General features: G+C 33.1%; 12 protein-coding genes and 3 long non-coding RNA genes across 21 annotated transcripts; 8 read left to right on the top strand and 7 right to left on the bottom strand.

The window, feature by feature from the left end:
• Positions 1 to 4,144: 4,144 nt before the first annotated feature.
• LOC126266226 (uncharacterized) lies at positions 4,145 to 5,013 on the bottom strand. The gene is made up of 5 exons (XR_007548680.1): positions 4,954 to 5,013; positions 4,811 to 4,864; positions 4,702 to 4,751; positions 4,533 to 4,641; positions 4,145 to 4,473 (listed from the first exon to the last, which is right to left on the bottom strand). It is a non-coding gene; the product is annotated as an uncharacterized LOC126266226 (long non-coding RNA).
• A 61,774-nt stretch (positions 5,014 to 66,787) lies between these two features.
• Positions 66,788 to 68,960, top strand: LOC109608888 (potassium/sodium hyperpolarization-activated cyclic nucleotide-gated channel 2-like). Its single transcript, XM_049969966.1, has one exon. The coding sequence runs from the start codon at positions 66,788 to 66,790 to the stop codon at positions 68,342 to 68,344; it is 1,557 nt and encodes a 518-aa protein (XP_049825923.1). The 3' UTR covers positions 68,345 to 68,960.
• A 68-nt stretch (positions 68,961 to 69,028) lies between these two features.
• LOC109608949 (uncharacterized) lies at positions 69,029 to 71,321 on the bottom strand. The gene is made up of 8 exons (XM_020025511.2): positions 71,164 to 71,321; positions 70,970 to 71,096; positions 70,770 to 70,913; positions 70,440 to 70,715; positions 70,149 to 70,380; positions 69,793 to 70,085; positions 69,312 to 69,500; positions 69,029 to 69,260 (listed from the first exon to the last, which is right to left on the bottom strand). Exons 1-8 carry the CDS (start codon positions 71,287 to 71,289, stop codon positions 69,118 to 69,120), a joined length of 1,530 nt encoding a protein of 509 aa, XP_019881070.2. The 5' UTR covers positions 71,290 to 71,321; the 3' UTR covers positions 69,029 to 69,117.
• A 714-nt stretch (positions 71,322 to 72,035) lies between these two features.
• LOC109608948 (uncharacterized) lies at positions 72,036 to 84,348 on the bottom strand. Of its 3 annotated transcripts, none has more exons than XM_020025506.2 (9): positions 84,157 to 84,348; positions 78,598 to 78,691; positions 77,679 to 77,949; positions 76,645 to 76,934; positions 76,412 to 76,444; positions 75,856 to 76,137; positions 75,358 to 75,796; positions 74,131 to 74,322; positions 72,036 to 74,073 (listed from the first exon to the last, which is right to left on the bottom strand). In XM_020025506.2, exons 2-9 carry the CDS (start codon positions 78,676 to 78,678, stop codon positions 73,919 to 73,921), a joined length of 1,743 nt encoding a protein of 580 aa, XP_019881065.1. In that variant the 5' UTR covers positions 78,679 to 78,691; positions 84,157 to 84,348; the 3' UTR covers positions 72,036 to 73,918. The 3 variants fall into 3 exon arrangements, with proteins under 3 accessions (XP_019881065.1, XP_019881066.1, XP_019881067.1); XM_020025507.2 differs by lacking the exon at positions 84,157 to 84,348 and adding an exon at positions 80,623 to 80,699; XM_020025508.2 differs by lacking the exon at positions 76,412 to 76,444.
• A 2,168-nt stretch (positions 84,349 to 86,516) lies between these two features.
• On the top strand, positions 86,517 to 89,071 carry LOC109608887 (monocarboxylate transporter 3). Of its 2 annotated transcripts, XM_049969779.1 has the most exons (7): positions 86,517 to 86,666; positions 86,815 to 86,930; positions 87,415 to 87,685; positions 87,898 to 88,178; positions 88,233 to 88,578; positions 88,633 to 88,827; positions 88,887 to 89,071. In XM_049969779.1, exons 2-7 carry the CDS (start codon positions 86,850 to 86,852, stop codon positions 89,042 to 89,044), a joined length of 1,332 nt encoding a protein of 443 aa, XP_049825736.1. In that variant the 5' UTR covers positions 86,517 to 86,666; positions 86,815 to 86,849; the 3' UTR covers positions 89,045 to 89,071. The 2 variants fall into 2 exon arrangements, with proteins under 2 accessions (XP_049825736.1, XP_049825737.1); XM_049969780.1 differs by lacking the exon at positions 86,517 to 86,666 and having other exon boundaries at positions 86,799 to 86,930.
• A 369-nt stretch (positions 89,072 to 89,440) lies between these two features.
• On the bottom strand, positions 89,441 to 221,234 carry LOC109608946 (kinesin-like protein CG14535). The gene is made up of 12 exons (XM_020025505.2): positions 220,944 to 221,234; positions 200,196 to 200,305; positions 194,119 to 194,371; positions 185,447 to 186,009; positions 136,551 to 136,719; positions 103,562 to 103,771; positions 102,557 to 102,650; positions 99,245 to 99,442; positions 94,509 to 94,745; positions 93,014 to 93,544; positions 91,056 to 92,960; positions 89,441 to 90,414 (listed from the first exon to the last, which is right to left on the bottom strand). The coding sequence occupies exons 2-12, from the start codon at positions 200,303 to 200,305 to the stop codon at positions 90,374 to 90,376; spliced, it is 4,311 nt and encodes a 1,436-aa protein (XP_019881064.2). The 5' UTR covers positions 220,944 to 221,234; the 3' UTR covers positions 89,441 to 90,373.
• A 3,409-nt stretch (positions 221,235 to 224,643) lies between these two features.
• LOC126266227 (uncharacterized) lies at positions 224,644 to 225,419 on the top strand. Its single transcript, XR_007548681.1, has 2 exons — positions 224,644 to 224,733; positions 224,811 to 225,419. It is a non-coding gene; the product is annotated as an uncharacterized LOC126266227 (long non-coding RNA).
• A 1,496-nt stretch (positions 225,420 to 226,915) lies between these two features.
• Positions 226,916 to 235,367, bottom strand: LOC109608945 (ATP-binding cassette sub-family C member 10). Its single transcript, XM_020025504.2, has 17 exons — positions 235,263 to 235,367; positions 234,393 to 235,051; positions 234,039 to 234,315; positions 233,410 to 233,679; positions 232,530 to 232,753; positions 231,534 to 231,771; positions 230,904 to 231,172; positions 230,343 to 230,754; positions 230,124 to 230,294; positions 229,266 to 230,071; positions 229,078 to 229,210; positions 228,785 to 228,958; positions 228,267 to 228,473; positions 227,804 to 228,026; positions 227,558 to 227,749; positions 227,263 to 227,506; positions 226,916 to 227,211 (listed from the first exon to the last, which is right to left on the bottom strand). The coding sequence occupies exons 2-17, from the start codon at positions 235,032 to 235,034 to the stop codon at positions 226,969 to 226,971; spliced, it is 4,725 nt and encodes a 1,574-aa protein (XP_019881063.2). The 5' UTR covers positions 235,035 to 235,051; positions 235,263 to 235,367; the 3' UTR covers positions 226,916 to 226,968.
• LOC109608950 (coiled-coil domain-containing protein 97) lies at positions 235,062 to 236,759 on the top strand. Of its 2 annotated transcripts, XM_020025516.2 has the most exons (4): positions 235,062 to 235,306; positions 235,601 to 235,806; positions 235,867 to 236,139; positions 236,198 to 236,759. In XM_020025516.2, the coding sequence occupies exons 2-4, from the start codon at positions 235,626 to 235,628 to the stop codon at positions 236,683 to 236,685; spliced, it is 942 nt and encodes a 313-aa protein (XP_019881075.1). In that variant the 5' UTR covers positions 235,062 to 235,306; positions 235,601 to 235,625; the 3' UTR covers positions 236,686 to 236,759. The 2 variants fall into 2 exon arrangements, with proteins under 2 accessions (XP_019881075.1, XP_019881072.1); XM_020025513.2 differs by having other exon boundaries at positions 235,601 to 236,139.
• A 3,112-nt stretch (positions 236,760 to 239,871) lies between these two features.
• Positions 239,872 to 245,728, top strand: LOC109599561 (nuclear pore complex protein DDB_G0274915). Its single transcript, XM_020015569.2, has 3 exons — positions 239,872 to 240,004; positions 243,444 to 243,552; positions 243,608 to 245,728. The coding sequence occupies exons 1-3, from the start codon at positions 239,990 to 239,992 to the stop codon at positions 245,473 to 245,475; spliced, it is 1,992 nt and encodes a 663-aa protein (XP_019871128.2). The 5' UTR covers positions 239,872 to 239,989; the 3' UTR covers positions 245,476 to 245,728.
• A 2,882-nt stretch (positions 245,729 to 248,610) lies between these two features.
• Positions 248,611 to 268,618, top strand: LOC109599564 (rho GTPase-activating protein Graf). 2 transcript variants are annotated; one of them, XM_049969733.1, is made up of 14 exons: positions 248,611 to 249,090; positions 253,903 to 254,060; positions 264,135 to 264,305; positions 264,630 to 264,972; positions 265,025 to 265,122; positions 265,179 to 265,358; positions 265,411 to 265,744; positions 265,806 to 265,911; positions 265,964 to 266,351; positions 266,412 to 266,598; positions 266,655 to 266,799; positions 266,937 to 266,999; positions 267,087 to 267,166; positions 267,228 to 268,618. In XM_049969733.1, exons 1-14 carry the CDS (start codon positions 248,931 to 248,933, stop codon positions 267,317 to 267,319), a joined length of 2,505 nt encoding a protein of 834 aa, XP_049825690.1. In that variant the 5' UTR covers positions 248,611 to 248,930; the 3' UTR covers positions 267,320 to 268,618. The 2 variants fall into 2 exon arrangements, with proteins under 2 accessions (XP_049825690.1, XP_019871131.1); XM_020015572.2 differs by lacking the exon at positions 266,937 to 266,999 and having other exon boundaries at positions 248,615 to 249,090.
• Positions 268,619 to 269,235: 617 nt separating this feature from the next.
• LOC109599560 (zinc finger protein ZFP2) lies at positions 269,236 to 272,173 on the top strand. Its single transcript, XM_020015568.2, has 6 exons — positions 269,236 to 269,536; positions 269,595 to 269,952; positions 270,068 to 270,391; positions 270,456 to 271,012; positions 271,071 to 271,342; positions 271,395 to 272,173. Exons 1-6 carry the CDS (start codon positions 269,366 to 269,368, stop codon positions 271,633 to 271,635), a joined length of 1,923 nt encoding a protein of 640 aa, XP_019871127.1. The 5' UTR covers positions 269,236 to 269,365; the 3' UTR covers positions 271,636 to 272,173.
• A 46-nt stretch (positions 272,174 to 272,219) lies between these two features.
• On the bottom strand, positions 272,220 to 274,887 carry LOC109599558 (electron transfer flavoprotein-ubiquinone oxidoreductase, mitochondrial). The gene is made up of 5 exons (XM_020015566.2): positions 274,714 to 274,887; positions 274,307 to 274,408; positions 273,537 to 274,184; positions 272,838 to 273,476; positions 272,220 to 272,756 (listed from the first exon to the last, which is right to left on the bottom strand). Exons 1-5 carry the CDS (start codon positions 274,739 to 274,741, stop codon positions 272,371 to 272,373), a joined length of 1,803 nt encoding a protein of 600 aa, XP_019871125.2. The 5' UTR covers positions 274,742 to 274,887; the 3' UTR covers positions 272,220 to 272,370.
• A 613-nt stretch (positions 274,888 to 275,500) lies between these two features.
• LOC109599563 (uncharacterized) lies at positions 275,501 to 276,682 on the bottom strand. The gene is made up of 5 exons (XM_020015571.2): positions 276,609 to 276,682; positions 276,023 to 276,546; positions 275,871 to 275,973; positions 275,715 to 275,818; positions 275,501 to 275,657 (listed from the first exon to the last, which is right to left on the bottom strand). Exons 1-5 carry the CDS (start codon positions 276,654 to 276,656, stop codon positions 275,582 to 275,584), a joined length of 855 nt encoding a protein of 284 aa, XP_019871130.2. The 5' UTR covers positions 276,657 to 276,682; the 3' UTR covers positions 275,501 to 275,581.
• An 8,540-nt stretch (positions 276,683 to 285,222) lies between these two features.
• LOC126266240 (uncharacterized) lies at positions 285,223 to 285,763 on the top strand. 2 transcript variants are annotated; one of them, XR_007548688.1, is made up of 2 exons: positions 285,223 to 285,564; positions 285,625 to 285,763. It is a non-coding gene; the product is annotated as an uncharacterized LOC126266240 (long non-coding RNA). The 2 variants fall into 2 exon arrangements; XR_007548689.1 differs by having other exon boundaries at positions 285,223 to 285,575.
• Positions 285,764 to 288,358: the final 2,595 nt, after the last annotated feature.

Raw genomic sequence — 288,358 nt, 5'->3', positions numbered from 1 at the left:
CATCTTCCTTCATGTTTTATCAGTGGAGCGCCGACTTACACGGCCTACCGCTTGTCTTCGTCCGGCTTTATAATAATTCGAATTGATTGAGCATCGTGATCCAACGACAATAGATACTAATGGAATATGTAAGTGTGAATGTGGTTTATCGATAGCTTTTATTCGGGTGTTGTGGCGATAAGTACCGGTTCAAGTAGCATCTGTCTGCAGGATTTTATCTATTAATGAATTGATGACTTCTACTAATCTATCGTCGTTCTACCAATTAATTTCATTGAAGAAATCAAAGAAGTTTTTCGTTAAAGAGTTTAATAACTGTGGGCTACTTATAAATTGATTTTTTATCGAGCTGATGATAAAAGCGCCTGTGCTAATCATCTACCATCAGCCAGTAAGTTACGATTGGCCGGTAAATATTTACACGTTGTGCATCTTAGTATAATAATTAACTTTTAATCATGCATGAGCCATGAAACATAGCCATTAAATTTATATCGTGTTGTTGCGTTTGCAAACAGAACAGTGCAATTTTACTCAATGTACGGACTGGCCTCAAGTATCCAAGACGGCCGAAAAAAAAGAAAATAAATAATTTAATGCACGAAATATATTTAACGACTCTTTAAGATTAATTAACACGTAGCCGACATGAAAATTTCTACTATATAAAATAATTACGTGAAAAAGCGCACCGTATTAATAATTGCAAGGTGTGTCTGGTGGTTGAGCCCGGTAAAAAATATGATGAATGCGTGCAATAAAGATTTGCACGAGGACTGATGGAGGTTTTGTTTAAATTCCATTTTCCTATTTTTCGACTCGACGATGACATTTAAATTATGAATAATTGGGCGTGTAAGTTTCCTAGAACTCGAAATTGACAATTGTCAAGTCTAATGAGGGAGAAGTTAAAAGTTGTGCGTATTGCTCATTATAGATCCACTTCTGTTAAGTTAACAAACTTAATTGGTTTATTTACTTCATTAAAGAAAACTAATTTATTCATAAAAATTTGTATCTATGTTAGTGACAAAATTTCGAACGAGTGACTGATACTTTTGGGATTTCTGTCCTGGATATGCAAGAGAAAGTAATTACCAACCCTAATTAGTGGGCAAATTATGCATTTAGTAATAACCAATTTGTCTCGTAAATTGAAAAATCTGCTCCATAGCATCAACTTTCTTCGCACATTGACAAAAAATTCCTTTACACGACGTGCGAAAACAATTACAACATACATAACTGTACCAAGCTGTCTGGGGCATTTTAGCTAATTAGAATATAAAAAGTTGTTACTAAAACGGCGGACGGGGAGCCAGTTTTTGTTCGTGTTCTTCTGAACCGACTATATCAGTGTTTTAAATATAATTACGCATTAACGAACACACGGATGTTGTGGAAACTTAAATAAACCGTCTGCCTTTGTAACTGCTCAAAAACATCCCTTTTATTAATTTCTTTTACTTACCATTTACTATTTAAGTGCTAGGGGGCAAAAACTCTCGCTATTTGACCGATGCTCTATATAAGGAAGATCCAATTAGTAGAAACAACAATTCCAAGCTCTATCTAATACACTATTCCATGTTACCATTCCGCACGAAGAATTTGAGCAATTTTAAAAATTAATAACTCATTAAATTTAGTACGTGACCATGCAGGTTTCATTAGGTGTACAAAACCCATCCTAAAAATGATAATTTATGGTAAAACTCAGACGCGCAAGAAAATGATAAAAAAACTTGACTTCAGTCAGTTTTAAAGGCTAGACAAACTAGGTTCTATTAATTCAGTCGTGATTCTTTAAATAGTTTTTTCATAAATGAAAAATATTTAAATCAAGGCATAATAAATATTTTAATTATCGTGAATATAATAATTCATCATGAAATTCGTGGTGATATCCATACTTTAACGTTATGCCGCCGACATTGATGGGCGAGAATTGATGGTTCCCCCATCAGTTACACATCAGACCTCCATTCTTCGTTCAGCGATTTCATAAAAGGGCGTAACTGATTAAATATGCAGGATTTATTGCTTATAATGGAGTGGCTTCTTAAAAATTTCCTTTCATGAGGTATCACTTGTTACGTCCGCACAATGCCAGTTTTGATTTCTGTTTTGTGTGGATATGCTTTTTGAAATTATCCTCTGAGAAAACGATCCGTATCGATAGATAAGGGTGAAAGCGGGCTGTTTCGCTGTAATTCGACGCCATGTTTAAAATATCACACCTATAACGTAATTGGCTTGTTAAAGCTGCCTACAAATTATACATCGAATGAAAAATATGCGTTACATGTGTCGGTTGTTATTACGGAGTGAATTTCAAAACAACGCCTGTCAATGAGCAGTATTCTATCGATACCACCTCATTAAAACCGTTGAAGGTATCTTAATGTTAGGTTTCGTACTTTATATGGTCCGAATAGGAAGATGCATTGCTCGTTTAACACATTAGTAATGTGAAGAACTGTAATTTTACAAATTTATTAGCCGGAATACATTTCTATGGCTTGTGGGGTTATTGTGAAATTTCACGCGTTGGTTCTAGTGTAAAAGTGATAATTGGATTATTAGTGGTCAACAAATGTGTTTGTTTCAATTAACATTTAATAAAATCGACCAAGCTTTGATTTATATTGTGGGGAAACGTTTTTGGGTCTTTCGCAATGTATTCTGACAGATGTACGCTGAATTTGATTAGTTGTTTACGTGTTGCTTCAACAGTGTTATTAGATAGAACAGAGGCGCAAACCCAGGAGGGATAATGAAAAGATTATTTAAAATTAACTTTATGATGTTGGTCTAGTTGAAATTAAATTAAAAAATTCCAGGCGCTGGTCCATCATCCGGGACATCTGCGAATTTGGCAAGGTGACGTGCGAACTCATCAACTCCACGGCTCCTAACCCCATTACAGCCAATTTGAGCTACCGTTTGTCTATTTGGTATAATTAAAAAAATAGCGAACGTTGCCCAATATCGGTCAGATCGACAAAGGGGTCCGACCGAACCGAATTTCAAGCATCATCTAGCGCCTGATAGAACTTCCCACACGGTTGCCAAATTTGGGTAACCACTCCACATTTCAGCGGTGGTTTTATTGCTGTAACTCGTGGGTATTTTCGGTGGATCGGACAACGCGGCTTGTCGGCGGATCGGCGCCGGCTTTGATGTGTAATTAGCGAAGGTGTGCTATCATTTACTTAATTATAAACGCTAGGCGAGAAAAAAATGTGCGCTTTATGCGCCCAGTCCTGGTGGTTATTTGGAGAAGTTAGTCCTAATAATAACGATTAATTTCCGTCGATTTAATAGCGGGGCAGGGCTCGGTAGCCATCACGTGAACTTTTTGTTTGATATAGATTAATTTTGATGAATTCTCCGATCATTAGATTTTTATGTGCGTTAGCCCTTTTTCGGAGGATTCGTTGCACCGGAAGCTTTTTTTTTTGGTGGGCAGTTTCAGGCGATTTATAAATGATCTGCAAGACACATTGTAAGTGAAAAAATCATTTCTTACTTAGGACATTCAAAAAATAATACGCTATTTATTTTCCTGTGGGAGATTTCAATGAGCAGAAAAGCATAAAACCTTTACAAATTTATTGATGACATGAATTTCTTAAATTTAATTGCATTAGTGGTTGCATAAATAAATAATTATGTTTCTAAGTTTGTACTAGGAAACATCAGAAAGATATCGCGTGTTTCTAGGAGTGGAAGTGGCTAGACAAGCCAACCAGTTCGGAGCGCACCTTCTACTGTGTGTTTCAATTGCATTTCTATTTGTTAGTAACAACATCGTTGATTGGTTCGAACTTCGAATAGGTCAGTTAGGTTGATAAGAGCGGTTGTTGGTGAGCGGTGGGTCTCTGCGTTTGGTGTGAGGAGAAGGCGTGTCTCGCGGTTACGTCTATACGTTTCACACCTAGACGGCTATCCGTTAACCTCCAGCTAATTACCTATCACTATCTCCGGTTTGACTTCGGTTATTCCGCCACCAACGTATCATTTTCATAGTTTTTTCGCATATAGCATCATTATTAATGGCAACCAAGAATAATAAGAGTATGGTCTCACACATTTTGCATAAGTTAATATTATTACTAATATTTTAAAAATTACGTTTCGGTATTGCTAAGGTAAATATTTATTGTAATTAATAAATTTATATGAATATATAATGAACACATTAGCTAACTAATTAACGATTTCAGAATGGATTGTCATTCGATAATTTAACCATCTGACAAACAAAAGGTCTATTAGTAGTACAATCTGTATCATCGATTCCCGTAATCCAAAGTTGGCCACAAGTGTGATTATTTTTGCTATTTGGTTGGGCTGGATGCCATCCTTTACCATTAAAATTTCTTCCCGAGGAAATCCAAAACCATTCTCCCGGTACGGGAAGCTTGGTTAAACCGATCCACACTCCATTGGGATATTTAAATGATCTGTCTAAAAATTGTCACGTTTCTCCAAGTTATACTTTCATAGATATGTATGTATGAACTTACTAGTAAAATTTAGGTGTTTTATTAATAAATTTTGTTCTTCCACTGAATTAAATGATGCTAATTCAAGGCCCATTCTTTTACATAATATATTCGCATGGTACCAGTTAACCTACAAATAAATTTAATAATAATAAATGACGACAATCATTATAATTTATAACAAACTTACATTCAAAGAATCTTCAATAAAGTAAAATTTACTTCCAACGGATTCAATATCTAAAACGTAAAGAGTATTTAATTATTTTTTATTCATAAATTACAATTTAAATTCTTACCCATTTTATTCATATATTTATCTAAAACACGAGTTGGCTCCTCGTTTGCTGCTCCTATAATTTAATAGGTTGATTTAAGTAGTTGTATACATAATATTTGTATTTTGGATTAAAATTATTATTTTATTTTTGAATAAACTTACGTCCCACTGAGCTGGCAAACACAGCAAGAACCGTTGTCCAATATATCACTTTACTAGAAATCATTTTTGCAGACTGATTTTTTAAAAGTGCCGACTCAACTTTTTATTCAAATGCATATCTTATCAGTGGATAAATATTAACACTTCTAATATATATTTTCCAGTAATTTGTATCTATTGATATAAAAAAATTATTGTAATATATTCAAATGAAATAGATTAAAATATAATAAATTTGAATTTGAAAGTAAATAAAGTTAAAAATCATTCCTACAAGTCAGACCACATGCATATTTCATCAAAAGTAAATATTCCACACAATTTCAAAAAATGTAAATATTGTACATTGTAAATATGTTCCATTTTATTTGGATACATATTTCATCCGATATTTTTATGTCTTTCTTTTATATTATTCAAGAATATTCAATAATAACTAAAATTAAACGCATTTCTAAAACTAGACGTTTTTGTTTTAACCACTACGACTTTTAGCTAGAGTATTTTACACATTGTAACCATTTTCAGTTGTGCGGCTAGATAGTGAAGAACCATCATAACATCTTAAGCATCAAAATACTTGCCTTGGCAGCCTAACTACGAAGAACGTAGCAACAATGTCAACTTGTAAAGAAGAAAGAAACGCCGTTATAATCATAACATAATACAAATGTTTTGTGTTACGAATGTTCTGAGTAAGAAAAATTATAAGATAGACAATATAGGTTAAAATTTATTTAACATTACTAACATTATTAATATTAGAATTAGTTAATATTTTTTATAAAATATCTGGTGAAAGACCCATGAATAAACATAAAAACAATAGAGGCTTTAACTTACACTACCTTAAAAAATTAATAATTTACAAATTTCAAACTCAACATGGAAAAATAATTATTCGATAAACCGAAAATTATTTTCTTATGCTCTTTCAAAAATTAATCAAAAGCAGCGGTATATTTTAACGAATCTACATATTAATTACTTAATTCCTAAATTAATGCAGCCATTAATAATACGAAAAATGTGGACCAGCAAGGATTAGCCTGAAATAAACTGGACACTTTATAACAGCACGAGGGAGAACAAAAATTGTATAATTGCATCATTTTAATTACATCCAGTTAAAATGTCTTATAAGTTATCAACTCATCTCAACAATGAATAATACATGACGCTAAAAATTGGTTCACTAAGAGACAAGTACTTGAAAATCCGACATCTCAAATTATAATATCATATTCGCATGAATATACATATATGTTACAATCGTTTTATTCAAAGTACTGGAATATTTTAAACGTCGTAAAGTAAACTGGTGAAGGGAGTTGTGGAAAAAACCAAAAATACCAATATCACGCAAAAAAATAATATAATGACTCTATTAAAAGCCTTTAATTATATCCACACTAGAAATTATCACTATTAACACTCGTGCAAAACACCCGTAATTTTGGAAATTCTCGCCAAATCTACTCGATACCACCCAATTAGATGGTATCGATAGTTGCATGGTTGGAAACTGAACTCACCCCGAAGATTTGCCTTAATTGCAACCCCGAAACCTAAACATTGGTTTTCGATGAGAAGATTCGATCTTAGGTGTGGAAACAGGCCACCGTTGGTTGCCATTATGCACCACAACCCTCTGCTATTAAATTGCACAGCCTCTTAGTTGTTTCTAATATATCAAAGATACGAGATCTCGTGCTATAAAAGAATTATTTCTGGAGATTCGATTTGGATATAATTTTTTCGGGCTGTGCCGTAAATTGTTTAAATTATCACCTCGATCGATTATAGATAATGGTCTGTTTAAATGATTCCTTTCGGTTTTAATTTGCAAGAATTGACTTAATTGCATAATGGGATCGGAGAATAGAAGATTTACTCAACACCTCCAAACTCTGAAAACAATGTTGTTTAAGTAAGTTTAAGTAAGAAAAGTGCTTTTTATCTGCGTACATGGATGTGCATACATACTTGCATCGTAAACGACATAAAATGTTTAAGTAAAACAAGCTGACGAGTGGGCGTGTGCATTTTAGTTATTTCTTCATAAAATTAACTTAAACCTTATGAGGAAGTTATTGGTCACAATAAAAAGCCGTCCCAATAAATTCGCCGTTTATATTGACTGGTTCTGATATGCAAAGTGTGCGACGCAATTTTCATGTAAATTCGCCGTTTGTGGTGGATTTTTCGAAATCGTTTAATTTGAGTATTGATTATTTTTATATCTATATTAAAATACCACACTGATTCGTTCCGAGAAGCCTTTTGGTTAAGCAGTCGTAAGTTCGTTTATAACTATAATTTAATAAAAATTATCACTAAATTCGCTGACAATTATGTTTATTTATATGATTGTAAAATCCGGAATGTAAACAGACTCATTGATAATGTGTATGATTTCTTTCATATACCCAAATTAGTGTGCGAATTCGAATTTATTTTTGAATGTTTCACTTTTTTGTTTAGTTTTGTTCATTTTATTAAATTTTTATATTATTTTAGTATATAAAATATGTTTGTATTATTATATTTGTTTTATTATTTTACAATTTCACTCAACGTAAGTTTATTACTTTAATTTATCAGATGAGGCACTTTCTCCAATTTTTTGAAATATTTATTGCGCCCCACATATAATGAAATGTATGCGATTGTATCTTGTGTGCACGTTCCTGCTTTGTGCATTTTCCGTGAATTTTTACAATTTTTATCACGTTTCTGGACGCATTCCATCGCTCGTGTGAAACCTACGTTAATGATGCTTTGTTCAACTTGTAAGGAAAACATGTTAATCCTTTATAGATATTTAACTACATGTTATTATTGAATATTGGATCGGGGATCGCCTCTCTGTAAAAACCACGTACAGAGGTCCGGATAATTTAAATGTTAATGAGCGGTAATGTTCCCAATAACATGTATTTAGGATTTTTAATGAGGAAATGTTTTAAGCCAGCACATGTACACGTGTAATGTCCTGTTATCGACGGCGTGGCTAAATACCCGGCGAAAAGACACATAAAATTAGCACGATCATTTTAATAACTCCTTCTGCACAATTATCTCTTATTTTTTAATAAGACGGAATGAAAAAAGAATAATACTATTTTACTAAATGCACTGATAACTGATAACAATAATTATCCGGGAGCTGCGGACGCGAGGTTTTCATTAAATGAACCGTTTGGTGATTAAGCAGAAGAAGAAATTTTCATTAAATTTGATCACTCATTAAATTGATTAAACTGGATTTTATTTATAAGTCAAAAATGCCTGTGATAACAGCCCACTACTACTGTATTAACCGGATTTTCATACCTCTTCGATAAATCCATAAACAGCAATCGTATTTATTTACTGGTTCGTTTGCTTAATTTTCTCGTATAAATTTTTTCGGTCTCTTTCGGAGGTCAGAAACTTTACAGACTGTACACACGTACTTATCAATTTCAAATAATTTTATTTATATTTCGTAATATCAAATTGAAAGAGTTTTTTATATGTGTACAAGTGTGCAAGTCTGTGTTTATAGAGATAAACTTAGCATGGACATTTAGATGTTCACAAATCAGATAAATAAGTGGAATAATAAAGAAATTATTTAGATTGAGATAAGACAGTTTCCTCAAGGTATTGGTGTCTGATTACCAGTCGACTTTTCGAGACTTTTACTTTCTGTATGTTTAATTATTTAGATAGAAATCCTGTTGCCAAAGGCAGATTGTAAAACAATACCAACAGATAACTACTTAACGATGCTCTCTTGTTTATAACCATTAAACAAACAAAAATACAAATATATACAGTAACTGGATCAATTCAGGAATTAGAAAACGATTAATAAGAATATTTATAACTATTTAAAAAAAATATTAAATTTAATACTCTCTTAGTTTAGTTTTTATTTAAAATAATAAAAGCAACTTAAAATAAATTATCCACCGAAATGTTAACGAAGTTTACTACAATTTTATCGTCCCCTAACCAAATAATATCTTAATAACAACGATCCAAACATGAAATTCCCGACTTGAGTTGGCAAATCAAATGTGCGCCGTTAAAAATGCCGCCGGAACGTTTTAATAAATGTTTATAGACTCGCGTTTAGTCGAGATGGCTTTATCACCGAAGTCCAGGATTTAAACGACCATAAAAATTTCCTTGATCTCCTCGACTTTATTAAATTACGTCTATTAATATTCATAACCGTTGCGGGGATGCTGTAAAATTTTTCGATTTACTCTCACGGAGATCCGAAAATGATTTCGCACTGTTATGTAAGTTGTCATCTTTAAAATAAAACCAATCTCGTTTAAAGCACGGACCATATAAGTCCCAGGTACTATTTAAATAAATGACGTTTCGAGTTACGCAATTTTAGCAAATAAAACGCCGCTTTTAACTATAATTTGAATCGTAAAAAACGTCGCCGATTAAGAAGTTTATTTACCTTTATATGGTGGGCACATTCGATACGTGTGCACGAGCACCCGCTTATTAACCGAATATTTCGCGTTAATAAAGCCATAAACGTGGAAAAATGAGCAATGGTGATAACAGTAATAAAACAACTTTCAACTATTTATATGTAAATTTACGACGAAGAGAGAGAGATCGATGTGACAACAGCCAGTAATTAACAATCATAACTAAATGTCGGTTTGGAAGGGCCACATCAGCTCCGAATTTTTAATTAATCGCGTTGTTATTAAGGTATTTATATAATGATTACTTTTGAATATATAAATTATGAATGGGATCACATATCAAGAATATTTTTAAAATAACATTTAGTTAGTTCGACGTAGAAAAATACAATTAGGCTTCAATAACTCAAACGTCAGCTAAAAATTAACAAAATATTTCCTAAAAATTGATAATTTATAATTTATTTCAAAAGCTTTTAAAGATTCTTCTGTATCACATCATAAGATTTTTTCTCAAACTTACTTTGATTGGCTACATTAGCAATTACTTTATCATGTGTAGAAATTTTGCTGGTGGAGTCCTTATCGAAATTTAGAAAATAATACATTGATGTTGGGTCTTTTACATTGTACAAGTCCAAATATTTACTGTATGCTTCTTCTGTCTTATTTCTGACTTGATTATTGATTTCAAAACAGTCTTAGATTGTAGTCTGGCTTACATCCAAGTTTTCGTCGTCGTCGTTGTTGACAACCATGTAAACATAGTTGTGAACATTGATTTTAGAAATGGAGGAATGAGTTATAAAATTATTTTTGTCGTGTCAGAAATGAAATTTAAAGTTTTTTATAATATTTTATCCTGACCAAGAGATTGTCTAGAGTCAAGAAGTTGATATTAGGAAGAAAAATTTTTAATTGGATTAATTTTAACCGGTGATTTCAAATTTGGAGATGTGTAGAACAATTATCAATAATCAATTAAATTTTTTGTTGTTCTTAATTTTCTTAACATTAAATATATTGTTTTATAGAAGCTGCCTATTTTAGTAAAAACGTAGGAACACTAGTTAACTAACACATAAAGTTTTTAAGTTCCCGTAGATATCACATGTAAATGAAGTTATTTAAAATAACTTATCGCTGACAGTTTTTGATAAATGAACTTTAAGAAACAGCGACAGAAAAATATATTTCTAAAAAGTATCAGAAACAATTTTGGGCTGAATAATAAAAATCTGTCGATAAAATCAAAGTATCGATCGGAGCCAGGTCGTTCTTGAAGGTGAGCAAGGCATATTATGCAGGTACCGGTGGTATTCTAAGAAGAACAAATTGCCGTTGCATGGTAAAAAGTGTAAAATTGAACTAATAAGCTAGACAAGACAGTATCCATACGGGCATAGTAATGTATTACCAGTGGGTCTATAGGTTACTAATGAATCTGCCTCGGTTTACCAGTTGCTATTAATAAGATCTAAGCCGTGGAAATAAGAGCAAGAACTTAAAAGTGCGGCGGATTAAGGAAATTACATGCAACATAGAATAATTTTAATTATGTAAAAAAAGATAGATTATTAGTAGTTTTTGAGCGACATCTGCAATATTTTTTTTTTTTGTTTTAATTGATTTCCAATAACAACTTTGCCAGATTCATTACCTGGAGATCCTGTCTTGATGTGTTTCTAAGAAAAAACAAATTATTTAAAAAAAGAACTATCATCAGAAATGGCTAATTTCCACTTTAACCCCCTATGGTGTGTTTACTACCAACAGCGGGATACAATCTTTGGTGCATTATTTTAAGTTTCGACACTCCCAATTTGTAACATCTAGATAACAAGCTAAACAAAAATATTGTCTAAATTTAACCCCAAAATGAGACGTAACAATGTCTTATTGTTAGTCGGTTACTTGATATTTATTACTTAGGAAATGCGATAGAATTATGGTTTCCACATCACAACCAATTTGTAACATCCAGATAACAACTACAAATATATCGTGATGTCCAGTTAACACCAAAATGAGACATCACCACAAATTTATTACTTGTCATTTAGTTACCTTCTAGGAAGACTTACACCCCATTAAACAGACACATATATTGCGCGACGATTTAATCGGAGCAAGCGAAATAAAAAGCGATTTTGCGCACCGATGTGCGGTATCAATTTAATCTGGCCGAAAGATCGGACTTGGCCATATTAAAATTAAATTATGGTGTATGTAACCGACACAATGTTTCTTCTGTCGGATTTCATAAAAATTATCTACAGGTCGGTGGTTAATCCGGCAGTTTACGCGGGACACAGTCGATGTGACGGACCCACCAACTCAACGAAGCACATGCTTTTAATTGAAGTGTTCCCATTTTCATTTTTTACAAGGACGAACGTATTTTTCGGTGGAATCATCATAATCATTGGAGTCGTCATCATTATTGATTGTGTTGCTTAGCCATTGAAAGAAAGCAATTTGACATGGCAGAGACAAAATTTGCGAGTGAAATTTGGCTGGAATTTTGGCTAATTAGGTTACTCGTATGTTAAGGAACGGTTATGTTGATCGCAAATTATCGGTCATAAAGTTTATGTCGAAAAAATATCGGAGATGTGTATCCGTAATCAAGTAAAATCATGTTAATATGCCAGACTTGTTTGTTTAAGGACTTAAAGACAAACGGCGTTTTGTAGCCAGTAGCTGTGGTTGTAATGTATGTAAATTTGGATAAAGCTCCATTATTTTAACTCCTCGCTGGTTCTTAGACAGGCTTAAAAAGCAACACTGATAGCGACAGAACAACACAGCTGACCAGGTTCATTATCTATTAACATGAAGACAAACAATTTCACAATTAACTTTTTTGTCTCGGACACGAGATGATGATATTTGCAAAATGGGGCATTATATAAATTATACGGTCGCTCTTAATACACCAATAAACGATTAAAATTGCGCATTGTGCGCACTTTATATGCACGTTTTTTCATTAAATTTGAATTAGATTGTATGCACGAGATAATTTATTTGCTCTTAATATCGCGAGATAACTATCATAGTTTGCTTAAGGAACGTTCCATGTTGATTTATCTTGGAGCAATTATGGTAATGAAAAAGTCGTTTTTGAGTTTTATGGCCAACTTATCGTCATTATTGTTGAGCTGTTGAGCAAATTGGACCCAGAATCGATATACATAATTGATGTTTCTATTAATAATAAGATGAAGCGAAATATTGTCAATTTCCTTTTAGAAGGCAGTGTCAATTTTATTACGAAATAAATTATTAAAAATATATGTTTATATGGAACCATGTACTTAGACAACAAAGTTTCAGTGCCGAATGGCGACTGTGAATGCATCTGCTTAAATTTCTGAATATTGGGACAGCAGGTGTATTTAAAACGATCCCGATTATAATGTATTAAATGATGGAGAAAAATAAAACGCATTGCGTCATAAAGGACTTAATTATTGGAAATTTTCAATGATAAAACGATAATTTGAATTGTTTTAAACAAACTTCTCGTATAAATTAGATAAAATTATCAAACATGCTGCAAGAGGCTGAAGTTTTAAGTATGTTTTCAACAGGTAATATAAAAAATATATTTATTTAAGGTTTACTCAAATAAATTTTAGAATTTTTTATTATTTTTTTGTGTTTTAAGCATTTTAAAACAAACAGTAACAGTTTTAAAATGATAATTTGAATTATTTTAAACAAACTTCTCGTATAAATAAAACAAAATTATCAAACATGCTACAAGAGGCTGAAGTTGTAAGTATGTTTTCAACAGGTAATATAAAAAATATATTTATTTATGGTTTATTTACATAAACTTTAGAATTATTAATTATTTTTTTTTGTATTTTAAGCACTTTAAAACAAACAGTAACAGTTTTAAAACTTAATTCCTTCAATCTCTGATTATAAATTAAATAATTAATTAAAAGTAATATACACTTAAAATACTAAAAGATGTATAAATATTCAATCATTAGCATAAATTTCTTAGAAATTCTAGTTTATTGCTGTCCCCTATCTTTATTATTATTATATCATAAACATTCACATATTTACATTAATCGGAATAATATAAATATGAATAAATGCTCATATCGTGGTAATAAAACGGCAGTAAAGCAGAAAATAAAATGGCTCAATCTCCACATCCAAATAAACGATATCAGAGATGAGCGAGATGGGTGAGATAGGTGAGATGGAGCCGCAGTCTCGACATTCAGTGAGGCAATGATAAAAATCGACTGCTCAAGCGGACTTGTACTTGTTGCGGACGTCAATTAGCACGAGCTATAATTAGATATGCAAGATGGTAATATTAAAATATTGCTTTAAATTAAATAGCCAGTGAGGCACTTGACAAAATAAGAAACCACTTTTCCAAATCACACGTACGCACTCACACTGGATCCTGATGTGTTGCCCAAAAGAGGTTACAAACAAGTGCAAAAGATAAATTATCAAGATTACAGTTATTTTAATTAATTTATTAAGATGTCGAGATAATCGAGCCGAGACCTTTTCGTTCTTTTTGGAAAGCGACAATTTTTTAGTGTCCGCACGTGAATTAATTGGCAGCACAAATCAATAATGCAAGTAAATACGCACAACTGAAAATCTATAATTTGTTGCAACTGACAAGTCACGCAAACACCTGATGCTGATGTATATAGCTGCAGCCCAAATACACATGTATGGTACTCGTGCAACGCTGCAGATGTATGTTTTGAGTTATACAATATTCCTTCTGCAACGTACAATCGAGAGGAATTAGCATTTCATATCTCGACATCTAAAAGATGGAAAGAAGTGGAGGCTACCAACCAACCAACCAACCAACCATCCAACCAACCAACCTACCGTACCGAGAAATGCGGCGTCCCACGAAAATCATGTAAATCGAAAAATGTTTTAAATTTAAATGCACGACCGGTAGCGGAATGGGACCGAAATTTAATCTGTAATACACACTTCGTTGCAGGAAACGGCGGCCGTTTTAAAAAGAGGTTAACGCGTGACGTTTTTTGTAATGGCCGTGTTTGTCAGGGGGTCCGCGTGTTTCGGGGACCACCGGCATCAGGTTACCCCTAAAATGCAAAATTGCCTTTCTCGGAACTTTCACCAAAGACACCATAAACATTTTTTATAATTTAGGTATCTTTTAATAGTTAATTTATGGTGATTGAGAATTTTGTTGTAGTTGTTAAAATTCATTAAAAAAAGGCCCTCATAAATCCATTTGATATACTTTTAATGTGGATATCGATTATTAATTTAATCCGTATAAGTTCGTATTTTATGGGCAATTAAATCGATTGTGATAATCAGCGGCGAATCGCGATCGTCGAACATTCCGTTATAAATTTAAATAATCGGCGGACTTATTAGCGCAAAAGGTAAAAATGAAGCGGCCGATGCGCGGGTATAAAAGTTTAAGGGATTTTGGATGGGCGCGTGTTACAGGTGATCCGAAAACGACTACAGATACCGTTAATTTGTTCACCTGTCCGGATGGGTTCGCGCTCGGTGCATTTCTGCAAAAAACACTTGGCACAATGCACTCCGGCTCGGCTGTGTCGTCCCACCCTGTCCATACGCCGGTTTTATCATTTTTATTAGTGCCAATTAAAATCGGACGCACTCTTGTTTCGGTGTGTTCGTCTCTGCGCCTCCTCAAAAACCTCTCGAAACTCAACAATCGACATAAAATAATACGGGACGCGTATCGCCGGATCTGTCACATTTACATACGTATTTGTGTTAATTTTAGTCAGCGTGGGACAAACCGCTGTATCATTTAATCGTGAGAGCCGTCAGACGATTGTCAAAAACGGGTGGATGAACCAATTGGTCCATTTGCTTAACAAATCTGTTACGTTTAACACCTCGGACAACACCATTTCATCATTTTTCGATACATATCGCCACCCCACGACAATTTCCACAACGGACTTCCACACGAAAATCCATCATATCGAGTGTCTCGATTAATAGGGACGATAACCAGGCCTGAGTAAAAAAATCTGGTTAATAATTAAATTTAATTAGAACCTATCTAACAATCAAACATACGTATTTACATGAGCCCAACAAAAAACAGTTTTATCTATTATGTTATTTTCATGTATCGCTAGGATAGAGCAATTAAGGCAATAAAAAAGCAAATTCGTCTTCGTAAGTATCTAATCACAGTCATATCCTAGAAGATATATCAAATTAATTAAATTAAAAGAGCTCTAATTACGTATCATTTGTTTGTTTTTTTCTACCATCCACATATATGAATGGGTTAACAAGATCATCCCTGGTGGTCCACCGATCAATTTTTCTCTCACGAGATATTATTACTACCTAATAAAACCCCCATTTCGAGGGTTGGAATTCGACTGCACTAAAAAAGTCACATGCGACCGGGGAGGTCTAATTTAAATTAGGACTTTTTTATTAAAGAGTCACATTCTCGGTGTCTAATTAGTTAGTAATTGACCCTGGAACAATTAAATAAAACAGGGAGGGGATGATTTATTATTAAAACTAAAAATTGACGGAGGTTTTTTAAATGCATTCATTAAGGAGTAGGAGTATTAAATAAAGTAAAGTAAAAATTTGAGCAAGCTTAATGACAGTTTTGAATGTAACGGGAACCAGGCTCAAATTGAAATGTTTGTCGATTTTAAAACGTGAGCGAAATTAATATGGGTTTGATTATAAGGTGGATATTGCAATAATCGAAGGCAATCGAAGTGCAAATGCCCATGTTACGGACCCACGGCGTCTTCATTAGCATATATATTTTTATATGTCGCCGGACGACGATTTGCAACTTTATAAGTGTGTGAGGAAAGAAAAAGCGAACAAAAACTGCGACATGTCTAAATTTCGCCTCGCAAATATTGTGTAAATTCGACCATAAACATATAACAACAATCAGTGTAAAATAAAACTGATGGACAACTGGTGTTAAATTGATCCGTTAAATTTTCTTAATTAAAAAATACGAGGCTGTAAAGAAATCACTGCTTTAGGACACGACTTAAGTACACAAGTACTACATGAGGAAAACAATTACTGAGCCTGTCATATTTTTAATAAACGCCCGAACCTCGAATTTTATTTCCAATATTTAATGTCGGTTGCGACACTGTTTGACATCGGTGAAAAGAGTTAATAAGTGTATTTCGATATGTTTTTTATGTAACTGTAATTTAATGAGGAATATTTAAAAAAATACAAGCCGTTGCGGCGCGCTAAGTAATTTAACAGAAGTTTATATTTGAAAACGAAAAAATTTGCATGAAAAATTATTAGTAATTATATCGAGATACCGCCGGCGGGAGCGAGAAAAAAAGACGTATTTATTCATATTCGTACCACCGAGAATAAATAAATTAACACTGGCCAGTCCTTTCTAAATAAGTAGCTGCGGACTTAACACGTTGGAATTATTAACTTCATTATTCGAAAGTTTTTGACATAATTTGATGGGGCTTCGACTTGTAAATTAACCATAATAACAACACGAATCAAATTGTAGAGACCGATTACAAAAATCAGTGTTAAAAATAATTTCGTAGTTGCGTTTATTTATTTTTTATTACCTTTTATGTAAACCACATAAAATCAACCAATATCAAGAGTTTCTTTTTATAGAAACCAATTAACATTCTTTTCTCATCGTATTCCTCGAATGAAGCTTAAACGCTTATTAATTATTCGATGTTCTACCGTGCAGTCAAGTAACTAATGCTGTGATTAAGCAAAATGGTTTGTCGGAAAATGAGAGGCCTCCAATCGTTGCGTTCCGATTCGCCATACTCGCGTACCAAGGGGATCGAATACTCCGGTTCTCACAGATATGGCACACTGGAACAAACTGTAACTTCCTTGTTTATTGTGCCTCGACACAATTAACCGGCAACCGCAGAAGGTATATTCGAAATTAATCGCATTATGTATCGCAATTTGGGCAGGAATTTCGAGAAAATTTTATGAAACGTCTAGTAAGGTAGTAGGTGGAGGAAACTGGTGATTCCACTGTGCATAGTGTTTCAGGCATCAGTCAGTCAAACGTTCATTGTTTATGTTTAAATTAATCCCACGCCCCCCATTTCAAAAAAACCCATCTGCCAATGTGGGTGTATAATTCAGATCAACTGCAGCGTTTTCACGATTCGGGCTGCTTCATTTCTGCGCCTTGATCCACGGCTTTACATGAGTAATTAGTATGCCACTAAAACGTGCAGGTCTGGACCTCATTGAAATACTTAAGTTTAACCTTTACCACTTCCATTTAATGACTTAAACTTGAGACACTCGAAAGTTTTACCATTTAATGCCACAAAGATTTAAGAGTGTAACATTTCAATTACAATTTCGGGCGAAAAAGGACGTTAGTTATGGGGCCGCGGAATGCGTGAAGTTCGTTCCTGCGGATTTGCGAATTAAAAATTACCATCAAAGTTACCGTATTCCACCCACGCAAATTAGCCGTGAGCACGGAGAAATGCAACTGAAGGAATCATCGTATTCACTAATTGCTCAGACTATTAAGATTAAAATCAATTTGCGTATATTACGTTTTAAATTCTACGCTCGTTTAGTTACGTTTATAACCACCCTGATTATTTATTGTTTATTGATCGTAAATATTGTTTAATTAGAACTGAACTAGTTGCACCATTAATTTTTTCCACATTGCTAATTGTTGATGTGATTTACGTGTAGACTGTCAAATTTTATTTTTTCCAATTATATCGATTTATAAATAGATATTGGCACGTGGATTTGTGCTTTGGAATTGAAAAGCCTGAGATGCAATTCGAAACGGCGTTAAAGTCAGACGTCGTAAACACATGCTTCAAACTATAAATATTTGCGCCGTTTTATTTGTTTGCTTCATTGTTATTGTTTTATGCATTGTCTAGACAGGCTTGGTAAAAATAGCACCTGGTTTTAAATTGGATTTACAATTTTAAATAATGAAAAAGAGAATATTTAATTGCTCCTACCGCAACAGTAAAAAATTCGAACGATAGGAACAATTAAATTCAAACTAATGATACCAATTGGTTGATCTCTAGTCTGACAGCTCGTAATTAATGAAACCGACCTAGACACAAATAACAGTAATAAAAGCGATTCGTTATCAGCTTAATACATCTGAAATCGGATTATTCAATTGTCGGTGAGTAAAAAAAAAACGCTTTCATAGACATCTTCCTGTTTCGTCTAGCCGACCGGCCAGACGAGATCTAATGAACTGGCACGTGGTTGCTCTATGAAGAACACTTTCGATAGAATCCTCGCGGAGTAGTTGTATGGGAGCGATGTTTAAAAAAAGGAGAGTGTTCGGAGCAGCTGGCGCTACGAACACATGCACTGACCATAAACAACTATACGTTTCATTAGGTAACTTTGCCGCTGTTCTTTGATGGACTGTGTTTATCATAATTTTCTTTTCCGATGATACTAACATCTTGGTAATTATAATTATTGATGGATGATCCTTATCAATCAAAGGTAGGTAGAAGGAGTTTCAATGAATATTTTGAGGCAAATGCGTAATGTAGAAATGCAGCCCCATATTAGATCCAAATCAGGGAAAGCGATGAAGAAACGTCGAAAAATCGTAGCATATCAAATGGTACCATCAGATGTGTAAGTAATAAAGTAATCCCGCCTGTGGTCAATTATTGTTCTGTGAGCAACAAATTGAACTGGACATTACATAAAGAAACTGGTACGTTGTTAATCATTAAGTGGTTTAGTTTAAAAATAATCGTTATCATTTAACAAGTCTGCATTATATTTATACGTTGGCCCATCTGATAACAGTCGTTATCGTTAACACACTTCTGGGTAACGAAATACGACAATAATTTGATTAAGTGCAGCGGGAGCGGTACGAAATTAAAGATATTAGTTTGTGCAAAACTTAAGCCGGAATATTTATTTTTATGAGTTCTCGTGACGAGAGCGAATCTTTCACCGGTCGCATGCTGAAAGCAAATAAGCACACCGTAGTTTTAACCCGCCGATATTTATGCGTGCCATTATACGAAACCCTCACTTAATTTAAGCATTAGCGGTTTAAATTTAATTATATTAACATTAAAAATAATTGGAGCACTTTACTGATGTTTCATATTTCTCCGGTGAAAATGGGCTCCTGGAACTTAATGCCGCGATTTCGGCGCACGAATAACAACTACCCTCTGGTCGTAAAGCAAATTTTATAACTCTCGTGTAAACGAAACGAACGAAAGGTCGTCAATTTTTATGAGACACTTCGAGAATTCAATCACTGCTTGATTAAAAATTATTGCATACAACTCACTTAATTGTCCACCATCATATTTTATTGTTATTGTGGTAATTTATTTATTAAATATCACAGTCCACTACCAAGATAAAAATTTAATATGTGTAAATAATTAATTGATTGTTATTAAAATACTCACTTAATATTTTCATTTACTTTTACCGGTAATTTTATTCTAGAGGGATTCTTGATTTATTTGTTGGCACAGTAAAATGCCTCAGAGAATACTTTCTTCTGAAGATTTTATCACTGTAATTGCAATTTTGGTGTATGACACTTTGAGTCAACAACAAATATCTCAAATATATAATGTTTCACAAAGTGTAATAGGTCCCGCTACGGCCAAAAGACAGGACTCTTTTCTAATTATTTCTGATAGACAAAATCACACATTCTCTACATTCTAACAGACATTGGAATCATTGTAAGATATGACGTGAATATAGTGAGAGATATTGTGAGCAAAACATGCCCACTGTTTATTATTGTCCCATTTGCTCAAAAATTTGAACCAAATTTAATTTTATTAATGGTTTAAAAGTTCTGTTGATGATGCAATTTTGTTTAATTTATACAGAGGATTACATTATTTATTAAAACTTATTTTGATAATATAATTGTTAAAATGTTGGTAATATAATTTTTGATATAATTCAAATGATTCACTTCTTATGATGTAAGATACAATTTAACAAGATAAAATAATCTAATTCACTTTATAACCACGTCTTATTTTATTCTTATTAAATATGACCATTGTGTAAAGACTAATTATTTATTAATTAATTATTTACCGTAAAGAACTAATTTACAAACGCAATCTGAATAAAATAAAATAATAATAATAATATATACAATTAATTTATCAGGATGAAACAACATAGTTGCATCCAGTTCTCAAACACGATTTATCTTAAAACTTTTATCGACGATCGCGTATAATCTGGCTTGAGCATTCGCAATTAGAACTCACAATCAGTTAAGTATAAGTATGGACGACTTCCATTAGTTGCAAAAGGATTCTTGGCGTTTTATGTTTATTTTCGACGATCAACGTTAATGAAATTGAACGTGGCTTCGGCTAGTTTAGTTTCAAATGTCCGAGGAGCCCACACGTTAAAACATATCTGCGTTTTTGGTGAGTTTATCTTGATGAAATTAATTAAGATTAATACATTTGAATGCGCAGTTGCTGTTTTTTTATATGCGTCAAGTGTAGCCTTTCGATTCGGAATTCAATAATCGATATCGTTTCCGATAAATCGCAAGTCATATATATTCTTCACACCTCCATCGTTGACAATTTTCTGGAATTATTTTATTCAAATTTATTAAACCAAATCGAAATCAACAGCATTAAAATGATTTTTTCCATTTAAATTCAAGGCTTGTCTGTATATGCACCTTTTCGATTTATGTGTCTAGTGAACGAACAAGGTTTCGCATTATTATAGTATTTTTTTTTGGTGTATTTTCAACAAACGGTACTTAAATTATAAGTTCCCTTAATTAAATTAAACCCTGGTCCGTATATTTCATATTCCTGTTCGAATGGCATCTCGGCGTACAAAAATTTTAACGAGACGCAAACCAAAAATTGGGTCACTACAAGCTCAACAGAATATTTGCATTAATTGGCGTATATTAATTTCATAAATATGTATGGCAAATTAATTTTTACAAAATACTCAAGTACTTACATGCCGCATAATAAAATTTTATGGGCGTAATAAAATAAAAAAACGTTCAGATGCAGATTAAGATAGACGATACGGTCAAAATAAAATTTATGAACTACCAGTGTAATTAATGAGATATTAGGATGTCCAATTAAACGGTTGTTAAATAAGTGTGTGGATGGAGGATTTATGGCGCTTTGTATTTATGATATTCATGTGCGATGTTTGGAGACACATTCAAGGATGTCTCAAATATAATAATGAAATGAAATAAATTGCGTGTTGCCTGGCTAGTGAAACCGACGTTAATAAATTCAAAACGAACCTTTTCCAATATGGGAAAATGTTATGTTATCCGGGTATCATTATGAATATCCCCGTAATTGGCGGATATCGATTTTTTTTAAATAATACATTGTGTTGAAAAATTATTGGAATATTATCCCCAAATTGCACGCATTATTATTAAGAGAAGATGGTAGTCGTATTTTATCATGTATGGAAGAAAGTGTTCTAGATTCTGTAACGGCACCAGCATAATGTAACTCATATTTGGCAACACGTATAACTGCACATACAAACCTAACGTATACATCATTAATTGATCTCCATCGGTTTTAAATCGATAAATTGTTTTATGGCTCTTGTTCCGAAATTAAAGATGTCATTAATAACGTTATCACTAATTGTATTATACATAATAAATTTCTTGTATCATATCAATTAAATCGCATAATACGTTTCTTTAGCACTTGGCGAAAAAAGAAAGTTATTGATATTTTCATAATTTATTAACAATGGTAGCAATTTTTAATTGGATCCAAATCGACTGGCGGCGGGAATAACTGAACATCCTTAATTGCTTGTTGCTTTTTCTCGAGTTATGAATGAATGGGTACCACCTCAAAAACTCGATCTGGCAAAAACCGCATCCTTCAATACAATACCTTCTTATTACTTTATAACAGAAATTTGCCCTCAAACAAGGTCACAACATTTATACATCTAAATCTTTCTAGTCGACGAAAACACGTCTCAAAGCAAGTTTTTCTCCTAATTTACAATTAAATTACAATAGGTTAAATGATTATTCGAAAGACAGGTTCATTGAGGAAAATACCCAAACAAATAAATACAATTAAGTAACGTGTTAAGTCTTTTTATCGCGACATTGGCGATCAGCAAGGACATGCTGACATTGCCTTTTTCGTCCTATTCCTCGTCGGAGAGACAACAAATTGTTATGACGGCCACGTGAAAAAAACCGTTTAAGTTATGAATGGGCTCAAAAATTGGCCTCAGAATGGGAGCATTTAAAATTCATCGGACGTATGGGCGCTACTAACAATGTGTTTTTGGTTTTCGGCCATTTGAATAATATGACCACCTTGCTGAATAAATTCATTTTAATGGTTCTACAACCAGAAAATATTTAACAAAAAACATGTTAGTTTTGGATTTAATCTGAGCCTTTCCTTATTTCATTCATAACTTTGACGCCCAAAAAAAACGGAGCGGCAATTAAGGATATGTAACAGTTCTTTTTTGGTCGGCTCGCAAACACACGGAGGTATTTCGTCCAATTAAAAATTGCTACGAAGCCTAATTTATTACCGAATTATTAATTATTCCGCGTTTTTGCTAATCCATCATTTTTCTTCGAACGTAATATAAATATTTGCGCGTTGGCCGACTAATAATTTCCATGAATGGAATAGCACAAGTCATTGTTTATTTTAGTCATTATTGACGATTTTACGGCTTATTATACCGTACGATATTATTTTTTCCATGACTCGAGGAAACGTAATCGGCATGAAGTGGCCATAAATTCCCCAAAGTAGAAAATTAAATTTTAATTGAGGATGCTTAGAAGAAGAGTTTTTGCGACAGCCCAGAGGCAATTAAAAGGTTGAAAAGTTGTGACTGTGTTTGCCCGCTGGTAATTGGTAATTTCTTTATACCTCCGATTGTCAAATGAGAGCACGAACATACGTACGGAATGCTGAAAAACATTTATTAATTGGACATCCTCATATGCGCTCCATATCTTGTCGAGCTGGCCATAAAAAGGTTGCAAATGTCATACTCATCATTACCGATAACCATTTAGAGAAGTATAACAGTATTTAGCCGGGACTCTGATTAAGAAATATTTTATTGATTTTATTTATCGAGATTATTTTTATGTCGAAACCACTGCAACCTGTTAATTTATTTTTAGTTTATCGTGCGTACGTCGAAAAAAAAATTAAACAAGTTTAGCTTGCGTTAAACATTTGAATTTACATATGGCTGCTGCTGGTGCTGCTTGGCGAACGTGTCTTGCTGAATTATTTATTATTTCACACTTAAGATGTCAAAAATTAATGTTCATTACCATACCGTTTAATATTCAGAGCATGCACTCAGGATAGTCAATTTGTTAATTATTAATTTATATATGCAATGCATAATTATTTATGTCCATTCATTTTTTAATAAAATACTCCGTACTTGAGTATAATTTTAGAATAATTACAAATATATATATTTTTTTTAATTAATTCTAAATACACAACAAGAAAAGCCTAAGATTATTTTTGTATGCTTTAATTTTTTTATGTGAATAAAACACTAAATTTTTATATTTTGTCAATTTGTTAATTATTAATTTATATATGCAATGCATAATTATTTATGCACCATTAATTTTTTAATGTAATGCTCCATACTTGAATTTAAATTTAGAATAATTACAATTTTTTTTTAAATTAATTCTAATTAAGTACACAACAAGAAATGCCTAAGAATATTTTCGTACGCTTTGATTTTTTATGTGAATAAAATACTAAATTTTTATATTTTGTGTTGCCCACTTATTTATTTTTCTTGCAGTATAAAATAATAGAAGAATCCAAATCCATGCTATTATATTTTATTTTACTATATTTTAAAATACTACTAATGTTTCATATTATTAGGCTTTAAGTAAAAAATGTACATATTTTAATACACGTTAGATTTTTCTTAACAGCACACTTAAAATGACAACAATATAGATTATTTATCTTTTAGTACAAATTTAGATAACACTGCCACAAGTAGTCTGCTTATATGGATGATAAAATTCAAAATAAATATAATAGTTAATTCCACAAGTGTGCAGTTATTTGTACACATATTTCTTGTCGTTTGTTAAATGATAATGTGTGCAGTGAAATATAAAAAATCTTGTGCTCCTGTTTGGTGCAAGCAAATTTCACAGACGGAAGTGGATGATTATCTGCACTGAAATATGAATATTATTTATATTTCGGTGACATTTCTGCAGGTCTGCATCTAAATGGCTGGGATCGCCCACTATTAGTGCTTTCGACAATGAAAGGACACCACAACAATGGTCGAGATGTCATTTCGGTTCACATGCACCTACAATTCAAAGGGTTCGGGAAAAAAATTATTGTTACATTCAGAGCATACTCACAATGGATTCACATTCAGGTTCACATGGACACAAACAACTGTGCGAGCTTGATTTATTTTTATTTTAACCAGAAATCGGATAAAAAGGTCTAATCCTTTGATCTTTTATTGAAATTTCTCAAGTGGCAAATATTTGCAGATTATAATCTCAAACAACAATGATATGTGGCTCATGGGGCGTAAAAGTATATTTTCTTGTGTATGAGCTTTCGTACAATGCGCCAACTTTCTCGTGTATATTTTTTATTTTTTTGATCGGCGATAACCCGAAGATGACACGATAATTTTATTATACTCACTAAATCTTAAAGTTCAGAAACACGTGAGAAACTATCTCAAAAACAAACATCCTTTAATAAACAATTATACCCAAAAAAAACACACACGGTCTAAAATAATCTACAGTTTTTTTTTGCCTTTTCATATTTCAATTAAGGTACGTCGTAACCAATCAATCTTAATTTACCTCCGGCTGAAACACAGAGAACTGTATGCCTCTAGTCATGTTACGTATTATTTTTTTTTTTTAATCAAGGTGGCTGTTTACATTATTTCTCACCTGAAAATTGATTGAATTAACAAACACCCTCCAATCATGGCGGTGTTATTAATTTTAATAGAGTAAATGCATAAAATTGATAATGGGCATTTGTATTCATTGAAAATTTATGTTTAAATACATAATTATAAGGTGTGTAACGATTTGTTTGGTTTAGATGATTTTTTTAGTTCAATTTCTTTAATCGGTAATAAGCGAAAACCGCAAATAAAAAACAACATATTTCACATGAGTATAATTATCGTGGTATAATTTCAATTCCCATAACGTTCAGACATCGATTTAAATCTACTCGCATGTCCGGCATTCAATAAAATGTCACGATAATTACGGTTTTAGGACAGGTGATGGGTCAAAGTTTGACCCCCTAAATAAAACGTGGAAGTGTAAAATACAATGTGACACAGTTCTTCCGTTGGTTATGTTTCCGAAATATGAGAAATCGCATTGTTTTGTGGTGTGGTAAAACGCTAATTGCATGTATTGACAATCGATTATTAAATATGATAAGCGTGAGAAATTGGCTTGGGTGGAAATTAATTTTAAATTACTGTTATGAAGGGTGAACTATCAAAAAGTCATTTATTGAATTGTCACATACGTTCTGGTATGACTGTATAAAACGACAGAAGTAAATTGTGGGTTCATTTATATTTTACATAGTTCAGTGGACAAAGAGTCAGGTTTGCAAGATATTTAAAGTAATCAAGTTTTACGGTTTGTGATCTTAAAGTTAAACATGTGGTGGTTCAGATAATTTTTCAATTTCCGTAGTAACATATGTCGTCATTTAATTATGTTAATCAGTATAAGTAAATGATCATTTATACATTTGTACTAACATATTATTTTTTAATTAAACCTAGAACTTAAAGTCTTCTGTTCTATATTAATTAGGTAGGAATGAAATAATTGTAAAAACAAATTATTAATAAAAGTGGTCCTGAAAAAGATGACATCTAAAAACTCCAATCTGGAAAATCAATTTTTCCTTCTAATTTTCCAAAAAGGAGTATTTAAGCACATGTCACTTAATTTTGAGAATATTTGCCATATCTTTTATTCATAACTTTTTACTCTTGCTCTTATAATAAAGTGGTAGTAAGAAATTAATTATTACTGAGTATTTATTTTCCCAGATTTTTTACCGTACAAGCATCACAAATAAAAAATAAAATTTGTGGGTATCATTAATAATAAATAAGTAATTTAATTATTATAATATTAAATAAATGTATAATTATTTATACATTTGTATTAACATATTATTTTTTTAAATTAAATCTAGAACTTAAGGTTCTGTTCTTTTTTAATTAAGTAGGAATGAAATAATTGTATAAAAAATATTAATAATGAAGTGGTCCTAAAGACTCCAAACTGAAAAACACTTAGTTATGAGAACATTTGCAACTTTTTTTATTCATAACTTTTTACTGTCTTAAAATAAAGTGGAAGTAAGAATTTAATCATTTTTGATTATTTATTTTCCCAGATGTAATTTATTTCTGTAAATAAAAAACAAAATGTGTGGGTTTCATTAATAATAAATAAGTAATGAGTTGCAAATTGTAGTGATGTTAAGCAATCACACCTCGATAAAAATCGGCATATCTAAACGGGTCGAAAGTGATAGTGGTAGGTGGAAATATCGATCAATCAATGACAAATCAATGCAAAATCGGCGTTGGTTCGTTCGTTTTATTTGATCGTGTTTACAAGGATCGGATAAGATCAGGTGAATTGTGTGAATATATCCGAGTTGGAAACCGAAAAATAATGAAAACGGCTTTTTTATGCAATGCAGCGTCAAGTGGGGCTGAGAAGTTTTAAGATCCATCACAGACAAAAATCTCGCACATAAATTCATCAGTCGGCTCAAAGCAGTGCGTCCTTACCCGAGTTGACACCACATTTTAAAGTCTTTGATACGATTTCGGTGTTCGTCATGTTGTCGCCCCGCTCCGAACATACGTTAAGACGGTGACATTTCAATGTGATCACATCTCAACGGCCGTTCATTCATCCTAACCAAAATTTACATGCTTAAATATTTCTTAAGTAAATTCGACGTGGGAGATTTTTCGAGCGCTATCCACTAAAGGGAAACTCATGCAAAACAGTCGTCCGTTTGGTCGATCGTTTTTTATTTAAATCGCCAACATTGATAGACGTGTCCGCTCAGCTCTGCCAACTTTTCGCATTCAAATCCCGAAAGATCGTATCATGTGGGGCTTCTTATCTAATTTACAATGAGATTTATTTTTGCTTCTTTTTAGATTGACTTATAGCCGAAACGATAACAAATTGATATTATGTTATTGTCTTTTCTTCTTCTTATAGAAAATATATCCACTTTTAGATTAACAAACGAAAATTTATTTCTGTCTCGGTCTCAAAGCGGGGCAAAGATTTGATTCGAAATCTTGATTAAACTATCAAACTGCTTTCCACCGTTCCGATCTTAAATCCATTTTTAAACCACAACATATAAAGACATCAATTAATTTTTGTATTAAGACCAAATTCCGAACAATTAAAATTCCACTTAATAAAACGTGTAAGTAAGTAGCTGTACAAAAATTTAGTTATTAAATTTCGGCTAAATGGTCGCATTAAGTCGACTATTTCGGGATAAGTAACAGTACATAATTGGTATAAAATTGCAGAAAAGCCGTTCGAAAAAATAAAGAGCGGACACATGCGGTGTGGACAAAACGTGAAGGAAATTTCACTGTCGCCGAACGTACATTTTAATCAGGTGTCCAAAGACAAACGGCTTTCGGTGGTCCCAATATTACTGTTCAACTTAATTTTTATTCGCCAAATGAATTTCCTGAAGCAGGTTGTTATGCTAAAGACCCGAAGGACCGTCGATTTCGATTAACAAGGTCATGCATGCTAAAGGATGCTCACTTAAGGACTGTTTAATACCCACCATTTGGGTCCAATTTTCTTTAGATTTTAATACGAATTGCTACACGTAATTATTTCCAGAAGTTTTGAAGGTGTTTCAGGGGAAAAGATGTACGGTTTGACGTAATACACGCTCTCGTATCTTTGATACGTGCTGATTAAGAAAGGAAGGCGCTTATAGCGCGGTAGACCGCGATCCTTGCAAATAGAAATTCAGCCACGCGTCATGCAGCAGGTGTCGGTGCGGACCACCTGGTATAATATTCGTCCATATGCCACCGCATAAGACGGCAAAAGCATGCCAATAGATCGCACAATGACTGCCAGATATTGCTGGTGTTTTGTGTGCAGGTACTGTAACAATGTCGCATGTACTTGTCCGAAATCCCGGGGGTGAATGGGTTTGAATCGTCATGCTGTGGCATAAAGGTGACAAAAGGGTTTCACAATGACCGAAACTAAATAATGTGTTTGTGGGAAGGGCTTTCCGCAAATGTGGATGGGGTTATCTTAATTTTAATAATTTCCAACCTTTATACTGCAGGAAAATTACACTTTTAATGAAGTCACCCCCCTTTCCAAATGACAACTAATTTTGAAGGAAGCGGTCATCAAAGCTACTGCGTTTAGGTGGACGAACCGCTGAAAAAGAAACAGCCTGAAGGTGCGCTGATCGTTTTATATCCTTTCGCCGATGGTAATTAAAACGAGAAGGGACCCAAAAAATGTATAACACATACGCACACGCGGTAAGAGAGCAACCGACACTCATTTGGTCTCGTGTCAACCGACCAATCGGCGGCCAGAAAAACGGCCTGCTGTTTTCGTTTTTCGAACCACCTGCCCTATAGATTATCTTCAGCCCGGTGGTTGGTTCCGAAACTTTTCGAGAACGTCGTGTGGAAAATTTCATATCGCGACGGTTACAATTAGTTCATTAAGAGAAAGGAATATTTAACAACTCTTTGGAAACAGATCAGGTTTCATAAAAAAATGTATCATTCATTTTTAGTAAATTTTATAATGCTAAAATTATTGTCACTTTATTTAGTGGGTCATCGTGGCGACATAGAGGAGTTGTCTGAGGTCATGGAGGGTCTTTGTGGATTACACACGTAGTGCTACCACAACAATGGTTTCCAGCTGCGTGGGAGGCTTACCTCTGTCAAATTCACTGAACTTTGCTGAAGATGTTGTAAATGGGTGACACATTAACTAAAACATTCAAAATACGTCATGAAATGAGTTTAATTTGAATTTTCAGCCATACACAAACTGCATTAAGCAGCCGTTTAGCTTCCCACACAATTATTGCCATTTGGTAAATGACTGAACAATAACGATCAGTTTGGCAATTGATTTTATCGATCCGTTCGGAATTATTGTTTCTCAGTCATGTGCAAAAAAAAGACACGTTCAAAAAGCCATCAAATAAAAGTCGCAGGTGAGTCCGTTCGAGACGTGCATAAAAAAATATCTGGGTTAATTTTAGACTGTTAAGTCGCTGCTTAAAGTCATACGAATTAAATGAGATATTAAAACGGTTCACGTTGCTTCTTTTTTCTTATACACAAAAAATTCAGATTTTGCGATTTACCACATCCAGTTATCTATGTTTTTAAATTGCATGTTACATCGTAGTTATCAATAAATCAAATATGAAGTTCATTCGTTTGAAGAATAGATATCGTTACAAAATAATTATTTCTTACCAATAAACATAATAATATTAACACAATTTGTTAACTAAAATTAGGTTTCTTTCGTGTTCTATCATTGATGTCTTTGATGTTCTCACATTTTACATTAATGATACGCATTTTCCTTAAATTTTGGTGGTTTTTTTTGGAAAAATTCTGGACTGGTACTGACAGATGAAAAGTGATACAGCGAAAGGCATTAAACAGAGGGGCCGACTGTTTATGGCTTTATTTATTGTTTCAAAAAAATGTTTTATGTGTAAGAACACATTGCGGTCGGCGCATTAGACTTGCAAATGCGCGGCGGAACAGGTGAAAAGCGAGGGTGGAACCACAGAAACAGAAACGGGCCCGACATTGCCACCGGGGGCCTAAATCGTGACTTTTTTCCCGTCCGAAATCGAGCAAAAAGCACAGGCGGATTTATCATTTCGTTGCGGCTGATTAAGGGTTTGATTCATTGGAAAATTGCACATGTTCGGGTACTGACGGCGACCGGGTTCTTGTTCTTGCTGCCCGGAGAAGAACCGAGGTGGTTAATAGAGCAATTGATAGTCGATTAAAGTAAGTTTCACTTTCTGATTTAAATTATTTACGTCTGAAATCTAATTATAAGCATCGCATTCCTGCAGCGAAGATAAAAGCGACATAATTAATGATAATTTAACACAAATCGCGTCGCATTTTTCGTGCCAGGCGGAGTGAATGTGGTAAGGGCGCCCGCATAGTTTTTCGTCGTGTCTCCTGATTTTTATGTAAGTCAGCACGAGCTCCCATGCTCCACACACCTTACACAACATCGAGGCGACAGCGAGCCATAGATATAAATATAGAAGGCAACCATAAAGAAGTCCGCCAGTCCGGTCGGCACGGGGCAAAACTCTATGCGACCTTGGGCATATCTTCTGTCATAAACGTAGATTCCGATACCATCGATTCCTTTCTAGGGGGTTTCTTCAAACAAAATTCCTTTCGTATATACCACAAATTAATTGTTACACAGTTTTTTGTATTCTTCAATTCCATTGACTATATAGTTGTTATTATTCTTAATTTTTTCGTTAGATTAAGTTCTGGAAACAGAATTGATGAAGGAAGAATTTGCAGTCAAGAAACTTTAAGTAGTACTTCATACCCTGCATAATTAAACGTAATATTCTTAGAGCTAAATGCACCTTGAGCAGAAATATCTTTTCAATTAAGATCATAATTTGAAATGTATCATGGCTAGCAATTCATAATACTATACAAACTCCTAATTAGCTTCCAGTCATATAATTTATAATAATTATAATATAATAAACATATATGTATCAATTTATGGAGCACCTCCACATCTGATGCCCATTACCTGGACGTCTATGTTTTATTAATAATCCGCTGGAAGAAAAATCTATTTGCAGCTTGCCATGAGCGGTGCTACAGGTACCCACATGATTCTAATTGACACTGGACTCTGTTGGCACTTTTTCCAATGGTACTAGGTTAGTTGGCAAGTCTGCGGGTACGTCTGCCAGTACTACTGTCTTAGTTTTATTAACCAACTTATTCGCATCGGCGACTCTCGGAGATAAACACATATTGCATTCTAATCCGACCGGCTGCGATAGAATACATACATGATCCGATTTATCCATCTAATTAAGCAACAGGTGAGTTTTATTTATGAAAATTTATTTCGCTAACGAGATATATCTGGTGCCTATGCAATTAAACAATGAGCGTAATGGGGTGCAATTTAAGATGCATATGATTAGGGATCATCTGGTTAATTAAAACCGGCCCATTAAATGACTTGTTCTGTAAACTCGATGCTTTTAGTCATAGTCTAATTAAAAGTCCTACAAGTAATTGGGTGAGAGGAATTCTTGTTATTTTTGCTCGGAACTGGAGGAATCCCAAATCAACAGTTACCATTAATTGAAAAGTACCGATATTTCCTATACACTTGAAACATCCTCCTCTCTATTTTGTTTGTCCTGTTCAATTGGGTCGCTTTTCTATTGACATTTCCACGAGGGGTTCCAAGTAGGAAATAACGGTTAGATAACGTGCTCCCTCGCAACATGTGTTCGACATAATATGTGAAAAATATAACGGTCGGTGATATACAGGTACAAAACGGAACTGGTTCGCTTGTGATTTTTGCTATGGGGGGTTGGACGGTATTAATATTTCACCCCCGTGAATAATACGGGCGTGGGTTGAAATAAATTCATATTGGGTACGCTAGTTTCGTATAATTATGTCGTGGGTTTAACCAATCTATTGATTCACTTCACTTACCCTCCATTTGAAGGTATTTCTGTTGAATTCTTGTTTATCTGATATCAAAAAATTTCATAAATTTTAGGTGGTCAAGTTTTCAAAACCAACAACACCAAAAAATTGAAATAAACTTGTTAAGATATCAAACATCAAGTTTGAGAGTGACGAATTAATCCAACACAAAAGGAAACAGCGGTGTAAAAGAATATTTTCGTAGATTTGTCACCAGGTTACATGACACCCTCACCACCCGTATAAATATTTAACACAAGGTCATGCTGCTTCTGTTTTTTTAAGAAGATTTATTATACAAAGGGTTGTTAGACTTGTAAGTGTCAACATGGGGGTAGAAAGTCAGCGGGATGAAAGGCTTCCACGTCAAGATTTGTCACAGATTTATAAAATTATGTTAAAGTTTCATTAAAAATAAATGTCAAGGCTTATCCCAATATCAATTTCCTGGATAAACAAACTAAAATACCGTATTTCTCAATATCCGATACTATTCCCTCTTTCATGAAAAGTAGGTCACACAAGAACACAATAAAGTCCCGTTTCCCACAATATCCTTTACAGTTATACACAATAAGATGTCTTCGTCTCTATTACCTCTTCTCTGAATGGAGCTGTGTCGAATGCCTCCCCTAAATAGTTGCCAGTTGGCAAAAATGATACTTTTATCAAATTTTTGTGAGAATATGTATATTTTGAATGTCCCACTGTTTAATGGTCACCACCTTTGTCACAAGGAACGAGTTAAATTCTCACGATCATCATTCACAACTCCAAATTTATTATTTACTGAATATGAGAAACGGAAAACTTTAACGAATATGTTAATCGATCAGACCATATACGTCAAAATTTGAACGCGTCGTCGTCAGAAGTCAAACCGAAAATTTAATTAAAATCTCCATTAATCTCCAGCATCGGGAATATATTCGAAAATAATTAAAGATGCATTTGACCGATAAACGGTAACTGACAACTTCATTGAAAACCATCTAGATTAATTTTAAATAATTGTTTTGTGCCGGTATTAATCCAATTCGTTACAATGGATGTGGTCGGGATTTCTGATGCTCGTTGCGTCGCACCTCCCACATTCTTGACCAACACGAACTGAGATGTTATCTATGCATTACTTGCTTCTTATTCATCTTCAGACATCGAATTAATACTATTTTATTTGTTTTTTTTTTTTTATTGTTGAAGGAAAAATTATATTGTTTTTGTTTTCATTTCATTTTCCAATTATTCCAGGTTATACACAAATATCTGGAGTAGGTTTTGTCACTCCATATGTATAAATACAGCATATTAATTTTCCCGCATCATTTTAATTTGTATATTAATCGAGAGATCCAAGATAAGTCACTCAACCAAAATAAAATAATTTATCAAATTATCAACTGTGGTTTTTCATCATAATTATACGAGATGTTGTGCATTCGTTATGTGTTTATCAAATGCACGAGACGTCCATAATTTTTTATTAGAGCTACCGTCCGATGAATTAGATACGGTTGTCCACTTTCATTAGACATAGGCCGTATTCATCGTTACAATAACGACCGAGATTAATTGCAATATTAATAAAAGGTGGATACTGGATGGAATACCTACAATTAATTTAAGAAAAAACTGCATATTTAATAGGCAATTATTTGCGAACCCCTTAGTAGTTGCGGAGCCTGACGTTTATTAAATGCAGGATGTATTGCACAAAACTATTTGCATACAATGCGTGTGCGTAATCTGTTTTGAAAATTGCAGGTTGAACTTTAAATAAAAACTATGAATTAATATCAAAAACCTCCCACAACAAAAATATTTTATTCGAGACGTGTTAGCACAATTAAAAACGAATAAAATCGAAAAATTCAAAAGCGTGTTTACTTATTAAATTTGTGGCGACGTGAGACGCTAATAATTAAATTACTGACCACACACTTTACATTTTAACACATCCAACGCACTTGTTTTGTTTACTCCGACAATTTAGTTGTTTTTGAATTAAATTCGAGGTTAATTTGGTCGCCTAGTGTAATAATTTATTGATTTAATTGCTATTATTGCTGTTAATTGATATTATCATTTGTCGGGTAAAACGCCGCCTGCAAAGTTGGAGATGTCACCAGGCGCTAAGATATTTAAATCTTTCGACCACACACTTCACATATTAACACATTTATTTCTGTTTAACGTTTCAATTTAAATTTAAATGAATATTTCGTTGTGCGTAAGTTTTTTAAGAATTTGCATATTTATTTCACCCGTCGTTTTACGCACCTGCATATTTTCTTTATTCAGAACCGACGTTATTTTCTAATACGGAATTTATTTTTATAAGATATTTTTTTTACATTCATCCATGTTGATGTGAAATAAAACCCCCGAATGTTTTTTTACAAAACTATATCTGTAACAGACATCGTATTTTTTGTTTGGATTATTTTTATTAAATTTGATAAAAAATACTAAAAAACAAACAAAAGCGTTATCGCTACTGACGTAAAAGACACAATGCGATCCCTTTTATACCTGACAGAAATTAAATATTGTAACAATTCACTCCTACAACGGATAAATAGTTTCAGTTTAATATCTGATCGAAGTACAAGAAAAGGGTTTTGTTCGGATTTAACACGTTGATTTATCAAAATACATCAGTATGTTTTATATAATAATCTTGAACTGTCATCCACCACAAAGAAAATCTATAGAAGTATTTATTTGTCTATTCAAAAACGGAAACGGTGTGATTTTTTTGCGTCCAAACTTAAATTAACTGAAAACACAAATGTTACACACAAAATGTCGTTTCCTAAAAATACCAAAGCCCATATTTAACAGATAGTTATCATATGCAACAAGTTACCCACATAACTATCTAGATGTATGCTTCCTTGCAGAACCGCCGGACTTAATTAGACATATAAATCAGATGTTTCATTCCATATGTTACTTAATACAAGCAACCAACGTTCTTTTCAGGTTTCAATTTCCCACATTCGTATTTAGACCATATGGGGAGCTCGTTGGGCGCAACGACACTCATGCGTGCTTCGCTGAATTAAAACACCAAAATAAAACGAAACTAATTTTTGAAAATCCCATCCCAACATGTTTGAACCCATCCGAAACTCGTGCCATCGGCGTCTTTTGCCCAACCGGCCGTCTTTTAAACCCTTTTGAGCGATCTGAAGCCTCAACTTTTCAGACATTCGTACTAATAATCCATGCATTTCGAATTTGAATGGGGCGCATTATAATATTCACGTTTTGTCCTGTCAAACTCGAATGTGACTCTTTCATGAACGTGAATCCATTCTTGTGGTAGTCCAGGGATTATTATCAATGGATTTAATGCCAGAAAACCCTTTTTCCGGTAGTTTTTAATCTGACGTTCTCAAGTACTAATAAACATGGCCGTAGAAAACGAGATTTTATCTCTGAAAGTGATTTTTTTCTCGTCCAATTGTCGCATGAATAATTGAAGCTTTCGCAGTTAAGCTTATTTTCATATATCTTTGCGTTAATAAACGTGGTATTACACGTGTTGAACGCAAGGCTAAACAGGTGTGAAATATTGAAACGACGTTTCAATAGTTTGCTGCGCAAAATCATATAAGCTGGATGGAGTATTTTTTTCGTAATAAACGAGTACATGTAGTGGAGTAATAATAAACAAAACAGGAACGCATACATCCGGGAGTCGTCCAATTGTTTATACGTTTTGTTCACATCAAAGACCCCCCAATGTTTAACGACCACTATCAAAAGTCTATCAGAAAGATTCATGAATAAAATACAAATTTGTTACGTGTAAAAATGCTTAGTAAAAGACCGTTTCACAGTATCACATTATTAATATCACATATAAATCGTGTGCGTTACTCGGCCAACTCCGTGTGTATTTTTCTCTTTTGGCGTCTCGCTGCGAGCTACCAGGACCGTTTTCACTTCGAGATAAGGAAATAAGATATTTATGGGTATTTTTATACTCGCGGACGACGATATATCATATCATCGGTAGGCGCAGTGCTATTAAATATTGTTTTTTTCCAGAACTCTCGGAGCGATATTATACTCGGGGTTATAAATTTACATGTGATTTGAATGCGTTTATGAATGATGAAATTCGTACAAAAGCCCTATTAGGAATATTTAGTTTTAAACGTCACGCCTCGAGTGCACAAGCAATTGAAACGACTTTATTATTGGTACCACGGGAGGAACTTACGAAAACGGTTCTTTTCAGAATAATCAATGAAGACTTTTACATATTTTCCAATAATACATTCAGTCCTCACATTTTTTTTACTTATTATGAAACTTTTTTTTTTCTCACACGTTTGAGGTTTTGCACATTTGTATCATCTCTTCCGTCTTTTGTGTTCGTGAAACTGAACAATCTCTTTTGCAAGCCGTGAACAAAATAACGGAAATTCGAGCACCTAATCCCATTTAACTAATAGGATCAAATGCGGTTTGCGCAATGCATCTCTGGCTGACCCACAACATTGTCCGAAAATCTGCAAGAGTGCTTATGTATGTGATGTACAAAAAACTGCTGGACGTGTTGAATGAGGTCCAGATCTTAAACCTATTTGGTAACAATGCTAAGCTTAAAATTCGGTTAACCACAGTAACCAAATCTTTTAATACCTGAACGTATTTTTTAAAATGAGATGCAGTAATTATACCACAATATAATATGAGAATGCGGAAGCTTTGTAGAGCCGAAGGTGCATTGTGAGGGTTGGGAAGTTTTAATTAAAAATAATATTTTGCTTGAGTTACCGGCGGTTAGTTATCAAAATAAGATTATTCCGGCCAAAGTTAAAAGTCAATATTTTGCACAAAACGGTAAGTGGCTTAAAGTCAAGTACCACAAAGCAATCAAAACAAAAGTACACACAGAAAAACCGATTATGTACAGGTAAAGACAATTTTTAAAATATAGGTGGTCGAGAAGTTAACAAAAAATTATTGTTGGAAAACGTTCGGGCAACCGGGTTAAACCGAAGCTTGTTTATGATTTGCATACTTCGTAAAATTCATTTAATAACTCATAAATCGCTCGGCGGCTCAATAAATTGCAAATTTAAGAAACATCGCAAAATATCGGCTAATGAAATATGATTACGGTCCGTGTACCGTGCAAAACCAGCGGCTCCCATCAAAAGGAAAATTACAACAATGGTCAATTTCACGAACTATTAAACGTCCTATCATTGCAATCGACCGTAATCCAAGTGCACTTGAAACAGTGGCGAGGATGAGATTCCATCTATGCTACAAATCCATGTTCACAGGCGTATTGTTTATGTTAACGATTTTCGGGGTAATTGGATTTTGAATCGTTTCGGTTACCTGCCGAACAATTTATTCTCCCACCACTCAGCTCAATAATTTGCATCATCTTTGGCATCGGTTTGTTGGTGAGATGTGTGTCACACATGTCGTAAATTTCGAAAGGGTGCCAAAAGATGTTTTAACAGTTGTCAGAGGAATCCTTTTCTGTTGGGTAAACAATACGGCACGCGTATTTTTGGCGCACTTTTTCTGTTAGAAGCACGAAGTAACAGCAGGTGATACGAAGTAATGCAATACTTTCTGAAATGATGCACAAGACACCGACTTGAAGTGGAACAACGACAGATGTATGGGGTTTTGCAAATAGGTCAGATCCATTGTAAAGATAACTAGATTGGTTTTTTATTGATTACTATAAAGGTTTAACGGATCAGTTTTAGCAATTTATATGAGAGAAGATCAAATTTACTAAATCAACTAGTTTTTGATTGAAGTCTCTTTGAACAACCATCTTCCTTGCTTACTATTTCGATTTCAGTGAGAAAAAGCCTAGTTTTCCATCAATGAAAGACTTAGCGTCTTAAGCGTCCTTATGATGGATTAAAATAGTTTCTTTTATGTACCGAGGGATGCTCTTATAATTTAGACGTAGGCAACAAGCATATATGTCAAAAAAAAAATAATCCTTTATATAATGTTACACTGATGATTTATTAAAGGTAATATTTCCCCAGGTCTGACTTTGTATATAATCGTATCAGTTTAATACATCAAATTTAGTATAAAATCTCCTCTTGACTTAATGGACTATTGATTACTTAAGGTCCTTAAAGGGATTATGTCATAATTTCTAGGTGGTTAGTTGAAGAAAGGTATTTAACTTGTATCATAGAAATACAGTATAATAAAATATAAAAAAGAGTACATTTTTAAAACTCACTTCTTTCCTCCTTCACATACTTGACAGATGAAAGTGTTTGAGAAAAAATACTCAAATAATTCTGATGAGAAAAATTTTAGATTACCGTTATAGTTTGTTAAATACTAGACCAATAGAATTAGGGATGATTATTTCCAACAAACAGTTTCTAATGAGTCACCCGAGGTGACTATTAAGGTAAACTATTGTAATTTAAATTTGCCTAGACAAAAATGCTGCTTAGTCATCTGAATTGTACGGGGTTAGTCGCAATTCATCATTTTTAATATGTAAATTTGCTGTTTTATTATTTATAGATACAATTTATGCGTATAATCAAAACATTTATAGTAACTCCGTAGTGTAGGTACAAATAATGTATATGAAAATTATGTAAATCATTATAGCGGTTAATGTAAATTTAATGTAATTTTCGTTAAATATAAATTGCATTTAAGTAACCTGATCTGCCACTTCTCAAGACTCTTTATTTTTTCCCAAAGACAGAGCCTACCCGCTTTTAATTTAAAATTATTTATTAACGTGATATAATAAAAGATAACAAGCCGTACATACAGTTTTTAATGTAATTGACTATTTTACAAGCGCACATCTCGTCAGCCTTAAATTAAAAATGACAGGGCATTCATCAATTCTAAATAGGGATTTCTTTAAATTGCCCACCTCGATCGATAAGCCAATTTGATCAAACCTCAAGTAAGTTTCTGTAATTACGCCAACATATGCCAATTGCACTTTTGCCAAAACGTCCTAATTGAATTAATTTTTCGGTTTATTGGTTGTTCAACAAACTAAAAAATATAAAAGGGGGAACGTGTTTGACAAAAATGTAAATTGAACCATTAATTCGGTAATGAGTGGACCGAGGCGGCGGCCCGAGTGAAAAAAGTGTGGATCGTTGCCTCCGACGTGGTACCGCGTACCTCTTACCTGGTCGGGCATTGTGAAGGGACATCAAATATCAGTTCGGTCCCTTGTTTTTTCCTCCGGCGGCGCAGCATCGCCGAATCTCCCGACTTTCGGACTTTTTTGTGGCGCAGCTCGTGCTGCACAAGAATGGACGGTGTCCACCACCAACCAATCGTTCCTCTACTCATTTTCATACATATACAATTTCTAATTATAATTATTTAATAATTTATATAGCGTGTTATTTTTTATTTTTACTGTTAGTACAGTTTTTATTATTGAAATTTTGATTTAAAATACATACGTTTGATAAAAGCAAGATAAATTTAAAATCTATATTTATTAAGACAATTCGTCAAAAATGTTTTTAATAATAATTATAAATTTGACTTTGATATTATATATATGTCATGTCCTTTGTAAAGAGAATTTAGAGATAATTTATTATCAATATTCATTCTATTACATTTCTAATATATAATTAATTTAATTTTTAAACTGTAATATAAATTTTCATATTAATATTCTTTATTATTTTATAGTTTCATAGATATTTTTCGGAAAATTATAGAAATTTAAAAAAATCAAGAATATAATTAGAATAACCATATATACTATATATACAATATATACTTTTTTAATGTCTTAAATTAATACTAATAAAAAAAATAATATAATTTGTAATTTATTTCAATTCATTTCTAAAATTTAATTTTAGTATTTTTATAACTTAAATTTAAATATATTTGCAAACATTTAGATTCTAGTCAATATGTACTAATTATAATATACAATGTAATATATAATAATATGATTAACATAATCAAAAATTAATATTTTTGATTAAACTTTATTCAGTTCAGTAATTTTATACATATAAAAAAGTTTTATAGCATTTTTGTTAAGATGTAATGTATTATTAATGCATACGTTATAAAGTTAATCATCAAACGATGGGAGCATCTTTCAACAAAACACCGTCCAACAACAATGAAAGTGAGTAAAGACCAGTTACGTCTCGTATCTCGTTCCCGGGGCCGCGGCCGGGGATTTCATTCACTAAAAACTTTTTTAATCTTGCCTAGGTAGATGGGCCGACATCAGACGCAGGTCAGGTACGCTCACCAACCGAAGATTACCCGGCACACACACTATTATTTATTGCGCTCGATTTTTTATTCACATCGGCTTACCAACGCCATTGTTCAAGTACTCCGGCTAGATTACTTTTAAGCCCGGATCCCATTCTGATGTAAATGATAATCACCTCGGACTAGATGCGCCCTAGTTTTTCATGTATAAAACATTTCGTACCTGACTTTCGATTCGCAAACGCATTACGAAGAATGCAACCGATTTAAATTGGGTTGGATGCTGTGAGTGAGCATATTTTTTCTCAATGCCATTAAATCCAATTCGATGGATTATTTAATGTTAACATGCTCTAATTTGCATATGTTTATGCTGAATAATTACAATTTATAATAACAATTGCAGGTAAAAAAGTTCCTTTCTATTGGGCATAAAGTTGGATCTGTTAATAAATCTTTATGTCCACTCGGTTACGAGCGATGAAATTTTTCAGGTCACACATTTTAATAAACTTTAATTAAAACACCGTTAATTAAACAAAGGTGTTTACAACCTGTTTTTAACGCTGATTTCACAGAAACTAACCAAAATTCAATTAAAATAATTTACCAGTCCAGACTACTTAAACACCGAAAATCCATACATCCTGCTCCCAGCAGCAACTGCGAGAATAACACTTTTTTAAATTTTATTACCCGAGAAAACGTATGGAGTGATAATGAGATACTGCCACGTGATATATCACGGTCCTTCGTCGATACTATTCATTATTTTCGCCTAAAACATCACCACTGATTTACGTATTAACAATTTTATGGCAACATGCGTTCTAACTAATAGCACATAATGAACACATATAATTTGGTTCTTTTGGCACTTTCAAGACGCTTCACAGTGGTCCCAAAATAGAACAGTTACTAAAATTTGCTTAAAATTTTTATTTCTACCCACTCCACCACCAACAAAATAAATAACATAGTAACTCCAACGAATAATTAAATAAAAAAGCCTGGTCGGATGAATGAAACATAGAGAAAAAAGAACGAAAATACAATTAGGACCATCATTATCGGCGAATGCAATTGGCAAAACAAGATGCAAGTTGCGATATTAATGGCCACGCCGGTATTTATTGATGACGGCCGTTCGGGTTCTCACGTTCGCCCACGCAAAGTATTGAGGACTTCTGGTGGAAGCCCGCTCATTGATTTACAACTGGCTGCTTATTATCTGGTAAAGCACCGCATTATATTTTAACTGCCTCCTCACCCGTGTTATTAAATATTATACAGATATTTTAATATTCAAAGGCTTGCGGCCCTCCGATTTTATACACTGGCACACAAATTTTAACTCTCTCTCTTGTTTTAATATTACAATTTAAATATTAAACAATGACACTGTACGTGTCTTACTCCACCCTCTGTGAGATTAAAGTTTACCTTTGGTGTAAAAAAATATTTACCCAAGAAAGAAACTGGGCCACTCTGGGAACCTCTTAATTGAACCACAAATATTTGTCCCGGTACTACTTAATAAAAGCATCAAGTTCCTTTTCGGTAGACGAGAACGGAAACGGAATAAATATGGGAAATATGTTTGTAAACTTTAGGAGAAGTAGTGTATTTGGAGCTGGAGGCTTTCAGCCCACCAAATCTATCTATGCCAATGCCGAACATTATGCCCCGTCCGAGGTGTTGATGTGTTATCGAAATCATTCGTTAGCAGCACGGTCTGTTATTAGAGATTTTTTTATTTCACCCGCGTACTATAATAATCACTTAGAATTTGAATATTGTTTGTGAAGGCGCTAACATTTACATATTCAAATTTCTTATGTACGCTTCTGCCACAAAGTGTGGCATAATTCACGGCTAATGATCGGATGATTTACTGACGTTCACGGTGAATTTATGCGGCATGTGTCCGAGTAATTGAAAAATTGTCTAGATGACCCACATTTGATAATTTGAATTTATTTTCGAAGCGTCAAGACACCAGAAGAAATCTCTAATTTCAGTGATGCAAATTTGAAATTGGAGCTTTCTTCGGTTCCGTGACGAAGTCCGAAGCCTTTTGGCATTTAGCATGTCGTATTAGTATTTCACACATTTTCAATTTATCGCAGATTATTCAGCTGGACCAATTACATGGTCGAAATCGGCAGTTACGGTCCTCAGTCCTTAATCTGCTGTGCTATTGCAGCCAGTAGGTATTTTGGGGTTATTTTCATGCGGAATATGCTAATACTGGCGACAGCTATAATTCACGTTTGATTACGGGTGACTCTGGTAGTACCGGTACTTGTAAAAAATTAATTAAACTTGGTACTGACGAGTATGTGTTAACGATAATTAACAGTTATTGTCGTAAACATTTTCAACCGCCTATTATTCAATTTTGAATTTACATTGGATGGTACTTTTGTAGCCAAGATCAAATATTGACTGAAATGAGTAAACAGTGTTAACATGGAGGAGAAGATAGTTGTGTCGGCTTCTTCGCCGTTTGTCCGACTATTGATGCATGAATTTTGGCAATCATTTTGCAGGTTAACCCTTTTCAAGTACCTTAAAGAGTCTTTCGAACTCGAGATCGTTTGAAAAGAAGGCGCCTCACAGACCAACCCTCCACACGGGGGTTCGAAACAATCACCATTCAAATTTGTGGTCGGGCTACAATTAATAACTGGCATTTCACACTGTGAATTTTAACATTCTTTAATTAGTTAATTGTTTAAGAACATTCTCTAAATGGGGCTGTTTGTTAAAGTAAGTGCTCCCTGTTGAGGCTTTATGAATATTCTTGGGGGAATTATTTGCTTTTCAACACATTCGATTAACCATCGGTTAAATATGAGAGTGTTTTCGTTTGACTCCTAATTTTTCATTTCGGCGATGAAATTTTAAATTATTGCGTCCGTTATTGAATGTTTAGAATTTTATTGATGGACCTCGAAAACTCATCTAAATGGTAAGTGGTTGAAATCTCTTTACATAAACTTGCCAATTTTTAAATATTTTAAATTATAGAAAATAATAAAGTATCATCAATTATTATTTATCCAAAGAAGGAACAAAAATATATTTCATCAAATATTCTTGTGAAAGAAAGAAATAGAAATAATAATTATTTATTTTTTTTTTTTTTGTTTTCTAGGTATGAAAAACATAAGGTAAGTGTTATTAACGATTAGATTTGGCTTTTCACCTTGGATTCATTATTATTCTGTTCTCTTTGATCACAACCCAGTAGTCAAAATTATAAGATAATTCCAAATTGACAAATACAATAGCGGAATTGGAACCATACAAATCCTTTGAGAAAAGTAGTGACATATTAACAAGGTTTCGCTGTCAAAATAAATTAAGTTGTTCATCAAACAGTCAACATAGTATACCCCCCTGGACAGTCGCTGTTCTTTGTACTGTATTTAAAACAGACACGATATACATGGTGTTATTGTTCTGGCCTACATGGGTCTTGAATTTATACCTAATCTCCCCAAGACGCCACTGTCCTGCTGCTTGTGATAGAGAAAAATGTTTATTACTTTTTTAAAAGATTCTTTAAATAATTGGGTTATAAATTGGATTCTAGTTTTATTTAGTTTATTCAATATTAATGAGCACGGAGAAATTTTTGGATCTGCTAATAAGATTCTTTTCGACAACTACTTGAGAAATAATCTAATGGAAATCGTTTTCGTTACATCTCGAAGGAGATTGTAGTAGCTATTACGACGTTCAGTGGGGTATCAAGTAATTTTCTCTCACTTCGTAATTGCATTGTCTTAAAAGTAATTTAGTACCATAAAACATTTTATTGCAGGAGTCTGACATGCTGTTTCAAAAAATTACGAAGCTACTTTACCAAGATAATTCATTTCATACGTGGTATAAATATAATATTAAATTGAATAAGGTATTTTTCTAATCTTTTAATGTAACACATTTGTCTGAATTCTTTGATGTAACACTGAAATTAACATTTGTGGTTCACACGTGTGTTGGTTTTGTCATCGAGTTCTTTGATTTGCAAAAGTTGAAAAGCTTCTTACCTTTATTCAAAGTACCGGAAAATTTGGCTTGCGTAAAACGTGTCAACAACATTATACCGTAAAAGATTTCGGCAACATCTTAGGAGATCCATGTAATTGTCGGTATTGCACAAAAGTGTATCTTAAAGGGAAAGGGTTCTTTCGGTGAAGTGGATGATTTCTTCTAGTCAGGTAGTCGGACATTTACGAGGACCAAATCTAATGTATTTAAATAACTTAACTTTGTGTTACGTCAGACCATAAATAACCCTTGGTGCCATTGCTACCTTTCTTCCACTTTCGTTTATTTGCAACTCAAAAAACACGCTTGAATCTTGGTGATTTTAATGAAAGAAGAGAAATATTAATAATCACATACACGCACCTTTACGCTGCGCATTTTTGTGAGTGTAGGTAGATTCCAGCACCCTTTGAGGTCACAATAATTTGATACTTTTCCCCTTTTGGCAAATACGTGGCATGTGCCAATATTGAAAAGATTTCAAAGTACGGCCACTTTTAAGAACCACCTTGCCCAAACAGCTGAAACTTACGTATACAAATGGGGTCTGTAATCTATACTATAAATGCACGTTGTGCGTGCTTTATTGAGAATAATTACAATCCCCCGCTTCAAAAATCGGTTTTGTACGAAAAAAATTTGTAATATTGATTGATTACCTTTGAAATACATTTATTCAAATTGTTCTTAACCTGTAATTGGATATGATTTATGTCCGCTGTCAAATAAACACGCCGTAACACTTTTTCATACGTTTAATTCGTTTATAGGCAATTATTTGTGTTGCATCAAAATTGGGGATGTCAAATATGCCACTTGTTTCCTGTTAGTACATCTGTTGTAAAAATGATGATACATTTCTCGGTTTTTATTATTACAAACAACAATTATCATGAAAAATTCAAGGGGTGGTTTATGAGTGAGGTTTGAGTAAATGTGCATTATTGACAGCAAAGGGGTTATAATTGTTGTGAAACTTTTTGTAATTGTTTTGATAATACTGGGAATATTGGTAGGTGTAGCTGTTATTAAGGGCAATTATGTTTAATCAAGAGTTTATTGCAGTTGCTCCCACAACTCGTAAATTCACTGCGCATGTTTTTTATTACTGCAGAGTAATTATAAAATAAAGAATATACTCATTAGTGGCTAATATTCTATGATTGCTGGCCTTGAAATAGATTACTAAATGTTTTTAGGGAAAAACATGTGTGTATGCAAATATAATAAAATACGTGCTTAAAATTCGCATAAAATTTCGATGCAAATCGAGCCACGAGCATGGAAAAAAAATTATAAACTCATTAAATGTTGGCATAAAATATATCATTAAACTGCTGGAATTTACATAATTTCAGAGTGTGAGCATATATGGAAAGGATAACTTAAAATCAATCTGAGAACGTATTAGTAAAGCGCTGCCCATATTTGCATGTACCCGGACACGTGTGAGCAACACGCGAAATTCTCAGTCGTTTTCGTCGATTTTTGGTTTAATGAACTCCCGAAATTTCGGCTTCCGAAAGACGTACATCTCTAGCGTGTCTAGTCCCGTTTGTTAACCACACACGCCTTTTTCTCTTAATTGTATATAATCTATGGTAATTATACTGTCTATACACACGATTTTAGTCTTGTTAGTATTTTAATTGTGCCGGCGAAAAAGTCCAAAACCGTAAACGAAGTTATTAGACTACCTAAAACATCAAATAAAAACTAAACGAGGCTTTCTACCGGCTCCGGCTTTTTCTACACCTCCAATGAACTTGTGTGTTAAAAACACAAGTCACAATTGTGAATATTAGAAACAGTCGAATGTGAAGGAACAATAATTCTTTTCAATCCGAAATCTACCCTATCGATCTGGCATCTGGCCCCATGATAAACATATTCGTTTGAAGAAAAGGCAAACATATTCTGTCCATATCCGCATAAGATTTTTGCATCTGCTAACTCTTCCTCTCACCCTTTAGGTGTGCAAAGAGCATCTGTGTATTTTGATTGTAAGCAAAACTCGGCATTTCCTTGAAAAAGGTCCAGTATCGTAATTTCCGTGCCCATTTTTCCCGAACACCTACATATGTCGCAGGTTTACCAAACCATCTGCCCCGAACACTATTTACCCTTTAACATGCGATAAGACGCGTGGGTGTATGTAATGTATTGTTATTTGACGCTTGGGTGCAAGCTGACATCAATTTTCTATTGATATTTAGTAACAGTATTGCACAAGAAACTTTATTTATTGGGGATTTGGTTGTTTGAACAGATTTTTACTAGATGGACATTTTGACAATCTCATTGATTATTTTTGTTTACGCTTTCACAATGGTGTATATTCAAATTTTGTTAAACATTGACTTTACGTGTCAACTTAAGTTAGTATAATGTATCAACTTTTAAGGCTCAAAATCAGTTTTTTAATCGGACAAACTGTATGATTTTTGAAAAAACTCAATTTCAATTCTTTCTGTTAGGCCAAGTTTATAGTGTGAGTGAGACCTTACTGCTCTTTTTTAGAAAATAAGCTGGCAATACAACTTTTGATGAAAGTAAAAGAGATAATTTTCTAGACAACTGCTCAATTATCTGCAACATTTCAACAGTGAAGATGTCAGATTTCTAAAACAGATGTAATCCCATCCGATCTGCAATTTGTATAAGTGCAATAACAACAGGAGAAAACAAACAGAGGGCAGATTTTAACTCAATTATCTTGAAACTCGAGCCTTTTTTACATAATCCCCGGAACAGGCTACTCGTGACTGACCAAATGCCATAGCACACGCCGATTTCGAAAAGGCAAAAACGCCGACATTTAAATCCAGAGTTATGGTTCTACTTAAACGCCGTAAAATTTCGTATAAAACATGTCGAACATTTTACAGGGCTACGCACGGTCGTGGTCACTTCTTTTTTGCGAGATTTTTATTATTTTTTTCTCAATGGTCAAGCGATATCGTATTTCATCCGTTTATTACTCGACCAACAATGGATGCGAATTTCGCCAGTCATTTTGGTAAGCGAAGATTTTCGGTAAGCATCACGGGAGTGGCATTAGATCGGATTACGTTCAATGGAATTAAGTTCAGGCTTTGTGCAACTATTTTAGTCACGTTTAAACATTTTTCATTCATCATTACATGCACATTTTTATAACATATCAGTTTCACAGGCCTAACAAATATGTAGAGGAAACGTTAAATCTTTGAAAATACGAAGTAATCGATGGCTAATCGTACAGTTCCCAAAGCCAACAATTATAACGTCTGACCGCAATTAATAACCGGTCAAAAGTCTTAATCCGAGCCGCAACATTCGAAACAATTCTCCCAATTATCTAAATCTCGAACGAAATAAATTTTAAAAGTGTATTAAAACAAAAGGAGGCGAGCATTTTCGATACTGCACAAGCGAGAGCAAAAAAATTAATTTCCTGTGCAAATAGCCTTTTGGAACGGGCCCATTTATACTTGTATTGTTGCTTATAATGTCGGGCAAAAGTTTTACGTCTCTTTCTCACTACTCCAACCCACCAGTGACGTGTCAATAATTAATAATTGTAACAAAATCAACTATCTATTCTATTAACGGGTCCATATCTATAACTATAGAACAATTATATTCGGGTTTATAGGTCGACGTTTGTTGAAATTATTTCCTGACGTTTCGCTAGCACGAGTGGCTAGCATCTTCAGAGGTCTGATTTGGTTCGTGAGACTTGGACATCTGATTGACAACTAAATGACAAATTAGACAACTGCTGTTCTAGAAATTTCGTTTTTATTTTCTCAGCGATTTTGGTGTTTTTGAGCACTGATGTCCATATTTTATCAAGCTTCAATGCTTCTTGTTTTCTGTTAAAGTTGATTACGTGTTTATGGATTTCAATTGTTTCCTTAATCAATCTGGTGTGATATCCAGTTGTCGTGACGAGCAATTGTGTATTTTGTCCTAGTTTGCAGTTTCGTTTGTGTTTCTTAATCCTAGCTTCTATTGAACGTTTTGTAGTACCGATGTATTCTTTCCCAAATATTTAATTTCTAAAAGTTGATCTAAAATTTTATTTATGTTGGATTTAATACTAATTAAACGAATCGTTTCATTCTACCGACGTACTTATTGAAATAGAACAACTTATGTTTATATGAACGATTGTATAAAAAGAAATGTGTTTCCTTTAAAACTTTATGGTTGAATTAAAATATTTATTGTTGCGCCACTGGGAGTCGAGGGGGCACCCATCCAAAATCAAATCTTTAATAACATATAAATGGACGAATGTGTAGATAAATCGTTCATTATTCATTGCAGTGTGGCAAAAGGGTGACCGGAGGCAATACGAAACGAGATATTAAAATAACAAGTAACAACAGTGATGTTTGTTTTAAACGGTCGTCGGCGCTCAAGGCGTTGGAGGCGTTGTTGCAATAATCATTTGCTCGCGTACTAAATCATTCCTGATCCTTTTTTCCTTCCCTACCATATTCTTCTTTCTTTCCCCGCTATCGTAAACATGTTTTAATGTCTTTATTCTTGTTTCTTTGCTTGTATGGTTTACTGTTCACTGTTTTCAAATAGGCTTTCTACTCCAGTTATGAATGCTGAAAAGTCATACAGTTGTGCTGTATAATTTTAGACTTGTTAGTCAAAAATAATGAAGGCCAACTTTTGGGGGCGTTTATCGTATAAATATTATCTTTAACAGTTTTTTTTTTGCAAAATCATTATAGCAAACCATGAATGGACTAGAAAATCGACGTTTCATTAACACCACAGTTGATAATGTACAATTTACAACTAACAAATTATCACTTTGAGCTTGATCTATATTTAATTGACTACCATTTTGCACTTTTGAGCAAAAATTAGAGGTGCGAAAAACCTAATCCAATTTCCTGTATAATTTCAAGCCGAATTTGTCAGGAAAAAAATGATAGAGCACCTTTTGGTAGTTTCTGGGGCGTTTCCACAAATTTCCCTTTCAGTCCGAAATCCGACTAGTCCTAATTTTGGTCGGGTTGTTATTACCCACCCATAAAAATAATCACCGATTTTTGTTTAAAGTCTACGTGTGTTTGTGTATGTGTGTGTGCGGGGCCAGAAACCGCGACGTTGGAAACGAACGCATCGAAAAGAAAATTATAGGTTAGAAAGCTCGTTTGTCGGGCGCCTTGTCTTGTTAACAACTGATTTATGACGCACGTCAAGGGGGCACAGACCCAAAGGTGAGATCATTTAATATAGGGTAAAACCGAAACCACAAACCACGTGAACATTACCTTTTTTAAATATTGAGTTTCTTAACAAATTGTCCGTGTGCGCCCTTTTATTTACTTTTATCGATTTATACTGTAGTGGACGAATTCTTTTTATATGAAATTATTTTACCAATTTATTTAATAAGAATAAAATAAATCCGTTACACAATTTGACACGAATTCAGTTAAAATAACAGCGGCATAAAAATATTATTACAAAAAATTGTCTCTGCTGTTCACAATTAACAGTCACCTCATTTTGCCGTGCTTAAAATTTTCTCTCTGATTGAGATGATGGCTTATTTCTTGTCCAAACTTTATCAATTATGTTGTTATCGATTTTTCGCCGGTTCGTATTGATTAAAGACATTCTTCCATTTCTTTTACGCGAAATTGTTGGTAACGCAACTTTTTCGAAAATAATTATTGCACATCAGCAATTTTATTGAGATTTATTACGTAAATTATTAGAAGCATCGGCTGTGACCTTTTCGTTGCACCTTGTTAAGCTAACCAGGTGTAAAGCTGTTGCTAATCAGCCTCCTTTGACGGTAGCAAATTACCCCACACTCTCACTAAAAATATATATCACACTTAAAATTATACTCTAATTTCCCGTATTTTCGGCTGATTATAAAACGCTCGCCTCTGCTTAGTATAAATCAGCCCTGATTATTGCTTCTGTAGTGCCGCCACTACTTTTACTTACGTTTTAACTACCCCTTTCGAGGGGGTTATCATCTTGTTAAGGATTTGTCTGTGCGCCGCACAATTTAAGAAACATAAAACAAAAAATGGCGTTTAATGTGCTTTAATACGTGTTATAAAACAATATTACCACCACCAAAAATTACCTTAATGCTAAACGTATCCTCCACTTAACTTTTTGAGGGAATATGATAATTTCGGGAAGGCTTTTAGATTTGACTCGAATTAAATCGTTGAATGCGGTTTCCGTTTCCTAAAAGTTGTTATTACGTTACTAAAACGAAATGGAAATGATTATGTGACTGGCTTTTAACTTACCGAAACTCATTTGCTTTAATCAATGTGGCAAACGTAATAATTTTGTAAAAGCGCGTGAAAATAAAATTTTATATTTGCTTTATTCAAAGTAGCACGTATCTAAAGGCAATTAACTTATATCACTGCCCATGTGGAAAGTATTTTTACCGATTAAAACCATCGAATCACCGGTTATTAAACGAAATCGTTTTGCTAAATTAAGAAATAAATAATGCATATTCACGATCGGTAATGATTAAAAATTAATTACATTAAACTACTCTTACTTTTTGAGTAAGCTGCTCATTAAGGCACGACTAAGAACGTGACTTAATTTTGTAAATTTTAACAAGTGCCGAAAAATGTCGTCGGTAAAACACCAAACAAATCGGGTTTTTTCTTATTAATTACTAATGAAATAATACAAATCTCTGTTTAATTAACAAATGCGATACGGTGTTAAATAACAGTGGTTTACACGAACTTTTTTTATATTAAATTTTACATAGAATTCATAAATTGTAAATCTTTAAAACATTCTTTAATTTAGGCTGTAATTGGAACTAAATCCAATAAATGGATTTATGGCTAAGCTTTTTTATGCAAAACAACCTCTTCTTGATTTTTTATATATTCATTCAATTAACTCTCCTTTTTTTTTGACATAAAAATTTTTATTTGACCCTCAAGAAATTCATACTGTGTGTCAAACTTTTATCAAATGAACTAATGTTATATTAAATCTATTCCTTCTAAATTTCCATTCTAATAATAGGTCTTAATATAGATATTCTTAAAAATATATTTTATAGGGCCATAATTTTTAGTAATGCATTTTTACAACACGGACTGTATTGTTCGAAATTATGTTGCTGACGTTAAGATTAAGGGTATGACCTGTCCAGTTCGCAGTCCAGACCTTAATCTGATAGAATCTGAGACAAATTTGGGGGACGTTTTAAGGACCGTCCTAACAGTCCCAATAAGGATGTTGAATATCTTCTACTCGAAATTTGGGAGAATTTCAACCAAAATGAAATATGAATCCAGATCTTGAATAAGAACAGAAGATGTGAAACTGTCATTCCTAGTAGAAGTAGAAATACCCTTTTTTATAATATATATTTTATAAACATCAAATTTTGTTAATTTTCTATTTTTTTTAGAAAAAAAGATATTTTTAATTTTTTTGTAACAATTATATTTAAAAACAAATTTTTAAATAAATATACAAAGAGTGTATACGTTTATTTTTTTATTTGAAAAAATAATAATAAATTATTTTTGGTGTGGTGTATCAATTTTTTGGAACAGTATATATGTATAATATATAAATATGTAGAAGAAAACATGGAAAAAATTAATTTTTCTGTGTAATTAGTAGGAACTTTATTTCTTGATTAAGTATATATATTTTTGAACAAAAGATGTGAGGCTGTCATTCGTAGTAGAGACATATACATATTCTATATTAAGTTCAGTATTTTTCAAACACAATATTTTATATAACAATTATAAATAAAAACCTATTTTTTAATAAATATACAGAGAGAGAAAAATTTAAAAATGTTAATAATAATCAATTATTATTGATGTGGTGCCTTAATTTCTTGGAAAAGTTTATATAAATATGTAGAAGAAAACGAAATCTATGAAGTTAGTTAATTAGTGTAATAAGAAGAAACTTTCTTGATTAGTATATATACTTTTTTACATTTTAAAAAGAAGCAAGTAGTTTTACCGTTAGCGGTGACAGAATGGCTTTTCTAACTTAAAATCCGCTTGAATGAATCTATATGGCAAGCTTAGGATTTATTTCGCCACCAAAAGACACATATGCCAATATTTCATCAACAAATCGAGATAAAAGAGGCCGACATGTGTCGGTCGAACAGAAGCCACAGAAAATAATGGATATGCGGCCATCACATTGTAAATAATATCGGTGCCATTGTCACCCATGTCAAATTGTGCGTGTAATTTCAAGTGTTGTTATTAACACTCGGTAATCGGACGGTCAAACGGGCCGACCGAAAAAGCCGACAGAAATAAAAACTTTTAATTTTCGACCATGAATGGGTGGCCGAACCACACGCAAATAACTATATTTTCTGGATTTCCTTTAATCATGAATTTGATTAGTCTAGGTCCATATCTGACAAAATTCCTCTTTTTCCAAGTTATATCATTGTGCCCTTTTGATTGTGTGGAGTCACGATTTTTTGTTTGTTTTCCTTTCTAACTGTGGGTGTTCTAAAAGGACAAAAAACCTGCAAAATCGACCGAACACTTCGTTAAATTTTTTCACAAGTTTCACAAATAAGATTGGTGATAGGTGCAAAAAAATATCAGTTACGTTCTTGTTAAAACAAAATCCGGCCTTGTTTTACAAATGGATACCTTAGCACTTCGTTGGCACGTTATTAGTCGGATTAACTGTTAGTCATCTAAAACAAATCTCTGGCAAATAAACAACTGATAATGTTCTAAGATAAAAACGAAACAAATTTAATCCCCTTATTGTTTACATAAAACAAAAATTATCTACATCTAATGCTCATTTAATTTGTTAAAAGGGTTGGTGCCTTGTCCAACACGGAACATCTCAAGTTACCAGCTAGAACAATGGTTATATAAAGTTACAGGCCGAAGTGGCGAGAAAACGAATTTCTCTATCTGAAAATACATCTTTATTTGTTTAATTGGCATGAGTCCACTTGTAGATCGTATCACTTGAAGAATTGTTTCGATGAATCGCACGGACGTGTCAATGGAAACGACTCACTCATTCACTAACTAACACATCAATTTATTGTTATTTTGTACTCGAAAAAGGAAATTATCAAACGTTAAAGGAGATTCGAATGAGGGGTTAAAAATCAAACCTTTTAAAATACCTTTAACTTAAATACAATTAAGCTATTTGTTCTCCTTATCAGTGTTTTCCATTCAGATTTATTGTTCTAAAGACCACCCCAGTATGATCAAACAAAAACCCATTAAATCACGTTGAAGAAAAAATGTTGGAATTTATTACATCTACCACAAAACGCCTAATACCGTTTTAATAGCAAAATTGTGGACCCAAAATATCTCAATTATTTCTACAACCTCCCCGTTTCCTTTTTTTCTACATGTCTCCTACACTTCGATAATTATGTGTAAATGTGTCCCCGTAAATTTTCGGCCCCTAGACAATCGAAATTGTCTGTCGCATGACATTATGCAACTCGCCATTTTCTAAAAAAACAAAAATAAACGTCCCCCCGAAACCCATAATTATGTGTCTCAGTTTGCGTGGGTTCAGACGAAATTCCCGAAATTCGGGACAGGAAGTTTTTATGACGGAATTACGGTTAATGTGTGTACATTATATTAAATGATAGAGGTTTTTTCAGTGATGTGAAATTAGGTCAGAAAATCTAGGATTGCGTGTCAATTCCGACACCAACAACTCTATTATTTTACGATTGATTCGGGGTGTCGTACAGTGACGTATAAAATTTATTTTCACCCCACAATCCTGTTACTTACTACGGACCAAAAAATATATTCCCTACAAATTATAAAAAATAATTTTAGCACTGCAACAATTAAAATGTAACATAAAGGGTAAAAGTCAAAAATTATTTTATGTTTACTTATGCCAATTTCTTTGATACGCCACTGATTTTATAACACAGGTAGTAGCACAGAGGCACGAATGTTTGTTTTATTTTCCTACTAGCAATTTGGAGCAATACACGAAACTGCATTTGATTCCAATATTAAATTATACGATTTGGACATCACGACGTTTATCAGGCACCTGCAAAAAACTTGTAACATTTATGTTATTATTTACTTAAAACTAACACAGACAAAAAAGTGATACTGTTTTCGGACGGAATGAATTATTATTGAAGAGTTGGTTCTTGGAATGGCGAAATGTTGCTTTTGGCACTTTTGTAAATAAAGTGTGAGTTTCAAGAAGTCGCCACTTCACAAGGGTAAAAGTTGTATTAATTTCATTCCACGTTTTGGTGCGTCACTATTTGCTTTAGCACACCCTTGATTTTCCAAATGCGGTTGAAAAATGACCTGTAATTAGCAGAATATGTCCATCTTATCAAAAACATGATAAATGACCGCCAAAATTCACACAACACTATCAAGAGACAATGGCGAAACAATCATATTTGGCAGGCGACATGGTCCAGACGCACTAATCGTAAACTCAGTACCTAGACGAGAGATTTCACTTAAGCTCCACATCTAATGGTTTATTTCCTGTCTCGAGGTTACACTTTGGCCACACTTTTTAATTAATAGTGGCCGAGATGTCAAATACGGCGCCGCATTGAGATATCAAATGTCACAGACCTGCGATAAAAAGTGTTTAAGTTTATTCCATTCAATCTTATCGACTTCTCACTGGCCTTAGTGTGAATATAATGGAAGGTGGTGATTATGGCTTGTTGTAGAGTTTAAAAAGTATTTAAATACAGTCGTAAAGCAGTCTTAAATACCCTTTTACGCGATAGTGCTAACTGACCGTTAGATTTTTCTATTAATCGGCCCATTTCACAACGATAACCAAATTGATTTCGCCCATAATGGTCAGATAGGATATGTTAATGATAATGGAGGTTAACACTTCTTTTCGACAAACTTCAAAGCCTAATATAAGTTTCTGTGAAATAGAAAAAATATTAAAAAACTTGACTAATTAAGCAAAAATGCATTTAAACATTATTTTTTCCTATTGTCGTCAATGGCGATAAATTTAGAAGTCGTTTTTAACATATTAAACCTATAAAAGGCAAAATTAAGGTTTTGTACCTTTCGACGTTTGTAATTCAGAAATTATACGCGCAGATAAACCTAATTTCGAGATAATCTTCGACGGCGCTCAATAAATGTAATCATTTTAATGGTGATCTTAAGTGAAGAAAGATACGATGACATCATCAATCTTCCTTTAACCGCGTCGATATTATCTTTAAGGTGGAGTTTAAATGCGTTCTTTATGATAATTATTGGTATTTTCATTGCTATTCTTTATTTGTGCCATTTATAGATCGTTTTGTTTGGTTAAATCGAACGGCTGAATAAATTTTTATTTGAAGAATTTAGATGTTTATCTACTTTTCTGCCGCGAACAATTTATATATTTCTTTGGCAAAGAATAAATTTTACATCGGAGTCTCCTGACACACCGGAATCCAGTGATAAAGTCTTCGGTAGCAGCATCAAAACGGCATCTTTTTAAAAAATCGCAGTTATTCAAGTTGCGGCAAATAAACCGAAAAAACACTCGTATCTGATATTAACTTTATCATCCTTTGTACCACCCGCTATTTAGTAAGACCCATAAAGGCCTCACAATAATTTTCATTATAACAAGTACACAGCAACAATAAAAAAAATAATATATTACTGTCTCCGAGGTAATTTGTATGGATTTAGTCTTTCCCAGGCTTTCTGCCATTGTCCGATATAAATTATCGAAACTTGTATGCTGTGAGAAATCCACTCTGTTGCCAAATTATCATCCTCATTTTAATTTATTTTACATTTCTTTCACAATAAACTCAAATTTAATTGTGTCTCTTACAGTTTTTCTTAAATTATGGTTGGGAGATGTAATTTTATAAACTGAAACAAGAATTTTCAGCTTCACATTTAGTTGAAGTCGTAGTTCAAATTAATTGTACTAAATAAATCCCCGGAAATAAACAAGAAACTAAACAAATTTCACTGTTTAACAACGTATTAACAGTTATTAAAATGCAAAAATTCATGGTATCGGCAACGGTGCTAAAACGAAACAAATAGCTTCCACAACGCTAATAGATGTCGCAAGGAACGTTGCCTGTTTTGCGGTGATGTTTTATTTCAGATATAAATTTCCAAAGATATATTAATGATGCAATTTGTTCATCTCTTTATCCCACGTTTAGCCGAAACGATTACACGTACTCTTTATGTTACTTTAACGTTCCGATCGGAACAATTAAATTTCTCGTATAAATTACGACTGTCCAAGTAAATTTTCATACGCACAAACACTGACCCAAATATATATACTTACCTTGTGGCTATGGAGTTTTCGTTGAGGGTGGTTGTTATATGCAAAAGGGTCGTAGATTCTGATCGTCGCCCAGGGTGATCGCCATAGATCACCTTGATCCATGTGATGTTTAATGAAGGCGGATTCGAGCGAGGGTGGTTTCAGCTCCGGGCGTGCGCTAACGAGGGGTCGAAAGAGTTAATAATCACCACCCTCAAGTGTCGGCACCTTCAGACATCACACACGTGAATCAGAATGTGATTCTACTTGATATAAGACAAAAGAAATCGAATGTAATTAAGCACCCCCTAATGAAAAATTGTTAAAGGAATTTGAGATCCATTCAACTAATGTTGAAACAGAACATTGTTAAGGACAATATTGAAACTTAAAAAAATCTAAATTTACTTTTAAAGACGCCATTTTTAAGTCTAGACAACATTAAGACAATAAGCTAACTGGGTAACATCTTAAGGAGGTTAAGTCATCGCCAGAATTTGATTTGTAACAAGTAAAAATTTAAAGTGTTTTCCTGTACACTGTCAACTTTAAATTTAGCACGTTCACATTCTAATCGGAGTGAAACTGAAAAATGATTTACATGCCCTGAAAATTCTCTAATAATGTCTAGTTTTAATAGGCCGAAGCTCCACCTTTATGAGTCCATATTTCGTTGGATCTGACATATTACCTCTTGGGGCAATACCGGAGTAACTGTATAATTTTTTTAAGGCCACCCTTACGTGTGTCCCGTACTATTCCTGGTCGAAGGGATGAACCACAAAATACGTGATGTGCTAGATATATTGCTATGTAATTTGATAAATGTTGGTGATTATTAAAGCGCAGCCTCAAGCTTCGAGATGAATTATATTGTTACACTGATTACATTATGATATTGCATCTTGAAATCTTGTTTCGAGTTAATCGATGAGGAAATGGAGTTTTCAGGTTTGTGCAAAACCCGATGGCAATCAATCAGTCGGCAATTAGCAGCAATTCCCGGTGTTCCTCGCCAAGATCACGCAGATAAAAATAATTAAGTCATATTGGGTTATCTGAAATGTCCACGAAAGAATGTAAGCAGCAACTCTTTAATGTAAGCCTGTAAATGTCGGTAAGAGTCGATAGTGTGATGCAAACCGGCCACCGTAGTTGACAACAAAACCCCATTACCTTCGTTTGTTTTGCGATAACCAGTAGACTTCGGATAGAGACGTCAGGGTCCGCAAAAGTGGAATACCTTGCGGAACACCGGATGATTTATTGCGATTTAATGGCAATACTGTTGGGACAGTTACTCCGACAAATTAACGATCAATATTCCGTAATTGCCGACTGATTCCGGTGCCACATCGTTTCCAATTCTTCGTGCGACAGATCATTTATATTGGGTTCTATGAAGAAGCCTTTTTTCCTTAACACCGACCGTTGTGTAGAAAATTGTCCTAGCATATAATCATGTACTTAATAAACTCACAAAGGTATTATCATTTCACCATCAATAAAAACCTCGATAAAACACTAACTACATTCGGTCGTATCGTTGAGTGTGCACGTGCAATTAGCGACGCCAAACCCGGCAAAAAACTAGGCATAAACCACTTGAGAACAAGATGGACGTGAAACTTTTAGCAGTTCCTTGTAAACATGTAAGTAAATCGGCTGAATTATCAGAAAACATCCAATTTTGGCTTTTTATTATCGCACTGCGGTCGCATTTATTAAGCGCTCGTTTTTGTTGTTTTCAACCGACTGCGCTCACTTTATAATTTGTAAGTCATTATTTAAAACAGTGTTTTTCGGACCTTCATCAACTCTCGGTGTTCTCAATAATTCATTTAATTGGCAGTTACGGAACGAATGTTCCTTTGTCAGCGGTTTGATATCGGATTTGAATCATCTGAGATTTTTAGATTCTTGGCGCGATGCGATGATGTGCACGGGTGATATGCAAAGACACACTGCGTAATTGTATGTGCCACTAAAAAATAACTTCCAATCGTAACTTAAGTGCAAGAAGAACAATGCGAACGAAAATTTATGCTGCTTAAAATTCGCCGGGATTAAAGGCCAGCAACAGCCATCGAGTTGTTTTGCTCAAGTTGTTTATTATATCAATTACAATTGTTTGCTACTACAAATTCATTGTCGTCTACGATTCGACTATCAACCCTATTAAATATACATATACACCTGCTACTTTAAAAGCTGTGGAGAATTAATACTAGTTCCTAGAATCGTTTCCCTTATTTAACAGATAAATTCTTATTTTTGATTTGCACCTGACCGTACTAATATAAATAAACGTGATTGAGATGTATCTTTATTATGGATTCAGAAAGTAGTATATTCGCGGTTTCGTCACCGGGTTTTATTTTTTATTAAACTTATATTACGTAATCGGTAAAAGTGGCTATATTTATCTCTCAATATCATGTATCACCTGTAAGTCCAATGTTTTGCATATATTTTGTCACGAATAATATTATGTTACGCGGCTTAATTGGTATAAACTACTGGAATTTACTAAAATATAATTTTTTGCATGCCTATTAAATGAACTTGAAGAGTGCGTACAAAAGTAGATTGACAAGTGTATCTATCGAATTACAAAGGTCCAACGAATTTACGATTGATTTCTGTTTAAAATACTTTACAACTCAATTTCCTTGAAAGAATAATAATAAAATCGAAAGTAACCAACCATTTTATTATCTCCAATTGATCCAATCGTGTTTGAATTATTTAAAGCCTTATCGAAGACATCTAGTTTTATTGAAGCATTAATTTGTAATGAGAGCTTATAAAAAAACTTTTGACAGCATTTCAAGATAAAATTCAGGTTGATAAAACAGAGATAAACAAACGTTTTTTCGATTAAAGGCATCCGAAATTTAATTAAGTTGTTAAATTTAGGGTTTCCAGTAAAAACAAATACAACTTCTTAATTTTAATTTCAGTTTTTTGTCCCCCCAAATACAAGAACTTGCTCAAGTTCTTCCTACTGGTCATTCAAAGGAAAAATCAGATTTATACACTTAATCAAATGAAAGATCAACCGCAAAAGTAATTCCGACGATATTAACCATTAAACAGTGCTTAAAGTCAAGCTGCACCCCCTCGCCGTACTCCTAATAAGGTCGTAAAGGCCATCCAGAACAATAAGATCGGCCGTTGGACGTGGAAAATTCAAAGTTGATTAGACGACGGGGTGCGGCCTTGGGATGCACCTGTACCACATGCACCTGTACACACGACCACGTTCTTGATATCAACCCCCGGATTCCATCGATACGTCGCGCCAACCGAACCACCCTTGACCACACGTGACCGGACGAAAATTACGATACAGTAGTTTTGATTATGCACGCGTCTTAAACGCTCTGTTTGACACTTTTGGTGTCTTCGCCTGTGGTCCACATTCTATACGTGGTGTCTTTAGCAAAGGAAGATTCAGCATTTTAAAATTTATAGGCGGCCAACTTGCTATCTATTTTTATCATAAATGCAGCCTGCTCTAATTAAACGAAAGGGAATAGTTCGCCATAGATAAATAGATAAAGTGCAATATTTATGTTGGAAGATATGATCTTGTGAAATTCCGATTGATGTGAAGGGTAGTAGGGAAAGTGTTTGTGGTCGTGTGTCGTAGTATTATTTTTCGGTGACGCAATCGGGATACACCTGCTTCGTAAAATGTGCGATGTCCGAGAATGGCAGGCCTACATGACGAAGGTTGAAAGTCCGCCAATTTCATTAACAGACAAAATTACATAAAAATAAACCTATTGATTTGAATAAGATCTTAACAATTTAAACGTGTGTTACACTTATGAAGAAATAACGTATCTGACCGCCATGCAGCCTTAATTAAAACATAATGAAACGTTCACAAATGAAGATATGTAACACGGTTCATCAATATTTTCAATATACCGTATCGATAATCGTAAAAATATGTCTGCAATTTCACCATGATTGCAATTAATGTTTAAAATTACAAATTCCCATCGAGTACAGTCTTAACGATGTTGCTTTTATTTGATTCGGCAACTGCTTCATGTGTGGTCGCTGATGAAAAAAACAATTAATCAGCGGGTCATGAACTAACGCCCTAACTATTCTTTAATTGGACTGGCACTTTCTTTATTTTGTGGAAATTAAGCGGTCCCTTAACAAGCGCCAGTTTTACAACTTTTCGATGCCTTCACCAAATTGTACGTTATTTTGTTTGTTTTTTACCCGGACACAAATTTTGCTTTTACATTTAACATTGATGGATCTATTAAAATAAATGCGAGATACTTTGAACAACGTTCAATAATTATTATTGCATAAGAGGACAAGCTGACAAGAAACAAATTTACTTTTATACCTCGTGCCCCGGAAATAGCTGTACACCAAGTGCATTTATTCCAGCAGCTGCCGAAACGTTGCGGCCTTATTGGACGATATATTTTAAAATATATCTCTCATTTTAATCTTTAGTCCGGACCGCTTTTAAAATGGGAAAATACCAATTGAAATATGTCTTGAATTTATACTCGCGGTTTTTTATTGATATCTCCAGTACGGTGGTACACTTTTACCACATACTGATTAAGTAGGGGCACCAAAGAAATGCTTGAAAACAGATCATCTTGCGACTGGAAAAAAATTATTAATTACGTTAATTGGCTTTTACTCACAATCTGCATATGTGGAAGAGATTCATTTAACAATATTAACAACCGGGTTACGCAATCAAAATTCGAAATTCACTTATGTAAATTCTGGTCAATCATACTTTGTCACACTTATCTGTAATTGGACTCATTGAATTTCTGGATTAGGACTGCTTCTTATCTCTGGCAACACAAGTGTGGTTTCTTGTACCATAATCGTAAAAAACGACATTCGGTGCAAATTTAATAATATTAATCATGTGCCATAATAAATAGCACAAAGGCAGTTTGATAACGGTAAAAGTCTTTTAATTAAGAGAGTGACAAAAATTCGTTGAGTTTACCTGCCAATTTTGGTACGATCACTATGATTTCTTTGGATATTATTATAGCGGGTCAGTTTCTTAATGGCGAATCTTAATTTCACCCGAATTCGTCAAATAAGAAATCCAGGATCGGGCCCAATTTTTGTTCTGATGTTGTCACAACATCGCTCTTTCCCATTTTTTTGATTAGGTATCGGATTTGGAAACATCTATGTTGAGTGAGCAAGCAAGTTTAAAACCCGATTAAAATCCATTTACTCCGGAATCACGTTCGATTGTGTTGCGAAAATGAAATCGCAAATGAAATGAAGTCCAGTCCTTATTTGATAAAACATTTCGTCGCAATCTATTTGATAGCCGCACCGGCCAGGTGATTACACAAGTGCGTTCGGTGTGTGTTCGGGTGGCAGGTGGATTCACCTGTTGGACTGGCACGGGCGGGCCACGAGTGCCCGCCAACCTTCCCCCGGTATTTTTCATCTTTCCTTTTTTTCTACAAACTTTCATACCCTTTCCGAATCCGAAAACCCCAATGCGAAATTACTGTTGTTTTCATCGGCGAACGCTTTGAAAATAACACGGTTCGCGGGTTGAATGGGCTTAGATCCTATGCAGATTTGTGTTGTTTTCTTCGATTTTCGGTAATAAAATGTGGTAGTTTAGTTGTTAAGTTAAGTGTATTAATTTGAGACGTGCTTTTCAAGACGAACTCACTAAACGTTTTTATAAATTGTACCTGAAAATAATAAAAATTGTCTTCATTCAATGTTTTAAATACTACTTTGAAATCTTTGTTCTTAGATTTTGTTGTGATTTGATTTATATTATCAAATATATTTATAATATGAATAAATGGGGTAATTTATAGTTTTTATGGTGGTTTTTGATGTAATTTATAATAAATACAATCAAACAATAAATCTGCAAGCGAGAACCGTCGTAATGATTGCTACGATAATCATTCTTCATTTGTCAAATATAAAGTTTTACACTGTCTACTTATAATGTTTAGCGCAGGCAATTTACATTTGGCATATTGAGGTCGTGTTAATTTATCAAAAGTTTGCCACGGTGTTTATATAGGGCCAGTGCCGCAGTTACGGATATCTTTTGCGTTATTACTTTATTTATGTCAATTATCGTGAAATTTCTCCTTGTACAACCAATTACTTAATTTTGTCCCTCTTTGTAATATTATTCTTGAAATTGTCCAGCAACAGAATTCTTTATATGGCACTTACATAAACCCTTTAACGAAAAAGTAATCTGGTTGTCGATACTTAAACATAATTTGTGAAATTACGTTTTCAGGTAGGTTTCAATAAAACTGGTAGTTAATAGTAACATAATATTGTTAGAAACAGTTTATTATGGTTTAAAAGAAAACGTTTTTAATTTATTGAAGCCACCGATAATAGGATGTTCATTTTAATCGATAAAATAATAACACAGTTCCCGCCATTAACTGCCTCCGTTTCAGTAGAGCGTCTAAGAATTTTTAGGATCGCTTAATTGTGGTTTTCAGCCTGATAAGATATTAATGGCTAAGATGCCGAGTTATAAAACTATATATTTACAATTAAAAAGTGGTATGGGCTGCACCATCACTTGAAATTTGCTCGGAACATGTTTTATAGTCCTTAGACCCATCAATTAGCCTGCGACGAGAATTTGCCACAATATCAACAAACTGTTTTGGAAATGTGGAAAGTTTTTATAAAAAATACGATGATAATTACAAACCTATTATTGTAAAATGTTTAACTGAAATTCAAAAAGTAATTACCCGTTACAATATTCAATATAAACTTAATTCTATGCAATTAAACCTTAATAATTACACATAATTGAAAAAGTTCATTTTTCATTTGGGTCAAAATCTTTAATTAGTCGGTGTGGCTATTTAGAGGTATTTACCATCAATTACTGCACACCGTACCACTGAAATATGATGAATATTCATCTTCATCTTCATCTTCATTAAAATCTCTATACGCACTTTTTACAAAGCACTGTCATTTTTTATAAATCAACCAGTGATGAAGTCCGAATGGGTGGAACACGGCGACCATTAATATGAAGTTTTAAAGAGAGAAGTAATTGTTTTTGTAATGAAATCTTCCAAAGAGGTTTAGTGACTAATAAAAATTCGCATAGGTGGTCTACACTCGTTAAAAAATTTCGGAGTAAATGAATGACCTCAAAATGCTATTTCAATATTTCTATCGATGAGTCAAGCCCATTTCTCAATTTGGCAAGATTAAATTAAAAGTTTGTTTTGTGCTTCTCACTTGAAGGTGTTGCGTTTCCCATGAGATTTAATTAAAGTATATGCACATGTGAACCAGTTCTCGAGGCTGCAGTCTTTTAAATGCCGTCAATCGTTTATGTAAGATCGTTTAATAAAAACAATATAAATCAAAAATTTGTTATTAAATGAAGCAATTATTCAACTCATATAATTTACTGATAATATTTTAAATGTAATATTTTTATTAAGCAATCAGTTGATATAGGTTTTATTGACATTCTGACTTTAATGTCGCTTAATTGGGCCCTGTTAATTTGCGTTAATACGTTTTTGCATGTGATTAGCCTGATTATTATATTTCGCTCATAATTAGAGTTGTTCCACTCTTATAGCATCTTTGATCAGAATTTTTTTAATTGCAGTCCGCCCGAAGAAATGATAAATTTGCATATTTTCGTCCACTGCTTCGCAATTAGTATTACATACATTACTAAAACAAATTGTGTTTTAACTACTGTTTCCTCGATACTTAACCTAATTTTGAAATGTGGTGGGTCTTTTTACGTATGCTAATTCGGAGATTGTACATTTTATTTTTGCTTTAATTACTCTTCAAGGGAATGTAATAAAAACGGTTTAATAGGCACTTCATGAAGACACATTTAAGTGTTTCTGGGCGTACGAATTTTACGAAACTTTTATGAAAACATCTTCTTTCCTAGTTTATTTTAATTGCCTTCCAAGAAAGTGACTGCTCTATCTGCATTGTAATCAACATCAGCTTCGGAATCATAAATAAAAATGATTAAATTGAGTCCGCCCAATAACATCAGCAATATGGTAAGTAATAACCGCCGAATTGAACATTCACACCTCTGCCGAATCTGATTTATAACTTGTCGGGGTTTTCGTTTTATCCCAACACGATCTAAAGGTAGTCCGATTACCTATTATGATATTCAGAAAGATATCGCACTGCCAAAGCTGCTTATCATCACTTAAAGTAGTTATAAATTTAATCGTTTCAAACATCTACTTTTGTTCTTCTCAAGGAGATTTTCCTCTAGATTATTTCCTCTTCTCTCCTTACATTAAGTACCTACTTACTTACTTCATCATCTCGAGCCAAAAATATTCTTCCTACATGCATCTCCCAAAAACCATTTGATAAATTGCCGTCAATTGTCCGGCCCATTGGGATACCAATTAATAAACATATTCCATCACTCGCAAACTAGATTCGCGTCTCATTTATAACCGATTTGCGGCCTCGTTACGTATGGAGATAAAGTAGCCTGGTCCAGTGTCATTGCGGCATCGATAACAATGCGAAATTAATTAAGCTCCATTGTTCGCAACCGAAAGGAGGCGCTCGAACCAAGAGGATTCCCACGGAACCCGTCGCGCGAAATCACTTCGATTTACTGTTACTGCCATTGTGGAGGTTCTTTTCTTCAACTCAATAGCAGAGTTTTCGGGAAAAAAATTTTAATATATTATATATTAAAATGAGGCGAAATAAATAGGAATTCTAAAGTAAAATCAAATTTTAAAACAAGACAAAGTGAATTGTTTTCTCCTGGTAATCGTACGACTTGTTAATTACCTACCAACATAAATTGAATGACTATATTGGCATAAAATTAATTCTTTCCAATTGTTTGAAATGTCCGCCACTCCTACTCGCTTCGAAGTTAATTAGCCCTGGAAAAATTAAATTTAGCACATTGTGTGTGGCGTTGTTAACCATCATTATCACCATAAACCATGAACGAGCTCGGCTCGATTGCCATTGTTGTGTTGCATCTCGCTGACATTTTCATATTTAATTTTTTCAAGATAATCGACCGGGTCATCAAATATGGTGAAATTTAATAACAATCATCACATACACGGTCATGTTACAAACAAGTTTAAATTGCACGCACAACAATTAGCGATATAATACGGTTTGTTTTTATGACAAGTCTGTGTAAAAACCTTTTTGCAATAAAGGACTTATTCGGTTTAATAAAGTGAAACTTTAGACGATATAATCTAAAAGTTAAAAGGAGTGATGACTGAAAAAACATTTTAAGAATATCTGATAAGATGAAATGTTTTCACTTTGCAACCCTTTAATTATCACATTTGATTCGTTTATTTATCAACGGTAGAATCGAGCACTTTGAAATTAAGGTAGCCCTTTTATCACGTATTGGCTGTCATCAATAGGTGATATATACCGATAAAAAAATATTAAAACAACCCCTTCGATACTTTTCTAATATGTCTAATTCACACCCTCCGATAATCTTGGGGCACCTGAACACTTAAACATAATTACTTAATTATATCAGGGATGTTAATAATAATGAGTTGGGTGAATAACGAATTTATTTCCATGATTGGTTTCATTTGATAATAACCGAAACAGTAGTGGATCCAACTGAGAGGGAGGAGAAGTTTTTTTTTAGCCCACAACTTGAATTAAAATAACGTTACATTAATTAACATAAATCTAGACTGTTTCTTTTTAAATGCCAATACTGTCACATTGCAAATTATGACATGCAGTAATTTGAAACTAAAATGAATCGTCACGTTTGCATCGTCAACTCTGAAGTCAAACCAACAAAGAAACAACGACTGCGAGGCATATTTCTAGTATCGCACAAGCACCCGAGAAGTTGGGCCCTGTACGAGAGTTTTGAAAATATTGAACATGCACAATTGGAACACAAAGCTAAGTACAAATGTATCATTCATCCTTTGAGCACTTTTCGAATCTACTATGAGATTTATTTGATCTTCATTTACCTCGGGTTTATCTACACACTTTTTTATCAACTTGCTTTGTTTAATTCGCATCATCAAATTGCTCATTCTATATTCAGAGCGCTTAATATTGTGGATTTCATTGTGATTTTCTTCACTGGTTATATAAATGAGAAAACTTATAAGGTAGTGTTGCAACCCAAATACATTGCTTTCCGTTATTTGCGGACATATTTTTTGGTTGACATTTTGCCCATTTTTCCATTTGCCACCATATCAGTTCATTATGATTTATTCAGATATACATATTGGCGTCATCTATATTGTGTCTTGATATGTTCAAAAGTATTTCGCATGATATCCATTTACGAGTATTCGCAAAATATGAAACAATACTTAAGATTAGAAAAAAACTTATGGATAGACGTATTTAGATTCTTCATATGTATCCTTACTGTAGTGTACATGATAACCAGTGTTGATTGCAGGGTAACTAATTTTAAAGTTGATCGGAATTTATATAGTTGGATTTCTTCTTACAATCTAACGGAAATTGCAAACATCGAGCACTTCTTGTTATGCTACATTAGAACATCAGGTTTAATGTTGTCTATAGTACCCCCTTACCCTATAAGTGTTCCTTACGAAAAAATTATGTCAATAATTTGTGTGGTTCTGGGGCAAATGTTACACTTATTCCTCGCAGTAATATTCTTATCTTGCTGGTTCACAAACATCAATACCAAACTTGACTTCTACGTAACTATTAATCAAATGGAGGCCTACATAGAGCAGAAGAGATTTCCACCCGACCTTAAGAAAAAACTATTGGATTACTACAATTACAAATTTAAGCGTAGATATTTTAAGGAGAACAAAATTAAAAATCTGCTAAATAACAATCTCAGGAACGAGATTGAAACCTTCATATGTCGGCAGTTTGTCCATAGTGTCCCACTGTTAATGAAATTGGATACCTCCGATGTGAATAATTTAATGAAAAAGATGCATTTAGATATCTACATGCCAATGGATAAGATCTGCCAATACGGAGAAAGAGCCACTCACATCTACTTCATTTCACGTGGTACCATCGCCACGTACACACCTTCACACGTGGAGGCGTACCATTTGTCTGCCGGCGAAATATTTGGCGAGAGTGCCCTTTTGATAAACAATTATATGCGGCTGGTGACTGCCATCGCTATAGAAATTAGTGAAGTGTATTCGTTAAATTATGCAGACTTTCAGTTCACCGATAACAAAAATATCATGGATGATTTGAAGAAAATGGACGAGGAACGTCGGGGAATTCGGGATGCCAAAGAGACTGAGTACCAACTCAACATCCTGAAGCAAAAGTTACACTAAACTTAATCGAGTTTATTCATTTGAAAGATACATTTACTGTTGATTACAAATAAAGGTGGTTTAAAATCTTAAATATTTTAGTTTTTAACGTAATAATAATAATAATAATAATAATATACTGTTTGGAAAACCTTTGATCCTACTGAATTTTGAGAGAGACCATACATGACAGAGACAGTAAAAGATTCTCACTTCAAAGTAAATTTGTGGAGTTTTACTGTCTCTGTTATGCACGATCTCCCTCTCAAAATTCAGTGGGATCAAATGATTTTCGATCGGCATGTATGTTTCACATGAAATGAAAAATATTACATTAAGGTACCTTATTGTATACAACCCATGTTATATGTTCCACACCCTATTGTATGCAGCCCACGTTACATGTTGGGTTATATGTGCATGTTCCACACCTTATTATATGCAACCGGTCACACGTTCCGCACATTTACTTAATTCGTTTTTATTTTTCGTCGAGTGAAGCCAGTATTTGTTTTACCAATATTTAAGGTAGATTATTAAAATTATACGAAATTACCTCGATGCTTAAAGTAAGTAATTCAGAATCTACTTCACTTTTCCTCTGACGTAAATATAATTATCAGTACAATAAATTATTACACAATTGTGTGACGCCGGAACCTAATTCATTTATTATTTTGACATTAGGTTTTAAAGAAAAAATGGTTTGAAAAAATATGTGTATATTATAAATCTAATAATAAATAATTATCTTCTAATAAATGAAGACTTTTTATAAATTTACACATTATTTCTTATTTACTGTCGTTTTTTACGGTTTTCGATTTTAATTTGGAACCTAACAGCTCCACTGTCCAAGAAACTGAACAAATAACCAATGCCAAAGTTAAAACATGAACTCCCATATCATTAGTTCCTGTTTGTTGCTTTACAAAACCTAAAAATAAATAAAATAAGAATTTCAAATAATTAGTTAGTTGAACCGTACTCATGAGTGGCCCAAAGACCAAACTTATGACACCACATACGACCATGAACAAGGAGAATGCTGTTGAAAAGTTAGTGGGATATTCTTCTGTAAAAACCAACGGCAAAGGAGTCTGGATCAGACATCTAAAGAAACCCAAAGCGCCGCAAGTGCACAAGATCCATGTGTAATTGTGACTTACAAACAAACCTAAAATGTATTTCTATTAAACATTAAACCAATTGTATGGATTGCTAATCCCTGTTTTGACGCACACTGCTGTTTAAATATAAATATTTTCCCCAAAGTAAATCGTATAAAAAATTGCTAATGTTGGTTCAATTCTAATGCCATATTTAAAACTCATTTAATTTACAACCTTAAGATATTTTAATTTTAACAGTGATTAAAAGATTTCGCATTTATATAACAACAGCAGGTTTCGCTATCACATAAAATCCTCACGTGTATCTAAGTATAAAATAATATTTATTTTACTTACCACACCTGATTGCTGCCGTTAGAGTAACGCCAGTAAAAAGCAAATACCTATTCCTGACTTTAATTGACGTAGACAAAAACGAGAATAATAATCTATTTAAGAAGTCTGTTATGAAATAAATAGCCATAAATTTGGCAGTATCAAAAGTGGTGAATCCCATATCTTTAAACAAAATTGGCATGATTGAAATGAAGACCATATCGGAAGTGAATGCCAAAGACATGCCAATGGAGATGTTCATGAAAACTGGGTCCATAAACAAAGACAAGTCGAACATTTTGGTTTTAGGTTCCCTAAAATTATAAATGAGAGGAAATAACGAAGTTTTCATTCAATACTTTTATTTATATACTTACTCCTTGGGCAAAGATTTCTTAGATCCATACAGATTTGCTACATTTGTCGTGGAAATTGATAGATAACCTTCACCCAGACTAGAAATTGAAGGTCTGGGGTCAGTTCTATAAAACCTTTGTAGGTTCCTTTTCCTGACATCACCTGTACCTTCTTCCACCATCAATGGTGTGACCTGACTCTTCAATACTTCCTCACCGAGGGAAACAGACTTGGATCTTTGATTGTTATCCACTGATAAAATTTACAACATTACAAGGATGCTTATGGCTAAGAGTCAATAAGAAACTTACCGTTTTCATCATCGAATATTTGTTCCTTTTTTAAATAACTTTTTACAGGAAAAAGGCTGAGAGCTCCGGGAAAAGCATTCAGACTTAAAACAGCCAATAACGCTACAGTTCCCCTGAAGCCGAAGTATTCCATGCAAAGACCACAAAGTGCTGGTGATACAATACTCATAGCCGCCATCAGGGCTTGGCAGACGCCCATTATTAAGTTGATTTTCTTTTGAAAGAAGGCATTAACAGCGGAATAACTTGCAGGAAGAAGCAATCCAAATCCAACTCCTAAATGTTACATCGATAATTGTGGTTTTATATACTTATATTTAGAAATGATACCTTGTATGACACCAAAAGAAATTACCAGTTGATATAAATTGACGACAAATATTGTAGAAAATGATCCGATTGCAAAAACCGCGGCACCAATTAGAGCAACTGTTCTGTAGGAGTATTTCATTAATAAATAGTTTGATAGCAACCCTTTAAAATAGTTAATTAAGATGGTTTAATTTATTACAAAAAAATGAGTAAATTACCAGTGAACGAAAAGACCGTATTAAAAACGCCATTAGCTAGAGTTGTCCCTGTAGTCTCATCTCCAATTGTCTTCAGGAAGTTTCCGTAAACTAAACCAAAGGCACACATTGGTTGTGCAGTTACGTTCTATAATAATATCAGGTACAATACTCATAAATTTTAAAATTGTAATTTTAGTATAAAAAATATTTACCACGATGACTGCTGTCGCGGGAGCAACGATATAACCCCATCCTCCTTCTGGGGCTACAAGTTTATATTTCAAGGGTTTATTTGCATCTTCATTTTTCATTGCAACTGGTACACTTTTAGTCGACATTGTTGCACGGTAGTTAAAGTACTACTAAAAATTTGAGATATTCAACACAAAAATAAATAGATTAGTGAAGAATTATATGTTTGTCCAAATCTTAGTGAGAACAAATAATATAACATCCACTGGAATTTTACTTTGTGCATGCTTTAGTATAAAATAATATAATTGATTAATATTGTTTTTAACACATTTGGTAAATATAAATATCGTTATTTAAATCGCGTACACGCTTTAATTAATTTATTGAGGAGAATCATATCACAGATTACATGTAATCTGTGATCATATTTTGACCTATTAAGAAACTACTATTTAATATCAAGATAGATAAATAAATAAAATCGAAAACTCATTATATTTATAATTTGGTAATAGTTTTTATTTATTGGTTATATATAACATTGTTTATTGGTTATATATAAGGTGATTATAGCAACACATTATATATATATATATATATATATACTATATATTATATATATATATATATATATATATATATATATATATATATTATAGCAACATAAAATAAAAAAATCTTGAACATGTGAAATGTGATTAAAGTAGATATTCTTTATTCGTGCTAAACTTAATAAAACATCTTTTAATACTAAAAAATAAATTTTTTTTAAGACCCCCACAGCATGCTGTCATCATGAGTTTTAATTCTCACTTCTGACGTCCAAATTTCATTGTTTCAACATTAGTCAATTCTAGGCGTTTTTTGAACGTTAAATTAAAGCCTCGAACAATCTAGGAGATGTTTATTAACATAAATCAACTCAAACATAAAACTAAAATATTTACAATGAATTGATAAAAATAAATATGTATACTATAAAATAAACGGATTAAACCTGTTCACTTTTGTAAGGTAAGAAAAATATTTACTGTCCACAAAATAATACGTTTATAAAAATAAAATATGAATTATTATTTCATAGTATACAATTATTTCACATATTCAGTCTTTATTAAACCTAATAATATCACAAAAACAATTATAATTAATGGTAAAGAGATAAATAAGAAAATAATAGATTATCAAAGGACACAACATAACATTTTATATAAAACAATATTAATTTTTTTATATTGCATTTCATATAAAAATCACAAGTTCATTGACACTATTTATTGCATAGTGCATGACATATATACAACTGACAAGTTATTATGACAATCAGACTCAACAGTTATAATTATTTTTGTTTTCATTATTTAATAAAATCATTTTGTCACGTACATTTAGAGCGATAAAAACAGTAGTAAAAAATCAAGTAAATCATAATATCCGATTTTACCTAAAAATATTTTAAGATAAAATCTGCCCATCATGAGACACTTACATTTATTCTTTATCTTAAGTGATACTTAGATAAACGTATGGTATGTACTGTTCTCATTGAAATTGTGTAAAACATTCAATACTGCTTTGATACATAGAACTTGGTTTGGAATGGATGTTATGGCAGTCAATATTCTTCGAAAATTGAGGATCTTCACTATTTAAAGTGAGCTTACATTAAAGAAATCTTTTCAAAAATATGTCCTTTCCAGGATTATTTAAAATACTAAATGAAACAGTTGATAACTTAGTTTAAACAACGAAATCTTTGATAAATGAATTAATGTCAGATATAATTCACAGCCCTTACATTCATTTATGTTTTAAATTATTTTTATGGAAAATATATATTTCTGCAACAATGTACATTTCATTTGAAGAAAAAGTAAATGCACAGGATCTTTATCAATAAATGTTATTATGGATAAATATCTCGTATGTAATGGACTGCATAAATGAAAGTCAAGCAAAATCTTGCTATAAATATATGATTAAACATGATTTGCATGGTATTATTATACTGTAATACCAACGAAATCAATTTTAATACTGTAATTTGGATAAATTCTACATAAAGTAAAATTATTTTTCTCCTATCACATTTCTCTACACTTAATAATACTCGATGAAAAAAGAAAATTGGAATAATGTCCCAATTTTCTTTCTTTTTCTAAATTATAATGCTGTGGACTTTTAATGTATAATGTTTAATTTAATAATAATTCTGCCTTCATGATATTTGAATAGAATTTTTAATAAAAAGAAAATAACTTGCCTTCAATTTGTTTTTTTGTGTAATTCCTTGTTTTAGAAGGCAGACATTTAATTACTGATTTTAAACCCCACACTAATAGTTTCGCACATATAATTACTATTAGAACGCCTCAAATCTTTAATAACTAATGATTTGATAATGTAGTGATTTACCTGTGATTAATTATTTGATAATATTCAAGTAATTTAGATATGAAAATTAGGACAAAAATTAAGTACTGTCAGATATAGCACTGAATACATTATTAAAAAACTACAACTGTATTGCTAATATTAACGTGAATTGTAAGAACGAACTAAATCCAGAATTGAATCCATCTAATTTCCGAAACAAACGCCTATTTTAAACAAACCTATTTTGCACAAACCTATGCATTTCAAGTGCAAATTATAGGTCGTTCAACCAAAAAACCAAACACACTGAAACATCTTGAAACACCAATAACGTGACATCAACAACTGATATTGGGAGACATTGAGCTACGTTTGATATTCCTTAAAATATTTTACTCAAGCCGTACTGGTGTCTGTATCCGAATCCGTTTCTTTCGCTTTCATGTATCGAATTATGTACTCTATGCCCCAAACGAAGACGCACAACATGAGTAAAAATGTTTGGGAGTGCAGACATATCGGATAACTATCTGTGGTGTCTCGAATAATGCCTGTAACAAGCAGAAAGTCATTAAAAACAAATTAACAATAAGAAAAGGACTTATTACCAAGTATGGGTCCAAGGATGACGACAAAAAGACCTTTTCCCACCATGTGTAAGCCAAAGGCTGCTGGTAATTTTTCCAAAGATGAATATTCTGAAATTGTAATGGTGAAGTTGATAAGAGCAGCTCCTCTGAAGAATCCACATATGACCAACCAGATCATAATCATTGTATAGTCCCTTTGCTCGGCTAGCACTGAAAGAAATAGAAATAATAGTCATTAACTGGTAAAAACCCTTATTTGACTCTGTCTGAATTTAAATCACTAAATCAATAACTTAAAAGATCGGGTTTCATAAGCGATAAAATAAAAAATTAGTCAAACCTGCAAAGTGTAACGGAAAATTGAATAATCGCATTAAAAATTATATATGTATCTTACTATTTTTGTTTTTTCGTTACCTATTGAATGGCTCCTTGGGCTGCCAACAAAAAGTCACATAAACATTAGAAACTTACAAAGTTGTTTCGGAATTTTATAAATTAAAAAATAAATAAAGTACGTAGGCGACCAAAAGTAGCAGAAAACTTTTAACTATAAATATGTATGTGTAAAGTTGTAATCATTAGATATAAACTGATTTTTATATTAAAATATGTTAATATGTGTGTGTATGTGTGTTTTTATTTTAATTGTATTATATTTTATATTTTTGATGTGTTAAATATATAGAAAAAAGTTTTAAACATACAATAAATTCACCTACGTAGAGTATAATAAGGGAAAAAGGAAATAAATTAAAATAGAATCAACTGTAAAAAATAAATTAATAATAATTTAATATTAGCTAGCAAGCTTTTAAAAAATGTAATTTTCTTTAAAGTAAATTTATAAATTGTTATAATTAGGGTTCAAAAATTTATGATCGGATGAATACAATTTATAACATTATGACCTGTTTCTGTGAAATAAAAATATTAGATGCGTACGAGTAGTAAACCTAGTTGCCTATATAAATGCTTAAAATAATGTAATTCAAACATATTTCGATGTTATCACAATTTATTTATATGTAATGAAGACGTATACATTTTCTGGTATATAATTAACTATCCTTACAACAATAGATCAAAAACTTCTGAACCTTTTCAAACTTGGAAATTTATAAATGTGAATCACGAAAATTTTATATTAATTTTAAAGTATACAAAAACGTAAATCGTGTGAATTACGTTGTTTAAAACAAAAAGCATATAATATAATTTGTATTATCGAAACTGAATATTTACCTGATCTGCAGATACCCAAAATAAAAATTCCGATCATGAACAACGTCCTCTTTGATATGGTTAACCTATCGCAGATAGGAGGGAGTATCAGCCTTGCCAATATATCTGTCAGCGCTTGCACGGACAAGAAGAACGCAATATCCGTCCTAGAATAGTTGATCTTCTGAAAGAAGAATGGTGTCACCATCTTGAAGTTCTGCTCGGCCACATATGCGATGGACAGTCCGAAAACCAAATTCAGATAAACGGGATCCTTCAGAAGGTCGAAATCCATGAACTCGACGACCCGTTGCCATACTGTTTTGTTGGTTTTGACGTCTAGTTTTTTGATGCCGACCTGGATCTCTTTCAGGACTTTGTGTTCCGGCGATAATTGTACTCCTGGGTAACTCATGTTGCGACGTAGATTGTGTGCGGAAACATGTACCTCATTGTCTCTCTAAAGCAACAATCAATAATTAATTATTGACCAAAGGCTTGCTTGCGAATGGTACTTACGTCTAAATGTAATTGAATACTTGACCCTGTGAAGTCCAATCGAGAATAACTCGACATGATCGAAGAGCTGGAAACTTTGCGCTTTCTGGTGGAATCTCTGTTTCCCAAAAAGCTGATTGTAGAAAAGTTCCTTGGGAATGTGGATTTCCTTGAACCCAGTCCCATTGGTGGTTTGGACAGTTCATCCATTGTTCTCATCATGGACGGATCAGATCCGATTAGGGTTTCGTTCTCGTGTGCGTCTGCGTCTTCATTGTCGGTTTCTTTGATTGTTTCCATTTCCTACAAAAACAAAAGTCAACCAAGGAAACTTAATTTATTGTTAAAAATAAGTAGCTAAAAATATTTTTTCAGGGATAAACTGCTATGGAATGTTTTATACATTGTTATTGGCAATTTCATGAAACTGCAGTAAAAAGGGTATTTAACATGCCGTCTATAAAATTGGGTACAATATAATATGAAGATGGTGGGTATAATTCAGGTGTAAATGTGAAATAAAATTCGAATAAGCATGCCCAGCTCATGCCTAAAATTGCTTTTGATCATATTTTACCTCGTTGGACGCAAAGAAGAAGTATATTCTATTCTGCAGCGCAAAAAGGGGAAAATATTATTTAGTCTACAAACCTTTTAAAAGTACATTTCATATTGCTAAAACCACTATAAGTTTCTGCTGTTAATTATTTGAGTCATTTTAGCAATATGTGAATTTTTTATTCCGTTATTAAATTATTGAAAGTAAATCTCCTTTATTAAAACTTGTTTTACTTTTGATAAAATAATTACCTTGACATGCGTTGGTACTTCCTCCTCATCTTCAACCTCTGGAACATAATATCTCTCAGCCGGTTCCATCAACGACGATCCTACAAGGGAATTGAGGGCGAAACTGCCCAACACCAAAATAGCACCCCTAAATCCATACTCGTCAAGAAGAAATTTTATGGCCTGAGGCATGATCATCATGCCGAAGGCGGTTCCCGCAAGAGAAAAACCTACGGCTTGACCTCTGCGTTTCAGGAAAAAGTGATTTAATGCAACGAACGTTGATGATGCAGTCAAACCTACACCTAAACCTGAAAGAAATTATAGATTTGGGTGATAAATTTAAATGTTCTTCTAAGAAATTTAATGAATTTATGCATTAAGTTCAACATGTACGTTGGATAAACTTAAAATAAATCAGTCCCTTGAGTCTAATGTATTAAACATGATAACCACGCGATATCACGGATAAAAACGCCCGCAAACAACAAACCTACTCATGGACAATGTAAACAAACTTGAATATAACATTTAGACATGGTAAAAATCAATAAGAACCAGCTCATAAACAAATGAGGAAATCAATGCTACATTGCTACAATTTATTACCAAGTATGTATATATGAAATTAATGAGAAGTTTGAATAATTTTATATAGATCAGGTGTAATATTATGAAGAAATCAATTATAATTGTATGTTTTTAACTTGCTTAACTAATATCTGGTTACCTTCAACTCTTATCGTAAATCAATATTGATTCTTTAACATAAAATGAAATTCAACTCAGAGTGAATATCATAAATTGGCACAGTAAAGTTTACATTGCAATACAAGTTACCATTCTAATCTAACAATTCACTAGAGCTATCTTCTCAATAAGTATTTCAATAACGAACCGTTATTGTTTACTATCCTTCGTTCTTGTCGATGATTCAAAAAATAAGTCATAATTGGAGCAATAAATAACGTGTATTATTTTATTTCCTGCTGTTATTGATGTCTTGTTAGAAAAAAATAGAGACAAATTGAATTAAAAAGATGACAGTAACTTACCATTAATAATACTGTATGTGGCAAGGATGTGGGCCATACTGCGGGCCGGATAGGTTAGTATGAGGCCCAGGCCGCAGAGGAATGATCCGACTAGAGCTACTTTTCGGTAAGAGAAGGCACGAATTAGAGGTCCGACGAATAGTCCCGAAAAATTGATGAGGGCGTCCAGGGTGCTCATTATGACGGCGGCCCCCGTCGTACCCACCTTCAAATCATAGAGCAGTTCTCCAAAGAGTAGTCCAAATGATGGTTCAATTGCCCTCGTACACAACTGCAATTTTGCAATTACAACAACTCGATATAATACAATAAATTACTAATTTTTTTAATAATATTCTTTTAATTTAAACTCAACTGAATCACTGCAGTATCTACATATATTATTCTCGCATAAACTAATCCCGAAATTAGTATTGCTGCAATCTCAGATAATTGCTAATTAAACCATCAATGTTTAATTAATGCATGAAGTGTCGGTTAATATACGGTAGATCAACCATTTTAACAGCTTCCATGTGTCAATCGATAATGAGACGAAGTTGAATTAAGCCGCCTTGAAAGTTGACTAATTGGAAAACTTACTAACTTACGTACGTTTGATGCAAACACATTTTAAATTACTCATACATTAGGTTATTAAGAATTTCGAAGAGTGTATTATTTCCACGACTGCAGTTATTTAACTTTGAAGACGCAATTTCCAGAACAAATTTCTCTTGGATATAAACATGCACGGATGTAGAAAATAAAAAAAATATATACAAGCGAATGTGTGTGGGAAGGGTGAATATTGGAATCAACCATCTTTCACACCCGAACTTATTTTTAGACCGTGATTCAATTTAAAGCCATTGATTGGCCTCGCGAAAGGCGAGACCGATTTCTATGAATAATGACTTTATAGAAGTGCGGGACTTACGTTGACAACGCTGACTCCGATGACAACAATCCACCCCCATCCACCGTCTGGTGGGACCATTTTTCTTTGCTCCACAAACATGGTTCCGTCCAATCTGTAAACGAAATCACTGATTGATTAAAACATTTTCGATGGTATTATCGTGAAACTCGCCGTATTTTCAATTTACAATAAAGGATAAGGATAAAGGGTTTCAAACTGAGGGAGTAATTCAGCTGCACAAAGGCGGAATCTCGATGTTGCCACGGGGGGATTACTGAAAGCTTTGGTGGAAGCTTTGGCTATTTATAGATGCTGTAATGTAACCGGTGATGTTACAAATTGCGTTGTTGGGAAATTAAAAAATTTTATTATTATTAATTAATTATAAAATACTTTTTAATTGCCATTGTGCATATAATACTATTAAGAAAATTTATAAATTTGATACAATTTAATCTTCGTGTTACAAGAATATATATTATTTATGTAATTATCCAAAAATATAAAAATTAATGTTAATGTTAAAGTTCAAATGTTGATGTTTATGATATTTTTGTCACGCTAAATGTATATGGACTACAACGTGAAGCAAAAAAAATACTCACAAAAAATTATATTCATTTTAATCCAGACGAAGGAAAATTTAATAATTAGTTAATTAATTAACTTTTTATTTTAATGTTTATATTAAAACATCTATTTGTATCATACATATTTTTTACATGTTACCTAAAACTTATTGTATTCATATACACAATTATAAAAATAGCAATAATAACATATAGTTACTATACTAAATCATTTATTATTTGTATTGCTTAGTAAAGATGATATAATTTTTATCTAATCATCAGTTAATTATGCATCATTCATGTCTGATACGCACATATCAGTCAATGACTTTATTACTATTTGATGACAAGTGCAGAAGTAGCACAATAAAACTTTCTAAACAGAAAAAACGGTACGATTTTTAAAGAAATATTACTAATTTGCAATGGCGATTTTTTTTGTTATTTGTATTTATTAGAGCACAAATCTGTTTCACTTTCACAAAGATATATCTGTTTTATAAAACAACAGTATTGATTAAAATGTTTATTAACTTGAACGAAAAGTTGTTTAAGGAAGTACAGAGGTCATATTTTATAAACAGTTAAATTTTTTCGTGCAAAATTTTATTTACTTTAATCCGTTGGTAAAAATTGACCCGCAAACAGGATTTTGACCGTGACTTATCCAAGAATATCATTGTTTAACGAGCGATTTACTTAAAAAGAGAAGAAATCGCAATAAAATATTGAGGTCATTAGCTCGGTAAACGTTTTTATTTTACTTTAAATGCACCAAAGTTCTTGAACTGTTCAACGATTGAATGAGAAAATGGAAATACATGTTATGATGTGACAAAATATAATTTTTCATGTTCTTTCTTTGTATTACAAATGTTGCAAATTTGTTATTTGTTGCAATATCTTTTGCTTTGTTTTATTTAAACAACTGATATTTAATTAATGTGCTATTAAATAATATTTATTATTAACAGACTTTTTTTAAATTTTGAAACCAGACACTTAAAGGTTAAGAAGCAACATTCAAATTTTTCATCATTACCACAAACAGTTTCCAGGATGTAAATTAATTTGTGATGATATTAAATTATAACTAGCATTGTTGTTGAATGTTAATTAATGACACTTCTGTGACCATTGTTGAGGAACAGACGTTCTTCAAAAGACCTTCCGGCGGAATTTTCCATTCGTCCTCTTTGACCTAATTATTCGTTACTCCAAGTGGAAAGAAGGACATGCTTCAGATTTATTTTTAACTCATTTTAACACCCTTAACCAACAATGAACCATTGAAAGAGCGCAACTTCTGTAAAACTTTCGTCATTCACATTTTTATTTTCTTAATAAAAAACAATGCCAACATAATATCTAAGTTTACTCTTTAAAATACAAGTAGCATCTACTGAACTAAGGAAAGTAACAATAAAAGTACTAGGGGATCAAGTGCAATAGCTGTTGGTGGAATACATACACATCTCATGGATCGGATTGCACAGCACCGGCCGACACCACGAACAACTGATTCATGTATAGACCTTTTGCATTTTTGTTGAGATTGGTCTGGCCTGTCTGTCGGATCATCGATCCTCCGGAGCTGGGCGTCACGTGACGATCAGGCGCATTGCACGTGTTCCTAGGGCAGTCAGCTGATTGCAACGCGGGGCCTTGATGCAAGCACCGGAGGAAAACGTTCACTTTGATGCACTTGCATCTGAACCTCCACTGTTTTTGTTACACAATCAGCCGTTATGCAGGTACAAAGGAACCACCGTGCGGTGTTGTCGGTCTCTTAATGATGCTTTTTGGATGGATTGAGGAAACGTTGAATTTTGTTTTTTCAAATGGAATTGTGACTAATCGCCTTTCTTTTAGTCGAAAGAGTGGCAGACATGTTAACTGTTTTTTAATTTATCACGAAATAAGATTATATTGTCTAAAGACATAAATACCAAGTATATGAGTATGTAGTAGATATGTGTTTACAGGTGTAGAGATATAGGTTACATGATGTGAGTAAACTTGTGGTAAAAACTATAGTAAATTTAAAGATAATTATACAATATTATAAACTCAAGAGGTATTTCAATTTAATAAGGGAGTAACAACTATTCTTGAGTGTAAATCAACAAAGGATCGAAGTACAAAGTGGATGTTTCCGTTGGAATTCCGCCGTCTTTTTCCACAAAACTAATTTCTGAGTAAATTATATTCGTAGTCAAGGAATATTCAAATGGAGAAGTTCACATTTCAAATTTGTAATTTCAAATAGACATTTTTAAATAAAAATGTACAATTTAAACATTAAATTTATTTATATAATTGTTTAATAATGTTAACCGAATTATAAACTAGAAAATTTAAGTTTTGATTCATAAACTATTAATTTTTTTTTAATAAAAATGGTTTATATCACGATTAGTTGATTAATCCAGTTTAAAACACAAATAACTGGAGATTACGACTACTAGTAAAACAGTTTTTTAAGTACTTACGATCTAGGTTAATCGATAATTGACATATTAGTAAATTTGCGTCATCAATAACTACGTTTTATTATAGTCACCAATAATTTATTGATATGTATTGGAGCTATACAAATAATTATCGCTCTTTTCATCGTGATAAAATACTTAATAATATAATTTTGTTTTGTTCAACTTACCCGATATTGAATAATAAAATTGTGATTAGACGTCAAAACAAGATTATAATTTTATTAATCGATGCTTGACAAATAAAACTATAAAAATAATATTTTATTTGTGATTTTGTTTAATAATTCCTCATCCAATTAATTTATGTGACGTCACATTTACATGATAACAATTAAAGTGAGCTTTTAAAACTTAGGAGAGCGTATCACGAGTAACCTATACTCGAGTAACTATTATAACTAATTTAACAGTGTCACATTTCACTTCAAGCCATTTTTATTTCCCCTTTGAAAATTTCGCTAATAACCCTTTGATCTACACTTAAAATTTCTTTGACGCTTACTAGAATAGACGAAAGCTATAACTTGATAGGAAATTGGTCGTGAGCACATTTCAAACGCGTGTTACTTTGGTGCCATCCTCACGTTTCGAACATGTGATAGTACTGACAAAATGTATAAATAATAATCGCAATAAATTTGACCCTTATTAATTGTCAACCGCACACAAGGCCAATGTTAATTTAATGTTAATCTGGACTCATTTACATAGAAAGTTCACCGATATCGCCTTTGTTTAAAATGTGTTTACAACACTGCTTCCCAATTATTTATACTAATTTGTCACAATTGGATAAATGTGAATGAATTAACACTGGACCACCGCTAATTATAATTACCACTGAAGCATAAACAAGTGTATTAATTAATGTTAAACGTTTTGTTGGATGGTTGCTTTTATTAAATTTCCGTATAGGATTAGGATATTAATAAATATCATCGAACTTTTAATTTTGAATAAGCAGATTATCCTCGTAATTTGTTTAGTATAACTTTTAATTCGTAATCTCATTTCAAAAGCACTCTTTACACGAGGCTTCGTTAGATCTGCGTATATTTCCAAAGGGATTGTTTCATTATTATCTTGTTCAGTGTTGTATCAGAAACATATATTTAATTAGTAAATTAATTAATATTAAACGTTTTGTTGGATGGCTATTTTCATTAAATTTTCGTATAGGATTTTGTTAATAAATATCATCAAACTTTAAATTTTGAATAAGCAGATTATCTTCGTAATTTGCTAAGTATAGTATATAACTTTTAATCCGTAATCTTATTTCAAAAACACTCTTTACAGGAGACTTCATTAGACCTGCGTATACTTTCAAAAGGATTGTTTCATTATTATCTTATTCAGTGTTGTATCAAAAACATATATTTAAATTATGATTATATTAAGTTTGAGTATTACTGCACTGTGTGTAAATAAACAAATATTCTGATTATTAACTGTTAACTCTATTTTTTCAGTGAACAAAGTGCAAAAGTTTAAACCCATGAACGTTACAGGAAATGATTAATATTACATGTGTTTTAAATGTGACTGTTCTTCAATTTTATAACAAATGTTAATTCGTTTTATTCATTTTTACAAATATTTAAATTGAAGTATTTAAACAATAATAAACAAAATATATGTATAATAGTTATTTAATATAATAAATATAAATTTCGTATTTTTTTTACAAAATTCTTAACATTTTTTCTCGATTAATATTTTAAAGTACTAGTACTTGAAATGCCACATTCTTATCAACGTCAGACTCAAAGTTTAGTTGCTAGTTTGTGTAAATTACCGTAATTTATTATTATAACAGCATTTATGTTGATGATTTGTCATTTAAAAAATTGCGAAATAATGTTTATACAAAACAAATATAAAGTATATTCCATATTTCAATATTTTTCGTTAATTTTATACTTTTTTATTGTTAAATTATACTTTTTAAGTGTAATAATATTATGTTATTTCAGTTTTTTGTAATAAATAAAACCACCATAATAAATACACACCCATTTTTCAGTATACACAACACATGGGGTCACTGAAAATAGATACCTTTGTTTGTTTTGAAGAAGACTAAACTCTTCAGTCTGGATTATTTAATTTCCCAAGTATTTCTTAACTTAATTCTATTTAGTTATTTCTATTATATTTTACCACAACCATTAATATAATTATTTTTATCAAATTTTGTTAATTTAAGTGATATACGATTTAACTAATGGATTATTTTTATCGCCTTTGTGTGATATATTATAAATACGTGTGCATAGCTAGAATTAAAGAAAAAGTTTAAAAGAGAAATTCTAACAATTAATTTTATTATACTTAATTTAAATAAATAATGGAAAATCATAAATCAGTTGTTTTTAATAATGCTTACTTAAAAAATTGAAAATTTGTCCTAATTGTTTCGCATGAAAAATTATGATTAATTACGAATTGGGTTATTTTTAAAAAAGAAGAGCAGAATTTATGAATTTTAAAATAAAAAATAAACTTACAATCTTCTACAAAAATCTGAGCGTCAAATGAACCCCGAAACAAATCTGTTAAAAATTCTGAACTATCGCACAAAACACATTGCCGCCAAGGCACTATCAGTCACGCTGTCACAACATACTACAACGCATACACTGCACACAACAATACAGTCGCTTGTAGTGCTTGCACAAATTTCAGTAAGTACGCTTATAACTTCCCACTTCAGCGGCCAACAAAATGTTCCTGCTCGATCTAGCGCAGACCGGCACGCAGGATGCGATGGGTGATGGAACTTGTTTTCATCTCAGATTCACCTCCTTTTGAAGTCTTATCTTGAGGGTAATTTATTGGAAAATTTTTAACGATATTCGTAGACGGTCAGTAGTGTTAATGGGTCTTCTTAATGATTAAAAATAGAAAAATTTAGCCATTTAAGGTCACATTTGTGTTGCTGAATTAATATTCCGCCAACGAAGAGATGGACAAAGTCAACGTGTCGGAAAAAGTTCACACCCTAATTAGTTAATATGGAATTATTGTACGAGTTTGTTTATTTAATTATGAATTGTTTGACATGTTTATAGTACCTGTCTCAAACAAACTTTTTATAAATTGTGATAACACGAATCGTAGATACTGATTATTTTAGAAAGTGATGTTAATTTAGCAAAAGTATTTTTAGTATCATACAATAAATATCAGTTTAAATTTTTGGATCAATTTTTATTTCATGAAGACTAGAGATACTTAATTAATACCACGTATCGTTATATTTTAATGACAGAATATATAAATTATTTTTCAATAACGGTGCTAGAAAATACAATGGGAATAAAAATAGGTTTCAAGGATTGAATAATAAATAAGAAATTCGTATTTCGCTCGCACTTAGAAAATCACTAATTTCTTGCGCGTGGTGTTTTTAAATTCCTTTAATTAAAAACACCTTATTTTTAATATTGATTCATTTATTAGCGAAAGAGTAACATTGATTTCGTACCAAGCGCGTTTATGCTAATTTTATTAGTAACTGACTATTAGATTTAGATATTTATTCGTAGAGATTGGAACAGGCTAGTACGATACTTTTAAGTAATAAACTGTTTTTAATTATGCAATATGTCTTATTGTGAGTTCACCATGACTATATTCGAACCACAGACAAAACCAGGAATATTGAACGAAATTGAATAAAAATATTCCTCCTTTCTATTAGTTCTTTAACAACTAATTTCTATATTTATTCCTAGTGTAACTAAGTAACCATAACTAAATATATACCTAAAGGTACAAATTTAATATTTGTTATAACTAATTAACAATTCATTATATTTATATATGTTTATTAAATTAATAATTCAATAGCAAAGACGTAATAATTTCAAAAAAAACTTACTTACCTTATGAAACTTCTAGAACTCCACGATTTCTATAAAAATGTTCCAATATCTCAAAAAGAAGATAATGAATGAAATGATAGTGAATAGAATAATTTTTTTCAAATCAAAGCCGTTCAAAATACTTACTTCAATAATAAGCTAGTTATTTTTTGTGTTTTTTAAGACCTTTTTCTTTGTTTTATTGTAAATTAAGGTTGTTTAAAAAACTTCTACTAATAAGTTTCTGAATTTGTTTATTGTATGAAATATAAAATTAATTTTTTGATAACCTATCTACATTCCTTTTATTACCTGAAATTTTATTTAATAAATTTCTTTTTATTTTTTTTACATTATATGCGCACACAACACTTAAGCAAATGCTTTATTTCATAAATTGCTTTGTCAACATTAATGCATTTGGCTTTTTCTTGATAATAACTAAATTGGAAAACTGACTGAATGACTAACTTTTCTATGATAATGTTTGGTTTAAGAGAGTGACAAAAAGTCCGTAACAAAGTCTAAAAATTTTATTTAATAAATTTCTTTTCATTTTTTTACATTATATTCACACATAACTCTTAATCAAATCCTTTATTTCATAAACTACTTTGTCAACATTTATGAAAGTATTATAAAAATGTACTTAAACTACAAAAAATTATATTTTTGGCTTTTTCTTGTAAATAACTAAACTTTTCTATGAGAATGCTTGGTTTTAATCTAAACTACAAATGCATTTTATTATAGAATTTAAAAATTACAATAATCTTATAAATAATAATATAAATGAAAATATTAAACAAAATGTTTAAAAAAAGGTGTTGCCATCTTTTTGGTGAATGTCTAAGTAAATGTTTCTTCTTCCGTTTCCCTCTTAAGGTTATGCCATCTACTAAGAGATGGCGCAAGCGGAATCATTCTTTCAGTAGTCAATTGGGTTGCATACTATCATGTTATCAGCTGTTCATGAGGTTATGTATTTGTCTGTGTTTTTATTTACATATCCAAATCCAACTGTCATCATACGATTGTTGTTTGCTTAGGTATTTAAATCTCTATAAACCGTGTTTTATTACGCCAAAGAACTTTGTTATACAGTGATGTGATGAGATTAACGCAAAGGTTGAGGTTGCTGCAGTTTAATGGTGAATAATTATTAACATTACTAATATTAATTGATAAAATAATAATTAAAAAAATGTTATTTTATCTGATACTGATACCCCCAAAAGTGATTGTGATAATTTGGTTGTGGGTATACAACAACTTTGATTAAGTTATGCTGTGTTTTAGGTTTAATTTTTACAAGTAGGTAAAACAAGTTAATTATGAATGAGAAAAAAGAACAGTTTATACAGCCTGATGGTGGTTATGGATGGGTTATTGTGGCTTCTATAATTCTCATAAACGTAAGTTATGCTATTTATAAGCAAATTTAAAACTCTTAGTAACAAAAATAATTGTACACCATTTTATATTATTGTTTTTGTTGAAAATGTTTCTTCATTAAAATCATATCACTCTTGCAAATAATATATTTCAATGCCAAATTATAAATTAACTTAGCCAACGCATACTCATATCAAACAATTTAAGTTTGTTACAATATTTGTCTATTGTACTTTTATGACCATTATAACAATGCATATTATGACCTTCAACAAAATGTTCTTTGAAACACATATATTAATAATTGAATTATTAATTTAATATTAGTAATTAATTTCTTAAAAAATAATAATTTGAATAGATATAATTTAAACTAACAAATGTCTGACTGCTTTATATTACCCAATTTCTGTGAGTATCTGTTTGATGAGTATTGTTTTGTATTCATTGATTGGTGTTGGTTTAATTTTTTGATACTTTTCTCAAATTACTATTTTATTGCAGGCATCACTTTTGACACTGGTACAAAACTTCGGCATAATCTACCAGGATGAATTTCAAACAATGGGAATCACTGCTGCACAAAAATCATTTTTGTTGCATCTACACAGCGCGATCTTATGCGTTATGGGATTATTTACGAGCCCTTTGCTCAAAAAGTATTCCTTCAGGTCGATCGCTTTAATCGGTGCCAGTCTCATGTGTTTCGGCATTTTTTGTAGCAGCTTTGCCAAATCTTACGAGACGCTAATTTTATGTATATCCGTCTGTATTGGTGAGTATATCTTTGGTTTTTGCGTAATGTTTGTAGTCTTATTAGATTAGATTTCGAAACAATTGAAATCTGTGTTATCATTTAAGATTATGTATAATCTTCATTCAATTCATGTTTATAATACAATTCTCTCATGAGAATCAGGGACATCATAGACAAAAATGTTACAAATCATTTAATATTATAATAATTAAAATTATTACCTTTTAAAGGTTTTGGCCAAGGAATTCTGATGCCAGCAACTTACTTAGCGACCAACACATATTTTAAGGACAAATTAACCATAGCAGTGAGCATATCAGTAACTGGTGCAGGTTTAGCACCCACTTTCATGCCAGTAGTTTGTGTATACCTTTTGAAAACGGTTGGAAGGTCGTACACAGTTTTGGTTTTGTTTGGAATTGCTCTTATTTCCATACCATGTTGTTTACTTTTGAAGCCAATCAAACATGAGATGGTGGAAAAAATGTTGCCGAAAGTCGAACGTAAAACTGTAAGAATTGTTATGTATTAAGTAATTTTATTGACTGTTCATGATTTCTGCTAGGATTCTGTTTATAATGAGACCACAATAAAGAAGGAAGAGGAAAGTATAACAAAAAAACTCAAGGGTTTATTCGACGTGGAATTGCTGCGACAAAGAGACTTTATGCTCATAGTGGTTATTTTGAGTATGTCTTTTGCAGCGGAGTTAAACGTAGTGCATATGATTCAGTTCATTTTGCCCGAACTTGCACACTTTAAAGATTCGGACGTGGCTACTGCATCCATCAGTCAATCAGTAGCTGACATAGCTGGTAGATTGTTTATTCCTTTATTAGCGCACATGTTGAAAGTGGCACCAAAAGTCAGTTACTCCTTGGCCCTGATACTTGCCACATGCGCTAGAACTGGTAAAATCTACTGAAATTATTAAAAACTCCTTTAGTTTTGAATGGTTATTTTAGGGATTGTTGTTATGCGTGATTCCTATTTTTCTGTGATGTTATTTTGCTTCTGTTTCGGACTGTCAAAAGGAGCGAGAGCAGTTTTCCAATCGGTAATAGTACCGAAGTTTGTGGCTTTTGAAAAACTGCCGGTTGCTATAGGCATTAATATGCTACTAATGGGTATTGCTACCCTGATTATTGGACCTACATTAGGTAAAATTTCACAAAATTACGTAAAATATATGGGATTAATTCTATTGTGCCATTTTTAGGTTTGGTACATGACTTAACACATTCCTATGTATATTCACTTCACGTCACATCGATTTTGTGTGTAATCTGTGTACTAATGTGGACTATTGAATGGTTATTTTGGACTAGAAATCAAAAACAAGAGGAGAATATAGACGAAAATGTTCAAATTTCATGAATTGCTCACATTTTTCATTAAGACTGTTTTGTAAATTGATAATAATATTTTTCTAAGATAAAACGAGGTTCTATATCCCACAATTAAATAAAATGTCGATTTGAGATTGATAAATATTTTATTTATATACTCAGTACAACTGCAATATGTATCTAACAGCTATAATACAAATAATTATAAATAATTATTAATAATAACAATATATAATTGAAATAAATACATGTATAATACACTAATATACAAGTTAAATATCAACTTTTTATCCATTAAATGGGTAGAGTAAAATACAAATATCACAAATTAAAATTATTCATTTATTGTAATCATAAAAGTCTAAGAAGCTTTATTATAGTTTTTCGTATAAAAAATTTATAAGTGAGAAGCAGTCTTCATAAACTTATTAGATAGATTGAAAAAAGGTTGCAAGATTGAGTTCGATTTTGTTGATCCCGTATTAAAGAGTATGATATGCAGATGTGAAAAATAGGGATAATAAGTTCGTGTGAAATCTTAACATTAAATTTGACACATTTAACGTATACCGTATTGATACTGTTCGTTACAGGTAATTTAAAAAGGTTCACGAATTACATTTAATAAATATGATTGCTATAACCGTTGAGTAATTAATATTTGGAACTGTACCTCAAAAGAGACGTACAAACAATCAGACAATTTGAGCAAAACGTTTGTCCTAACTTAACAATATTGAAATTATAAATTGTGCAAACATTGACCTAACAAGCTGAACATTGGCTTACAATTCCAACAGAATAATATCTAATACTTGCCCATCAGAAACGGCAAAGTCAAATGTACACTACATAGAAAATTCAGTCATGACGTTGCTATTTCTGACGAACAAACCAACTAAAAGCAGTCCCTACGAAAACCTACACATACGAAAGGTGTAAAAATAATTAAGGTACTCTTATGTGTATATGGTACAGTTTAAGACAGATATACATTCCATTGTTTAAGATATAGAATAGACTTACAAGAGCTAGATTCTTTAATCTGAGAATGCGATGCTATGTTTATGATATATGAAATATAAAAAATAATTTTTTAGATTTTTTTATTTAAACGTGTCGTGATTTAACAGAAATATTCAATTGTTGCGTAATTGGCTACACTAATTTCTACTTAACATAAATTTCCCTACTAGTTTTGTAACTTACTCGTCTGAATTATTACTTCTGTTAAAACCACATACACATCTTAGAAACAAACAAAACGGATGAAAATCAAACAAGTTTTATTTGGACAATGTTTTCTCTTGGCAGGCCTTCTTTCAAAAGTCTTGTGCTCATACTAGACTCCACATTATTACAAATTCGTTCGAATCAGATATGTTATTGCTTGATTACCTAGAATAACAAGAGGATAGATATCGAAAATATTACATTACCTAGACGATGTATTTTTAAAATATAAAATCTGTTGATCCTAGCCTTGCGATAGATTACTGCGTTTAGATTAGTTCTTAACGTTAAATATGGCCTACGTAACCCTGTGTTTTTATTATTATCTATATGAGATTAGACATAAAGTATGGGAGCTGGTTAAATTAGCAAAACAATGGCGATTTCATTGGACGGTTGCCAGATTGTAATTAGTAGTTTAGTTTTCTGATAAGAAATTTGAAATTTATCATACAAATCGTCTGTTGTCATTTGATATTTTAAATAAATAAAAAAGAAAGTCAGTTTAAATTTCCGAATGTTGATGTTATTAATTAACCAATCGCCAATCATTTGCCAATTTCCACCTCCCACACAAAAAAACTAAAGAAAACAGCCTTAACGTTTCCTGAGATCAAATAATAATGAATTTCCGCGTTTACACAAAAACAAAACCCGAACGCAACCGAAACTCAAACATCCGAAACACAACTCAAGAAAACCAAGGAATTAAAAATGCGTTTCTGGCGGTTCGTCGATGTATTTGCAAGTGAACGGATTGAGAAACCACGAACAGAACGATTTTTCATGTTTGTGTTTGCATTTACCTCTACGGTTCCTCAAATGCGACAATCTACTCGTGTCCGAATCGATGCTGGAACTCTCTGAGTCTCTGACCACGCTATCGTAACCGCTCTCGGCCCTCCTCGAGATCGCGGCCGGACTGTGTTTCGACGTTCTCGGCGTTGAGTCGTGACCGCTGTCGTAACCCTCCGATTTTTGCGTCAGTTTGATAGCTGTAACTCCTGTCTCTAAACTTAAAGCCGCTCGGTTCATTCTTTCGGTGGATGGAAGGCTGGTTGGTGGCGGTAAAGGTTGCACAGTTATAGAGTCTTCCGGAAGAATTTTACCATCCACTTCACCGACACCTGGAAAATCTTCCCTCAAATTTGGATTGGATGCTCCGTCAGGATGCCTTAAGTACGCTATATTATTATCTCTGCTGTACTTGTGGCTGTACCTCTGAAATCTCCCGCCTAAATTGTTCTCGTTTGGTAGTTTTTGTAAATCGTATGTGCTAGCCGACAAATACGTGTCTGTATACCAATTTTGTGCAGTCGCAGGTCTGGATATACTAACTTTGCAGTTCTCACAAAACTTCTGTTGCGTATACGCTGGTTCGCTGTAAATACTGCTATTGTCATGATTGCCATCGCCATAAAGCATGTCGTTTAATGTTAGTGACTCGCATCTGGTCAGCACCCTTTGATTCTGTTTCTGCATCTGATACGTCTCCGAATTTGCAACGTTGGCTTTGGCTAGTCGATTCGAAAACAACTCGTGTAATTTGGCTAATTGGTCGAATTTCTTTTTGGTTACTTCGTCGAAATTCCCGTTTCTTTGATACGGATTGTCCGGGTCCTCATAATCGTCGTTGTATAAGTTATGTCTGTCGTACCGATGTCTGGGTAAAATTCTTTCCAAGTCGGTGTACACAGACATCGAATCAGTGAATGTCGAAACTACGGTTAAATTTTCCTGGCTTAAGATACGCAACGGATGATCCAAAATATGTTCTTGATCCACCTCTGGAAGAGGATTCTCCGATAAACCCATGCAAAACGCTATGTCTTCCTCCGTGACCTGCAGACAACAGTCCTGCGTTGGCACCGGTTCTAAAGGCTCCTCAACTTCAATAATTTCCAAAACTTCTTCGTCACTCGCCACGTATTCTTCGTAAGTATTATTTTGGTAACTGTTATATTCAGCATTGGATAGCATTCTTTCTTTTAACAACTGATCCAAACTTTCCAACGAAACTTCTCTGCTACTTAAAGGTTGTATCAGAGGAAGAGCGGGAGGCATCTCCACTGGCTCTTCTTCATCCTCTATTTCTTCATCATACCTGTCGCACTCTTTCTCTTCAGGAGTCTGGCATTCAGGAATTGCATCGTTGTGACTAGAATTAATCTTTAGTCCAGTTCGGATCGTCGACTCCTCCACAATTTCACTCTTCTTCGTATCAAGAGGTTTAACAATTTCTTCTTCACAATTTTTAAATTGTGTCAATTCTTTAATATCTTTAGAGGACTTACCATCTTTAGGATGTGTGTATTTAACTTTGGCAATTTGGTTGGTCTGATGTTCCACCCATTGTCTGATCATATTCTTTTTGTGACTGTCCATATACCCATAACTGGTATTGCTTTCGGATTGCATCGGACCATCTATCCAAGTCTCTCGTTTCTTTACGTGACAGACTTCTTTCATTAAATGCCTCGCCTCTGCAACTTTTGACTTGGAGATCCTAGGACCGTCGATCCACTGCTCGTCACTGGCACCATTTACTGGTTGTTTGGATTTAATTGAAGGGATTCTACTCGGTGATTGTTTGGGAGAGTTCGTGTGTGCTGGCGATGTTTTGTTACTCTGGCTTGACGACTTCATTGGTCTGTGTATGGATGATTTATCTTCTGGTTTAGAACTTCTAGGTTTCTGTTCAGCACTTGAGCCTAAAATAAAAAATCATAGCAAGAAAAAACAAATACAATTTAAAAACATTTACCTCGTAAAATTTTGCTCATAGAACATCGATTATCCCCAGAGTTAAGACTTGGAATATATACTGGAGGATGTTCTCCATCAGTGGCATCGTCGGTAGGACCAACATAAATAACAGTGTCAGCAGACAAGTCACTACTGGAAGGATCCGGCTCGCTGCTGGTGCCCGTAGTTCTAGTTGCTTCCTCCCCAGAACTTCCGCCTGACCCATTCCCAGTTCCAGCCGATACAAATTTAATTCTCCTTCGCCTCATCCTGTGAATCCTCGAAGCTAATTGTACGGTTGTTAGAGTGTCCGTGTAGTTTTGTGCGTGGGGTGACACGTGGACAATCATGGCCGCGTGACACGTTAAAGAACTGAGACAATCCTTAAGTAAATGCGTTAGCTTGTGTTCTTTGTATGGCAGATGTTTTTGGCCATTGAAAATGGCCAGCAAAACATTGCCTACTCCTGAAAGCGGGATTCCACCACCCGTTTTACCCCGTTCCGAGTTTCCCAAGTCGATAAGGTGGAGTCTACTGCGACCACCAGCAACTGCAAAAATTTTCTATGTTAATTCATATTATTAAGGCACTGATTTTAGTTTCAATACGAACGTTTTCAAATAGAAAATAAAAATATACGGGAAGACTACAATGTTGCAGGAAACGTATAAAGTGTTCATGAGAACAGTGTGAGCAAACGGGACCGGTAAATAAATTAAACCACTCCTTTGGTCCTGCGGACCTTGATCCTTTGTGGATTCAACGCTGGGGGCTGTGTTTGTCCCTAAACTGAGTTATCCTGATGCACAAACAGACCGGGGAACGGAAGGATACATTTTTCTTACAATTAGCTGAAATGCGTCCTGTGTTAATTTACACGATGCAGGGACGTAATGGATCTAAGAAAGAATTAGTTTCAGGATAGGTAATGTAATTATTGGACAATTTTCTAAAGGAAAATCTTTGATTACTATCGGGAAAAATAGAAATATGAGTAAAATGTTACACTGGACATTTAAATTAATAAATAAAAGACTTTCTAGATCCCGTCCGAATATCATTAGAAAAGTTCCCTTTTAAAAATATTTTAAAGATTTGAACTCATAAAACGTTTAAATAGAGATTACCGAAAAGAGTGGGAAATTTAAAAAAATCTTGTGTAATTGGGAACAATCATTATACAGGCCGAATTTATGATAATTGGATTTCTTATCATTTTCCTGTCTCCTTTAAGTATCGCTTACTCCCAGCGCGGGAAACCGGGAGAAAGATATCGCCTCGACCGTCTTAAACTTTAACCGTGTTATCTGCATTTTTTTCGGCCTGAAAAATTGTTTCGCCCACCCCAAGGGCCAACAACTTTATATCCTTATCGAATTCCCGGTTATAAGTTTCTTATTTACCTGTGTTTGGTAGGTTCATACGAATTAATGAAACTTTCATTTATTCCCTTTACAATTCGCAACAAAAGTTTTACGACAAATTTAATTAAAAATACACAAAACTATTCGTACCTCCTCCTTTCCCGGCAACACTGTACTGATACACGTGCAGGGTGAACAGCAGGTGGGAATCCCTGAAATCCTCGCGAGACTGGGCGCTTTGGGCGGCCGCCCCGGATCGGCACTCGACAGCCGCGTCTAGGTAGTGTGCCGCTTTTTCGGCTGTGGGCACACGAAGCTCACAGTGCGGAGGATGATTCCCGAACAAAGGATCATCCCGTAGGTAAACTCCGGGAGACTGTTCTGAATCTGAAAAAATGGACAAAATAAACATTACCTCGTGTTCTATAAACCTGTATAATTTAATATGAACATAATAAATAGTTTATAAATTTAATAGAGCGATTAAATTTTGATTTACGTTGAGATTTTGAAACGTGAATGCAAGGAGTAGGTAAGGAGGACGAGCCAAGCTCTAAAGTAATAAATGGGGGAACGGGCAACAACTATAATTACTAAATTAATTAAAACTAATCTGTCATAAATTCCAGCTGTACAGTACTTACAATGAAATCATAAACTTAATAGAAATTTAACAGTGGATAATACCGCAGCTGGATTATGGGTATTATACTAGAATTTAGTTACTTGGAAACTTAAGGAGACACACTCTTCAGCGAGATTCAACTTTAAAACAAGGAGAATATGATTTTCGTATTTTATAAGACCCAATCAATACATAACCTTGTTAAAAAGACAAATAAAGAACATTTGTTGAATTTATAATGGTTTAGGCGCTTTTTCATAATAATACCAAGGAACAAAATAACAAGGTCTAATTAATGATTTCCTGTCAGTGAGGAGAATTTTTCATTGAAAATAAGTCCAGTTTTACGCGTTGCATGTGATGTTATGTGAAATGAATTTTAACAGTAAACAGAGAGATGGTTATCTTGCTTTTGTATTAAATTACTGACGGATATGCTGCATAGTTTTTCGAAGTTGGTTGCAGTACATTTTCTGCGGAAAATTAATACCACTGTCAACAAACATCAGCCCGAACATGGAAAGAACCGACAAAGAAAATATATTTAATACTGTGGAAAATCGCAGTGGAAATTAATCGCTTTTGTAATTATTTCTTTACAGTACAAATGTGCTTTGTATGATGTTTTCTGTGTGGCTTTATGATATGGAATTATAAATGCGTATGCGAACGATATCATGTAATGTTTGATAACCGTAATTATTATTTTTAATGAACGTATGCGTAACAAAATCCGTCGAGGTTCGAAACAAACGTGTGAAATAACTGTGTGCAACACAGGAGCACAGAGAAAGATCGGCTTGCAACGAACGCAAAGCGCCAGATTGAGTATACGAGCACAACAGTGCGGCGATCTCCGTTTGAAATATCAATCCGCGCTCCAAACAATAGACAATTGAATGTGGAAGTATGTTTTCCGTATTTGTGAGTAAATGTTGCGGAGGCGGCGGGCGTTAGTGATATGGATTACTCCCCCATGGCTGTCGGATCCGTGTCTGCGTCGAGGTTGTCTGTGGTGCGGTGTCTTTTCCTCCGCAACGCGACCGGTTACCTCCGACTATGATGGATTGAGCGGCGGCGCGCGTGCGATGCCTCATACATCATTTTACCTTTTGTTTATGTTTAATCTTTTCCCAGATATGCTCGTACAAATTTCAGATGTGTAAGCCGACGTCCGGAAACAACGGGATACACTACACGCCCCTCATAAAACACACAAACACAGACATTTCAAACGGAAATTAATGACACCAGTTTACAGATTTTGAAAAGTTTTCTCTACACTAAAAGAGGCATTTTTATGGTAATTTGCTAGACAAACTTTTTAAAACACTATTCTTAATTATAAATTAATGGATGTGTAATGAAAATTATTTTTTCTTCTATTTTTAACTTGATTTTTGTGTCCAATAACTGAAATAAAATCAAATTTAAATTTAGCATAAGTTTAATCTATTTTATGACCCGGTTTTTTCTAGACAATCTGTGAGACTGTATCCACTGAATATTATATTTATACTATAAGTGATAAAGTTCTCATTGAATGCTTCAGTGTTTTTTGCTCGTTATGTTTGTATTTAATTTCATAAAACATAAAAGATAACAGTGACACGTACCGGTAAATTCAATATCGCCAGGCTCTTGCATTAACCGGCTTTCAATGTTTGTAATCACTTCAAAGTAAAGAAAACTTCTGATCAAAGAGTCCTTATTTTAAAGATTTATCAAAGTTAAAGAAGGATCAGGTAAGATTGAAAACTTATTTCCATGAGGCAGTGTGCTGCAAACATCTTTCACACGGCAAATATGTAATTCAGGATTTCAAAGTCAATTTCGTAAATTTATTACTGCGAGTACATCTCATAAAGCAAGTATTTCCTATTTATTTTTCAACTGTACGCTACATCTCGAATATCCGGAACATTTGTATGCATTTCCGATTTTTGGGTTAAATTAAATCAACATCTGTTCGGAATCTTCCCGAAAATATCTTATTAGTGTAGACATGATCTTGGGTGGAAGTTTAGTAGGTGCTCTTACATATTGTCACAAGCGAGAAACGCCGGTCGACAGCTGTGTTTTATCGCGATAATATTGGAACTTTCCAACTTGCACGGATTCGCATCGGGCCCTTTTTTTCTGATGAAAAATTGCGCGTTCGTATTAATAAAGTTACCAGAAATAAAATCTAATTAAAATTCTTTTGCGGAGCGCGCGAAAAAATCTCAGGATATTTCTAAGGGCCGGTGGATTTGTAATTAATTATTCCCCTTAACGCAGACTCGGTTCGTCATTATATTAAATATCATTTTGAGAGTAATTTAATTAAAACGCTAAAAAGTTATTTGGATAATTAAGCGGCTTTTCATAATAAGGTTAATATGTTGAAATGTGTGATAATTATATTAATTAGGAGGAAATTTCGACTGCTCAAACGCCAATTTGCTTAATGAACGTGCGGTGGCGACAATTAAGTTTCAGCTTAGTTTTCGGTTCATTGTTTACAAATATAATTGGATTTTTAATTCCAATATCAACAGAAACTACAACAGATTTTAATTTTTATTCATCACAAATACGTAAAGATGCGAGGGTTGCTACTAAACTTTTGAGATATGAGAATATGAATATAATATAGTTACATCAAGTCTGATTTTGGCACCTTCAAGTTTGATGCTTTTAATGGTGAATATACGTGTATTCACAATATTTTGTCATACGAATGCTGTTTGTGTGTCACTGATACTCGAAACATTAGTTTTGGCCAAAAAACATCGATGCTGTGCGTGAACTGATATCGTAGGATCATTATGAGATTGAGAATTAGTTCCACTCGCATACGTCTAATTAAACATGAATATTTGAATGTTAAACAGGGTTGTGTTGAAGAAATTGAATCGTGGTGTCTTGGAAAACATCTATAAGGTTATGGACAGACGACAAAGGGGACATTAACTCGAAATAAACATCAAAACATCAATCAAGGGTGTTGATGCATTTATATCTCATATTCTAGATTAGCAGAAAGTAGAGCAACTTTCTTAAAATTCAAATTTTACAATTACCTAGTTAAACAATAAAAAAATAAAGAGTTTAATTTTACTGATGATTATTTGTTTTGGGTTGGCAAAAAGTAGAGCAGCAGAGAGTAATTCGTATTTTAATTAATTCTACACTAATATATTGTAAAATTCCCATTATTATTATTAATAACTTCCAAACACCTTTTTTTCATGGAAAGCAATAGATAGTTAATAATACTTGGATCCATATTTTGCCAGGCCACCTGCAGAACCATGAATAAATCTTGCTGATTACTATACTCTTCGTGTCTTATTTTGTTGTTCACTATCTCCTATAAGTTTTCAATGGAGTTTAGATCGGGAAATTGAGAGGGCCAATTCATAATATTAATTTTTTCCCTTAAAAGCCACTGCTTCAAATATTTTGAACGATCCATGATACCCTCTATTCAAAGGGAGGACCCATTCCAAAACCCGAAAAGCAACCCTATACTATTACCGACTTGTTGCCGTGTTTAACAGTGAGTATGGTATACTTTTGGTTAAACTTTTCAAGAATAGATTACCTTACATATAAAATTTTGACCTAATCACTCCAGACCACTCGGACCAGTAAAAGGGAACTGGTAAACTCAACTCTGGCTCGTTTGTTCTTCTCTGATAGTAGTGTTTTTTTGTTTAGCCTTCTCGCATGAAGACCCCCTTGTAATAATTTATCTGTTACGGTACTTGAAGAAACATTAATTCCAAGTTGTGTCTCAAGTAGACCTTTTATTTTGCTGGAACTGAGGAAAGGTTCTTTTTTGGAGTAGAATAAAATTTGTTTATTCTGAAATCTATTGATTTTTCTTGGTCCAGTTTTATTTTTTCCTTTCACCTAACCAAATCTTGAAAGTTGTAGTAAAACACATTTTGCATATACAGGGCAATTTATATATTTTTAAAGTTACTTTACTTTCTGCCAATACTGTACTTCAATCGAAGTACTTCCAAAATTGTTTCAAATGCATGCAAAAGTCTTCACGAAGAATATTTTAAGAAAATGTAAATCTTTTTTCGATTACAAATATGTTTTTACTTGTCTATCTCAAAACTTATAAAAGTAAACAGTTGTGAAAAGAATAAAACGAATAATTGTAAATAGAGCAGTTGCTTACGATGCTGAAAGAGAACAAACAAGGTCTGTTAAGCTGAAAAATGCAGATTCGTTTATACAAAAAAGGAATATATCGGCTTACCATTGGAATATCCCGCCAATAAGTCCCTCAGCTGGTTGGTAGGACCGCACACCTCCACCGCGGAGACTCGCACTGAAAACCTAGCGCCAGTCTTTTGTTTTTGTTCATTTATTCCTTTGAACAGCCACGAAATCGCACAGGGGATGATCCCCAAGGTATTTGCATTATCCGGCATGCCGAGCATTGTGTACGATTTGCCTGCGAAAAGAATGGAAAAAAAGAATGCATGAAACAACTCAATCGCCACAATACAATGCGCTTGTTTGCACTTGTTATCGTTACTGGAAGCGATGGCTTTCGTTCCGCCGGTATAATGAAGGGGAAGTGCAACCAAGATGCGTATCTGTTCCGTTCTCCAATTCGCTAGTTTTCCGGATAGTTTTTTTTATCCGTTTTAATTGTTTACAGCGCAGCCTTGTCCGGAGGGGACTGCACTGTCGGGAAATGTAATTTCGGGTAGCATTAAACCATCTTTATTTGCCCGTCTTTATCGATCCTTCAAATGAAACCACCGCGATGCAATTCCATTTTACTTAACTCGTGCAACTATTTTCAACTTGTACGTATGATTTTGCATAATTTTATTAAGTGTTCGTGCAGTTCAAAGTTTCCTAAATGATTTTTGCATTAAGGAAATTAAAAAGATCTTATTACATTAGCGGAAAATATACTGGTATTGGATTCGAAGAACTTTTAACTCGTTATCATGTTGAATCTAACCAATTCATCAGCAACTGCATAATGCAGCCTCAAGCACTTGATATCACCAATTACCTCCGTCAGATTGAATGAGAAGAATTAATTAATCTCATTATTTAAAGCGAATTAATTACTTTGTCGGGGTTTCGGCCGTTGACGCGACGGAGAAATATTAATCTTTGTCTATTTAAGTTCGAGAGGCAATTATCAGGCATCGTCGTTACTGTTTTTCAATTAGCGAATCGAGATGATCGCAGCCAGGCACTGTTTACACGTCTAATTAGCTGAAAATTAGCTCGGAGCGCGCCCAATCGGGAAGTTTGTCTCCATCACTCATCGCTGATTATCGCGGGTGTTTGACTGGAAATTATGAGGAATTAATCTTTCACTTAAGATTATCTCGAATAAATTAGATGCCTTTGACAGCATTTTATTTTTACCCGTTTGATAAAATTTTGTGGCGTTTCACTTCAGAGAAATGAACGGTGTGAAAGCAAATGAAAAATGTAAATATAGTTAGAGATTGTTATTCAGATTGGAGGTATCTGCATTACATTGTATGCACATCGTGATGGATTGGTACACGTCATTTTTATTATGTGGATGACATCAAGATACATGGACTCGTATATGGGAATGCAAACCGAATGATTGGCTGTAACATGTCATCTCCATTTTATCCGCATGATAAAACCCGTTATTATTTTTAAAAATCCGCAGAACAAAATATGTTGCATTGTACGCAATAAATTATAGACAATGGACAAATTTGCATATTGTAATATATTGAAACGTTTCGATGTAGCAAAATTGTTGTTCATGAACACGTTAAATAACTTGCGTGAGGCATGAATATGGCACCCTGGGGTCCAATTATAGAATCAAATGTTCACATCAACAACAGTCCCAAGTTCGGCGCTACATTCGACACGTTATTCATACTGGAAATACATTAAATTATCATTGACTATCTGTTTGTTAATGTTACCGCTCAATTTAATATTTACAAGTCACCCACAACCACCACTTCATCGCACGACCTCGATTACACACACCAATTAAACGGTGCCCGAAAACCTAATTGATTTTTAACGCACTAATCAAACAGCTAGGTACCCAACAAAACATTTTACGCTGAAAAACATCTAAAAGTGGGGCCCCCAACATGAAAAATTTAAAACGCGAACAGTACATATTGAGTTACAATGCGAGAGCGTTGGCCAGGAGACACGTAAAAAATTTGCAATTTGATGAAACTTTTTATTCCGTAACGCAATGTATGCATACAAAATAACTGGGAACTGTAGTGTATTGGATTCGCCATTTTTGCCCGGGTCCCCGATAAGCCTCCTAATCCCGCTTCCGAATAAATACTTCGCCTATAAAGGAAGATATCCTTCGGAGGATTAAGGATATTTTCTAAATCGTCCTTAAAAGCTGAGAAACAGACCCTTTGTCGATGTCGTTAAATTTAGATTATAATACTTTTTACTTAATTTACTTCGTTCGCTCTATTATGTCGTTCCTTAATAGATTTATCTTTTCGACTACATAAATTTCAATTTAAATTTTTTGCCACGGAAAAATACGTTTGACAATTAATGTAAATGTTAGTTTAGTCTGTAAGCTACGTTAATCTAGAACAGAATTTCATTGTTTGACTTATAACATTAGGTGTAGATATTTACTCCATCTACACAGTATTTTAAATATGTTCCTATTGGGTTACTCCACCGAAATTAATTCATTATTAAGGTAAATCTGAATAAACGTTTACACATTAGAGAAATATTCGCTGGTGCACGAATAACTCAACAAACTGACAATACGGTCGTAGTAGCAGTATGTTGTGTATTAGACAAAAGGGACTCAGTATATTATCCAAATACTCCTGGTGAATGTCTCAACACCCAAACTTACAAAATTAGAAGACAAATACCGCAAGTTCTGCACTGTACTACACATAAACTAATTAGCTTTCTACATACGTACTGGTTCGTCTCAACGTGCAGAAAATCCATATTGTGAACCCTCTCCCGTGCCGCATATTTCATAAAGAAAATTTATTTGACAAGACCCTTCTGTTTCGCGAATGACACCGCGGGATGCTGATTTTCCTCGGTGGAGAGGCGAAGACGATGCGACAGCGGCACGTTAGCATAGAAATGGGTTATTATTCGGTGTTATCCAGCAGGAGTGGAATCCTGCCGACGCTCACTTAAATCTGGTTACTGCCTACTAACTGGGTATACTACACCCATAAAATCTATACATCTTTGCTAATACCTTTTTAGAGGATAAAGACTTTGTTTAGGGAAACTGCACTTGTTTCAACTTTCAACATGTCACATATTTTCATTTGGCTCAGAATATTATTTGAATATGTGTATAAGCTCCTTACAATATATAGTAGACACAAACTCCTCTTCGGGAAAGAGCAGACTTGGTTTTGGAATTGCTGTACTTATTCAAAGTTTCGTAACTTTCATTTCACTTTATTTAAGTCGCGACATATTGACAAATTAAGCACAATGTTGCACTTTGTTCAATTCTCGGGTGATAAAGATGGTTTATATTGTTTTATTTCGGGGTATTTAAACTAAAATATCTTACCTAATCCAGCATGCCCGAAGCAAAAGAGACAGCCATCAGTTCCATTAATAACGGCGTGAATAACGTCTGTCAGGGCACTGGAGCAAATTTCAGTCTGAAAAAGGATTTAAAAATATTACTAGCAAATAATTAATCTCGTCTGAGTTTTATAAAAAACAAAGCTTATCAAGATTGTGTCTAAAAGTCAAATCGATTGAGTGAAGAGACAATTCAATTTTAGATTTTAGTACGCGCAGGTTACTATCAAAATTCTCATCAGACGATGTTATCCTTAATGCAATGTGAGTTCGTGTGTTTTCAAGAAAAGAAAACCTGGTTGAATTTGTGCAAGTTGCTGATGATTACTTAGATATCGAAGTTGCATTCACGACACTTTTGTAAAATGTATAAAGTGAATTTTGCTATCAAAAAAAGAATAAATTTAAACGAATGTTTTAAAGTTATGGGCTAAAATAAGTATGTATTAATAAAATTAAATCCCCAAGTAAGATCGTTTCTATGTAAATGTCTCGCCAGAATAAATAATTCGATAATAAAAAATCAACAGAAAAAGCTGGATAAAACAAAACGACAGCATTGTCGGCAAGTTTCCAGTTAATGAATGCAATTGCAGCGGGTAATTTATCAGTTGTTTTCAGAAGTGGCGCACACCTCTCGAGTCCGAGTCGCCCCATAGTTAAAACAAGGGCAGGAGAGAGAGTGGGCCTCTCTACCCGGCAACCCGAGATGGGAGAACCAATCAACCTGCAGGGGGAGCACAAATGTAAAAGTCGTGTTCAATCTTTTTTAAGATTTCTTTGCATTTCTTTAAGTGTTTCAACCGTTGAGACATATATCTCCTCGGGCATTTTTACCCCAACCCGAATAAATTCGATATAATGGGGTAGATTACCATTTACACTCAAATCTAGAGTTTCCCTCTGTCGTTATTTATTTTATTTTTTCGCCTGTTATGGGAAATGGTGCACATGGAGGCAAACAAGGATCATCGTGCACATTATTTACCTGTGAATCGTCTTGGGAGAAAACGGCATCGAATGCGAACATTTTGGGTGCAGCGACTCCAACTCTCCGGTCCTCCGGAGTGGATCCATTGCAAACCGATGGATCTATCAGAGTCAGCTGTTTCTTCCGTTTGTCCAGGCTGAAGAAGCTATTCGAACCGCCCGACTCTGAATTGTGACCCGTGCTCGAAACACGCAACATAACTTTGACCTGCAAAAAATAAATCTTATTAGAAACAATGTGATATTTCAAAGAAAAAATGGAAACACGTTATAAACAGTTGTTCGGAGGCTTGAAACATATAATTATCGCGAACACGAATATAATTAGGTTGTGTGAAAACGATCGTATCAACATCGGGTCTGATGCATGTTTTCCGAGATTGTTAGCTAAACCACCCGCTAGCTTAAGTCTAATAAATCCATCAAGCGAAAACCGGTGTCGACAACACGGTATCCTGGAAAATCTCTAAATTTCTGAATTTCCACCGATTTTCCTTCGGTCTCGGTCCCGACGGCCACAAATCACGTCGATACATTAGGGATTAAACGTGAAAATAAATGGCCCGCTAATCGGCGCATATCAAACTCCCAAATTTACATGCGACGCATCACAAACATCTATTTTTTGGGTTTGATTATTTGCGTGCATTTTTTAAATAGCTCAACGACAAAAATATGGTTTTACAAGTAGTTTAACCACCATTTCCGTTCTGCGGACGTAAAATCGAAACCTCTCCACTGACTTCGATCAAAAGTCGTTTCGCCATCAGTCAGAACACACACGTCCTGCTGAAAATATTCGTGAAATATATATTTCAGTTTGAACGGGCGAAAGATAAGGGAGTGCGACGGGATCGTGTCGAAAGAAGGGCTCATAAAATATGGAGTAGATGCAGAGCGTGACAAGCGGCTCGAAGAAGAACCAGCCACGCTGATTTGAAAGATCGATTCGACGACGGAAATTGGGTTTGTAGATTGTGGAGATAGCGCGAAATTCCAGTTATACATCTGCCGTGATCGCCCGAAATATACGAGCCTAATATCATTTGCCAAAGACGATCCTCCACCCCGGTCACACGCTCAACCCTCTTCTTTTTGTAATGTTGTAAAGGGTTTAAATTTTCAAAGAGAACATTCTTTAGTTGTTACATGAATTAAATATCGAGTTGTGTCGTGGCAATCGTTAATTATCATCATGTGAGCGAAGAGTAAGAAAGCTGGCCTCAATAACAAAGCTCATAACTTCCTGCACACAGTCGGACTTCCTGCACATTAATCACGACCATTCCGCGTATTGCATATAATTCGAAAAAGAAACACATGATATATGAACACGAATTCCAGCGGAATTTCAATAAATCAAACGGACGAAAATTAATCAGTACCGAAAAGTCGGACGGACCTCTTCCGAGGTAGCCAATAAATAACAAAGAAACGTGTGCGAACACCGAAAAAAACAAGTCAAAACGATATTATTTGTGTTAGAAAAAATATTGTGGACATAAATCACTTTGGCAACAAGCAATTTTGACTATGATTGAAACTCTGTTAAGTAGATAAATGGTTTTTCGAGTTTAAATGGGAAAGTCGCAAAAGGGAAAAAGGAAGGAAACGCCAAAAGCACAATTCGGTGTAAAAGTGCTGCCGTTTCGCAGGAAAAATAAAGATTAATTTATACAATTTCGTCTTTTGTAGAATTATTTTTAAATTAAACTGCCTTATTGAATGTTCCAAATTGATGGCTGCGACTTTAAGATAGAACGCCATTCAAATCAGCCTAGATTACGCCCATTCAAAGACCTAATTATAATTTGAAATTTCCTTCAGGTATTCCTTAAATCTACATAAAATTTTATTTGGTTATTAATTATGCGCATCCAATTTCCAACAACTGCCAGTCACTCTAGTTATCTCACTTGTATCATACAACTAGATGGAAATTAAAGTGTTTAAACTACTTTTCGTTACATATATTCATTTTTAAGATGTTTTAAAAAACACGGAGTAAAATGAAGTGTTTTGTTGCCGTTACAATTTTATATTTTGTAGTACGGAACAGTAACATGTGTTGTATTGTTTTCCAAGTATTTGTAACGCAGTTATTCGTTGCAGTAAAATTCCTATTCCGGATTCCACTAAGCCCCACGTGCAGCCAAATATTAAAAATGTCTTTGTTTTATGATACGAGTTTTTTTATAAAAAGGAATATAAAATATTGGTAGGTGAATGTTTCACGTCGTACACAGTGCCCGACTTTAATACAGTCCCGGTTTTATTGCCGACATATTGCCAGTATCAATTTTATAGTTATTGCTATTGATCGAGTTTTATTTCAAAATTTAATGCGCACCCATTTCTTGCGTTCCCATCCGAGCCAAATTTACTGAATTTTCGATGAAACTTTCGAAATTACGATCCCTAAATTGGATCCGTTCGATTTCAAGGGTTTTATATAAAATTCGGGTGGAATTTATTATTGCAGTGTACGAGGTGCCAGAAAGATGAGATTTAACTTTTATGGCTCTTTTATTAACGAATCGTTTTAATGTCGTATCTTCTGGCATACGGAACGGTCATAAAACGGGCTGGATTCAATTCTGATTTTAACTTTTCTGGGACATAAATTAATATTAATGCGTACAACAGTTTAACACAGACTAATTCTTATACTTTCAATTCAATTTTTAAAGTTAAAGAGAAATATAATTTTAAATGATTGAGGTATCTTTCCGGTAATAATAACTTTCAGATATATCTAAAATATAAATATTTTACTACCCTTTTGTTGGGACTCATTCTTCTCGTTGCTAACAGTAAATCTGTTGAGATCTAGTTATTTGTCACAGATAAAAAAATACATACACAGCTATTACATTTACATAAATTTGTAGCTATTTGATTACACTGGTATACAAGGTTTAGGACTGGAGCCACAAAAACTGTGTTTATAATTAATTTGGTGCGCTGAATTTGAATCTGTAACTGATTTTTCTCATGTCAGATTGGCAAAATATAACAGTTTCACGAATTAGAGTCCAGCAATAATCTCCCAGCATCCCAAAATCCTTGAATAATTTCTTTCAACTTTCATCAAATCTTGATGTGCACGTTCTTCTTGTTCATTACATCCGGGTTTTGTAGGAAAAAGTAAAAGTGTGAATGCAAAAAATGCTTTTTAAAATATCATTAATGCACCTAATCCACAATAATTTTTCAACAATTCAGTAACAATTTGCGTTAGTTCTTATTTCAAAGAAAATCATATACGGTGCTTTTGAAAAATTGCCAATTTGTAGATTTTTTCTCCAATAAACATTGTGAAAAATAATCATCATTCAATAACTTCCTAATCTAAGGGCCAACAAATATGCCTTCTTTAATTTTAGTTTACAAAATTTTAGGAACAGTTAGAAGTAACATTATCTTTATTCAGAGACTTGACAAAGTTTTATATGCAGTGGTGGAATCATTTGGATGGTTTAAATGAAATATTTTATTTTTCAGAATAATACTCTGTTCTTTGTGTGTGGCATAAAAATAACTATAGCAGACCACAATTTTAAACACAAATTTGAATTATACTCTCCCAAATTACTTTTACAGTTAATTTTTTTTAATTTGTAGACCAGTGTTGTCAATGTAGGCTTTCAGAGTCTTACAATATTTGAATAACATGTTGTGTTCCAAATATATATTTTATTTTATTTGTACAGCGAAGTTTGTTGTTTTATAGTGCATTAAAATTAATGTTAATTAGCAAAAGGAATGTATTTGTGTATTTTTATGGTTTTTAAATGTTTTTAAAATTTGTGTTTATTTATGGTAGAACATGTCATTTTTCATTCCTATTTTACTATAATATAATTAAACTTTAAGATTAAATCTAACTGATTAAATTGCATATCTTTCATTTAAATTTTGATTTCAATTTTACTTTACCTCATCACCCACTTTAGTTTATTTAGTTAACTTTTACATCGCCTTATTTTTTTACTTCAGTTCCGCAGTTCCAGAATAAAATTCCGACGGAACAGGTCTGTTTTTCCCCGAAATCGATTAATTAACATTAGGGCGCCAGCACAGGAATCCACTAGGTGAATATTTCATCATGATCGCGCATCGACAAGTCAATTTCCATCAGCTCGGGGCTGTCACTTGTCAAATATCACGTCTGGTACATGCCACGTCTCAGGTTTAACTTTAATCGCGGCTCGACGATCGTTCAGACCTGGCGGGGGCGAATATTCTTATTTCATTACGGTTTAAGTTTTGGGGCCCGCAAGGTTTTATCGGGTGCGGTTACCGTCCCTCGCCTCGCGCATTTTTGATCTCTCGATTTTTCGACCCTAAACTAAGTTATGAACACCGGGCTCGGTTTAAACGCGCCGCTGATTAATTAAAATCGCTAATGAATTAAGTTGCCGCCCGGATTTTATGGGATATTTACAAATTTTGTTAAAGGGAAACTCAATTTGGGATCGTTTATTTTTTAAACCGTTTCACACCACCGTTCCAGGATCTGCAATAATAATTTTGAATGAATAAAATAAATTAGGTCAGTTTTGTCAGTTTCCGTCAGTCTTTTATGGAGCAAAACTTATTTGTTTTATTTATTGAACTATTTTTCTATAAAGGCGACCACACGAAATCTCCAAAACAAAATTAGCATCAACATGCGAACTTATCATGAATCAAGATAGTTTATATGTGGCGCATGGCAATATTTTGGCATTGTTTAAGACCGCTTTCGACTAATATGGGAAAATTCCCGATCAAAAACCGATATCTTTATGACCTAGTAGAATTTTCTTTGGTTCGAGCCATGCAATTCGGGGTGGGAATAAAAATCGGCCACAGTATCTGTATAGATGTCTAGGCTTTCCATACAATGCCGACCAATAATACAACAAAAGACCTCGGAACGGTCATCAGAATCATATTATGGTTCTGATTTCCATCTCGACACGTGACCTGCCTCGAAATGACCAGAACGCCGCATGCTTTATATTCGGTCGTATATACGGATACATTTTTCTTATGGCGGAGGAAATCGTGTAAGTTTCCACGTAAATGGTGAAGTATTAAGAAAATGATTTCGGTAGATTTATCGGGGGCGTTAAATACGAAAATGCGTGCCTTGCACGTTTAAAATCATCCCCAACTTCGCTAATAACACCCTGTCACCGTTTCATATCGATGTGTTGTTTTTTCAGTCACCGATTGTTAGACAAGTGATTTATCACTCGACAATGAAAAAGTTAGTTACCATATTCCACCCATGCATTTCATCAATGCAGTCTAGCTCCCGTCAAAAGGTATTTTCATAAATCCAATATCCCCAAACAAAATTACATTTGCATAATCTTCCGTTTACATTTAGGCCCGCCCGTTTCTTCTCCAATCGACTGTGTTCGAGGCACATCTCCCCCAAATTGAGTCGCATACAAAAACAAACCGCAATTGAAAATACAACGGGACGCGAGATTTATACGTGCGGCATGTACTCTTATTTATTTTCGATTTTTATTGCCCCCTCGATCGCAATATACGATATGTCTTGTTCGATTCCTTATTTATGGCGGATGCCAAACCGGCGGAGTTTATTTGATACGCTCCCGTTTATAAATTTTAACGGGGATACAATAAGTGCCATATATTCTATTAAAACTGCACATCTGGATGGTGCAACAGTGGTAGCAGAGCCAATCATGCAACCAGATCATGAAACGGAAATGATTATGCGGTCACATCAAATTTAATACGTACCGGGAATATTGATAGGGATTAATTATTAGCTTCAAACGTCAAGATGGCTAAATGAAAGTATGTTTATTTAATATTGTGAAATTTGTAACCCCCAGCTACACCTATGTGATTTATATGCAAATAATTAAAAAACATGCTGATTTAATCATATAATCATATAATATCATCACAAAAAGGAAAGCTCAAACATCGGCTTAATTTATACAGTTTTGTGTTCGTGTCGTTTTCAATTTACCCAGATATAAACAAAAAACATTGTTTTCATGATACGAATAGTCATTTTATTTAAATGGCGCCTAACGAGACTTTTTTGCAAAATTAATGACCTGTTGTACATAAATCAAGTTTTGCAAGTATTTACAAGAAAATCTTATCGCTCTTGAAACGCATGAAGCGACCTTTTAATGTGTTTTTCTTTTTTGAAGCTGAAACGCGACAGAAAACGCTTCGGAAGCGGCCAGTATTGATTTTCAACAGGTTTGCATAAAAACATTAGGGCCAACTAACTTCGTGCCTCTAATTGTGTATTAGATTAATGGCACCGTTATGCAATATTGAAATTTGACACGACATAGCTGACCTACTACACTCTGATTGTACTATTTTTGTTTTCAGTTAAACAGATCATCTACTGGACAGGTTCCAATTACGTTACTCTATTTGTACATTTCCAGTTTTCTGTTTCGAATGAAGTTTATTTAAACTGTTTTACTTTCAAATTGGCTACAAATATTTTAACTGAAATAAAATACAACACTTTGCTCAAAAACACCAATTCAGTTTTAAGCATCAGTGAAGTAACTTTTGAAAGAGATAAAAAGTGATAATTAAACTACCCAACTTGTTTTATGATAAGACGGCTAGTTTTACAAAAGATACCTGTTGATGAAAAAGAGCAAAAATTGCTCACTTAGTAATAGTTATCAAGTAGTCACAAAGAAAACACTGTTTAAGTGCTGAAACTATAAAAAATCGGTCCTTACCTACGAAGTTTTAATTTTATACTGGGCTCATAAAAAGTTATTTCCACTTCCTCGAACATCGCGGGACTTACGGGAACGGTCGACATTTTGTAGTAAAATGTAAGACGGGAATAAAATTAAAAAGAAATTTTTACGAGCAATCATGATTTCGCGAATGCCCGGACTGAAGGAAAAAAATGCACACAGTGGAGCCCGACAAAATAATACAATCTGAAACGACAAAGTCCATTAAATGTTTACGAGCAACTTACATGTAAGTGCGCTGCATCTATCTACACTTTTTAAGTAGAACATAAAATTGTTCAATCTAGATATGAAAATAAGAGGGGCTGGCAAAATGGGAAGGGAGAAAACTCATTTTTATGGTCCTCAATATTATCGTAACTAACTTTTAAAACGCATTTATACTTTGTGACGGATTCTTTCGGCTTTTTTGCGTTTTTACATTCAAGAATATTTATTTTCAAGCAAAAATTTAACGTTGTACTATTAAGTCTGAGCGTGATAACAAATTGTCTGGCACCGAAGATAAATGGAAGTGAAACAAACTAAAGAACTAACAACTAATTAACAGTTATGGCGAATAAATAGGAAGTTTTCTCAAGAAAATGAATTCTTTGTCCCCGAATAATATAAAGGTATCACAATTAGACCCCGAACGTCTGAGAACACTCTCCCTCCGAAGTTCCCGTTGTCTCTTCGCATGCTTGAAGAGTACAAGTCGACAGAAATAACTCATCCCAACTTCTCATTAAGATTAACGCAGTAAACATGTCAAAATGTCAAAACTAACGTCTGCCGAGTAGTTACTACAACTTCAAAGTTATTGTATTAGTTGAGGCCCTCGGCAGACCTGTTCAAATATAGCATACATATACCTCATTGTCGTTATATAATTTACCCATTTATTATTATAATTAAGTTTAATGGAATGTTTACAATTGAGATAATTATAAACGCCCCCTTTTAAGCGTCACTCATTCGCAGATATGTATCTAAGGTATTTTTAGGCAACCACTGATATACGTATCAACTGCACGTATTGTTAAATGGTCATGTCATCGTAAATATGGGTCATTTATGCATTTGACTGATTCCGGTGGGATCTGCATAAATTGCGGTCCTGCGAAATAATTTATAGTCTGTCCGTAGCCAATCAATGCTGCGTTGTGTTGCTTCATCAAACCTATTCCATGGCAAAAACATGAAGGAATTGTACCTTTTGATAATCTCCTTAATGGGATCAGATACAAAAAATGGTCGGGCGTCATATATAAATTCCTGCGGTGAAGAAGCGTTATCAGGAGTAATAAGTCGCGAACTTGAATAAATAATATCGTCATATAATAGATTGTAATAGGTGCAACCGCCCATATTGAAAATGTGACGGTTTTTTTCTTTACGAGTTGATTCCACGCACTTTTCAGATGGATTTAGATGGTCGGCGCACGCGACCCCCGTAGATTTACGCTGGCCTGCAACGCCAACGGCGCGATACACAACAAATGGATGCCGCCGGTGCGTTAACTTAATTCCGTTCAGGGGTTGATTTTTTAATATGTTCATTAACTGGTTTTTCTTGGTTCATGTGCGACGCTTAATTTCTGGATTAAAATGTTGTGGGAAGTATTAGCTGGATTTATTGCCGGCTCGGTATTACGGTGTCTATGACCTATTGTGCGGTTTTTAGCGCCGGCTATTAAATTGAATAAATTGCCGCCGCGCCGGCGAATATGCATAAACTGCAGTAAGTGTGTGTATTACACATTATTTAGGTGCATGTGATCCAGACGATAAAAAATGCACAGCAGATATTTTAAATCAGGTTGAAACAATCAAAGGTATTTAAGAAATCACACGGCCGATTTTTCGAAGGGGTGTTTATATTATTTTATCGTGATGAATCTCCAACATTATCGAAGCCGCAGGCATAGCGTGATATCCGCCCAACTTACAGCAATAATACAATTTTTCCGCATTTTCATTTATCTTCATGCCAGCGATATTTGCATGGGCTTGATTAATACGTTTCCTTCAAGTCCGACGCCGTACGCTGCCCCATGATTCTTTCTCGCTTATCTTTTTACAGATAAAAGTCACAAATTGGAAAACTTGCACGGCGTTGCGTTATTTATGAGAGTTCGCGATTTTTCCTAGCGAATAGTTCGGAACATATTATAATTAAGTCGAAGCACTGGCCAAAGTTTTATGTTTAAACTTTGCCATGAACAACTTTTAAATTGGCTAGGATTTTTTCGCGACTGTCCAACTTTTTCATATCATCTTTCTGGCATAAAACTGGGTCGTTTCATTAATACAATTGACTGTAACACGAAACGCGCTCGTTAATCAAACGACGATCAATACATCATCGGCTAAGCACCGCTAATGACAGAAAATCGTCCGGAAGACATCTTCAAACGCTTTGAACACGAAAAACTGCACATGACAAACGACGCGGCTCTCACAAACCGTACCACACGCGCGTCTCTCCTTTTTTATTGTCAAAACAACAGTTTAATAAGCCGAGTTAATTTTTATGAGCTTTGATTAGCCGCAGACAGTGTTTTAAATGCGTTAGCGCGATTCGTTGGTGAGTGGCTTTAAATAGATTTTATTTACGGCCCTCATTCCACCGAACAAATGGACTTTTAAAATCGTCGTGGCACCTTTTTACGTAATTTATTTGCCGTAACAAGCAATTTGTTCGCAGTTGCATATGGACCATAAATTACGGAATGTTCTTCAATGTGTACTCTGTAAATATTTGTGTATGGCATGAAAACATTTTTGCTTCTAAATATATTTAGTTGGTGTTTTGATGGTCGGTAAATAAACACATTTATTAAAAATGTGCGTTAAGAAAATACCTTAGATTAACATGATAGTGTTTATTAAATCTAGGATTTCGATTAAGTGGCTAATAAAATATAACGATTACGACTGGAACATTAATATAACAAAATTATTAGCTCGCATTAATGAACTCATATACCTCCAGCCGAGCCAGAACGTATTACATGTGTTTAATAATTCATATTTATTATTACAATAAACACAACTTAAACAAAACGAAGGAAAAACACTATTTATATATAATTACACGATATCGTGTGAGTATGCGAAGTTAATAACTTTTTAATGTAATGTGCGAATATCACGCCGTGACTCGTTCGAGAATTCAATCCCGAGATTGTTCTCATAAAGTCACTATACAAATGGGCATATATCTAATCATTGCTTTTTTAATTTTTATTGCACAGGGTGCTTTACAACTTCACCTAAGGCTCTTTTGAATATGACGTCTATTTTGTTACAAAAAATAATAAATAATAATAAAATTTCATCATAGAATGAGACAATTTTTAAGGGTTATACATTTTAAACATTTTTTAACCAAGTGTTTGTTATAATATATACTATTGTATATTCTACTGTCGACAAATTAATTAACTGTATAATAAGATAACTTTATTTAAATGGACTTACAACATGTAACACGTGTTATCTTGTTACATGATAGTCGAACAATTAAATTGTAATTAAATATAATTAACTACTACTGTGTCCAGAAAAATACTAGTCTATTTAAACTACGCAGATAGTTATTTTCGCCGAAATACTGAATGTTGAAAACGGTTTTCAGGGATTAAGCTTTATCAAAAATAACAACATTTGATTAGTACAAAATGTTCAAAGAATATAGATAACATGTTGAAGAGGGTCCACATTGATCCAATGTCAATTTACGTGGCAACACGTCAGTCAAATCAAGGAACTGGTACTTGCAAACCGTTGATTACCAATAAGAGACTTTGCTAATAATGTTGGCACATCAAGAGAATCAGTCAATACTATTTTCAAGGATGTTTAGGGCCTCAGACGCATCAAATCCCGATTGGTACCAAAAACACTGTAAGCTTTTCGTCAAAATTGCGACAAATGTCGTTTCACAACCTCCATATTCGCCTGATTTAGCTCTGTGTGACCTCTGGCTATTCCCTACAATTAAAAGACCGCTCCAGGCACATTGTTTTGAGTCGATTGAGGAGATAAAAGCTGAATTGAAGAAAATGTTGGAGGCCATTTTCGAAAATAACTATTTGGAGTGGAAATAATATTGGAATATTGGTGTATTGCATCGGATAGGAAGTACTTTGAAGGCGTTGAAATAGATTTGGCAGAATAAATAAGATTTTTACTTTATAATAAGATTTCAGGTATGTTTAGATAGACTAATGATTGTATACAAACTCTAATGCATAGTTACAGTATCGACAGAAAGAAGAGCAACTTTTTTAAAATTCAAATAATTTTTGTGTTGGCTATTCAAAAAAATATATATTAAAAATTAATTTCCCTTTATAAATTTTACAATTATATAGTTAACAATAAAAAATGAGTTTAATTTTACTTATGATTATTGGGCTTATTGGGATGGCAAAAAGTAGAGCAACTTATGCTACAAATAATTCGTAATTCGTATTTTAATTAATTCTACACTAATATATTGTAAAATTCCCATTATTATTAATAACTTCCACCTAACCTAACACCTTTTTTCATGGAAAGCAATTGATGGTCAATAATATTTGGATCCATATTTTGCCAGGCCTTCTGCAGAACCGTGAATAAATCTTGCTGACTTTTTGTGTCTTACTTTGTTTTTCACTATCTCTCATAAGTTTTCATTGGAATTTAGATCGGAAAATTAATATGATCAGCTCATAATATTAACTTTTTCCCTTAAAAGGAACAGCTGAAAATAATTTGTGTGTTGCTTTGGGTGATTATCTTGATGGAAATAATGTTTTATTGGTATATTTTGTTCTGAATACGGTACCATGTTGTTTCTAAATATTTGTTTATACATAAAACGATCCATGATACCCTCTATTCAAAGGTGAGGACCCATTCCAAATCCCGAAAACCAGTCCCATATCATTATCGACCTGTCGCCACGTTTAACAGTGAATATGGTAAACTTTGAGTTAAACCTTTCATGAATAGGTCATTTTACATATAAAATTCAATTCTAGCTTGCCTGTATTAATTATAAGTTGTATCTCAAGTAGACATAACCAAATCTTGAAAATTGTTGTAAAACACGCGTTATAATCGAGCGATATTGATTTTTCTCTCAAGATAATTTCTTTCCACGAGGCATTATATTAACTCAGTTTTCTTTAGTGTCTACTGTAAAACTAAACATTATTGAGATTAGTGATATTTAGTAAAAATTTACTCTACTTTTTGCCAGCTGAATATTTAATTTTTTGATTTGTTACTAACAGAATTATTTTTAATACAAGAAATATTCACCGATATGTTTGTATTCTGTCTGTTCATAAATGGTATAATTATATTAGATTTGCTTATATGGGGAGGTAGCAATTTATATATTATTTATATGTTGCTATACTTTCTGCCAATACTGTATATGCATATTTGATGACTGATGATAATTAAGTAGGGGAGGTTAATTTTAAAATTTGTTACATGTGTGCTTAAAATTTTGTTCTCCAAATTACGAATTAATTTCAAGTAAATATACAAAGTCCAACAAATTTAATCGTCGCCACAACGCGAATTCCACAGAAAATATATCTCGAAGCGGTAACAATCAATGAGCAGCAAAAAATGCGGACGGTAAAGTGCTGCACATTTAGAACTGAAAGCGTTGGAATTTTATTGGTATATGATTGTGTCTGGATGTGGATGCCGCAATCAACACTCTACGGGGTGGCATTTAATTCCTGGCCGGGAGCAGAAGGTGGCGTCGGACAAAACGGGGACGGAGAACACTTTAGCGAGAAACCGTGTCTGGACTGGGGTCCGGAGATATCATGTGCTGCCCCGGGACATATCCACTTGGTGATGCCATGCTTTTAAAATACCCCCGCTATCATGGCAGAGGGGACGAACTTTGTTGAATCCGAAAGTTTATACTCGTTTTTTATTCGGCCACTGATGGCCCATCGATTATCCAACTGCCTCCAGAATATAAATTTCCAAAAACGAAATTAATAAATCCAATTCGATTTAAACCGAAATCTCGTTGTAACGTGTAAAAATGTGATTAAATTTGGCAGGGGGATTCGAGATTTCAAGGATTTCATAAATCGCGTTTGCAGAAAAAACTTATTCGGAAATGAATTCTTAAACAGGATTGCAGACTTCCCCCCGTTTTTATTTGCTTACCTCCCGCACAAATCATTGATTTCTTGCCCTTATATTACTGTGTCAATCACTGTACGGCCATATAAACTCACCCCCGGTTCATTTATCTAAATGAAACCTCGGGTAAAAGGGACTTTTATAACCCGTAGATGCAAGCGGAATTGTCAATGAAAGAAAAACGGTTTATTTGCCGGAAAACAAGATTGACAATTTACATTCTTCATTCGATTCGAGTGGGAAAACTACGACGTCTTTTATGTTCTCTTTTCAATCGGCGTTTAGTTAATGGGTCACTCACAATGGACGAAACTGTTTTTTATGCACGAAAATCCGTGTGTCTAATCAAACGTGTCGTAACGTAAATATTGTTGAACATGCACGAACGAACCTTTTGCGGGAAAATCATGTTTTTAGTGTGTGATTACCGCTTGTAATTTTTGCGTAGTCTTTTTGTTTGAACACGATTATCAGTTTGGTTTGGGTTGATGTTATTCATGGGGAATCCGCGAGCTTTATTGCGTTCGTGCCTTAATAAAAAACCGGCGTGTCCCTTATTTAATATAAAAATTGTTTATGTCAACTTAAAATTCATAGAAAATTTAATGGCACAATCCAGTTTTACGACAACGACAGTATTGTAGTAAATTTAATAATGATTTAGTCGATAAAAATTTAAGGGTCCTTTCCATTACCGCTTTTATGACGAGACGTTCTGCAGGAGACATTACAATTAAAATATTTAAATTACCTATGAAGCAGCGTTTTAGCGAAAGGCCCGTTCGTGTAATATTTTGCCTCGGAGTGGTAAGCGTTTTACGACTGCCATAACAAAATACGGAAAATTGAGCGATAAACAGAACACAACGAAAAATTTAATGCTATGTAAGACAACGGCTCTCAACGAAAATTTTATGCCGGGCATGTGTTACCAACCATCCTCGATACATGCACATTACACTTTATGGGCTATACTTTTCAATATGTGTGCTTTATGTTTTACAAACACTTAAGGAGAGAATACATAATTTTTACTGTTTATAACTGTTTCCGCATTACTTCAACATCCACGTATTTTATTTTAGTCGAAACTACCATCGATGATGAACTCTAGACTGTAATTTCAAGTTTTCACATTTTGCGGTCTAGTCAATTTATTACACATATCGGAAATAAACATCCGGAAATCGCATTTGTATTATAATAAATTCGCAATAGAGGTCATAACTTCATACATATAAATGATAAATGAAAATCCCGTAATAGAAAACAGAACATGGGTTGTAAAAACGCCCTTAAAACGGGATGTGCTCCTTGAACGAATCAATGCATAAAGAATGGGGAACACATGCAGCAATATTACGGCCATGACTACGCCAAACTTCTGCTTACTGTTAAAATTTACGCCCCTTGCTTGTAAGCGTCGGAAAGAATGGTTCATCAATAATTCATTTTATATTTATTGCCTATTTTATTTAGTGGAAAATTCGCATTGTGGCACCTGAGACTTTTTAAACGATCTTTATTCTCTCCCCTTCTGCGTCTTAACCAACGATTACTACTATTTATTTTTTTTAATTTTTCAGCAGTTTTGATAGAAAAAAATCACGGAAACAACATGTAAAGCCATAAAGACGTTGGATCGTATTTTCCGGATGAAAGCTCCAGCGAACATGAATCGTTGGAGCGTTCGATTAAACCTCCCTTAAACTTGTTGCCGAATGAAAATGTTTTTCTAATTTTTTACCGCAACAACTTTTTTGTCAACTTTCAAAGTTCACCGCACCGAAATCGGTTGACGGAAATGTTTTCTTTGTAAAATTCACTTATTTAAGACTATTGAAAATTGCTATATTTTAACGAAATAACATTTTTTTTGTGAAACAAACGAAATACAGTCATCGCATAACCGGAATCAAATCCTGCTGGTAGTTTATGGTGCCATAAAAACGACATTATCCAACACGTATAAAAGAAAAAGCATTGGCATATTTATTGCCTATAATTCCAACATTAATAAGTCAGCTCCTGTTACCGTACCAACGGATTTTCATGAAAAATATTGTTAAAAATATTACAACCTTCGTGATAAGTGATAAAACATTTGACAGCAATAAAATTGTAACGGTTCATTATAGTTCGAACTAATATTGGTTTTTATTACCATCATTTCAGAATATGATTGTAATCATTTGGTTTATGATCCCATTGATTTCCCTTGACAATTTATAATCTGAGATGCGCGATTTACGATCCGTTTTTCTTAAATGTCGTCGTTAATTTAGTTAATTAGAATAATGGTGTTGTTTTGGAATTTTATTGTAGTATAAACTGCCAATTAGTTCCAGGATTTTACGTCGAAACATTTACATCTTGTAAACTTTTCATTTGTTGTTTTTGCACATCGGAAATTATCCTGGAAAATATGCAAAACCACCCTCGCATATTTTTATTCGAGTTTTCAGTTTTGGCGAAAATCTTTTACAGATCGTTTCATGAAAATTTCAGCGCTCGGAACACATTACGAGAAAACTTTCAGTTATTTAGCGGAATATGTAGAATATGTTTGCGGTTATGGCATAATATCTAAAAGTGCACATGGAATAAACTAGACACGGGAAATCCCAGATATTATTAAATATTAAACTGGAACCGTATTGCATATGCCTCGGAGAATTTGATTAAAATTCTTAGGTGTGTGTTCCTCGTGTAGTTTAAGAGCTTAAGTCTATGTTGACTTTGGAGAATGGAGAGAAGTTGTGTGTTTATTTTTCCTCACTGCAATTAATAGAGACGTCTACATTGCTAATGTAATTATTTCTAATCCCGTAATTGTTGCGCATAAAGATTGTGGTACGATGTTTTCTCGGATATAGTCTTCATTGCGACTGCCAAGTATAACTTACTGATCTTCCTGCTTACCTGAAAACAAACACACTATTTTTAGAAGAGTAAATTATTTTCCTGATAATTAAGTTCAACGAAATCCGTTTAATTAATTAACCGACTTGTGGAACTTAACTGATTAATTGCAAGTTCGGCATCGAAACAGCCGGGCCGGGAAACTACCCCCATAAATAACAAATTCATGCGCTCAACAATGTTCAATATTTAGGCATATCCAAATATAATGTCAATAATCAGTATTATTGGCATGGCCGGAATTCGGCACGGCGGGAACTTCTGACCCACGGGCCCCGAAGTGCCCTGCGAACTTCTCCCCCCTTGTTATAATAATTATCAATGAGGCCCCGGAGATTAGACGCTATTACCCCTACCCCGTACACCTACAAGGTTACAATTATAGATAGGTACGCCCGGAGCCGAACGAACCGAAACGTGCGCTCAAGAAGTGCTAACTTAATGACGCGGAGGGTTGATTTAAAGTATTTCGGATATGCCGGGGGGGGCGGTCTGCGGCCGAGGGTGGTCCCGTAATATTTGCGGTTATTTCGGGCGCGCGCTCGATTCGTATTATGCAGATTTTAATGCACTTCATATGTACCCAATTATTTTTAATTAGGGCCAGTCCGGAGAAGTCGTGTCGGCTTTAAGTGGGGCCAACAGTGCACAACGGGTATATTTAAAACTCATTACCGCCGTTCCGTGAAACGGCCCCGAAATTATGGCTGGCGAAATCCAAAAAATACTTTCATTCACGAAAAAAGGTGCTTTTATCACGGTGTCTTGTTTCATTTAAATTAATTTTCGTATCGTGCTTTAAAAAAACTCATTATTAATTAACATTTTTCGTTTCATTGTTAATTAGGAAGGGTTGCGTAAAATGAACAATTAAACGGCTATAAAAGATCTTTTGTACCGCATTAATATCCCACAAATGAGTCGTTAATAAACATTTGTTTACGCTTTTGTTCCGTAATTGTTTTCAGCAAATTATTAAGCCCAATAACGTTATAGAACCACGAATTATCCTTTGTTTGGGGTCTATAGGAATTTACCTATAAATATATAATAAGAAATTGGCGAGTTTCTGAAACTGCAAAGCGGTTAGAGAATTCTTGCCTTCTGGAACTCTCCGCGGAATACGATGGAAATGATTGGCCAGACAAAGAAATATATTATTTGTAAGAAAACTCGGGAAATTGAGAAAACAATTGAATTTGTACTTGGTAAAATTTTATTACCAGTAAGTGTATTTTCCTTTATGCTCGGAGTTTGTACTGCACGACGTTAAAATAAATATTTGAAAAAACCTGTATGTAATTCTCCAGTTTCATCTAGACGGACAATTTTCGGGTTCAACTAAATCCTGTTGTTTACTGGCTTAAAAATACTGGTCGTTTTCATGCGACCTTAAATCCAGTTCAATTTCGTAGGTTGAATTGTTTAATAAATTTATAAATTCATGGACAAACTGTTAAAACTAAGAAACATAATTAAATATATATATTTAGTGATTGAAACACAAATTTTACTGAAAATCGATCTCAATTTCAGAAAGAATAGGTAGATTTAAATATTTTTGTGAATAATAATTAATTAATTTATTATAAATTCATAGACAAACTGTTAGAACTAAGGAACATAATTAAATATATATTTAGTGACTGAAACACAAATTTTACTGAAAATCGATCTCAATTTCAGAAAGAATTGGAAGATTTAAATATTTTTGTGAATAATAACATTAATGTAGTGTTGTGAAATGCTTAACGCGATTAAACTATAGAGAAAATTTAATTGCTAGGTAGATTGTGAGCAATTAAAACTAAAATCGATACGCCATCATTAATACAAATCAAAGTATTCGATGATTTAAACTTAATTACCGGCTAATAATTCTGTACTAAAATAACGTGGGCCACACACGCACATTTGTACCGGCTCACAATTAAAACAAATGATGCCGTATAAAAACAATTGAAACATTAATCTTAATTATGAGAACCATTCACGTGATCTTTATTACCCCGAATTATTTGTGGAAATGCACGCACCGTGTCCGCAAAATGCACTGTTCAAAATTGTGATTGCGTTTAAAGCTGAATTTGAGTCGACGCACACAACTAAAACTCTCGTCAACGATCATTTTCGGCCCGAAACTCATTCAAAATGCGAAGAGCACGCGGGGGTGCCATAGGACCTTACGAGTCGTCAGGGCCGCTCCGAAAAGTGATCTCTGGCCTTATTATTCCGGAACGGTGTTCAAGAATAACCCTCGTCCAATGCAACAATGAAAGGTTACGTGTAGGAAATAATTTGCGAATCGGTTTATAATGATTAAATGGTTTTTGGGTACACATTTAATGGCCAATTGTCCAGAGAATACACAGTTTTGTTATTTCAACAAATTGTTCGTTCTCCTCCCCTTTGTAAATTGGTCCTATTCGGCGAAACATAAAGCAATACTCTCATTAAACATTCTACCATATAACACTATGTACCAGTTTCTTTTATTAAATGTTTTCTTTGTAAATTAAACAAGTATTCATTATTTACTGGAGTCACATTTGAACACATCAATAGAAAAACCGACAAAATAGATATAAACTGGCCTTAGTGGGACTATCCACTGGAGTCATAAACGCATCCTCCTTCGACTTAAGGACCTGGAGCAACAACCATCGTCCTCTAACTACAGGGTCGAGTGACCCTTGTAGGATTCGTCTCCTCGGACTCGTTAAAATCAGTGCCGATGCTCGTGTCCCCGTATACCATGTGTTTCTTGTTTTTACTTTTGTCCCGTTTTATGTTACGGTCCTTTTAAAGCCTTCATTTTGGCGTAAGCGCGCCCGGCGATTTTATGTCTACTGTAAAACGGGGACGTCGTAAATTTTTAAGTTGATGGCATTTACGGAGGTCCCGCGAATTTGGGTCAAACGCATTTAAAACCTATTCGGAAATGTTATGGAAAACGCTACGTCTATATTTTATCCAGTTAAACTAACATTTGCTACGTGTGGTGGTTGTTTCAATTTAGTATAACATTTTTATGGGCATTTATATGAGAACTTCACTGTCACCTCATCATTGGGTCTTTATGCGAGATCTTTTACACTTGTCACAAAACGAATGGACAGACGTGGCATAATTGTTTTCGAATTTTCCATGCGGAAAACAATTAAACCGATACATTTTCACATATTTTAACTCTAATGGCTCCTATAATATTTTCTTCGTAGACTTTATTGTTACTTTATTTTGTTACCAAGGTTTAACGATTCTTTAGGAATACTACAAAATGCGAGATATGAAAACTTAAAGGGCAAAGTTTGTTAATTTCTTCATACACTTTAATTGTTACGAGTTCTATGAACAAGAAAATTAAAAGTTTCGTGAGTTTACGTATATTAGTCCGAAAGAAAAGAAAAACGGTGGCGAATAACCTTTGTAGGACTAAGTTTACTAAACGTTAACAAACATTATAAACATCATTACAATATTTATACGTTAATTGTTTACATTTTAAATTTGAATATGTAGCAAAAACTACGAATTAACAACTGGGTGGAAAATAATTATTAACTTTACTGGTAAACGTAAAATTAAAATATTAATTAAATTTTGAAATATTGATATAAAATATATTTTTATTTCGCGAAATTTGAACAGAATGATACAGTACATTAATATTGATTCCAATTTCATTTATATTAAATAAACGGGATCTTTATTACAATCACTTTTTTATTTTATTTTTATTCCTTTTAATAATCAAAATCGTATTTATGAATAATGAAACATTCATTTTATTGCATGCACTTGTATATAAAATATAAATTAACAATCAATTTCAGGTTCAATTTAATTGAATTTAATAAAAAATTCCAATTTAAATAATTTCAAGTAGAATAAAAAATACACACATTCAGCAATAGAGGCAACAATTTAAATAAAATATAAAATTCGAAAGTATTATTTAAATTAATTAAATGTAAAATGAGCATAAAGTGAATACCGAAGGATATAATATAGAAACAAAGCCGGCGAGATTTAATTTCCTCTAAAATTTAAAAACTTTAATCGCGAATTTCCGGACGCCAGTTTTCATCGGACCTTATTCTAATTAAAATAAATTAATATTTAAACCATGTTGGGGGTGGCGCCCCCATGTGAAAATATTAATGATTGGTTAAACCCATCCCGGGCTTGATAATCTCGTAATCCAGACGGACGGAACAAGTCCACAGATTAACTCTCAATTATGGCAGCCACCGATCCTGATGCCTGTGCGAAATGCGAAATAAATAATAAATCTCGTATGCACAATACCGATCCTCCTTTCTGAAACTCTGTTATAATCCAATTTATGGAGCGACTCAAAGGTGAACTTCCCCAAAATTCAAATTAATTTCTGTCTAGGCAAGAATTATTTTATAAAAATGGAGAAATATTATTCAAATTCAGTATAAAATAGTCTCCATAAAATTAGCAGTTGAGCTTGTCATAGTCTCATATTATTACTACTCATATTTTTATTGAAGCTAATATTTCAAATCAATTTATGTAACCAACTAATTATATTCAATATGTAAGCTGATTACAAATTGCAGAGGAAAACAAAAAATCCTTTCAGCTTACTATTCCATCCGGAATTAATTAATAATTATCTTTGTACAATATTAAATGAGATTTTGCGAAATGTAATAAGATTATGCAGGACCGGTTTTCATACATTGTAAATCAATTTTTAATTATTTACATTGAAAATTTTAATATTTTATTTACATAAATACAATCCTAATTAATAAATACTACGTATATTGCAGGCAAATCAATAAAACTATTTTTGAAAGCTTTATGAATTTAATATGTTACATAAAAGTCACATTAAAATATTGACACATATGAATTAATAAACTTAATGCACTTAACAGCTAAATTCCATTTGCTAAATATATCAATTAAATAAATGAAAAATGGTAAAGTACTGAAACACAGGAAATATAATCGAGCTGAACTGTGTAGGTAATTCAAATATGCTTTAGCTTTAACTTCTCCCAAAACGGCAGTTAAAACTTGAAATATAGGATGGTCGGTCGGCGAAAAAAAAGTTTTAAAAAATCCCAATTAACCAAACAAGTTCGGCGAAATGTAGCCCAAGGGCATTTGCCCTTTGATAACCCTTTAACAATAATTTACTTCCATAAATATTGATTAAATAAAATCGTGGAACAGGAACGGTTTGCTTGTTCCACGGTCGATTTAACTTTCAGTATCTTCCCTCGGAATAATGAGATTTTAATAACGGGGAACTGGGAATTGCGATGATATATTTAGGCCGAATAAATCACAACTTTGGAGAAATTAATGTCGACAACATATGCCAACAGATTAATGCCTTGTCAAAGATGACATTAAGAACATGTTTTCTTTAAAAGGATCATCATTTCGTAGCCTCTAAAAGGAATAAATTATATGCACAGTTGGATAATCGTTGAATAATAAATGTTTTAAGGAAAAGAAATTTCGTAATTTAATATTTACACAGAAAACGTTTTCCAACTTGCCTGACCTTTTAATACTTGATTAAAGATCGATGTCGATATAACTTACGACCACCTTGTATGTATTTAAATGATAAATAAATTATGGTCCGTTGAGAGAAAACACCATCTAAATTAAACAATTTCACTTTAAAATTGCATTTGTATATTTTACAATAGATGGTATAATTCCAGTTTTTTGTGACATATTTTTGCTACCATTTTAAAGTTTAAACAATAAATGAGTAGACTACTCGCAAAATTAAATTTATCTCTTAAAATACATTTAATGTAAAGCACCAAAGCTAAAGTTTTAATCTATATTTAATAAAATGAACTCCTGTACAATTAATTGGCTCAATTCTCCATTCATTACTAAGAAAATCGACGAGCTGCATCCAAAGTACAGGTAGTAAATTCACGGATACAGGAACTATATTTAGTTGCTCAACGGGAAGAGTACTTATCTTATTTAGATCCAGTGTCCTGTAACTAATGATCCTAATTAAGGATGAAAACGGAGACGGAGAAAGGTATTTCAGGTTTCAGCATCCATTGTACGCCGCAATTTCTCTTTAGCTGACCCATAAATTCCGGAAACTATGAAATTGTCGAAGTCCATTTTCTCTAATTGCTTCTGTTTTACTGATATGAAAAATGTGTAAAAGGCCAACAAGTATTAAAGAAAGAATTATTCGTCAGTCCACAAATTCGACAATGTAAAGAGTTCAATCAGATTTATAAAAGCTTGCAATAATTTAATGGCACGAAATAGAAATGAACAAGGTAAGCTTGTAATTTATATCAAAATGTGCAATTCATAGTCGTTAAGTTTATAGCAAGATGTAATATTCCGGAGACGGTTCCACGTATGAGAACGCCAATCTTTAACCCATAAACTTACTTTGTTTTACTTCACATTTACGAGGTAGTCGAAGTTCATTTCCCATTAAGAACGGCGGTCCTAACAAGAACATGAAGCATGATCTTCGTAGCGTTTATTTGCATATGTAGCAGTTTTACTAGGATATCAAGTCGACGTTAAACCGGCGCCTAATTTCAGTCTGCGAATTTATTGCTCCTCTCAATATGATAAGACAGTTTAATAATCTTTCATGAGTTGTTTGAGCCAATTAATACTCCGTATGGACAAGGATTTGTTTAATACTCAAGATGAAGATAATATAAACTTGCTTGAAATGAGTTTGCAGTCCCTCAAATTTGTACATGATTAGTTTTTTGTTGTATTAGCACAAAGATAAACTTCAATCTTCCCGATTGGTTTCGTACGTTCTCCTCTGTTTGGTCATACGAGTCGCCCAATAATTGTTCCAATATCACATAGACTTCAAACGATCAAGCCGCTTCGGCACCACTTCCACCGAGCCATGGAACAAATTTACGACCTCCTCCGATCGGATAAGACCGTTTATTAATCTTTCATAAGTTACTGCGAGCCAATTAATCGCACTTTCTGGGTCCGTATCCCTCTTCATCAATTTCTCGTCCGTCCGTCCGTCCGTTCGAAAGACCGAAAGTTTGCTGCGGCGATCCCGTTCAACGATCCTCTTGTACCGCCGATAAAACTGACCAAATCATAATCCGCACACAAACGGACTTGATGTACCAAGTTTGAATAGGTTAGGTTAACGAATCTGGTCGGGCATTAATCCGGTCGCAGATTGTGCACGAGGGGATTACGATTCATTTACTTTGAATAATTGGAATGTGTGAGGCGTGCGGCGTTTTGCTTGTTCCATTTTTTGCAGGTAATCTCTTTGATTTAATAATGTTTGAATGGGATTTCTACTGCGGAATATATTATTTATATCAGCTCTACTTGTTGTTGCTTCTCTCACGAACAGTTCCTTTCATTATATCATCATTTCTAAAACAAAACCATTCTGTTCTGGACGTCTGATTGTGTCTGCAGTGGATGAATTAATGAATTGCGGAATTCTTCCAATATTTCATCGGCTACACTGATGCGGATAATCTCTGTTAACATTTCAGATATTCCTCGTCTTACTACAAATCATTTTAACTATGATATAAACTATAATAGTTGAGATTGCATCGAATTTTATATTTAAACATAGTTTAGTAGAGGAATGTTCGTACCGAGGCACGCTTGCTATTATGGGAGGAAGTGAATTTATAAAATATAAAAGCACGGCCATAACGTGTTTGGTATGGACTTATATCATATGTCTGCGAAGTTTATAACTAACACAGGAACAATATTTTACTACACTCTATCTACATTATACGATAATTTATCCTTAATGTATATGTACTGTTAGAAATCCAATCATGTGGTGAGAAGTAATCGATAGATAAATTTCGTCAAAACCGAACAATAGGGAAATATGACAGATATATGGCTACAATAACATTGAAATGCATTTCTTTTTGTACTTCCCAACCCTTATATTTATTATCTCGTAATTTATAGTTTCCTTGTGGAAGCGTGGAAGATGCTATTTTAAGCAATTTGTCCCGTCCAACTCCATACAAGAAATGTCCGGACTTCCAGCTGTGACCAACAGGAAAGGTCTATACAATCAATAGCGGAATAAGGGCGTCCTTTCTTATATAAACCATTTTTATGTAGAACATATTTTCTTTATAGTTCACTCAGAGGGATTTTGTATGTAAGAGGATTCTCTGTTTTTATGCGTATGGATTTTTATAAAAGAAACATTAACCCTAAAAGACTTCCGATCGGTTATTGACGTTGTTATCATTGTTATCTTTTGTTCTAGTTCTATCTAAATCAGCTCAATAAAGTTGCACTACTGGTGTATACAAAGATGAAGTTGGAAATATATATTAAATTGCTTAAATATAGAAATGTGGTAGTCTGTATGTGTAATCCAACGTAAGAAGAGCTAGTTCAAAAGATTAACACACATTTAATTTCGGTAAACCCTTCGATACACATTTGGAGTTTTCCCAGTCGGTTCGTATATCCGGAACTGTCTGAACAATCAATAGCCGCACAGGAGACAAATAAAGAAATATAATCTGACGTGAAAGCGAAAGTAGGTGGATGACGGGCTGCGCCACGAACTGCGAAAGACGGTGGAACGGAGAGTTAGTTGATAATTCGCAAACGATAGATACTCCCCGGCTTCATTAGTGTTTTCGAGTTACTTGGCTTGTATACGGGCAATGAAAGCCGATATCCAGTTCTATCTGCTAAAAATTCATAGCGTGATGAAACTTCCACATGAAAATGTTGAGAAGTTTTAAAGTTATATGTCGGAAGATAAAATATTTATTAAGTATAAATTTAATCAGTCACTCTTGCATAAATGAAGGCAATGTAAGACAATAACTACAATTAATTTCAATAAATGAATCATTTCCTTTATTGAATTCACTGCCGAAGCGTTCCCATGAATCCGTATAATTTAGTGAGTTGTTAATGAGTACTTTTCGAAACTATAAAATCTAAAGTAAAACGTGCAAATAAAACGGCACAATAGTCGAATGCAACGTTCAATCTCTCCATCAGACTCGTGACTATTTGCGAATCAGCACGGAACGTTACCGAAAGTCGGGGGGAGTCCGTGACTTTAAACTTTAAACTCCTAAAATAATTTATTAATGGAATTTGCATTCTAGTATCTATCCGTAAACTTAAATTAACTTGAATTTTGCTGTTTCACTCGTCGAAAATCACGTAGGAATTTCACCTCGGGACAAGAAACCTCCAAGATTACTTTTCCGTTTTGGAAGCGCAGCGGCGTAGAAAATGACGCGGGAGAACGGGAACTTTTAACCATGAAATTGCTGTTTTCAGTAAACCCGCGTACACGCGTACACGCGTACACGCACTTTTTTCCAATAAACTAACTAAGTTGGTAATTAATTTTTAAATTGTATCTATCTGGCTGGCGTAAATAAACGTTAAAACTCATTCAATTACGTCTATCGCTGCAGTTTGCTTTGTGAATTACACGCAACTAACAAACTGCAACTAATTAATACCGTGACGATTTTTATTTTGTGCAGTCCAAAATGATAGAGAGAAAAAACAACTGGACGCATTATAAACAAGACTAATTGCAGCCGCTAAAATTAAATATTTATTCTGTTTTTGCGGTGGCGAAAAAGCGCACGTACACAAAATGTGCCGAACGGAATAACGGCAACCGGCGACACACATTATTACATTAGGGCCCATAATTCAATTTCGCGTTAATTATTTAAATTAAAACTCCCATTCGTCCGTAATTATTTTGCGGCGGGCATTTTTCGTCAAGTTTCCCGCGTGCACGGCTCCTCATTACATATTCAGTGCCAGAAATTGAAACGTCGGATCGGAATAAGAGACATCAGCAATTCAAATTTCGCGATTTTCCAACTTACACCTCAACGTGGAACCGTCACTCAGAACCGGAGGCTTTTGTTTAATATTTGTTGTTCTAACCGGCGTTGTTTCAGACGAGGATTTTCGCAGCGTTTTCAAAGGACAATGGATAATTTTATCATTTATTTACGATTGTGTAGGTTGCTTTATCTCGACTTTGAATTGTTGCGGTTAAATATTTCACAACAACATAAAATGCAATTATTCAGTTTTGAAAATGTTTAATAAAACATGTACAGACAATGGTTCCTTTTCCCATTGGAGGAGTGCTGCTAGAATATCTTAAACAGATGTTCGCCATCTACATAATTAGATTTGAGTAAGGAAATAGTATAATTTGTTTAATTTAAAACTTTTCAGCCAATTCTTAAATCGCATTGGATTTATTTGAACGGAACGTTTGGAGACTTGGTTTTATTCACCAGACAGGAAAACCTAATATATCTGCTACTGGAACCTTTTAATATGCAAATACGACGTTGAATTTTCAGAAATCTATCTGGGGAAAGTCTCGAGTGTTTAAATTGAGCCCAAATTTTATTTATCTGTGCATAAAAAATACTTGTGTTTAGGAAATTAATAAAGAAAAACTTTTAACCTTAAAATTTATATTTATATTTTGTGTTGAGATTGGACAGTAAAGTGCTTTTTAAATAAAACTTTATATTCCACATAGTTATAACTCTGGAGGACTTTTATATCTTTGTTTATATTTTGTTTAGTGACGAATATGAACTTTTATTAAAACATTTTACTGTATTCCCTTTATACCTGTTAAACTAATTCTTAAGTTATTACAAAAAGTCACGAAACATCAAATTTGAAGTGACATAATAAAAAGAGACCATTTCTTAAATACCTGCACTTTAAGAAAAATACTTGAGAATGTTTGGCGGCACTAAAACCTAATTAATATCCTTTACACTTCGCAGTGCTGCTGAACATGAATAATACATAAAAATTAATGTGCGACCTTTTCGGGCGAGAATTATAGATTATCTTCATTTGCGACCCTCTTAATATATTCAGATTTAGTAGGTTTTTTGCCCTCCTCCACGAACTTATTTACTCGGTAATGAATAATTAGAACTTTCATTTCATTAATTATTTTCGCTTGCAACAGACGCTCCTCAATTAAAGTGCCATTTTTTAGGCTCTCGGTCCTTTCTGAATTATTAGAGGTGTTTGTAAACGACGAGGGTTGCGCGGTTCCCTCCCCCCAGTTAAAACTGTTAAGTAATAGGAAAATATTTTTAATGAGGGGTGGCACTAGGATTTACGGATAATGTGACTTTTAAACTTTGACACTAATTCCGGTTCATTCATTACTTTTACACCCGAGCAATTATGGTAACTACAAAACACACATAAAACGCACTTTTTTACGAGTATATTGTCGTTGTTTCCAGACAAAACTTGTCGGTGTTTATAAGTGTTTTTTCGCGGAAAGAGATGCGATTAAGGAAAAAATTGAAAAAGAAAAAATTCAGTTTAACATCGACTTTTAGAGTATCCCAAGGGAGCACGGGAAGGGCCGAATGACCCTTGGAAAAGGTTAAAACTCAATAAACTTTGGCTGTTCTCACGCTCAGAACTTAATAAAAAATATCTTCCTGCACAACTTTCTTTTATTACTCCATGTGCCTTATTTATTATGTAGCTTTATTATTATTTCATCCAGCTTAATTTAGCAAAGAGCCGTTTTAGTTCCGTTCCGTTTCATATTAGTCGATCGATTTTTACTTTAATCAACTTTTCTTTGTACCATTCCCAAGATAAAGAATAATCTTAATGGTAACTTTTACAGTGCATATGCTAGTAAAAATGATAAAATACTGAAATACACATTAAAATTATTGGCTTGATAAAAAGCTCGATTTTTCCCCGTTCTGTTTGCCAACGGAATTTCAGGTCGCGTTTAATAATACATTTCCTCGATATGCGTTCGCGTTCCTTTCACTCCCGGTTCCCGGATCCCAGTTCCGTAACACTGGAGAAATGAAGAGATGAATTTTCCATAGAACATCGGACACTTGGGGATATAAGATATGTGTACATATGCTGATTCTATGAGATTTTCAGAATTGCCAGTTCGTTTGCGCGACGTAAGTTTCAATGTGTGTGTGTGTGTGTGTGTGTGTGTGTTCTCGGTGCTTGTTAAGATTATTAAATTTTCTTTCTCTAACTTCAACGTTCGTATTTTATTTTCCGACCTTTGTTTGAAAGTTGGACTTTGTTGAAGTTGTATGGACACTTTTTTTTCTAATACTGTTGTTTGTGGGGCTGAAAAATTAAATATAGCATCAAACAAATCGATTGAAATATGGCATTGGGCGGCAATCAATTAAAACAAATAAATTATGCAAATTGGCAAGGTAACATATTTATGTGCATTGATAATTCGTGTCGTTACCATTTTAATCATAATTTAATAATGTTAATGCTGCCGTTTTGATGCTATCTCGATGCTGTGCGGACTAACAATTTGGAGAATGTAATAACAGTGTATTCTAGCCGTTTTTACCATTGGCTTATCTGTTTAAAGTGGCCTGCAAATTGTCTGACGACTTGGAAAAAATATAATGGAAAAAGCCATATGTAGTGCACACACGCCAAGTTTAAATAAAAACTAAGTACCGATCGTAAACAACATTTAAGACTAGATATAAATTATCAAAATTAAAATCTAACTAAATAAAAAACAAACAAGGTTATTTCTGGAATCAACATCAGATACAAATAAATTCGTACGTTGTTTCCTGTTTGGCAAAAAATATGAGTCTTTGATACCAGCGTTTAATCGGGGTCGTTTTTTATTTCGGACCTTTATAAACTCCACAACACCGAATGTCCCGATGTTGATTTTCAAAATGTCTATTTACTGAAAATCCTATTATAGATTTCGCTGTTCGTATCCCCTCGTGGATTTTTGCTGTTTTAGGTGAAAAAAATATGGTCAACACAAATATTGGTTTATGAAGAGATTTGGGAGGTTGCGACATACGGCAACCGTATAACACATGGTCAGTCCGAATCATTGGCCAAAGGTGGCGAACCCAGCGGCGGGGATCTTTTACCTCTTATTATTTTTGTTATTATGTTGTTGTAGAAATTCAATTATTATATTGTCTCTTATAAAATTACTAAAGTTTAAAGGGCAAAGCATGTTGGCATGCAAAGATGCAACATAAAATCTGAAAATTTGTGTGCGAAAGGCACTGATGAAAAATAGTCGTGCACTTATCCGAAATATAAGGGAACATTGTCCCGCCCGTGGTGATTCTCCTTTGGCTTATATAGGGTCAGAGTTCGAGTATTGGCAATCAGGAGGCAGCATCTCCCGTCCAGGTCCGGATGGCGTATTCTTCTTCGCATCCCGGTCTCGTATCCAATCTGTTTAGCTCGCTTCATTGAATGTTATGCGCCATTGGCTCGGTTGGCTGGGTAATTTTTTAGTTTTCTTATTATCTGAGAAAAGCCATTTGTGGCAGTTTTTCCAGATTATATGCGACGAACTTATTTATTGGGACTACAGGTCCGTGAGGTTTTATCGTAGAACTTTTGCCCCGGATATTAGACGGGAATTAGCATGGAAAGCAATGGAAAGATATGGACCGGTTGAATTAAGTTCAATGGCTGTGCAAGAATTAAATGATATAATCTGGTTTATTAACCGTGTTCGAACAGATTCTTATTTTCAGAACTTTTCTTCGATTACTATAACTTCTTAAGTTCGTTCTCTGGTTTTATTACGTGACTTTTGGATTAATCCTCATTTACAACTACCATCATTTAAGTATTTACTAAAATATGGTCGTATTAAAATAGTCCTGTAAACATGTTAACGACCACTAAACCGTAACGATTCAATCCACAACACTTTTCTACCCCTAAAAAAATGCACATTGTAAACCCATGCAGGAAAGTGCCGTTTTACGTCTCGCCATGAATTTTACGAGTAGATTAGCCGAAGAGTTCCTCGTGTACATGACCATTTCGTCATTATTTCAAAAAAATATATCACCCGACTAGCTACGTAAAAATGGCTGAGGTATCAGTAAATTTGTATGGTTCAACGGTATAATCCGACTTTATAGCGATGCAAACGGGTTTTTTATGTCGCGGCAACATAATCTACGTACTCCGTCGGATTTTAAACTTGCCGTACGTCCCCGGTGCATGTACATTTTTATGTCGAGTTTTCCCTGCTTAGCGAACAATTTACCGGCCACTTTAACAGATAAGCTGACAGTCACTCCTTTTGCTACATTCCTTAATTTTTTTTTCTTTGATGGACTATCACTCTTGTTACTTTACAATGTAGTTGTTTGATGACAAAGCCCTAAACTATTGTGTTGATAAAAATAAAATATAATATAATTTTTTGTTTATATTAATATATATTAATTGGTTGTTAACGAATAGTACTGTTCATATCTTCGCTTTAGTAGCAATTTAAACAATTTTTTCCATCAGTTTTTTGACAATTTATGAGTCTACCCCGCATGGGGTTCGAGAAACATTATTTCCACGTTATGTTAATTAATGATTGCGTAATTTGTATTAATAATTAATTACTAGATTAACGCACTATAATATAACCAGCTTTGGGGCAAAATAAAAGCAATTAATTTAATGACCCCAGTATGGTACGGCGGCCATATATTAGTTGTTTTAGTAGTGACAGTCCGCACGACCGCCAGTGCGTGTACCCGATGAAGGGTCATGTTTTTACAATAAACTTTTCCCCGTGATGGCCTGTTTGTTTTTGTCGGTTAATTGACCAGCCTCCCGGTAAACCTGACGTGCCCACTTTATAATTCAGAGCCACTCTATCCGTCAGTGCATGATCATTTCTGTTAAATAATAAATAACTGCTTCGCGAAGCTAAATTAACCACGCCACTCTGGTGTCAATTTTCTCTATGATTAGGAAATGGAAAATTGCAAAATTGTGACGGATGGAAGTGAACATGAATGTACATGAACATTTTTATAAAATCCGACTAAGTAAAGTAAGATCGTGTTGGATATTTATTATTATTCATTAGGAGGGAAATTGATATTCCGTTTTTTCTGAACCGTTTTCGTAGGAGAGTCAATTTAAATAAAAAAGCATAATGAAGTAAAAAAGGGACCGAAACGACCGCCTGAAGAATACATAATGCGACCCATATCACAACTCCCGAGACCTAAAAGCATCCGAAAGTAGACTGCCACCATCAAAGGGAGAATATCAATACTTAATGATGCCTTTGTTTTTTGTTTGTCAACAAAAATTTACTCAATTTTGCCATAAAGATTATTAATTTTAGTCCTTTATCACTTTACGACCAAACAATAGTTAAGTAAAATTAAAGGGATTTATTGGGGCAGTTAATTTAAATTTATTTTAATCACTTAAATTTTTGTACCATTTCAATTAATTTCAATTGTTCAAATATAAAAATTCTTCTCGAGCATATTTCTTTAAATGTGACTTTAAATACGTACTTTGAATTCTTTAATATCCATTAAGGTTGGAAAAACTCAGTTCACTTACAAATGACATTTCTCAAAATAATATTTCCGAAGTAATACTCTTAATGGACAAGTGGACAGAAACGGGCCAAAAATTCAGCAATAAATTGTCATTCGAGCGTCTATAAGCGGCAATAAAACTCTAAAAACAATATCGAATGGCGAACGTTTGGTTTAACAGTGTACATTGATAAGAGCACGCAGCGCATAGAACATCGTAGGAAACTTAAATACGTGCCCGAGACGGAAAGACGAACCAATAATTGGACTGTACTCCGTTCGTAGAATACGAATCAAGTGGATGACAGGACGGCCAGATGAGACCCCGAAAATTGTACTACAACCCCGGAGCAGCCCCGGACTCTCCACGTCACCGCCCGACGATTCAACACACCGACTGCGTTCCTCCATACTCCAGACCTTTTATAGAAAACTAATGCACGAATTCGGCTTTTAAAGATATAAACGTAATTTAATTCCATTGTTCCGCAAACTGGTTCGCCGGGAAAAACCCGGACGGGCTACGTGATACAATTAACGGCTGTTTCGGGAGGAAAAAACTTTAATTAAGGAACAATACCTCAAAATTGGAAGCTCCAAAATCATAGTAAAGTCAAAAAACTTATTCTGTCAGAGAGTTTAGTAGTTTTTTATAGATATGTATGTTCATTTATGGGAGGCAAAATCAAAATAAATAAACCCTCTCGATTTCCATTAAGTGCGAATTCAAAACCGTAGACTTGTTAGGCGCCTTTGTAATCCAATCATCGTTCACTTATTAATAAATTCCAGGCGAAATGATTTCGCGCCGCTTCGACCCCATTGAACGGATAAACATTGAATAAGAACAGCCCCTATCAATCACAGCCTGGTCCGGAAGTTGGCAATGCATTGACAGCACCCTCTTCTTCCGGCGAGGTTAGGAATGAAACCCCAATCAGCCTCAATTACCATACCCGCCGCAACTATAAGGGGAGGTGGATAATTTTAAGTTGTGCGAGTTTTCCTCCCGTAATTTGCGTCTGTATGTAAGTGTCGCCTGATTTTCGAGGGGCGACCTTACTAAATTAATTTGTCGAAGGCAAAGGGGTCTAATGTTTTTGTTGGATTAAGGGATTTTTCACACCGTCACAATAATGCATTCGACGATATATTATCTAGGATCGAGATGCATACCGAAGCGAGTAGCCGGACCAATTAAAGTGCAATACATGTAGAGACGTCGAGATTAAATCTGGGCATCTGGACGGCAAATCTCGCAGTAATTTTCTATTGCAGCCGTGCGTCCGGTCCGTCGAAGAATTTCAATAAGGAGGAAGCAATGTTCCAGCAAACACGTCTGCTCAATGTAAGTGAACACTAGACTGATTCCGGCATTAGTCAATCCAGTCCCCAGTAAGCCATGGCCATTGTCCTGCGTCCAGGACCGTCTAACGTCCACCCAGATTATGTCGAATCATTTAGCTGATGCGATTAAGTCGTTGAAAAATGTTTTGATATATGGGATTAGTGGCTTCTCTGGTTTATCACAAGGTAAATGTACTATCGTGTGTTAACATTAACCTTATTATATTGCTGCTGGGGCTCAAATTGATACAGATAAAGTTAGCCAGGATTATGTCTCACCATTTTACTTAGTTGAAAGAGGAGTCATTCTATATCTCTGATATTATACTTATTCTTACTCCATAAAAACTTCATTATCAAAACTTCTTACCTTGCCAACTCCTGTAACTTCCTTTACTCCGATTCTTCGAAGAAGAGCGGGTGGAACAGAGGGTGGAGATCGTTGCAAAGCTCCACAGAATCCCGTATTGTTCTCATCTTCTGAGTTGTAGCGTTTCCTCCTGTGCGGCGAAGAAGACAGGTTGAGTTTTTGTGCGGCTCTGTAACGAAAAATATTATGTCAAATAGTGGCTGGAAACGAGAGTTACTGTGACGAAAATTGAAGGAAATAGTATATTTTTACATAAAAGGTGTACTAGTTTATTTGCTGGAGTTTTAAATTGGTTAGTTTTATGTTAAAATGGGAAAACGTAATGGGTTTCAATTTTTACGAGTAATATTATCCTTGCGCTCAGTGTTGCTGGTAAATATCTGTGAAATTGAAAGATGTTATTCAAAATTCTCTCATACATCTGAATATTGCATTACAAGACGTATTTTTCTTGTTAATGTAGTGTCTCCAGTTTTTTATATGTTGCTTTTTGTAATTGTTTTAATTATACCTAGATCCTAGTCACTTTTACAATAAAAAGTTTTATATATTTAATAAAATAATTATGGGTTATTTAATATATTAAATTTGTAATTAGCTGTATGATGAATATAAACACTAATTTGCGTTATTATTTCAGATAATAAAGCTGTACAGGGTAGCTTACAACATAATAGCATTCCGTTTATGTGATATTAGCCATGATTATAGAGGGTAAGTGATTTTATTGAAGGATTACATACTCTAGACTAATACTATTGATTGATTGTCCCAGGATTGTATATTGACTAAGAGTAAACCTGAGTCTGGTCTATATACAAAACTAAAATATCCTTAAATAACCGGCGTATTCGCCATTATTACAAAACCAATAGTTATAAAAAATCTTAATATATTTTATTGATTTGATAACTGTGTAATTTAATTGTAGTTGCAATGATTAAATAATGTTATGACTAAACTTTTATATTTATTAAATATTAAAATTAATAAATGAAAAATATAAAATGAATTTTAATACGTTGTTAAAACAAGGTATATTTATATAAATAATAAATATGAATTTCTGTCAATTTACAGGCACGAATACAAATAAATTTAACATTTAAGAGACCAGTAAGCGCGCCTTTATTTATTTACAAAATGAAAATTCGTGAATAATTCATATTTATTCCATTCCGTATTCGCGTTCAGAGAGTGCGTCGCCATACCCGGCTGATATATCGCAAAATCAGATATTAGAATGGTTCTTTTAAATTTCGAAAAGGGGACAATTTATACATCGAACGATAATGTCGATTTTCAACCATAAATTTCACACTCTTTCTTATGAGCCATGAATCAAGCAGACGTTGCGGGGTAAGCTCGGCAGCCACTTCTGGCCCGGCAAGGAGCGGGGTGTGTTTTTTTTTCGGGAGGGTGCCGATGGGAACCGTAGTGGAACTTTGCATATTCTCTCAACAGAAATGGCAAGGACCTGCCTGGTCATAAATCACTACAGCTGTTGGCCCGCTCCTTCGATGCAGCCTGCGATTGTTTCCTGCACCCTTTAGGCTGTTTCTTTTATTCCCTGCTGCGCAGGATATGATTTATCATTGCTCAATATTGGCTGCATCTGGATAATTAGAGCAATATAGTTCAACTTTTTGGTAAAGTATTCTAATTGAGAAGAATTAATTATTAATTATAGGGGCTCTAAGCTTCACAGTAATCCGTGAATCTAATATTAAAAAATATATTCGAAATCTTAAAATAGTCGTCTGAAATATATTAAACATTCTCCAGGAAAAAGGGGTTTAACATAAAATTTTAATACTAGAATTCTTCTATAAAAGAGTTTTAGTATAGCGAGAATTCCGATAAATAAATAAAAAATGTAATTTAATGGAAGGAATTTTCACTTTGATTTTGATAAAATTTAATATACAACAGACCTAAATTCTTGTTAAATTAAATTTTAACTAAAACAATAAAAACATTTTTCATTGTTCCATAAAATAAAAATAAATTACTCAAAAAATACAATTAGTGCAGGGTATTATTAAATAAATTCCTGCAAAATACGTTCAAAAATCCACGCAGCGCTTAATTAAATTGATGCTGCTCATAAGATGATTTTGCGCAACAATGGAAGTGATTTTACTGCTAATTAATACAGAAGTTTTCTATGCATAAAAGAGCTACCTAAACAATACCTCAAGATTGCATCGTCGTAATTAAACTTTACTAATTACATTTTTTGCTAGATTCGTTTAAAAAAATGCTAAGCGTATGATTTTCATAAATTTCTTTATGAGAACCTTGACAATTAAGAAACATTATCCTTCTTGTATATGAACGTAATTTATTTTTTGAAGACAAGTTAATTAAGATTTTATTTTATGCGAAAATTCTTGCTGAATAAGGAATGCTTCGATATACATTAAAACGTTTCACATGTTGCACGTTATTAAATAAAACGTTTGAAGTTACCCTTTAAAGTTTTAACATTAAAATAATCGTACTTCAAAGGAAGCCAAAAATAATAAAACATAAAACGAAGAAAACGTCATTAAATATACAGGCCAACACATTTAAAAAGTAATTTATGCAAATTCCACAGTAAACCACGTGATATATTTCTAGATGGGTAACTCGTGAAATCCAGGAAAGAAAAATATCGCCCAAGAAAGCAAATTGCAAGTGAAGTCTTAGTGCATCATCCACGAGAGGTGCCGGGTCGTTCTCATATGAAATTACCGTTCATCTATTCCAAAGCGCGGCATAAAACGCAACGAGCTAAAATATGGTCGTAAAGTTCAGGGAAGTCTCTCGGCCTTAAAATAAAAAACGACGCTCTCTTTAAGATAATCTCGGATGGATTGCCCTTTAGTTTTCCCCGGACGCGCGGCTCGTAAGGTCAAAAGAAAATTAGAGAGCGGCTGTAACCTGTCACGGGCACTGGAGGCGTCGGCAAAGGCCGCCGTCGACGTCGACGTCGACGTCTTCATACCCTCCTTCCTCTTCGCGCCACGCGTCCTATAATCAACAACTTTGTTATTGTTTCGCGATGTTTGTTTCTTCGTACTCGGTTTTTTCACAGTCGCTCTTCTTGTATCCTGTTAGTTGTTATTGTTTGTCGATTCCAGCCACCGTTTTGATCTTTCAAGTGTGGTTTTTAATTTGGCAGTTCCTTACAAACAGGATGGGGACTGTTTTATTTATTGATGGCTTGTGGAATGTTGCCGCCTTCTTTTAAGCTTCTGTTTGGAATATAAACAGCGTTAATTTGATGATATTCAGATTCAAAACAATAAATTGTACATAAGTAATGATTTGTTATTATTATGGTTACGTCAGCTGAATTAATTGGCCAAAGATTTTATTAACACAGAACTGCAAACATTTAAAAAGCCTTCACCATAAGTTCAGGGTGCGTGAAATGTGTTTTTCGTAAAAAAATCGCATTCTCCACGTCGGCTTATTACCCGAAGAAATTCCATTTGTCAAGATTCGTTGACAGTAAGAATATTTTATGGTGTCTGAGGCGTGTAACCTGAGCAAACATGAAAATAAGCAAAAACCGCTGCAAAAAAAAAACCGGCCAGGTAATAAATTACCGACTTTGATTAAGAAATTGCCTTTATACGTGTTTTGAAAATATCTTTTTGTATCTGTGCGTGTGCAACCATATCGATAAAGTGCATATTTGTTCTTGCTACCGACGAGATATATCATAATTACCCGGTATAAATCATGACCGGAAAAAATCTTGTTTTAATAGATAACTATTATTAATGTTTCTGGTTACGCTTGATGTATTGGATTGGTACTACACTTCTCCGGCACCTTTTTTAAACATCGTCCAAGCCCCCCATTATGAAATAAACGGGGGTGTGTTTGTTTAGGTGTTTTATAAAATTGTATTTATTTACATCGGCCCAAAAAAACCCCGTTACATTGCAAAGTAACTTTTATTTCACGGATTTTAAAGCCCTAAATGGGATATGAAATAAGCTGACTGCTAACATGGTAATAGAGGGGGTTTCGACGGTGGTCCCGCTCCATAATATGTTGTTTGCCCTGAATTTGAATAGTTGATAAGATAAGGGAAGGCAAGAACCTGTTTAGGGGATGCTGCTGCTTGCAGTGACAGGATCACTGTCATTTTGAATATTAACTCGTAGTTTACATTTTATGGCGAGTAAAAACATAATGCGGGGGTACATTTTAAATTCAAATGAAATTGTTTTACGACCAGTTACATAAATAACTGCGGCAACCTCTTCTTATCGGCCCTTTTATTTGAACCAGCAGGAACTTATGGCTAATTTTTAAGGACGTATCTTCTTTAAATACACCCAACATTTTTGTAATCTACAAAATTTATCGTTGCAACAAACGCAATGTAAATGTCGTAACCATACGAAGTGGAAATTCCCGGGACTGATGACCCGCAATAAAAATGAAAAATAAAGGTATCACTAAAATTCACGAAGAAATATTATAATGTGTGAATACAAATCTCGTTCTTTGCGCCGTCATCTCGACACACACATCTTAATTCAGCGTTCGTTTGAGAAATATCCCCGAGGATTTCCAGCCGTTTTCGCTGAAAGGAAATCCACGAAACTAACTTATAACCAGGTTTGTGCAATCCTTTTTTTTTCCGATTCGGCATTTTCAAAAGCGAAACTTATTTCACCTCGATTTTTATCCGACAACTTTGCAGGATTTCACTTTGACAAGATTCTACTTTTATTGTTTAGAGTGATTTCCGATGTTATATTCATGGGCTGGTGCAGCAACAAAGGTCTTCGCCTCGATCAAAGGGGAACTACTGAATTTATTTCAACGCACATATTATTTTTATTTTATTTCAACATGTAAAATATGTTTTATAAATTTTAATGGAATGTATTATGATTAAGTAGAGTAGTAGCTAATGGAGAATAGAAAAATAATAAGTAGTACAAAGAGAGAAGAAATACCTACAAACATTAAAACCTAATTATAATTTCAAAATATAAACTTATGAACTTTCATAAACCAAAGAGAAATTGCTTGGAGGTGTAGGAAGAACTTTGATAAAATAACCTTCTTAAAACTGGAGTGAAGTTATGCTTTTAACTTTTACATCACATTAATTAAAACAGCCTTAAATGTCTCTTCATAATTAGAATAATATTAGTTCAACGTACAATTAAGTCCACATATATTCTCCACGAGTATTGATCGAATGAAATGTGGCGTCAAAACACGACCGATGGACTTTTTTAGTCGGGCTTCATCAACGCCAATAAACGTTTTGATAACTTAATCAGCTTCCATCCCAAAAACCGTTTATTTGTACTTCATTGCTGTGTCCCCCCCGAAACAGACAATTCAATTAGTATCAGATAGAGGCATTAACTTCGGCGATCGGGCGATGACGTACGGGGGTGTTTAAAATTCACCCTCGCGACCGCGCGTCTACACTACACGTATGCGTGCGGTGCACAAAGCCACAGCAATAACACGAGCGATATTTTGACAGGACGACCGAAAACACGGTCCTCGCCATCCACCAAAAGGATTACGTATGGCCGTCACGAATTGAAGGCGAAAGACGCGGAGGGACCGAGTCGGCGAGGGTGCAGGGTGTGTTGTACTTCCCGGTCACGTGATCCACTTCGTTCGTTCCGGAAGCAGGAGCCTGTGAAATTGGAAAATCTCCAAAATACTTTTGCTTTTGCCACCTTCTTTCCACTGAAACTTTCTGTCGGACTCGGTCACACTAATTATTTATTGATTGTAAAATCGGGCACGAGAAACAAAAACGAAAATTTCTTTGTAATTGTAGTCCGCCTTGAGTTGATGAACAAACTTTTTACTCTAAAACTGGTCAATTTTCTTCACCCATTGTACGATAGATAAATCCAAGTGGTGGAGTAACTTCTACATATCTGAGAGTTTTATAAAGGAAAAGGGGCAATAAAATGAATTTTTATATTTCCCTGGACACTTGCCTTATTTCATCCAAACCCAGCTAATAAAAAGCCTTTCTATTTTCTAATTTACATTTTATTATGGACATTCCGTTATTTTGATAACACTTTAATATATATGCGTGTTTTTATACCCCGTATAAAATCTATACAGAGTAACATTGTTGCTATTGGTCGGTGTGATTTTATTACAAATATGTGCACGCATAGCAAATTATGTTGTGGCTTTACACTGTATAAAAAGATATGAAATTATTCTCTATTATTAAATGTAAACCAACCAGTAATTGGTCTATAATAAATTTATGAAAGGAGTGGAAATGAACACTAAATATTTACCATAACCATAAAAACGAAAATATGATTGTCCCATTAATATTTTGTTTGTGTTCCATAATTCGTAAAAAGAGTGATTAGTGTATTAATGTTTGTGTTTATGTCAGAAAATTGTTTCGAATAAAAATAAAATTTTTGAGTTAATTTTAGTCGTCGGCAGTAAAAATGAGTTGGCGTGCACAGATTCGGGATGATGTACGATAAGTAAATAGAGTAAACGGAAGGGGTAATGAAGGGCGGAAGTGGCGGTATCTTAGCACAAAATCGTCACATTCTTTCCAACGGCTCACTTAATCGCTGAAAGCTTAAAACCGAACAGCTGACTTAAATATGATTTATTGCGAGCGGTGTGTTATTTTAAGGCGTCTTAAGTGCTCCTTTATGGACTCCAGTTGCAACTTGTAACGTGCGGTGGTCACGTTTATTCGTTTTATTGCCTTTTTTCGGGGATACTTTGTACAATTAAATCGGCTCTCAGGCCTGGCATGACTTAAAATTGACGATCGTAAATTGTTACTTTTTCTTGTTTTTTATTAACTGTTTGTTGCGTCATTAATTGCGCAATAATTCAAATTGTATCGCCGTCGAAAATTCGTCGCGGGATATTTACGAGGACCGCTTTCCGAACTAATTATTTCATTTATCACGCGCAACTTTGTAACGGGCCCAAGAACACTGGAACCATACATACGAAAGGAAACAGAAATGCGAGTTGACGTGAGTAATCTTTTTAAAGTGACGCCAGATTTAACATGAATTCTTATATGGATATTAAACTACGGGCAAGATTAATACGAGTTCTCGAGACTTTTTAACTATCGTGCGCGACTTTTTGCAACCAAACATTTGTGACCTGCGAAACTTGAGCTCACAAAAACCCCATAATTTCCTGATATATCCGAAAAGTTTCATTGCAAACGACAAAAGTAATTTCACGCAAAAAAAAACGTAGAGAACCGAAACGCCGACTAATATTTATAGTGCAATATATTATTAAGTTGGTAATGAAACAAGTTATAAATCGCCGCGAGTGTTGAAGAAGTTGGTGCGCTGCTGAGGAGAGGCACCGGTTTCGAAGTTTTACGTGACTTCTCCCATAAACGAACTTCCCACTTTTGTATTTATAATCTAATAAAGTGGGCGCGTAGATCATGGCTGGAGCTGGTGCAGTGACACTCCGAACGATTACCTCAAGCATTAGGATTACCTTTCTTCCACCCCCACCGTAATTTTGGATGAACCCCGTTGACGTCCCAAGGGTTAAGAGGAGCTTCGGAAAAAACTATTAAAACCATTAAATCAAACTAAAAACACGCAGTGAAAACGTTCTAAAACAAGGATTTGAATAATTTAAAGTTTTGGATGAGAGAACGCTTATTCGGCGATATTAGGTCTTGCATTGGGTCATTTAACCGACGATTTATTCAAACACTTTCCGGCTGCCTCGAATCTATAGTTTATTTTCCTACTTTGTCGTAAGGTATTTGTGGAAACGGTCCTTTTGCAACTGCCTGTTCGCATGACGTTTTACATCCGAACGAAATCCCAAAACAAATGGATTACTCTTGTTCCTAGTCAATTTAAAATAAAATTGGCTCGTGAATTCACATGTGACTTCAGTGCATGGTGCGTTAATTGTTTGCCCACAGTGATGAAATTACTGTTCGCTTTCGTGTCCACTTACCGCTCGATACGATCTTAAATCAATAAATATTTTTGACGTAACGCAATAAGTCTCTCGGATCAAATTGGCGTCCCGAGGTAGAGTTTTACTGTGAACGTGACCCACATCTGGAGGCTGAGGAACGATGCACATCTAAAGCAAATTACGGAGTTTACAGTTAAGTTAGTCTGCGAATATCGACCAAAAATAAAATACTATGTTAATGCGGCAATAAATTGCAATCAATTTTCGATAATAACCGATTATGACTCGCTCAAATTAAGGGTATAAATAACGTATTTGCATACAGACATTATGGTGTAAAGTATCGGTGCTTCAAATAATGGTATTATCTTCAAGGTATGTTCGCAATTACGAGGTTAAAGGTAATGATTCGTATAACGATGCGAGGCAATGAATGTGTGTCCTATTGCGTCTGTTAATAATAAAGGAAAGTCATAAAAAATTGTGTGATGAGTAGTGTAAAATTTTCTCATTACCACGTGTTATTAAAATTCAAATGAAATTCAATTTTATTTAATACCCCTACAACAAAAGAACTAAAAAAATTTTCATTATTGTTATTTACAGTCACTGTTTTCAGTAAGTCATAAACCAACAACTCGTGGGAAAAGATTTACTTTTTTCAAGGTTTTACATTATAAAAAAAGGTTTAAATTAAACTTGTACAAATGTACGAGTTTAAATTACATCCTTATATATAATTAATAACAGTATTTTGTTAGTTTTAATAGATATAATATTACAGCATCTCAAATTTAAATTAGCGCCATGTGTGTGTGTTAGTTGTTTGGTATACGTATGTATTCACAGCGTTTGTTTGTCTGAAAGTAAATAATATATGCAGGATGCAATGTCCGCTGATAAATCATTCTGAAACTTGATTAATTTAATTTGTCTTCCTCATCAAGCGGCTTGTGCAACATTATTAATTACGATTTCAATCTACCACGACCTTTGACATAGATCCATCAAATTTAATTACGACGGTGCACCGGCCCAAATCGAACAATATCTTAATACGTCAAAACGTTGATAAATCTCTGTGTTTCTGCCCGGAATAAGAATGGAATGTTTTGAATAATAGCCGGTTTAATAAATGGTGAAAAGGGGGAGAGAAAGCAGCAGAAATGCGTAAGGGCACAACGGGCGAAAACTAGCTACCGGTATATGGAGGGAGACCGTGACATCGTCTAACAAGTGATCCATCAGCAACAGTGACACTATCACCACCTGAATCGCAGACACGTGGTGAGATACGTTAACCGCACACCTAGTGCGTAGAACGGATCTATTAGGGTCGATCGATCATATTTACGTAAATATGTAAAACGTGATAGAAATTTAATCCTGCTACTCCATTGTTTGCCAGTCGGTGCCTTTGATAATATTTTTTGAAAACTAAAGAAGTAACAATAATCACATGTACTCATCTGGGTTTGCACTTCGGATCATGAATAGAATGAATATTGGGTCCAAGACCATATTGTCGCAAGTGAATGAAACGTCCAGCTGTTGTAATGGGCGCACATGAGACGGTTGGATGCATGCAATTTCAGGTATTCTCGACGAGAGAATAGAGCCAGTAATAGAACATTAACAGCCGCAAACATGTGTATGCAGAGTTCACATAAAACAGGACAAATGTGATCATAAACTAGCGCGTTCTCTAATTACTAATGCGATACCGTGTCGGTGGCGCTCTCTGTCCGGACAATACATGTTCCTGTCCATGGACGTGGAAAATCCGAATTTGACCGGCCAACGAAAAATATTACTCTTTGAATGGGAAATACCTGTTCGGACGCGGGTGCCAATCAGTTAGTTGATTGTGACTGCTAATCTGGCTGAGTGCAATTGCCAACAACGCCCTTTGTAAGTGTTTTTATGTTTGTCGTAATGCTGCCATTCGGTTCGTTTGGTCCCAATATCGGTTCGTAATCAACATTAATCAGTCAAGAGTGGTTCGGTTTAAAGTTACGTTGTATTTACGTTACCATTTCGCAGCCAAAATTAACAGCGAGGTTCATTATCGTTCTTGTTCTCACTGATATTTCTACGGATCAAAATTATTTGTAAAATAAAACAAAAATTCCAATTGGATTAGCCTGAATATATTCAGTTACATAATCCCTATCAGCAACTGAAACAAGATACTCTCGGCAGTAGCGAAGGAATATGAAAATAAAGAATCGGGGGTGAAAATGTGGGCCACCAGGAGGGAATCATAATAATTGCACAGCGGGAGAGTGGAGTATGCACATATCGATTTAGCCTGTTTTCTGGGCCTTTCAATTGGGGTCACTTAAAAACCATAAACAATAGACTGGTTCTGGATTGCAGATACATTGTTGCCCATTTCAATGCATAATTGGCCTGTTCCTGCTGGAACGCGTTTTTTTCTTTCATTCACATGATGAATGAGTTGTGTGCAATAATGGAACGAAGGGTGGAGGTAAGTAGAGTTTAAATCAGCTCGTGAGTGTGTACACACTATTTTTATGCCACCCCTTAATTATAATATTAGCAAAATTGCATAAAACAAACTGAAAAGAACATGGCGAAATAACTAGGCATGAGAGGAGGGAAATTTGCCACGTATTTATTCATTATTTCTCTCGCATGCACTCGTCTAGTTGTGCGTCTTTGAGCCTCAGGAGTCACGTCCTTTTTATTATTCATGCAGCAGGATTCGTTCGAAATTATCTCTATTTATCATTATCCTTCTAACCTTTGGCGCTCGTGCAACTATGGAAAACTCGGCTCGGCGCTCTTTGTGCATTTTTCAATTCATATTTCGGCGCTTCCGTGTGTTTCTAAACAATTTAATTAAAATTTTCGTTCCAGCTAGTTTTATAAAAGACAACAACTTTTGCGGGAGTTCGAACGAATGAGGGGATTTTAAAGACGGTGTGCAAGGTAAAGGAGCACCGGCCTCTTTTGTGTACTTTTCAATTAAGTTTTTATTAAAAAATGCCTAAAATAAATATTTTAATCCGCCCGGGTGTATTACATAAATTGGGTTTGGTTATCCCCTTAAATTTTTGATTAACCATCGTTGAAAATTTTATGTTTTATTTTTACGTTACCCACTTTTTAACTCCATTATAATTTAAATGTAAAATTTCGAGTTTTAATGGTTAAAATTCTGTTTGAGTTATTACAGTTCGTGTATGGCATTCATGTAATGATAAAAATGAACGAAATCCAAAAACGCCAATGCGCCCAAGTGAATAAATGAAATATTTTTAATATTTAACGGTACATAAAATCATATAAAATATTTACGTATACAAAATTAAATTCCATTCACATAGAATTTGTTGGTATTTAAAAATGAAACATGCTCTAATATAAATCACAGTGATAACTACTAGTAAATAACGTATTAAATTTTTCCAGTGATTAATGAGAATCATTTGTAACAATCAGAAAATATTAATATTTTAACTAGTTATCGTTTTTGTAATAATTAATACTCGGAGAAAAGATAAGGCACAGAAGGGAACCTCGGTTAAATGCAGATCTGTATTTTGTCAGCGAGTCTGTCATTTAAATTAACGGTTTTGACGTTATCTCATTTCATTTATCTCCAGATCCTGGTAAGTCTGCGCCTAATTATATTTCATTGTAGTTATTTTATTTGCGTCTAAATCCGTAGAGATACATCAAGACAGTTTTGTTACCCGCTTGCACTTCTCCTTTTCGCATGTCTTTCCAACACATTTAAATTGGCTTTTGAACGCTGCAAATGAGGGTAAACCGTAAAAGACAACCGGCTAAATTTAGTGGCCGCAATAAAACTGTTTTATTGAATTAAATTTTTTATTTGAAGTTATGAGACAAGCTTAATATATTTTATTATGAGCTGATATTTTTACTTGACCTTTTTCACATTTTATTATTGAATAATTAAATGTTATGGACTGTGTGTGTGTGTGTGTGGTAAATAAATTAGTCGTTTATATTCTGTTTAGTCTATGGGTGTTACGTCAAGAAATTTGGGTCAATGTTTTCGTTTTTTCAGAGAAGAGGGTTTGGCGAAATGCACAATTAGAAATTCAGTGGCAAACAGTAATAGCTTATTATCAGCCAGTTCCTTACATTGTACAAAAACAATTGTGCCACAAGATCCCTAAGTGGCGAAACGACGTTCCAGTAATACGGTTCTATCCCGTTTTGCTATTTGTGTTGGTTTATTGTTATGCATGAGCTGTGTTACGGCAGCCATAGCTTTAAATTATATATGTGCACTTGATAAGCTTACCTTATAGTTAATTTTGGCATGTTATACTTGCCTCTGGCATGTAAGCCTCATACACGGAAACAATGATAATATGTATTAATAATTTAGATCCGATCGTGATCGATATTGTGTGCCATTCGGCAAATGGGCACGTTGATCAATTGCAATGTTCTAATGGCTCATTGTCTTCGTGCGTTTGTCACATTTCAAGTATCAAAAGCAAACATTTAATTAGCAAATACAATCAAACGTCAGAAGCAAAAACTACAAAAGTACTTATCTCATAAAATTGACATTCCGTTTCGTGGAAATTACATTCACTCACCTGAAACGAAAATAACAAATTAATTTTTATATTTTAAAACAGTTACCATAACAAAAAATCGTAAAAAATACAATATTATTCATTTTTAATTATTTCCTGATGACATTAGCTAATTGATATTTTTTTATTTAAATTAACAATACATTTTTATGACCCTTTCGTCCCAAAAGCTTTTATGTAAAAAATTCAATTATTTATTGAAATCGGTAGAAACTGTGGAATAAATAGTCGTGACAATTTTATACCTGAAACATTCCTGCAAAATATATTACACAATAAATATTAAGCATTTACAATTAAATAGCTTGTCAAGTGCAGATTATTAAAAAAAAATTGTTGTATTTGTCCTGTGTGACATTCGAAACAATCGTATCAACAAAACAATAAATAACGATAATGACAATAATAGGACGTTGATATAAATTTTACAAGAATCGTGAGTTTGTATATGTAAATTATATTAATTGTGTAGAACATGCGAACAGATTAAATATTTAAATGAATGGTTAAATAATTAAAGTAATTTATAAAAGTCATTTCGCAAAATAAATTATTATCACCCCGATCTCCACTAAAAATAAAAAATTGATTCGCATGTGAGTCCCACAAATATTTCATTAGCTGTATGAAAAATTGAACGGTGTCGTTAAAATTACCAGACTACTCCGATAGTAAGATTTGCACATGAAACCGTAATTTGTCATAAAGTTTTCCGTCTCACACAATAATCGTTTATTTCGTCAGAAATTCCGTTTTGTTACGCCGAAAAATATCGGGATTCAGGCGCGACACTCGGGCTGAAATTTTTGTTTTAGAGCCATCTTGAGTGTCACATGTCACTCGATGTCCCGAGTAATTCTTATCTCCGCGTCATGTGATACAATGTTTCTGACGTACGAATACAAAACTGTTTGCTTGGAAATAAACTAAAAGGTATTTTTGGGATAATGTCACTTTTAAAGTATTCAAATAACCGTACGCTGTCGGATCTCTTAATGTTAATTTATCAGATTAAATTCAATGTATTTTTTGTGTATTTATGTGAAAGTATGTACAATATCCTGAGGGAATCACTCAGGTAGAAACCAAACTATTGTATTTACTTGACATAACTTCCAACTATAAATTCATTACCCCGTGTTTATTTATAAACAAACCTGTAAATTGATCCGCGTATAATAATACAAAGTAAATATTTACACGCCGTCGAATTAATTAATTAATAATCATTCAATCGGCAAAGTTAATGATGTGGTTATTAGTTGCACAAACCGCACAATTTACTTATTAAACTTTCATTCAGCCACTGAAAATGAATTGATTTCTTTGTGTGTCCGATTAAAATAACGAAGTTTATAAAAACTTTATTAATAGGGAGCTTTTAAGAGCGCAGCCGACTAGTAAAAGTTATCCAACCACAGTTTACATTATAAACCGTAGCAAAAGTTTTGTTGAGCAAATTGGAAATTGTGTTGTGCGGTCATTGTTTAAGTTTCCGTCATTATTTTATAACGAGGTTGTTTGATTATGGCGACAAAGATTTTTATAGTCGATATAAGAGTGGAAGTTGCAAAACTGAACTGGCACGAAAATTGGATGCAAGTTTAGTATTTTTTCAATCTAACTGGTATCACTGGAAGGGTTAATTCCATATTAATTTGTTATATTTTTTAGAAATTTTAATATATTTTCTACATAAAATATATGTTTTTCATCCCAAACTTTAATTTTATTTTAAAAATGAAAAGAAAAAAAAACAAAAATATTTAAAATTCAAATAAAAGTTAACTTATAAAATAAAATAATATTTAAATTTTATTAATTTTTTAAGTTCATTTATATTTGAATTTTAAATATTTTTGTTTTTTTTTTTGAGTTGATATACATTTTTTATTTCTGCAATATTTTTTTTTAATTTCCATGATTTATTTATTGCTATATTTATTGATATAATAAATAATTTTTAATACATGACATATTATTTCAAAAATTCTTCTCTTTCTTCAAAAGTTTAAAATTCGAATAAAAAATAACTCAAAAATTCTTAAGTTAAGAGTTAAAATAAAAATTAAAAATCAATTAAAACTTTTCATTTAAATTACATTATATATTTTTATTATATAAGATATTTAATTTTACAAAATTTTTATTATTTTTTTGTTTAATTTTCATACATTATTTTATTTATTGATATAATAAATAATTTTTTCAATACAAAATATATTTATTTCAAATTTTATTTTCTTTCAGAATAAAGAAAAAAACAGAAAGATTTAAAATTCGAATGAACAAGTAAAATAAAAATTAAAAAATAATTAAAACTTTTCATTTAAAATATATTATATTATGTTTATTTTTATTATATTTAATATTTATTTTTACAAAATTTTTATTATTTTTTTTTTAATTTCTTTACTTTATTTTATTTATTAATATAATAAATAATTTTTCAATACTAGATATATTTATTTCAAATTTTCGTTTTCTTTCGAAATGAAGAAAAAATGGAAAGGTTTAAAATTCGAGTAAAAAAGAACACAAACATTGATAAAATTCACTATGGAGTTTAAAACAAAAATTAATTAAATTAAATTAAAAACAATTAAAACTTTTCATTAAAATTATGTTATTTTTTATCTTATTTGATATTTATTTTTACAAAATTTTTATTATTTTTTTAATTTCCATACTACTCCATATTTTATTTATTGATATAATAAATACAAGGTATATTTATTTCAAATTTTCATTTTCTTTCAAAATGAAGAACAAAACAGAAAGGTTTAAAATTCGAATAAAAACGAACTCAAAAATTGTTAAAACGCACTCACAGGATTTAAAATAAAAAACAATGAGAACTTTTTCATTTAAATTATGTTTTTTTTTATTATATTTGATTTTACAAAATTATTTTTTTATATTTTATTTTATGCTTAAAATAATATTTTCGTATAATAAATAATTTGTGTATATTTACTTACTTAACATTGAAATATTTTTAATGTAAATGATTATGTATAACGTTCATTAATTATTATAATTAATTGCCTTAAAAATTTATTAGCATACATTTATGCATATCATTATTTTAATATAAAAGTATTCAAAGTTAATTCACTTTCTTTACACTTATAACTGCAATTGAAAATGTTAATTTGCATATCAGGGTCAGTGTTAACATATATAATGCTAATTTTCACGGAATTTAATTAAATTATTTTTTAATTTTCCTGCAATAGTTACCTTCCATCCCAGCTAGCTCCTTCACTTGTTGAGGCCATCTCGAAGCACAAACTTTCCCAATTGAAAAGTCCCCACCAGCAATTATCTTTTAACCACCATCAAAAAATCAACAGAACGATAACCCCCAAAAAACTTAACGTAACAATCAACAGTCCAGCTCAACGTAAATAAACAATCGTCGGCCAGTGCATCTTCGTGTGAACCGCGTGCGTGATCGCGTCGCAGTTTCGCCCTGCGGCGTCGTTCTTTCACGTGGTCGGGCTGGTGACGCGACGCCGTACAGCGCGCAACTGAGTCGCAGCGTCGTCGTTCTTCCGAAACGGACGTCGGCCGGTGCATCCAGCTCTGCGCATTCGGAAGACTTGTGTCACAATCGGTTCTTGTTTTCGGTACCCCGTTTGTTCCCCATTTTTTACTCCTCGCTGCATTTTGCCTTTTGATTTTCTGGTTGTTTTCTTTGATTTTGTTTCGAACGGGGGTTTTCTTAACAAACAATGCGAGTTGTCGCTCTTTGAACTACTATAAATAATAATAACAGACATAGCCATAGTTCATTGTGGAAGAATACTTCAATTTCAATTTCATTTTTACATTATTGTATTATTTTAACATTTAATTTGAATGAATGAATGAAACTTAATTAAAATAAACGTTTTCCGACGTACAATATATGATATAAACTAATAAAAGTTATGTATTAATTTTGTTTTGCATACGTACTCATGTAATATTAATGGTTAGTTCTTCCCCTGAAATTCTGGCGATAAGTACCACCGACCAGCAGGTGAAGTAAGTACAGTAGAAGTTGCGGAAAAGTATTAATGACATGTTAAAAATTAAATCCACTGTCCCGCTCTAATATAATATAATTACACACACACTAGCACGGGCAAAATTACACCACATGCAGGTTTCATTAAAATTTAGTCTTCCCCAGCTACGTTTTCGCCTACTTTTAATTATATTCATTATGCGTTCTTCCTAAATAAGGTGATTTTAATTATGCTTAATTGTCCACAATGGACCCGACGCCGTTATAAATTTTTATCTTTACGCGAAATATTAACCCATATGTGTAATAGAAATGATTTAGGACAGACGAAATGTGAATTTAGGAGACACAAAACTACCCATTTGAGTACTTAAGTGGGTAGTTTTGTGTACATCTATATTAACAGTATTAATTTTAATTTGAATTAAAAATAAATTGATTTAAATATCTTTAATTTATTAATTCTAATGACACTTTTTGTTTCTTTCTTAATGGTTCAATGATCTTAGATCGAAATATATATAATTATATAAAAAAATAATTTATTAAATATTATGGCATTTATGGATCAATGGATTTTTTGTAGTTTCTCCAACACATGTTACCCTTGATCTTAAAAAAAGATTTTGAATAAATTTAGACGTTACAGTATCCCAAAAAAATAATAATTTAGGTAGGATTTTTTAGTGGTTCACTAAGATTTTTGTTGAAGACATTTTAGATTTTGCTTTTAAAGTTTTTAAATAAATTTACACATTTTAAAGTCCTAATTTTATTGGGACTCTTTAGATTGTCCACTGAGATTTTGCAGTTTCTCTTAGTGAAGAAAACACTTCTCCTAATCAATTGTTAAGTGGTTGCAAGTTTGAACTGAAACACTGTTTACACTTTAGTTTAAAACTAATCCGTAGTTTCTTGTAGGAGCAAAATTTAGTGGGGGCAATAGTGCAGGACTAACATTGAATTAAGGAAAAATATATAGCAGTTACCGGACGTAATATGGCTTATGGCGCCTACCTTAGGAAAGATTTAAGCCAGGACTTGGGCCGGTGCAGAAGCTGCTTAGATGACGCAGTGTCTCTACACGATGCGCCTTTTATTACACATTATTACAGTAGTATTTCCAGCTTATGTTCCCCGGTTTGAAAAGGGACGAGCTGAAGATGATAATAGTCCAATATATGAATTCTTGTCTCAGTACTGCGAACATTACACCGCTGGTGTTCTGGAAATATCACCGTCAGATTTATGTCAGAAAATCTGGCAGCTTTATATGCTAAATATGCTTTTATTAAATTTTACTTAAGCTCGTCGGCTATTTCATTTGTGAGATTTATCATTTCACGGACAACGGACTCCACGGCTTAAAATTAATTTTCATTTTGAATTTTATTTCCGCCTTAATTGAATAAATACTAGGGATGGATAGTGTGCCATTCTCTTAACTCGATTATTGTTCGTTGCAACGCGCTGAATTATTTCCACACTGTGCCTCCAAAATTATATATCAAAAAAATTTAATGTGTACGTCTTTTATTGCGCACTTGTATATTATTAATGGAAATAAGCATTTTGTGGTCAAAATTCTTAGTTAATCGTAGCAAATTTACCAGTTCTCGCGGTTTTAATGCTAATTAATTTCGTGTTTATTCATGCCTTGGCTATTCGGCAGCTAAACTGTGCCAGTTTGATGGAACAATACCGAACAATTGTTCCGCCCACCAGCAGACCGGCATTCCATTGTTATTTTAAATCCAACGGGATACTTGATTTGTAAATGTTTTGTAGGAACGCTCGCTGGAAAGATTGTTGTGATTGCTGAATTAATTTACGGCCAACAAACAGTTCCCCACCAAATGTTACGCTACCTAAAATTCCTTCGTACGCGTTAAAAAAAAATCATTTTTATTGCCGTTCGTGATGGTATTTTTTCGATGCAGTTCCGGATGTTTGTGAAATTACACTCCGGTTGGTTCGTAAATAAAATTTTATTCAAAATTTTTATATTTACATTGCTCCGAACAACTGTTTTCTTTTTTACCAGTGTAACGAATCTAAAGGAAGCCTTTGTAGCGGATGAGGACTGAAAGAAACAGTTGTTCCCGTCTTCACCTTTATTTCGCCGCCCATCTTAACCGTACTCGTTGCTCCCTCCACCGTGAAAGATGCAGTCGCGTCGATATAAGGGCGATAATCATCCCATCAGGCCGGATTCATTTCCGGAGCTTGTTTAAAATCCCGGTCCATTGTGCGCGACTTAAGAGATCTCGGAACGTAGCCGAGATTTTTCCCATCCCGAAATTGCATCCCGGGCCCGGACGCGATTTTTACGCCATTGTTATGTATTAAGTGCATCGCGATTCAGTCAGATGCAACGCTTTTTCGTCATACCCCTTCGGTTTATTACATTAGCACCATCCATTTCCGTTTTGCTTTGTGGGCAAATATTTGCAGTTTCAGCGGGCGAAACTTTTCTGCCGCTGCGTACTCCTGTCAAACGCCATTTAATTTAGAGCATTAGTTTGCTTTACTGATCCACATTGTAACATGTTACCAGTTTTTCATTAGTTTTGACTAACTTTTTGTATATCAAAAATTATAGTTTCAGAAGTAAGTTTCCAACATAGTTTATTTTGATTAAGATTCATCTTTTCAAGGATCCACATTTTAGTCAATTTTTTATAAATCAGATATTGCAGTTTCAGAAGAAATATTTGAAGATGTAATTTCTGTAAATTAAAGAGTACAGTTTCAGGAGGAAGTTTTCAACATCTTTTATTTTTTTCATTAAATAATTACATATTACAAATTAAATCATTTTATTAAATCTTTATTTAAGTAAATGTTATATAAATTTCTATTTTGAGCAAAGTTTGTAAGTAAACCAACCAATATTCAATACAATTCATTTTAAAATTTCTATGTCCGACATCGTTTTTTAAAGCTAAACATGCCTAGATGTGTCCAATTATTGATACAAATTAATCAATAAATTGTAAATAAATTTAAACAAATTGATCATTTCGAAAACGATTTCCAATTTTAACAAAAGGAATAAATTGGAAGGAGTGAGTGGTAGAAAACGTGGTGGATAGGAAAAAAGCTTGCTGTTCAAACCCCTTTATCAGTGCATCCAGCTTAAATCAAGAAAGAAACGAAGTCATTGTGTCAGTGAGTACCATAAAACGAAAACTAAAAGAAGGTGGTCTCTATGGTAAAAAATCAACAAAGAAGCCTTCATGTGAACTAGACAGGTGGGCAAAGGAAAACAATTTTATTTTCCTATAAAAGGTGGTTCCAATTATTCAAATCTAATGGTATTTCATGGGTGAGAAGACCTATTAATGATAGGTATAATCCCAAGTACACCAGAGCCACCGTGAAGCATGGTGGAGAAGGCGTTATGATTTGGGCATGTTTTTCTGGGTTTGGCATCTACCCTCTGGTTAATATATCGGATGAACCCCAGATTTTAATCCAATTAAAAACCTTTGAGATGAAATTGATCTCAAAATCCATGCAAAAAAACTCTCAAATTTGAATGAACTTTACGAAATTACGAAGTTCGAAATCAGTGGAGAGAAATATCGAACGATTATATTAAAAAGCTACTGAAATCAATGATAAAAAGGTGTTTAGAAGTTATTAAAAATAATGAATATGCTACTAGATACTAAATAAAGGAAGACTAAATGTACCTAAGGTTATTTTATTTTATAGTTACTCTACTTTTAAACCTTTGAATTTCTTTTAAAATATTAATAAATACTTAATTAAACACATCAATAAGCAATTATATTTCCGTATTGTTGTTATCAAAAATACTGTATAACTGACAATTATGGATATTTAAATGTACACTTTTATCAAGACAAACGAAAATTTCTAAAGTTTCTCTGCATATATCCTGTTTTCTGTATAATAATGTTAATTTAATTTTGTGCTATTTTTCCATTTTTAATACCTTGAACATGAAATTATTTTAAGGATCCAATGTAAGAATATAATTTATTCAAGTTACCTCACAGTATATGACGTGGGTATATATTTTTTTTAATCCATGTTGCGTACGAAGGTATCTGGAGAAGAGTGGAATAGACGACGACTAGTTAATATAAACATGACAGTGGCAGTGACACAACTCAGGGGAATAAAGTGCAGTTCGGAAAGCAGGGCAGGCTAATTCAATTGCAGGATCTCACAACGCCTCATTGGACAGGTTTCCTACGGGAACCTGATTAGTTCTGCGGCATCAGACATTTTATAAACATGTTTCTAGTCCGATAAATATATTATGTGAGCGACGTCCTGATTAGCAATTATTTTACCATCCGGGGACACATCTGATCGATCTACCATGTTTTTTTGTGGCGATTTTCATAATGCAAACGTTTGTTAAATACTGAATTTTGCGGAAAGCGTATTTATCTATTTGTTTGTTGAATTAACATTTACACAATTCATATTTTACACGCAGAATATTCAGCACAAATAATAATAACAAAGTAAACTAAACTCGTAAATTAATTAATTAACTTTTTGATTATATATAATCGACAACAATAAAATTTTATTACAAAAGACCTTTTCCCCAATTCGAGTTTGATTACAATATTTCTTTGGATGTGTTAATTTAACGTTGAGGTGCAAATTGAATAATTCTCCACGCACCGTGATGAATGAATATATAAAGAACACACACACACAAAGTGAAGTCCTTTCTTGGGTTGAAATTGAATCGTCCGGATGAGCCGGAGGGTGCGTACGAGTTGAATTCCGCACCGGTAATACCAATTAAGGGTGGCACAATGCGCACGGCCGTAAAGTGAACGAATAAAACCTGCAATCTGCTAAATGTTCTGTGACCGCACAGGAATGCAAAGTCTTACTGCATTCCTTCGAAGCTGCGCCACTCGGTTTCCGGTCGAGATACAAATTGCACGGAAAAATGGAATTCATTTCCATCCCCGCAATGAAATATCACACCGGTAACCTATTATTTTCCCTACGATCAAACCTAAGCAAGAATTATTGAAACAAAGATGTGCAAAAGCCAACTTTCAATTCGCCAAGACAAATAGTGAGTGTGCATCATCAAAATTTCGATACATCCAACATTTCAAACTAACACACAGACAAAACAAACATGCAATAGTGCCGGTATACAAGAATCTTCCTATGTTTGTAACTCCGTCTAATTTATTTAACTGCCGCGAATTACCAACTAAACAATACTTGAGATAATTGAAGTGCTCGGAGATAATCAAATCCTTTATGTTGATTTGGTTTATTTGTGCGCTCATAAAATACTGCAAATACAACCTTAACATTGGTGCGTTTGTAGTAAATCGAGGCCCAAAGACGGCGAACAATCTATTAATTTGGCAGTTTATCACTTCAGTCGCTTTCTTGGTCGCTAATTTAAATGCGACCCTCTCTTGTGGCGGTTGCCCCGCACAGCTAATTCCCTCTTAACTCTATCGTACTGCTGGAGCAAACAATTCGTTTTTACTTTCTCACCGAATGTTCCAAGACGAAGTATAATATTACGAACTTAATTAATAGTTTTCATGTTTAAAATCTAATTGGAAAATTTATTTATTGATGTATACATCAGTGAATGATAAAACTGATTATAATTTGTGAATATGTATACGGCAATTTCGTATAATACAGTTCCCCAGTAATCACAGATCACATACATTATACTGCCAGTAATTACAAACATTGACATGAATGATTTGCCGTCTAATAAACGCGTTTCATTTGGCTGAGACCTAAATGCACATAAAACATTTTTTCCCTTTCCATAAAACGCCATTTAATTTCGATACATGCCGTAACCTAGTTATGTATGTCCGTACATGGAGAATTATGGCGCATTTTACGGTTCGACATTTAGTGAATTGCTGAAATAATGCGGTGTTTAACATTTAATTAATAATAGTTATTAAAGTTCGTATTTGATTTATGGTTGCATTAGTCGCCGAACTGATATAACGATATGATCTATGGGAATCGGCGACCGAAGTAGTGTCGGTGTCACCGATCAGTTTCTGTTCCTCCCCTAAAACCCGTCTCTGTTTCCCGAATTCCGGCTTTATTAAGAGCGGCCCGTAATTGAGCTAAGATTTCGCCCCGGTCTCTCTGTTCAGTTTCTAATCTCCGGATTTTCAATTTTCAATTTGTTGACTGTTTTGCATTGGCATTCTTTCGCCGATATTGCTTTCATTCGGCTAAGTGACTGTCGAAATTCCATCGGGGATATTACACGCTCTTTACGTACTCATATTCGTTGTCCTCGTGGAATGAGGGGAATTGAATGTGCATGTAAAGTCGGTATTATTAATATATTGGGTTGCGTAACCTAAATAGGACTTTTATTGGATTAGATTATACACATTAATCGTACGTTTTCACCAAAATATCTAAATATTATTGCCATTCTTGTTTCTTCAAGAAAATGGAAGAAATTATTAATAATATTAGCAGTAATATTGAAGAAGCGAAATATCTAAAGTAAGTTAGTTTTGATTTTCTATTTAGCATTTCTGCTATAGAATACATTATCGCTGATATGTAGAGCATCAAATTAATTTCCAATTTTAACAAAAGGAATGCACTGAAACGAAGTCACTGTGTCGGTGAGTACCATATTGTACCTGCAAAAAATTGAGCAGCGAGACTACTTTTTACAAGAGAACATGTGAACTGGACATATGGGCAATGAAAAATAATTGTTTTCTGATGGAAGTGGGTTCCAATTATCCAAATTTGATGGCATTTCATAGGTGAGAAGACCAATTAATGAAAGGTGTAATCCCAAGTACATTAGAGCCACTGTGAAGTATAGTAGAGGAGGCGTTTTTCTGGGTTTGGCACGGTTAAGATAGACGGGATAATAGATCTTTTCGTTTATTGTGACATTTTGGAGAATCATATGCTTCAATTTGCCGAAGATAACATGTGTTTAAGGCTAAATGTACGTAAGATTGTTTTATTTTATAGTTGCTTTTCTTTGTCTGATTTTTTTAAAAATATTAATGAATAACTAAACCCGCTAATAAACAATTATCAAAATCAAAAGTAAATTGTAATAGTAAAATTTTGAAACATAAGAATTTATTAAAACAAAACTAAAAGAAAATAAATGTAATATTAAAAAAATATATATAAAAAATAAAAAAATTAAATCTAAAATAATTAAAAAATGTTATAATATTAACATTAACATAAATTAAATAATATTAAGTTTAATCTTAAAAAATCGAACTTCATTTAAAGCTCGTAGTAAAAATGAATTTCTGTTTAAAAACTCAATTATAGGACAATTTAGCGGGGCAAAACAGTGTACAATGTAACGAAACGGTTGTTGTTTTAACGTGAACCTCGTTCCAAACGTAATATGTAAAGTAAACGTTATTTACTATGATTATTATTGTTTAATTCAGTTTATAATTAAAAAGAAATCGCAAATTTTTACGCTGGAAAGCAATTTTGCGTTATGTACGTTATTTATATGGTAATTCTGCAAAATATTATTACACAAACAATAACAACCTCGACCACTGGTTAATGTTATCCCTGGCTGAATTCTATATTTTTAATCCCGCGTAATTATTTCAATATTATTTTCTATGCTAATTCAAGATAATTAATATACGAAAAGTTTGTTTAAAGGCCATGCAAAACAAATTTGCAATTTCACGCCGGCCAATTATTAATAATGCGACATTTCCCATTATCGTTATGAATGTTGCTGCTGAATTTGGAGCAAAAGCAAATTACAGTTAAGCAGAATTCATTTCAACTAAAGGGTCCATTGTCTGATAAATAATTAAACACGGTTTTGGGTTTAATGCGTAATTATGAAATGGCCAATTGAAACATTCCTTTATGTTTATTGCGTTAGTTTCTGCGTTCTGGGAAACACCTGTACTTACAATAATTTATTACTACCTGTGTTATATACGGATATATGGCAGACAAAGTAAAAATTGATATTCGGATTTTTGACGTAAAATAAACGAAGCTAATAAAATGGAATGCATCTGAATAGACCCTTGAATACTGTTACTGTCTGCGTTGGAGGATTGTTGAAACATTTTTCGTATCGTTGTGTGCTTTATAATATTATTCATTATTTTTAACTAGAATTTTCGTTAAAATACAAACCACAAAGGGAATTTTGAAAAAATAAATTAAACAATAAGGTCCTAAATTTATGTTTAACCGAAACGTTTCTTCCCAATCGATCGGCAATTTTCCAAGGAACTTTATAATTTATTCAGGCTAATGTTTCTGTAGTAAGGGATTTGCACTTTGTATCCTGTTTACGTTGGATTCGATAGATTGGCCGTTGTTTAGTGGCAAAGCCGAGAAGGGATTTCATTACTTATGCAACTGGGATTGGAGACTTTCGGCTTACGTTACGTACTTCCCTTCATCGCCTCGGATAGATCTTGTTTTACCGCAAATGCTCTAGAGAAAGTGCTGGCCGAGCACACAGCGATTTATCCTTTTGCATTAGTGAAAGTGGGAAATTATTAGCACCTCAGAGATTTCCACCAGGTATAACGTTAAAAAGGTTGAAAAATCCCAATTATAAAGTAATTAAGCTACATTTCTTATGTTAGTTTTTGCTATAAACGTTCTAGGATTAACGACATTCATTAAAGAAGCAAGTTTTCAAACTGGAAACAGCCAGCACCTATACTTCAGACCTCCCGTCTATTTTATTTGCAACATTCCGGGTTGCGAAATCCCTTTAATATAATTACCCCGACTCCATCCCCGCATCTCGGTCGAGATGAATTTGTAAAAGCCCGTGCGGAACACGAGCAAAAAACAGACAAGGCTTGACAGTAATCCCTTCAATTCGAGTGAGCGCTCGTCAAACGTTTGAAAACAAAGATACACTTCCTACTCTCCAAACACAACAAATGAACGGACGGAAAACAACCCGTCAAAATAGCGACAAAGGATTGTTCGCGTTTTTATTCCGCTTTTAATCGGTTTTATATTGTTCGTTGTCGAGTTAAACGCAAGTATTACGGATACGATACCGAAAGGCTTTAAGAAATTGTAAATTTTTATACACCATTTTCTGTTTTTGCTTTCGCATTGCCACATCGAAAATTCAACCCCATTATTAAATTCCACAAAACTTTACTAATCTCGTAATAAGCTTCACCAATTGCAAAGACGCCCCAGTTTAATAACTAAATGCCACGAAGCAATTTAAATGTCGAAAATAAGTGTCTCGTACCAGTTAAAACATGTTCCCTTGAAGTAAACTGATTTTACACTAAATTAACAAAACATAAGACATAAGTAAGTACATGGAATGCGTCTTTGTGATCGCTGAACTTTTGCCGAGGGGGGACTTCCATTTCTTAGGTCGTTACTCCAACATCCTGTCGCTTAGTGTCCCAATTTGCCAACGGGCCCTCCTACAAGGCGCAACGCAAGTCCGAACCTACGATAACGGGGTCGTAAATTATTTTCCATTTTGACGCCAGCTAAGTTACGAAAATTCACCGTTTTATTAACTGTTTTATTTGATGAATTTTCAAATTTTTAGATAATCTGCATCAAGAAACTTTAATCCATTCAATGTTTAAATTTTATATAAAAATTTAAGTATTCATTCAGTTATTTTTAAAATAAACATATGAAATTATAAATAGTATCTAAAAATAAAATTAATTTATGAAAAGGTAATTTATTTAATCATTAAATTTTTTATAAAAAATCAAGAATTGTCTTTAAATTACACCGACAAAGTTTAAATATTGATTAAAGGCAATAAATATTTGTTCGAAGTTTTTCTTCTTCTTGTGTTGAATGCTGAAAACTGAATTGGAAACTTATTTGTGTTCACAAATATTGGTTTTAAAAAATATCTTCAATTGGATTAAGTAAGAGAGTAAAACGTAAAAAGAAAAAATAAAATTGAAAATTGCTCCGATATTCGGTTCTATTTTTATGTTTTATTTTTAATTAAATGTCTTGATTGTCAGTTTTTTTTAAAGAGGTTCACCGTTGTCTTCAAAGTCTAATAGGGGTACGTGGAATTATAAGATTGAGAAACCCCGTGTTAGACAACTTAGAAGAAAATTTATTAAAAATCCCCCATGAACAAAACAGTTTTTATAAAATTCCAAGCATGAACCACATTATTAGTGACACCGCATGCAAACTAGCAACAAACAACGACGGTATACTACGTGATTGTGCCTTCCTCGTGAATAATTTAATCAGCGGCCTTTGGAAAGAGTTGTCGCGAAAAAACCGCCTGGCATTCAAAATAGCAACATTTTATTGTGGAGTACAAAGGGGACGAAATGAAATTTATATGTACCGGTTCGAGGTCTTTGTAGCCGAATCGGAGGCATGTGTTTATCCGGGCACAAAAGACACGCCAAAATCGTTTTGCCTTGCAACGCGCTAAATAACATTTCAGCGCGCACTTTTTGCCCCGGCTTGTTTTAAAATACTCTCATTTGTCTTCCACAATACGCCATATTTCACCAGTAAACAGCCGGCATCAGTAACATATTCGGCTCCAAATTAAAGAACACCAATGCTTTTTGACATTTGTAAATTCGCTCGGGCTCCCATTCCATTGTAACGTTGTAACTGTTGTTGTGTCCGGCGACGGGAAAATAAATCAGTAAGGAAAGCCACGCATGTAAAAAACTCCAGTGCCGAGTGAATTTTTACAAATTAAAGGAACGGCCATTCGTTTTAAAATTTGCCCTTTATTGCATTTCTCTGCTGACTTTTTTACGACCCTGGATCCTGTCAATCCACTTCGCAACAGTAAAATGAAATTTGTGTACGTATTTATTAACAAATACATTTTTAATTTGACCTGATACGATTGAATACAATTAATAAACCTCCCAAAGCTTATAATACCCTAAATATGAAATACTATATAAATATTTCCTGGATTTCACTAATTGCAAAACGATTTTATCTATAAATTTGTAATAATGTTTTCAACGAAATTAAAATTTACAACCTAAAATGATTGTTTCAATTTAGTAATTGATATAAACAAAATAATGCACACACAAGCAAATTCAATTTTGTTTGAAAATAGCAATTATCGTAATTAAAAAAATAATCTGCATTGGTTTAGTATTGTTTCGAAAATTGTACAGGCATAACTAATGCCTGTACATTTTTCATGTTAAGGGTTGTTTTTTCCAGTTCCTAATAATTTAATTTTCCGGCTGATTTAAAGTTAATTATATTTTTTCAACTTGTAACATATGCTGAACACTTGAGCAAACAACCAAAATTGGACGCTTCTTGAATCCATATTTTCTTCTTGTTTATACAGAATTTTAGTATTCATTATCTGCAACCGTTTTCAGGAATGTCAGAATGTTAATTTGCCCGAACATAATTGAGCAATAAACAAAAACTTTAATTGCAGCCGTGTCATTAATATCTCTAATAAAAAAGGCAGTAAAATTTAATTCGTCGTCTCATCCTTCGCATAAAATCCAGATATCCCTTAATTACGTTTGACAATTAAAAGATACGAGAGGGAACCTGTTTCGTTACTGCACTTATTTCTCCAAGGAATAAACGACACTGTGTTTAAGTGTCACATTTTTCATTTGAAAAAAAAAACCAGTTAATTATTTCAGCAAACAGGAGTCGTTATCCTTGTTAGGGCACAAAACGAACTTCAGACATCAAAGGATGGAAAAACGCGTTTGTCAATAACAAACGAATAAAAAAAGGATGCAGCCTGTCGCGGTCAATAAGTAGGTGATAAGAGAGTGTTCGCAAAAGCACCCGAAGACGTCGATTGTAAGGGGTTACAATGGAGCAAGAGCCTTTGACCCGTGGCGTCTCCTTTATTATGCAAATTCGGCCTTTGAAATGCTCTTTACTTCCTATTTAGCGTGGCTGGGTCGCGTATGTGTATGTCTATGTGTGTGTGTGTGTGTGTATGTGTGTGTGTGTGTGGAAACAGTAGGATTTATTATTTTCTGTGCAACATGTGTATGCAGATACCTGGGCGAGCGCTGAATAAATGATTATTCCGTCAGGGGTTTTCGCTGAAATTCCGTTTCAAAGGCCCAAATCATAATACTGCGGCTACAAATTTTCGAATATTCAACCTTCGATTGGATTTAAATTTGAAACTTCCCGATAGTCGAGTGTCTGCCAGTTTTAATGAAACCGACTTCGCTCCCAAATTAAAACGTAGATTTGCGAACGGGCATTGAAAATAAACCGGAGCATTACGGGGCGTCGCGACGTCGACCTGAGGACCGGTCCTAATTACAGGACGCAAACTTAAATCCTCCGAAGAGGATGTTAATCCGTCTGACTTGTGGAAATTGATGTAATCTCGCCGAAATCAAGATCGCACTGATTCCTGTCTTAGCTCGGAGATTTTTTATTAAAACCCAACAATCATTTGAAAACACCAAATGAATAAATAAATTGGTACTGTTGTGCTTTGTCCCAGTACCGTATTATTCGTACTGTCGAAATGCGTAGAACGAAACTGGATCCTCGATCATGAATATTGAATTAGTCCAGTTTGAAAATTGGTTAGACCGCCGTATGAAAATATATTATGCATTATGCATTGTGCCGGTCATACGTTTTGATAATTTTACCAGATCGCGGAATCCACAATTCGCACAATGAATTTTATATAATCAGTGTCGGTTATTCATAATACAATAAAGCCGTTTCGACTGTTTGCTGAATTATTATCATATTTAATTCAAATCAAAATGAATCGCTCATTATTGGCTTATAATCTAGAACTATGGAAACTGTTCGCTGGTGCAAATGTCATTTTTGTCAACACATGGGGGATTTTCCCGTTTTTGTATGGTACATTATTTAATATTAAAGGTAATTAATAAATTTATTTAATGAGCACCATTAATATTAATTTTACATTCAATGTTTTTACAATGGCAGGTACTGTTTATTCATCAAAAGCGTATGCATAATATAAATTTTTAATTAATTGTTTGTTTATATGCTTAATTTTAATTAAAAACACTTGAATCACGCAGCATTTTAATAAACAATATTATAGTTAATTAAATTATAAAATAATAGTTAATATTTTTGTCATTTTATGTTTGTAAAAGGTGTCGAAAATCAATAAAATTTGCTTTTCAGACTGGAATAAAAATTGCAATACTTTTAGTTTTTTACATTCCCCCGAGTTTGAATTAACGTGGCTTCACGTTACAATAATAGGCAGACGGATTTAACGTCAATTTGGATTAAATCTATTATTCAAAAACATTTATTATGCAAACCATAATGGATATTCCTTGTTTGTGTGATACTGGAATTGATAACTAATTTATACCTTTTCGAAGATCTTCTCAAATATACATTAAATACAGCAATGGTTAATACGAAATGGATGGACCGGCTAATAATTAGACTACGAGTGAAATGTTAATAAATTTATTGATTAAAATAGTAATGTTGAACAAAATAATCGTATAGCTAACAAAAATAAAATGTATTTACATCATGTTTACATGTTTTAGAAGTCTATCTTTCAGCCATAGTATGTGTGTAATGGTGAAATTTAATTCCATTCGCTCTATTTTATAGAGTTATTAGAATAAATTGCGCAACCCTATTACAACATGCAAAACGAAACTCAAACTGCACCTAATGCTCGCTTTGCTCCATATATTTACCGACCATAAACCGTTTGTTTTTACAAAACAATGGCATCGTTCAAGTCATGTAAAATAGTCGTAAAATTTACGTTCTAAATTTTTATTGCGAGTTCAACACGCAATTCATTATAAAATAGCTTTAATGCACCGTTCAACACATTGGGAACTTTAAGTTGGATCAGATATTATTTTTCGCGTTTCCGGCGGCAAAACAAGAACCGGTGTCATTACGCGAGGTGGGATGACGAGTGAAGATTATGAGAGAGAATGGAATGGGGAGGATGGCGCAATATGCATCGCATCAGATTAAATATGTACGTCTGAATACAAATGAGCGGTGTCATTTTCTGCTCTGCACCACCGTTAACTCATAAACGGGAGCGGAAAATAAATATGTTAAAAAGTCTGTTGTGGAGGATAAGACTGTTTTAAAACGTTCATTTGTATCTTAGATGAAGCGATTGTCGGGACGGGTCTTAAATTAGTTTTTGGGCAGGGTGTGTCACGACGAATAACTCAAACTAATGCAGTATGATAATTTTATTATGAGTTATACCTATTAATCCAATGTGTGTAATTAAACAAGTAACTTGTATGGAAACTGTATTTCCGTACCAAATATAATTTTGTTTAATACGAAATTAATTACTGTCCATGAATAATTAATTCCCTCTAATTTAATATCGTAATGATGTAATGCTGCTCGCTAGTGATAATATGAACGCTTTATCCGAACGAAATCTATCATAATGGCCTGGATGAATTAAATGTTTGTATACAGAAATTTAAAATAGCCATGTATGTTGTCATGAATAAAACATGTTTTGTATATTTTGTTTCACAGACTAATTATTTCCGACGGACGTAAAAAATATTTTAATCAACATGCATGAAAAATCAAACAATTGCTTGTCGAGGAAGGAAAACGAAATTGAATTATTAGGTGAAAATTGTGAAACAAACATTCGTAATTTGGTTCCACAATCATACGAACAAACTTCTAATTGACCCCGTTCAGAAACATTTCGTACTGATGTAAAAATGCGCATTTATAAATTGAACCGGAAAAAAATCCCAGCTATGTAAGACTAAATAAAGCGAATTCGCATTCATTCGGGGAATTTCATTACTTCATAAGAAAAGAGGAAAGAAATAAAGGGTTTACGAGCCACCATCACAGACCGGCTGAGATTCCAAGACACCACCCTTGATTACGATATTATTAAAGGAAATGCCCCCACAAAACGCTCCCTATTCCAGTCCTCGCACTAATTATAGCCGCTCAACTTCAAATCTAAACAATATCTCAAATAATTAAACTATACCGTCAACTTTTATTTCAACGTTGATTCCCTACATTAAATGACTCGGGCGATTTTCTTTTAATTGAACTTCGACAGTTGCGCAAATTGGTTTCTACCCTTACAATATCAACTAAACTTTATTTTTATCAGTAATTTTATTAATAATCATCAAAGTTGGGAATTTTATAGACTGCCTTTAAGCCAAATTTTAATTACATTTTAACGTGTGCGTATTTAATGAATTTCCAATTATAACATCACATCATTTTTAATCAACAATCATTTACTACTAAATATATTTTATTATAAATTAAATTATTAATTCAAGTTCACTAGTCTTTAATATGTAAATTCGATTTATAATTGAAAAACGAATACATAACTGTAAAATGTACATTTACCATTTATAACATAACAACCTCGTTTAAATAATTAAAAGAATATTTAGTTGATAATTAATGAAAAATAATCAACAATTATTTTAATAGCATTTGCATATGTCGGATACTTTCACATAAACAAAACTGTATTTTTATTTACTTTTTAATACGTATTTAATAAACATTTGTTGTTACGTTACATATATATCAAAGAGTTTTAATCAAGATGATTGTATTTATTTTATTTGTATTAGTATTAATAATAATTTATTACATTAAATTAATCATATATTTTAATTATAAATCTGTCTTAAATGATAATATATTGACGAAAAGGTTCTTAAGATATATCTTAATATAATAACAAATGATAAAACATTACCAATATATGCATACAAACTTCCACCTCTTTTTTATGGATATTTTTGATTTCAAACTATGAATATATATTTTATTTTATATTCAACATTTACATAAAGACATTTTTGAATTTCTCTATCGAATTGTCCAATAATATTCATAATTTTTACCAAAATACCAACTAAAATTCAGTTATTTTTTGAAGTTTTTGAAATTTTTCAATTTTTTAACTAGATTTTAAATTTTCAAATCCACTTCTCCTGAATATTTTCTTCCTCTTAATAATAAAAAATAATCAATTATCTTAATGGCATTGGATATGTCTGATACTCATAAAAACAAAACTGTATTTTACTTAAATGTGAATAAATTTTTAATATGTATTTAATAAATATTTTAATTTTATTTTTATTTATTTTATATGTATTTATACTAAAAATGTTATGTTTTTTTTAATTTAATTCTTCTTCTGATTATTCTATTCGTTTATCAGTATTATTATAAAATATAATATATATTTTATATTAATGTATTGATATATTAATTTTAATTAAAAATCTGTATATTTATTTTTGTTAAAAAATGTTATATTATTTAATTTAATTCATCCTTTGTTTATTCCTTTCGTTTAACAATTTAGTTAATAAAGTTTATTATAATGTATTTAATTAATTTTAATTAAAAATCTTTGAACAATTATAAAATATTGACGAGAACATAATGGGTTATTACCATGAAACTATAATGAAACGTGTATTTATAATTAATAAATGAAATATTTAATTATAAATCAATAAAACAATAAACAATAATTTTGCCAACATTTGCATACAAATTTCCACCCCCTCGTCAATACAGCAACCCTCCGAGGGCGCCGCAAAAACCGAATTTCCCGACCATAAATCAATCAGCGCACAACTATAGACGCCTAGCGTCCCGTCCCTCAACTATCCCGTTTCTAGTTCCCGTTCCCGTTACTAGATGAACGCTCCCGCTTTTCGGGGATTATAATGGTACGCTCTCATTGTTGCCATGGCGAAAAAGGATCACCTCATTATCAAAGATAATGTTCCGAATGCATACGGAAGGATTTCGTATAATGGACGCACCGCGGTTAATCACGCGGCATCAAAGGATTCTGGATGCGATTCCGGTTTGGTTTCTGATCGGCTTTTTCGACCGTGTACCATTGCACAATCGGACGGAAATTAAAAGACTTAATTAACAAATGTGTTTTTTTTTTTATTTGCACTTTTAATGACGGAAAGCAGCTTTATGTGGGGGTTTTATGTGTTTTTTGGTATTTAAAAATAATGAGAAACGCTTAAGTACTATACGATTTATTATATTTAATGTGGTAATTAATTTTACAAAAAATTAATATATATGAAATAACAAAAATTATTATTGAATGAATTAATGGCTGAACGTCAATTTCTGAAGAATGGTGGATGCGCCAGTGATACTGGTAATTTTGCCTGCGTTTTTAATAATATCGTGCACACATCATCTAAATTAAAGTACCCCATAACAGGGCAAAATATTTTCTTCTCCAGCCATAATATTTCCGTGGTGGAAAAAAATGATATTCGTCGGTGCGGTGCGATTTTTACTGCATCGAACATTACGCATTCAAAAGTTAATCTTAAATTATTCGTGAACGCGTCACGACACAGTTGTCAAATAAATTCACGGCATGGGCGTTCGTGTTTGCGCGTAGTAAATATAAAAAACAGCGGTGGGTAAATTTTTAATACCTCATCAAGAATATCTGTACAAACAATAAAACAAGCAATCACTTTAGTGGTATGGCCGGGTTTTTACGACCCGATTAATTGGCCGAATGGTTTGTTCCTTATTTCAGGTGTGGAATAAGAGTCGTAAAGAGTCGTAAAAGTCGCGATTTACATTTCCACGCACATCGCCATAGTTTTTCCCCTTTTAATCAAACATATGTCAAGTCGTAAAACTTTCGCGCTTGATGATAACTTTTCATGGAAAGTTCAAAGCAACAAAACAACCCCCTTTTTCTTGATGATGGATCCGGGGGAATCAATACCGTGTGGCGAACGGGAATTTTTAATTATCCGGCCGCCCCTGCATGCGACACAAATTATATTTTCATGCCGCGCATAAAATCTTGAAATAATAACGCGACCAGAACCAGAAACATTGTAAATAATCCGCACCGATACTTTTATGTTAAATGTCTAGTTTTTTATGCTCGATCAAATTCAACCGTATCTTTTTCTATAAACCACTTTTTTGCGGCAATCAAGACAACAGTTAATGAGAATCAGTCGAGAAATACGTCTAGAAATTGAGGCTTTTTACATCAAGAACAAACAAGGATTTCTTGTGTAATCCCATTTCGCTTTGCTCCTGGGAATTTGGCTAAATTGTCAGTTAATATGCCGCGCAGACAAACCGTATTACATCATAGAAATTAATTTGACGCAGCTCTTGTACAACTAAATACAGATTGTGCAATTCAAATGGTTGTGCCTTTATTATTGCAATATGCGTTTGTTTACCTACTTTGTTATCAAGATTGGACATAAATTCAATGCGATTTAATTGGAACATTTAGCACTGTAAAGGAAAATTTTTTACATCTAATATCAGGGTCCCAATGATTTTATTTATGTGAATTCATTTTTGAGGAATATTATTTTGTTTTTAATTCTTTTTTTAAATTATTATTTTGCTATTTTTTAAAGAATTAATAATTAAATTTAAATTCCCATAAAAATCAAAATATATTTTTAAATTTCATTAAGAAATTTTTGTACCTTGAATCCATAGAATCTTTTGAATTTATTAAATTGCTAGAATTCTCAAGGATAATTTATTTTTATAATATTAATTGTAATATTCCTATTATTCCTAAATTTTAAATTATTAATTTCGATTAAAATTTTTAAAAATATCTAACAAGAAAAAAATTTAACACTAATCTTCAATTTTCTTATCAAATATCAGGATCAATGATTTCATTTATGTGAAAGTTTCTCTTTCATTTTTGAGGAGTATTATTTTGTTTTTGATCTTTTTTTACTTATTATTTTGCTATTTTTCATTTAAAACTGTGGTTTTAAATTTCAATTTGTACTCTTGAATTGATTGAATTGAATTGAATTTATTAAATTCTTAGAATTCTCAAGGATAATTTATTTTTATAATAATTATTATAGCATTAAATAATTTTTGAATAACTTTTCAATTTTCTTATGGAATATTGAAATATTTACCATTTTTCGTCAAAATAGCATATATATATATATCAAAAATTTTGTAAACTTATCATGAATTTTCTTACAGAATTGTTTTACCTTTTATATTTACATTAAAAAATGATCGTTCAGTTTTCTACAGAATTTTCAAATATTTATAAATTCAAAATATGAAATTTTAGTATAAAGAATTTTGAAGTTGTAACATTTTTGGTATAATCACGTTTATTATTAATTTTTCTTAAAAAACTTTACAAGAAGAAAAATTAACTTTTAAAAATTAATCTTTAATTTTCTTATCAAATATCTGGGTCCCAATGATTTTATTTATGTAAAAGTATCTCTTTCATTTTTAAGAAATATTATTTTGTTTTTAATTTTTTTTAATTATTATTTTGCTATTTTTGATTTAAAAGTGTAATTCGCATTAAGAAATGTTTGTACTTTTGAATTCATTAAATTTCCATCTTTTGAATTTATTAAATTCATAGAATTTTTAGAATTACTCTTCAGTTTTCTTATGGAATATTCAAATTTTTACCATTTTTCGTCAAAAATATCGATAATTTTCTAAATTTATGTTATCTTCAATTTTCTTATAGAATTTTCTTACCTTTTACTATTTACATTGAAAAATGATCGTACAGTTTTCTATACAATTTACAATTATCTATAAATTCAAAATGTGAGATTTTAGTATAAAGAACTTTGAAATTGTAACATTTTTGGTATAAAGAATTTTGAAATTGTAACATTTTTGGTTTTTGGTATTCTCACATTTATTCCTAAATTTTAAATTATTAATTTTGCTTAAAAATCTTAAAAATGTCTTACAAGAATTTAACACTAATCTTCAATTTTCTTACCAAATGTTAAAATACTATTAACTGTACCACTTAATGTTACTGGAAGTTGTCCTTTGGAATTTTCGCTGCAGACTAAAATTTCGATTTCACTTTATTTAAATATTGAAAATTTTATTTTTTTGAGTTTTTTGAAAATTTTCTTATAAAATTTTCACTCAAACATTCATAACAGTTTTTTAAATAGTACTTTTTGAAATTATCAATTTTTTTCTTAGAGAACTATAAATTATCACAACATTGTCATCTTCATTGTAGTTATTCGGAAAAGTCGTCGATGCGACAAATATTCAGCTAATGGATGTAAAACACACCTAAACGTTAATTAAAATCGAATCGGCATCGGGAGCGTTAATCAAAAATCTGCATGGGATCCGGGGGCCGTAAAGCGACAGCGCGCACATTAATGGTGCCGTGACAAGTGCGTATACTTCGCGTAATAAGTAATAGTGGACACGTTCGGCCGTGCCGCGTCCATCAATCATGTAGTCGGGTTACGGTCACGTGGCCGCGCACGTGAATCTTATCAGCTCGGAAAAGCGATAACAGCGCCGAATACTACTCCGGCTAATTTTAATGCCTCTACGCACACAACTGCCCCCCGGTATAATTGATGGCTCTCGCGGTGACACACAAAAAAATAAAACGGGCGAATAAGAATGAAATGCCGGTGGAGCGATTAGTTAATCGCGATTTCGGCTATTTTAATCGGGGAATTATAATAATGGACGTCGGGTTTTTCTAAAAGGATTAAAGGGGTTACAAAAGGCGAATAAAAACCAACTGATATTGATGTAAGCTTTGGAGAACGGTCTAAGATTAGATCTAACTGCATTATTTTGTTCACTTCAGCACTTTTCTCTCAAGTTCTATGAAGGAGGAGTGGGAGAGGAATCTTTAACAGAGAAGATTTCTTCCCAATTTAAATATAGAGGAAGGCCTAACATGCCCCCTCTTAGCAATATCTCAAGAAGGTTAGTGCAGTGAAAATATAATTTGTTGATCTTTTATGTGGTTTTATGTTAATATGATTCGTGTCTATGGAATGTGTTATAAAAACATATATACTTGATAACTCCATTTTCAATTACTCACACACAACCTTTTATAAATTGAATTACTCTTGCTTCAGGTAAACTCTTTGAGGTTTTTTCTTTTCAATGAGATGCCTTCTTACACCCGAACAGTATTCCCTGGCGGCAATAATTCTAAGACCAATTATCGATTGATTAGAATGATGTCAGTGACTCCTACAATTTACTTTATGTTTTTTTCATGATCACAACATCTTAAATTCTAATGGAAACACATTTTACTAAAGTTTTTTTTGCAATTAAATTTCTTAATGACAACTCTTAAAATGGTCCAAAATTTACAGCTCTAAATTTCTAAGAGAAAATTTTAATAATTATAATTTTAAAAGAACCAGGATATGATAAATGTTTAATTTAAAAAAAAAAAAAATAATTAAAGAAATAACTTCAAATATTTGAGGATAATGAATAATATTGATATTAAGTAAAGACATTACTTAAGAACATAATTTAGTGCAGACATAGCAAGTAATACAAAGAAACATATGTTTCTTTGATACATGTTAAAAAATGGGAAGCGGAAAGTTGACGTTCCCTCCAAAGTGGGGAGTTGGGTGTAGAAAAATTCCAGGCCAGATATGATAAGGTCCAACCCCGCGACCATTTCGCGGACCACACACACACACACAATGTTTAAGGGCGGGGGTCGAACACGCGACAGCACTTCGGTAATTTGTCAAATTCTTTCTGCGGCGCTCATTATGCAAAGAGTTGAGGCGCCCCTTCCGCGCCATAAAACACCCGGCGTCGAGGTGAAAAAATGCAAACTACCTTTATTAATTCTGTATACGACATGAATTTCATATATTATAATTTGTTGTTCGTGCACGCGCATTCCAAACGGTGCCGGGTCACTTGACGCACGAATAACGAATGACAAAAGAATATTGTTGTGTTTGTCTGATGGTTATTTTCATTCAAATTCAGCTTCATTGAAACATTGTCTTTAAAAAGTGTTGTGTATGTTGAACTTACATTAATGTCTTCTACAGAAAAGGATTGTACAGCAGCAAAGACTGCAGCAAAAAAGGACACAACGTAATCATCCACTCTTCGAAACAATCTTTCAGCTTGAAATCTGACCTCATAGTTATTTAAAAATAATTCAACAACAGTAGAAAATGGAAGAAAAAAACTCTTATCTTTGAAACTTCCTAAATTACTTACTGATTAAAGTCTTAGATAAATTCAAACACACATTAATAGAGAAGAAGAACAGAAACAGATTTCAGTTTAAACATTGTAGAAAATAGAAGGAAAGAACAAATACTAACTTAAACTTTCAAAACTTTTACTACTACTATAAAGAATATAGAAAATGGAAGAACAGAACAAACACAACTTACAAATATACAAATAACTTAATGATTATATGTAATTAAAATATTTGTGGTTACCTCTACAATAATAACTGAAAACTCTTCAGTTGTGGTAGAAAATGATGTCTATGAACCGGTTCCCTGGAATCACAGTGATTTGGAATTAATTGGCGCACGACGGGACGTCGAAAAGGCAACTTTTTCGAAATCACGATTACAAATCGTCGGGTTCAGTTGGCAACAGTTGAATTGTGCGGGTTCTCACGCGGCGCATAAACGACGTTTTAAGTTTCCAAGCGTTTTTATGCAGCACACATGAATGATAGTGTAATGGATGCTGTCGGCCGTGAAACAAAGCTAATTGTGAGAAATGCTAAATATGTGTAATTAGTGGGCTCGTAAATTTTTTATTTCCGCGATGATTTATGCCGTTAATGTGGTGCAATAAATTGGTACTGGCGGCTTTGTGATTTAATGCGAAAATTTTGAATTTTTCCAAAGCATTCCCATGTTTGCCGATTAACTGGTCCCGGACCGATAAAAACTCGCACAACCGCCCAACAAGGAATTAACCTTAATGAAGTATTTTCTAAGAAGCTGTTTAGTTAACGGTATTTTTTCTAGACGAAGACATGATTCGATGAATTCATTACCGATTTTTGACACAAACTGGGACAAGGTATCCGAAATGGGGTTTAATTGTAACGTGGGACTTCCGACAGATTTCCGGTGGCTGTAAACGCGATTTTCGCACACATCCCAAACATCGGCGTCACCTTAAATTGTTTTAATTAAAATTCGGATTCAGTGGGATTTGTACGGGCCGGTTGACTGAATCGAATAAATTTGCATGTTAATAAAAAGGACGCATCTACCCCCCGCTATAATAAAATTGTTAATTCAATATTAAGTATCATCTCAAGGGAGGAATATTTTACCGGTTCGTTAAGTAGTGTGTAAGGGTTGACAACGGAACGGAACAATCAGGGGAGCTGTACAAGTAATTCTATACATTTAAATTGGCTTTTATGACCGCGGACCGTGATACTAGGTCGCGCGCACTATTTTAGATCTTCCACCATTGTTTATTTATTTACCAGCCATTTTGCCCGCATTCGAATTACTTGTTAATAATGCAGTTGACGTAGAGCGCCTTTCTTGTTATCTAAATCATTTGTGTTATACGTAAACGCAATTTTTTCTGTAATCTTCAAAAGGATAATGTAATGAACGAGGCACTTTTGCCTGAATAATTAACATGTCCTGGGTAATTGGGTATGGTAATAAAGAGATAATAGATTGACGTATTTATATTATTCTACATGAACAACGTGCATTATTCAGAAAGCCTCTTTGTCAACTTATTCCATTATGTTTTAAACCCATATTTTCCGAGTACACAATTAATGCTTTTCATATACGAGTGGATTATTTAGAAACTTAATGCTGCTTTTGCAAAATTATGCTCGTATTCCCCCTGGCAATTTAATTGTTAAGAAACAACTTTGTTACGAATACGTTCCTGCACCAAACCAATTACAATAAACCGATATTTCTACATTCCCGATGTGTCGAACAGCAGCAACGGTGTTGCAAGTGGCGTTAAATGTTGTATGTTAATGGAAAGGCATAGAATATTTATTTAATGGAGTGTAAATTTCGAGCAATAAAAACCGATACTCCCATATTGAAGGCGATACCTAGACAGTAGCGCTGTGAACTGATCGCGATCGTTAAATTTTATTTTAAATTTTACCGTCGTAAGATATTAAGACGGACGTAAAATATCGATGGAGATTCGCGTTAGGCACTTCGGATTGAATACTAAACTGGAACTGATCAATCCTGCTGATATTAGCAACAATGACACACTTTTTGAATTATAATTTCCTCCATTATTCTACTTATACAAATATAACCTTTCCACTCAAAGAAATTGTTTAATTTTAAGATGGATGAAATTTATGTGGGTTTTAAAACTTTTTATGCCCCCAACAAATATATAAAAATCGCTATTTATAGAGTCATTTAAAAATTTCCCGGCAATTATACATAGAGTGCGAGGCGATGTTGCGTCTGGAGATTTGTGATGCACGTTAAAAATATGGTGTTTAATTTATAAACGGCAGTGACGTCTATCAGTTTAAGAGGATGACAAATGCGGCCCGGTTGTAATGAGGCTGGGGGCGGTGCGAAAGTAATATATCCAGCAATGTTCGGTGTGTTTGTAAACTCATTTTTTAGGTGGGGTGTTCCCTTAGCGATTTAGCATCCCATGTGTCAAAAGCGGTTCTAATAAGTCAAGCCGACAGTCAATACTTTTCGAACACCGGTGATCCGTTTTTCCCCCGTTGAGAAGTGTTGGTTGCAAGTTTCGCTTTGCTCGTTGCGAGTAATTAGATTTTTCTTCGTTTAATGCTCGGGCGGAAATTACGTTTTAATTACATCTGTAGTAAATTTATTGGGAACTTTTCATTAACTAGTGCAAGAATGTTTCTGGGGTTGCGAACTTTTTCATTTTATTTTTATTTTTAAATTAGATAATGGATTCTTCCTGAGAAACTTAATCACAAAGTACCCTCAACCAAACAATATAATTAATTTAATTATATATATACAGTATTGGCAGAAAGTAGAGCAACTTTAAAAATATATGAATTGCTACCGCCTTCTATATGCAAATCTAATATAATTTATATAAATTAGAAATTTCTTATATTAAACATAACTCTTTACTAAATGTTACCAATCTCTAAAACAAATTTTATCCTACTCCAAAAAAGATCCTTTCCTGAGTTTCAGCAAATTAAAAGGTCTACTTGAGACACAACTTGGAATTAATGTTTCTTCAAGAACTGTAAGATAACAACAGAGTTTTCATGTGAGAATGTCAGACTAAAAAACAATAACTATCACAGAAGAACAGACGAATCACAGTTGACTTTACCAGGTCTCTTTTACACTGGACTGATATTCAGATAAAAATATCCCATTAAAACATTATTTTCAACAAGATAATGAATGACCCCAAGCACACTTTAAAATATTTGTAGCAATGGCTTTTAAGGGAAAAAATTGATGTTATGAACTGGCCATCTCAATTTCTTGATCTAAACTCTATTGTAAACTTATGGGAGATAGTGAACAACAAAATAATACACAAAGAGTATAGTAATTAGAAAGATTTATTTACGGTTCTGCAAAAGTCCTGGGAAAATATGGACCATTCATTCAAAATAATATGAATTTAACAATATATTAGTGTAGAATTAATTAAAATACTAATTACAAATTATTTGTAGTAATAAAAATTTAAATGGCATAAGTTACTCCCAAAATAATCATGAATAAAATCTTTATTTATTTTATTGTTTAACTATGTAATTGTTAAATTTATAATAGGGAGTTAATTCAATATATTCAATATACATTTTTTGAACATAATAACCAGGACAAAAATTAAACTTTACTTTCTGCCAATATTGTCTATATTGATATTAAAAGAGATAATGAGCACATTTAATTAAAATCATTTCCTTATGAATTCTACAAATATAAGAGTAATAAGATCGTATTATCCTTATTAGAAATACAAGCGGTTTATTAAATTAATCAACAACCAGTATCGATATCGCGTTACAATTTTCAGGGCATCTGGCCGGTTCGGCCTGAATAATATTCATCTGGTGGGAACGTCGAGACTCGAATTATCCTGCAATTATGATTTTATGATGTTCATGATTCCGATTTACCTTATTTGTGCACCGATCGCAGTTAAAGGATAATGATCGGCTAATAAATTGACGACCGGATCATGATTCTATGGGCGCACTGTGAATTATCGGATATCTAAATGACAACGTTGCCGTTACGATTCCGTGAATAAACCGTGAATAAACCGCGATAAATCCGTTGTTTTAATGTTTAAAATAATGTGACGAATCGCAGCAACAACAACGATCGGTTTGCGAGTGGACGCAAGTCTACAATTAGTCGCCTGTCCTGTTGGCCACCTAATTGGAGGATAACTCTCGATTTGGAATTTCGCTAAAAGAGTATCTAATTGTTGAGTGTCTAAATTAAATGGTAAACGGGGGAACGATAATAAATTTTATGGTCAGTAGTTAATTAACATCAAATGTAAAGGATTTAGTTTCTCTCGTATGCAACAGAGTATTCTGTTGAGAGTCGTAAATTTCCGTTTAATGACCAGATTTGTATTTAATTGACGTACAAGACCGTTGCGTCGCCATTTTTATGCTATGAATTATGTGATATTTCGCGTAATTCAATAATAATTTATTTATTTGCAAATATTACGTTACCTACGAACAAACGACAGTAAAAAGAGAGTTGCGACATGTACATTAAATATTTTATATTCATTCGTTGGTAGTTTCGAGTTTCTAACAACAATAAACTGCAGCTGACAGTTGAGCTGTTATTTATATTAAAATTAATTTAATACATGGTTTATTGCGTTATAAATGTTAATGACCGGCAATTAAAGTTAAAGAGCCGAGTATAGACTAGTTATATAAGTTTTAACATATATTTACCAATTTTGATTGACTTTTACTAGATTAAATCATATAAATGGCTAATTTATTGTATTTCAGTAAGTCTAAATTATTAAAAATTCTTAGAAACATCCCCTATTCAATAATTTATACATCAAAATTGTAGAAAAATTAAGAAAATAAATAATTAATAATAACAAAGAATAAGAAATTTTTACTTTATACAAAAAATTTAAAATTAAAGCATTAAAATTTTATTTTATAAAAAATTGTTAAAAACATTCATTATTTAAAAAGTTAAATCACATAAAATGAGCAATTATGTAAATTTCTTAAAAATCATCAAAATTGTTAAAAATTTGATAGAGAACAAATATTTATTTAAGGGTCACAAAAAATTGAAATTTTATTGGATTAAATCATAGAAAATAGTTAATTGATTATGATTCAATTAATATAAATTGTCAAAAATTAACCATTATAATTTTATTTTTTATTTTATTAAACAATTGTTGAAAAACATTCATTATTTAAAAAGTTATGCCCCATAATCGAAGAATCTTAAATATTTAAGATTCAATAAAAAAGATGAAAGATATACTCAATTAAATTACATAAAATGGTCATTTACTTTCCATACCTCTTATTAATATTTTTATTAAAAAAATTAAGAAAGAATAACAAAAAAAGAACCAGTTTTTTAACTTTTACAAAACTTCTTCAAAATTGTTGAAAATTTGATAGAAAACAAATATTTAATTATGTTGAAGTTTTATTCGATTAAATCGTAGAAAATTGTCAATTTATTATGATTCAATTAAAATAAATTTGTCAAAAATTAAAGCCTTACAATTTTATTTTTTATTTTATAAAAAAATGTTAAAAAACATTCATTATTTAAAAAGTTATGCCTCATAATCGAAGAATCTTTCAGAAAAATTAAATATTTAAGATTCAATAAAAAAGATGAAAGATGGTAAATTATATAAATTATCATCAAGGAAAACATCGAAATTTACTTTCCACACCTCTTATTGATATTTTTATTAAAAAAATAAGAATGGATAACGAAAAAAGAACGAAATTTTTATTTTATATATTTTATATATATTATATATATTATATTTATAATATATATATTTATATTATATATATTTTATTTATTTTATATAAAAATTCTTAAAATTCATCAAAATTTGATAGAAAACAAATATTTAATTAAGTTTTATTCGCTTATATCATTAAATTTTTAAAAGATATTCATTATTTAAAAAGTTATGTCTCACAATCGTAGAATATTTCAGAAAAATTTAAATATTTAACATTCAATAAAAGAGCTGAAAACATGTACTCAATTAAATCACATAAAATGATCAATTATATAAATTACCATCAATGAAAGCATCGAAATTTACTTCCATAATCCTTATTAATATTTTTATTAAAAAATAATCTTAAATAATATAATAATGTTTAAGGGTTACAAATGAATTAAAAATTAAAAATTAAAAAATTATTCTTTAACATAAAATAAAATAATTGATTAGTATATTTTGATTAAAATTTAGTAATTATATTTAAACTTTTAAATTTAAAATATTTTAAAAATTAATTTTATTATAACAAGATTTCAAAAACTGCTCAAATTACGACATTAAATTTAACAAACAATAAAAAAACCATTAAAAATAAAAATTATTTGAAATTTAAAGTTATACAGTTATATACAGTAAAATAATTCTGTAATTCTATGAAAATTAGAAAGCAAAAAACGTGGTAAATTAAATTAAACAAATAAATAAAGAGTGTAAAAGAGATTAAGTGCAAATGAGTGGTTGTGCGTGCGCGAACGATCCACCAAACATGTTATCTTCTATTTATGTAAAATCCATTAGAACAAGAACATTAATAATAACCGTACCTGGGGCGGTTCGTAAGTGTTATTTCGTTAATAGATAGCGGGGCCGCGGAATACGTTCCGTGTGCAGGCGACCATGAAGGAAGAGCGCGAGAGGGGCAAAGGCTAAACCGCACTCCTGACCGCTCGCAGGCAATCCCGGAATCGTTTCCTCTAACGTGCCACGTCTGAATATCTCCCGTGTCCTGCTCCGTCTCTCTAAATGCGCTGACCCCGGAATCCGGAGACAAACCGCCAGGATTTTTGCCAATCCTGCAATTTGTCGCTACATCTGAATATTCACCGGCTTTTATGGTTTATCCTTCGAATAAACTGAATTATTAAACATTTTTATACGTATTTCTCACATAAAAGTATTTGCGTCTCGAATGGCAGTCCATTAAATAATATAATTAAAAAGTATTAAGAAATTTAATTAAGATTTTGAGAAAGTTAAGTTAATGGCATCGTTAATAGTGTTTATACGCAGCATTAAGTAATATATCATAGTTAATTTTGTTCTATATTTGGTACTTCATTACATCACTTTCAGCATCAATCATGAGGTGGTATATCTTCGCAATTATAGTTGTCTGCCTACAAATTACACTTATGTAAACATTATCGTGCACACGTCTTAAAATAAATAATTTTTTAATTACATTTCATCTGAGTGAACGCTTGCAAATTAACCCCCGCAATAGACAGGTCTAGATAAAAGTGGCCTTGCAGCATTAAAAGAAGAGTTCGAACGAGTGGTCGCGAAAATTAATTGCGACCGTGTAGACAGTAGTGATTCCTAATTCATAAGTTCCGAGCCCACAGGTGCAATTCGCATGTTAATTCGTCTGAAATTCATTAAGTTTATGCGACGCGGCGTTAATTAAATTTCGCTGCCGATGTGGCGGTTTTTTTTTTCTGTTCACGCCCGTTCGTCTAATAAATACAAAAATATATGGACGTCGTAAAGATGTCGTCGTAAGAATGGTTTTATAACCTACGGCAATTTTCTGGGATTTTTATGGGTATTTAATATTGGCTGAATTATTTTAGATATAAGTCAAGTATTGGATGGAATTTACGATACAACGGAAATAAAGATGAATTTATTGGCCATAGAATGTTAACCGTCGTGATTCTCTCTCAACAACAATAATAATAAAAGTTTCAAAAATCCCGATCCACCCGACCAAGTCGGTGGAACAGACAGTTCAGATTGTTGCAATTGTGAGCTTTATCCCGGCAACGGAGGACCGTAAACAAATGGTAATGAACGCGGTAACCGCATCAACCTGTTGCTGCGATGGGAAACTGCAAGAAACTCGCGGCGAAAATAAAAAAAAACCAAGCAAAACGTCCGCGAAGGTAAATATAAACAGTGTGTGGCAGCACTGGAAATGATTAAGCTGAATTTAATTGGAGCTGACGGGAAATATCAATGTCATGAACATTATTTATACACGGCCGATGCATGGTTGAAAGTGATGTATTATGGACCGGTCAGGATTAAAATAAATAATGTAAGTAAGGCGAAAATGGGCCACGTCCCCGTGGAACGCGTAGGATAAATATTGATTGAATAAATAATGCGAAATCGAATCGAGGACCCGTCTGATCGTACCGCACTTTAAATCGTTCATAAATGCATAAAGTTGGGAAATAATGAAGCAGCCCCCAGCGAAGAAACAAGGTGACAGAATTGACAAATACAAAAACTTATGAACACGTCGCTGGTGATACGGGGGATGAGTAATGATATGTGGGAGCGTTATTAATAACCCGTGAACATCCACCGACATATTTCTTAATGACGGCCAATACCGAAACATCGGATCATTTGTAACAGTCCGAATTTTCGAATTTCTGACGTCGGGGGGCATGTTCAAGTTATGGGGATGAAGCGAGCGAACGACACGCGTTTGTACGTGAAAAATGCGTATTTTTTGGGGAGGAAATAGTTTTCGTACGAGAGGATTTGTGGAAATGACTTGGAATGGCTAATATGAGTCACACTGCCGATATCTTCCTTTTTTGTCATATAGACATACAAAGACATATTTTTTATTTCCTTAATACATACCATTGTAAAAACGAGAAATTTTTATGAACTAACACAAAAATCACAATTACAGTGTGTTTCCATTAGATAAATATCAGATAATGTTCAGGTAATTTTAAGCTGAAGTACTTACTTTTTATTTTAGCAATTTTATTAATTAATGGACATTAAAAAATAACAATTAGACTTTGAAATAATGTATTTTGATTGTAGTTAGTCTAATAGCAATTCCGTTACTAATGAGGATATTCAATATTAATCCATTCTAAGTAAGAAAAATACAAAATTTAACTTGTATTTAGACTTTTATCAAATTACAAATTATTGAACGAAATATTATTAAAATTAATTGCATTGACGATGTCTTTTAGTCGATGTACAGAATTAAATTACTACAGAGGATTATTCTTTTGTCAACTCAAAATCCAAATATAAATTTATAATTGATAAAAAATCAATTATACTCTGATATTTTTGCAAACAAAATACACAAATAATTTAATTGTTTTCCATGTATATAACACAATATTTCTTTTACATGTAAAATTAGACAAAATGACAATAATATATGTTATATATAATGAATATTTTGTAATTTCTAACTTATATATTTAACAGTTACAAACTCTTGTGAGTTTTATAGATATCATTGAATATTATTTTAGAATATTTTCATAAAAATAGTTCAATGTGTCGGTTTAACAAAAAAAAAAATTGAGGCATAATAACAGAGAATGTTTTATTTATTTTTTTATATTTCTTCTTTTGTGAACTCAAAATCCAAATATAATTTATAATTGATAAAAAATCAACTATACTGTAATATTTTTGCAGACAAAATACACAAATAAATTAATTGTTTTTCATGTAAATAACACAATATCTCTTTCACATATAAAATTAGACAAAATGACAATAATAATGAATTCTTTGAATATTTAACAGATACCAGTCTTATATATGATTGAATATCATTTTATAATATTATTATAAAACGGGTATAATATATATTATAATACATAATTTAATTTACCTTATGCGTAAATACGTAATAATATTTTATAAAAATATTGCACAAAAAGTTATTTTAATTTCAATAAGAATTTTGTTACATCTAGCATGAACTTTAAATAAATATAAATTTACAAAATTAAAAAGTTGCAAAACTTAGATTTAAAAATTAACAATTTAAATTTTAAAATGTAGTATATTCAATGTATATAAATGTTTTAATTGATTTCTAGTTAATTATTTTTGTAAACAAACTACTTATGAAATATTGTTAATGATTTTGTAAACATATTCAAGAAATTATTTTTTTAATTAACATTTAAATACATAATGACTATACATTTTTTGATACATTTTACAATTTTTAAATTAACATAGGTAAAAGTATTAACAAAAATTTGGAAATTTTTAGTCAGTTTTTGAATTATACAAAATTCAACCATAGAATGTTGTGAATTTTATTTTATAATGTTAATTTTTAATAAGCAAACGTTTCTTAATTAGACCTTGTTGAAATTACAAAAAAAAAGAATAAAAAAATAAATTTCAATAGTAAAATTTGGAAATTTTTATAATGATCAAAAACTTACCTGGCAAAAAATGCTGCGGCCGCCGAAGCTTCGTTGGTCGCATAAACACTTGCATAATTGCCCTCCGTGAAGAGTCCGTAGGCACCACCACCAGCACGATTATCACCAACGTAACAAGTCTCACTCTGATGGTACCCAAAGAACCCAACGCCTTTCGCACCCTGCATCCTGTCGACGCTGTTCACGTGCCGGGGCCGGTGCACGTGCTGGCCCCCGTTCTTTGGCCTGACCGCCCTGGAAGCGTGGCCCTTCTCCATCGCCGCCCTCCCGGAGACCGATCTCTTCCTTCTGGGATCCGGACCGGGCTGTATTGAGGCAGGCACTGATCGCGATTTGGATAGTCCGCCGCCACGTCCATTGACTGGGTTGCGCTCCCACTCTCGGTCGTGCATGCGGCCGCAGTTTGGGTGCCGGTGGTGGTGGTGGTGGTGTTGCTGTTGCTGTTGCTGGACGGCGGCGGCGGCTGATGCTGGAGATGCTGCGACGGCGCCGCCTCCCGGTCCATTCATGTTTCGCTCGCACTGTTGACCGTAGTCGGTGCGTTTTATTGCGTCCATGTCGATCTGAAATTAATTTTTTCTTTACTCTCTAGGAAATTAAAAAAATACTTTTATATTAAAATAATTCAAAACGCATTCAAATTATTAATAAATATCGTATCACATTTACTAAATATTTTAATTTGATATTTAAAGTGTCTACTCAGAAATTATACAAATATTTTTAGTTTAAAGCCTAATAGTAAAATTAGTAAAATAATATATATATATATATATATATATATATATATATATATATTATATATATATATATATTGTGAAAAATCCAATAAAACATGCTTTTCATCTAAAAATTCATTACAAAGCTTTTGATAATTAAAAGCAAGAAAACTGTATACAGTGTTATAATAACACCCTGCATTTAATCATCTCTTTCTGGCTCCAGACATAATCCTTACCTGAGTTGTGTACAAAACACGACCACGTATTAATACCTTTAATTAAAAAGCAAAACAAATTATAAATTTAATTTCAATTTTTAAATCTTGAACTAACAATAAATAAAATATCGTACAAAGATTTGAATAAAAAGGGGGAAAATATTCCCTTGTGTTTATCACAAATCTCAGTAAGATAATAATAGAGGGTAAAATTCACTCCATCACTTTTATTACGCATATTACCTTTCAAAAAAAATATGCGACACATGTGATCACTGGGGTGTCATGAAATATTGGAATTTCCCGCATCCCTTACAACGAAATGTAAATTTTCCCATAAAATGCGTATAAATAATAATTAAATATTTAAACCGTTTTATTTTTACTTTTAAAATGGCATAAAAACCGATGATAATGAATTAAATCTGGCAGCATACCTTTTAATTAACCAACAAGGAATTTGATTTAGATGTCAGGCCGGGAGTTTATTTGATTTTTGGCCGAATGAAAACGGAAACCGCAGTCAGAAAAAGCCAGAAAAAAGGGGGATGCGCCGTGTCGACGCGAACAAACAAATTTGTCAAAACGTCGCCGGCAAAGGAATAAAAAGGACGACGTTTTTATAGTACGCCCGGCCAATTTGTTACAGATTCTTATAATTTCAGTTCGTAATTCAATTACGGTGATTTATCTGGCTTGTTTTAATGATACGCTTTCGTTTCATTGATGTTGTTTCCGTTGATGTTTGCAACTCGTTTCCTAAACGTATTTTCATCTGAATCATTAAATTCCCGGCCCGGCACAAAGCACTAACAAAACGCTGTTTGTTTTCATAAAACCTCACCGAATTTATCAATCTTAATTTACTGTAAACGCCAGATAAAGACTCAGAACTCAATCGAGTCATTTCTTCTACTTCATATACATTTTTATTAATTGATTTTACATGATCATTCCGAGGAATATGATCGGAAATTTGGACTGAGAACAAAGTTAATGGTGTATCAGAAAAATCTTGGTGCATTTTGATTGATTAGCGTATATTTCCGCACATCCGTGAAGAAATCTAAACTAATCCTCGACAGCGAGACACGCACCCCAAGACACCGTTCCATTTCGCTACGGGGATTCGAACAGTGACACTAAGAGTGATTGATAGAAATCTTATGACGCAAAGCGTTCCACTATAAGAAGAAATTACGATAATGACCGCATTAAACCATGTACTGGACATTCGTTTTAGCAGATCAGCTGATTTAATGTCTTTATTGAAATAATGCGGAGGGTCTTCAGCCCGATTAGACCGATGCCCATTTTGATGGATGTTTTCATATCTCTGAATGGTTGCCTTCCCCCTACTAGTAATTTATTTTAGTGCATTTACTTTAAATGTACACAGTGACGGATATAAAATTCGTAACAATGCCTCTGACAGTTGCTCAGAAAGAATTTATTTGCAGATCGCATTGCTGGAGGTAGTCGGTAGCATTTATCAAAGGTAATGAATCTGTTTGATCTCGCACAAAGAAAACGGATCATAAATACAAACAAGCTTTACTGCGACCACACGAATTATTCAAATTCGAACGGATCCATCCTACATTAGTCATAAATGAAAGGATTTTGACAAAGTTAAAATCCGGGGGAAATGTTAATTTAAGAAGTTTAGGTACTCATGTATTTTCTAGGAAGAGAATTTGTAAATTTAAACGCTCACAAGAAATTGAAGATTATTTACCTTTGGAAATACAGTAGAAATGTAAATGAAAAAGTGATTACATAGATTTGTAACATATAAAAGAAGCAAACATCAAATGAGTTCCAAGTGGTTATTAAGACACTGTTAGTTTTTAAAAACAAATGGCAGTGTATTAACACACCACAAAATTGAGTATAATAAGAAGAATAAAAGGCCAAAGATTGAATTCTTGTATCCACCCCTGAGGATGCCAATTAAATTTTTTTATTTATTGTAGCTGAGTGCTGTCAAATGTTTTAGAGAATTCTGTATAAATACTGATTGGTTGATAGGTAACATTTCACTCGATGAAAATTAAAATAGGGATTATTTAAATGGAATTTTGGGAAACGGTAATGATGGTTGGATATATGGAAATGATCATGAATCCCAAAACTGAGCTGTACCTCCTGGATGTACAACATGTGCAATGCCAAATTAAACACAAGATGTAATTTTTGATAAACGCGTTGAAACAGTGTGGCGGCGTGCGGTTATGGATCGGGTGAGGAGACCCCATGCATGTGGAAATTAAGATTTTAACAGTAACCGGGGACTTTCGGCTTAATAATTCAGTCTGGACCGCAGGCCCTTGAGCGTTTAATCTGCAGCGGCCGACCACCGCACTAGTTTTCCAGATACCGATACGTCGACCCTTCGGTAAACGCTAAGTGTCATAATTTGTATTCGTAGTGTCGGAGCGTGCATCTCCGCGATTACGGCACGAGATAACGAACTGGTGACTGGGATATTGAGTCGTGGGGATGCGGATCGACGCGGGGGTGGCCGGGGTGGTACTTAACTCACTTAGCACATATCCGGTGAACGGGGGCTTTTTCGTTCCCCTCGCTACTTTCTTATGTCCTGGTTCGAATCGCTTTCATCATGGCGAGACACTTTGCCGCGAAACGATTCGATAATGAATGAGACTCTGCGAAACGCTAATCCCTGTTGTTTCGCTTCTAAAGGAGAATGAATTGCTGCTGCAAACTATTTTTACATATTTTCTCTTAAAGTGTATCCATAAATCACCAGTTCACAACACTGAAATCTAATAGAGCGACGTTAACGTTTCAATTATTGCAGCTGAACACAAAAACACCACTTTTGTCGCACCCTCAAAAACGCCATCAAAGCAGTTTAGCACACATTATTTAATTACCTGAACGAATTCACAAATATCCGGAAGCTTAGGGAAGCACTATTTTTTCCCCCACGATAATTAAATTTAACTTTTGGCTTAGGCCCTTTCGGCATTTACCACAGTACGTCCGAGATCATGCTTTCACTATGAAATTCACCAGGCACCTGTACAAACAACCAACAATGGTATAATGCATAATATTATTGCCTGTTAACGCCCACCGATTTTTTGACAAATGGTCCCAGTTTATCTGATTGATTGCTGTACGAAAAGGGTGTTACATGTAAATTTGGTTGGTTAATTGCTTTACGGCCTTTTTTTAATCGTAAATCGTTAATGTATTATTTGAAGGGGTTGGAACAGCTGAAATTAGCATCATAAATTCCCCAATAATTGAATACATGTAGTATTGATATTATATGTCATTGATAACAACAAAAACATCTGTAATACTGCCTTATTAGAACTTGAATCAATTTATTTCTAGTAATTGTGGTTTCCCTATTAAATTTGGATTGTTTTATGATATTGAAATTATAATACAAGTCAATCAAGTAAATTGAATTATTGATTATGGATTTCAAATTACATTGTACTTCGATACTGTAACATATACTCGTACTTTTGCGGTCATTAAATTCAATGATTGACGTTTAGAGAACCTTAAAACAATGGTTTATCAAATTTCAGATGGGAGCTATAGTTTCAGCATGTCTAGATAATTTTTATTCAAGCATTACTTTGATATTTGTATCGAACTTTTCAATTTAATTTAGAATCAGATTCAATTTTCCCCACGAGCCTTATTTATGTTGAAGATGTTGTTGGGGTGATTACCTCGCACCTTCGAAAAACAATTATGGCCCAGGAATCTTCGAGTCACGAAAATCAATAATCAATCCCGAAGACCAAGACAATTATCTCCGATTGCGCCCGGTGTAACAAAAAGTGCCGTTCAAAATGCGTTCGCCGTCACGCACAAGTAATGACAATGCACATTTCGCATAATGGCATCTCGTCGAGACTTTGAAATCCCGTTTTCCCGTTCAGAAAAAAGAGGATCTTTCGCCCGATCAGCAATTTAACAACGTATCACGACGAATATATGAATCGGGAATAAAGATATAAGCCGCTGTTTCTTACTGGAGGATCAGAAGTTTTGCACGAGTGCATGTTTATCGAAGTACGTGTGGCTTATGTTGACTTGTGGAAGTTTCGCCCCCGGTTGCATTATTTCATATTACACCAACAAGTTCGCAGAAATAAAAGTGTAGAAACTATAAATTGGTCAATTCTTATTCGTCTTTTCATCCCTCTTATCTGCTCAAATATCAAACTACAATTTGATATTTAGGTACAAGAATTTTGAAACGATCCAACTTATATTACTACCTTTGTATGTTAAACGTAGCATTTCCATCATTGTCCTGAAATTTCTCACATTTAAATACACACTCCATTCAAAGGTACATATAATATCACGGTTTCATGCCAACGTATCCCGCCATTAAATTTCAAAACTAAAAGTATTCACCGGTGAAAGCCAGCAGCTAGGAACAAACAACACGAAAGGGGGGGACACGCATTTTACATCGTGCGAAGAAATTGATGTTTCGGAATGAGATTATTATTAAGGGAGAGTTACGCAGGAAATGGAACGGGGTGAGCGGTGCAACTTCCACTATAGATTGGAAATCGGCGAACTCTGTGCGACAGGAAGTCTGCGTCATGGGCACAAAAATTGAAATTTCGACTAGAATAAACCCTCTCTATGAATTGTGTTTAAATCTCGTGTTATACACGTCTGGGAGCGTTTTCGAAATGTTCACAAAGGGGGAAAACCTTTATGGAACAGTTGTTCATTTTAAGTCACCTTATAAATCACAAAATTGTCAAATACATTCGCATTTTAATTTTATGTTTTTGCTAGACTGGCCGAGAGTAAAAAGTTAATGTAATAAACATTTTCACTTTTTTCCCCCAAAACATGTGACCGTTAATTCCCCATATACACAGAAAAGACGTAAAATCTCCCGTTTGCAATTTTATTTTGGGGTCATGTTTAAGTGGATGTGCCATCAATTGCGGTAACCCGGCCTATAAAAACTTGTCGCCCCCAAAGTCCTTAGTGCGGGGTCAAAAGAACTTATACATGAATAATAGATTTGGGGGCGACTTACGTTATACGAAAACGTCGGTGCGTGGAAAAGTTCACGGGCTGACACGTTTAAAAAATATTGTTTCTGAATGGGGATCAAAGTTCCATTAGGTGCTCGTATAAATCTTTCACTGCTCGCTTTATGAAAATCAAGTGTGCAAGTTGTAAACTGTATGTGTGAGTTGATCGATTGAATAACTATTAGATGGTAATTAGTTGGGCTTTAAGTTTCACACTCCATAAATAAATTCAACGCTCTTGATAATTTTACGTCAAACTTGATATTAAGTAGTTAATGGATTTGTAATTTATTAATTCAGTTAATAGAATTGATTAATCATTTATATAGGAATTCATTCACAGTCCGTGTATCGGTGATTGGAAGCGACAAACATATTTAAATGGTTACAAGTCGGTTCCGCCTTTTGTCTCGAGGTTGATAACTTCTAGTAATATTTATGAATAATTCATTAAAGTATTAATTAAGTGCATGAGATTATTCCAAATGCATCTAGAAATCAACCTCATTAAACATCCATCTACTTATATATAATATAAATGTGGAATTATACCTACTAGAATGTTTCATACTGCTGTTAATAAACTCAACTCAGTCAACAATTCTTCAATCTTTTAACACTATTGTATTTCTGCAAACTTTTATTTTTTTATAAACTCCCCAACGTGAGATACTTTAAAACGAACAATTCTGTACTTACATAAGAACATTCTCCAGTAAACACTCTTACAGACCCATTTGCTTAGCCACCAGAGTTGCATCTGGCTAAAATAAAATTTTATCTGACACATCGCTTATCCCGGAAAACGTTTGGAAAATCGCGGTCAGAAAAACCACCGGAGCCATATCACTTAATTCGGGGGACATTTAGCGGAGCGAAAGAAATGGCCCATTGAGCACTTACCAGACGAAAGCAGTGGAGAACGAATGGAAATGCATCACGGGCCGACGTTCTGGACTCTCGGAGCAAATCGTTGGGGGGTGGACCTCAGTTCCACCCCTCGTGGACACCTAATGAGGCTTATAGCAGTCGTTAAGACGGCAATATTTATTATGAGTCAGATGAGAAGTCGCCGGAAATCACTGGTGCAGTGGCAGATGGCTTTGTTTGCTCAGCGCCAATACCACGGATTAATGTTATGCGAGGCTAATCAGCACCCTGTCGGATACATATTGGCAGTCAGCAGTTTTGCCACAAGAAAATGTTGGGCACTTATTTAATTTGAGTGTGGGAGTGAATAATGCACTAAAATAAATAAAATTGGGACAAGTATCCTATTTGTAATTATGTAGCGTTGCTTTAGCCCTAAAATGGGGCAACCTTATTGGCCATTGGATTTGATGTGGTCCGTGTGCTGCTTATTAATTCCGGGTGCAAAAACGGTATAATATTTTATTGAGTAATTCACGGTTATAAATAAAGTCCGTATCCAGAAGGATTGGCAGTAAAGTCCATCCTATTACATCAGAATCAGAGGCGGTGGGCACAAAGACGGGATATATTAAATTAGCCGTTACGCGGCGTACACACACAGTAGCGAAAATATAAAAACAGTGGAGAACGAGGAAAATAAAATAACGACTGGGGAGAGAAAACCACTAAGGACCCAAGACCAAGTGAAACTTTTATGGTCGCCGCTAAATGGCCGAATGCAAGTCCAGAGACTTCACGGACTTTTCGAAAGATGAATGTGTCTGTGCCCGGATTCCACATAAAGTGCACACAATTCGTATTCGCTGACAATAATAGAAATAAACTTGCCCTTTGTACGTTGACGCTGTCTAGTAGCACCTCCCTCCAATTTCATTAAAACAGACTTATTTTATATTAAACTGCACCCAAGGCTGGAGCGAAACACTAGTGAGAAATGTCTTGGATAATTCAAGGTGAAATCTAAGTTGCTCATGGACGTAAAGAAGCAAAAAGATGCAAAGCTATTTCAAGATTCACATTTCTCTTCGTTCATGTTCTTGGAATTGAAACTTTACAGATAGAAATCATTAAGGATAATTGAGAAAACCAGAATTTTAATTAAACTTCCGTGGTCGTCATTCGAAGACAATCATCAGAGACATTTTTTAATCTAGTTTAATTAATTCGTCAATCTAATTTGCATTAAATTTACATGGGAAAGATGAAATAGGGTCAGGACAGAGTGGTTGCTGTTAGGTGATGATTTATTTCTTAATATAAGACGTCGAAGGCTTTCGCGCCCCTCCTGACGATAGAAATAATTAAGTAATGAGTTCAAAATTGCAATTATCGTAAAAGTGCGTATAGCAATTCCGGCCCTTATGCACACTTATTGAATTAATTGAAATGATTATGTCACGGTTAATACCATAAAACCTTTAATATTTAATCATTATTATTTTGCAGGACGAAAATTGTTAATTAAAATTTCATTTCGAAATTTTATGAGATATTGTTATCGTTGTGTTAGGAAACTTTTATCCTATTGGGATCTACGACTTTAGATGTTTTCATTGCTTTTAAAATTTTTATGAATAATAATCATGTAGACCATCAAAAGTACATTACAATTTAGAAGACAGGAAGAATCATTTTGTGGTTTTTCAACTTGTGTAGGCTTATATAAACCTCTGTGGAACACAGCATACAAATTGTCATGTAAATGTGAGCGTACGCGAAGAAAAAAAAGCACAAATTACCTTGGAGATTAGTCTGGGGTTGATCCAGGCCGTTTTGACATCATTATCAAGCAATTTATAAGACGGCTTTGTGATAAGCATCGGAACGTCCGAACCGTATGTCGCAGAGTGATGGGACAACTGGGAATTCTGATAACTTTGCTGCTGTTGATTCTTGCCGGCCGGTTCCATGCCAATGCCGATGCCGATGCCGATGCTACTCGGACTGCCGGATATTGTGCTAATCGTTATCTGTTCTCTTGGTTTGTTCGGCCTGCAAAAAAAAAAACGAATTGTCAAACCTAGATTTAGCAGGGATTTAATTTGGATTCATGTTAGTGTGGATAATGTCGAGATAAACTTGGTGCGTAAATCGGATGTGGACGTGGGATTAGTTTCTTTAATTGGATTACAATTCTTACCATGTTCACACAAACCTATTAGTTTCATTTACAGTTGGAAAAGTCAGAGATTTTGCAAAACATTAACAGATCGCATATAAAGCCATTAGCTCGTCAATTTTTAATCAAACTTCTCACAAAACTTCTTCTCCCCACAAAGAAGTTAATAAATCAAAGTCTTTCGAGAGAGGCCGAAGGTGTTGTCCCCAATACATCAGTTCTCGTGTTACTGTCAAACATTTCATCGCGGCCCCTCCGGTTTTCCAGCTGCACCGGCGTTATTTTTCCAATTACCCTTTCATCCATGGCTCATTAATTTGTAAAAAGCGCCCGGCCTCAGAATGGCGCCAAATTCACCCCTGCGTCGACTTAAAGGCCGACTTCTTGTCCCCAAATCACGCCGGTATTTGCGGCATTCATTCATGGAGAACCCGATTAGCGGGGCATTTTTATGTTCCTGCTGGAATGAAAGCGAATTTAATGTATTGTGCGGGAAGTCCTCATAAACCCTTAAGTCTCTTTTGAGGCAAGTATGAACAAAATTGGTTTGCAAGACTAGAAAAATTAATCTCTTGTACTTGTACCAAATTAATTGAACGAAACGTTATTTGAAATTAATAATAAAAATTGACAATCATAAGTCAAATTTTATCCAATTTCACATTCGAATGGGATTCCAATTTCATTCAAAGTCAATTTTTAATACCGAAATCCAAATGTTTTTCCATCCGTATAATATTCAAAGAATTATAAACATAATTTGTCATGTCATCCTTCTGAAAAAGAGGCGAATTCAAGTCAGGATTTCCCTTAACCATATGCCTTTTTCGGGATTCCATTAATCAAATGGAAAATATCTCAGGAATCAAATTATGCCTTCCCTTCATCCCTTAATATAAGGAAAAAACAATAAAACAATTTAAAATTTAAGTCACGTTACAATAAGTTCCTTGGCTATAAATCATTGCGATCTTTACTCTCCCCCATTTCTCTTTAACTTGTGGAAGTATTTTATACCCCCCAGATGGCTTGCACTTATAATCGATTACTTACGCAGAATTTTTGTCACGACGATTTTAATATTACTCCCAATCGGTATTAAATTTATCGAATTTTAAATTAGCTTCATTATTTTAATAGACAATGCACAAAATAAACTATTTAGAAACGTTTTATTGCTTGGGAAATGTATAATAAGTACTGAATAAATAAATCTATGAATATTAATATTAATTTTATATAATTTAATATTCCAGTATATATAAATATTTTAAATTTTATTTTAATTATTATTTTCTTTAATTCAAACAAAAGTGACTATACCTTTATATTAAAAAAATTACGTTTTTAATATTGTAATTTGTGTTTTTACGTTTAAAATTTTACATTACGGCGTCCAGAATTAATGACAAGTCCGATTGAGATAAATATTTCGTTAGAAAAGAGAGTAAATTATGCATCCAGCGGTACATAATTTGTTTCAAAATATATAAATATATATTGTTAACTGTAGAAAGTACAAATTCATGTACTTTTCATTTATTTTCAGCCATTTCTGCCAGTTCAGTAGATTATTATGTTTATCAATAAATAATTGCAATAACCTTAAAAAATTCAATTTCATGTCAAAATGAACCGCAATATTTCAATCTCGTTAATTTTGACAAAACATATCCATATACAAATATTCTATTTCTATTTCCAGATTCAAATGCGATTATAAAGATTTATTTTCTCCACAATAATTTGGTTTTCTTTTTAGAAAATTTGGGTTATTCCAGCTATGAACAAGGTGAAAGAAAGGTTTCACTAACATACAACTGTAAGAGAAATAAAATTTTAAGCCTCAGGATTGAGCAAATTTCAACTCATATCCGATTTTGGTCAACTAGGGCTTATTGTGTTTTGTAATTGAATAAAGAAATCATTAAAAAAGTAAATGAATGAATAATTTGAAATTTCTTCTAATTTCAAAATATAATTCATCTCAACTGAGCTTACCGTTAATTCTAGAAATATCTTTAAGTAAATTAAAAACAAAAATTCGTATTTATCTGGCTGAGTGGCTCAAATAAAAAAGCATATAATTTTCGTGGCAACTAAATAAAAATATGAAAAAAAAAATTACCGCAAATTAGTTCTATCTTTTAGAATTTATTAAATTATAAGATTTTATTTTAAGTATATATAAAATGAAATTAATTACACATTTTAATGTTCTCTAATTGCAATACATAATTATTTACGATATCCTTTGAACCCCGCAATTAATTTCAAAATTAGTTTATGCCAAAAACAAAAGAAAGCAACGGAACATTCCTTAACTGAAACAAGACTAATTGTCACTTCATTAAATTACCTTAACGAGCTCGGCGTTTTTATATGTAATTTAAGCGTTTTTAAACAGGACAATAAATCTCCTTAACATATTGCATTATTCACTAACTGCGTTATTTTATGTCGGGGCTCAGGATTAAATTTCCTGCTGTTTGGTTACCAGCGCCATCGGTTGGCCGAACGGCGAAACAGTGAATTTTCCCCGAAGGCGTCACGACGGTTTCGACGCCGTTCTCCCTTTTGGTTTGGCACTTTTCCCATAGATGGCACCCCTAGAATATTTTTCTTGGCGCAATTTCTTTTTAAATAAAATTATTAATTTCGTTTAAAAAATAAGCGTAATTAAATAATGTGTTGATGACAAAGAATAATATTGATATAAATAGAACAAAGGAAGTACGTTTTATCTTTATATTTTAATTATCAATTTTCATTACATATTAATTTAATATTAATTAATTAAGATAATAGATTAACAGAGGTAATTTGAATTTCTGTATTTGAATTGCCGTTAGCGTAATCCGGATAATATTGGTTTTGAAACGAGACGCTGTCAGAACTGGCCGATTTAGATTATTAATATTCCCAAATTAATCCAGTGTCGTACTAATTGGTTACGATACATGCTTAATTAACTCGGAGTTATTCGCAGTCGTTGCTCCGCCTGAAAACGTCTTAAGATCGCGTATTTTTTTTTCGCCAATTACACATTACGCAACGCGTCGTGTTACAAGAGAGGCGAGTAAAATAAATGGAATAAGCAGATTTTGAAACTGGTTTCGAAAATTGGAACGCTCATACATCTGTGCGGAAATTAAGTGAATGACGTGCAAAAAATCGCCACCACATTCTACAAGTGAGCGGCTATACGTTACGAGAAACATTATAATAAATCAGTGCAAATGGGATTTTTGCCGGGTTATTTTCAATTCCCTGAACCAATCATCCTGTGGCCCGAACAAAAAGTTTATTAATTAAAACATTCATTACGTCGCGGAACAAGATGCCACTTTTGGAGATGCAATTAAGTTGTTTTACTTACTTAGATGGCCATGTAATAATAAATTATCAAATTATGCAATTAATTAATAATTATAATAATAATAATAATTCTGTCGGATACAATAAAATAAGGGGATCAAAGCTCGGCTTCTTACTGTTTGTCCTTTTACAAGGAAAAGTGTTTCGCCTCAAGCTTTATAAATCTAGGAACGTTAATTAATTCGAGTTCTTTGACTGGACGATTTCCAACCTCATTAATAATTATCACCTAATTCCCCTTAAACCTTTTTAAAAATAACTAGCAATTAATTTCTCGGAGAAAAAACACGTCAATTAAAATTAAAATTATCCAGACTTGTGCATCGAAAGGCACAATTATTTGATATGCAGTTTGTTTAAAGTTTTATAGGTATTCAAAAACTGCTCATTAACAGTTTAACAAAATCCAATTATTCCGTTTATAAACCCAACGAGTTTTCAGCAAATTTCCCAGACGATGAGAATAAGTAAATTTAATTAAATCAGAAAACACATTGTGATTGTTCATGTGAATAAGTCATTATTTAATAATTTAAGCAAAAAGGAAAATTAAGGAAAATACAATAATTTTATTTGGGGACTTACGGACAATAAATTCATGGTTTTATTCTATCTTACATACATGTTTATCATCGTCCAAACTTTATTAAAAAACCGATTAAATATTTGCTGCTCATTCGCGGCATGTGAGTTACAAACAAGCCTGAGACATGGCTCGTTTAAACCAAGTCAATTTAATCTCGTAAAAGGTAATTCCGACGATTCGAATTGTTTATCGTGGAAGTAATGCGGTCCATGGCTTTGCAACATTTTACAAGGGCGCCATTCAAAGTTGTCCCGGCAAAAACCCCCGTCTTTCATCCACCGACTATTTTTATTTGCAACTCTCTGAACACGGATATAAGTTCCGCGAGAGACAGAAGGAAAACCATGGAAGTGTGTAATCGCTGAAACAGATATAAAAACTACTTCGCGATTAAAAGACTGGCACGCATGATGTAGTCGAAAAGAGATACTCCTTTGCACAACCGAGATATTTTTAATTAGAATCTTTCATTTACATGTAAGCCGGGCCGCGGTTTTGCGATTGCACAAAAATAAGCCAGCAGCAAGATTACGGGGATGAAGAGTGGAAAGTGTTTTTAATTTTAATTCTGAAATATGTGCTTGAATTACGGTAGTTCGGTTTAGTACGGCCGTTTACTTCATAATTGCTGGCCATGTTTATGTTTCCATTTTTAATTAAAAATAAAAATGAATATAATTAAAAGGGACCTTTCGTCACGCGTTCTTTATTCGATGCAATGCTGAAAGAAGGCAGTTTGCTCCGAATATTTTCATGCATTGGACTTCTGTATAATACTAATTTTATGCGGCCAGTTTCCTGTAATGAATACTTTAAGTGGCCGTAATCGGTCAAAAGGCAAAAAGCCTTTTTCCACAGAAAGAAAATTATAATTGTGATTGCTGTTCATTAAACACGTTAATCGAAATTTATTTTTAAAGTGATTGCGGTTTGATTGATCACCACATCACGCATAATTCAAGTTAGGAATCAGTCACGTGCATTTGGTATGCAAAATGTGTAAAGATTATTCCGGCAGATTGTGAAGTTATGAATGTACATTAGTGCACGATTAATGCATTCAAACTAAGCGCACCGCAAAACACAAATGAATAAATAATTAGTTGTTTTTGTGTACGAATATAAACTTGAGTTGGGAATGTGATGATACGCGATCCCAATTTGTCAAACGCCACATTTCACTTTAGGTGAAACGAGCAGGCAGCTTTTACGCTAGATTGTTTAGATTATGGAATATAAATAAAGCGGAAGTTTAACCGCATCGACTAATAAACTTCTTAGATCTCGCATTACACGTAGATTTACAGCACGTCAGTTTATAATTCAACTAGCATTTAAACGTAGAAACGCAGGCGTTTCATCGACGAGCTCTACCATTAAACAGACTTTTCTGCATCTATAAATAGTGCATTAGGGCTTGTTGTTGTTTTGCTGATGCCCAAGACTCACTCTTTTCACTATTGATTGATATACAACACTGACACACGAACCGAGAGTAATTAGTCGACATTTAAAGGGAATTTTTAATTTACGTTGTCCCGTTCGTGTATCGCTGCGTAATTGATTTTAAAACTACTCTATGCTCTTCCCATTCTCGATCGTGTTTGCATATTACACCGGCAAATGCAATAAATTACAATCAGATTCCCTATTCCCTACATACCCCTTTTTTCTACCAAATCAAATCGGATATGCAAAAATTAATTCACTTAGTTAGTGCCCATAAATCTCACCTGGAATTGTTGTTGTTATTGAGGGGCATCGGAGTGGGTATCCTCGGCGGCAAAACCGGGATCGGGGTGGCACGACGCTTTCCCGGATGGAAAGCACGAGAAAACTCCATCTGTAAAACGATATAAGAATAAGATTTCGTCGACGTTTTGTTAAACAAATATGCACACCCGTAAAACTGAGCTGCAACTGTGAAATTATATTCACGAAATCCGGGCACGGATATGAATTTCATTTTATCATCCTCATTTGGAATCTGCGTTAATTTATTAGGTGATGGTGCGCGGGCGGAAATCATTTTACTCGAACTCGAGTAATTAAGATGAATTGGGTTATTTCTACCTTTTATGTTTGCCCAAGGAGCAATTTGCAAATTTCTCCGTTACTTGGTAACAACGGAAATTTATCTGTCTGCCATGTTTTATTTTAGTATTGTCTCCGAATGTTCCTTTGAATTTTTATTAATTACCTTTTATCTAATGTTTTTTTTCTCTTTTTGCTGTCTCAGTTAATTACTTTCTTATTAATGGGACAGTTCTTAAAGTTTTCCTCAACTTTTTAACACTGCGTGTTTTTTGAGGTAGATAATTTGAATTTTCCTTTTATTATTTATTTTTAAATGTTGGTACTTATAAGATAATCAGTAAAAAATATGAAACTATTTTTTTTTTTTGAATTCCTCATTCAATTTTCAATGAAATTATAAGGTTCAGGAATTTTTTAAAACGGTACGTCACATTGAATAAAATTAAAAATCGATTTTTTTGCTCAAAAATCAATTTCTTTTTATGATTTAACCCTTGATATGATAAAATACAAAACTTTTGCGATTGCTGCACTTGTGAAAACAACAGAAACACTCATATAAAAATAATTGTTTTTCATGTAATGAACTCTAATCATAATTATAAACTTTATTTCTAACCATAATATAATGATTAAATCAATATAAAATACTATTGTTATTGCTATATATAATTCAACTACGTTTTAGAGAATTTAAACTTTTCCTTAACTTTAAAGTCCTGTAGTTTATCATTTCATGAGTTAAATCATAAAAAGAAATCGATTTCTGAGCAAATATTCGATTTTTAATTTTTTTTCAATGTGACGTACCGTTTTAAAAAAATCCTGAAGCTCATAATTTCATCGAAAATTGAATGAGGAATTCAAAAAAAAATAGTTTCGTATTTTTATAGTTATCGCAATATGGTTAAAAATCAAAATTCAGAAATTAACCACGTTTTTTTAAGGTTCTTATAAGCAGATCCGAGATCAATCGTTTCACGGTAATAGATAAAGATCTGAAACTTGCAGCATCGAAGTATCGTCGATGGGTCGATTCGGTATTCTTATCGTCCCATGGCCTTTAGTGATGTGTTTTATTACTGGTGCAAAAGTTCTGTTGTTAATGCAATTATATTTAATTTTAGATTACTTATTAAAACTTATTTTGATAATTTATTTATTGTAATATATCCACTTCAAAAGACAGCAGCGTCTTTCACTTAAGAAATGTTTTCTTCCTTTATCTTATTCATCTCGTAACTTATCCTCCTGTTCCTTATTATGTCACTTAAGATGACAAAGTATGTCATTGTTCCAATTTTCGGATCTCCTTCTATTAGTACCTTCTTCAGTTATTTTGCAAGCAATCCATTGAGACTCCATTAAAACATATTGAAAATGTACATTCTCGTTAACCATTCATGCTTGGAGATAACAAAACCGTAAAATCTATTATTACCAGTTAAAAAGTAATGTGTATCTCTTCTGTCGAACATAAATTGCAACGTTGTATCGAAATGCATTATCAGCGTATGGCCTTTTTTTATTATTATTAAAAGGCGCGACTGCATGACAAGACGGCCCCATATCTCGGCCATAAGGCCGTTTCCAGGACAATAAAAACTTTTATTTTATGCAACGAACAGTGACAGTTTGGCGGTTCGAAACGGCGGGATTATTGCATTATTACCGTTATAAATACTCTGATGGATTTCACTGTTTGATTACGGCAACTTCTGCGGCCGCGGCCACCTACGGACGGCGACGTCCTGTTGCGAAATCTAATTTCGAAGCCGTGCTTGTTCAAACTGGTGATTAACATCCACCGGCGGGTTATTACGCTGGCAAAATATTGACTCTTGTAATTGTTATGGTATGATGATTAATATATGCCACACTAAAAGGAAACGGTTTCACTCACTTATCGAAACTGGATCGTTAAAAAGTGGGCAAATAAATCGATTTCAGTACAACAAACAAAGCATATACTTACGAAGGATGTAAAGAATATAGATATCATGTCGGAAAGAGTTTTATCAGTTCGAATGGTAGCGGTTAATTTTTTTCAACAACTTCATCTCCGTATGTATATCATGCGAAATTGTATTTTAAATAAGAAATGTGAAAGGATATTTCAAGATAGGTACAAGTTTAAATATTCATATCCATTCTGTTTAAGACAAAATCTTAAAAAGAGTATTACAAGCGGATATCAAATCTTATGGCAAATAACTCCAGACAGTTAAATTCTCCAAATGAAGACTACAGACATTAATTTTTCGACACAGACAGATTTAAAACAAGAAAACCTTTATTTTGGGCCACCCAATCTTGATTAATACGTAACAGATCTTTCGCATTAAAATTACTCTTTGTTTGGCCCAAAAAGTACATAAATAATTTTTAAAACCAACAATTTAGCATTATTTATCATTGTTTGTGGATAAAAGCTATGTCTGGTTCGGTTGTGTGATTTATAATGTTTAAATAATTTTCAACGAAAACTAAATAAAACGTTAATAAATATGGAATTTATGGTATTTAAAACGTAGTGGATGATTTCAAAAACGATTTTGTTATCTGTTATTAAATATTTATTCTACATAAAATGTAGTCCAATTATTGATTTAAATATATTATATATATATATATATATATATATATATATATATATATATATATTTAAAATGCAGTTTACTGTAAATTGAAGCTTCTTATATTTTTAAATGTATAATATTCGACAAATAAAACGGAATCATTGAATGTCCTCTATCCTAGCTCTAATGTTATAAATTTAATCCAGAAAAAACATTAATTTTAATGTTCATTGAGTCTGACACACAAGGATCAGCGCATTAAAAACATTCCAATAATTTTCTCCGGTGCCACACTTGACATTTTATAGGACACCCCAGTCCAGATGTGCATGGCTGGCGAACAACCAGTAGCCTTAATACAACGAAGCGCAAATCTGACAGTATAAATTCTCACCAGATTGTACGTCACTTCTGCACTGTCGACATGTTTCTCTAATAGTGGTTCGTTCCGGGAATCGGCGACCGTAAAACCAGCAATGAAACCCTCGCGGGGAGTGAAACGAGCCACACACACATGTCTTAAACATTAAAAGTGGCAATAAAACAGACAAGCGCCCCACGTCGATTTAATCAGTCCGCTCCAAAGCCTAAGGCCGTGTTTTTTCGACTTCGAAAGAGGAGCTCGTAAATTTCGTACGGTGACCGATGAGTCATTTCGTGGATCACACTCAATTAGAACTGGAGGAGAATCCTTATAATGTTTTTGGAAGTCTTAAAAGACAGGTTCGGTTTACAATCTGCTCCAACACAATATATTTTATTGTCCTAAACTGGAAACGATGTGAATAAGACGATTGTACGTTCACAATCTAATTAAGGTATCGATCAGAGTGCCACGTTCAATATCTCATCTCCCGCAGCGCCAAAGCATCTACAAACAATTAAAATTATTAGACGAATTGTCGAACCGATCGGGTTTCACATTGGCGAAGCTTAAATTCGCAAAAGCCCCGTCCTCATTCGGTATTCAACATCAAAGTAAGCCACTAGCTTCGACTGTGGCGTTTAAAGTTTCAGTGGGATCATTTAAATCTACGGGTGTCTTTGTCGCATAATAAATGTGCTGAAAAGAAAGTATTGCCGGAACTTGGAAAAGTCGTCAGGACGTTTCTAAAAAAACTTACACGAAAGGCGAATCGGTTAATGGAAGCTGAATTTGATCTAATGATGGAAAACGCTCACGAAATTCCAGAATCGTTTAGCCATTTTTGATATCATTAATCGGCACTTATCTAGTTTACCAATACCGAAACAGTTTAATAACGCATCTACAAATAAAAAACATCGACTGAATCGAAACATAAAAAAGATTAAAATGTGCAAATGTAAAACGAAAACTCCAACAGGGGAAAGTTTGTTCGATATTTTTTGTTTTCAATTAATTAACGACAGCGGCTACAAAACTCGCAATTTTATCAGTTCCTATTATACCCAGCGTTTGCAATTAATAAATTGTGAATTTTCATTTCGACAATAGACTTTCCAGTTCGTGCACCCCAATTTTTTGGCCGTTTCTTCCGTCGTTCCATGTTATTTATTTAAATACAATTGCACCGAGCCAGAACAATGGATTGCACATTTATTATAACGAATTATATTATCGTTCATTGTGTGTTTAATTACAATAAATATTTACACTTTGTGTAAATTGTAATTGATTAGTTATAAAAATAGCAGCCTGTCTTTGTTTCAATGTGTTATTCCACAATGAAAATCACTGTACAACAAACGAACGTTATTTATTTTGTTTAATTTATTTTATTGTGTGCATAACTAATCAAACTGTGTTTTATTCGAATGAGCTGCGCCACACATTTTGGAACGTTGGAAATAAAAATCAATTCAAAAAATTCGTCGACCACCTAAATGTTATTATTGTTGCAATAAAAACTCTGTTATGAAATTATTTACCAGCCTTTAAAACATCTATTAAAACTAATTCCAGTAATGGTCCGGGTCCTAATTTCAATCTACATGAAAACGATTTACCATAGTGATGCACCGATCCATGCAGGATTGAAGGGTCCAGCATCACGATCACAATCGGCCCCCATATTTATAAAAATACCGGTCGCACCTCAAAGAAATGCCCCCATGTTTGTGTTCTCTAGTATAAATACACATACTGGCTGGATCTGAATGTTCTCCCTAATTGTATCACGTGATTTATTTGTACATCCTATCCGTGTATACACATTAGTAAATAATACATACAGTTCCACCATCAAAATTTATGCGCCCGTGTAAACTGTGTAGTTTCTGTATTACAGAACTTTACTTTCGTAACTGGGTGCAATGGTTTTAGGGCATTGATTTATTTATTAATTTTAGGGTGGATTTAGTTCCGATTGGTTCAATTACCGGGGATCTAATTAGTTGAACAACTATTGAAGTGTTATAAACGCTTGTTTGTCAGTGATCACATAGTGGAACGATACAATACTTGTGCATCACTGATTTGCTTCTTAGAATCACTGTTAATTGTTTTCTTGTGATTTTTACTGTCGCTTTGCTCTTCTGTGATCTCTTATTTTTATTCCTGGAACATCTATTTTTGTACTATTGTTTCAAGAAGCAGGTTTTTTCACAAGTGATTTAAAAAGTGTATGTCGAACAAGTTAACTAGAAATGTCAAATAAAAATAGATGTTAAACCCTAATCTGAGTGAGTTTTGTACTAAGAAATAAGTTTTTACTGTTAGACTATAAACTGTGTTAAAATAAATACATTTTAAATGCGAATATATTTATTTAATTATAATTGATTATATATAATTAAATGAAACACATACATTATAGTAATATATTCAAACTATATTTTAGTGCAAATTAAATTATTAATGTCTTTTATTAGCCATTGCTTTGTTTTCATCTAATTTGAAACATTGATTTTAACATACAAGCTTTATGAAACTAAAATTCGCTGCCATTTAATGGCAATAAACAGTTTAGAACTATATATTAAATGTGATTAATAATTGGAAACTTTAATTAAAGCTGTTTCACAATTTTCAATGTTGGATTTGTGAATAACAAATTAAATATTTTTGCGGAGACCTATTAATGAAACACTACACTTACACACATTCAGAATAAAAGTTGTTTTGTTTGTACAAACTAAAATTGTTCAATTTTTAATCAGTTGAGTTATTTGAAATTAAATTGGAAACGGTGCACCTACATTTATAAAATAAAAATAGTCACAGTAACTCTTTTAATAAAAGGGAAGAGTATTTTATGTGGCTTGCCTTGTCAAATATTTCACGTGGTGGAACCGTAATATTCCGAAAAACCCCTAATACAGTTCTCATAAATTCATATCCCGTGGCATTGTCGTTTGGACGCACTCGCATATTAATGTTTGCCTCGAAGTGAGCGATATTTGTATTTTTTTCACAAGAAAGCAACGCAACAATGCTCCGACACGTCGCAACTTTCACGTTTCGTATTCACCTCTCTGTGAAAAAAGCACGGATTAAAAAATCCAACCACTAATATCTTTGTGAGCCATCACAGTCCTTATGAAAGGTGAATTTTGGTTTAAATTTTTATGATATGCCAGAAAAGGTCAGGAGCCACCTGAAATAAACTCGACAAATAAATTTCTTAAAACCTAATGTTTGCACTTAGAGATTAAACAGAAAACTAGTTTGAGAAACGCAGAGGTCCCGAGGCAATTTAGCCAATGTTTACCTATTCGAGTTAGTTCTAATGACTAACGACATGTACTAGTACATGTTCGTCGATATTTACCCCAAACACATATTTCGATACGATTACGGTCCAAGGGGGATGAATAAGTAACACGTTAAGGCAAACAAGGTGACGAAGGCGGGGTGAGGCTGGCAAAATCAACACGGAACAGCTGAGAAAAATAATTGGATAAATCAATTACCTCGTTAGTTGGATATGACAACAACCACTGTAATGTGAATAACGAAAAGTGGTTGTAGATGTAGGAGGGGGAGACAAACAAATATCGGATTACATAGGTTGGATGTTGCTAGAAGATCAACTGTTGTCTTATTATTTATACTCAGTGTAATGTATCAGAAACAAGTAAAATAACTTCACAAAAATGTGTGCTTCAAATGTAATTACTCAGTCACAACTGCATTAAAATTAATGAATTTTGGCCAAGTTACACTTTAAAAATAAAATTTTGCGTTGTGGTCCATCCTGAAATCTTCGCAGGGTTTAACAATGCTGCGAACATGCTAATCCCACATCTGTTGAATATAATAAATTGTAAAGTTCTAACATTAATGAGGCTTATAGTGCCGACTACAATCTCGACTATGTGAGGCAAATGGTGTGCTCACAGAAATATCAAATGCGCCCAATTATTAACTTCCTACCAGTGTTTAACTAAAGTCGCAGCGAACTGATATTCATATTTCATCATAATGTATAGGTCCGAAACTAAATTATTCATTATTTGATACCGCCACTAGTTCTATATTTTGGCATAAATATTAAGTGAACTTCAAATAACCAACTTTACACTATATAATTATTAATTAATTTCACTGGAAGTTGCCCTTAAATGAATGCACTATGTGCTGCTGATAATGTTTAAATTTTGTGGTCTTTGTGACCGGAAAACAATATTTTTCAACTATTCAAATGATGAATGATTTCAAATGCCAGTGTTAGTTTACATTACAATTTAATTACTTTTGTTGTTCATCTGTTTATTAATGTTTAAATTTAAACAGTTATGGAAAGTTTAAATTAATTATTAATTGTGTTGTTTTAATATTTAGTTTAATGTTAAAATAAATAATAGAATAATTTAGTTCGGTCCAATTTGAAATACGAAACTCGATATTGTGCTTGAAACTTTTTTAATATACTGCCATCCTTCCGACAAGAGCCAGTTTGCGTTTTCTCCACTTTTTTGTTTTACGGATACAAGTTTCTAAATGACGGAACTTGTTTAATTGAAATAAATATCACCTGCAAATGGAAAACCGGCAATTGACAAATTTTGAGAGTTCAGTTGTACCGAAGGAAAAGTTTCCTGAAAGCAACATCCACTGACCCCTTCATAATTTACTTTCATCAATTAAATCTTGTCGTTTACAACTGGCTCTTAAAACAGAACAATAAAATTAAATTACATGGCGTTCCAATGACAAATTTCTGCTGTGCAACAACGTGTAATAAAATATCTACGTCGTGAAAGTAACAGTAAAAAAAGATCATAAAATCAATAAGGGACGTGTAAGTCACATAATGTCATGGTTCGAACGCATCCCAAGTAAACTTTATTAACTTCAGTTTAATCTTCTTAAAATCCAATACATTTTAAGTCCGGATTACGAAAACAAAATAGAAAATGTCCATCTACTTTTATGACTGAAATTTTCTCGGCGGTATTAAACTGTAAAGTTCTCTATATTTCTGGAAACTGATGCTTTATCTCTAATGTAATCTGCGCAACTAACAGACTTCATATCTACAAATTGGAATCAAATTCTGCAAAAAATTGTTGTCGCACGAACATTTGATTTACATACCAACATGTTTCTATGCTCAAATCTATTTAAATATTCAAATTATTTGCCTATTTTTATTCATTTTTTATTGGGGCCTATCAATCATAAATGTCAGGTATAAATAAATGTATCGCAGCATGAAACAAGACGTTTTTAAGAGTGCTTATCGACAAAAATGACGAATTGAGTTACTACAATGCTACCTTACAGTGGAGTTGTGCCAGTTTTATAATTTTATTGATTTCCTGCACATTACAAAATTGCGAAAATTGCCGGAAAAATGTATTTTAAACACTTGATTAAATTCAAATATCCATGAGCGAATCCAATATTAAATATTATAAATGAAATTTATATATTCTCTTAATTGGACATTTATAATTAATTTCAACGAAGCGTGTTTGTCTCTATTTTATACACGTAAATGCAGTAAAGTGGATGAAATATAAACTGAACTTTAACCTACGCACTGAAATATTTTATAGATCATATTTTATTATTTAGGAACGAGATAGATTTGGTCGATTTTTACATCTTATTCCATAGTCTGCACATATATTTGCATATAAATTTAAGTTTATAGACAGGGCAACTTTGTTTTGATATAAATTGTATGTCAAGATTTGAAACTGGAAAGTTTACAACCAGTTTGTTGTAACATGATAAAATTTTATTGTCTATGCATCTTTGCAATTCAATTATCAAGTAATTAAAATGTTAACGAAACGAAACAAAACTAACAGATGTGAAACATAGAGTCGTAAATTGTTGGCAAACATTTATTTTACAAATTTGTAATAATTTTATTGAATAGTAACAAAATATTAAATATTCTTTTAGTTATGTAAGAAACTTGATTGTTAATGCAAATTTATGTTTCTAATTATTACAAGACATAATAGCTCTCTAACAATGCTAAAATTTAATTATATTCTTCAGTAAGTTTTCTTTATTTAAATTTACCATCTTAATAAAACAGTCGGACGTACCATTTTTGTTTTTCCAACAAACAAAATGAAACTATAATTTTATTCTGTAGTCAAACAAATATTCAGTTCTGGCTTCAATTAAAATGAAATTTCCGTCCGTAAAAATTACTGAAAAGTTCCGTTCATATCATTTAAATATTTGTTTGTAAAAAGCAGCTCAATTTTTAATTGCTGCAGTTTTGAGAGTCGACATTAGTCATGCGTAAATGATCTTACAAGTGCCGTTTTAACTGCATTAAATTAAATTGTGAATTTTTTAGGGTATTATCAAAATTAATTTACGGGGTAGGTTTCTAGACTTTTCTAGTACAAGTAAGTTCCCAGTGACGTAATATTTAAAATGTTTTAGAGAGCTTTGAAACATAATTCAATACTTTTAAGAATACCATGTTTTAAGTAAATAAAAAAATTAAATAAATATCCAACAAAATTACAGTAATTTAATTTTCTTGGCAAAAGTAGCCTTTGAAAGGAGGAACTCGGTATAATCCTGTCGTTGTGTATATAAAGTGCCTTTTTATATTAAGAGCATCTACATATAATCGCAATTGGGTTGGCTGAATTGTTTCCGCCTTTTTGCCTTAAACTGCACATCACATTTTTCTTTATTAAACCATACAACACAACTCATTCCAGCTTAATGATATCCATGTTCGCAATCTGCTGCATCATTCGCAATATTTTCAAACTAAGTTTAAGTTGCTAGTCTTTGTACAACGACCATTCTTTGTCTCGTATTTATAGCAACCAAAGGCACGCGATTATTTAATTCAGACGAAAATAAGTTCTGCCAAGTAGTCGTCACATCGTGCTTAATCGGGCAAATAAAAACGTCCGTAATATTTTTGACAGGCTGTGTATACCGTTGAATGGGCGTCACGTGGCCCCCCACGTGGCCCCGGGCAGAACGGCTCTGATGAGGACGGTGTCTACATAATGGGCATTGTTGGTCAAACGGTTGACAAACAATGGTGCACTCGTCTAGTTCGGTAGTTCTTTCGTTGGCCGTGACACACATGATAATCGTCACTCGTTGTGTGGCAGAAATCTATCATGTGAGAATATAAAAATGCAGATGATGGAGATGCGAACATCCGCAATGGAAGCAATACAAACAATGCTAATAACAATAGAAAATGATCAAAGAACTGAATTGGACTATGAGAATGCAGATAATTAACAGATCTCCTTCATAAAAGTGATTCAGAAATAAATGCATTTGATATTTTAATGTGTTTTCTTTCAGTCGTCCATTGACTTACATATTACCCATATATTTTTTCTGAAAAGTTGATTGAGAAATAAACAATAAAGTCGTTGCCTCCCTCCTTTATAAAAACTGATCTTCTTTTGAAGTAGTTTCTAAAATCAAATGTCTTCATTTATTTAAAATATTTAGAATACTGAAACAATAATATTCAAATTTTCTTCTTTCAGTATCCACATACAAATTAAGAAACTAAAATTATTCTAGATATATTATAATACGACGTATTTAGTGGCTCAAATCCAGTTTATATAAGACCTTTGAGTCACTTTTAAAACTAAAACATTAGTTTAGACTTTAACCTATAAAAATCACGATTTTAATCACAAATGCGGGCGGCTTCGATAAAACTTTGAAAGTGATTTACATAAAGCCGATGGAATTAGTTAAGGGCTCACTTTTGAACTGGTGCAGAGACTCTTTACTAATATAAAGAGGTTATCAATATACGATGGTTCATTTATCAAGATTTAAACATGCACCAGGCGATGTTAACGTTAACGTTTATAAAATTAGAAATTATCACGTCGTAAAGTTTTTAAATACGCTATCCATTCTGGATTAATTTTTTTAGAATTAATCAGACAATTTAAACAAACGTGTCAATTTTAATCTGTTGAATTAAATGTGTTTGAATTAAAGATGAAAAAATGTTATATCGTAAAAAATGTTTTAAATATAAGAAGAGAATGGGGCAATGAAAAATAAATTTGAAGATTAATTAACTGAGTGGTAAAATAGGTAAATAAAAGTGAATTGTCTTAAAAAACTCATTATAAATTATAAAGGATTCTTGTTTTTGTTCGGATAATGCCCGAATAGGCATTGAATGTTCTCTTTGAAATCGAAAGTGGCTCGCCGATTGTCCGTAGATTAGAGTCTGGGCTCTCGGAACGATTTTTTTTTTCTTCTTCATCGTTTTAGAATTCTCCCGTATAAGGAAACTGGTTTATAGACTTTCAGACATTTAAAATTTATGCCCTGCCTCTGTGTTGCCAAATCTGAATGCATTTTATAGACTCTCGAAGGTTTGGCGTGCACAGATAAGCAACCTTTTCTGCGCCCGGGACCCGGCGTTTTAAAAACGGATGCCGGCCAAGTTTGTCGACCCTTTTACAGAACAGATTTTAGGCGTTTAAGCCGTTAGAAGAGCAGCGCAGAGGGTGTATTATGGTTCGACAACAGGTGCCGCGGATATATGTCAGACCTCTTCAACGTTTTGTCATATTCTCATATCGAAATAGCTACACATAAGCACTGACACTTCACATCTTTGATCTATCGCGTACGATTACAACTTTTAATCTTGTACAAAGGTGACAAATTACGCATCTTGATGGGAACAGAACATGAGGTCAAAAATAATTCCGGTTTAAATTAGGCCTGCGTATCATCACTCATCTTAAATACCTTTATATTTGACTGAACTTCAGTCTAAAAAATTCCAACATAATATCCTTTCGTAATGATGCGTTTTTGTTACATTTCGTCATGACAATAAAGAACATCGCATTAAGAAGCGCAGTTTGTAACAAAAGCAGCATCAATTCAATCGAAATGTAAAACGATGTGATTTATGGTGAAATCGAAAATTTTACAGTGGTAATGGTGCAATTAGGACAAAACATTCATCGAACTGAAACGCGAAACTGTCTGAACAGGTACAGCATACATAATACGGTTCATTTGTTTGCCAAAGAAGATTTGATTTCATTAGTTGAAAGGGCAAAAAAAATACGCAATCGATGTCAAAGGGATAAAAAATGCTTTCAATTGCGTAAAACTGCATTTTTCCACAGTAATCAGGGCTGCTATTGTGATTTGGTTATTGACTGGTATGATTTGCTTTCAGTTCAAGTCCGGTTTTTATTCAACTGATTTTCTAAAGGTAAAATTTAAATTGTTTTAAAATTGATTACGTAAAAGTTTTATGATATTGTTTCAACTTTCATGTAATTTTATTTTATATAATAGAACTTCAAAGGTCTTTTGTTTCAAAGCGAATTATGTTGTTTGTGTCACACACATGTGGGTTTTGAAGTTGATTTTTGTTATAAAGAAACCAACGTTATTCACGTTCTCATTAATTAGGATTTTTCAATAAATTTTTGTCTACAATGTTTGCATAAAATGGTGCTTCGAGGGAAACAATGAAAAGTTTACTTTTACAAAATTCATTTTAGAAACCCGATTAAAATTGAAAGAGTTTTATTTTTAGTTTGTTTTATGTTTTGGAATCGTTTCCCAGCATACAAAATGCATTTAAAACTCTAAAACAATAAAAAATTACTTTTACACAAACAATCCTGTTTATTATCAATTCTATTTGGGTTTTCAATTATGTTATACATCCAGTAAATTTTTTATAATTGTCCCATTTCATAAAAATGAATGTAAAAAATCTAACTATATAAAATGCTTTGAAAAATGATTGTAAAAAATGACCTAACCATTCACGTGAATTTACAATTTTATCCGAACATAAATTACATTAAAAGTGGATATTTTTTAACAGAGTATGTGGCCTTCTATAAAAATTTGAATATTTAATTATTAGATTTCTTCAAAAGCCATTAATTTGTATTTTGTAATTATCTTAAATTTAGTTAGAAATAATTTGAAATCTTGAAACAATATTGAATACTTAAATTAACGAATACAAGGATATTGGATTTCCTTTGGCGCATTGTTTAATGTTTTTATTAAGAAACAGGCTTTACTAACATAATGAATTCAGTCGTCCTTTATACGTGGCATCTCCTTTGTACGAATTCTCATGAGTAATGCAAGATTGCGTACTCCATCTCGCTTCGTTTATTACATCATTTTATGAAAAATCTTTGTATAATTTCAATAATTTTAACGAAAATGAAACTTGCTTTCTATTCATACAAGAAGAAATACATGGTACCTATAGTATGCTATTGTTCCTAAGTTATTGTATTACAAAGTACAAGCACAAAGTATATGCAAAGTAAAAATCCATTATTACGGGCATAAAATTGAAGTATAAATAAAGTTCAGGAATTTTTCATCAGCTACGTAAATGATAACGAGAGATATTCTATTGCAAAAAGTTTTATCGAAAATTAATAATCATCTTTAATAAACAGTCTATTAGACTTTAAATTAAAAAGTTGGAAATTGTGCGGAGCGATGTCTAATTTGTGCACAGGAGCAACAAGTCACTTTATTCAACCAAGTCCGTTTAAATTTGAATTTATCCCTTTTTATAATTAATATGAGAGCTGAGAATTAAAAACCGTGATAAACACAACCCTATTTTTAAAGCTGGGTGTGTGGGCGAAGGTGCTGAAAAAGTCATATGTTCAATAATCAAATTCATTTTGGTACAGATGCTCACCGAAATCAAAGGTGCGTCTGGCACCAACTTTACCAGATGGATTTTAACCCTTTCCCAACCTTTGTGTTTTATAAATTTTTTATTATATTGAATTTACACGCGTAAAATTCGAGGTATTAAAACCAAATGGCGGCGATTTGCAACAGTGAAATACGTACGAGTTATTTTAGTGGTTTTCTGAGTACGAACATTGTATGTATACGCTTTATTACACATATAAGATTTACAATTCATAAATCGAAATTAAGTTATTGAACCCGCACTCGCCTTTCTAATAACACGTTCACACACCCATATTGTTCGACCAGAACGTTTTCCCTCCAAAAATTACCATTGATGTACCCAAAGAATTTATGTGTAGTGGCGCAATTAACTTTGTAAAATAGCTCCCCATGAATACTTACTTGTGTAGTGACAGAGTCTGTGCACGTGTAATACATAAACCGTTTTATAGTGTAGAAACTCATTTGGATATGGCCTAAGAATACTTGCCGTACTGTAGGTTCATGTTGGACGTGAATTTTATGAATTCACTGTCAGTTAACGGACCCGGCCAAGGGCAAAGAGCCACAAGCTAATTTAATCGCGGAAAAACGCAACTGGAACACCGCACCACTTTTATTGCCCAGCAAGATATTGAATATTGTTTGTCTGGCCGCTTGTGTTAATGAAATAGCTCAGATGTTCGACAAGCTCTTTGATATTCAGCGCATTCTCTCGATGGTTGGTCGATTTTAATTAAATTCGATGTTTATTTACCATACACGGGAGTATTACAACGGGAGATCCAAAAACTACAAAGAACTAATAAAGCGCACCTGTTTATTAAACTTATTAATTAATACGATGTAAATCAATAAAATATTTCTATTTTTCAGAAGAGATGATCCTAGATTTATTATTATTATTATTATTATTATTAGAATTTTAAATATATATATATATATATATATATATATATATATATATATATCAATGATTCAGTCTAAAGTCTGAAATAAGCATTTAATTATTAACTAAGTAATTAAATTTGTATTCAAAATTTCATAAAATTATGCATGTTAAAAATTGCACGCTTTGTTTAGCCTTTGAATGCACGTTCCATTTGGTAGCCATAGCAACATGTACCGTTTTGCCATACTTTTTCCACCAATCCATCACCATAGCAATGATGTATGTGAAATTTCAACCGATAATTAGCGTTTTAAAATTTATCGCCGGACCCGAACAAAAGTGATAAACCCGTCACTATTGACTTACGATTGTTCTCGTCGCAGCGCAGATGAGATATAACATCTCTTGACACTGAAACTGGCTGTGTTATTTTCATGGACTTCCTTAGTACTAACATAAGTGGGTAACATAAAAGTCCGAACTGGAAACGCAGGAAACAGCGTCGTTTCTTAGTTAATGATTGTCTACTATTTTTATTTATTTTCTTGGCGCCCCCTTTTCTCAAATATAAACGATTATGAGAAGAGAATGAAAGAGTTTATAATTGATTGCAGTTGCACACAGAAAAATGTCGGTCCAAAATGAAGTTTTCTTTTACATTTATTTTCTTCTCTATTCTCAACCTGCGAAAATAAATAAATGTTCTGAAGTGTTACCACCAGTAAATTGTATTTGTATAAGTCCATATTTATTGAAAAGTTGAATTTTAAATCAAATTTAAAATATGTACAACTTTGTGAAAGACATTTAATTCAGAAACTGGAGCAGTTTCCAGGCAGGAGACAAATTCCATTTCCATAACAAATGAATGAATTGTCATTATTTCCTTCAAGATAATTCAAATTGGCAATATTAATTTGCCACACATAATATTTTAAATTAATTCGATGTGGTGTTTCTAACGAAACATCAAACAATAGTATAATACTGTTACGACAAGATTAATTTCCCCCACAACCAAATTTAATACACTCATGAAACATAACAGAGAATATTAACAAATAAAACGGGGCGAATTGGGGTGTATAAATTCGTGCTGGTTACAGAGTGAAAGGTCGATTCCTATTCAAAACACCCGAATATATTTGATGTTATCTGGGTGATATAAACTCGTCTCATTTTATGGTCAGTAAATCATCCAGGAGCTGCGCTGGATGTAATATTATGTCAGCGAAATTGCTGGCAAACATAAAATTCCGAATAATTAATTTAAAGGACAAAGTTGTAACATGTTATAAAATATTTGGACAATGTAAACATTGTACTTTTTTAACATTTAAAATTCAGTAGTAGGATGTACAGCAATTTATCGTGCTAAAAGGGAGCGTTTATCAAGTCGTAATGCAAGAATTCCGAAGACGATTTTTGTAATTAACTTGTGGACGCCATGAATATGTAAGTCATGAATTAATCGATTGTGCCCGCTTCGATAGTACCGATAACATCGCCTAAAAATGCACATTCATTAAATGTTTCGACGATGAACTACTTGAATATTTAGAAAATAATTCAGTTGTTACTATCTCTCTTAATTGCCGTGAATTAATGTCTGGATATTTCATTACTCTGATTAATTAGGGAAAACACTCATGTATTTAAAATGGCCATTAAATTTTAGTAGATTAAATAATTTTAATTTTAATAATAAGCTAATTACGTGGACATGTTTTCAAATGGTGAAGTGTGAAGTCATAAACACATACAGAACATTTAAAGCAATTTCTATATAGATTAAAACTAAATTAGCTTTTTTATCCATTAGATTTTTGCACAAAGTAACAAATTATTGTGGATGTTTGTGTAGCAATAAAATATTGTGTGTGTTTGTGTGACTTTTTCCAGCATCGCCATATTCCATAAATCCACATGTGCTCGCCACCAGTTCGGTTTATATGAAAGGCATTCCGCTCACCTATAAAAGCCAATAATCTTTTTTAATTAAAATAAAAGGACGTTGCACATCGACGTGTGGGCAAAAGGCAGTAAATAACGGGCTTTGTGCGTGACCTTGTGCAAACGACATTTCAAACACACGTCCTATCACATGCACGTGAATTCGAACAGTCTATGATTTCAATTTATTATCTAAATGAAGGCACACGTAAACATTAAGTGCCAAACAAAAATAAACATCAAAGACCGTACGAAAAAGTTTTTCGGTTTATTTCTTCCGAGTGTTTATCAAATGAGTTTTGACATTAGCATACTCGAAAACAGATAAATATACAGTTTAGTGCCGGCAGAAACGTAGAATTATACTATGTAAACAAAAACGGAATCAGCCAACGAATTACTAATTTATTTCGAGTCTCGCATCTTTTCTACGGCTTGGGGAAAAATAAACTTTTTGCTAAACAATAACTGTTTGAACCATGTTATTCAATTGCCTAAGTAAATAACGAAATGAACCAAAATATTATCTTATAACTTTATTATTTAAAGAATTAATTTAGAACTAATAAACAACAAAAAAAAATCGTGGCATACTTTTTCCCACAGATCAATAAGTGCCGATTTGTGTACACAGTTCACTTTATTAATATTTACAAATTGTCCATATAACGATTTAAAAACCGACACTTGTCTAAACAAATCAAAGTTTATTGATACCATGTCCGCGATAATTACCCATTTTCTGATGAGATTTCTTAATAATTTATTTATATTCCCACTTGGGAAACTTCTCGAACTTTAATTGCCGGAGTCAATTATTTGTCCATGTTGTTGATGAACTGTGCAAGAAATTCGTCGAACGTAAACAAGTTTCAGATAAATTCAACCTTGCAACCTCTTTTCATACGTTTATTTTTGTTGCATGACTCGTTTTAACCCATATTACCACAGGGTCTTTGAAAAGTACAAGCTTGGTAATTAACGAAAATAAAAGGTGATCATCATTGCTTAAATTCCTAGCAAAATGTTCGACACCAATTGTAGCAAAATATATGTTGAGATTTGTGGAGGAAAAGCTTTTTAGTGGCATATACACACAATTCCTGACCGAGTAACCATTTCCAAATATGGAGAAATTAATAAAGGTGACTTGAAATCATTCCTTAATATGTAAAATTCACTGTAACTTCTTCAGCATACCAAAATGTATAAAACGCACAAGCACAAACCGACATAAAATCACGTTGTGGGGCTTTTCTAAACCTAATCATTTCTAGTACCGTCACATAGAGCACATATTTCATTGTAGACGTCAAACAAATCAACAGGAAACGAAATATTCAGTGAAACTAAAGCCGTTTACGTACACATATAAATATTAAGATAGTAAACCGTTTTGCCTGTCTTAGGGATTTGATACGCTGAAACTGACTCTAACAATATAAATAATAAATTCCATAAATACGAACAGTGTATGTTACGTTTGGGGCGGATCCAAAAAAAATGCCCCGGCTTATTTTTAACGACCTCAGATCAATTTGTCTCGAGATAAGTACTTGTTCAGAATTTGTTTTCTCGTAATTCCATTGTTAACCCTTATATCAGCGACAATACATTCCTGGAAACTGAGTAGGTCTATAAATTCTCTACGAACTTCAAAGTTATCTATAGCTCTTAGTAGTACTCAAGTCGCTCTGATAATATTCCTCCTTTATTCTTTGTGAGCCTGAGCTTCAAGATGTATAAAACATAAAGTTGAGAAATATGTTACATACGGTTGAACGTTGATGAACTCCGGATTTATTATGTATTATATTTTAGCCGACTCGACAAGAAATTTTAAATTATAATCATTTTTAGACGCATAAAATTTCAGTCAAGTATATTTTACGTAGGTAATAGTAAAAAAACTTTATTAAGACAGGGGATGTTATAGAATCTTTATGCGACCTATAAATTTAATAAAAACGTTTATACCAGTTATAAACAATCTGAAATATTTATGCAAATGCCTATTTTATTGTACTTAAAGTAATCTTGGCAAAGCTTTTATACTTAATCATAAGTCTCGGACTAGTTAATTAACATTAAAATATTATATATCATTGATTTATTAACATGTTTATACTTGTAAATATCGTAAACACATTTTTATCAACACACGTATTAACCCAACTGTATTTACTAAAATTTAGTTGTGTTTATATTTGATCAAAAGGGTCCGACATCTTTAGTCTTGTTAAAACTTTTAACCCTTGTTTATAGAAAACATAACTTTACAGTTAATTCTTTAGTTTGGGTATCCCGTGTAGTCTAAAAGTTCTAGGTAGTTAAGCAAAGAATCTGAATTTAATTAAGATATGTATTAACAAGAAGTTTTTTCAATCATTAAACCACATTTTTGAATAAGTTATTTACTATTTAAATCCATTAATTCCTTGATATCGAATTAATTTACATAACCGTATAAAATTTGTTTCAAACTTGAATTTATAACAAAAAATAGACATTTCTGAACGTTTTAATTGAATTTTGTTAAACCGAAATAAATTTATGTACCTACATATGTAGCTTCAGTCAATAACAAACGTTGGCATTTTATAATTTAAAAATCCGAGTAGAGGCATTTCAAAATAAAATATGCTCACATAATTTTCAGCAATACGGAGAAAAATAATTTTATGACATGAGTAGATTTTTATTAAACTAACTGGAAAAGTTTGTTAGCAACATTCTAGTAAGACATACATTTTTCTGTATAAACATGGTGAAATTGTGTGTAAAAATGGGACATGTTGAAATTAAACTCTCGGATTCCGGACGTTTAGAAATAAATTTATTTCTCGACTTTAAACTATTTCATTTTCTTGATGTTGCTTGGAAAGAGACGGATTTATTTAAGGCGCATTTGAGACAGAGACAAACTTAAGTTTCTTGAGATTTCACATATGAATTATTTTATTATTTCATGGAAAATGTAACTTGTATCATTAATTCTTGCTTTTCCTGTACTTTGAAAGAATTTTTGTGAAAAACATTGTATTAAATTGTAAGCAAGAATACATTGGCCAAATTGATGTTTGACGAATAAAACAAATTATCGTCAGTCAATTTATTATCAGTTTGTTAACAAAAAAACATTAAAACGTTTTATTCAAATAAAATTACAAAATTATACGAGTTAAAGTATTGTCGAACATATGCAAATCGAAAATATTTCAAACTACACGTTCATTATTTTTCTAACAAACTAGCTTTAAGCTCCTATAAAAACATAATCGTTTTCATTTGGTTTTTTCCTGTATTTTCCATATTTTGCAAACGAATCATTTTATATTATTTTCCATGATAACACTGCAGCACTTTAAAATATAAATATTCCGCACATTTAAAAATTATTATTTATTATTTTATTAAATCAATTTCAATATTTATTTAAAAATATATTGACTTTATGTAAATACGGCTTATTTATTGACAATGATGTAATTAAGAAACATTAATTGCATCTGAAAAATGCGATTACGAGTAACTTTTTATTGATATAACAAATTAATTATTTGATGTAATTGATTGATTGGGAATAATAATATTATCAATATCAATTAATTGCACATTTTCAATGTGTTTACATTAATTAACTCTCTCAAAGTTTTATTACTATTTGTAATGTTTTAATCCACTGCAAGATTTCTTATTATTTTTCAGAAAATTTATTACAAAATTGCCGTGTCGAGTAATTAATTTTCCGTCTTACAAAACAATTAAATAACCATTCAGTGAGACAAAAGGGGTGTTAAAATCGCACCCAGCCCAACCGTAACCGTGACGATTTCCAGTGGAGGTGCATTAAGAGCCCCATTAGAATGTCTAATTAGGCAGCTAGACAGCGGCTCACCTTTCGTCTAGTCGCAGCGATCGCCAGTCACAGTCCGTCTACTCCGGCCGCATCAAAACACCATCATCCACCGTCAAAAACCGAAACAAGGAAGAAAAAAAAAACGAAAATCAAAAGCCGCGAACACACATGTTCACCGAGTCCGAAACGCACGCACACCGCGATATCCCGATACCGAACGGCACGGCACAGTCGACGCGACCAGCACACGGCAACGCCACTCAAAGGGCACTATCGTATTGTTTACCGGCCGCGGGAGCACGAGGCCCCAATCTTTCCCGTCGCGGCCGATGTTCGACGATGGTGCCCCCGTGTAGGCGGCGTGTGTGCGTGGATAGGGCAGGCCCGCTGGGGTTGGATAGGTCAAAAATAGACGTGGGGGAAGCGGCTCGCGTTAATGCACCCGGTACCTGGGTTTGCACTTCTAATCCCTAATTTGTTCGGGCACCTACATGATTTTTTCACTTTCGACAGGGTTTCAGATGTTGATACAACATTGCCCGCCGAATTCCTTTATTAACCCAAACTAATGAAACTACAAATTTTAATGCTTTACCACCAGATGACGGTAATTTTAATAATTTTAGCCCCTAGCTAGCACCACGCTCAATGAAAAACATCTTTCAAATTGGACCACCTCACTGCATTTCCTTATTCTAGCGAGTTTTAGACACTTCTTTAATTTCTCTTCACATCCTGGAGGGGGATTATCCAGTCGGATTGAATCTACGTTAACGTTTCCATCCTGATTCAGAATTCCAGTTTGTTCCGCTATACATTTGATAAGACAATGTGTATCTTCTCCTGATCCTTCTAGAGAAGTTTCTTTGGGTATGCCTAAAGTTTCTATGCATTTATTAGTTACAGAGTCATTTGTATTAATGAAAGGAGCTACTAATGCCTAAAAAGATAAGTTTGTAAATAAATAATCCATGTTTTCCAATTGCAAAGTACTTACTTACCATTGTGCTCACTAAACATGTAACCAGAACAAATGATATTGCGAACATTGTGAATGGTTCTACAATTCGTTTTTTCTAAAGAGGTATATTTATACTTAAATATACGATAAAAACTAAACTGCACACAATAAATGGTTAATGACATTATAATGGTATAAATATAAAATAATTCTGCAAAACTTATTCTTAGCAATTATTATTATTATTGTCAGAAAAAAACATTTCAATATTGCATGATATTTTTCTCTTAATTCAATTTCCATCATGTTGTTAAAAAAAGGCTTTATCTGATTGTAATGGATAATTTTCTTAGGATGGAATACCTTGAAATAGTACTGAGTATCAGAATTGGTTTAGTACTTCTGAACTCAGGTGGATAGAATAGGCAACGACATTAGAAACTAAGTTTGAAAGAGAATTTTTAACAGGTAAAAATCCGACACTATCTCCAATTTCATCAGAAGATATCTTTTTGAAGATTTTCCACTCCAAAAACTCCAAATGAGGAATTAGAATTGCATTTTTTTGTAAAATTAATATCCCAATTCAACCATCAGACTATTAGAACTGATTGAATTTGTGTCCTACCTTTCTCACATCTGACAACAAGATTTACTTACACCAAAATAAATGTTTCACTGAAATATAAGGCTCGAAGTAAATGATACGCATGTAAACATAGATGTTTTATAAAAGCCCTAAAAACTCTAAATATATTATTGATTACATACGCTTAATTAGGGTCTTCCAAGAGTAGGAAAAAGTGTTGTGAAATGCAAATATATGAAAAAGTTATGAAATATATCAGATATAGCCAGATCTAAAATATTATTATTTTATTATTCACACCATAAAAATGATATAAAATAGAATTCTAAATGTAATCGTTGAAATGGAAATTTTAAATTAAAGGAAAAATATATTATCTAGAGCTGAACATTTTCAATAACATCTTCGTTAGATATAATATGCAGGATGGCGATAAAAATAACAATTTTATAAAAGGTTATAAAACTAAATTCTGTGCGTTGTGCAATATTATAGGTTTAGATTATATGAACGCTTTAATTCAACAGAAAAATTAAAATAGTATTAAAGGAACAATCGCAACAATTGTCATGGAAATAGCTTTATTGATGAGCAATTATGACTTCGTTCAAGTGATATTATACGCATTTCAAATTCCAATATACAAATTTAGATAAACTAAATATGTCTAAACAACTCATGAATTCCAATTTGCCGCCGCATATTCCAATTATCATCATCAGCATACAAGTTTATGGCAATCTTATCGAAGTTTGTAATTAGAAAAGCTGCAGCAAGTGCGAAAAACGCATTAGTAATTTAAGTCAGCTAGAATTCTAGCGGCCAGTAATTAGGTAAGAACGGTAAATCTTCGAGATTAGATGAAGTTGACTGGCATAAAACCTCCGCGTAATTGAATTGCAAATTTTCCATTGGCGAAGACACAGTCTCCGCAGCCACAGTTACATAGTAAATTAATTGGCATTGTTTTGTGCCCAGCTCTAATCCCGGTCTTTGTTTAAAGTAACTGCGAAGGCATTTCCATTAAGTATGGGTATTTATCGCGCGCCAACAATCGCCAACGCATGAAAGCGAATCGGTTATTTGACTTAAATTATTTAAGGGACTGATGAAATAGCTGGTGGAGAGATTCGATTAATTGGTTAGGACATACTAAATATTATATGCTACTCCTCACTATTGTCTAATATTATAGATTCTTGCAAATTCCGCCGATTTTTAGACATTTAGATTATTTCGTTTAATACGGTTCTGCGAAGTCGTATGCTAAAGACGTGCTCTGTGAAATCACGGTACAGCGGGCAAAGCATCTTGAAACTCATTGAAACGCCCCACAATAAGTGCTTGGTGCATGTAAAATATCCCCTTAAAAACCACTCAAATCCTTCCCTTATAATAGAAAATATACTTAGCCGTTAACTACACGCACCATATAAAATATTCCTCCCCCTCTTAGAATTTGTTGTATTAGATCATACACAACGGAGTGTCATGAATACGAGATCAAGATGAGGCAAAATCTTCATTCCATGGAACTACTTCTATGTTGGTCACGTTTTACTTAATTCGATTAAAGGTGTTAAAATTATGGTAATCAACAGATTTTAGACATAATTTTCAATATAATTCATTTAAATCCAATCAATCAGATTATTTAGTATAAAATCTTCTGTTAGGTAATAAATTAAATTTATTTTGTAAAGAAACAAACACAAAAATAAAATAAATAGGTACATAACTCAATAAAACACTACAAATAATAATAATAATACAATAAAAATGACAAATATAAATTAAACAATGATTGTTTACATCTAAATTAACGTTAATAATCATTACCAAGGATGATGGAGTTTTTCCTTAAAAAAAAATGGTAACTAACTGATTTAGAGTTTAGACTCTGATTATAGAATGAGACTTTAATCAATAAAAATGAACTTCTGGATTAAGTTTTCTGATCGTGTCCTCAGGTTTTGGTAAACAGCATTTAGAGTACTGCTGGAATTATCTAGTTTAAAGAAATATTAAAAGAATTGGTGTTATAAAGTATGATTTTTGATATACTAGTCGATGGTACTTTCAACATGAACCACGACTGGACTCAGTTTATGTAAGAAAAATGATTGTTTATGAAATTGTAATGAGTTATATTATAATAAAAACAAAATGCAGGAACAACAAAGAGCTTCAAGAACAACACTGTAAGTACAGAAAAAACAGCACAACAAACACTACATGTTTTTAAAATGAAAAATGTCTATATATTTTATTGAAAAGAAGTAAGTAATGATCACTGTCCATTGAAGTATAAAACTAATATATTGAATTATAATAATCCAATGTCTCAATATTTTAGGCCATTTTAGGTTATTGTTTAATCCACTTAGGTATATTATATTGGAAAATATATTATACAAATTGAAAATTGAAAGATACAAAATTGGAAAACAACAATGCTTTCCAAAGAATATGCAAGATCCGTGAGGAGTATTATTAAAATGATGAAAGTAAGATATAAAAATCTTGCAACAGAAGATTGTCAGGATGATTGCGAGACTTACTTTCTGTCCATTTCACCAAATGAAACCAAAACAAACTCGGTACATTTCGTCGATGATAATACTTTTCAGGCGGTGAAATCAATCCAAGAATGTTCAGTCCGTGGATTGAGGATAAGTATCATCGATTTGAACATTGAATTGACTAAAGAATGTATTTGCATATGTGATTTGTGTAGTAAAAATAATATTAAAGTGTATCTTCCACCTATTTCCAAAAGGGACTTTGTATTGAAATTTTACAATGGAACTTATGAACAACAAATTACAGTGCTTAAAGATTTATTAAGAAAAATTAATGGTATTTTAGAAAAACTTGATTACTTAGGTGTTGATATAAGTTTAGGAAAGGGTACTTGATTGGATGTACAGATTTATTGTATGTATGTAATAAATGTTAATATATAAATATTAAACTACATATGTTTTATTTGAACAAATACAAGAGTTGTGATGCCGCATTATAACAACGACTTGCAAATAATGTCGAATTACAAGTACAGCGTTTAGTAATTACCAAGTTAATTTATCGCCCATTGAAAGCATAAAATACGATCCCAGCATTTAAATTCAATCCGTCTCTGCTCTCGCACTCGGAGTGGAGATCCTTTTTCGCCCCAGTCTAAAAAATTTGTAATGCACGCTTCTACATAAGAAGTGAACAACTTTAGAATTTTCCTTATCACTAGATTACCATCTGGACTGAAGCAGTTTGTCCTCTGAGGGAGAGTACGGCTACTTACATAATATTTTTATTAACTTATTCATTGAAACTGCTTACATAGTGGGCTCGCCCTAAATAAGTTTTATAGCACGCAAAGAATTTTTTCTTCCCTTAGAATTTGTTGTATTTAGATCATGCATAGAGCGTCATAAATAGGGAATCAAAACGACTCAAAGTATTCGTATTTTTATGAAACTTCTAATATATATATATATATATATATATATATATATGTAAATCAGTAAGATATATTCTAATAATTAATAATAATTTAGACAGTTTTCCTAAAAATTTTGATAAGATTTGAATATAACATGGTTAAGAACTAGAGAATTGATTAAGTTAAAATTAATGTTTCTAAAAAAATAACTTTATTGTTTGAAAACGTGAGAAAGAAATTCAATTGAACAAAGAATTTATTCATTAATCTAATCCATAGATAGAAATTTATTACTTCCTAATCTATATACAGGTATAAAATTGAAATTCAAAGTATGTATAAATTAACAAATACAAAATTAAATTTACAAATGCAGTTGCCACCATGCAATATACAAGGTCCATCACGTCTATTATCAAAATGATGAAAAGAAGATACAAAAATCTTATAGTTGAAAACTGCCAAGATAGTGCCTGTGAATGTTATTTTCTTTCCATTTCACCAAATGGATCTGATACAAACACAGTGTTTTTCGATGATGAAAATATTCTGTTGGCAATGAAATCAATCCGAGAATGTTCAGTTAGTAGAGTAAGGATGGATATCACCGATATGAACTTAGAATTGATTAAAGATTCTATTTGCTTATGCGAGGTGTGTAAGAGAAAAAACATTAGAGTGTACATTCCACCTATTTCCAAATGGCGGTTCAGATTTCGGTTCTACAACGGAACCTATAATCAGCACATCACAATACTTAGGGACCTTTTACGCAACATTCAAAAAATTGTAGAAAAATATGATCATGTAGGTATTCAATTAGGTTTAGAAAAGTGTGACTGATATTGAAATATAATTTAATTATTTTATTTATAATAAATAATTAATAAAATAAATCTTTTTTATTATTTGATCAATGACTAACTTCATGCAGATAATTCAATTAATTGAAATTAATTACGTGGGTTGTTAAAATCCATAATATTGAATTATTATGAACGGGTTAATTAAAACGTATGTAAGTTTTAAAACGCATATATTTTATGTCAAATATAATAAAATAGAAATAACATTATTCTTGATGAAGCAATTGATAAAAATACGATGATTCATCTGATGATAAAGTTGAAGGGGAGTCAAATTCTACAACCTCTCCTTCGCTTACAACTAAAACTCTGTCGGAATCCAAAACAGTTTCGATACGATGTGCTATGGTCAACACAGTACTTTTTCTAAATGCGGATCGCAAAGTGTGTTGGATCTGACGATCAGTCTCTATATCAACATTTGCAGTAGCTTCATCAATACAAAGGATCTAAAAATAATTAATATTAATAATATTATATAAACATTTGGTTTTCTTTACTTTTGCATTATGAAGTACAGCCCTTGCCAAACATATAAGTTGTTTTTGGCCAACGGAAAAGTTTTCGCCACCACTTTCAACTTTCTTCTCCAGTCCGCCCAGTTTTTGAATCACAGCCATTAAATTTACTTTGTTTAGGGACGTCCAAATGTCCGACTCTTTAAACTCATCCAACGGATCTAGATTTTCCTTAATAGTGCCGCTGAACAAAAATGGATCTTGCGGAATGCAGAATAATCTAGATCTAAAATGAAAATGTGTTTCATCAAGAAAGATGATTATTTCTTCTTATTACCTTAATGCAGGAAGAGAGATAGTAGAGATATCAACTGAGTCTATTGTAATATATCCGGAAGTTCTTTCTATCATTCTAAATAAAGCTGATATGATTGAACTTTTTCCTGCACCTGTTCTCCCAACAATTCCAACTTTCTCGCATGGTCTTGTCTCAAATGATACCTTTTTTAAACAAGGCACCAAATGATCTCTATAAAAAAATCAAATATGTAGATGTCATAAGAGTCTCATAAATACAATTTACCTGTATTTTACAATAACATCTTTGAAACAAATAACTCCTTGACTAGGCCATCCGAAAGGTGGGTCAGTCACGAAATGTACTGTTTCAGCAGGCACTTCCTTAATGTATTGGTTTACTCTCTCCACCGCAATCATCTCCCTTTCTGTTTCAGTAAAGGCATTTACTACTGCACTCAAGGACCCCGTAACGGAGAGGGCGTAGGATATTGCCAATCCCACGATACCTACCATAAAGCCAAGACAGTTTTTCAGTTTTACTTTAAGACAATAATACATTTATTTCTGCACCAAGTTGAACTGTATCCACTAAGAGAACATATTTAAGTCATATATCAAACTGAAAAGTCCAATAAAGACTTCCAAAGTGCCTCGATCGAAGTTAGTGAATTGTAGTTTGGTTTCCGGACTGTATTTACCAGGATAAAATCAGTTACATCTTTACGAGACTTGACGAAACTACTTACCGGGGTCGGCGATGTCGTACTGGTGCTGGATGACCGCAATAAAACTGACGCCCGCCACTATGACCACACCGATGAACTGGAGTCTCAAACCGATCCACCTTGCCGCACACTGACTCGCCAGTTGGGCTTTCATATTTGCGTCTACTTTATCCTCGTTCTCTCTCTTAAACCGCTGACCAGCTCTCATCGCTCTAATTGTCGTCAAACCTATGATAAAAGTGAATTACATTGTCCGAGTTTTGGGAGAGTCAATAGATTAAATTGATACGATAAACAACATATTTTTATTTCATTACTTTCTGTCTAGACAGATGAAACGCTATTAAAAAGCAATATAAAGGACATGATGTATTAAATTTCTTTGTATAATCAATAATTTGTACTGCTGAAACTTGTATAATCTAATCTTACCCTCTGAATTGAGTTATTGAATAAAAACATGTGACCTGAATATAAAATGTCCTTATCCCGTCGATCGCACCACTGACACACATAAACAGAGATGAAGGGGAACTCACCTTGAAGCGTCTCGTTGAAATGGCTATAAACTGGAGATAAAGTAACGCTAGATATCCTTTTCAGTTCCCTGGAAGTCAGTCGGTAATGGTTCTGCAGCCAATGATAGACCGGTATAAGGGGCACAAGCACCAGGCAAATCCACGGCAAACCGTACACCGTAATCACCACGCAACCTACAAGTAATTCCACCTGTATCTTTCATCTCATCCAACAATTCGTGAAATAAAAATGCTAATTGGAAGGAAAATAAAAAGTATGTCCTTGCAAAGAAGTACGACAAAATTAAATTTACCCAGTAGTCCAAAGAATTGCGCCAACAGAATATTTAATATGAAGGGAAGGGAGTCGTCGATTGTGTACGTATCGCTGGAAAATCGGTTGAGGATTCTGCCCAATGGAGATATGTCAAAGAAAGTGCATCTTGCCTGACAAAAATGACAAGCAATAAATTAAATAAATAATATTATAGGCTTTACTTACCCTAATTACCGATTTCAGAAGCAATTTGTGTATTTTTGTAGCAGCTACAATACCACCATAAGCAAAAAGAAACGCCCTTAAGAAAGTGAACACAAGATTTATCACAGCTAATTCCACGTAAATTTTCAAATAGTAGTCAGTATCAGGTTGTCTAAAAATACTGTTGGTGCTCATTAAAATTGCCTCGTTTGCATAAAACGTCAAATTTGTATTATTTGGAACATTATTGCTTTCATCCGATACCCAATTCGAGAGCCACCAATCGATCATGTTTCTGGACATTTGCATGACGGTCACAGAAATTAAAATACCAAAACTTAAGAGGTGACCAATAGCTTTCCAATAGCTGGTATATACTGAAAGTTCCAAGCTGCCAGTTTCCTGTGTTTCCCGTACTAACAGACTATCTGTATCTTTATCTGAATTCTTTGCTGTTGAAGTTCTAATACTGCTAATTAAGGAATCGTTCGTTTCTTCAGACTGTAGACTATCTCCGAGTTCCAAGTCTATGGGCAAAGTATCATCCATATTTGATAAGACGTCAGCTGGTTTTCCTTGTTCTTTTATTGTTCCATTTTCCATTCTCACAATTTTGTCGGCGTAAACTAAATGCTGCACATGATGTGTACATAATATACGGGTTTTGTTTTTCAATAACCCCATTATGCAGTTTTGAAAAATGTGTTTGCCTACTTTGACATCAACCGCTGAAAGAATATCATCTAAAAGATAAATTGACTTGTCTTGATATACTGCCCTTGCAAGTGCCACTCTAGCTTTTTGACCGCCTGACAAAGTCATTCCACCTATAAATAACTATATTACTATGGACTTTTTTATGTTTGCGTATTTTTTAACCTTCTCCAACTCCGGTCATGTCAGAATTAGGCAACTGATAAATGTCATCGACCAAACCGCATGCATACAAAACCGATTTATATTTTGTCTCATCGTAAGTGCTGCCGAAAAGGATATTATCTCTTATTGTACCACGTTGCAACCAAGGTTGTTGACTGACGTAACCAAAGCCTAAAATATACTTGTAAAAATGTTTTCAAAGCAATGTCTTCTGGTTACCAGAATCAATATGACTTGTTGCCATTTCGCCTTCAAACATTGTGAGTTCGGCCAATATGGCTGAAAGTAAAGAAGATTTTCCACAACCTACACATCCAATTATCCCAACAAAGTCTCCCTTTTTGACCACCAGATCAATATTGAAGAGCTTAAATATGTAATTTCCTTCCTCTTCTAAAATGTGCGGCTCAACACTGCTTCTTTTATCTATAGAAAGAGATGATTTTTTACTTTTTCCTTTGCCTTTAGACATTTTTTTGTCTTTTTTGACGGAATGTAGCTTTCGTTTTTCTTCAGCACTCAACTCTTTATTCCACGTATAGCCTCCAGTTGCAATCACCAAATCCGTATTCACTGAAGAGTGCTGAGCCAGCTCATCACTGTATTGTTCTTGTAAATTTAATTCTGGCAGCTATAATCATTTTAATTAAAAAAGCTTAGTATCAACGTTAATTAGAGCTTAATGTGGAGCAAATGCCCCGACAAAATATAATTCTGTTACAAAAAGCAGTACATTGATAGCTAACGATCCGACTATTCATTAGTAAGGAATCAACTTACGTCCAGCAACTTTTGTATCCGCTTAATGGAGACCCAGGCCTCAGTCATGCCGTTTAGCACCCATGGAAACGCGTTCAGAGGACTAATGAGCATGTTGAGGAGGGCGATGCACGTGAACGTGGTCGCCGCGGTCAGTTTATGTCCCATCAGCGCGTACGACCCCATCGTCAAAACAGAAATTATTACGGGGGTGGTGGCCCAGAATACGACGCACATCGCGTCCAAGTATTTACGGCCTCGCAAATATTTCAGCTCCTTGTCCCGCAGTCCTAATTTCATTCCGCATTAATTTTATTGAAAGGATCTTAAATTGCTGACTTTGTTTTCTTATAGACGTAACATCTATATTGTTTTATCTTATCTGTTTTGACATTTAGGGATGAAATTTAATAAAACATCTTTGTTTTTGCCAACTCAACTATGGTCAATAGTGATAAAAATGTGTGCTATTAGTTTAATCATGGTAAAGTTTCTTAGTAAATCACGTGAGAGGATAAACTTGAGCAAAAACAAAGTAATAACGGGAGAGTATATAAAAACATCGATTTGTAAATTAGGGGATTAAGTCAACAATTTAATTAAAAGTGTTAGCGTGGTAGTAAAAAGCCAACTCCTCGATTGTATACATACTGGTTATAAGTCTAATGAAGTGCTGCTCCCAAACGTACAGCTTAATGGCCCTAATTCCTCTCAGAACTTCAGTGATCATTTTAACTCTGGCGTCTTTCTGTTCCATAAGTTTCGTGCTTAATTGGCCTATTTTGTTCGCTATTAGCTTGTTTATGGGTATGAGAACGGCGCTGAACACCAACCCGGCCAAGAAGGCGAATCCCACTTGGCTGTACAACAGATACAATGTCACGGCGAGCTGGAAGAAACAGAATGTATAGGTCTTAATCCCGATAAGGATCGCGGAGATGGAGTTGTGGATGCGAGAATTCAGATTTGCGGGAATTAACCTACATTACACCGGAGGTAAAATGTTCTGCCTGCACAGATTAACGGATGGTTGTTAAAAGAAAATAATAACACACACCAGGTTTTTTAATTATCTTCTTTATATTCATTACTAGGGTAAATGTTATATTTTAAACACGCAGAAACAGATTACGATCAAAACCGAATTCCACCAACGTTAAAAGATAACTTTGTAATTGAATAACCACTAGTTATCGCATGGAACTTTAGATGTCTTTTAAACTTTGTGCATTACACGCGCTTGTAGACTGCAAGAACGGTTTTCAATTAGCTCGTGGAGAATAACACGTATCCGGTAAATTTAATGTCCAAAGACATGTCCAGAATTAATAATTCCTATTCAAGTTCTGATGCCACAGCTTCTTGTTCCAGGTGAATATATTTCAAATGATTTATAGCCAGAACTTTGCAGCGAATACCTAATGAACTTACTCCACGTTGTTATAAAACAAGGAAATAATAAATAATAAATCTATAGTCTTATGGAATAAAAATACAGTTTTATAATCGACTACAAAGGTGTCGTAATCTTAAAAACGTCCACCTCTTCACAATTTTTAAACAGAAGTTGTAAAATTCTTTAATCCACATTCTCCCCGCGACACATTCATTTTTCATCCCCCTCCTGCGAAATCATGCATTCCTCACCTGAAAGGGTATGCTCCACAACGCATGGAAACTGGGGCAGGAATTGACGATTCGGTCCGTGTCCGTCGACATAAAATTGACGATCTCGCCGACGGAAAAGTCCTTGCTGAGCACCGTCGAACTGACGGATAGTGTTTTACGGTAAACCGTCGTGACAAGGGCGCCTCGCATTTTCAATCCGACGATGGACATCCAGAAATTGAAATGGGCGTCGCAGAGCGATGCTGAAACGGGATAACGGGTGGGATGGTACTATGAGTTATAAAACGGGGGGAATAAGTAACAATGAACGGTCTGGAACGGTTGTAAAATTGGGGTTTTACTGACTGTAAGCTTAGCGGTTCGTTAATTTTATTAGTCCAAAATTTCGAATGCTAAAAGTTGTGTCATACAACTTGAATGAACAATGGTTAAACCAAAAATGTATATAATTGATAAAAAGTAGCCAACTAGCTTTCTCTGATCTAACAAAATTTAGCTTTTGTTTCCATTTCCATAGATACATTACTATCTATTTTCAACGTGATTTTAATTATTAAGTAAAGAATATCATATCACACTCGTCTACGACTTTATTACTGATTGTTATATTTATTTTTCCTTCGTAGTTAAAGTTTAAGATTCAAAGTATCAATAAAAGTATACAATTTTTAAGAAAGACGTTAGCTATGGGGATAAGATAGATACAGAAAGTGTAATATAAGAAAAGGTGGAAGATATTTAGAAGATTAAGTTTGAACCACACCACGACAAGAAGTTGATTTCTTTAAAAGGTTAGTATTAAATAACAACAATAATAGTAACTCAAAGCAAATATTGTGATTTAGTAAAATAACAAATCATAACAAATCATGTCACCTGTCCATGTTCTTCAACTTACATACACAAGTGGAGAGGAAAAGCCCCATGGCATAGATATAGCCCCAGGCGAGATCCTCGCGCTTGTCCTCAATGAATCCAACCAATTTGTTTAAAAGCATCGGTCCTGCGAAGGCCGTACAATCGGCGACCAGCTTGAGCACGCCCACCGAGTAGAATTGCAGCCAGAAGGAGCGATGGAGGGCGGCCAGCAGGGTTCTATTGTGTTTAGTAGCACCCGTGCTGCCAACAATGGGCCCCGGCGCCGTCGACGACGTAGAAGTAGCTCCATCTGGAAATTACACTGTTGCAGTGCGAACGAGAGGGTTCGTTTCACGGACAATCGGATCGGGGAGTTTTAAGGATTCATTCTAGTGAGGAGGGAGAGGGACATTGAAAAAACTACTTCAGTTGAAATGATAGCGGCTCCGTTGAGAGGCGATGATTGCCTGCATAAGCCTATGAATGCATTTCATTTCGGGGAGAAACGCGATATGCATTTATGCTTAAACCCATTACGGATGTAATTGTATCCGGCATAAAATTACCAAAAATCTATTGTCTGCAGCATAACCAGACGTCTCAATAAAATTTAACTGAACGGTGATGTTCGTTTGACAATGTATCGATCGCAAATTACTATTTACTTGCCTAAGAAAGGATCTAGTGACGCGTTAACATCCCTTCTGAGGTTCCTCTCTAACTTTGCGCTGATAACGCCACAATTGAGGTTTAGCGGTAGATCGTACAGGTCGTCGGTGTTGGTTAATTTGTTCTCCACGCCTTTCTCCATTAGAGGATTCACCCAATAAAACAACAGTTTTGAGAACCAGTTCGCATCTTCCATCGCAACTCCTAAATAACAGGGGTCGTTCTCCTCCCGGAAGCGCACGTACGCGCTTGACAACAATGGCTGAGTTTCATTTATCTAAAATGTTTTTTCGGAGAACAATTGTATTGAAGTTGATCTTCAGTAGTAAATGTATTGTTGTAGTTTATATTTACCTCAGAATATCTCTCAGCGAAACTCAAGTAAGTAGTGGTTCCTTGACTCGGAATTAATGTGAGCGCATAGAAGACTTGCAAAATAAAATAACAAAAACTGAATCCAAAAGACAAAGTCATTGCGAATTCCGGAGTGGGGGCGTACTTGTTAATTAAATAGTGCGTTCTTAAAGAAATGGCACTCAGAACAAACAAAAAGGACCAAAGAATGCAAAGAACCATTGGCCCTCTAGAGCTTAAGCCCAATCTACTTTTCAAACTAATTAAATATAAAAAATGTGTGAACCAACAAATCCCTTGAACGGCGCTCAAGAAAAACGAAATATGTTTTATGTGACCCCTGGTTGTATTTATGTCAATGTAAACTTGTAAAATAGGCAAGAGCGCCAAACAAAGAACCACAATGCTTCGCATTTTAATCGCGGCAAGTTGAAGTCGCCCTCTGGATACAAAGCCATCCTGTTTCCCGAAGTAAAAAGAAGAAATGACACCGAGGAGACTTAAAACGGGGATTTCTAAGGCCAATTGTTCGAAACACAGTCCTAAATCGTGAGTGTGCGTGGACCAAATTTGAAATTGGTCCGGACCGCACAGCGCCGTCCAATTCCATTGCCACTGCGGCGAATCGGCCAACCCGGCCATGTCGGTAAGGATGTCTCCTGTAACAGAATACAGGCCGTTTGTTTTTGTACTGAAATGTTTGTTAATTGTTTTTACATGAATGGATTATATATACTAAAAGTAAAATGTGTACATAGGTATTAGTTAAATCGTAGTTTTGCTGAAATATTGTCCGTGTGATTGACAGGAAGTGTGACTAATAGCATTGTTGTAATCTTTTAAAAACATTAAAATACGATGTGAACTTACGATTCGGTACTAGTGTTCAGTTAGGGATAAAGACATCTTTTTTTGTGAGTATTCTTAGCACTTTCACCTATCAAAAAGCTGTTATTTTGTGAGGTTAACACTTTTGACGTTTACTGTCACTACTATGAATTAAAATGAGTCTCACTCACGGGTTCTATTGTAATTTCTTAATAGTTTAGCTTCCGTGTAATAGGGGGCATCACTAACACGATTTTTGACTTTAATTTTCTTCGTTTCATATTAACTCAAAAAATTAACTAATTTATTTACTAATAAATATAATAAACTAAAAATACATTAAATGATTATATTTTTTTAAATCGTAATCTTCCTTATAGGTATTATTAGCTCTGCTGGCTGACCATGGAAATCGACGAGTCTTCGTCAACAGAAAACATTATTTTCGAAAATGAACGTGACAAAATCATAGATTTTCTAACAAGCAATAACCAAGTCATATTCAAGCTGCAACAAATTGGTGACAACGATTTAAACAAACAACAAAAGTTTGAAATAGCCCTGGAGATCTTCGAAAAGAGTAAAAGTAACTTTTTAATAAAATTCGGTCGTTATTTGAAAGAGAATCATTTAGAATATTTTAAAGAATTCTCTCAAGAGGACCAAGAAATAGATCTGATAATGAAGCAGTTAATTATGGAGATAAGAACAAGAAATAAGCAAGTTAAAAACAGACGATACGAAGCATTAAAGCAACTAATCAAAGAGGATGAATATTTCTCTGACATTGAGATGATGAAAAGAAATCCTGTGCTGTATGAAGAACTGGTCGGACAATATTTAACTCCCGAAGAAAAATGCGAACGAGATAAATATAAAATGGATGGTGGAGTTACTTTTGTTAAAATATTAATGGAAGGTAATTTTAAAAAATAACCAACACTTGTAATAAACAACTTAAAAATAATCATTTTCAGGTATTGAACGTGATAATGCGGAAGCAACCAGAAAGAAGTTAGAAAACGAGGAGGAAGAACAAACAATGGAGACAGATTCCGATAATTCAGAAAGATCCGAAAGTCCACCACCGTGCACATCCAGATGGGGCGAATACGACGACGCTCCGAAGCAAATCCACAAGCAGAAACCGAAGGCCAAATTCATAACTGCAGACGAAAGAAAGTTGTTAAAAGAAGAGTTCGTAACTCACATGTATCAAAGTTTCCTAGACGGCAACGATCTGGATTTCGATTATGGTACTGTAGACGATAATGTGAGTTACGACGATATGGATCAAATTGATCATGACGCTGAAGATGCGTATTTCGATTCGGAAGACCCGGAAACTATACAAGTGGAGAATGGCAAGGTTGAGAGTTCTGAGGACGAACTGGACATTTATATGAGTGCCCTTAATGATCATCCTGCCGTTCGACAATTGTCTGTGGAAATGCAAAAGTTGTAAATTTTCACATTTGAATAAAGTTGTATAACTTTTTTTAATTATAATAAATAGTTTTTTGTAGTTAACAGATTAAATCATGTTTTTGTGTCACGTGTTACTTGATTGAAGAAGCACCGTCAATATCCTAAGAATTTAATTTACTGTTCGTCGTTTTCGAATGTATATATAATTTGTGTGAAACCAAAAGGTATTATGCAAATTAAGACAATAAAGTTACAAGTTTGTTTTAAGAAATACCGATAATTTTGTATACATTGTAAATAATCGGACGTTGGACAATAAAATTTTGATGCGTTTTAAACTTAGGAATATAAGTTGAAATGGTCGGTACACATCTGGGTCCACTTTCTGGTTTTTCTATACGGATCGTCGTTGTTAATAGGGGTCAAACAAAGGATGTCGAAAGACAAATAATACGTATAAGATTGTCGTGGACAGAGTTCATTGAGGTGAAAGTGGGCAACATACCAACATATGATGAATGCAACGAATGCAAAATACAAATAACGTTCGTCCACACGTCCGTTTGAATCGACAATTTTTTTCCGAAGGTGGACGTAGAAATTGTACTACCGTTCTTGCGCAATTTTACTCACTACTGATTTAAATGAATATTTGCGTTTACAAAGGATGGGTTAGTTGACTCGTGGATTTTATAATTTATAGGTAGGAAGTGCGCCCCTTGACAATTTAAAAATTAATTTTCGATTAAATTAATCCTATAGGATTTATGAGATAAGTTTCCAATGAAAAGTTTGTTTATTTGATAACAGTGATTTAAGCAAAAGTAATTAAATGGTTTTGAAACAAATTGGAAAAATTAAGTTAACATCGAATTTAAATAAAATAGTGATAATTTCTTTTCTCTTACGTTCCAGTTGGGAGTCGATTAATAGTTTTTCAGAATTTTTATGTGCAATTTCCACTTTGGTTTACTTGAAAAACATGCGGCATATTTCCGGTACCCCATAAAAAGACGCATAAACGGTGGCTAGGAACTTGTAATTGACCCCTAAATATGTACAAGGTATTCACGGTAGCTTCTTAGTTGTACTCTAATTACCCATTAACCTGATTAGATTACCAGTCGACGATATACCACCATCTTGGACAAAATTTCACTATTTAATATTATCATATAATACATGAACAACAATGGTTTCCAAACGTTCAGGAGTATCAGCGCGGTGCCAGCATTGAATTTTAATTGATTTGTAATTTATGCCTCTCATTTCAATATCGGCTTTTGCTTTCTACCGTTCATTTCTATTTTTACCGGAAAAATATGGTAAATCGTACCACTTGAAAACACAGCACAAATTATGTAAATTATGATAACATGTATAAAGTAATAGTTTATTTTTATAAATTAGAATGTTGTTTTAGAATGTACAGAAATTATCATTTATTTACATGCGGAGAAATTTATTGAAAAAATTTAGTTTCGCAAGGAAATGTTGTATTAGGTGCATATTTAATACTAATAATAATAATTTAATTTATTAATACATAAGTTTGTTATATATAGCAGACTTTTGGCGTTGTTAAAAACGTGATAATTAACCTAGTAATCTAAAAGCCTAAGTGCTAACACAAACTTCATCCCATAATCTATTGTCAATAACTAAATTTTGTGCGTTTCCTTTGATGAATCACGTATTTTCCAAAACAGATGCACTCTTCATGAAACACAAACCGAATAATTCTAATTAGAACACTGCAACGGTCATCATTACGATTAGAAATTAAGCAGGTTTTTTTCGCATATTTCATACAAAATTTAATAATGAACGTCCCATTACAATCTGTTCGTTTTGCGTGGAAAGTGAATGAATTTCTACAGTGTAACACATTCTCGATATAATATTATTTAAAAAGTGCAATTTAAAAAACATCGAAGCTAGACCAGGTCAACGCTAATTAGCTAACCCAAACACCTGTCCGGGCTGGCTAGTCATTTTTTCTTTTATGACATAAGTTCATAATTTCACTTTTGACCGGCCGACCAGCCGAGCCGCACTCTTCACATTCGGATGCAAACCCGAGATGCTATCTGGTCTGTTATTTAATTGAATTCATTGACATGCTCATTATGTTGTTTCGCGATTGGATGGAAATATATGGATTATTGTCACGTGTTTATCAAATACCGTTGGTCCACTAAAAACCGGGTTTCTCTTCTCACGTTGCGTTCAGCTCGCCTCGAAAACTTTTTTCTTATTGAAAACTTCCCATTTTCTTCATCGTTTCGACTAAGAGTGAAACGTACTGGATAAATCATTAGGCAATGGAGCTGATTATCTGGCGAGATGATCAATTTCTTGTTGCCGTTAATAGGATGAGCCTATTAAAGCCAATTAACACTTTCTTCGACATGGTGCGGGACCCGAAACAAACACGACGCCCGCTAGTTTATGAGTGAGATAAATCGGCGTTGATCTGCTTAGCCGGTAAATGTGTCCGCGATGGCTTTAAAACACTCTCGGCGGTACGATAATTCCCTAGCCATACAACAAGCATAGTATTAGTTAGCTCTTTGAAGATAAGAACGTCTTCTTCGGTGAATGAAAGAGACGTCGTGGAGAAGTGGCATTGGACACGCACGCTCACAAGTAACCGAAATGATACGTGTGCTTTTCTATTGATAATTAAATAAATCCACGAACTTGTAATTTATAAACTGGTATGCAAAACACCGAAAGAACTGTGAGTCTATTTTTGGTTGATTCCAATTTGGAGTGTGTGCCTTCAACAATATTAATTGCGATTTCCTTAAACGTTCCAAATAGAAACTGAGGTTTTTAATTACCAATTTACATTTTTATAGTAATTTATGGCAGCAATATTTTGTTATTTAATTAAGAACCGACCAAAACGAGACGTTTAGGAAGTAATAATTTGTTTCCATTTGGAAAGGCGGAACTTTTCAACGCGGGCAACGATTTTTCATAAACCATTCAGGAGAAATTAATAATATTTCCCATTTGTAGGAGTTAAAGACAACGCATGTGGGCGTACTAATGAATGAATTATGATAGTGACAAATCAATGCACAAATCGATACTTGTGGTGCGGCGTGTACATGTGGTGAAACTAAGTAGGGATACGATCGACAATTCTCTTCCACACCATGTCCAGCAGAGTGTTCAGTCTTCACGTGTACCATCACACGATAAACGACACATCGAACAGAAGTGACCACCGCATATCTTCTCCCCCCGTGTGCGCCTTTTCGGCAATGTGCTTGGTTCAGAGTTTCGGATAGTGGCGAAAGGACTGTTCAGTTTAAAGGAACCTCGAGTTGATGTTGGTGCGACCGGTGAGTTTTTTCCGGCACAATGTTTTTGAAACGAGAAAATCGAGATTTAGTTTTGTGTTTATTTTACTAGTTGTTGATGACAAACGTGTATTATTGATATAAGTGAAATTGCTCTTCCTATCACCGGTAAAAATTACAAAAATATAATAATTATAATTTAATGCTAGTTGTTTTTGAAGATATTACAAGCCATCAGAAATATGCTAAAATGGAACATTTTTGACGACCTTAATTGCATCTCACAATATTATTTTCTTTGGCAAATGTTATACACATTTAAATATTTATATGTAATTTAATCTTTGTAAGTTACAAACGACAGACAGTTTACTATTGCCAGACATAATTTCTCTTTTACCTCTCCAATGATATAATTATTTTAAATTAATTTGTAGAATTATTGACATCCGTCAATCTAGATTTCTAAAACCGAAACTATTTTTAATTAGCAATAGTATAACTGTAATTTGTAAAAGAAATATTAGTTTTTTTAGGTAATACTAGGGAAGTCAGTTTTATCACTATTAAAATATCATTTTAAAACTAATCTGAATTAGAAATGATTTTTAATTTTATGAATTACTGCGAAATAATTTAAAAATACAGTTCTAATAAGTAATTATTTTAAATATAAAATGAAAATATATTTAGACTGAAAGTTCTATTTATCTGTAAAAAAATATATGTGATTTATTTATTAATTATTGGATATTTATAAAACATGAATATGAACAATGAATGTATTGAAAACTTTGTATATTTAATATTTGCATGAGTCAAATCGTTATAATCCTGCAATATAGTTTAATAATAATTGAACAGCATGAACATATTAGTACTATTATTGTCGATACTTATTGGATACTTTCATACGCACAAATAAAAATAACTGTACAGTACTAATCGTGTGAAAAAGTTTTTAATTTGCTGTTTACGTCTATTAACTGTTAATTGTTTGAAAGTGTATTTATGGTGGTGCCATTTCAACAATGGAAACACATGTAAAACACGAATCACGCTTAAAATGTTGAATTTGCCGGCGAACGTTCAACCATTGCGTGCGGATTCGTTCGTAATTGAAAGTTAATGCATAGTAAATCATTAAAATGATCGTAATTAATAGGTTCGATTTCAGATATATGAATGTTATTACTTGGAGAAAATTAGTCTCGATTGGTGTCGCTTGATTTACGAGCCGATATCATTAACAATATGTCTGGTTTATTTGAAGTGATTTATAAAAATTTTCGGCATGGGAAAATAATACGTTGAAAACTTTAGAAAGTTCCTGCTAAATTGCACAAAACGTCTCCTGAAAATGTATAAAAATATGAATGACCCTTGATTTAAATGAATCAAATTAAAAACTTTCTACAAACGTTAAATAAAAATAAATAAGATTGAAGTGATGTTGGTACGGGTTTGTAAAAGGTTGAAAATTGACGGTGCGAACAGGTCGCAATTGAGGAATGCCCGGCGAGTAATAAATTATTGCGGCAACGAGGTGATATATTAATTCCGCCGTTTTTACGTTCGGCGCATGTTATGACCTGAATTTGGCGCTGAAAATGCGAATAAAAGAAAATTAATGTGCGTGTGTGCGAAATGACGGCTTTCCGCGGCACTTCACAAAGAACTGGTTAAGGTGTAAGAACACTTAGAACGTTGTGGGCGTTAATAAATCAACAACAATATCTGATCACCATCCGTCACAGACGTTCTGATGATTTGTTGTTCTTATTTTCGATACCGGCGGCCCTGGTAACCATCTCGGCTGTAATCTACACCGATAAGCGTGGGCTGCTCGATGGACCGTTCCTGGATCTTCACAACACCAATTTTACATACACCAACTCTTTTACATTATACAAATCTGTACCGAAAAACAGTAATTAACTTGTATCCAACACTTGATATTATAATGTTGTGAATGAGCCATGATGTTGCCGGAGAAATAAATTTGCAACGATGAATAAAACACTTCATTAAAGAAAATGAAATCTAAACAGATGTTACTCTTCTCCGGTACTTTCAGTTATGGACAAGATATTTATTGCCTATAAAGATATATTATTGGTACACAAGAAATACTATTTACCTCTTCACTTCTCTTTATTTCAGCTATAACAAATTTTACCCTTTTATTTTATTTACTTTATAAGTTATATAAATCGCTGCATATTTTTTGTTCTGGCTTTATTTTATAACTCCTCTTACTCTAGTTATTTAACAGACACTTTATCTTTTACCACTTTACCACCAAATTAATTTGATCATATGTTTTAGCAACAGATTAATTGCGTAGTTCAAAATATCCCCAAGATAATCCATGTAGACACAAGTAATTTTTCTTTTAAAGGGGACCATCATTTTTTACTATTTCGTACAGGTTACTGTTCTTTACGATTAAAATCTAACGAAAAATGACATCGAAAATTTGATTAATGATTTGTTCTATTTTGCCTTCGGTGAAAATTCATCTGAGTGTTAGTTAAACTATAAAACACAATAAAGAAATATGATATGTGTGTTTAGTCGGTAAATTAATCATGTCTGATGTCATATATTTATCTAGACTAAATTAAAAATTCACGTTTGGATTAAAAAATTGTGATTGGTTACGAGACGTGTTATTAAAGAATTTTTAGTGTTAGTTCATCATACGAAAATAGATCATTGTTAATAATTGGCGAAATTGTAACACCGATTCGAAAAGTTAAACATTCCATTCGCCCTTTCTTGCTAAAATCGATTGCTACACATTTCCTATTGAAATTGCTCTCATCTTCCGAGACCTGTTATTAAATAGGTATTTTTAAAAATAAATCGTCTACTAAATTATAAAATTATTTTATTTATGATTTATCTACTTTTTTAATATAGTAACCTGAAATTATAAAGGAGTGTCCATGAGAGCGGCTCGGGGCCAGCTTAGCAGTGTTATGGTTACTAAATGACGAAGAAAGTAACTATTACATTCGGATTTTTTATCAGACCTAGAACCGCTGAAAAACTGATTACGTCTTAAACTACAATCTGTATTGAGATTGACCGATGATCAACCTATCGATCAGCGTTTAAGGCAATACCGAACCTATTGAATTAACTTTACACGTCGTTGTCAAAGAAAATTAATGTTTACAATCTATGATTATACTAATAACATTTGTTTACATGTTTTACCCGACATAATAAACCTAGTAAATAAGAAAGTTCACTGAATATACGATGCTGAAACAGTTTCCAATGTCCACAATATATTCTATCAATTATAATAATAGTTTTGCAATTGGGCAATTTTTATGATGTTTAATATCATCTTTACGTTACGAAATTAACATGTCGATTTATTTGTTAACCTGTTAATTTATAAAAGTGTTATGTATAAAAATATTTCAAAATTTAATTGACAACATAATTTAAAATACATGTTTTTTAGACAATGAAGCGGAAAATTCGTCCAAAGCTCTGTTGTGGATTCGGCATCATCCTGCTGCAAGTTTTATCCACTTGCAAAGCCGAGACCAACTGTACTTCTTTAAAAACAGGTACGAATATTTAATTTCAAGATTTAAAATTTAAACTTAACGGTTTTAATTTTAGAAACCAACAACGTTGGCAGAAATGAATTTTCGCCTCGCATGGACTTCAACCAGTGGAAACCATTGGGACGAGGTGACCCATTAAAGAACGACCCCACCTATGATTATGTTCCGCCAGTTTTGGATCAGGTCCAATATTGGGTTGAGCCAGCTTTAAGAAAACCAGACTCGCCCATAATCGATGACAGCAAGAAAACTGAAATACTCCTGCTGGGTGTTGTGTCCAAAAAACCCGCTTCGATTCCGCCAAAGGCTGACAACAGGCGCGACACTTTCGATCCTTTCTCCAAAAAGGATTACAAGCATAATCCGCATCAGCGCATATCTAAACCTACCTTCTCATTTCCTTCGTCATTCTTTCCAGAATCTATACTTAACACTCTGAGTAAGTTTACATCCAAAAATGAGAACAAAAACAGCGCTCCTTATACGGTTTTAATGCCACCCCCTATGAATTTGAAGACGCTTCCGTCACCGATCATTCAATCTTCAATTCCTCTAAACTTCCAGGAGTTGCAGACTCAATACCCTCCCTTGTCATATGCTTACACCACACCTCCTTCAACAAGTACAAGCTTCTTCCCCAGCAGTTCGTCTGATGTGTCCATTGTGCCTTCGCAATTGGTTTATCACTCCAGTAGTTTGAGCGACGAAAGTGAATGGAAAAATAAGAATCAGTACGCTACTGTCGCCTCCTCTATTAGTTGGAGGCCGACCACTTCTAAGCCCTACGTTTCTACCACGAAAAAATTGGCACCGTTCAGAGAAAATATAGTATTTAATAAGAATTTACAACCTCCAGAGTCGTTTATTCATATAGAGTTTTCACCGAGAAATTACTCAAACAATCATTTGATTGGAGCTGATAGTAAACAAAATTTGAACTTTGTTACTCCTCCAGTTTCGAAGAACACCGATAGTTTACACAAAGGTAGTATTTCTGATAATTCTGGTGAAATTAAAAATTCTTATGTTAAAATTGAAAAACCCGAATTTTACTCAACTGAGTTAAGTAGTGACGATTACGTGAGCATTAATACTGCTCCACTTATAGAGATTTATACTCACATGAAACATCCTATTGTAAATGAAGACTTGGAAATGATTAAGAAAATGCAAACTCTTTTACCTCCTCCAACTACTGAGCGACCGTTTTACAAAGAAGTTGCACCTAATCCAATAATCAATGCTTTAATCAAAGATAGAATGAAAAGCACCACCAAACATGGAAATTTCTTAACGCAAACACCTGTTTTCGTAGTCTCAGGTACAACAACCTCAACCACGACATCTACTACTACTCCAAAATCATTAATAAGGCATGAAACAACCGAACCTAGTACGATTTACGTTACGGAAACAGTTCCAACTACTACAGAAACCTTGACGACAACAACAACCACCACCACAACTTCAGCCCCAACAACCACGACAACTGACCCATTTTTAAAATATTACAAAAACCCAGAAGACAGTTTAAACAGCCCGGTTTATTTCGTGATTCAAGGACACAGCAAAGTAAAAACGTACGGACCAACTAAACAGGTGCACGGAATCAACGTACAAGAAACCAACGAAATCCTGGACGACGAGACGTCCCAATACAAAGTCCGACATTTGCACGGCTTCAAGCCCGAACGAACGGAGGAAAACGTTCGATTGGGCCGTTCGGGCGACTTGCAAACGTTGAAACACGTAATCCAGACTGCATTGGGTTCGATCCCAATCGAAGATTCGAATCCCAACCGAAGGATGGACGTGCAGGAAGCCGAACTGCAATTCGGCTACAACGTGGCAGAGGAAGGAGAAGTTGCGAGCGAAATGTATCACAACGGTATAGTGGAAGAGGCCAGGAAATTGAAATTTTGATGTGATTCTGTTTATTACTTTATTTATTGTTTATTGCTACTATAGAGGCTTTTAGAGTACAATTATTTATTTTTTTTATTTAAGTAAGGATGAGCACAAACATTTTTTATGTTTTCAATTATTATTGCTTTGGTTGTTTAAAGCACTTTAGTCTTTAATATTATTATTTTTTTATTTGTTCTGTGATATTCACAATTCACAAAAATCATATTTTTTTCTTATAGTATTTATTTCTTAGATGATTTTGCTTATACTTAACGATGTTTATATTACTGAATATTTTATTAGTAATGTTGAGTATTTATATACCATTTTGTGTTTATAAATAAATAAAGCATTCAAAAAACTTTGGTGTTCATTTTTGTCATAACAACAGTGGCGGCTCCTGAGGATTGAGTCTGGTGAGGCACATTATATATAGAACAAAAAAAAAACAAATATCTCACTACTCTTTGAAAATGAAAGACATGGCCAGCAAAATAAATTGTTAAATATTCTTCTTTACATTGGCCAATAAAACCAATAAAAATTAGTCCGTAATTTTTTGTCCCATATTTGTTAAACTATTGGACGGATTAATTATTTAACAACAAACATTTTGTTACAGTAATTTAAACTGAATATACATATTTATTTAATAAAAATCCACCACGTCAACAAAATTTCTTACCAGACACATACAATCAAGTGATTTTGAAACTGAAAAGCCAGCAATGTTCGGGAACATCGTTTGTGTTGGTATTTGGCGTTATTTCATTGGCTAGAGGCACGCCTCAGTTCCGCTACCATTGAAACAATAGCCCGTACTTAAAGCGCAAACCCGAATGTTGAAAACAAATAGGAATATTCAAGATTTAGTTATAAAACGAATTGGCGCAAAGTGGAGAACTTGCGCTCAAAATATTCAGCAAAATTTAATATAGAACTATTATTACTTGTTCAATTGTAATATTAATTAATTTAAATTTAAAAGTTATAATCTATTTTAAAGAATAAAAACAAAATGTACTTTTTAATATTAACTTTGTATCAATAAAAGCATTTTCACCCTTACCTGTATTATCTCAGTAGCTGCCGCTGTATAGCAAATGTAAAATTACAAAAAATGTTTATGAATGAAATATTTTTCATTTCATTCATGAACAACATGTTAAAAAAACGTTTAGAAGATATTTTAAAAAATAAAATTATTCTTATTCTAAACAATACTATATAAATATCAGTCGCAAGCACATGATCACCTTAAAATCATTTGTATAAATAATTTTAACCTGTAATTTAGCATTAGTTAAATATTTGTAAAATTGAAGATCGGTACCCTCACTTCAATATTCGAAGTTTTGCGGAAAATAAAACATGTTAACGATTGATATTTCCATAGAAAACCTACCAAGGGGGCCAAGTGAATAGGGACGAGTGGGCAGCAGCCGAACATACTAGTTCGGAGGCGTCGGAAATGCACGATTCTGGGACGAAAGTGGGGTCAAAGGTCAACCTCTGTCATCTGGGAAAAACATAGAAAACTGGGGATTTTAGTATTTACATTTAGTAATTTGGTTATAGAAATTCCTAAAATTGACAGTAAAATGGCATAGTGTTTGTGTGAGTGGCGTGGTAGGAACATGTAAGTTTCTATTTTAATTATTATTTCTGTGATATTCTGTGATATAGTTTTATATAGTATTATTTTACAATGGTTTTTCCTCAGCAATCTCTACGTCCTGGTTGGATTAGTAAAAGATGTAGATATACTAAATGTTCCAATGCTTATTTAGTTAATGCCGAAGATCCCACTTTTAAAAATAAGTCTTTATTTTTAGCACCATTAATTCCTATTGTAAATCTAGTCTGGCGTTCTATTTGTCAAATTTGAAGTTCTGCATTTCCTTCCACTTCGACTAATGTTCTAAGTCTAATATCTGATTTTAATTGTAGTTCTTACTCTTCGATATCAAATAATTTAATAAATCTTAATAAACAAATTATTGTACATTCTAATGTTTTACTAAAATGTTCTGATTCTTTTTCTGTTCCTGATGTTCCCTCGGCTTCAAGTATTTCTCTTTGTTCAAATTCTCTTTTAGATACAAATAATAATTCTAATATTTCGAAAGACTGTCACTTGATTGTTCTGTTAGATCATTCCTATTGCAAATCTACATCTCCTATCTGTGATAAAAATAATGCTGAGAGTTAAAGGCACGTTGCCAAAAGTAAAAAGTATGTTTTAATTATTGTGAAGTTTCTTGTTTTTACGAATATATGTATCAATTTTATATCAAATGTGTATTCTCATTGTGTATTTATAATAAAACTTTTGTTAAATATATAAGCGTTTTATTTTTATATATTATAAATTGAACCTAACCTATATTAGTAAAATTTAAATGCTATAAGATCTCCCGCCATCGCAGTTTTCCCGCTCTTTTTGAATGACACAAAAAAAGGTTTTTGTAATAAAATTAAATGGCAACACCGCGTGTTGTTACATTTGGCAATCCGCCACTTAGCCTTGAGCCCAGTAATGTTTCTCTTTTATAACATTGGGTTGGTACTTCTTAGACATCTAGAACAAATATGGTGAACTACAGAAATTTCGTAGATATTTATTTGTAATTAAATAAATTCTTCTATATTACTGCTGCGCCATCTAGAGACAGCATATCGAATCTGTATTATGAGTATTTTCTTCATCTATATTACAGGTTTTTGCAATTAACACGAGTAACTAAATTATTCGTTAAACACCTGACAAGTAAATGACAATACCTTTCATTGAATTTGGTAATTCAAAAGCAGATTTTCAGTCAAATTAAATATAAAATTTATCTTATTTAAGAAAACATTTGACTAAACATTTTTAGATTATCAAATAATTTTATGTGATGGTGTAACATTCGTAAATTTAAAAAACTACAGCACAATTAAATTCAATTGAAAAAAGTGACATCTAGTTGCCGCCAAAGGTGAGGAATTGACAGAGTCCTTCCTCTCAATATGTAGCTAGAAAACAGCATCTGGTGTGAAGTAGTTTTAGCTAAAAACTGTTCGAAATTAATAGTTAAAAGAAATAAAACATATTTTTATCAGCCTACTTATGAAACTTAAGATCAGGTTATAGTAGTTTGCTATTAATAATAAGTTATTTTTAGGAAAAAATAAATCAATATTCTCAAAAGGCGGTAAAATGTAGGGTTGCCAAAGTCGGACGGTATAGGTTTTCTATGGGACGGCAAAACGAAAGCAAAACAAATTACGGCAACGTCGCCAGTAACAATCCCGTCAAGTTGGGCTGACAGTTAAAGAAGAGATGGCGAGCCGAGTTGTTTTGTTGGTAAATAGACTGTATGTTTTCCGCGCTTGAACTAACCGGACTGTAAATTATCGAATTTTGTCGCTTTCGGGCCACTTTTGCTAATTTCGTGCGTGCCAGAGGGTGATTCGTGTCGGACAATATGGGTGTCGTGTTGCCGCCGTTGGAATTCACAGAGTGCCTGAGCGACAGTCCGGATTTTCGCGAGAATTTACACAAACATGAAAGGGAATTGGAGAAAACCAATCAGCACATCAAGCGAATCATCAAGGAAGTTAAAGATTTGATACAGGCTGCAACGCGTAAGTTTACAAACAAATTATTACCCAGTTCTTGTATTTAATATGTCACGGAGCAACGTCAAAGAGTACAACAAGAAACTGTTGTAACTGTGCGTTGCGGTAATTTTGTTTATCCTATATAAATAAGTTGATTTATTGATGTTGCGCGTCGAAAGTCACTTATGACGATTAATATTCATCGGACGCTAACATATTTACTGCACTTTAAATTGTATACAACGTGTCCTTTAAAAGAACACAACAATAGAATACGTTCGTGTTGAGGAATTTTAACGACGGTTACTGACAACACCGTGAAATTTCCCGTTCGTTCAAGAATTTTTCCTTTTTCGTACGGTTTTCGTTTCGACTTATAAATGTGTAGGTCAGTTCTTCAGCCTTGACATTTCGTTTGGCGATTTAAAAAGTTCCACATTTTATGCAGTTAGATTTTACTGTTAATCGGGCGTTAGTAGATTACGATTTTCTATGCCGATAAATGTCGTTGAATAATTCTGCCCTCGGGCACTGATATTCGACGTATTATCGAACTTTATTATATAACTTCACTTTCTTCTGTGCTTTCTGTTAGGAGTGCAAGTTTGTTTTATCTCAAACTGTTACGAAGGAAAATGATCAAATTTAATGACTGGAAATGTAATTTGAATAATGCGATTATTCATAATTTGAATATTTATTTGATTATTAGAATATTCGGATGTAAAAATTTTAATTTAATCCATTAAAAAGAATCAGTACTTTAAGATTATTTTAAAATTTTTTAATCCCTTAAATAATTTTAAAATGAAAAATGACATTGGAATAAGTTATTTTGAATTTAAAAAAGTCAATTTAATTGATTTTATCTTGGTGTAATTCGTCATCAATATAAATTGATCAGTTTACTAATAATTGAAAACTACTTAAATTAGTGTGCATTTGATGTTATCTTTAACAATGGAAAATACCCAATAAATTAAACACAAATAATACCAACATTGTCTAGAAATCAATTTAGATAAACCGTTGTTTTTATAATAAACGTCAATATGCTAAATTTAAAATAAAACAGTTTTAAGTTGATCTGTAATTATCACATACATTGTCACATAATTAGAACGACAGATATTTGTGTCTGATTTAAAAACAACAGGTTCAATTAACATCTTGCACAATTTTTAATTGCCCTAATATTTTATTAATTACCTATTAGTTAATTGAATTTAAATTTAATAGTTTTAGGCAATTGGTTTTAAACAGTGAATTTTAATACTTATTGCTAATAAGGACTATCATGTATGTAAGTTGTTTTAATGTCAAACTAATTAATTCGTTCTGCACACTGATTCAATGGTGCAAGAAAAAAGTAATGAAATGTGTGTGTATGATTGTTAATTAACTTATAGAACATTCTAATATGCGTTAATAAAACAGTAAACCGTATTTATTTTATAAAATGTAACAACATCCACGACTAATTTTTAAATATATTTCAAAAAGTTGCAAATCACTTTCTAAACAGGTGTTGTAATTTATTAAAACATTTATTGTTTTTTTCTTTTAAGTGTAAATATAATTAAATTTTTTATATTATTATTAATATAATATTAATTTTTATTAAAAATGCTTTCTAAATGTGGATAAACGCATTTAAAATATTTATATGCTATGAATTAACTTTTAAATGTATTTTGTGTGTAACAGGAATTTACAAAGATAAAAGTGACGCATCGATAAGATATAAGTATAGATCAGTTTGTTGTATTTTAACAGATTTATTTCATGTAGCGAAAAATTGTTAACATCCCAGTTTGAATCCCAGAAATTTAATTTTTTTTGAAGTTTGCACGGCCAGAAATATGAATATTAAAGTGAAACGGTAACATTTGATTGTTGGCCAACGTTGTTTATGCATGTATATCGTGTGCGGCGTCATGAAATCTCCGATAAGAAAATTTCTAATCATCAATCTCGAGTATAATGACCAACGATGTCTTTTTGCCGCGTTTCGCCCGAAAGGTCGCTGCAAAATGGACGATTATGCAAAACTAGCTCCCGTCCATCTGAACTGGTTGTTAATTAATGACGTTTGAAATATATATAAAAAAACATAAAACACTTTCACCCGTTCAATAATTAAAATTCATAACGGGGTTTGATGCAACAAATGATCAAGATTATTTAAATGGTGTCTGCATTAAAAACTCACTTTTTAGAAAAATATTTTCTTTAGTTTTAATTGCTTGTTATTTACAATTAATTTTTATTATAGAATAATTGCAATTATTTACTTATTACGTTTCTAATTATTATGCACAAATATATTTTTTGAAGAGAGTTTTATCATTTTTATGTCCACGTAAACATTTTAAAAATTGACAAGAAATAATTGCACATACCTGGTTGAAGTATTGACAATAAATATTTGTTTTGTCGTTGCAAATATGGTATGATTCACCTATATTTTTTTTCTCATTGAAAGTTTATGGAGAACTAAAAAAGGTATTGATTTGAACTTTTTATAGTAATTATAATTTGACTTCTATAACTACTTATAACTATATACTACTTATAAACAATTTTGAACAAAATTTCTTTTTCAGTTTCTTTTTTATTTTCAATGGAGCACCCCAATAATTTATTAATTATTCATCTCTTTTCCAAAAAATTGGTCTGATTAATACTTTAGCTAAAATGTCTATAAAGTCACCAATGTTGATGCTGGAAAGCTCATTTTTGGAATACACATTAACCAAAGACCGTACTATAAGGAATCTTTATAGTACCTCCTGTATTTTATACAGGGTTTTCGTTATTTACGTTTAATTTTGTGCATATTAAAACACCAGTAAGTTTGTTATGTGCAATGGAACACTGTATATTTTAGCACAATTAAATTTTTTTTGGTGCATAAAATTAAACGTAAATAACGAACACCTTGTATAAAATTTTGGAGCAAAAATTGACAGGGTTACCAATTGAAAATAACAAAGTTGATGCAAATTCCGGTGAAACCTTGTATAAAATTTGGGGACACTAATAATATCCAGCTTTCCAGTATTAAGATTAGTGGCTCTACAGTCATTTTAGTTAGACTATGAATCTGGAAAACTGCCAAAATTACCCCAGTATTCAAAATCATTAAAATTTTTGAAAAAAAAAAATAATATCCCAAAAATTATTTGGTTTAGGTTTATGACATGATATAGCCATTTTATTTATAATTACATGTAGAATTTAAAACTCCAAAAATTTACAGGGTTATCAATTGAAAATAACAAAGTTGATGTCAATTCCGGTAAAACCGGAAATGCAATTTTTTAAAAATAAATTATAAAAGTGTCTCAAGTTAAGACATAATTGCTATAAACATTTCAAATCAATACCTTTTTCCATTCTCTATAAACCCTTAATGAATAAGTTAGATGAATTGCCCTGTTATATATTTTACAGTCGATCAGAACAAATTTGATATTGATTCCCATTTAGTGTAATATAAATCAGTAAATAAATTAAGTGGCATCATAAATAGGTTATAACATTCATTTATCTAGAACACTGTGCATTTTAATATAGGATTATAAATGTTGGAAAAGAATCTGTATCAGTATTATGCATATGAATAAACTGTAAATCTATTATTATAACATTTCCGGAAAACGGTACTATAAACAAAACCCCCACTTAAACACACATATATAAGCATTAAAATCGAAAAACAGAAACTCAGTAGTCGATACGATTTTGAAACGAAAAGGAAAATTATCACGTACAACTTAACCATACAGTTTAGTTGGTACTTTCTTTTAAATTTTAGCGCACATCGCATGCCCCAGAAACGCCACAAATGATATTTCATATGGAATAATAGACGACACATTATTCCATACGTGGTTTTTAAGCTGGTAAACGCGAAGAACCATCACGTACGATACGACCGATCTTTTCAACCGTCACGTTTGTCCGACGAAAATAAAAATATTTTGCGTAACGTGGGCTTGTTTTCGACGAATAATTGTTATCGGTGGACGAATGAGATTTAAATACCCTTTCATGCAACAATCGATTCGAAATTAATCGAATGGGGACTGATAGGCCTTGAACGAAACGATTATACTGATTGGATTTGACGCTCGACAATGCTGCAACAACGCAAGAATGCATCCGATTGTTCCGATTTCAAAGTTTACAAGGAAAATGATAATTTCGAACAAATACGTTGCGACTAGACGACCTACGGGTATTATCTGCATCCGCATGTAAAAATGTAACTAATTCTCAGATAACAGAGAGGAAGATGAACTTGATTTTTAATTAATCACAGTTGCTCAAGGATGAAGGAAAAACACGCCTCGAGTTTATTATAATATTGTTTTAAGTGAGAATCGTTGTGGTTTAATGAGGTAATGAATCATCATTATTATTTAAAAGGACATGAATCCGCTCGGCAACCAAAATAATAACAATTCATTATTTGTGTGATGACAAATTGACATTTCAAGAAACATAAGCTTTTCTCGGATATTTATGAAATCTGTTCAATGTTGACGAGGTTTATTCCCTAAATATTTTACGACAGTTCAAAAAACTATTAACTACTCAAGGATGGTAATAAAAATCAAGTTGTTGTGTTAATGAATCACTTTATTACATTTAACGTTTAAATAATAATAATAATAATAATAATACATGTGTATTCGCTGCAGAGTAAATTTCGCTGCGACATTTACGGCCAATAAATTAGTTAAAAATCACTTTTAATTACTGCGCCCTAATTGGGTTCCCTTTCCACAATTTTCAATTCCGTCTCTGAAGGTGGTGTTTTTGTTTCAGAACTGAGCGACGCGCAGAAATCGTTCGCGAAGTGCATGGAGACATTCACCTTCGAGTGCATCGGAGGCACAGAAACAGACGACGAACAAGTCATATTCCAATCGCTAAAAGTCTTCAGCGATTTCATCTACACGGTGGAGGAGGAACGACGACGAATGGTAAGGCTCCACCGGAAAAAACACTCGAAATAATTGTTTAAAAAATGCCTTCGGCTAATTGATTCACTGAATCGGTTTGCGTAACACACTCAAAGTGTTTCAGTTCTAATGGATTAGAATACTTTGAAGTGGATTTGATTAGATTATGCGAGTTTTTATTGCAACTACTTTGCTAATTATTTTAAAATAAAAGGAACGTGTTAATGCAAACGAAATTCAAATTACTTGGCAAGTGATGACTTACTTATGTAACTACATGATTTATAAACAATACAGGGTGGTCTACAATGTTCTGACTAGGCGATATAGTGAAGAAGGTTAGCAGTTAGAACATCTATGGAAATGACCCATTTCCATGTACCATCAGATTTTATTGTCATTATTCATTTTCCCCGTTGTGACATCAAATTTAGAATTTTAATGATGAAATCCTAAATATCAATTCAATTTAAGATGGCTTCTGCTGTGAGGAATTTAGATTATCTATCAAAAAAATCTCCCAAATCCCAATCCAATCCAAAATATGTTGCTATTATATCCAGTAAATTTCATATCATTCATATTTATATTCATATAGTTATTTCGAGTTGAGTACTAGAGTTAGAGAAAAACTAAGTTCAATGTGTACAGCTTATTTTTTTAACCACACTTTTAAGCTGGCCTGTCCAATCACCTGACTTAAATCTTATCGAGAATTTGTGGCACGTTGTGAAGATAGCTCTGAGGGATAAAACTGTCACTAATAAAGAAACCCTCTGGTTCCTGGTGGAGAAAGCCTGAAATTAAATTCCCCAGGAAAAGTCGATGTTGGGCAGTTATTAAAAATAGAGACTAGAGAAGAATAGAGCAACATTTTTGGCAATTCTGAAATTATTCCTATTTTATTTCACATGAAAATTTAAAGAACTTTATAAATAAATTATTTTTTTTTTCCTCAAGGAATTTGCAATATTTTCTTAATTTTTATACACTAGGAACATAAGAGTACTTAAAAATTAATACTAGTTTCAAAACTTATTGAAAACCTTGGTTTAATTTGCATTTTTTCTGTAATCGACAAGTGTCCGTATTATTTCTCACATGATTAGCTATCTTAGCTAAATGTAATTTAATAATTGTTATATTATTAAAGTTTTTTTTTTAAGTCAAATATATCAAAATACAATTTGTAACAAACACGTTCTAAAAAACTTTAAACCTTATGTAACTGGTCTGGAAATGTTCTATTTAAATATAACTAATTTGACAGTTCTTTGACGTAATATCTCAACATACCTAAATATATTTTTATGGTACTCCCCGTAGATAAGAATAATATTAGCACATTTATCACACGAAAGTATTAAACATGTTAGTTAATAATTCTTACTTTGGGTATATCATTTTGTTGTTTATAGTTAGCTCAGCTAAAATTTAATTATGATAAAATTTTTAAGGCGACCAATATTTTTCATTAAATAATTTTAGTTTTCATTATCTTTAATATTTATAGAAAAACCAAAATTTCTAAAAGCATAAGCCATATGTGAGTCTTCCAAAGTTCATTTTTCATTTTACTGACCTTTTTCCAGAGGTAGGTCACCTTGAATCTGATAGGTACACATAAAGTTTCTGTTGATGAGTTCCACCTACATTATAAACTTGTGGAAGCAAAGTTGCTGTTAATTTCAATAGGAATTAATAAAGTTTGTTAACGAAATAATTAATTTTCCACCTTAGTTTACAATCATCTAACTTTAATTTAAGGATACATTAACCTGTAACAAAAACACATGGTATAACAAATACGAAATCAAGAATTGTGTAATCTATGTCACTTTTAATCACTTCTCTGAACATCGATTTGCTATATACAATTTCCAAATCGAAATTGTTACGTTTTTTTGTTGTGGGTAAATTATGTAATGATTAATTGGTTGCTCAATTGTAATTTATGTTTGAAATTAACCACAACATTTGAATATTGTTCTTTGTTTCATTTTGCGTGTTCAGTGATATTTATACTATAAAATTTAATTAACACATCTTGATATTGTCGAGACAAAATTAGGCAAAAAATTGGGTACCATTACTGTGAAACACTAACTCATGCAATAAATAACAAGTTGTTCGAAGTAATTCCCCATAAAATAGGTGAATTATCTGTAAAATTAGTAAATGTAACTAGTAACAGTCACCATTTTAATTAATACTACAATTTTCATAAAAATGGTACACAGCTAAAAGTTTATAATTCAGTTTTAATTCGCCCCAGTTTCATAAATCTAAAGCGATGCAATAATTAACGTGTCCATCCCGACGCCAATTTACATTTCGACGCGCTAATTGCGCCAATTTTCCCAGTTCCATTCAACGATCGCTCCCATTCACGAAACGTTGAATGAATGTGCCTCATTAAAATATATATATTTTTTTTTTTGAAATTATCGTTAATATGTATCCGATGTTGTAACGAGTCAATTATTATGTCACTGCAGCGCTCCATGTTTGTCCCATTGGGACTCGTGACGATTATAATGAATGAGTTAGACGGCCCGAAATTTTATTAAATGAAGTTCAAAAGCAACACTGCGTCGTCGCTGTAGTCTATAAGTGGCCCAGACATTTTAATGTGCCTACATACCGAACGACAATAAGAAATAGAACATGTGAAAAGGAATCGTTGCAGATGCAAAGTCATGCTGAATGAGTCGTATTTATAGATGGAATACTCTGTACTGTTATTTTGATAAATGTTTCAATTCATGCACAGTTTTACCCGAATTTACCTATAAAACAGAATTCAATCACTTTGACTATTGATCAACGACAATTGTTTAGTTAACATGATGAAGATTTTGTAAATCATTTTTGACCAATTTTTTTCATGAGTCACAATTATTTGTATAAGAAACACTAGGACAATTGTTTTCTTATCATTTACCATTATATTTATCGGTGAATGGTATAGAAGGATTCCATGAATTGAACATAATCTGGTGTATTGAAATTTTTCATTTCATTCAAAAAATATATTAAGAAAAAATGAACAAATGTTTTCAAATATATCAAACGATTTATCGATGCAAATTGTGGTGCATTTCTTACAAAATTTGGAGGATGTCAGCCGAACAGATTTTGTGCTGTTTGTGTTACAGCCGTTTAATATCAAACATGCTCAATACTAACTTCCCTTTTGTTGTCGTTAAAGAATTCTTTCATTTCAAATGCGGTTAGTGCGAGGGCGTCTAGTTTTTAGACATCTAAATGTTTGATAGAGTGCAAATTATTGGCTTAAAAGAGAGAGGACTTGTTTGTGGAAATTGTAATTCGGGTGAAGTAAATCAAAGCATTTTTTGGTTTTGTTGAAGAATATATTCCAAAGAAGGTCGTGAAACAACGTGCAAGAAGCTCAGGTGGATGTCAAATGACAGAGATTGCCGTCTTTGATCTTACTGTGTGAAATGGTTACTGTAGTATCTGTCTTTTTGGACTTCTTTTACCGTCTACGTTGTGCTGTCTGTCACACTGCATCATTGAGATGAGAACTTATTTTAACATGTTTTCAACATTCCAATGTAAATAAGTTGCCACGGCCAGCAATATTTCAGGGCTCATCACCAACTGAACACGTGTTGTATCCTTCAGCGTCAAGTAGAAGTATTTCTGAAAGAAATTGACCACCTCATTAAATTAATACTTAGATCAAAAACAAAGACTTGTTTGATAGAGTGTGAATTATTGCCTAAAAGAAAATTGTATTGAGGATGATCTGAATCGAAGCATTTTTTGGTTTTGTTGGGTTATATATTCCAAAGAAGGTTGTGAACCAACGTGCAAGATGTTTAGGAGAATTTCAAATGACAAACGAACGTCAAGATGGGCCTTTAACTTCTTACTGTGCGAAATGCTTACTGTAGTATCTTGTCTTTTTGGACTTCTATCACACTGCATCATTGAGATGGGATCTTATTTTAAAATGTTTTCAACATTCCAATGTAAATATGTTGCCACGACCAGCAATATTTCAGGACTAATCACCAATTGAACACGTGTGGTAATCTTCAGCGTTAAGTAGAAGTATTTCAGTAAGAAATTGCCTTAGACCAAAAACAAAGACTGTTACACCAAAAATTAATGACATCTGACTAATGTATCTATGCGTTTTATTTTATATGTCACTGCTTATATTTTCTTTATGCCTCCACCTAATGATTCAATCCGTTATCATCTTGAGTCACAGTTCCGTGCCCACAGAAAGACCATATTCTCGCCGCCGAAGCACCGTTCAAAAGCAAATCCAAAACGCAGTAAAATATGTAACACGAAACAATGGCGCAGGTAATCGGATCGACTTTCAGCAGTAACAACAGATCAGTCCGATTCGCCCGGGGCCACGATTCGATCTGACGACTCAGCCTTCGGAACTGGTCTTAAGAATCATCACACACGTGTGTGCACTGGCGTTTTCGAATTACCATTTGAGTGCATTGTTGTTTTTGTTTATGCACTGTGGAATGTTTTTATCAGTTGCTGCGTATTTAAACGATGAATTTTGTTGTATAATGTCAGACGTTTATTCGCACGCGCAGTCACTGTGATTGTAACCACAGGGAGAGATAAATTTATTGGCGAACTGTCAATTACACGGAAACGTAATTTCCCAACAGAATATTTTCCGGACGTCCGAGTTCGTTTACAATATTCACTCGCCAAATCGGACCAACACTGTTACATTTTGTACAATAATTCACACGTCCTTTAACGTTTAAATTTTTAAAAGGGACTTTGAGCCAGGTAAAAGAGTACCGTCCTCAATAATTCAATGTGAACAACACAGTCACAGAAAATTTGCTTTCAAAACTAACAATTCATACTCTAATCTGAAAGCACATGGCGCAGGATGTTTGGAATATGAAACTGTCGATTTCCGTGCCTGCTCATTTCTGGCCGGTTCGAAACCGCATATCCGGTTACGTGGCGGAACGCGATTTTAAATTACAAACGTTTATTGCAGCCTTCGAAAAAACAATTTCGTTAACGCGGAAACTGTTTTATTTCGCGGGGACCGACATCTGCTGCTGCAGTTCCTGCTTTAATTACCGATTATATTAGAATGTGATTGGTGAATTTTGATCAACATTTGCCAGCGCAACTTTCACGGTGTTTTTGTTATTTGTAATTTTATCGAAATGAATTTATTCCTCTGGCAATTATGATGCTAATTTATGTTGATTTTGCGTTGAGTTGTTGCATTTTATGCAATACACAAATTAAATTTTAATATTCTCTGTGACGTGTAATAAAACGTAGCAATATTTTAGATTTATACTGCTTTTCAAATTGATTTGAAAATATTTCCATGGTACAATATTTTGACCTTTGATATTTGAACTTGTTATTTTACATACTGATGCGCTATTTGATAATTGAATTAATTAACTATTTCGTAAGTTCATTTGCGTAAATGTCAATGCACATTTTACAATTTAAATAAAATGTCTATCTTGTGATACATAGTTACAAAAGTGCACGAAATTGCATAATAAAAATTGACGATGCATATAAAATTACAGTATAATCCGGGTGTTAATGCTTTGAAAGTTGTGACATTTCTTGCAAATTCGTTTCTGTTTTATTGCAATAAAAGTCTCCAAAATAAATCTAATTGTAAATTAAACCTGATATTTACGTTTTGAGGGCGTCAATTGGGTTATCACATCAAGTATACCAAAGCATGAACTTAAATCAATTAAAATATAGATTACAGCGACAGCCAAACAGTTCCTTCGTGATTTATTCGTTGTGTACAATGTCGAAACGCATGGACTTTGCTCATTATGTTCTGGTTATGGATTTTATAACTTATTGTTTGTTTAATTATAGAACGTTTTACGTCCGCTTGAACGAAACATTGACGTGCCCCTCGAATTTACGAGGGCGTCGTTCAGAAATTCTTCGAGATGTCTTAATGTGCTCGTTGGATTAGTCAGTAATAAAAGTGAATTACGTGACATCCTGAAATATAACAAGGCGTTTACTAATTTTCTGCCTTTTCTTGAGCCCACTCGAGATGTTTACTTTTAATTGTAAATAACGCAGCTTCCTTTCAACGGAAACCCTCTTCGTTCACTGGAATCTCTTCAATTAGTAGTAATTATATTTTCGGAGGTAATTGTGTTTTAATGGCACATACTAAATGAGTTGATAAATTTGATTAAAGTTTATTGATGCTTGAAGCGTTGTTGGTTTTAAAATTAACAAGGAAGTACTATAAATTATTCTGTAATTATTAACTATGGAAATGGAATCTTACGAGAATTTAATCATACATTTTTTCCTTTGGAATTATTAATAATTGAGTATAAATCAATATCAACACAAACTAAAATTATCATTCAACAAGAAAACTTTTCCTATACAAAATATACAATAAGTAAAAGATATCGTTTTCCAATAAATTGACAATTTCTCTTTAATTTTTTTTAATTAAAGCTTTTTTTATTTATAAAAATTGATATAAAAATTCTTATTTAATGGGTTATATTTTCATTCTTTACACTTAAGGGAAAGGGTGTTCTAATCGTACCTCATTTGAAAGATATTTCTATATTTTAATCAGTGCTATTTACTGATTAAAATTGAGTGAGTAGCTGAGAGAATTCACCACAGGAAGTGTATCAAAGATAAAGAAATCTCTTGATTTCCTACCAATTTCGGAAGACCACAACCCACACCAAAAAAAAAAAGAATATTTGGAAAAGTATAAGTTCGTACCAACAAACTTGTATTTTTGGTATTTCGGAAAAGTCACATTCACAAAAAATTACTGTATGGTAACATACATTAATTTTTCAAGAAGGCCAATATTTCTGGATAAAAATTTAATTAATTAATTATTGATGTTTGTAGCGTTGTTGGTTTTAAAATTAACAAGGAAGTACTATATTTAATCACCTACAATTAAAATTATTAATAATTGAGTATAAATCAATATCAACACAAACACAATTTATTACTCAAAAAGAAAACTTTTCCTATATAAAATATACAGAAAGGTAATAAAAGATATCGATCTTCAATTAACATTTTGTTATTTTTTTAAATCAAATTAATCAATTTTAAATTTTTATGAATATGAATTGACAACTTCTTTTTAACTTATTTTTTTTAATTAGAGCTTATTTTTTTAATTATATAAATTGAATTAAATTTTTTATTTAATGGGTTATATTTTCATTTTTTACGCTTAAGGGAAAGTGTGCTCTAATCATACCTCATGTGAAAGATATTTCTATATTTTAATCAATGCTATTTGCTTAAAAATTGGGTGAGAAAGAAAGAGATCAAGGAGTCTACCAATTTCGGAAAACCACAAACCAGTAAAGTTACCTTTGTGAAACCTCAACAATCACAAGGAAAAAATATTTGGGAAATTATTAGTTCATGCCAAAAAACTTGTATTTTTGGTATTTCGGAAATATCACATTCACAAAAAATTAATTTATGGTAGGGAATACCATAATATCATTTCAAGAGGCCAACATTTCTGGATAAAAATTTAATTAATTACTGATGTTTGAAGCGTTGTTGGTTTTAAAATTAACAAGGGATACTATAAACTACTCTGCAATTATTAACTATGGAGAATTTAATCATGTACATTTTTTTCTTTGGAATTAACATTATTAATAATTGAGTATAAATCAATAACACAAACACAATTTATTACTCAACAACAAAACTTTTCCTACCTCCAATAAACATTTTGTTATTTTTTTAAATAAAATTAAGCTTAATATTTAATTTTTATAAATTTGAATTGACAATTTCTTTTTAATTTATTTTTTTTTTAATTAAAGCTTTTATTTAATTATATAAATTGAAGTAAAAATTTTTATTTAATGGTTATATTTCCAATTTTTATGCTTAAGGGAAAGGGTTTTCTAATCATACCTCATGTGAAAGTTATTTCTATATTTTAATTAGTGCTATTTGCTGGTTAAAATTGGGTGAATAGCTGAGAGAATTCATCACAGGAAGTGTATCAGAAATAAAGACATAAAGAAGCTCACCAATTTTGGTAGACCCCAAACCACTAAAGTTACGTTTGCTTGTGAATTCTGAGCAATCACAAAGAAAAAAATATATAAGTTTATACCAAAAATTAATGTATGGTAGGGAATACCATATCAAGAGGACCAATATTTCTGGATAAAAATTTAATAGGGTCTCTGCATCTCAATATGTTTCAAATTCAAATTCTATAATTCAAGAATTTGTCCTGAAAATTATATTTCAATTGTTTTAGTCCTATTCAAGACTGACTAAATGAATTTATTTTCATTTCTCGTTTACTAGATTTATGATTACTAAAATTTTTTTGGGGGTATTAGAAATCTTGAGTATACCAAGTATAAGGAACATTTGTACTGATATTATAACAATAATATTTGGAAATATAGTAGTTGAATTTCCGGTAAATTATTTTATTGCTTAGATGTGTAAAGAGAACATATATACAAATGTAAAAGGTCACGTGTAAGAATAAAATGAATTAATAACCCTGTACAGTATAAAAAAATTTAAGGATACTGGTAAATTTGGCACATGTCAAATTTAATTTATAATTTTAATAAAAATTTAGTAACATTGATAAAAATAAAAATTTGAAGTCGATATCTTATCTTATTCCATTAAAAATTATTAAAGCTTTCTTTTATTTATTGATTTACCAACGTTTGTTGTTACTCCGGGAAAAACTTTAAACAATATTATTTCAACTCATTTAAAAAACAAACAAGTTGTTTGGAAATTTTATTATTTGAAACTTTACAGCAACCGCCCCCTTTTGTGTTCATGCATAAAACATTTCACATTTTAGGAAGCCTAATGGAATGAAACCCTTAAAACTCTGGCAAATTTTCCGGCCCGTCAGACAATGCAAGATCACTAAATCGCATGCGAAACCCGGGCGGATTGCACGAGCGAAAAAATTTCCCCGCGTTCTAATTAATTGGATAACCGTATGTTCGCGTGTCCCGAGGCGGCGGCGGATTCGCCCGCAAACTTTCACCAATGCGGGGAGCGTGGGTCGCTAAAACCACCCCCGTACCTCGCGTATTTGGCATTGCACACGCTTTCTATTGGACACTCGATTTTTATGATGAACTGCACCAATTAAGCCGAAAATTGGATCGTTGACACTGTCGTGAAACGTGGAGAGATTGACTTTTAAAACAAAACGATGTGTGTGTGATTCATTCGGTTGCATTTTAGGAGCCTTGAAAGTGTTTTGACTTTTTTGGGTTCGTGAAAGGTTTATTTAAATATAACTTGTATGTTATTATGTGTTATTTGTTTGTTTTATCGCTAATAAATTATCAAAAACAATTGCGGGCAATGTTTTCTGTATAACAAAGTAATAAATGCACATTTTTTACCTTACAGTTTGCATGTTCAAGTACACACCGATATTTTTCTATTATCTTGAGTAGTAATGGATGAGAACTAATTAAAGTTGTACATGTCCTTAAATAAAAAAATTACTACGTAATAATTTAAAAATTTTAAACCTCTGACAAACAAACAATGTCAGATTAATTAATGTCTTACAATCTTAATATTTATATAACTATTTATTTTATGATCTAATAATAGCGTGTTATAAACAAAAAAGGCCCATTTTACATAAAAATAATATGTCAAAAGTCTAATTTTGGATCAGAAATATTACAAATTAGTTTGCTCAGCAGCAGTTCGTCTAAACATTTATATTAAACCACATGGAAAGGCGCATAAAGTAAAATGATTTAAAACTAACAAACATTAAAATGTCATAATACCCAGGCATAAATTAATTAAATTTGGACCGTGAAAAATACATAATTGGATATTCGGAATGTGTTTTAATTGTGTAGGTTATATTTAAATATTTTTAGAATGGGAATATTAACATTGAATGCTCTTTCGGTGTATTATTAACATCCTGACATTTTAAAATTTCATATGCAACAGTAATTTTTCTTTATGTTAATTAATGGTTTTTGAGATGTTCACATTCAAATGCAATAAAAACACTATTTTTTGTTTCAGTTGGAGAATGCCTCAATGCTCGTCGTTAAACCTTTAGAAGAGTTTCGAAAGAAGCACATCGGGGCCGTGAAAAATGAGAAGAAAAAGTTCGAGAAACAGACTGCAAAATTCTGTCAGAGCCAGGAACGTTACTTGAATTTGACCACAAAGAAGACGAATTCATTACAAGAGGTCAGCCTTAATTTGTATTTGTTGCTTTAATTGTTTGTTTTTTTCTATACATGTCACATATTGTTTTTAATGGTTTTGGCGACAGTTTGTTATTAGTTAATGTGAGTTTTATATATTGTTGTTTTTAATTTAAGCCGATTCAAGTTTTATTATTTATACAAGTAAAATATTTACGATAACTTAATCAAAAATTAAGTAAATTATAGAATTATTAATTATTCGATAAGCTATCAAATATTTACACATTTAATTTAATTTGCACTTGATTAATATTAATTTATATTAATTGTACAATACATTTATTAATAACCAAATACATCTTAGGCGGATGCATCTGTGGACATGGCCGAAAGACATTTCTACAAAGCCAGTATGGAGTACGTGTGTCTGATTCAAGAGGTGCACGAACGAAAAAAATTCGAGTTCGTCGAAACTCTACTACAATTTATGATGGCCTGGCTTACGTTCTACCATCAAGGTTACGAAGTGGCGAAGGATTCACGCAATTATACCCATCAATTGTCGCAGAAAATACAAAAGACCAGGAACAATTTCGACGATTTCAGCCAGAAATTAAAGTCGCGGATGGAGGAGGTTTTAAAACAGGCCGAACCGGTTAGAAATGTTAGGGGAAGGAAGGAGGGTTATTTGTTTTTGTTGGAGAAAAGTAAGTGACTTGTTTTGCCACAGCATACTAATTAACCTTGATTGTGTTTTAGAGCCTTGGGGTGCAACTTGGAATAAATATTATTGTTCCTATGAAAGAGATGGGAAGATTTTCAAAATGATACCATATAACCAGCTGACTACTAAAACCGTTAGTTAAATTTGTTATTTTGTGACATATTTTTATCATTATTATTGATTTTATAGGTGCCCCAACCGGAAACCATGACATTAGTGTCTTGCATAAGACGAATGTCTGACTCCATAGAGAAAAGGTTTTGTTTCGACATCCAACTCGATGGTAAACCCGGCGTAACTTTAACATTTCAGGCTTTGTCTGAGCAAGACCGGAAATCGTGGATGGACATGATGGATGGAAAAGAACCCGTAAATAAATCTCTTAATTTTTATGACAAAAAACTTATTTGTGATGTTTTAGACCTATATAGCCCCGTCGAAGGATCGAAAGACTCCAAATCCAGACGAAAGAGTGTTTGACGAAAACTGCATCAAATTCGTTAAGAAGTGCATTGATGTGCTCGAAACCAGAGGCCTGGAGGAACAGGGTATGTACAGAATTGGAGGAGTTGGATCGAAGGTGAACAAGTTCTTAACCATCTTCTTGGATAAGAGAAAAAACGAAAAGTCATCGATGGAAGATCCACTGGAATGGGAGACGAAGACTATAACCAGCGCGCTGAAGACTTGTCTTAGAAGTTTCTCTGAACCACTTATGACATATGAGTACCATAATGAGTTTATTAAAGTAGTCAGTAAGTGTTGCAGTAATGTATGATCTAATGTGACGTATTAATTAATTTATTACCGTTTCAGAACAAGAAACCAAGGAGAAACGCATAAACGAAATCCACAGACTGTTGTACAAACTACCACGTGCCAATTTCGACCTACTCAAAATCGTAATCAAGCACTTACAAAAGTAAGAGTTGCGTAACTTTTTATTTATAGAACTACAACGATAATAATTTTAGTGTGGCCGACAAGAGTAGCAAAAACTTTATGACCGCAAGTAACCTGAGCGTCGTTTTCGGACCCACACTGTTGCGTCCTGAAGAGGAGACAGTGGCCAGCATTATGGACTTGAAATTCTACAACATCGTTGTTGAAATCCTCATCGATAACTACGACAGACTGTTCAACGAACCACCTCCATCTACAACTTACGAACATCCAAACGACGATGTAGCTCCACCCGAGGCGGTGACACGCAAAATAAAGCCCATCAACGGCACCGTATCTGACGTATCTAGGTACACGAACGGACCCCACATACCACATATCAAAAGGACCAACGGATACGGCCACCAGGATATAAAAGCATTTCGAACTTCCAATCTACCGCAACAATCTTACCACACCGTGAGTTACTGCTTCACTAATTGCTTCAGTGTTTTATTGAAGTGTCGTGGTGTTTTACAGAGCGTCAAACCGGCGTATGGTTTTTACGACAATGACAACAGCACCATCCTGCAAGACCTGAGTCACAGCGAATATGGGGGACGACCCGTTTCGAAATACGTACCTCAAACTTCAGCGTCACAATCCGAGATCAACATACCCAATATGAATTGGGGCTCCCCGCGCTTCGGATCGAACCCCCTGTTAGGTAAGGGTGTCCATTTGAATAGTCGCATTGATTGTAATATTTATACGTTGATTCAGATGCAAACTGTACGAGCAGTTCAAACGAATCGGTCGCTTCCACCTCACAGGACAGCAGCACTCATTTTATAAAAACGATACCACAGAAGAGGCAACGTTCTATGGCGATCGGGTACCACAACATGTATAAATCCGTGGATAATGTGTAAGGAACCTTTATAATTAATTCCGCATGCTACACTTAGATGTTGTTTTTTGTTTTGTGATAATGTTATTGTTATTTTATTTACAACTAACCATGTATTAATTTCGTTGCACTTTTTCACACTCTACTAACAAAAGGGACTCTGACAATTTATTTATAACTCACGTACTAAGAGGACCGAGCACACCATTTCGCAACAGGTGAGAGTCGCACATTAATTTGCAGACTTACACTTTTTCCTTATTGACTTGCCAAATTTACTGACGTTATTTTTAATTTCGTTTCAGACGAGTGAGAACACTCTACGCCTGCTTGGGCGAGAACGATGGAGAACTAAGCTTCGAACCAAATCAAATCATAACAAACGGTATGAATGTGATTTATTCTCATGTAATTCGATCATAAATATATAATTGTGGTTGTTTCAGTGAAATCGTCGCCTGAACCGGGTTGGCTGGAGGGCACATTGAACGGAAAAACGGGCTTGATCCCGGAGAACTACGTGGAGATATTGCCCTGACCTGCGCAGTACATGTCGAAGTTGCGCGCCAATTTGCGTAAAGCGTTCAACATCAACACCACCTCCAATCCGGAGCTCTGCGCGTCGGCACTGTTCGGCCACAGGCAGAGCCTCGACGAGACTCAATGTCTGATTGACAGGCGGAAACCGGCCAGAAAAAATTCAACATAATTCTCCATCCATTTTCAACAGGAGGCGGTTTTTTCGGTTTTTCTTTGTCCAGTTGCGGTGTTTTGTGTTTGTTTCAAGGCACGAACGAGAAAATGATGTTAACACGTTCAGTTAAAATACTGCAATGAAATTTTAGCCCAAAATTATTACAAAAAATGTATATACATTCTGTGATAGATCTAGACTGCCACGTGCGTTTCCTTTTGTTTGTTTATAGACAAATTTTTCGGGTGCAAAAAAGAGAGATAATACAGCAGTATTTTCATAAGGATGAGAGTAAAATGCGACTGAGGTAGATATAATAAGTATAGTCATGGCTTATGAGTTTAAAAGAGAGGAACCTATATCAAAGACATGCTGAATAAATTCCAAACACCAAATAAATAATCAACAATTTCAATTAGTTACGCGTGCCAAACTTCCCAAACATTCCAAACTCTCTTCTACCAACTCATAATCCGGACGTTGAGTGCACAATTTTACATATCCTTGATAATATCATATTCGAAACTATAGTTCAATTACATAGATATAAAATCCAAATCTGCTTTTATCTTATTTTTGTAATGCATTCAGGGTGCGTTTGAACAGAGTGGAAAATTGTATAATTAGCACTGTAACATTTAACTTATGTGTCGTGAACTGCATGGCTATAAAATTTGGAAAAGCTCAATCAGTGTTTATTAATGCTTAAAGAATTAGTTTAAGTGTGTCCATTTTTTAAAACGTTACGTTTACATGTTGAATTTTGTGTAATATGTGGAGTTGAACAGTATTAACAAAATTTATGTCTGTACATATGTATTTGTTTAATATAATTTGATGTAAATTTTCTTGATGAAGAAAGTCTTTACGAGTGTAACTCTATTGTATTTTCATTACTATAATCCTATTATATTAAAATAATTTCTGTGTAGTGAAGCAGATTTTATTTTATCGTTAAAACTTTAATATCCCTGATCTTTCACATATAGTAGTTTTCATTTTGGAATATGGGAATTTAATTTTCCATTTTCTGTCCATCTATTCCGATTATCACGATTAATTAGTGTAACTAATTAAATGGTGAAAATTATGAGTAAACTTGTGATTTTTGTGTTAAATGGTTAATAACGGCCTGATTAAAAATATTTAACTATAGTTACCATAAGTATTAATAGTATCTGTAAATATCTATTTTGTAATCATTGTTTTAAAGCATTTTTATCGTTTTAATTGTATTATAGACACAAGTATTTGTGATATTTTTATTGTATATTTACCATATGATACATTAATATATTTTGTTTCTTTTAATAATTCATTTTATGTCTATATTTATATCTGTATATATTTTATTTTCTTGTTACTATATAATATGTTTAGTTGTCGCGATTAATTGTTATAATAATTTAATAAAATAATATGGATTAAATAAGTGTTTTATTTACTGATCAAATAAATTTTTTCGTAAACACCATTTATAATTTATTTTTAAAAACTAGTATTAATTTTTTTTTATTAATATTTTTGTCTTATAATATCGGGGATACAATACTTCATATGGGAAAGAAGCGACTCTTGTGGCCGAACTACGAAACATTGATAGAAAACTATATTAGTCGTATAATATAGATTTAATAACAGTATAAAAATTAAAAAAAAAACATGAAATATTTGTATTGATATTATATATAAATAGTTATGTAATAGTTTAATTATGTTTGTACTAAATAAACATACGGCCTGGGCAATAATGGGGAATAGCAGCGCTTAGGTGGCCGAACTGGCATAAATAAAATGGAGTTTATTGTACATGTTTTTCTTAAAATAACCTTTCGTTTGTGATTTTTGTCTGTAAACATTTGCAGTGGTTGAAAAGTTGAGGTTATTGTTATGACAACCGAGATAACTTTCAGGACCAGCCCTAATGTATTGTCGATGGACAATGTGGCCGATTGTTGTAGAGCCTGTTTACGTTCTGATTGTGCATTAACGCCTACCGATGTACAGGACAACGACTCGATTAAATTCTGCGACAAACTCTTCGCTTGCGTTTCCGAAGTTGTAAGAAATATCGAATCTAAAAATATTCAGTTTAGATTTTAAAAAATGTATGTTTTAGGTATGGCAAAAGGATGATATACCTTATTTAATATGTTCAAATTGTATAGACCGCCTTAGAATATCCTATGACTTTCGAATAGTTTGTCTTCAATCTGATCACACATTGCAAAGATATTTTGCACACGCTAATGATGACAAAAATTCCGTGGGGAGAATTCTTACAACTCCCACAAAATTTGATTTTGTAATACCCACAAGTACACCTGAGGCTATTACAGAGATTATTGATGAACCACAAAATTCTGAGTATATTCATTTGAAACATTTTTTGGACAATGACGAGGAAAGTTCCAAAAATGATCAGGAGTTGGACATCCCTTCTAGAAGCTCCACTCCTGATGTATCACAATCCAAAGGTTGGTAAAAATAATTAAAATTAATTAATGTTCACATTGTAACATTTTATTTCTTTCATTGACTAATGTATGTATGTAAGTTTATCAGTAATTTGATTCTGTTTGTTTGTTTTAGACTACTTAGAGGAAATTCAGAATCATCAAATTCAGCATATCCAAACAGATCAAATCCATGAAAATCAGCATCAACATGTTGAAATTCAACAACTTCAAACACCAATTATTATTGAACAAAAAACAACATCATTACAAACACAAAGTAATAATTGCATGCAACAGCAACACATTCAAATACACACCCAACAAATACCTCAACAACTTCAACAGCAACAACAACCAATTCAAACTGTGCAAGTTCAAGTCCAAGAACCAATACAGCAACAACAAGTACAACAACCAGCTGTTGTGCAACAAAGATATGTAATAAAAAGGACAACAGGTATAATTATATTTTGTTTTAGCATTTATAAAAAACATAAATATATATGCAATATTTTTTGTAGGTGTTCAGTGTAGACCTCCATCCCCAGTAAAACAAGAAAACTCTGAGGTTAAACAGTTCACCTGCGGAGTGTGTGGCAAAAACTATCGTAAAAACGCTAATTTAAGAATCCACATGCGCACCCATACGGGAGAGAAACCTTTCGAATGTAAATACTGCGAGAAAAGGTTCTACCACTCGTCCCATTTGCGGGAGCATATCAGACGACATACCGGCGAAAAACCGTTCATGTGTGCCGTCTGCAACAAGCGATTTACCATCAAAGGCGAACTGACGATGCACATGAAGAGTCACACTGGCGAGAAACCTTACGCCTGCACTTGCTGCGATCGTCGCTGCCTCACGGCAGCCGATCTGAAAGTTCACATGCGCACCCACACGGGCGAGAAACCTTTCAGTTGCTTGACTTGTGGCAAAAAGTTCGCCAGCACGTACATCCTCAACTCCCACATAAAAACGCACACCGGCGAACGACCCTACTCCTGCACCGTCTGCGATAAGACATTCACTCAATCCAGCCATCTCAACGTTCACATGAGGAAACACACTGGTGAAAAGGTAGTAGCCCTTACAATTTGTTCGTAACTGAATTCAAGTATTTACGTTTATTGTTTAGGTGTGTTGTAAGTTGTGCAATGCGAAATTCACGCACTCGTCCCAGTTGACGGTGCACATGCGTGAACACACGGGCAAACAACCGTACAAGTGCAATTTGTGCGACAAGATTTGCAATTACGCCTCCGAACTTCAAACACACATGATGAAGCACACGGGCGAGAAGTTTAGTTGCGTGACTTGCGACAAAAAGTTCACCACCGCCGCCTATCTACACGAACACACCCGCACACACACCGGAGAGAATCTGTCCACCTGTACGATTTGCGAAAGGTAACAAACTGCTCCTTATGTTACACGTAATTTATCTTTTTTTTGTTTGCAGGCAATTTACGAGACACCAGTATTTAGAAAAACACATGCGTACTCATACGGGAGAAAAGCCGTACACGTGCTTCATTTGCAATAAAAAGTTCACGCAGTCGTCCAGTTTGAAGGTGCATATTAGGATTCACACTGGGGAAAAACCGTACTCTTGTGCGCTATGTGACCGCAAGTTCACGACTTCGTCTGATCTATCGGTTCATGCCAAGAAGCATTGTAATAAGAAATATATTAGTTTGTAAGCAAGACAACTGTAGGTACTGTTATAAAACAAATGTTTTAATGTCGATGGTTTTTTAGTTGGTCGTGTAAAAAATGTGATATTATTGTCATTGGGGTTTTGTAATTGTTATTTGTTGAATTTTATTTCTACTTCCATATATGTTAAGCGGTTATTTTTAATTATACTTTTATTTTTTTTACAGTTTTTACCGGCCAACTTTGAGCCAGTTATGCCATATCTGAATATTATTTAATTTTTAAGACTGCTTCATGTTTATATTTGTTTTTCCAGTTCACTTACAAGTGATCTCATACTCCTTAACAGGTCCTAATATTATTAGAACAGCTTGCTAGAAAACAATTGCAATTACTATATGAAATGTTTAAAATAATCAATTTTAGTGATATTTGCTCAGCAAAACTAAATATGTAGATAGAATTGTACAATTTTTTTATTTAGTCGGCTTCTTTTAACGCGCGATATTTTATACTGTTATTTTTGATTTTAAAACGTCCAAAATTTATATGTATTTTAAATATATAAGTTTTAAATTGGGACTGACGTTTAATTTATTTACCTTGAATTCAAAATGAGTCAAACCAATGTAGTAAAAGTCGTTTTAATAAAATACAAAAAATGTGTATATATTATATACAAAAATTGTTGTAGTCACTTATAATAAACAACAAAACAATAAATACGTAATCAATGTTTGAAACTGGTCGTAAATCTAAACAAAATTTCAGCCAAAAAATTACATTCCATTGTAAGCAGGTCCGCCGCCACCTTCTGGTACAACCCAGTTGATATTCTGCGTGGGATCCTTGATATCACAAGTCTTGCAGTGGATGCAGTTCTGTGCGTTGATTTGCAACTTTTTCCCATCGCCACTTTCGACTGGTACAAATTCGTAGACGCCAGCAGGGCAAAATCTACCCTCTGGACCGTCGTAAAGATTCAAGTTGGTTTTGACGGGAACAGTGTCGTCTTTGAGGGTCAAATGGGCCGGTTGATCGCCTTCATGATTCGTTCCGGTGAGAGCCACGGATGTCAGGAGGTCGAAGCTGATTTTTCCGTCTGGTTTGGGGTAGTCGATGGGTTTACAGTCTTTGGCTGGTTTTAATCTTGCATTGTCAGGGTCTGATAAAGAACAATAACATAGTTAATATTTAAAAATGTCAAATATTTCAATAAAATTTCAAATTAATAAGATAAAATTACCTCCGTGTTTCAAGGTCCATGGTTCACGTCCTCCGATTACAATGGAGAAAGCACTATACGCCAGCCCTCCATACAATCCTAAAGGATTGTGGAAACTTGGTCTGATGTTCCTTACAGCTTTCAGTTCTTTGTAAATCCAGCTGCTCTTAAACTTATCTTCGTAGGATTTTGGTTCGAAACCTGCCGTGGACTGGCTTTCCCCGTTTATGGTTTCGTACACACTTTCGGCAGCTAAAATTCCACTCTTCATAGCGTTGTGCGTTCCCTTGATCTTGGGCACGTTGAGGAATCCGGCTGTATCTCCTATAAGACAACCGCCGGGGAAAGTCAATTTTGGGATGCTTTGGAATCCACCTTCGACCAAAGCTCTGGCACCGTACGCCACACGTTTGCCGTTCTCAAAATAGTGCTTCACTGATGGATGATGTTTGAATCTTTGGAACTCGCGGAAAGGACTCAAGTAGGGATTTGAATAGTCCAAACCGACTACGAAGCCTACTGCAATTGTTGGAGTTGGCTGGTCTAAATGGTACAAGAAGGAGCCACCATAAGTGTGGATGTCAAGGGGCCAACCAAATGTGTGTTCCACCCTACCAGGACTGTGTTGAGATGGATCGACTTCCCACAGTTCTTTGATACCTTAAATATATCACCAACTTGCATTTAATCAGTCAAATGGGAATTTGCATGTCAAACTACCTAATCCATAAGTTTGTGGATGAGCTGCGTCTCTAAGGTTGAACTTCCTGATGAGCCCTTTGGTGAGATGTCCATGACAACCTTCAGAGAAGATCGTGCATTTCGCATGTAATTCCATGCCTCTTTCAAAACTGTCCTTTGGACTACCATCTTTAGCGATACCTACATCGTTAGTCGCCACACCTTTGACGCTACCGTCTTCATGATATAAAACCTCAGAAGCGGCATAACCCGGATATATCTCGACACCCAAAGCTTCAGCTTGCTCGCCCAACCACCTGACAACGTGTCCCAATCTCACGATGTAGTTGCCGTGATTGTACATAGGAGTACCAGGCAAAACTGGAATTGAGATCCTTCCCGTTTCTGTCAAGAATCCGAACTTATCCTCTTTAACTGGAGTGAGCAAATTGGGTTCAACCAATTCCTTCCAGTTGGGTATGAGTTCGTCCAAGGCAGTTGGTTGTATTACTGCACCTGATAATATGTGACCACCGACTTCGGAGGCTTTTTCCACGACGGTTACTTTCAGTTCTTTGCCGTCTTTATCTGCTAATTGTTTGGCTCTGATTGCGGCGCTCAGACCCGCAGGACCTCCTCCTATTATTAGAATGTCCGTTTCATCCGAAAAACGTTCCATATTTACCTCTATAGAAACACAAAATAATTTTACATATTGCATTAAAAAGAATTATTAAATTGGAAAAACTCATTTAATTTTTTATTAATTAGTTGATACTTTCAGTAAATGGATGGGTTGATTGCATTACCTTTCCATCTTGGATCGTTTTCTCTTGGACACACTGTATAATGTGTGGTGAGTTTCGGAAATTGGTCTGAATAACATCTTGCGAAAGTTCTTAACTGTTTACCTGTAAACCGAAAATAAACAGATTTTTAAAAAAATAGGTTGAGTAATCAGTTTAGATATGTAAAATGTTTACAGACCAAAACATGAACCAAAGTTTACATGGTCCAAAGGTCAAAGTTATTAATTTTAAACTATATCTTTCCGCAATAAATTTATTAGATGAAAATAGTTTTCATTGAAATAAATACAAATATTAATTAAAAATTTATATTGAAAATATAAAAATAGAATATTTGCAGCTGTTTTTAAAGCGGACCAAATTGTTCTATTAATCGAGCGCATTTTTTTGAATTAATAAACACTTACCTAATTTAATATTCTTAACTAAATTCATGGTTAACTTGATTTTGACCTAACAAAACTAAATATGTACACTTTATAACAAATGAATAAGAAAACGTAAACAGCCAATGTAGGTAACAGCCATATGATGATGTTGACATAAGAGTTCACCGTTGCCGTTTCTGCTGAACACACATGATGATTAGGTTGAAAGTCCGCCAATTTATATTTGGGTGATAAGAACAAAGCGCTACAAGTGGCTACAATTGGCTACGTTGCCTGTTTGCAGGACTGAATATATAAACAGTCTAGAAATTTGTAGTGGGACACTACATCACCAGTCGCAATCAGTTTTATTTATTTAAATTTGAACGCATTGAATATTTACAGTACACTTTAAGAATTAATAAAATCACCTATTAAAATAACCATACAGTTCTTATTTTTTTAACGCAACTTGATAAAGATATCTATCTCATGTAAATACGGACACTTTGTAATAGATGTCACTGTTATAAAAGGTAAAATTGTTACGGATAGACTTCACTTTAATTCGAAATTTAATTTTAAATTTAAATATTTAAACAAATGTATGATGTGATTTGTAAATTTATTTAAATAATTTTAATCACACGCCACATATTAAAAAAAATTATATACATATAATCTGTTGATAATAATTTCTTGTACCATTACTACTTATTTTTCCTGTAATTAAATTGATACAAAGCTGTTCCTACAGAATATAGATTCATAACAACCTAAAATATAATCACAATAACTATAAAATAACATTTAATTTTTTCATTCACCTTAATAGTGAAATTGTAATCCATAGAAACAGATTCAGATGTAACAAGTTTTTGTTGAGTGACGCAATTACTTAAAAATATTAATAATATTTTCTGATTTCTGGCATTCCATAAATGCCAGGGAAGCTTACAACTGACACTGAATATTTTATTAGACTGAAACGTTTTATATATTTTATTCATTATATTAAAAATTAAATAAATTCTCAATACACCTCGTCACTGAACATTTGTCCTATAACTGACAACGAACCTACGATTGTTAACATCAAACACATCTCAAAGATGTTCCTTACTGTTGTATTCTCTTGACGTTCCTGGGGTATAATTGGATGTTTAGAAATGAAGATCACTTAGTTGTTTACATACCTTGTTAAACATTTCAAACAGTATTCCTATAGACAAAATCATGATACCAGTTGTTTGAATTAACATTGGATAATAGATCATGGATTTTAATCGCCCTGAAATTCTGCCACGAAAACTTAAAGAACGCTGTGTTTTATAATTAACTCACTTACTTCGTTATTTCCTGATGATATTTGATACAAAAAATTAGTCTCTTTTCAATTATTTTCTGACATTTTTCATTTTCTTTTAACTTAACATCTTTGCAGTCCATATCTGAACAAATATTTGAAATTAAATATGTCAGATTAACAATTTGAAAAATACACTGCAAACTTAAATACATCGGCACCAAACCTTGCAGTACCGAAATGAAATAAACAAAATGAAAACTGGCAAAAAATAAATTGATTAATGTATCATGGAGAAATTCGTTTTTGAGGTTCGTATCTAAAAAATCCACGGCAAAGTGGACATCCCTTTTTGCTCCGCTAATCGGTAAGAAAAAGTACGCCATAACTTGTGATAGTAATAAAAGTATGATGCCTAAGTAATCAAAGAAGCGTATTATTAGATCGACATTTCTTTTGGTTGCCTCATCGAGTTGATCTAAAGTTCGGTTTATTTTCTTGCTTTTCTCGATAAGGTATACTAAATCGTTTAAACTAAAATACGTTAAGATCATTGCAGACGTAACCTATAGATATATTAGAAATGATATTATGATGGTCTGGTTTGTTGAAGAAATAATATACTTACATAGCTGAAACCCAAAGTTGTTGCAGCGTATTTTACAAAAAATTCCATCGTGAATACGTTGAAGAAATAGAAGATTGTTAAACATATACTGAAAGTATGTGGTAAGACCAAAGTGAACAGGAAAATTAATCCCGCATATGGAATTTTGACCAGAAATTGTGTCACTGACAAAAGTTTAAAAGTTGACTCTGAAAACTGATTATTCTTATAGATGGTAAAAAATATTATAATATTACCATTTAGAACTTCAAAAGTTTCATAATCTGGTAAACCTAAAAATCCTAGAATTGTTATTTTGATCTTAGTAAGAAATAATTTTACCATTAAGTCGTTTTGAGTTGTCCATTGTATCCTCGCAAATTACTTGTTCTCTTTTGTAGTCAAAAGCAAATTCACAAGAAGTTTGCACGGAACGCAGCTATTATAGGTTTACCCTTAATGACATAATTTAACTTATACACTTAATGTAATTGTAACGATTAACATAATCTATTTGATTTTGATAAAAACTGCTTCATTTTGGGTATTTTCTTATTATTGCATTATAACTTGGAGGCTTATACCTTGAAAGATTTTTTGCATTGATAATTATACTATTAGTAGTTGTTTTTTTGTTAATTAACTATTCAATTGTTGTATAATTAATAAAATACTGCAATGAATAAGCTAATTTAGTGCATGTAGATTTATGAGATTGAGAAATACAATTGCATTTGCGTAGTCGGTAATGTAGTAAATGTGTCATGTTTATTTATTTTACAGGAATTCCAATTAGTTACTTACTATCTATGTTAATACCTTAATATTTACTGTTCTATCTTTACATATACAAACATTTTTAACGCAAATTGATAAAGATTTCTATTTCACTTAATTACGGACACTTAGTAGTAGATGTCACTGTTTTAAAAGGTAAAATTGTTACGGACAGATGTCACTTTATGTTGAAATTTAATTTGAAATTTAAATATTTAAACAAATGTATGGTGTGATTTGTAAACTTATTTAATTAATTTTAATCACAAGCAACATATTAAAAGAAATTGTATACATATTATTTATAGATAATAATTTCTTGTACCATTACTACTTATTTTTCCTGTTATTAAACTTATACAAAGCTGTACCTACAGAATACAGATTCGTAACAACCTAAAATATAATCACAATAAGTATAAAATAACATTTAATTTTTTTCATACCTTAATAATGTAATTGTAGTCCAGAGAAACAGAATCAGATGTAACAAGTTTCTGTTGAGTGACGCAATTACTTAAAAATATTAATAATATTTTCTGATTTCTGGCATTCCATAAATGCCCAGGAAGATTATAACTGACACTGAATATTTTATGAGACTGAAACGTTTTATATTTTTATTCATTATATTAAAAATTAATTAAATTCTCAACACACCTTGTCACTGAACATTTGTCCTATAACTGAAAACGAACCTACGATTGTTAACATCAAGCACATCTCAAAGATGTTCCTTACTGTTGTATTCTCTTGACGTTCCTGAGGTATAATTGGATGTTTAGAAATGAAGATCACTTAGTTGTTTACATACCTTGTTAAACATTTCAAACATTACTCCTATAGCAAAAATCATGACAGCAGTTGTTTGAATTAACATTGGATAATAGATCATGGATTTTAAACGCCCTGAAATTCTGCCACGAAAACTTAAACAACGCAGTGTTTTATAACTAATTCACTTACCTCGTTATTTCCTGATGATATTTGATACAAAAAATTAGTCTCTTTTCAATTAGTTTCTGACATTTTTCATTTTCTTTTAACTTAGCATCTTTGCATTTCATATCTGAACAAATATGTGAAATTAAATATGTCAGATTAACAATTTGAAAAATACACTGCAAACTTAAATACATCGGCACCAAAACTTGCAGCACCGAAATAGAATAAACAAAATGAAAACTGGCAAAAAATAAATTGATTAATGTATCATGGAGAAATTCGTTTTTGAGGTTCGTATCTAAACACTCCACGGCAAAGTGGACATCTCTTTTTGCTCCGCTAATGGGTAAGAAAAAGTACGCCAAAACTTGTGACAGTAATAAAAGTATGACCAACTGTGCGACTACACCCTGGCGCTTGATGAGGGTTCGAAAGGAAATCCGTTAAAAATCAAGTAACGTATACATAAATTTTGTACGATTTTACGACTATTTTATGGTTAACATATGCAAGATAAGTTTTAAGAAAACCATTCAAAATCTGAAAAAAATACGTGAATACCTAAACCAAGTGGTGGTCTAAAATCCTCCCACGACGCAATTAAATAACGGTTTTCTAGCTCTGTTACAATAAGGGGTAACTTAGGCTACTTTTATTTTAGAAAAATTCTCTTATTTTAAAAAAATAAAGTAATGTTGCAATGTCCAAGTACTGTCCAGTACCACGCGCAGCTCACGCGCAGCTCTCGCGCATGCCACCACTGCGCCGTCACGTCGGGCGTCTCCTACCACTTCTCCTACCAACGATTGATTGATAGTTTGATTTGATTGATAGGTATCTTTTATAATTCCACCCATCCGTTCTTCTTATCTTATCTTATCTTAATTCAAAATATTTTGTTACATTTATATATGTATACTGATATTTATGTCATTATTTTATTTCTATGTTTCTTAAATGGTTTATAACTGTTGGAAATAAACATTGTTATTATTATTATATACCAGGGGTGGCCAACCTGCTGCTCGCGAGCCACATGCGACTCTTTGTAGGATTAATTCTGGCTCTCGATAAATGTACCTGAGTTCCCTTTTCATTCCAGAATTATCAACAGAAGTGAAATAAATGTGTTTAATTTTTAATATTTAAATACAATACACATATTTTGTACTTTTATTTATACATTTTAATGAATATAATTTCTGTAAACAATTTTTTTAATACCTTTTAAATATGTATTTAATTGCGGCTCGCAAAACTTTTGAAAAATGGCTCGGACCATCAAGGAGCTTGGCTACCCCTGTTATATACCCAATTTTTTTTAAGAAACCTTGATAAAGATATCTATTTCATTTAATTATGTTACGAACATTTTGTAGTAGATGTCACTGTTTTAAAAGGTAAAATTGTTATGAATAGATGTCACTTTAATTCGAAATTTAATTTGAAATTTAAATATTTAAACAAATGTATGATGTGATTTGTAAATTTATTTAATTAATTTTAATCACAAGCAACATATTAAAAGAAATTGTATACATATTATTTGTAGATAATAATTTCTTGTATCATTACTACTTATTTTTCCTGTAATTAAACTTATACAAAGCTGTACCTACAGAATACAGATTAGTAACAACCTAAAATATAATCATAATAAGAATAAAATAACATTTAATTTTATTCATACCTTAATAATGTAATTGTAATCCAGAGAAACAGAATCAGATGTAACAAGTTTTTGTTGAGTGACGCAATTACTTAAAAATATTAATAATATTTTCTGATTTCTGGCATTCCATAAATGCCAGGGAAGCTTACAACTGACACTGAATATTTTATGAGACTGAAACGTTTTATATTTCTATTCATTATATTAAAAATTAATTAAATTCTCAACACACCTCGTCACTGAACATTTGTCCTATAACTGACAATGAACCTGCGATTGTTAACATCAAGCACATCTGAGAGATGTTCCTTACTGTTGTATTCTCTTGACGTTCCTGAGGTACAGTTGGATGTTTAGAAATGAAGATCACTTAGTTGTTTACATACCTTGTTAAACATTTCAAACATTACTCCTATAGCAAAAATCATGACAGCAGTTGTTTGAATTAACATTGGATAATAGATCATGGATTTTAAACGCCCTGAAATTCTGCCACGAAAACTTAAACAACGCAGTGTTTCATAACTAATTCACTTACCTCGTTATTTCCTGATGATATTTGATACAAAAAATTAGTCTCTTTTCAATTAGTTTCTGACATTTTTCATTTTCTTTTAACTTAGCATCTTTGCATTCCATATCTGAACAAATATGTGAAATTAAATATGTCAGATTAACAATTTGAAAAATACACTGCAAACTTAAATACATCGGCACCAAAGCTTGTAGCACCGAAATAAATAAAACAAAATGAAAACTGGCAAAAAATAAATTGATTAATGTATCATGGAGAAATTCGTTTTTGAGGTTCTTATCTAAAAACTCCACGGCAAAATGAACGTCCTTTTTTGCTCCACTAATCGGTAAGAAAAAGAACGCCAAAACTTGTGACAGTAATAAAAGTATGATGCCTAAGTATTCAAAAAAGCATATTATTAGATCGACATTTCTTTTGGTTCTCTCATCTAGTTGATCTAAAGTTCGGTTTATTTTCTTGCCTTTCTCGATAAGGTATACTAAATCGTTCAAACACAAATATGTCATGATCATTGCAGACGTAACCTATAGACATATTAGACATGATATTATGGTGGTCTGGTTCGTTGAAGAAATAATATACTTACATAGCTGAAACCCAAAGTTGTTGCAGCGTATTTTACAAAAAAATCCATCGTGAATACGTAGAAGGAATAGAAAATTGTTAAACATATACTGAAAGTATGTGGTAAGACCAAAGTGAACAGGAAAATTAATCCCGCATATGGAATTTTGACTATAAATAGTGTCACTGATAAAAGTTTAAAAGATGACTCTAAAAACTGATTATTCTTGTAAATGGTAAAAAATATTATAATATTACCATTTACGACTTCGAAATTTTCATAATCTGGTACACCTAAAAATAATAAAATTGTTATTTTGATCTTAATTAGAAATAGTATTACCATTATGTCGTTTTAAGTTGTCCATTGTAGCCCCGGAAGTTAACTATTCTTCTTTGTACTCAAAACGAAATTCACAAGGAAGTTTATACGGAACTCAGCTATTATAGGTTTAACCTTAATGAGTTAATTTAACTTATACAGTTAAAGTAATTGTAACGAATTAACATAAACTATTTGATCATGATAAAAACTGTTTTATTTTGGGTATTTCCTTATTACTCTTTTATAACTTGGGTGCTTATGCTTTCAAAGACTTTATTGCATTCATTTACTTATTGATAATTATACTATTAATAGTTGTTTTTTGTTAATTAAATATTCAATTGCTGTTTAATTAATAAAATACTGCAATGAATATAGTGCATCTAGGTTTATGAGCTTGAGAAATGTAACTGCAGCTGCGCAGTCAGTGGTGTAGTAAATGTGTCATGTTTATTTATTTTACCGGAATTCCAATTAATTACCTTCTATGTTAATACCTGACAATATTTACTGCTCTACCTTTACATATACAAACATATTAGGATTTAACCGGCAACTAACAATATTCGCTTGTACTGCATAAAATAAATTACGGTGTTTGTGGACCAATGCTAAAATGTCAGTATAATTTTCAAAATATGACACTCATTTATCTTAGTTTCCCATTAACAAGGGCGGATTCACCGGCCGTACGTAAACGTGTTTGGTTATAAACTACTGTAAATTGCCTTCAGGTGCTCCGTGTGTGCATTTTTGTTCTCGGCAAAAATGCACTGACGAATTTTCCATGTCAATGCAACGGAAAATCAAAATTTTTGTTTGATAACTACTTTGTCATAAAAAATTTTGTATGTAAATCTCCGTTCTGCTTTTATTGCAAGAGGATTGAATCAAACATATGCGTTCAACGATTTTTAATTAATTTTTACTTATTCATCATCAATGTGTTTAATTAAGTTTTTATGCGGAAGATCTAAATTTATATTGTTTCCAATTATAAATCGTTTCCCTCAATTATTAGAAATTACAAAGAATCAATTAAATATGAATGCAGATTTTCTGATTGGAGTCTAAGAAAATCCGTTCACAAATGAATCGTCAATAAAAGTACGCAGTTGCCTTTATTAATAAAAACAACTCGACGCAAAAAATAATAATTTACGGATAGCAAAAGAAACGCGCACAAAGGAAAATATTAAAATCGTAAGGAGTTCTCGAGTTTCCAATTATCAGTTTCTAATTAATTTAAAGTCTTAATGAAACGTCTAAAGGGTTTTAAATTATACCGATGTATAATGTAACTTTTGAGAAGCTTTCGCAATTCAGAGCTTCGATACGACTACAAAATAATTAAATGACGCAACATCAAAGCTTTTGTTTTATTCTGATAGGTGTATTTTCATATCTATTAGTCGACGAATTATGTTTGAGAGGTTTTGCCTGAAAATGTTTTCAGTACAGTATTTCTCTAATTAAAAAATATGTTTTTAAGCTTACGAAATATCAGAGTTCACGAAAGTAATATTACTTGGAGACAGGATTATTAGAGACAATCTTTTATTCACTACTTCTTTATTACAAAAAACTAACTAAAAACATTTGATCACAGTTAAATCCAATTACTACGCTACAGTACAAATTAAAATTAATTGCTAATAAATAAAATACTGCAACGAGTATATTTGTTGCCGGTAGGTCAAGAAAAATATCTGAGGATTTACAAAAGTAATAAATATAGTTAAAGGAAAATGTACGAGGCCACTATTCAGGATAAACGTAAGTAAACACGGGGTGGGCACTGTTGATAGGTATAAAGATGTGCGCTTCAGGCAACACAAAGAAAATACAAACTGCAAATATATAAAATGATTTATTTGAAGTTCACTCGACGGATTAAAAACTTTATCTTCTTTGTCTTTCGTTTCCTCCCTGTTATGTATACAAAACACATTTCGATGCATCTCAAACAGGCGTATTTCGTACGTTTAAGATCCTTGTTCTGATAAATAATTACGGTATCATTGTTTGAAACGATCTAATACATTTTATTGAAGGAGGTTATAAGAATTTCAGGCCGACATTTATTTTCAAGTTTTTACCTTTTTGATCTTTTATTTGATTTTCTTCAAGGTTCAAAATTTAAAAACATTTTAGTTTTATGTTCATTAATTGCCACAATGTCATACCATTAAAATAATATATATAATTTTAAAATAAATAAATGCAATTTCCCATTACTGAAATCACTTAAATAGTAAATCAAATATACTTGAATAAATTTTTATTCAATTCAAAATAAGTGGCTAGAAAATAGAAAATAACTCTGTGCATAAATATAAAACCCTCCAGAATTTAATATACTTTTTACAGCACGCTTTAAAATGACAGAATGGATGGATATTGGACAGCCATTTATTACTTACATAAAAAAGGCAAAATAATCTAATAAAGTCCAGAAAAGAGGGGCGAGTTTCAAGAAGCGATTGTTCAGAGACCTTTAAAACGCCTACGATACTTTAATAATTTTTTTCTGTACAATCTTTCTAATCGCAATATTTTTCGAGCAATGCCTCTTAAAATTGAATTAAGCCTTGATTTATTTAGCATTTCTTAATGAGGAATTTTACCAGAATGGTTATCGTCTATATTTTTTAGGCCTGATATTTTAATTAAACACTTGATAGCCATGAAATATTCATCACAAATTATAATTTTTTGCGTGTAAAAGATAACAATGATTTAAATATTTTTATCTATTTAGTTCATGTCAATAGTATTTCAAAAATATTATTTTATACTTATTATAAAGTATACGAATTATCTTTTGCTCTAATCCTTTCATAAAGGAAAATATGGCTTCAGTGGTGTCAGAGGGTGCTAATAAAATGTACATTTATGCACGCACTTCTAGAACATTCATTTTAATCATCTCTCCATTTTATTATTATTATTAATATTATTATTATTATTATTAACAATAATATAGAGAAATGTTGTCGTATAATGCAGTAATTAAAACTAAATGCAGAATAATTTTATAATCCAATTAGAAACTACAGTGGCGTTTCTATTGTTAAAATTTTAGAGGGGTTACGAATCGATAAGTCACACATTGAAAGGGTTTCCGTCTATTATTGGAATTAAAGCAGTCTTTGCAGCACTTAATCCTTTTTCATCTGCTGAGACGCTTAATTCAAATGGGATTAGTTTATAGCTTTACTTAACAAATAAATCTAAGTACTGAACGTATCAGCGAAGTTTATCCTATTTTCAGCTGACGCGAATTGTAAACGGACTAAACAGAGCGTTTAATTTTAACTTTTCGTCCTAATCTGACCTTATGCTTAAACTTTGCTATCTTTGTGGCTGATTGTTTTCCGATCGCTTTCAATGTTACAGTCTAGTCAGTCTAGATCTGTAATTTGTCAATTTATATGCATCCAAACATTATACGGGATACCATCAAAAATTCGCTTTTTAAGGATTTTTTAATACTTTTATTTGATGGAAGTCGTTTTAACTTTTAAATTACACTTTTTACGACGCGTCGATTAAGAATTTTAAAAACATTTAGTAAATTAAATAAGAATAAATTTATATTATATTATTTACATAAAAAAATTAAATAAGTTTAAAAATCATTTAATTTAAAGACATAAAACATTTCATTAAATCTGCTGCACATAACATTTTGGGGAAAATATAGCCATACATTTAATTGAAATCTATGTTTTTGCTAACACGGTAAAAATTGTTTTATGCGCTTTTAAAATTTGAATATTCGATTTTGAGTTAATTTTTAGAGTTTTTTTTTTAACACATAATGTGTGATAAGCTTTTTATGTTTTTGTTGCCCGTTAATTTTTAACATGTTTTAAAAACTCATTGACACAAGTGTCAAATTCCAGTCAAACAATAATCATCCATCACATTTTGCATTTAGCATGAAAAAAAGATCTCAGTTGCACAAGAACGATGAACTGGTTCCACAGAAAATATTAACAGCCAAACCGAGATGTGGAACTCAAAAATTATTAGAGAAAATACGCGCAGCCAAAGATGAAGAAAAGTTGTCTGTCAAGTTGGATAGATATGATGAATGGATGAAGAAATCTAATTTTTTCAAAATTATGCGAATTGCGCGCAAGAAGAAAATGTAACTTCAATGTAAACTATCCAACTTCAATAAATATTTTAATAAAATATACGTTTTTAGATCAGGGAAGATAAGTGTTATTTTCACAAGAAATTATAGTGACGACTATTTATTCGAAGATTAACAATGGCTGTAATACTTTTAAATTATAGATTTTGTAACTTCTGAAACTGGAATTAAACATTATTAGCAAGATTAATTAATTAATTTCTGAGAATTTGTCGCTCGCAAGGGAGGAATGATATAAAAAAGGCAAGGAAAGATTCATACGCATTAAAGATGTAGGATGAAAGTTGAGTCCCGCATAATCGATAAGTAATTTAATAAAAGTTGAGGTCTTTAACCAGAAGAAATTGGGAAGTTTTAGCAATTCCCATCGTTCTCCTCGCCTTTATTATAAGCATTTACCCCTGAATTCGTCACGTTCGCATCGCGCCTGATGTCGCGATTAATAAAATATGCAAAACAAACAGCCTCACTCCGTGAAATCGCGAAAACCCAATGACATTCGGAAATCCCCGACAGAAAGCAACGTCGAACGATTGTGCTGATGACAGTAAAATTGCCCAAAGCGGAAATATTTAGTCGAAAATTGAGGTGGTTTATTTCAACATTGCCATATCTAAGCCTGTTTATTTGTACACTGTTTCGTCAATTGTTTGTGACTGCACTTCTTTGGGTGGGGCGTTGCAATTATGTGGCAATATATATGGATTAATTAATATTGCTGTTATAATAACACATAATAATTCATGTGCAACGAACGCATATTGGCAATAATCTCGCCATAACCCTTAATTAACTCGTCTTGCTATGATCTTCAGAACAGAAAGCCCGTATCGAATAGTTAGTAATCTAAATTTCAGGTCGGCATGTTGCAGTGACAGATGTGTTTGTAGTTTATACATCTCTGCGGTTATATGCACGTGTTGTTCGCGTTAATACATAATGCAAACATACACACGACTGTTTGTTTACACGTTCTCCTTATAGTTTAAGATGTACTCCCAGGAGACGGAACGCGGTGAAACTAGGACTAAAATGGGGACAAACTTTGATGGGGGGACACATACATTTAACCCACAAAGAAACGGCTCGATAGTTTTGTTAAACCGAATTTTAGAAAACCTTAATAGAATATTAAACATGTTTTACTTTCAGATCTTCCTTCCTCTACATCTTTTCATTACTTCAGCCGCCAGTCTTTCCAAGAAAATAACAATTTAATAGGGCAGGTTTGAAAGTGGAGAAGTAGATCATTACGTAGACACGACAAGTTCCTAAATTAAAGTGTATCAGTTTAGCATGCAACAGCATCAAAATACGGAATGTAACAATGTCGTGTATTAAATTAAGTGCGGCAAAGGAGCAATTCCTTGGGCGAATTTCCCCGACGGGAGTGTATCTGGACCTACTTAATATTTGTAGTGTATATCGTGTGCCGCCACAGAGGCGGAACATTATGAAAATAGTTTTAATTAATTCAGGAGAGACGGGAGCATGGGTCACAAACTCTGTTATTGACAGTCATCAAAACTTCACAAACTAATTATAAATTTCGCTGATGTTGCTCATGATCCCGGTCCAATGGACCAAGGAGGTTTACCTGTTTTCTTTTTATTTTTTTTTTGTCGTGCTCATCTTTGATTTAATAAGGTTGGGGCAAAGGTAAAAGGAAAATCGAATGTCACTCGAAGTATCGAGTTCGACGAGATGTTTTGGAAATATATTCATTATTATATAACATACTGTTTTTCCTTAGTTAGTTAATTAATTTCATGGTGCATTTTTAATATTTATTAAGTACAATTAAAGTAAAATTTGTGGCCGTAGTTTCAATTAACCTTTTATTAGATATATAGTTTGGTGGGCGATTTACATAAATGGCAATTAAAATTTAAATACAACTAGTGGAGCACTAATTTCCCTAAACTGTTATTTGAGGCAGCATTGTCGAGAATGAAAACATTTTCAATGTATGTGTAAATGTGTATTTAATTTGTTTTAGAATTAATATCAAATTATACTGTATTTATTTTGATGTACCATAAACAAATTTGTATAGTTAATTGATTTGGAAGACGTAATCTCGTCTGAATTTTTCTGACATGGATAAAGAATATTCATTTTGCCGAGTAAGCGACACGGGCAACAATTTTTCAATGTAAAACGTGAGTCAAGTGTTGTTCCCTTTGCCTCTAAAAAATTACCTACAAGAAAAGACGCACAAAAAGAAAATGATGCCCGTAACCCAGATTTTCAGTAAAAATTACGAATATTGCAAATGATATTTTGTACAATTTTTCATTTCGGTCCGGGAGACGTACGGTAATAAATAACAGTCGCTTTTGCGGAAATTGAGCATTTTTCTGCAATTAAGTAACAAATTGGCGAAAGCGATGTCTCCTTGTGAAATGCATTTTGTAGACGTACTTTAATGGCTAAAGAGGGATAATTTAATAAGAAGACTCACGTTTAGTTGTATTAATGTAAAAAATATTCAGGACTGTGAAAAGATTTATGTACCTTTGTTAATAAATGAATAGAAAAAATTGGTCGATTTGTATTGATCAAGGCTCAAAAATTTAGGCAATTAATTGACCTGCTTTAAACCGTTGTTAATTATTAAAAATCCGGACGCACATAGATTATATATTGGAAATGGATTAAATTTAACAATCAACTGGTATTTGTGCATGTCAGCTTAAAAACATCAAACGGGCAGCGGCTCGTTATAGAGAAATAGTCGTGAACTCTGACTATAGAGTTAAATGGTTCGTTCGTTACTGACACA

This window comes from Aethina tumida, chromosome 7 (genome assembly GCF_024364675.1).
Source record: "Aethina tumida isolate Nest 87 chromosome 7, icAetTumi1.1, whole genome shotgun sequence".
NCBI classification, from domain to species: Eukaryota; Metazoa; Arthropoda; class Insecta; order Coleoptera; family Nitidulidae; genus Aethina; species Aethina tumida.
Note: the sequence above shows the minus strand (reverse complement) of the source record. Positions and strands in the feature narration are given on the sequence as shown.

Bases quoted from the DNA above. Each gene is read 5' to 3' on its own strand.
- LOC109608948 (XM_020025506.2), bottom strand. From the start codon at position 78,678: ATGTTTGTGGAGCAAAGAAAAATGGTCCCACCAGACGGTGGATGGGGG. The intron at 75,797-75,855 runs GTAAGTACCATT...TTGTTGCTTTAG, and splicing joins GTATTCAATTACATTTAGAC to AGAGACAATGAGGTACATGT. The intron at 74,323-75,357 runs GTAAATATTCAG...TATTTCTTTCAG, and splicing joins TTTGGGTATCTGCAGATCAG to TGCTAGCCGAGCAAAGGGAC.
- LOC109608946 (XM_020025505.2), bottom strand. From the start codon at position 200,305: ATGGAGTTTTCTCGTGCTTTCCATCCGGGAAAGCGTCGTGCCACCCCG. The intron at 103,772-136,550 runs GTAAGAAGTTTT...TATTTTTTGCAG, and splicing joins AAGTTACAGGAGTTGGCAAG to GTCAAAGTTATGTTGCGTGT. The intron at 93,545-94,508 runs GTACGAATAGTT...AAATTTTTGCAG, and splicing joins TGTTGCCGGGAAAGGAGGAG to TTGCTGGTGGTCGCAGTAGA.
- LOC109599564 (XM_049969733.1), top strand. From the start codon at position 248,931: ATGGGTGTCGTGTTGCCGCCGTTGGAATTCACAGAGTGCCTGAGCGAC. The intron at 265,123-265,178 runs GTTAGTTAAATT...TTGATTTTATAG, and splicing joins ACCAGCTGACTACTAAAACC to GTGCCCCAACCGGAAACCAT. The intron at 265,912-265,963 runs GTAAGAGTTGCG...TAATAATTTTAG, and splicing joins GTAATCAAGCACTTACAAAA to TGTGGCCGACAAGAGTAGCA.
- LOC109599563 (XM_020015571.2), bottom strand. From the start codon at position 276,656: ATGGAATTTTTTGTAAAATACGCTGCAACAACTTTGGGTTTCAGCTAT. The intron at 276,547-276,608 runs GTAAGTATATTA...ATATATCTATAG, and splicing joins CAACTTTGGGTTTCAGCTAT to GTTACGTCTGCAATGATCTT. The intron at 275,658-275,714 runs GTATTGAGAATT...AAAACGTTTCAG, and splicing joins CAAATGTTCAGTGACGAGGT to TCTAATAAAATATTCAGTGT.
- LOC109608945 (XM_020025504.2), bottom strand. From the start codon at position 235,034: ATGGCCGGGTTGGCCGATTCGCCGCAGTGGCAATGGAATTGGACGGCG. The intron at 232,754-233,409 runs GTAAGTTGAAGA...ATCCCGTTTCAG, and splicing joins TTTCCTCTCCACTTGTGTAT to CATCGCTCTGCGACGCCCAT. The intron at 228,027-228,266 runs GTAAGTAGTTTC...GCTTTATGGTAG, and splicing joins GTACGACATCGCCGACCCCG to GTATCGTGGGATTGGCAATA.
- LOC109599561 (XM_020015569.2), top strand. The intron at 243,553-243,607 runs GTACGAATATTT...TTTTAATTTTAG, and splicing joins CTGTACTTCTTTAAAAACAG to AAACCAACAACGTTGGCAGA.
- LOC109599558 (XM_020015566.2), bottom strand. From the start codon at position 274,741: ATGAATTTAGTTAAGAATATTAAATTAG. The intron at 274,409-274,713 runs GTAAGTGTTTAT...TTCGGTTTACAG, and splicing joins AGTTAAGAATATTAAATTAG to GTAAACAGTTAAGAACTTTC. The intron at 272,757-272,837 runs GTAATTTTATCT...GTTCTTTATCAG, and splicing joins ATGGACCTTGAAACACGGAG to ACCCTGACAATGCAAGATTA.
- LOC109608887 (XM_049969779.1), top strand. From the start codon at position 86,850: ATGAATGAGAAAAAAGAACAGTTTATACAGCCTGATGGTGGTTATGGA. The intron at 86,931-87,414 runs GTAAGTTATGCT...ATTTTATTGCAG, and splicing joins CTTCTATAATTCTCATAAAC to GCATCACTTTTGACACTGGT. The intron at 88,579-88,632 runs GTAAAATCTACT...TGGTTATTTTAG, and splicing joins TGCCACATGCGCTAGAACTG to GGATTGTTGTTATGCGTGAT.
- LOC109608888 (XM_049969966.1), top strand. From the start codon at position 66,788: ATGAATCGTCACGTTTGCATCGTCAACTCTGAAGTCAAACCAACAAAG.
- LOC109608949 (XM_020025511.2), bottom strand. From the start codon at position 71,289: ATGTCGACTAAAAGTGTACCAGTTGCAATGAAAAATGAAGATGCAAAT. The intron at 70,716-70,769 runs GTATCATTTCTA...TGTAACATTTAG, and splicing joins TTCTTTTGGTGTCATACAAG to GAGTTGGATTTGGATTGCTT. The intron at 70,381-70,439 runs GTAAGTTTCTTA...AAATTTTATCAG, and splicing joins AATATTCGATGATGAAAACG to TGGATAACAATCAAAGATCC.
- LOC109608950 (XM_020025513.2), top strand. From the start codon at position 235,626: ATGGAAATCGACGAGTCTTCGTCAACAGAAAACATTATTTTCGAAAAT. The intron at 236,140-236,197 runs GTAATTTTAAAA...AATCATTTTCAG, and splicing joins TGTTAAAATATTAATGGAAG to GTATTGAACGTGATAATGCG.
- LOC109599560 (XM_020015568.2), top strand. From the start codon at position 269,366: ATGACAACCGAGATAACTTTCAGGACCAGCCCTAATGTATTGTCGATG. The intron at 269,953-270,067 runs GTTGGTAAAAAT...TGTTTGTTTTAG, and splicing joins TGATGTATCACAATCCAAAG to ACTACTTAGAGGAAATTCAG. The intron at 271,343-271,394 runs GTAACAAACTGC...TTTTGTTTGCAG, and splicing joins ACCTGTACGATTTGCGAAAG to GCAATTTACGAGACACCAGT.